The sequence below is a fragment of the Natator depressus genome, chromosome 2, assembly GCF_965152275.1.
Source record: "Natator depressus isolate rNatDep1 chromosome 2, rNatDep2.hap1, whole genome shotgun sequence".
NCBI classification, from domain to species: Eukaryota; Metazoa; Chordata; order Testudines; family Cheloniidae; genus Natator; species Natator depressus.
The window spans coordinates 179,165,991-179,454,348 of record NC_134235.1 but is presented as its reverse complement, the minus strand read 5'-3'; the positions used below and the strand labels follow the sequence as shown (position 1 = coordinate 179,454,348).

The following is a 288,358-nucleotide window of genomic DNA, read 5'->3' as shown; positions in this document are numbered from 1 at the left end:
TATAGTTTACAATTAATAACAAAAACCAAAATCTTAAGGTACACATTTTAAAAAAATTCACTGACTGAAATTTCAACATGCAGTATGTGGAAAATAGCCAAGAAAGGCTGAGAATTTACTGAGTATTTTACCTTTTTTATTCTTTGACTCAAGAGTACTTAAACACTTGACTTTAATGTTACAGGAAGATAGGCTTTAAAATGTTAATATTCCTGTTTGTTTGGCAGGGATGGGGGAGCTAAGAAGAAAACAAAACACCGTTTAAGGTTACTAGCTGTGCACTTGCACTAACCAGATTTACAGCCCTGGAAGCTAAAGAAGGAGCACGCAGGGTATGGGCAATGACAGATTTTCTCCCAACTCCACGGCTACGGTACCTTCACCCGGATGTACCACGCTTAGAACAGAGCGAGAAGATCAGTTTTCATGACCAAACCCAAGTTGCCAACTGTGATAGTGTCTGATGGGATGTGGACACCACCTGGGAAAAATCAAAATGAGACTGATCCACTCATTTAATAGAGCACGTTGAAAATGCCATCGGATAATACATTTTTCTTCTTGTGATGGATGGGTGGTTGGTACTTGACAGATGGGTATCACTGCTGCCCATACTGCACAGGTCCACACTGATGTTTTGCTTTTAGCAATGCAGTGCATCCAATTTCCAAAACAATGGGACCAGGGGCCCAGAGAAAAACGTGTGGGTAGCTACCAGGGTGGGTGATGGGAAAAAACAGAGGGACAACTGTATCAGGGCCCCCAAGGTCAGTGCCCACCCCGCAAAAAACTCTAATGTCTCTGTAAACAAAGTGAAATGGGAGAGGGTTCATGAACACTATGCATCAGGGCCCCAAATTTCTCTTGATGGGTCTGGTAACGACTAAAACAATTTGATATGTGAAAACAAAATAGCTACCTTTTCAAAACTAAGTATCTCAGCCACATAGTAACACATTCATTAAAAATACAAAAACATCCTAAAAATATATAATGGAGATGTGACCTGCCAGAAACTGCAGTGGTGGTGAGCACCACTACACATTCTGCATGTCGGCCCAAATCCTGCAGCTCTTTTGCATGTGAGCAGTCCTATATGGCCCTTGCACAGCAATTTAAAAAAATGAGACATCAGGCTATAACATCAATCTTGTTGGTTTTATAAAATGTACTACATGTAAAGATTTTTTTTTTGGCAAGTCAAGACTATAAAATAAGTAAAATGTATAAACAATCTTTAACTTTAAAGAATCATCATATGTTTTTTATATGTACAGAGCATAATCAAACCAAGAACAAATAGAAAAAAGACTTCTTGTCCATATCTAACTAGAGATGTATACAATGGTGACAGAATACACACACACACACAAATGTGTTTAGAACTCTGTGTACTTACCATTCCTGACTCTGGAATTAAGTAGAAGAGATATTGCAAGTTCCCCCAAGAAGATTTAAGTTCCTCCAAACATGGGAGCGCTCAGTGGCTGGCTAGTTCACAATGGCTGTTTGAAACCATGTCCTCCAGGGACAAGTGGTCTTTGACAGTCCAAAAAAAGATATTAAAATCCTCCACGGGATGCGGGTGGGGGAGGACAAAAAAAAATCAGAAATCATCTTCCTCCCCATGAGTGTTCCAGCTCAGCAGGATGGCAAAGATGCAAATTAAAAGCAGGAAAAGGAACAGGTGGGGAAATACCCCCGCGTAGAGGCAGAAAAGTGCTATTCTTTCCACTGGCTCATTTCTAATTCATAAGGCTATGTCTACACTAGCACTTTTGTCGGTTTAACTTATGTCGCTCAGGAATGTAAAAAAAACCCATCCCTCTGAGCAATGTAAGTTACACTGACAGAAACACCGGTACAGACAGCTGTATGTCGGTGGGAGACACTCTTCCGCCAACATAGCTGCTGCTGCTCATTGGCAGTGGTTTAATTATGCTGACAGGAGAGCTCTCGCCCATCGGCATAAAGCAGCTACATGAGCGATTTTACAGCTGCATCGGTGCCACTGTAAGCTTGCTAGTGTAGACATGACCTAAGTTACATGCTGGCGTTTGTCACTTTTGAGTTGCCCATTTGGTTCTGCCACAGTTTAATTTTTAAAACAATACATAAATATATAAAGTAACTACAAGCAGGTAGGTCACTGTTCCCCCACAAAGGATTAAAAACAATCAGAAGTAAAAATCTTTGCTGGTATTTTTCACATTTTCCCCCTTGCTGTCCCTATCCCGTTATATTTTATCTTTTAAAGCCTTTAACAATTTTATTCCAAAATTACAGTGGTTCAGGGTGGAAAGCCATCTGCATACTTTTAAAATTATTATTTTCTACGTTTTCCCTTTTTTCTTGAAGACTTCTTAGGGAATAGTTCTTCAAAGGCTGCCATTTCATCCTGTCCTTCATTTTCAAAGTCTTTATCATCTGTAAAACCTATTTTAAAAAAAAAACCAATAAATTGTTCAAAAGGATATAAGATTGAAACTTTATTTTCCTAAAGGCATGACAAAAAAAACACACTATGGCCATTTCCTATTCAGGCCCCAATTCAACAAAGCACTTAAGCACAAGTTCCATACCACCTTGTGCTTAAGACCAACTGACTTCAATAAGACATAAGCATGTGCTAAAGTGTGTTGCTAAATAAGGATGAACTGGTGAACCAATCTTATGTAATAAAAACATTTACAACCAAATAAATAAAATCAAGTCTAATGAAATACCACTATTAAAGCTAAATATGGGGGGAGAGGCAAAGTTTCTCTGAAAACTCTCCTAGCAGCAATAGTTTCTTAGCAGGTTCCTCTTGCATATTTACATTTTATGATAGCAAAATTAAGAACAAAAGCATCGTAACCTAAGCGTTAAAATAATCACCTTTCTTGAGTAGGCTCATTAGCTTCAACCAATGAACCAGTTACAAGTCTTTTTTTTGTATGAACATTACAGTCTCTGTTGCTTTGATATACCTCTTGCACTGAAGACTTTATTACTGATTATGACTTCTTTTTAATAAAGTATTTTTCCTCTTTTAAGTTTTTACGTGAACAGAAGATCATGTCTTAATGGCTAATCTGTGTGTCAAAGTACTTATTTCTCCCTTGGATTCCTCCTGCTAATGGTGGACATTCAGGACCCGATTCTGCTACCCCTGCAGTCAGTAAGCATTTCCCCATTGACTTCAAAAGAGAGCAGGAATAAGGCTTTAATGCTGTTTGTAGAACTAAGAGCTCACTCATACTATGTTTTAATTATCTCTTTCTTTGTATTGTCAGAGCATAACATGATATGCAATTGTGATCAAAATCAATGGTCTAAAACCACAGCTTTAGATTAGAAAAACATGAGATTCAAGAAGCTTTATTACTGGATATTGCCTTCTTCCTCGACATTATTATTATTGCCCTAATCCAACACTTAGGTACATGCTTAATTTTAAGCACCAAAGTACTCCCAAGGAAGTTAGTAGAACTACTTCCATTATTAACGTTAAGCTTATGCTTAAGTGTTGTGATGGACTAAGGTACATATGCAAATCATGATGTCTTATAGAAAGAATATTTTACATGTAGGGATCTTTTTGTTTTCCTTTGACTTGTCTTTCTTCTGTCCTGTACCCAGATGAAAACAGAACATGTAAAAAAAAAAAAAATGGTTAATCACTCCTATTAGAAACCACTGACCTAAGAACTTGGGGTTATACAGATACCAGTGCAAAAAACATACTGATGCTGTAAAGTTCTGAGAAACAAATCTCCTAGTCTTTGGTGAAGAAGGTTCCATTTCCCTTCCCTTTTCCACAGTTATTTGTTATATTCTGAACAGTGCACCTGACCCACCACTACCTGCAAAAACAGCCTACTCAGTCCTCTTTGGCTATGCAATAATGGTCGTGGCCTTGATAAAACCTAGAAGGTGAGTATCTTCAAATTAAAATATAACCACATATTTTCTGTGGATATGGAGACTTGCATAATTTGATGACATACCTTCCTCCTTTACCATATGTGACTCAGTGTTCTTCAGCCACTTACGAGCATCACCAAGATTAACGGATAAACTGCTAACAGGCTTGGCCATTATTTCTTCAGCTGAAATAAATTGTTAAAAGATCATGCTTATTATCTGAGGGCTGGACAGTGACTTGGAGAGGTGGATAGTGACTAAAGGAAAGGTGTTATAGGACTATGTTGCACTGAAAACTCTAGGAAGGATTTTGTCTGAATCAACAAGAATTCTTCCTGGGGACTTCCAGAAATACATGCTGTAGGGGAGAGATACCGCCATGGAAGAGGATAGAGCATGCACTCCTCTCCGCATCAATCAATTCTGCCAGACAGAGGGGGAGGGTCACAGCCACACCCTCTCCCCGTCCCTTTTAGAAAGGCCATGCACAGCCTGAACTCCCCATCAACATTATGGCTAGCTCTGCGCAGAGGGCAAACGAGAAGATTCCTTGAATTCCCTAAAACTCTACAGGTTCAGGCACAATACACTACAAATGTATTGTTGCACTTGTTTAATGAACTGTAATATTACAGACTTAACAAAAACACTTTCAAAGAAAAAACAAAACTTCAGACGCAAAATATAAACTTGTTTGTAAAGTTTCCTCCAGGATGGAAAAACAAAGATAACAGGTACTGAGATCTTGCAGCTAAATCTACCATTAACAATTAGGTATGTAAATAATTAGTATAATAATCAGGATTTTCACTGAACAGAAGTACTCTAGTTGGCAGATGACTTTAGACAAATAATCGATGACAGCTGTTTCTTTGGGAACAGTAGCAAACCTGTGTTGACTTCAGTGAAGCTATGCTTACTTATGCTAGCTGACAAGGTGGCCTACTACTTAATTATGTTAAAACAGAAGTCAAAACACGTCAGGGTCCATTAACTAACCAAGACTTGAAATAAAGGACTCCCAAATTAAAGTAAAATCTTCAGCTTTTCTCTGGTTCTGTATGATGCTTTCCCACAGGGGAAAAATGTTTTGACATCGGTCAGCCAAAATCTGCAGCAATGAGAGATGTTTGAATTTCCAGTGCACATAGCAATACATCTCTCTGCTACTGCGAAGATTGTGTATATTAATTTTATATTTGTTTATTTTATTATCTAGTAAGTGTAAAAAAGCTCAGTGAAATTTGAGTATAATTTGTTCTAAATAAAAATCAGCAACTTTCTCCAACGTAAGGTGACAGAGAGGCAAGTCCACAGCATGTGTAATAAACTGACTTTATGCACTTTACATCTTTGTACGTGTTGTCGGTAGCTACCGGTGAGTTGCTCTGCTCTGGTTCGACGATGATAACAGTTGGCTGCGTGCGTGTTCCCTCTGTGTGCTGCCCCAGCTCTGCACAGATAGCTGACACAGCAGACCCCGAGAAACCCCCCAAAGACCACAGACTCTAGTAAGGTACGAAGGCACCCGACCAGGTTTATTGTCAAACGAAGCACAGTAATAGTTCCCTATAGACTCTACAGGACATACTACGAATGTGTGCCCCCTGGCAATGGGCTCAGCTCAGTCAGTAGCGGGACACTCCACTGCCCCCTAGGCTGGACAAAGATATGCGCTCCGGGACCGGTTTTTACACAGTTGCAGGACAGATTACTCATCCCTACTGACATATTGAGGTACAGCCCCTTGACTCATTAGGGTGCTGTCTCCCCCTTTGATCATGTTGGTTCAAACACATCTGTCCATCATGCTGTCCTTTTGACTCTGTCTTTGGGATGCACCTGGCTGTTCCTTGTTATCTCTGTGAAGTGTCCTCGTATCGTGATGTCCAGGTGCCATCTTGCCACCCGTTCCTCTTATTGCTACTTATATCATTAGCGTGTGCTTTCTAGGAGCCTTTTTCTTGCCAAGTTCTGCAGTTAGGGCCTGCCTCTGGCTCACAGCCCAGCTTTGCTTAGCAATGCCTGGAAGTACTTTGGTTCAGGCTTTAGGCCTCAGACCAGGCCTCTGATACAGGGGTTTATGTTTCAGGGCCTCTTACTACAGTCTGTATATAGAAATTTTCCAAATTGTATAACATTCCCATGAGAGGAGTAACATAAGACTTATGTAACACACTGGTGAACACAGGCTTATGACAGCCTTGCAAAATTCTATTCATCACAGCAAGTAGGGTTTTTTTGATGGGTGAGTGAAATATCGTTTGTTTTTTCATTATAAGTCACCTTAGACAAGTGGATATTATGCCACGGTTGATGAACTGTCATGACACTTTTGAAGGCTGGTCTAGAGTTAATGGCATGGTTTTGGTTTAAGGTGCTAGTTTTTTCCTAGGAGCAATTAGTCCATTCTATTCTGTTCCTAGATCATCCACCCACTCATTACTAATTTTATTTTTCCTTGCCAGAGACAGTGCAAAACATCAAATATATGGTAAACAAATATGAAATAATATTTGTAACATATTTATTTCCTAAGATATAAAACTTAATGCAACTCCTGTTCAGTCACTGTTAGCATTACTTTTTTGCCTTGTCCACACTGAGGATCTTTAGTAATGCTCCCAACATTGGTCTAGCATCAGTGTAGCTAGCACTTTGGGGGTGCAAGTGTAGACTAACTGCAGGTGTTCTTACTCAAAGCACAGTCTAACCTGGACACTACCCTAACACCAGTGCTCCCATCTTGCTAGCACCAGTGGAGCTGCTATACCAAGAGCTGAAGAGTTCCTAAAACTTCTCAGTATAGACATAACCTTAGAGGTGTTTCTAGGAGTACACTTCAGACAAGTTAGAAACTGCCACAGAAGCATGACAGCAGCACCTGATCATGTATCTAAACTATAAAAAAAGACTTTAACAAAGAGCTGAACTTGAGAGCCTATTAGACTACTCATTTTATGTGCTGATTGTACTATTTACATACTCTCTGTTCATTAAATATAAAATTTAAATAAATAAAACATGCATGTCAACAGCATCCTTAATTTTAACTCGCTTCGTTTGGCAAAAACTGAGAGGCAGTGTAGATCTTTCTTTACAAGCAGACTAACAATATGGGCCTGATTCGCCATTCATTTGCACTAGAATAAATCAGGAGTACTTCCACTGAAAATCAGAATAAGTAAAAGGAGAAATCAGGGCCTATATTACTGCTGCACAAAAATATGTATAGATACTCCCATACTTAGCTCATATTGTTGAACACATTTTCCTCAGTTATGTGTCACATCATTCAAGTGTTGGAGGAACCTAAAATACAAGACCATTCAAGCTACAAGCAATGATGAGATGGCATCATAGGCAACACAACAAAAAGAAGTCTTACCATCAGCCCAAGCCTTTCTCTTATAGATGTCCTCTACTATATCAGAAATCTTCTTTATGTTCTCTTGAATTTTTCTTTGCACCACATTGGAATGTTCTTTAAATATCAAGTGACTTGTGATCCAGGTATTTTGTTCAATTGTGTCCACTACATCTAACCCTTCACGTAATTTTGGATCCACATTTCTTTTGAAAAATTCAAAATAATTCTGGTAGGCAGTGTATTTATTTCTGTGCTCATCCAGGTGTCTGTGCTTTACATAAGTCTCACTCGCCACAACAGTTTCACTCCTTTCTATGCTCTCCTTTTCTCCTGGATCAGTCTCTGTTGGTGTCACAGCTTCAGAAGTTTCTCTCTCTAAGTCTTCTTTCTGGATAAAGTAGTTTTCAGGACCCTGAATAAATTTGACTCCACAGAGGTCACATTGTGTTCGGTCGATATCTGCTTTTTTAAAGATTCCTGACACCAATTCTTTCATTTCCATCCCAATGGGATCTGTTTTTGAACACGAGTTCCTCCTCCATTTTATGCAATAATAGGCTAAAAGAAACAAACGCCACAATTTCCGCTTAGCATGAGCTTTCTGCTGTTGTTTCTGCTGTTTTATGGATGCTATGGCTGTTAGGGGATCCTCTCTCTCTTCCACATAGAGATCCCTTTCGAGTTCCGTTTCTGGCTCCTCAAAATATTCCAAAGGATCCAAATGTGATTCAAATCTGTCTAGGTTAACTTGCTCATAAAAGATGCCCCGTATACTTGCTCCTTTGGCATACATAGTGTCCCACTTCCAGTGGCAGTCAGCTAAGTACTCCTCATCTCGTTCAATCAGCAGCTCCTGCAGGCCTTCTGCTATTTTCCTCACATCTACAGCGTCATTCACGCGTTCCACAATCTTAACCAATCTTTCAGGCACTTTGGATGGACAATCTTTTTTCATATTTATTAACTTTGACTTGATTTCAGGAAAGTGTTCATGTAAAAGGGATTTACATCTAGGACTAAGCACTTGATCAGCATTCACTAACATCACTAAGCATAACACCATTGTACGCTCCGCTTCCCCTGATGTAATGCAATCAGGATCCCTGAAAGCATCAAGAAGAACATTGAAATTACTGTTTTTAGCGCCGCACAAAACTTTTGCAACATAAAGGAGATGAAATTTGAACTCCTTCACAGCCTCATTTGTGTCCTTTGGTTTGTACTCCTGTATAATGGAAAACATGTCTCTAATCTCTTTCTTCGGGTCTTTTTTTCTGAACAAAAACTCCCAGTAATGAAAGAGAGCGATGTAACTTTTCGGAAGACACAGAGTAATGTTCTTGCAGAGGCGCATCAGGACAGCACAACAGAGAATATACTGGAATTCCAGCAACATCACTGTATTTCCTATGCTAGGAATCAGAGGTTCAATGCATTTCTTCACCAGGACATTCATAAAACGGAAAAACATCCATTTACAGTCTTCTGGGTTTCTGTAAACATAGAGCCGCTCTAGCGAATTTTCAAGAAGTCGAATGAAACATAGGTGCGTGTTTTCTGCATTTCCAGAATATTTATCCGGTATCAACATGCCATATCTGCCATCTACCCCTTTGGGTCTTCCTCCTCTGCCTCTTTCCTCCTTTTCATATTTTTTAGCTTCTAATAACTTCAGTTCTTTATTATAATCATCTTCCTCCTTAGCAAGGAGCTTCTCAAATTCTTCAGGATAACTGGAAGACAAGATGAAAACTTGCATTGCCCTGAGCCACAAGTCTGTTGATTCTCTTCTGTTTATGGCATTTTCACTTTTAAACTGAAATATGATGTACTCCTTCAACACCATCCTACAGGGTTTAGAAAACTGATGGAGTCCCAAGATATCTTTGCATGCCTTTGGGTTTTCAGACACCACTCTCAGATGGAAATGTTTCGGGAAAACAAAATCTAATAGGGATTTGCATAATATATATTTATCCGCAGTCAAAATTTCATCAATGTCATTAAATTCATGCAACAGCTCTTTTGGGAATACTCTCTTGGCCTGTAACAACAGTCCATTTATTGCTGCCAGATGCATTTTACACTGAAGTATAGACTTTGCCTCATGACGCAACAAAGGTCTATGGAAATCTTTGCAGGTTTTATCCTCACACTTCAAGCCAGCAATGAACTTCATGCAAATATCAGGGTAACTCTGCTCAAGTATACTGCATGTAATTGAACACAGCCTGCTTAAGAAGTGCTTATTCAGTGCAGACTTTACCTCTTCCATGCCTACAATGAAGTGATCTTTAGTTTTCTTCTCTTTCAGAATAGGACTATCTGGCAAGAACTGAAGAATATGTCCAGCTTCATTTTGAGACACCTGGCAAACATTGCCATCTATGGGCAAAATCCCAAAATAATCAAAACATGACTTGACCATTTCTTTCTCAGCATTGGTGGTTGCTTTTTGGAGAGCTCTGAACAGATTTAGAAGGGCCTCTAAACCACAAGGTGCCAGAAAAAAGATGCCCTGGCTTTTTGGTTCACAGTGGGTTGATTCAAAGAGGGCTTCCACCACACCAGCACAATGATTCAAAGGCAAGAACTTGTAGAAGGCTTCTTCAAGCTTTCTAAAATCTTTCTTTAGAACTCCCTGCAGAAAGGTTGCCTCAGCAATGCTGGATTTTTGATTTGTTTGCTTACAAAGCTCTAAGGCTTCTTCCAGGATGGTGTCTCTGTTTTCCAATTCTGAACAGCCAGTTACGCTGAAACGGACTGCAGCAAGCAGACATGATGCTCGAAATTCCTTTTTGGTAGTGAGCTTGGCTGCTTCCAGCACAAACCCATGCTGTTTCATCAGCATGGCAGCCTCTTCCTGTCGACCCTCCCTCCTCAACAAGTCTGCTGCTTGGGCCAAGCATTTGCGTGATTTCAAGAATACAAGCTGGTCCTCGGTGTCAAGTCTGGAGAGGACTGCCATCATTTCCTTGGTTTTGTTTTCACGCAAGTATTTTGCAGACGCTTCCAAATAAAACTGGTTTGCAGAGTATGAGAGTTTGGAAACTGGTTGTCTTTTCGTCCTTAGTATTTCTTCATATCTGGAATAAAAGATACATCAATGTCACATTACTACCATATATAAATAAATCAGACAGACAAAATCTAGCATTTTTTAAAAAGATCACACAATGTCGAGCAAGGTAATAACTCTGTGCCAGTCAGGTCCTCTCCAGGGGCACTTCAAATATTGTGCATAATGATGAGAGGTCTCAAAGATATGAAAAATTATCACAGTACTTTAAAAAAAATCTACAAATCATTTCATTACAATTTAAAGCTGTCTGAATTAAGACCACTAAAATTTCAATCAGGAATCAGATTAGAAGCTCAGAATGTCAGTGGGTCTTGCTACATACTACTTTAAAATGATGATGAAAGTAAGATTAAAGTCATTCAAAACACAGCGGTATGAACTCCTACTAAGATACATATGATAATTATGAATCTGCTACATGAACAGTCAGAATTTTGAGACCAAGACATCATCATATTATCTCACATTATCAAATATTCTTTAGGGGTCAAATTTGGTAAATCCAAACAAAAGCTTACATCAATTACTGATCACTTTATGATTAACAGAATACATGTGCGCCATAGTACGGTACATAAATCTTTCTCCCATTTGTTGCTTCTGAGTGGCAGATCAAGGTACCTTTTTCAAAATTAGTTCTGACATTCAGCTAATGGTCAATTACTGTTATATGATGTCAATAAATTAATAAACTTGTTTCATAGCCAAACTTCGACCTTGCAATAGTCTTTTCAAGCCTACTCACCGAGGGCAAAGTAATGTTTTTTGACAGGTGAGTAAGTCATCATTAGCTTTTCATTATCATTTTTTTCATGGTAAGAGTGAAGGAGTAGATTTTGTGCCTGGGATGGTAAATTTGCATAAATGATTTTGCAAGGTTGATTTCAAATAAAGCATTAGATGTTAAAAATAATTTTAAGAATTCCAATTTTGAATCAAACTATTTCTATACATTTGGTAAATGCTATTCTTTAAAAAAACCAAAAAACTTCCCACGTACAGTGGTAATAAGAGTTATTTTCCAAATTACCACATTATATAACATAAGATTTCATGCTGTGTCATACAGAATATGAACATTTACTATGCTGTTTGATGAACATATATACTTTACTCTGAAATTTTAAATTGTTGAATTAAACTGTGGAAGCTCCTTCACTGGAAGATTTCAAAAGGAGGCTGAATAGCCATCTTGGATGGTTTAGACAACAAATCCTGCATCTTGGTAGGGGGCTACATTAGAAGACCCTGAGGTCCCTTCTAACCCTATGGTTCTAGGTGGAGCTCGCAGCACTGCCTATTAAGGTCCATCACTACACTTTTTAGATGGGATTTTTTTCTAAAAGATATGCTCTAATAACTATTTTGGGGGGAGTTCTATGGCCTGTGTTATATAGGAGGTCAGATTAAGTAATCTCAATAGTACCTTCTGGCCTTGCTATCTATGTATCCATGAAGGTTGCCCAATACTTCCCAGCGTAAGACCCTGTTTTCAGTTGCTCATAATTCTGCCAAACTTTAAGCATTTGGGCTGAAATTTTTCATGCTGGGTATCTGATTCAGGTTGAATTTTATTTGAAAATTTCAGCCAAAAAGGTTCAATCATTTCCAAGAGCAAAGCTGGGGAAAAATATGTTTTGTCCATGCTAAAACATCCCGGAAAACTTTTTTTTTTAAAAAAAGGTCTAGTGTCCCCACCATCAGTGTTCCCTCTAATTTTTTAGATCCATGTGCGGAATTAATTTTGTTATGTGCACCAATATGGAGATGATGTGTGGCGGGGGTGGGACTGAGGGGTTGAGTGTGGGAGGAAGCTCAGGGCTGGGGTGGATGAGGGCTCTGGCTGGAGGTGAAGGCTCTCGGGTAGGGCTGGGGATGAGAGGTTCAGGGTACAGGAAGGGGCTCAAACTGGGGCATAGGGTTGGGTGCAGGTGAAGGCTCTGGGGTGCAGGCTGCCCGAGAGGACAGTTATAAACCAAGTTATGAAAAATTGCAGTTCAGACATGCATAGAGGATTTCATCAAGTTTAGCTGCTAAATTCCCCAAAGATTCTGTCCACATTGGGCATGCTCCTGCCCAGGGCTGAGCAGGACTTTCCCTGCAATTGCAATTAGGGGCCTGGGCACCTAAACTGACAGCAGATAACCCATCTTCCCTGAGCTCTCAGTAACTCCTCCTGCTGGGCTCAGGCAACATGGAAGAGAAAACTGCCTTACTCAGATGCACAGGGAAGAAGAACTGGACCTGCCGAGGAGTGGGTGGTAGGGACAAGGTCCGTGGTAAAGGGGAGAGACTAGTCTACAGGTTGGGAGGTGAGAGGAATATTGGGACTGGGAGTCCCAATATATGAGGTGGGAGGAGGGGTTGTGACAGGTTGGGCAAAGAGACTGGGACTGGGAGCTGGGAAGAGAAATGGTAAAAAAGGACTCTGAGCTAGCAGGTGTGTGTGTGGGGTGGGGGGTGGGAGGAAAGACTGGTCAAATAAGGAGCCCAGGTGAATGAGGGAGAACACTGGGACTGGCTGAGGAAAGAGACTGGGAATGAGAACCAGTGGGGTGAGGAGAGGTGAAGGGGAGTCAGATCTGTTGAGGAGCCAGGGAAAGAGGTGGAATCTGAGATAACAAGGAGACCACGGAGAGAGTTTGGGAGTGGGAGACAGTGGGGATGGGTAAGTAGAGGCCAAGGTGGTGGAGAGAGACAGACTGGATGAGGAGCCAAGGGAAGGGAGAACTGGATGGGCAAGGAGACGGGGAGTTGTGGGAAGCTGGGACTGGTAATATGAAGGGGCGAGACTAGAAGTTGCTTGGCAAGGAGGTGGGGACCGGGATGAGAAACCTGAGTGGCGGCGATTGGGCATGGCTAGATGAGAAAAATGGACTGTGATGAAAGGCAGGGGTGGGGAAAAGACAGGACTGTGACAAGGGCAGGTTAGAGGGATGGGACAGGAAGGTCTGTGCCAAGTAGAGCATACTCCCCTCCAGAGCCTTCATACATCTCACCATTCTTCTGCTATCAGCAAATATCTGTGAAACCCACCAGCAAAGTGCTCCCTTTCTCTCTAGTCTTTATAGAGGATAACAATCTCCTATTGCTATCAGTTACACAGAAGTCTGTGTGGTGGATCTAAAGATTCTATGTGGTATCAATATGATGCCACATGATAGAATTTGTTTTTTCGGTTTGCTTTTAAAAAAAAACCTAGAAAATTGAACACAAAAAACCTATGTTAAAATTATGTCATCAATGTTGCAAAGTCAATCACTAAAAGTAAGCAAAAGCAAGAATTAAGCTTGCTTGTGCAAGCTTAATTTGGCACTCAATAACATGACTGTATACTGTGTTTTCCACAAGACCCCTATGTCATTCAGTGCATAGTCCTGCTCTGGGAATTAATCAGGGTTGTATAGTGAAGGAGGTTGTTGTCTTTAGGACCCCTGATTCATAACTTGCAAAGCTGGAATGTGTGTAGTGAATGACGCAAGAAATTGCAGGAAGAGAAAGGATGATCCCACAGTTGAATCTACCCTGGAGAATTGGATTTTTTCCCTGCCTCAGCTAAACCGTTTCTACATGATGCTAGCAAGTCACTTAAACCAAACTTCAGAGGTGGCAGCTGTGTACTCCTCATTTTCTGGGTGCCTGACTTGAGACCCTGGTGTCTGACTTGCAGAAGTGCTAAAAGCACTCACAGCAGCAACTGAAGTCTTTGGGAGTTGAGCTTTGAACATATGAAGTGCTACAGAATGATAAATACTCTGAAAAATAAAGGTCCAAATCATCTCAGATTTGGAACTCAAAACGAATGGATGCTTTTGACCATAATCTCCGTGCCTCAGTTTCCCATCTGTAAAAATGGGAAAAATACCACTTCCTGGTCTCACAGGAATGTTGTGACGATAAATTCCCTAATATTTCTGAAGCACTCAGACATTTATAGAGATGAGCAGCATAAAAAAATCCCATGAAGAAATTAAGGTCTTCAGAGCAGAGTTTGAATTGTGTGCCGTAAAAAAGGCCTGGACGTTGAGGAGAAAACAGAACATTGAATTTTCTCATTAAGGCTATGTCTACACAGGGATAAGAAACCTGCAACTGACCTGGTCAGCTGACTTGGACTCACAGGGCTCGCTCTCTCCGGGGCTGAAAAATTGCTGTGTAGAAATTCAGGCTCAGGCTGCAGCCCAAATTCTGGGACCCTGCAAGAGTGGAGGGTCTTTTATCCCTGTTTAGACATACCCGTTGTGAGCAATCATAATGCATGCTCACAAGGGGACCACATTAAGGTTAATGAATCTGTTGTTTTCTTGAATCTTTGTGATATCGGCCTTAGGGATCTAGTTGAGGAGACCAGTCCAGATGGAGAACTGAAGACTTGACATGGCTGACGTTAAGGGAGTGAACTAAGTCCTGGGAAAAAATCAAGTTCTCTCTCACAGTTCAAGCTGGTGGGAGTTCTCATAAACCAAATGAATTTAATCTTGATGCAAAAGTAATGTCACCAACTAAAACCCTTGTCAAAATCTGTGGAGAACCTACTTTAATATGCTCAAGCAGCACAAGGAAGAAAAGAGACTTTCCTCTGCAGCATCCTCTTTACGAACATACCTTTCCACCAAAATAGCTGCTTCCTCATACAGTTCCTCATGGCAACACATCTTAAGCGCAAGATCAAACTCCTGGATTTGTTCATAACATCTGGATGCATCTCGGTAGCATTGGCTTCTTTTATAGAAATACGCAGCATCTTTTATCTGCACCATAATAACTCTTATTAATATTGCAGTCTTCTAAATATATGAACAATTCCAACAGAAAAAACCATGGTATTTTTATCCATACAAGGGAGAGAGAAATGGATGCAGCCAGTTCCTATGACCTTCTATGAATAACCATTCCCATCCAGATAATAGTTGTTAAAGTAGATTTATGTTTGTAAATATAAATGTATTAATTTTAAACCATCATTAGAATGGTGAATTGTTTTAAAAAACTCAAACACATTTTAAAGTCAAGAAATTGGAAATTAAGGTAAAAAAAATATATACTAGGACTGGATTTTCAAAAGTGCTCTGCACTGGCCGAACTCAGTGGTGGGCAACCTGCAGCCCGTCAGGGTAATCTGATTGCGGGCTGAGACACATTTTGCTGATGTTGATCGTCCACAGGCACGGCCCCCCGCAGCTCCCAGTGGCTGTGGTTCGCCATTCCCAGCCAACGGGAGCTGTGGGAAGCAGCGGCCAGCACGTCCCTGCGGCCTAACGCTTCCCGCAGCTCCCACTGGCCGCAAACAGTGAACTGGAGCTACTGGGAGCTGTGGGGAGCCGGGCCTGCGGATGGTCAACGTCAGCGAAACATCTCACAGCGCGCAGATTACCCTGATAGGTCAGTGGTGGGCAACCTGCGGCCTAACTGCTCCTACAGAAGTCAATAGGAATTTTATCATTGACTGCAATGGGAGCAAAGTTAGGCTAATACTAAGTGTATTTGAAAACTCTTATTTTGAACCACAATATTATTATTATTTTTAAATTACTGAGATATCGGAGTTGCAATCTGGTTTATATTTGGGGTGCATTATTCCATCACACCATTTGAGTTGTTTCTGCATTTTTTTAGCAAATGGATGATTATAGAGTTCAGAGGCAATGGTTTAAACCGTAAAATTATAATCATTTGTATAACTGCGTTATTAATAGATTGTTATTCATGTTAGACCAGTTCAGGCAGAAATTGTCCACTTGGCACATACATTGCTGAAGCCAGCATCACCTGAATAGTTATATCGAGTAATAATTTCAGTCTTAGTCAACTATCAAACAAAAATAATTTTTCCTCCTTTCCCCACCCACTTGACTGTATGGAGATAAAGGTTTCCAAGTTAGAAACACCAACAAAGGCAAAGCAAGAATGACTATTGTTTGGCGTTGTGGGGAACGGTAAAGAAACCTAATCTATTAATGCAGAGTCCCTGCTATCGCCTCTTCGCTCTTATTTCTCTTCTGTGATGTATGTTGCTCTTGAACATACTGGTAGAGTCATATGTAAAATACTGTGTTTTTCAGGTGGATTGTATGTGGTGGAAGAACATTTATCTAATCTCACCAATACTAAAATGAGGTAAAGAATAAAAATTTTAAAGTGTCCTGTCTAGGACCATGATGTTTAAAATCCCTAAATAGATCTAAAAACCCCATAATAAGACAGACTCTGTTAAACACTGGGTTGGGGAGCGGGAAGAGGATTTTTGTACCTTGCCTAATTTTTCATACAGTTCTGCACAAAGCTGAAATTCTTTTGCGTAAATCAGACATTTCAGGGATAGTTTTGGCTCTCCACATTCCAAATAGGTCTTAGCCAGGTACATATAGTCCATCTGTTTTTCCCTATTTAAAACAAAAAAGGTCACATATGCACAACCAATTCAATTTTACATTATTTTTCACAAGTCTGGTATATCAGCAGTTCCATCAACAAGAACACTTTGTTCCCTATATTTTCCAAGAAACACTACTAATAAATTCAGTTGTATTTCAGCACTTACTTGGGGCTACTTTTCTTTGACTGCACATTAAGTACAGCATCGTGCGCTAAAGCCAGTTTTTCCTTCTCAATTGCTCCTCCTTTTTGGTAACATTTGGCTGCCACCTGAAATTAGATAAATTACATGCACATATACGTATGCATGCATGCGTCCCTTAAAGCTTATCACACATTCGTACAATTTTCTTGGTGAAACAACCTGTTTCCCTAAAAAAGTGTCACATTTCATTTTACAGTGACATCAAGGGAAACATTAAGAACAGCAAAGCACCTGGAGGAAGAGGAGGGACAGCATTTGAATACATTTTTAATATAAAGACAAGCTTCAAAATAAGTTCACGCACAATTTTAACCAGGAATGTTTTTACAATTAACCTGAAAGCAGGGAAAGAAGCATTTCTGGTGGATTAGCAACACAAACAATACATTCCTATTATATCAGACTCTAAAGGGTTAATTGATGTGTCACAGGGAACTAGCCCCATTAGTGGAAGTCAGTAAATCCTTCCTTGCATATTTCACTGCATCATCATGGGCTCTGGGCTAAACTCAGATGTTCAGTATTCACTACCATATAGTTAAAAAATATTCAACACATGAAGTAATGGATTTTTCAAAACATACATGGGCAATATGCACTGCCTGAGATTAGAAGCTGATTCTCCAACGTTTAAACTATGCACAAAGCAATTCACACAAAGTTAGGGAGGTATTGCCTAAAAAGCACTTATTCAGTTAGATCACGGTAGGATGAAAAAAGATCTGTTCAACCTAGAGCAAAAATCACAGAACAGGGACTATTTGTTTACATACACTGTTAATATACCAGTACTGTCCTATGACAACAACAGGGGACTTTGAGAGGGAGAGCCCCTGCTGAAGAAGAAGTGAGCACTAATTCTTGGCATGAGTGGGCAAGCTTGTCTGGTTTTTTTTCAGTTTGCTTAAAATTTACAGTGGTGGTCTATTGGTGACTATCTGTTGGGGATTGTGAGAGAGTGTGGGCCAGAGGCCTGCTAGTTGAATGACCACTAGCAAGGCACTAACCTTCTGCCCTTTGAACTTTGATCATCCTTGTGATCACCATTCCAGTTTGTTAACAAGGGGGAAAGGCTAACTTAGGAGAGAAGGGCTTAATTGCCAGATGCTAAGTGACCAAGGGGAGCTAGCCAACAGGGGCAGCAAACAGAAGAGTCTGAGAGGGAGCCTGTAGGAGGGAGAAAAATCAAATCAGCATGTCTTGGAAAGGCTGCATCACCAATGCTTCTGGTTCCTCCACCTGCACCTGTGTCCAGACAGAGAACCCAACCATGGATGTCTCTACCCAGGTCTTGGTATGGATTTGCAGAGACTGACCTGCATCTCCCCCTCACAGACAGCCAGGCTGGGAAAACCATCCCGTGTGAAAAGGTGTCTACTGGTAGAATCTCCCAGGAAGCATATGGGAGAGCCACAGGAGGAGGTGGCTAGGCTGAGGAGCATGTGTGCACAGGAGGAAGACCTCTACGATGAAGGAAGCAACTGGCTGGAGAGGACTGCAGTACTATCACCAGGAAAGGAGGAAATGGCTCCTTCACAGGGAGGAACCTGGCTGCTGGTTACTTCTGGCAGCAGGCAGTGCTCCAGCCCTGCTCCCAACCTTCTATTCACAGAGATTTAAACAAATGGTATGCTGCCCTGGCAACAAGAGATGAGGAATCTCCCCCAGACCATTGGGGGAGGAGGAGAAGCCATGAATTTCCAAGGCTGGGAGGATCTTGGCCACCACTCCCAAGAGGAAACGGAGGGTGATGATGGTTGGTGACTCGCTTCTAAGAAGGATGGAGGCATCAGACTACCTGTACCTGTCAATAATCGGGGGACAGAGTGAGGGCACTGGTTTCAGCAGATGTTACTGAGCATGCTCACTACAAGCCAAGCAGCAAACTGGGGGAGATGTGACCTTGCGTGCCCCTGCATGCATCGCCTCTAGGAGGCATCCACCTGTTGGCCTGACCTGGCATCCTGGGAGGTGTCAGAGTGCCTCAGCTGGAGATGCTTGTCAAAAGGGGGAAGAGGATTATAAAAAGTAAAAGATAATCAACCCAAGACACCTCGCCTCCTCACGCTCTCTCTGTCCATCAATTCACTGCACCAGAGGGAACAAAGGAAGCAGCCATTCAGTAGAAGAAGTTTGGCCAGTAAGACTGCTGAGACCATATGGTGAGAAAAAACTTACACTATGTTAATATTCAGTGAAAAGTTAAGCATAAGTTCTGTTTTATCTTCATTTTTCTTGTAACTATTTCTGACTTTTATGTCTCAATACCTGTATTCACTTAAAATCTCTCTTTGTAGTTAATAATCCTGTTTTGTTGTTTTATCTCATTCAGTTTGTTTGAACTGAAGTGTTTGGGAAACTCCATTTGGGGTAACAAGGTTTGGTGCATATCATTTCTATTAATAAAATTGACTTTATATAAGCTTGTATTGCCCAGGAGAGGGATGGGCAGTACAGGACACACCTTTCAGGAGGAAAAAAATCTGTGACTGGGATTGTGGTGGGGCTGCTAAGAGCCTAGGTGTGACTGGCAGGCTGCAGATGCACACAGACATAGCTGGGAGTGACTTGCATGCTGAAGGGTGTTTGTGAGCAGTACAAACTGGAAGCTACAGCAGCAAAGCAGCGTAAAGAGCACCCGAGATTAAAGGGCAAGCGTGACAGCTACTCACTAGTCTGGACTGTGCCCTGAGTATGTTACAGTGATATAGCTCAACTTTTGTAAGGCTTTTGATACAGTCTCACATGACCTTCTCAAACAACCTGGAAAAATGTGGCCTAGATGAACCTACTAAAAGGTGGGTGCACAACTACATTCTGAGTACACTTTTCCAACCAATTATCAGTGGTTCACAACTGAGTTGGAAGGGTGTATTTAGTGGGGTCCCGCAGGAATCTGTCCCGGGCCAGTTCTATTCAACATGTTCATAAATGATTTGGAGAACGGCATAGAGAGTTCACTAATAAAGTTTGAGGATGATACCAAGCTAGGAGGGATAGCAAGTGCTTTGGAGGACAAGATCATTTTGAATTTTAATCCTGGCAACCTGGAGAAACGGTCTGAAATAAACAGGAGGAAATTCAATAAAGATAAATGCAAAGTATTACACTTCGGAAGGAATAATTAGTCGCACAAATACCAAATGGGAATACTGCAGAATAGGGCCTGGAGGGTTACAGTGGACCACAAACCAAATGAGTCAACAATGTAATACTGATGCAAAAAAGTAAACGTCATTGGGGGATGTATTAGCAGGAGTGTTGTGAGCAAGACAGGAGAAGTAATTCTTCCACTCTACTCAGCACTGATAAGTAAGGCTGTGATTCTCTCATGGGTATTTTTAGTAAAAATCATGGACAGGTCATGGGCAATAAACAAAAATTCATGGAAGCCTGCAACCTGTCAGTGACTTTTACTAAAAATACCCAGGGAGACGGGACACAAAGAGCACTGCCAGGGCTTGCAGCTGCTCCAGCCCTGCTGCTGCTCCTGCAGGGGCTGACTAGTGCTACTCTAGGCCCAGGGGGGCTGACCCAACCCCAGCTGCTGCTCCCGCCCTGGGAATGGCTGACTGGTGGCCCCCCAGGCTGGCTTCCAGTCAGCTATTCTGCAGCCCCCGAGCTGGCCGCTGGTCAGCTGTTCTGACAGCCACGGCTTCAGTAGCCCCTGGGCTGAGAGCTGCTCCAGCCCTGTCCCAGAAGTACTCATGGAGGTCCCAGAAAGTCAGGGACTCCGTGACCTCTGTGACAGAATTGTAGCCTTACTGATAAGGCCTCAACTAGAGTTACTGTGTCCAGTTCTGGGTACCACTTCAAGAAGGATATGGAGAAAGTCCAGAGGAGAGCTACAAAAATTATTAAAGGTCTATGACCTATGAAGAAAGACTGAAAAAACCCTGTTTGTTTCATCTGGAGAAAACAAACTATGGGGGCACATGATAAAAGATTGTCATAAAGAGGAGGGCGATAAATTGTTCTCCTTAACCACTAAGGACAGAACAAGAAGTAATGGACTTAAACTGAAGCAAGAATGATAGGAAGTTTTTCCTAATATCTAACCTAACCGGAAGGGCAGTTGTGCACTGGAACAAATTACCTAGGGAGGCTGTGGAATCTCCGTCACTGGAGGTGTTTAAGAACAGGTTAGACAAACACCTGTCTGGGATGGTCTAGAGATAATACCTAGTCCTGCCTCAGTGCAGGCAACTGAACTAGATGACCTATTGAGTCACTTCCAGACCTACATTTCTATGATTCTATCATATTCTAGTGTCAGAGTGACAGAGAAAAAACAGGCTTTACCAGCATTTTAGTGAGATTTACTTTATAGTCACTCTGCAATAGTGTGTCTGTCTTACCCCACCAATGCCTTTGTTGTTTGTCATGTTCCATTCTGAGATGCAACGTCACTTATAGCACAAAGTAAACCACTCTTGGCATCTGAAAATCCTTTACATGATTTTTTAACAAAGATTAGCAGAGAACAGACTTATAAAGAAAGGAGCATAGCAGCTAAAAACACACTGGTACACATACATGCTTGTAGTGTTTTGTTATAGGTTACAAAACTACATATTACTGATCCAAATACCTTCTCAAACATGCACTATACTAAAACATGCATTTTTTTTGTTTCCAGTAGTTTACTGTAGATTAAAATAATAATTCATTGCCCAAAGATTAATGAAAGAGACACGTTAAGAGTAGAGCCAAAAATATGAAGGGAGTATGGTGTATTTAAAAACAAAATTTGTTTCATGTTCAAAAATTGAATTTGATTTCTGTTTTTCTTGTGAGAGGAAAAGGCAGAGTTGAAGACATTTTCTGTTAGTCAATCCTAGTTACTATTTGGATAAGTCCTACACATCCTTGTGGGAGCTCCAAGGATCTCTGTAACGTGGTTGGCACCCTGCAGTGAGCTGTCCACGGTCCTGCCACTCTTTCAGCTGGCCAGGCACCCAGTCTTTGGCAGCCTTCCCTGAGCTCAACCCTTCCTGCAGTGAGCTGTCCACGGTCCTGTTGCTCTTCTATACAGCCAGGCACCGGGTCTGCCTCTTCAAGCTCCAGACAGCAACTGACTGCTCTGTGTCTGCTGCTTTCTTTTATATGGCTCTTCCGGCCCAATTGGTCACTCCAGCAACTCATCTGATTGGCTGCTCCCCTTCAGCCACTCTAGGCTGCATAGAGGTCTTATCCTCTGCTCTTGTCTGGGGCAGGGTGAGGCAGGGCTGTGAGGCCTGCAGCAGGGGACCTCCGGACCTAGTCCACCCTATCACTGTCTCCCACATTTTCCTTTGCTTTAAGTCAATCCCCTTTGTTACAGCCCACCATAGTAGCCAGAGATATGGATGGACCTTCACACTAACTTCCTCACTGGTCTAAGGAATCACTGTTGGATACAGATAATCCCATTTCTTCCAGAACACTCAGCCTTTATCAGATTAGGAAGCCCTTTTTGGGGGGGGGCCTGTATGACAGGAAATTGAACACAGTCTGTGCTTCCATAGAATTTTTTTTACCTGAGAAATAGTCAGAACATTTCCACACTATCAACGGACCAGACAGACACAATTTGGATGATATTAGCTAGTAATCTAGCAAATAATAGACTTTAAAAGTCAAGAGTTCTAACAAGCCTTTTTAATAATACTGTGCACACTTTAAAATGATGGTTTCATTTTTTATTACTTAATATTTTATATAGACTTTTGTATTGCAGCAAAATCCTTTGGTTCTCAGATATTACTGCTAGAAAGAGATTAATTAGATACAGACATAAACCACACTGTGACCTTAAAAGGCTCTGGGCTCATCACCCAGATCATTATGCTTCCAAGAAATTGAGTGACTTGCCTATAAGAATGTTTACTGAAATTGAACCATTTAAAATTCTAAGTCACAACTTCCAACTGACTCATATTTTTGTTACTGTAAAACAGCCAAACGATTCTAAAGTGACTTTTATAGGTACAACGAAAACAGGGTCTCAGAACTGAGATAACATAACTTATCTCAGACAAACATATGCCTTTACCTTCCAACACTGATGCTTAGCATAGTATTCTCCTTGTGCAATCCATTCTTCTGGGGTTGAAGTTTTAACAAACATACTATCATCAAGATCTGGGTAGTGGAGAAGAGCGAAGACAGTTATTTTATGTTAGTGGTGTGGTATAAGAGAAGACACTTAATATATGTCAAAGCTAAGGATCATCATCATTTTACAGTATTCCAAAATCCCCACGATTTATGCTCAAATCAACTGATCATGCCCAGGGGGTAAAGTAGATTTTTCCTTTTTTTTTAAACTTACATTTAAAATGGACAATTCAAGTTTTATTTTAAAGGGCCTCCTTTAAAAATTTTAAATTACTACACAGGCAACAAAGATTAGAATCACCTTATTGTCCCTTAATAATAAATAGGTTCTTTCATTTGCTAAGAACAACAAGATTGATTTAACTGAGACAGTTTTTCATAATCAATATTCATAGTGTTTATGGGTTGGTTGCATACCTTCCTCACTTGTACAGGAAAGATGATAACAATGAGATGTCTCACAAACATTGTAGATCTTTTAGAGCTCAGTTAAAGCAAGCAAAACTCTCACTAAAATCAAATGGAATTTGCTTGAGCAAGGACTGAGTAAAAAATACAGTATTTTACTCTTCAATGTACAACAGTAGAGGCAAGCAAACACACACTCACACCCCATTCTTCATATTATTTGAATATTATGATAATTCAAAAGCTAGAAATATTTGCTAAAACAACATACATTTAGTGGATTATCTTGTTTTCAGAGTTTTTATAGGAAGTTTTGATGTAGCTTTTACCTTTGTTTTCATCTATTTTGACAACCTGAACAAATTCCCTTTTGATGAAATATTTAAAAGCCGGAGCCCGCTTGTCACTGTTTTCATCAAAGATCCAAAGATTGACCCTGGCTCTTGTAATGGCAGTGTACAGTTGCTTCAGCTCTCCATTGAGCATCTAGGATAGAGTGATTAAAAAGACAAATGACATGATATGTGCAGGAAATTATATGAGTGCATGGTAAAAGGAATGCTATGAGTACATACAGAATTAACTATTTAAAGTAAAGTTCTTAAAATAAGCCACTTTAAATATTAAGGGCCTGATTTTGAAGTATGCCTGCAAAAACGCTTGTGCAATTTTGAATCTAATTTGTGTGCAATTACTTGTATTGTAAATTAGATAGTTCCATATATAAAGAGTCAGTTTTATTTCTAAAAAACATTTACAAATGAAGTCATTTATTTTTTGCACACAATTATGGAAATTTCAAGTACAAACTAAACATGCAATTTCGAAAAAATCTGGTATTAAGAGTCTGGTTCACTACTGCATTCCTCATGTCACTTCTTTGCTTTTTTAATAGTTAAAACGGTATAAGACTGGAACAACAAAGAGGTCAATTAGTCCCTATTTTTTAACCATAACTACAACTAAGAGTTACCTATATAAAAAGATCTTTGCTGTCCCACCTGCTATATGTTCAAAAACATATGAACTTCTAAATCATCCCAAGAACAAAGCAAATCAAAATCACGTGTTCAGTAAAAGCCAGAAAAAAGAAAAAATATTGATAGATCGGGGATTAATTAATTACAATATGTAATATTGCTATATTGACTGGAAAAACTGTTATACATGAAAATGCTAAATAAAAGATTTACTGGGAGTCTTCCTTGAATTTTGAGATTTTTCTTATACAGTTTAATGTGAGCGTGCTGTTTCTAAAAACAATGTGTTATTAAAAAAACCAGAGAGTGTATCACCTTGTACATTTCTGGATTAAGCACAGGAGATCTGCTTTGAGTAGCAATATTTTTCTCTAAAGGTGTTTCGATCACCAGCTTGCTTTCTCCTAGTGAATCAGAGGAAGGGGTAAAAGAAGAAATGATCTTCCACTCTTTGTAAGCCTGTAATTTGAGAAACATACAAAGATTTCAGGTTAGTCGAATCTACTGCATACCAGTGCCTACATATACGTACACATGTAATATATATTTTAAAAACACATGCACCCACACAAGATTTTGCATGCGGCAATCTACCTATATCCTAAAAGTTGTGGATTGGGGCCTTAATTTGTAGCATCATTCTCAATTAAAATCTTTACTAACTACCTTTTCTGCGGCTTTTAAATTATTGCATCTTTTCTTTATTATTATTGCATCTTTTCTATTTTTCTGCTGCTTTATTAAATGAAACACTTTCAATAATGTCAAATTTGTGGCACAAAACTGAAAAAGTCAAGAAAACCAAAGTTAAGACTGGTGTACAGTCATGAACTTATGCTTGTTGCAATCACAACCTTGAGTAATCAAATTAAAAAAAGTCTTTATGAAAAAAAGATAGGTATTATTGCATCTCTTGCTAATTGTAATTTAAGTCAAAATCATTTTATGCTCTTTGAGTGCAAAAAAAATAATGATAGAACAATTAACTTAAGGTTTTTTTTATATTCATACCTCAAAACATGAGGCTTACATGGCAAAGTCAATTAACAAATAGTTTCTCACTCTGAAGACCTGTATCCAAATTCTGCCTCATTAAAGAGGACTCATCCTAACTTTTGACTAGACTTCTGTGAACAGTGCAAAACAATCATACAGATGGCTCTCTCTTTAAGAGAAACCAGAGATTTGACTTATGGATGCTAAAGATTCAGGGGCTGATTCTCCTCTCACTTATGCTGTTTTAACTGCTAGTCAATGGTATTACTCCCGATTCAAAACAGTGTAAAAATGACAGGAGGATCACTCTTCAGGACGGAGGTATATTAGCAGAGCTATGTTAAAAAGTTCAAGAAGTGCAGAGTATACCTAGCACTAGCCCAGTGGTTCGCAACCTTTTCAGACTACTGTATCCCTTTCAGGAGGCTGATTTGTCTTCTGTACCCCAAGTTACATCTCACTTAAAAACTACTTGCTTACAAAATCAGATATAAATACAAATACAATACAAAAATGTCACAGCATACTATTACTGAAAAATTGTTTATTTTCTCATTTTTACCATACAATTATGAAATTAATCAATTTTTTACTTGATACAAATATTTTACTTACATTTCAGTGTATAGTCTATAAAGCAGTATAAACAAGGCATTGTCTGTATGAAATTTTCATTTGTACTGATCTGGCTAGTGCTTTTTATGTAGCCTATTGTAAAACTAGGCAAATCTTTAGATTTGCCTAGGTCTGGAAGACCTTTTTGTACCCCCTGGGGTATGCGTACTCCTGGTTAAGAACCAGGAGTTCTAGCCTATACTGCTCTAGCCTATACTGCTGGTCCGTCACTTTCCTGAACCCAGCTCATATCACAGAAAACTTTTAAAATTAGAAAAATAAATACCAGAAATAAGCCAGGATAACAGAAGATGCAGCAACCCATGTAGGGATGGGCGAGAAGCAGCTCAATTTGCTTACCAGTGAGCCCTGAGTCCTATTCTGTAGTGGAACTGACTGTCTCTAGAGAGAACTGTATATTTCCTCAGCTAGGACAGTTAGACCAACTTTAGACCAACAGGGAAGAAGAAAAAGTGGAAAATAAAGTGCAATTAAATACCTCAGAATCTGTGAAAAAGTTGTAAAGGAGGACATCATCAAATTCCAAGCCCTTTGCTTCATAAATTGTTAGCACAAGTGCTAAACTAAGTTCCTCGGGAATCTTATCCTTCACCATTTCATTCGCTACTAATATCACCTGCCAAAACATAAATGCATTAGTGACACATGAATCAAAATGACAACATATTTCATTTAGAGGGTGGAGAATGAGCAATTAGTTATTGCAATGCAAAGTTATCTAAGAAGTAGACTACAGTAGGTATCAATGTAGTATTAAAACTGTGTTAACTCTGTGGATACTTCAGCACGTTCCAGAAAAGGGGTTGCTAAGCTGCTTTCTGGCTGCCAGAACAGTGACACACTACCTATTATGATGAGACAGATGGAGAATTGATGGAAGAGAAAAATCTGAAAAGTGGGGCGGGACTTTGCAGAAATTACAATGAAAGAAAGTCAAATATACTGTTTTTAAAAAGGTTCTGAGGCAGAAATGAGAAAGGTAAGTCTTGAATTTGTACATTATAATTTATCAGGGAGCAATATGGACACCAAAAGAATGTTGCAAGCAGTCAGAGGATTGGTCCTTAAGAAAAGTGGATTGTGCCATTACATTTGGCCACAAACCAAAAAACTCTGTATAAAACACCATATAAAAAAGTAAAGCAAACCTGATGTGCTCCAAATTCAATTGGCTGTGTTTTTCTTTTGTTGCCTCTCAGTAAAATTGCCAAGTCACTAACACTGCAAGACTCTAAGACAGTAGGTTTAGGTCCGTCAAAGAGGCCAGAATCCCTAGGAAGACGATCAAAAGATTCTGGAAAATAGTGCTGAAGTAAATCAACCACCCCCGAGGCCAGATGTAGAATTCCTGTGATGATCAAAAATACATATTACAAACGTAATATATACCTCACACAAACTATAATAAAAATGAACATTGTTCAGATTGCATAGAATCTGGAAAAGCCAGAATTAAGATTGTGATTAGGAGGAGACAGCAGCTGTAGGATACAGTTTGAACATCTCTGATTTGCAGGGCCACCACAAATCACAACACAGGCTACGAGACTAAGCAAAGACTTATGAAAGAAGCGAAAGTTAGAAACGTGAAAAAAAAACGTCAAGAGCAGAAGTAGATCACTTGTCCTCAAAATTGTGAATTTTGGGAGGTGTGGAAACAGCAATTTAAGACAAAAACATTTTTAAAAAATTCATCCTAAATGGGTCATATACGAACAAAACATTCAGGGAGGGAAAGACTTTCAAGAGTGACTGGTGATTTTAGGAGGCTCCATTTTTGGGTGCCCAACTGAGGATACCTTAAAGGGATCTGGTTTTCCGAAAGCGCTGAGCGCCTGACGTCAGAAAATCAGCTCCCTTTAAAAGTATCTCATGTCGAGCACCGAAATATTAAGATATCCACAATCACGACTGCCTTTTGAAGATCTTGTCCCCAAAACATAATATGGTAATTTCTCTACCTGAATGAGATCTGTAGTTCTGATACAGCTGATATATCCTTTTAGGTTTTCTAACACCACATTGCTTCTTGTCAACTGAGTTCTTGCTGGCATAGTGGAACAGTGACCTCAAATCACTAAAACGAAAAGCAACTCCCTTCATTATGCTTTGTGCAGTGTCACCAGTAAGGAACATTGCATTAGGGTCATTGATGCATTTCATTAACAGCGCTAGCTCAGCTTGAGTGAAGTCTTGAATCTCATCACCATAAAGCTCATGGATAGACCATGGTAGATCCTCAAGCTTAGAGAGTCTTTGAGATAAATTGTATAGGACATCTTCTTCATCAAAGTAACCTCTTTGTGACCTTATTTGCTGATAAATACAAAAGAGACGATAGATTTCACTCCGGTCTTCCTTGAAGTTTGGTGATCTCTTCCGCCCTAGTTTTTTGTACTCTTCTTCTGTAAGTTTACCCTGGGGACAACTTAGTGCTTCAAAAGACCCTTTCAAAAAAGATTTTATTTCTTTCCAAACCAATGCAGGGTTATAGGAGTTTTTGCCTTTCATCATTTTTGGCCACATTTCATGAGCAAACACATCATAAGTCACGAAAACTCGAGGATCATTTTCTCTTGAGTGAGCTTCGGCAGCCTTTTCATCCTCACCATATTCTACTTCAGCGTTACTTTCTTCCTCCTCCTCCTGCCAATTTGGTATGACCAAATCTTCTTGAGTGGACCAACCAACAATGGTTCTTTTAAGACTTCCATCTTCATTCCTAAGAAAAAATGGATCAGGCATGGATGCATCAAGTAAAAGTAACAACTGTTTTGAGGTGACATACAATGGGAAATTTTCATCTTTAACATCTTGTAGCTTGTAAACATTTGACTCAAGTGGCTGGAAATGACTTGTTGACTTAGAAGACTTACTGAGCTCAATAAAATTCCTCTGAACCTCTTGGCACAGAACATGATTTTTAGTAACAAAGATCTGATGCAAGTGTTCCAAGTTGTCCGATTCTTCTGTGCTATGCTCCTCCTCCTCTTCACAGTCACCTAATAAATTCAATTCAGCGTCATCTGCACTTGAACATTGTTCACCATCATCTTGTTCATCATCTATGCTTTCCAACTCAATTGACTCACTGGAGTCATTGTTGTGTTGCTTTTCATTATCTTCTTCCTCCCCTGCACTTTTTTCAGATTCAATTTCAAACTTTCTTCTCTGCCACATTTGTCTAACCAGCAAAGGGGCTCCTGCCTGCTGTGCTTTCTCCCAGTAAGAATGGAATTTCTTCCATAGTCTATATAAGCAACAAGTAGTCTTTCCTGTTCCACTCCGTCCAATTAAGATTATTGGCTCCATGGGTTTGGGACTGAGGTCAATCACTGCATACTCTAACTCACCAACTCTGAAGGGGTATTCAACAGCAGAATTCATATCATTTATGATGTTAAGTGCCATGTTAGTACTGAAGCTGTGAAATTTCATTATATTATATTCCGTTTCCACTGCACTGGCTGGAGGGAAGTATTCAGGTATGATGTGTTCTTTTGTTTTTTCTGCCTCTGTGTCTTCAACATAACAACGAGGAATGCGCTTTTGTGTTTTCAAGTTAGAAGATTGCTTGATTTTACTTATACCCTTGAGTTTTTTCCTCAAGATACACGACAAGCCACGGTTGTATGCAGTGCATATAGTGCCGATAGCACGGTCGAGTTTGCAATGATCAAGAACAATGTCCCATATTCTAATGATTTCAGTGTAAACTCTCCCAGATTTCTCTAGAGGATGTATAGACTGTCCTGTCTCTATAATCTTTTCTGCAGCCTCACTGCAACGGGGAGAAAAGTCTATTGCAAGCTCCCATAACATCCTTGCTCCTTTGTCTAGCTTAGCTTCGTACAGCTGAATATCAGCTTTCAAATGTTTTAGCCGCTTTTGGAGGCCCTGGGTCCATTCTCCATTTCCAAGCTGCTGAACTGCCAGTATAATTTTCTTTTTCATATAATGAGGTACAGCTTTGCTGCCTAGCTTCTTCAGCATTTCAGAAGTGCACTCTATTTCCCATGTCATGTTATCAAAGTCCTGAACCTGCCCATTAACTTCCACTGTTTCTTCACCTATGCCATTAGGCATAGGCATGTCAGATTCATCACACTCCTCAGTATCCTCCACTTTCTCAGAGTCAGCACCCTCTCCTTTACTGTGAGCCAAACTCTCATATCCACAGGTTTGCTGGGGCTCGCTCTTTTTACCTTCAACACTGGTTAGTGCTGAAGATGGGTTTGGTACCTGAGAATTATCCTCTATCGGGTTGTCACCCAACTGAAGATGCTGGATTAAATCTGTGATTGCTTTCACTAGGCTTTCCCGCAAAGTTAAGGGCTTATTTACTTCTCCAGTTTCTTGCTTTGTCAACTGAGCATCGTCTGCTTCTTCCCAGTTATCAGGAACTGGCTCTGTATTAGCAGGTGTCGAGTTGCCAGGTGATGCTCTCCAGACAGATGCAGATGATGAATGAGCTGTGCTTTTTGGCTGTGATGTGTTACAGACTGGAATGGATTTAGGCAGCTTAACTAGTTGCCCTACTGTATCTTGCCGGTACTTCCTCTTCTCTGACACAGCTGTATTCCAGGTGAGTAGCCGAGGGTCATTTTTTTTTATTCTGTGCCTCACATCTTTTCCTAATTTATTTTTCAAGTTAAAGTTAATGTCAAACTTTGCTAACAAATCCATTATTTTCTTAACCTGCTTTGTCTGTGCTTTCTGAAATATAATATGCATCACTGTATTTCCATTCTTATCTTGGCTGTTTGGATTAAGGTGTGGGAAAGTGGATGGGTTTGAACCATAGAGATCCAGTAGATAGTTCAGAAAGCGTAAACCAATGTCATCTGAAAGAAATATAACAACAAATCACGAACTTAAATATACTTTCTCCTGAGAACGAGAAAAATCTATATTACTAATCTCTTTGCTGCTATTAACTGAAAATAAGTGTCCTTTAAAATAATAAAGTGAATTTACTGCTTCTAAAACATCTCATTTTGATAGAAAACATCAGTTTTTAGGGCTATTTCAGAAAAAGAGGCACAACAGCAGCAAAGGCAACAAAAGATTTGCCACATTCCCCCCACCATTGTGCTGAATTTCTCTTTTAACCTTCTCGGGTGAAAGACTTGTTTAGTCTCCATGTCTGCTCAATTAACAGCTTCTCCCCATGCAACTGCCAACAAAAGTGCCAGCTCTTTTGATGTTTCTGATGTTGGACATTTGTCAGCTTGGTAAGGAACTATGTTCTAGTTTCAATAGGTCACCCAACAACATCTGATGTTGGTAGCATTTGGTCACTATAAACCGGGTCCAACTTCAAACCACTTTCACAAAGCTGAAGTTTCCTGAGCCATCTATATGCCCTCCAGAAGATTAGAGATATCAGATATTCTACAGCGTTTTTAGTCTTAGTCATGTGGCAATTTGAGTATACATGAAAAAAAAAAATTCTACATTGTAAACCCTGGATATAGCATGACAGCCAAATTATTGAAAATTTTCATCTTAAAAAAAAATGTACACAATTGTAAGAAAAACTTCAATAAAGACACTGCTTTAATCCTTTGGATTTACAAAACCATTTTTATACAAAACCTGAATTTTGAACCCAACTTGACAGTTTATCTGAACATAAGAAGGGCCATACTGGGTCAGACCAATGGTCCATCTAGCCCAGTATCCTGTCTTTTAACAATGGCCAATGCCAAATGCTTCAGAGGGAATGAACAGAACAGGGCAATTTATTGAGTGGTCGATCCCTGGTCATCCAGTCCCATCTTCTGGTAGTCAAAGATTTAGGGACGCCTAGAGCATGGTGTTGTGTCCCTGAGCATCTTGGCTAATAGCTACTGATAGACTTATCCTCCATGAACTTATCTAGTTCTTTTTTGAACCCTGTTATAGTTTTGGCCTTCACACACACAGTGGAACTCGTTGTCAGGGGATGGTGTGAAGTAATATTTCCTTTTGTTCGTTTTAAACCTGCTGCCTATTATTTCAGTGGGTGACCCCTGGTTCTTGCATTATGTGAAGGAGTAAACAACAACACTTCCTTATTCACTTTCTCCACACCAACCAAGATTTTATAGACCTCTATCATATCCCATCGTAGTTGTCTCTTTTCCAAGCTGAAAAGTCCCCATCTTTTTAATTTCTTCTCATTTGGAAGCTGTTCCATACCCCTAATCATTTTTGTTGCCCTTCTCTGTACCTTTTCCCAATCCTAATATATCTTTATAGAGATGGGGTGACCAGAACCGCATGCAGTATTCAAGGTGTGGGCGCATGGATTTATATAGTGGCATTATGATATTTTCTGTCTTATTATCTATCCTTTTCCTAATGATTCCTAACACTCTGCTAGGGTGTCTCTTGTTTTGGGGTTTTTTTTGTTTTTTTGGACAGCCGCTACACACTGATCAGATGTTTTCAGAGAACTATTCACAATGACTCCAAGATCTCCTCCTTGAATAGCAGCTAATTTAGACACCATCATTTTGTATGTATAATTGGGATATTTTCTAATGCACGTTACTTTGCATTCTCATCTGCCATTTTGTTGCCCCATCACCCAGTTTTGTGAGATCTCTGTAACTCTTCACAGTCTGATTTGGACTTAACTATCTTCAGTAACTTTGCATCATCTGCAAATTTTGCCACCTCACTGTTTACCCCTTTTTCCCAGATCATTTATGAATATGTTGAACAGCACTGGTCCCAGTACAGATCCTTGGGGAACAGCATTATTTACCTCTCTCCATTTGAGAATGACCAGTTATTCGTACCCTTTGTTTTCTGTCTTTTAACCAGTTACTGATCCACGAGAGGACCTTCCCTCTTATCCACTGACAGTTTACTTTGCTTAAAAGCCTTTGGTGAGGAACCTTGTCAAAGGCTTTCTGAAAATCAATATATAACACAATATAAAATAATATTAAATAATCTGTATTATTTAATTTATACTAATTTCTTTTGCACCAAGCTCTAAAGTGTTTTACTCAGTTTTTATTCTGTCCTTATTCAGGCAAAGCTCCCATTAAAGTCAATGAATGCTTAGCTTGGGTAAGGACTGAATAAAAATAGAGTAAAGAACTTAAGGAAATTATGGGACAAATTCTGGAGACTCAACAGTTGTAACTCAGTTTTCAACATTTCTCTTCCTTCTCTGACCCTTCACTTTTTTTTGGTTCCTATACAATATTACTCATTATGCAGGTGTAGAAGTAGAAATAATAAAGCTTCCTTCCTAAAAATAAATCAGAATAAAATAAACGTTTAGGTGGACCTGCGCACCAAAAGAAAGACTCACCACTTTTATCTAAGCAGATGGAGACTGCAGCATGCAAAGGTGTATCACCTTCAACAATAGAAACACTCCGAGTATCTGCACCATGGCTCAGCAGCAAATAAGCCAATTCAAAATCATTATTTTTCAAGCATATCTGCAGTGGTTTTTCAGGAATGGCTCCAGTCCCCTCAGGTGAAGCTAGTGAAATAGATTGGAATCCTTAAGATTAAATTTGATACATTAGATCTGTAAACTCAAAGAGAGCATCAAATGTAAGACTTCAGTTTCAGTTGTTGAGAAAGTAGATGTTAAAGAATATATGCATTGTTTAACCAGCTGATCACATTTATACATTTAACAGAATATTAACGAAATTCAAATATTAAGCCAACCTCATATGAGCGCTCCCAAAACTGAGTCAAGTTAAAAACAATTTTTTTCTTTAAATATGAAGGCCTCAACATACCCATTTCAATAAATCAGTGTAGAAGTCACATACTAAAAGAAAAGAATGTGAGTTCTTCTGGCTTCAGACCTACACAAAGCTATAGTGCTGCTTGTACACATTAGTGGCACACATTAAGACTACTTCCCCCCACCCCTTTTAAAATTATTAATTTATCTCCACTGCATCGGTCGAGGGGGGAAAAAACGTGCCAGAGTAGTCCTGATTGCCAGACCTAGCAGGAGCAAAGGACTAAAACAGAACAGACCCCAGAGTGTCACAACTAGTAACTGCTCCTCTTCTCCAAAAGCCGTCATATATGGTGAGCCACAATGGCTATTTCATTTTTTTTTCTCTCCCCCTCTCTCTTTTTAAAACTTCAGCTACTTGCACTGAACACCCTTTGGAGGATGGAGCTTGTCTTCATGCTTATTGTAAAGCACCTAGAATACTATATAGAAAGAGGTAGGTGTGTGTGTGTGTGTGTGATGCTTATTGTAAAGCACCTAGAATACTATATAGAAAGAGGTAGGTGTGTGTGTGTGTGTGTGTGTGTGTGTGTGTGTGTGTGTGTGTGTGTGTGTGTGTGTGTGTGTGTGTGTGTGTGTGTGTGTGTGAAAATACATTTTGCCATGAAAAACCTTAAGGAAAATAATATGGGGGTCCTAAGTGAGGCTAACAGTGCCTATTTACATTCAGAACAAAGAACACAGGCTCTTTACAGTTCTCCTCACCCAAAATGAGAAAACCTGTAATTTCCCATTCAGATTTAAAGTGGAAACTTCAAAATGGATAAGCACGGTAGTCTCTTTATGAAGAGTCTCCCAAGAAGTGAATAGCTAAAGCAACTGTGACACACCAAGGCAATGATGTCAATTCTGCTCTTTTAACCAGGAAGAAATTGAGGAAAGGGAATGAGGAAGTAAAATAAACAAAAAACAAACAAACTAACTACAATTAAAAAAAAAATCAAGCAAAGCATAAGGCAAAAATAATGCTTGACCATTTCCTCCCCAAATACAATCCTATATCCATTTCAGATCAGATTCTGCCACACTTACTCAAGCTGAGTAGTAGCTTACTCCACAATCAATATAGGGGACAGAATCAAGCCTTTAATAAAACACTATTGCATTTACACTGGGCCAGAAGAGTCAGGTTGTGATATTTCTAAAATAATCTGTTTCAGTCAGCAAACAGAAGTTCAAAACCTTCTAGGACATTTTAATATCTGAGTTTTCACCTCCTCTTTCTAGCAAGCATCTTACGAGATGCACCCGTCGCTTATCCCGTCTGTCAACCTGTTTGATAACACTGCCAATGTTGAGGTCTGAAAGACTGCAGTTTCTGATGAGTCCACCACATGATGGCATTTCCCCGTTGGCTTTCCGTGTTAACAATAGCAAAACTTCATGCCACATTTGCTTCTCCAACAAAAGCTTTATGAAGCTGCTAGCACAGGTATCATAAATGTCACAAACCATTTCTTTAGGAATTTCTGCAAGGAAGCAAAGCAAAAGATAATTAAATAGAAGCAGAATAGCAATAAAATAATGACCAATGCAAACTGATTCCAGAATCACTGACTGGAAAAAAGAATACAAATCCCCATTAAAATACAGTATATGTAATATGTATAATGTATAATATGTAAAAATACAGTATATGTAACTGGCAGTCTTGCATTAGTACTCTATATCCAGCATCATGGGGGGAAAAACAAACAAACAAAATCAATGCTACCTTAGGCAAGCAAGAAGGTTCTGTTCCGAGATCTGCTTAGGAGGCTTAGATTCATAGATTTTAAGGCCAGAAGGGACTATTATGAACATCTGGTCTGAGGTCCTGATAACAAAGGCCACCAACTACATAATAAAGCTGCAGTTTGACCATATTTTTTCAAGACAGAAGATTTAGGACCCCATAAAGGACTTCACAAACTAGTGGTAAATGAGTTGCTACTTTAGTACCTCAAGGAAACAAGAAATCACTGGATAACTCAAAAAGTATTCAATCAGACAATTCCCATTCTTGGAAAATGGCAAAGCAATAACTCGGATTGTTATACCCTGAATGGGAGGTGAGTTGTAAACCACAATGACGCTCCAGATACCTCAAACCTTCTCACAAAGAATGAGAGGACTGACTGGATGTGGTACAGACAGAGAATGCAAAATCAGACAGCAACTGCATCTAATTGCCCCAATAGTGCAAGTTCTTAACACCTGAAGAAAAAACCTTCAGTTTCAGAACAACTCCCAGTGTCAGGAAAGGAGTCCTTATCAGGCACCAAATACGCAACTGTGGAATCTTGACCGTTAAATATTAATTAGTTAATGCAGGAGCCTTTGGAGGAGAATCCAAAGGGTTAAGAGTAAAGCACCTTTGCTATTAAAGACAGGTTTCAGAATAGCAGCCGTGTTAGTCTGTATTTGCAAAAAGAAAAAGCACTTGTGGCACCTTAGAGACTAACAAATTTATTTGCGCATAAGCGTTCGTGAGCTACAGCTAGCTCACGAACGCTTATGCTCAAATAAATATGTTAGTCTCTAAGGTGCCACAAGTGCTCCTTTTCTTTTGGCTATTAAACTGTCTCAAGCTAAATACAACGGTACTGACTATAGAGGAGGCTTCCTATACGGAGATCAGATAGCAGGTAAAGCCAGACAGAATTGGACAAATTAGACTGGATTTAAATAACCCTCCAAAAAGGGAGGGAGACCTGAACACTGATCAAGAAAAACAAAAAACACAAACAAAAACTGAAAGCAGACACGGACTTTCTGTTTCCAGGTCAGAAGAGCGTTCTAATTATTGCTTTACAGAAAGAATTCTACTTTGCTTAACAACATGTATCACCAGAAGCTGCTTGGTTCCCTATGAGAAGTGAGTTGGCCTCGGTCCACTTCTTAATGGACAGGGGTGTGCACGTGACAAAATATATCACCACACTTGTCACTAACTCACAACCAGCAGAGGCCAAGGATTCATAAGGCGCGAAGAGTGAACTACACTTTTAGTCCTAAAGGTGATGGTCTCCTGGAAAGGGCTTAGGCACTTAGGTGAGGCTGTACTGAGAAATTTGCAATGCTGCTGCCTCTGCTGTATCTGTTAAAGGACCTCCACCTCTGGGGCTCTCAGTCTGGCACCTTTATCAAAAGGACTAAATTCATGGGAATAAAAAAAAAAAAAAAAAAGATCTTTATTCTCCTGCTCTTATCCCTCATTTTCTGAAACAAACCTCAACTGCTGCACTCTTCTGGACCCTTTTTATCCCCTCCTGTCCTTAGGACATCATTTCTCTTCCTGGCTTCTAAGCTTCTCCCAGCAGAAAGTGTGACTATGCTAATGAACTTCAACTTTTCTTAGGCAAGCTCATCACACCTATGGCTAGAGGGACTACCTTTGTCTCTAAAGCCTGGTCTACACTACGGGGTTAGGTCGAATTTAGCCGCATTAGGTCGATTTAAAAATGACTGCGTCCACACAACCAACCCTGTTCCGTCGACCCAAAGGGCTCTTAAAATAGACTTCTGTACTCCTCCCCGACGAGGGGAGTAGCGCTAAAATTGACCATGCTGGGTAAAATTTGGAGTAGTGTGGACCAAATCAATGGTATTGGCCTCCAGAAGCTATCCCAGAGTGCTCCATTGTGACCACTCTGGACAGCACTTTGAACTCCTATGCACTAGCCAGGTACAAAGGAAAAGCCCTGGGAACTTTTGAATTTCATTTCCTGTTTGGTCAGCGTGGCGAACTCAGCAGCACTCAGCAGCACAGGTGACCATGCAGTCCCCCCAGAATTGTAGAGCGTAGAATGTTTCTACGCTCCCCCTATCATCTCCGTCCCTGAAGTTATTGCAGATTAGAAGGCGAAAAAAAAAACGCACTCACGACGACGTTTGCTGAGTTCATGCAGTCCTCCTGCACTGATAGGGCACAACTTAATGCATGGAGGCATTCAGTGGCAGAGGCCAGGAAAGAATTAAATGAGTGCAAAGAGTGGAGACAGGACGCAATGCTGAGGCTAATGGGGAGCAAACAGACTTCATGAAGCGTCTGTTGGAGCTGCAGGAAAGCCAACAAGGGCACAGACTCCCCACTGCATCCACTGTATAATCACATGCCCTCCCTTCCCATGTCGCATAGCCTCCTCACCCAGATGCCCAAGAACGCGGAGGCGGTGGCTCCGGGCACCCAGCCACTCCACTCCAGAGGATGGCCCAAGCAACAGAAGGCTGCCATTTGAACAGTTTGATTTTTAGTGTGGCTACAATAAGCAATGTAGCCTTGTCCTTCCCTCCTCCCCCACCCCACCCGGGCTACCTTGTCAGTTATCTCATTTTTTTTTAATTAATAAAGAAAGAGTGCATGGTTACAAAACAATAGTTACTTTATTTCGAAGGGGGAAGGGTGGTTGACTTACAGGGAATTAAAAATCAACAAAAAAAGGGGCGGGTTTGCATCAAGGAGAAACACACACAACTGTCACACCGTAGCCTGGCCAGTCATGAAACTGGTTTTCAAAGACTCTCTGATGCACAGCGCGCCTTGCTGTGCTCTTCTAATCGCCCTGGTGTTTGGCTGCTCAAAATCAGCCGCCAGGCGATTTGCCTCAACCTCCCACCCCGCCATAAACGTCTCCCCCTTACTCTCACAGATATTATGGAGCACACAGCAAGCAGCAATATCAATGGGAATGTTGGTTGCGCTGAGGTCTGACCTAGTCAGCAAACAGCGCTGGCGAGCTTTTAAATGTCCAAAGGCACATTCTACCACCAGCCCTCTGTGGAGAAAGAAATGGTTTGGGACTATTTAGAAAAGCTGGACGAGCACAAGTCCATGGGGCTGGATGCGCTGCATCCGAGAGTGCTAAAGGAGTTGGCGGATGTGATTGCAGAGACATTGGCCATTATCTTTGAAAACTCATGGCGATCGGGGAGGCCGGATGACTGGAAAAAGGCTAATGTAGTGCCCATCTTTAAAAAAGGGAAGGATGATCCTGGGAACTACAGGCCAGGCAGCCTCACCTCAGTCCCTGGAAAAATCATGGAGCAGGTCCTCAAGGAATCAATTCTGAAGCACTTAGAGGAGAGGAAAGTGATCAGGAACAGTCAGCATGGATTCACCAAGGGCAAGTCATGCCTGACTAATCCAATTGCCTTCTAGGATGAAATAACTGGCTCTGTGGATGAGGGGAAAGCAGTGGACATGTTCCTTGACTTTAGCAAAGCTTTTGACACGGTTTCCCACAGTATTCTTGCCAGCAAGTTAACGAAGTATGGGCCGGATGAATGGACTATAAGGTGGATAGAAAGCTGGCTAGATTGTCGGGCTCACGGGTAGTGATCAATGGCTCCATGTCTAGTTGGCAGCCGGTATCAAGTGGAGTGCCCCAAGGGTCAGTGCTCGGGCTGGTTTTGTTCAATATCTTCATTAATGATCTGGAGGATGGTGTGGATTGCACCCTCAGCAAGTTTGCAGATGACATTAAACTGGGAGGAAAGGTAGATACGCTGGAGGGTAGGGATAGGATACAGAGGGCCCTAGACAAATTGGAGGATTGGGCCAAAAGAAATCTGATGAGGTTCAACAAGGACAAGTGCAGAGTCCTGCACTTAGGACGGAAGAATCCCATGCACTGCTACAGACTAGGGACCGACTGGCTAGGCAGCAGTTCTGCAGAAAAGGACCTAGGGGTTACAGTGGACTAGAAGCTGGATATGAGTCAACAGTGTGCCCTTGTTGCCAAGAGGGCCTATGGCATTTTGGGATGTATTAAGTAGAGGCACTGCCAGCAGATCGAGGGACATGATTGTTCCCCTCTATTCGGCATTGGTGAGGCCTCCTCTGGAGTACTGTGTCCAGTTTCAGGCCCCACACTACAAGAAAGATGTGGAAAAATTGGAAAACGTCCAGCAGAGAGCAACAAAAATTATTAGGGGACTGGAACGCATGACTTATGAGGAGAGGCTGAAGGAACTGAGATTGTTTAGTCTGCGGAAGAGAAGAATGACGGGGGGATTTGATTGCTGCTTTCAACTACCTGAAAGGGGGTTCCAAAGAGGATGATCTCGACTGTTCTCAGTGGTAGCAGACGACAGAACGAGGAGTAATGGTCTCAAGTTGCAGTGGGGAAGGTTTAGGTTGGATATTAGGAGAAACTTTTTCACTAAGAGGGTGGTGAAACACAGGAATGCGTTACCTTGGGAGGTGATGGAATCTCCTTCCTTAGAAGTTTTTAAGGTCAGGCTTGACAAAGCCCTGGCTGACATGATTTAGTTGGGGATTGGTCCTGCTTTAAGCAGGAGGTTGGACTAGATGATCTCCTGAGGTCCCTTCCAACCCTGATATTCTATGATTCTGCACTTGCTCAGCCTCCAGTTGAATTGCTCCTTACTACTGTCCAGGCTTCATGAGCCATGGGAGCAAGGGGTAGGCGCGACCACACGGTGCTGCCAGCTGGGAGAGCAGCCTGAGGCAGAAGCCTCCAACTCGCATGATATTCCAGGCAAGACTGAATCTTCATGAGACGAAACTTAAAGAAGAGAATGACCTGGAGTCTCTGGCTCCCATTCGGTACTCTAAGAGGAAAACAGCCATGTCTGTCCAGGTGCCCCTGATCGACCTCACTGACGTCTGCCAGGAGCACCCAGGAGACATACGATGGCTATCAGTCCTACTGCACCGTCTGCCGCGAAGGCAAGGAGCTGCTGCTGTGTAGCAATGCAGTACTGCATCTGCCAGCAGCACCCAGGAGCCGTACAGTGATGGTGAGCTGAGCGGGCTTCATGCTTGCTGTGCTAAGGCGTCTGCACGGATAACCCAGGAAAAAAGGCATGAAACTATTGTCTGCCGTTGCTTTCACGGAGGGAGGGGGGCCTGAAGACATGTACCCAAAACCACCCGCGACAATGTTTTTGCCCCATCAGGCACTGGGAGCTTAACCCAGAATTTCAATGGGCAGCAGAGACTGCGGGAACCGTGGGATAGCCACAGTAGTAAGGACGCACTCCGCCAACTTAATGCGCTTAGAGTGCACATACGCAATTGACTGTATAAAATCGGTTTCTAAAAATCAACTTCTATAAAATCGACCTAATTTCGTAGTGTAGACATACCCTAATAGAGAGATCAATTTACTAGAGTCCAGACAGACACAGACACTTAGGGCAAAACCCAGGCCCTTAGCAGTGGAACTGGTGTGGTTCTGCTGTACAGAGGATGTGACACACATGTGGTACGCACTCCACAGCAAGACAAAGCCCCAAACCACACAAACTCCCTGTGCAGAAATGAGCAAACAAAGGGCACAGGTGAGTCAGGAAGCAAGGCTGCTGCAGCAAACACATTCCTGTCCTCTCTATTCCCATGGGGGCCAGAAAGGCTGCTTCATCCCCCTCTTCCATACCTCTGTCAGCCCAGGACCCAGGCTCTTGGTTTGGATCTTAACACAGTTCTATTTGAAGAGTGACTCTAAACAAAATAGTAACATGGGATTCCGTGTTTGCCATTTACTAATTATTTCCAGATCAAATTTGCTGAGTTTATACAAGTACATATATGAGTTTTCTGACTGCCAGCTCAGAAAGATCTGAATAAAAGATTCTGCAGACTAAATTCTGCTCTCAGTTTCAACTGTGCAACTCAGTTGTCTTCAAGTTCTTTAATTGAATTGCTCTGGTGTAATTGAGGGCAAAATCTGTCCCTATGCTAGGAACTAATTTAAATAGTTCTGCTGTAAGCCAGAACAAAACACAGTTTCTTTTTGCTCTGTTGGCTTTACAATTCTAACATTTATTTTTTGTCACTAAAGGCAGCATACAGAACTCTGACACAGGGTGCAGCTCTGTTGAATAAGAAAATGCCATCATTTTTATGCTCTCTTTTCTGAGAAAAATTTCACTTGAACATGTTCACAAATCTTGAAAGCCTTGGACTCTTTGGAATTTAGGAAAAAAGGGGGAGGGGGTTTGAGAAAGAACCTACTCAGAAAGAGACTAGGCACAATGGAAAGAATCTATTTAATAGCTATAAAAATGAAAGGGTTAGTATCCTGAAAATCTGGGTGAAGGAAAGAGTAGAGTAGAGACTCAGTGGCATGGTCATGAAGCATAAAAGGTTAGAGGGATAGAGTAGACCAGGGATTACTCACCTTTCTCCGATTACAACGGATTACCTTTTTTAAATGCCCATTTAATCACAACTCCCTTACAGGCTTTCATATTTATAACAGTACATTTCAAAACATGCTGGGGGTTACACAGTTAGGGATTAGCAGAGCATTTCCCATCACCAAAATCCCTTTCTGGTCTGACCGACTGCTTGCCAAGCGGTGTTCCCTCTCTCTCACACATCCAGTATGCAACCACAGTATGTGCACAGCTTTCTAAGATCAAGATAGAAAACGGTTTGATCAAATGTTAAGTTTTAGTTTTTGTAAAGATGAAACATTTCCCATTTTTAAATTCCAATATCCTCATGTTGAAAAACTACCATGATCCACCACCTCTCACCCCTATGGTATCCCAGCATACCACCTCCCCGGCCCAGAGTTCCAAAGTTTGGGAAATGCTGCAGAAGGGAAGAAAAATTAAAAATGTTTTTTATCTTTTAGAAAGCAGCCGTTAACCAAGTGTTGAGTTTTAGGGGGACATGTGATAGCCCTTCCAGGAACAACAGATCTGTATTTTGCTTTGCCCCTCAAGGGGCATTCAGAGACAGGTGCCAAGATGCTATTGGCAGCATCAGAAATAAACTTGGTACCTACCATCTTAGAGCTGGGCTAAAAGGCACCTCGAAGCCTGCCATAAAGCTATTACTTTGGGGACCCGTAAAACAGGAATCTGTCAAGGATGCCTCAGGGAACCTGGAGTGGTTTGTGAACCCAACCTCTGCCAGGATAGACATAGCTGATGCAGAGGCATTGCAGTGAAGATAGCATGCGGAGACTAGCACTTGTTGCAAGCCCAGCACTATGTGGGCTGAGCTACCAGCTGTGGTCAGTCCAACTCTTGAGCCATGCCTCAGGGTTGGTCTGATCTGGTACCATGACCTTGCAGGGGGCTGAGGCCTGGCAGGCTGTGAACTCCCCACATCCAGGGGGTCAGCAGACAGCAAGGCCGTGAGAAACTCAAGTTCAACTAGAACATCTGTCTGCCTGTGAGCTGAAGTGCTGGCTCCCCATAGCAGCTGTGGTGGGAGGGGACTGAGGAGAAAAGTCCCTCAGAGCACACACCTCCACTCATCCCTTCTCGACCCAGCATGTGGTTTATAGCAACCTAGGCTGCCTGGAGAGGGCCAACAAGAGCTGCAAGAGCTCAAAGGAAGCACATCACCATTCAGACAACAACACTGTTTGATAAGCAGGTGACACAGCCAACACCCCGTTCTATTCAAAGCAGGAGCCCAGCCAGAACTCTCTAGCCTGAAGAAACCAGATTTCTAAAAGCAGAATCCAGGGTATTTCTCTTAAGTGTCACTGGGGAGGAAAGGTGAGGTAGGGCAGCACCTGAGAGCAAGTCAGCAGCTTCTGAGGACAGGGGGTTGTTGGTCCTGAGGAACGTCCGGCAGTTGCATGTGTGGTGGGGTAGAGCTCATATAACTGGGGCAGGTGGAAAAAGGAGACCATACGGAAGGGGTGCCTTGCTGCCCCCCCATCCACCCCCACATGAAAGACAAGATGGGGGAGGTGCACTGAGCCAGCAGGGGAGAAGAGCAAGTCTATGTTCCCTGCCATGAGGATAGTGACAGGTTTTGCTCGCTTTTAGGAGAGCAGCTAACAGTGGAAGCTCCATCTCCTGTCAGCCCTCACCAACTTTTGTGATCCTCCCTGGCATCTTTGGCCCTCTCTGCTATGGCTAAGCAGGTGGAGGTGAGCAGAAAGTGGCTTCCTAGCACCATGACACCTTCCCCCCGCTTAAGCCTTCAAACTGCATCCTAGGCTCACTCTCCTCCACAGGTTTCAGAGTAGCAGCAGTGTTAGTCTGTATTCGCAAAAAGAAAAGGAGTACTTGTGGCACCTTAGAGACTAACAAATTTATTTGAGCATAAGCTTTCGTGAGCTACAGCTCACTTCATCGGATGCATTCAGTGGAAAATACAGTGAGGAGATTTATATACATAGAGAACATGAAACAATGGGTGTTACCATACACACTGTAATGAGAGGGATCACTTAAGGTGAGCTTTTACCAGCAGGAGGGGAAAAAACCTTTTGTCGTGATAATCAAGGTGGACCATTTCCAGCAGTTGACAAGAACATCTGAGGAACAGTGAGGGTTGGGGGGGGGGGAAATAAACAAGGGGAAATAGTTTTACTTTGTGTAACGACCCATCCACTCCCAGTCTCTATTCAAGCCTAAGTTAATTGTATCCAGTTTGCAAATTAATTCCAGTTCAGCAGTCTCTCGTTGGAGTCTGTTTTTGAAGTTTTTTTTGTTGAAGAATTGCAACTTTTAGGTTTGTAATCGAATGACCAAAGAGATTGAAGTGTTCTCCAACTGGTTTTTGAATGTTATAATTCTTGACATCTGATTTGTGTCCATTTATTCTTTTACGTAGAGACTGTCCAGTTTGACCAATGTACATGGTAGAGGGGCATTGCTGGCACATGATGGCATATATCACATTGGTAGATGTGCAGGTGAACGAGCCTCTGATGGTGTGGCTGACGTGATTAGGCCCTACGATGGTGTTCCCTGAATAGATACGTGGACACAGTTGGCAACGGGCTTTGTTGCAAGGATATGTTCCTGGGTTAGTGGTTCTGTTGTGTGGTGTTTGGTTGCTGGTGAGTATTTGCTTCAGGTTGGGGGGCTGTCTGTAAGCAAGGATTGGCCTGTCTCCCAAGATCTGTCCTTGCCCGAAATATGTCTTCTCTATTCCACTGCTTTATTCTCAAGAGTCCCCGCTACCTCCCTTAAATCCTAGTAATTTAGGGCTTGATCCAAAGTCCACTGAAATCAATGGGAGTCTTTCCGTTGACTTCAATGTGCTTTGGGTCAGGTACTTAGAGAAAGGGAGTCAATGCAACTCCCCTTCTGTTCCAGACATAATCAACAAGTCTTGGCCACCGCTCCCATTGCATTGTTTATGTTTCAGTAGGAAAATACTCAAGCTAAGTTCGGTCTTCACAGTGGTAATGCTGAAAAGCATGCAAATTTTACCTGTAGATAGGTTTCAATATGTATGCAAAATACTTTCTGTGGGTAAATGATCTTTGGGTTTACAGCTCTGAGACTTCATCTGCACGCCAGATAAACAAAAGCAAGTTCATTTAAAACAGACTGATAATATGTACCTCACTCAAACATCCATGGGAAAAGCTTTTACCATTCTTCAGGGGAGGGTGTTAAGACAGGTTTCCCTCCACAAAGAGCTTCTCTTTCTTTACCCTAAACGAAGTTAACAGTTTTCTCAAGCAAGGAAGCACCCTGAAAATATGGTAACTTGTATTCAAAATTATGTAGGAATCCTAAGTTTTTTTCAGTTCTTCTCTCTGCTCAAGAAATCCCTTTTACAGCAATGGCTAGCCACATAAAATGACCATTGACTTGTATCTCAACTGGTAGAAAAGATTCTGTAATACTATCCAACCAACTTTCCAGGATCAGGCATTGCAACGGAGTTATTTCTCCTTAGAGGCTGCTACTTCTGACACTCATATCGACACTCTAAGGGTATACATCTACACTTTGAGCTGGGGGGTGTAAATCCCAGCTCAAGTTGATATACTCATGTCAGCTCCGATCGAGCTGGCGTACCTCAATACATATATGCACTAGGCACATACTTGGGCAGCTAGCCCCTCCTGCTGTGGCTACCACACTATTTTTAGCGCACTAGTTCAATCAGAGTAGTGTGGGTATGTCCCCTTGAGCTGGTAATCGCACATCCAGCTCAAAGTGTGGACATTTTCTCAGTGTCACAACAAAATGCCAAAGGGCACACACTTCTTCCTTATTGAGGTTGAGAAATTTATAAATGTTTAAAGAAAAAAGAAAAAAAAAAAAGATGCGCCTCTTAAACAGGGCTCATACCAGAATGTCGAACATTACGCAAGTTTAGTTAACCACAGAAAATGCTGGAGATGCTACCAACCATCAGCTAACTTGTCCTATGTAATTTTTTCTTGCCAGAAACTGCCATAAAAAGCAGAATATATGCATAAGTCTTTCTGCAGTTCTGAATACAAAGATCTGCCCCCTCTCCAAACTCGGTATATTGAAATTAGTAGAATAAAATTAAATCTCCCAGCAAACACCATGGAATAGGTACTAACAGGTCATTAATAGCACGATGTTTAATCGGCAGAAAATGGAACGCTAACATGCCTCCAGTTTATTCAGTATGATTGAAAAAATTGTTAAATGCAGCTTTGATCAAGGTAATTTACATTGGTGACAAAGTGGTGGAAAATATAGTAATATTCGTTGCACATAGATGCATTAATGCAGTTATGATGTAACATGGCACAGACATGACAATTATTAAAACACCACCTTTTAGATCAGAGGTTGGTAAACGACGGCCCACGGGCCCTGCGGGACTGTCCTGGCCAGCCCTTGAGCTCCTGGCCGCGGAGGCTACCCCTGGCCCTCCCCTGCTGCCTCAGCGTGCCGCCAGTGCTCTGCTGCTCCTGCTGGGCAGCGCGGGCGGCAGGGCTGCGAGCTCCTGCTGTTCTGAGCAGCATGGTAAAGGGGCGGGGGATTGGATAAGGGAAAGGGGGTCCCAGGTGGCAGTCAGGGGACCAGGGGACGGGGGGTGGGGGGACAGGGGGCTTGAGGCCAGGCTGTTTGGGGAGGCACAGCCTTCCCTACCAGGCCCTCCATACAGTTTCGCAACCCCGATGTGGCCCTCAGGCCAAAAAGTTTGCCCGCCCCTGTTTTAGATTATATTTGAAACTAGTATACACAGGGTCATGCACTGGTCCTTTCCCCATGTCAAAATTAAAAAACAAAAACAACCACCAACACAGAGTTAAAAGCATAAAAGAACAGAATTGGTATGTTTACAGTCTTTTGCTATGGCGTTAATAATTACTGTATAAATTTAACTATTTTTTCATTGTAGTGACTTTTTGTTTCTGTATTCTTCTTCAAAAAGTTTAAATCAAAAAAATGCAAAACCCACCAACAAGAATAGGAAGTAATATTTTTTCTGCAACTATTTCTGTTACAGATACTTGTGGAAAACATGCTACATGTTAACATCAAATCTATTGTACTATTAAGTTTGTGAAGGGGAGAGATGGGAATTCACGTTACCTTTTACAGTAGACAAAAGCTTCAGAAATCTCTGAACCGTCTCGTGCTTCAACAAATTTTTATGCTGTGCTTGGTTTTCAGGACTGCAAAACATCAAGAACTGCTCAAAAGCATCCAGAAAAGAGTTGGTTTCATCAACTGAGGCTTTGCTTTTGCTCTTTCCTGGGGAAAAGAAAAAAAAAAAGGGCGGGGGGGGGGGGGGTGTTGGTTAAAAATATAATTATATATACGCATTTTATCGGCAGCTTATATGGATAAAAAAACACATTTTTAAAATAAAAACATAGTAATGTAATATCTCCCAATTTGTCCCATACTCAGGATAATGTACAATGACCATGTGGTTTACATTAATTAACAAATGCCCTAAAAACAAAAAGTCTAGCCTCAGCATGAGTTTGCCAGCAGCTTTGCGGAATGTAACTTTATCCAAGTGACAGACCACATAAGAATGACAGCTGGAGACAGCCCGAGTAGTTTTGCAACTATTTATGCACCTGTGTAACTTTAAGCAGATGAGTAGTCTCACTGATACTTAAAGCTAAGCACATAAGCAAGCGTTTACAGGACTGGGGTCTGTTTCTTGCACAGAAAGCAATGAGGGGGGCTGACTAACGTTAGAGAGGGGAAGGAACGTGAAAGGACAACAACAATTGCAGCAATAATTCAGTTTGGACGTGAACAACTTGGTGGTAGATTTTTTTTTTTTTAATTAAAAATAATTATGTTAGGATTCATCACAGAAGCAGCAAGACTTCAGGAGGAATCTATACACAGCCAAAGTAGTAATTCAGCAGGTCAAGACTAAGAGGGCATTCTGTGCATCAAAGGCAGTTTGAAAAAACCAGGAGGTGGCTATGGGAGAAGCAGACAACAGGGCATCGAAAAGGCATCACTGGCAGAGCAGAGAGGCTTCAGGACAGTGCAGTACGAAGTTAGAAATGTCAGCAGGGTGTTATGTAGGCCTTTGGAGACAAGGGGAGGTAGGGTGGCAACAACAGCACACTTTCATACACTTCCACTAGAGAAGAACGCTATAAAAAAAAAAAAAAAAACCTACTACAGCCTATGAGAAGTGTAACATTTCTGTACACGAAGAATGTCATTTAAAACAGGAAAAGCAATCAGTACCTGGTGATTCCTTAGAGGAAGGAGCATGTCTTGCTAAGTGATTGTTGATTATATCTACTGCCTTGAAGTTTTTGGTTTTTTTCAAGATATCTGCGGCACACCTTGCTTGTGCGTCTGGAATAGCGGGGTCCACCCCAGTATTTAGGAGCATCTGCACATTTTCTGTCTGACCTGAAACATAAAATAAATACAGTAGAGAGTTAGCACAATCTTCTTCTCCAGAATGAAAGAAAAATCACTGCCATGGTTTCAAATGCTTTTTTAAACAAAAAAAGAACAGCTCAATTTTATAGAAGCCGTTACAGGAAACAAGGCTTTTTATCAATTTGTTTTGGAGATTGTGTGTGATTTGGGGGGGGGGGGAGGAGGAGAGGTTGATTTTTGTTTTTGTTTTAGTTAGTGCATTGGTTGGTGAAAGAGGAAAGCATTTCAAAAGTATCGAAGATTAGCGTGAAACCATAGCTGGTCACTAGGTTTTTTTCATATCAGGACTGGCATAAAAATATGATTACTTAATAAGTCTTGTTGCATATGTTATCTCCATTTTGATAAATGACACTACTACCATTCTCTTCAAAGGAAGCTAGTATCCGAATATAACTGCCTCTAAAACATTGCAGAACAAACATTATAGGCCAAACCCCAAAATATAAATTCTGATTCAAAGCTTGACACAATATCTTTAATATACCACAAGACTCTATACTCCTGTCACACTTTGTCACATTCCATCATGATGGGCACTGTGTACCCTGAGAGAAGGAGATGTACTCGCCACCTCAAACAGCTGAACATGTGCTATAAATCACAGCCAAAGAACAGCAAGGAGCAGCATCAGAGAATCAAAGGATCAGCCAGGCAAGTGAAAGGAGCATAAATGATTGCTAGGAAAACTGCATCAGATTATTTCCACTTTCCTCAGACACAACTGCAAGGTTAACAGCTTCAATCACTGTATGTGTCCCGCTTACTAGAATACCAGGCAAAACTTGGAGAAGAAAAGATTGGGAAGAAGTGAGACACCTTTGCACACTAACACAGTTCTCTTGCTTTTGTACATGTATGCCTTGCCATTCATGTTATTTTAACTAAGTTTTGTCAACAAGATGGCTCTGAAATTTCTTCCATTATCTGTTTTGCAAGAACTGTACTTGCTGTGCAACCAATGGGATAGCTGTGAGAGAAGAAATGCGACTCCTCTACAGCAAACTAAATTAAAGAGTATGAATGAGACTCACACAGATGATCAAAGGGAGGCACCAGAATGCCATTGTGTTTAATGAACAAAAAGCCTAGGGTAACTTCAGGACTGATGCTTACTTCCTGTTGCCACCCAGTGGATTTATTAAGAAATGCAAATAAAAAGCAAAATTAGGTTTCTATAGTTATAAGATAAAAGCATCCACAGAGATGGCAGGGCTATTTGACCCCCAAAAGACAGCTAAAGAAAAGCAGCTCTCAAATTTTACACGTTTAAGCCAAGACACACTGCAACCGACATCAAGAGAAGTTTTTATTTGGTTCTCCCCTACAAGTGGAAAAAAAAAACAAAAAAAACACAGACTAGTTTGAGGCCTAAATTTTCTTTTAAATTTCTGAGAGCATCAATACAGAAATGGACCAAGAAAGATGTAAATAAATTGCAGCAAGCTGTGGCTAAATCTTAATCAACCAACCAACCAAAATAAAAGACCTTACACAGAATAACTATGCAAAATGACAAAGAAATTGGCCACCAAAGCAGTGCCGTATAATTTAAGTTCTGCTATATTTGCTATAGTTATAAATGTACACTGAGCCTGCAAGCCTTTTGTCATTCTCCTTGGCATGAAATAAAGAATACCAAGGTCTGGAGTTTTTTTCTTTTGCCATAACAAACAAAAGCCCGTGCTAATGAAAAAGTCCATTTTTAATTACATACGTTTCATAGGATATCCACTGGAATGAGAGGCCACGACATGCAAGACTGTGCAACCATCTTGGTCTTGCTGGTTGATACTACCCTTCAAGTCTGGTATCTCATCCAGTAGCCATCTGAAAAGATGGTTCCCTTCTGAAATGATTATAAATTAAAACCACATGTTATTAAACAGCATACTTTGTCCTGTTAGGACAGGATATGGGGAAGTATTATTGCTCCCCTCCCCCTGAGGTGGGCAGACAAGCTATCAAAGACTTTCTCTTTAAAAGTTAAGGGTGACAGAGAGGGAATTATAGTGTAAAATACCAAGCAACAAATGATGTCAAGTTGCTTTGTTGGAGATAAAGAAAAAAAAACAATTTTTTCCCTAACATGTGCAATTCTGAATTTGGCCTGCAAATTTTAAACATGTACCCTGATCCCCAGACAAGTTTTTCAGAGTTGACACATTCAGGGTCTGAGATGGTCACATCAGTTACACTTCAGGTTTGAATCAAAGAAGAGAGGGTCACTATTAGGCTCACAGGACTCCCAGGTACACATGAACTGGACACGTAGTTCAAGTAATTTTTTTTTTTTTTTTTAAAAGAGTAATGACTAGAGCTATGGAAGATTATATATTTTGGATTTGAGCTTATTTTAGATTGCTAAATATGAACTTTATCTGCAAATTCTCTGTAGGTTGACTATGGTTGCTTTTGTTTTATACTGACATGGGATGTCACTCACTTGCTTTGATACAGAGGTTGATGATTGCATGAAGTGGGTATGCTCCAATGCTCTCAACATTTGCTCCAATGGTGATCAGCCACTCCACCAATTCTGGTACCCTTTCCATTCTCTCATAATGGCCAAACAGGACATATTTCTGATAAAGAAATAGGGAGATATATTACAGTTATATTATTTTACATATGTGAAAGAAATCATCTTTTTAGTCCTGTTACCTTTTCAGTCCAGGCAAAGTTTGACTACTTAGGAATTCAGTGTTACAAAGGCAAAGCAAATGAATAAATATGGGCCACTTGTCTTACCCAATATTAAATTTAATTACACATATGTATTATTTATATTACAATAGCAACTACAGCCCCAGACTAGGACCAGGTTCAGGGATCTGTTCTGTTCCATCCCTGCCCCCAAAGAGCTCTCAATCCAAAGGGTTTATTTTGTTTTATTTTTATAGATCTCTCTCTCTCTCTCTCACACACACACAGTCTCTCTCTGAGAATTCGGATTTGCAAAAGTTACTGTTTGTGCACAATCCAAAGTGAAAATACTATATACACCCACAAAAACAAAAGCAGCACTGAAAACTCCGCAGAAAGGCACTTTTTCTCTTATTTCCTCAAAAGGAGGAACAACATTTGGGAATTTTCCCTCTTGAATTTTTTACACTCTTCCACATATACAAAAATTCCATGGGAAAAATTTCAGGAGCAAAAATTGGTAGTATTAGAGTTAGATTAACTTAAACACCGTATACTATTCTGTCCTCTGGCGTACGTGCCTTGTCATGGTGGGACAGCTTGCGTGCTCTAACGATCCCCAGAGCCTGTGTTGGCAGGGGATTTTTGTTCCTGGTAGGTTCAGCCATGCTGGATTGGTCTGTGGGGGAGGGACCAGACAAAACAGACACCCTGGTCCTCCTGGTTGAGGATTAGGCACAGGGCTAACAACCCTGTCCCGTAAAAAACAAAATGTGTTATGGAAACAGTGACGGAAAAATCGACAATTACTGTGTGAGACGGTCTTCAGGAGTCAATGACCCATATGACTGCCAGTGGTGAAAGCTGAAAGAAAGCCACTGGCATGAAGACTGAAATGCTCAACACCAAGACGAAAATCAAATTTGGTTTTTGGAAGGTACGGACAATGTACAAAGCAGGGAAGCTAGCTCAGGTCACAGCAGAGATTAGACGCTACAGCTTACGCATCCTGGGTGTCAGCAAGAGCAGATGGATGGGATCAGGAAGATTAACAGCAGCCTTGGGAGAAACTTTGCTGTTTTCTACACAGGGTGATGGACAAAACCATGAGGGTGTTGCCATCCTTTTGAAGAAGGGAGGGGAGCATTCCCTGCTTGAATGGAAATCCATCAGCGGCAGATTTATGAGAGCCAGACTGAAAGGGAAACATAATAATATCACCCTGATTCAGTGTTATGCTCCAACAAACAACAGTGATCAAGAAGTAAAGGACAAATTCTACCTTGCACTACAGGTGTAGTGAGAGAGAGTACCACATCACGGCCTAACTATCATCATGGGAGACCTGAATGCCAAGGTCGGTAAGGACAACACAAACAACAACAGAGCAATGGGAAGACATGGGCGTGGCACTATGAATGAAAACGGAGAAAGGCTTGTTGATTTCTGTAATATGAATGACCCAGTCATCGGCGTAACCCTATCTGAACATCGTGAAATTCACAAGCTGACACGATGTTCTCCAAATAGCAGCGATAAGAACCAGATTGACCATATCAGGATCAATGGCAAATGGTGATGCTCACTGACAGATGTGAAAGTGAAAAGGGGTGCAGATGTAGGCAGTGACCACCACCTGGTGACAGCCTCCATCAAGTAAAACTGAGAAGTGTGGGTCCACCAAACGTTATGATAGTGACAAGCTAAAGTCCCTTGAAATACAGAAAGCCTTCATTCTGCAGTTAAATAACAGGTTTCAAGCACTTGCAGACCTTGATGAAGAAGAGAGGAATGCAGATGAGGAGATCAACAAGAAGTGGGACAAAGTAACAGCAATTTATAAACACAGCAGTGAAGCCTGTCTAGGCTACAGGCAGAAGAGAAGGAAGGAGTAGATTACACCCAGCACATGGAATGCCATAGAAACAGATGAGCCCTGAAGAAAAAAAGTTTTAGACATTAAATCCCAGAAGCTAAAGGACAAATACCACGAGCAGTATAGCAAGGCACAGCGGGAGGTCAAATGCCTTGTGAGAGCAGACTAATGGCATATTATTGATAATCTGGCAACACAAGCAGAGGATGCAGCTGCTCGTGGTGAACAAGGAACTGTCTACAAAATGACACAGCTTATCAGTGGTAAACAGCAGACACCAACAAACACTCATCAGGAACAAACGAGGATACCTACTAACAGCCGAAACAGAACAAGAAATGCATTAGACAGAGCATTTCAAAGAATTGCTGAACAGGGAGCCACCTAAAGAGGAAGAAAACATCCAGGAGGCAAAAGAAGATCTTGATGTCAACACAGACACCCCAAATAAGGAAGAGCTCATTCAAGCCATCAAATCCTTAAAAAATGGGAAAGCTCCTGGCAAGGATAATTTGAATGCAGAATTGTCCAAGGTAAATCCTAAATTAGCAGCATCTATCCTGGACCCTCTATTTACATCAGTCTGGGAAAAGGAAAAAGTGCCAGATGAGTGGACCAGTGGGGTTATAGTGAAGATACCAAAGAAAGGAATTCTTAGTGATTGTAATAACTGGCGTGGCACCACACTTTCATCTATGCCAAGCAAGGTATTGTGTAAGATTATGGTCCAGCGTGCATCAGAGGCAGTTGATAGCATTCCCAGAAAAGAGCAAACTGGTTTTCGGAAAGGACGTGGATGCACAGACCAGATAGTCACTCTACGAAACATAATAGAACAGTGCTTAGAATGGCAATGGCAACTCTACATAAATTTCATAGATTTTGAGAAGGCTTTGGATAGCATTCACAGGACCAGCCCTACGGCACACTCTGCGGGCATATGGAATTCCTTTCCATGTAATCAATGTCATCTAAAGCTTCTATTTCAACTTTACATGCAGTGTTAATCACAGTGAGCTCAGTTTTGAAGTCAAACCAGGAGTATGTCAGGGGTGTGTCATGTCTGCAATCCTCTTCAACATTGCCATCGACTAGGTAATGCGGCGTACAACAGAAGACATGCCAAGAGGCATTAAATGGACACTCTTCTCATCCCTTGAAGACCTGGACTTCGCAGATGATGTTGCTCTCCTATCACATACCCAACACCATATACCAGAAAAAACAACTTGACTCAACCCACTCAGCCAGCAAATTGGACTGAAAATCAACCGCAATAAGACAGATATCATGATCTTTAATATTGTCACACCATCATCAGTACAGATAGAGGATTATGTTCTCACCAGTGTGGAAACATTCACATACTTGGGCAGCACCATCAGCCAGGATGGTGGAACAAGCCAGGACATCCGGAACAAAATCAATAAAGCCAGGAACACCTTCAGGAGCTTAAATACAGTCTGGAAATCATCAAAACACAACACCAAAACCAAACGCAAGATTTATCAGAACTGTGTATTTTCAACACTACTTTATAGTGCAGAATGCTGGGGAATGAGAAAGTATGACATGTCCAAACTGTCTTCATTTCATACAACCTGCCTCAGAAAAATCCTCCGTATCTTTTGGCCCACAACAATCTCAAACCAAGATCTACTGACACAATGCAGCCCAGAGGATCTGAGCACCATCATTGCCAGGAGGCATTGGAGATGGATTCGCCATGTGCTTCGGATGGAAACTGATTCCATCACCAGACTAGCAATAGTAAGATGGACACCGGAGGGCAAGCGAAAACAAGGCTGCCTGAAAACAACATGGTGAAGAGCTGTCGAAGCTGAGCTGAAAAACCTGGGGCACAGTTGGGGAAATCATTGAAAGACTTGCCAGAAACAGACAGGAGCGGAGGAGCTTTGTCACTGCCCTAAACGCCAGAGGCTTAACAGGAACGATGATGATGATGATGTGTACTATTATTTCATAATGGCAATCATGCTAGTAAGGAACACAGTCTTATAAGGTTTACCATCATCTCTCTCTATCTCTAGGCTTCAGTTCGGCCATCTGAGAAGTATGGCTCCTAGATCATGGGCCTTTTATAAAAGCCCTCTACACCATGCACATTAATTAAATATAAACAAATTTTTCTGTGGCAATTAGAAGCTATGATCAGCTAATGTGGTTAAATCTCTTTACACTTCGTTTTGCCTTCCCTTCCTTTTCAGGGCTTCTCCTCTTCCCTGCACCATCCATGGAACAGTTTTCCACCAATATGAGTAAAAAACAGCCCCAGTTTCAAAGATGTACAGTAAAAATACTAATTGTGCTGTTGAATTACAGGATATGTGGCAACCCGCCACATCCCATCATATATGCCCTAGTACAGTGTTAAACTTTTAGCCAGTAAATGTAGCTGTACAGAGCTTACTTTATAGTCCCCTAATTTATATATTTTCTTATACTTTCCAATATCTGATTTCAAACCACTGAAGATGAGGCATTTAACAGCAGTACAAAGAGAACCTTAAGCATAAGCTCACTGTAAAGACTCACATCAACAGCAGGTTCAGTACAATTCCACAACAGAAGGTTTTTAATCCTGTTAACATATTGCACAATTTGCACACAACAGCAATATGAGACATAAAAGTGATCTGATTTAGGTTAAAAAAAAACAAACAAACAGAAAGCCTATGGATGGCTAGTTTCATAATTCAAAACAGATTCTGTAGCCCCTGCTTTGATGTTGGAATTGCAACTCATTGATTAGTACCTGTCATATGACAGGGGATGTTAAATTATGCTTTCCTGTGGGAATATTATGGGTTAAATTGTGAGTTAAATTATGCCCTCTTTGAATCTCAGATAACCTATGGACAGGGCTTGATCCTGCACTGCTGAAGACCATGGGAAAGTTGTCATTAAAGTCAACGAAAGCAGGATCGGGATTGCAGTGTTTATATAGGCAGAAATGCTCCCTGCTGAGATAAAGCTTTGAAAGGCCCCAAATGCAGCAGAATCTGTGGGATTTCACAAGAAAAGAAAGAGCAAGTCTATGGAGATGTCATATGAGGATGAAGGCTTCAAACCCACTGACTGGCACAGAGCAGTTATCTCAGATGAAGGGATTAGGGTTCATGGCCAGTGGATCTATGAATATACCGATCCAGCTTGCCAAATCCCCTTCACACAGGGACAACAGCCATGGCTGCATCTTATTAGCTATAGCAGTTGCTGTGGAATAGCCATGCTGGTGTTCAGCACTCTACCACTAGATGGGGGAAGAGAAGGGAGTATTCCATCCCCAAATCCTACATATATCCCTCGAGTAAGGCCCTTTACTTGGATTTTGTAGAGCGGGCCAGGAATTGCCCACCCACAGTGTATAAAAATGCACCTTGTCTAAGCATGGCAGAATTCGATTTCTATTTGTTTATAACTTTGCCAGATAATATCCATGTTTCTTTTTAGGCATATTTTTCATTTTTATTGATTTAAATTTTCACGGCCGTGGGAAAGGAGGTCAGACAACTATTTAATTACAGTGGATGTTGCGATTCAAAAAGTTAAAGCTTCAGAACCATTAAAAACACAAATTGTCAACATCACATTTCAAAATATGTAAAGAAAACATCCTTAAATCAAATTCCAATAAGCTCTCCAACAACATTTTTCTCACTTTGCGTATCTGTAAATTTTGATTATCGGCAGAAATATTTTTTCATTCGTTTGTGTGTGTATAGTGAAATGAACATTTACCAATAAAAATCTAATCCTTCTAAACCTATGTCCAATGCAGATTATAAGTAACCTCAGGCATGAAATGCTGTCAATTTAACACAGCTGCCACACTCTCACAATTGATTTATCAACCTGATTTCATAGTGCTGGTTACCAAAGCTGACACAAACAAGCTGCCTATTTTTTGTTACAGAATTAGTGTATTATATAGCTCATTGAAAAATGTCTAAAATTTTTGACAAAAAAGGGGACAATTTCAGACAAAATGTTTTGACCAGTACTAATGATATATGTTTTTCAAACTGATGTTTGTTTAATCTGTGCTCACTCTTATTCACAGAATATTAAGTTATTTAGTAAAACTGTGGAAAAAAGAGAAAAAAGACAGTCAGTCATCTTGTTAAATAAAATACATGCGACAGCACTGTACCTCAAAAAGATCCTTCAGTGATAAATGAGTGACTCTCAGATTTCTCGGCAACGTGTCTCTCTCAGTGGCCACCAACATCAAGGACTAGGAAAAACAAATAATTTATGAGCCTACAAGCATTCAGAAATTAATTTTAAAGTTTGTTTAAATGCATCAACAAACGTTAAAGGGAAAAATCTGACCGGTCCTCTCTACAGATATAAATGTTTATTACTGCCTATCGTTTGTAATAACCTATCAGATTCTCAAAACACTAAAGCTTCCTTTTCCTTCTAACTCATTAAAATCCTTTAATTTGGCAAACACATTTTCCCCACCTGAGCTTCTCATCAGGCATAAGTCACTACAGCGCTGCAGCACTTGCCATCGTGTTTATGCTCCAGCATCATCAGTGACAAAAGCATCTCTCTGGCAACATGTGTTTGCTTAAGATTCAACTGGTGCTCTGAAGCAGGAAACACTATAGACCAGTGCTACAGATCTCAGTGGTTCAGAAGCCAAATTAGCGATCAACATTACCCAAAAGAGACACTGTAGTGTGACTTCATTGTTTCATTTACTATAGTGCTATATATTCATATTTAAGCAGTATGACAGGGGAAATATTTAGTTTATATAGATCATTCTCACAGAAAAATGACTGATCAAGTATTACTCTTTTATCAACTACAAATGGTTAACAACATAGCAAGAGCATCCTGACTGGTTAATAATTAAATCACACAGTGTTTTAATATTATGCTGCCAAGAGCCACAGGACACACATTAAAGAGCCACTTGCAGCTCACGAGCTTCAGTCCAAGTATCACTGCATTACATGATCTGTCTAGATGGTTACTACATCATTCAGAATTTAAAGAAGTACCATCAACTTCAAATCTGGTCTGTAAAAAAAAAAAAGTGAGAATTAAATTAAATTGCAGACACTACACCCGCTAGTGAGTTTTCTAGCTAGTTTTTGTGGTTTAGCAATCATATATTCCTATTGTTGTTCTCCACTTCTCTGTTGCTGTGTTAAAGACCCATACTAATCAGAAGACTGACTGGTCATACCAAAGAAACAGTAAAACAGACCATAAATGCAAATTAAGACAAATATTTTTTCTCTAATCTCTTTCAGTTACAGTCATTTGAAGTGTCTTGTAACCACAACAAACAAAAAGAAACAAATAAGTTTTTGAAGTTGACTGTGTCCCTTTAAAAAGGGAAAGAGAATTTTAGAAACTATTTTCTACTCAAATTCTAAAAATCAAGACATTTGCACAGGGGAACAATAATTTTAGATTTAAAAAGCAATTAAAGAAAATTAAAGCTTATTATTGAAAAAAAATAAAATAATAAACAAAGCAGATTTACTAATATTCCTGGCACAGAGATAAACTTACCTGCCACATTCCTTTCTTGGCTAGTTTTTCTATTACCACCTGCCAAACTAATGGATCGAATCTTTCATTCAAAATGTTCTTAAAAATGGGAAGAAAATATGGTGCTATATATTTTTCATCTAAGAAAATAAGAAAAGAAGCTTAAGTGTTTAGCATATGCAACTTTTACAAGCTGTACTTAGAGAGCACATCAATTAATTTCATATGGTTAATTCTTCAGTAGTGGTTAACACACTGAAACATTTCAAATTAGAACATACAATTCACATAACTAATACTGGTGAGATGTCTGCTCAATAATTAGTAAGGGTGCATTATTTTCAGAGGCCACAGATTTAATTAACAATGTGAAATTAACCATTTGCTTTTGAAAAATCTCTGAAGGCCATGAAAAATCTAAAACCTTCCACCAGTTTTTCTATTTATTGTGTATGAACAGAGAAGTTGATATAAGTAACCAAACTCATTTAAAACAGGAGTGAGAGTGCATGAAGCAAGTGAGAGAGAGGCATTGCCGGAAGCCAGATGGCATGTCCTTGGGCTCTCTCTGGCAAAGCTTGTAAACCAGACCATTGAGCAACAATGGACGAGGGAACGTAGGAGCTTAGGAGAGAAGGTCTGACTCTGCCACAGAAATAAGTAGTTGGTGGGATGGGAAAAGCCAAGTATCCTTTTGTATGTGTTCTTTTCCCTCTTCCCACTGCTACCATCACAGGCCTTTCTATAATTTGCTCTGGGAGAATATTCCACAACTTAATACATCTCACTGTAAGTTTTTCGTGATGTTAAGCCTAAAATTTTCCTCTTTCTTCATTACTCTTAGCTATTCCCTGATCTGCCTCACTGACAAGGAAAGCTGCGTGGGCTGGAAGAAACCAGTACAGCATTGTGATTCAGCCAGTCCTTAGTTCTAGTCTTGGCTCTTCCCTGACTCTTTGTGGCCTTGGGCAAGTCACTTCACCTTTCTGTCTCACCTTCCCCATCTGTAAAATGCTGGGGGGGATAGGGATGTTGTGTAAATTAATCAGTTGATGTATGGTGCTTTGAAAATACCAGAAAAATGCTAAGGATTATTAACTGATTACTCGGCTTCTCTGGTGTTTACATCATTCATATATGTGGAGAACTTATATCCCCGCAAGTCTTGCTTGACCAAGATATACATGTTCAGTTCTTTTTATTGTTCTGTTATACCTCCAGGTCACCTCCGCTTCATAATCATTTGTAATGTTCATTTCTAAATTCTCTTCAGTTTGTCACAATTTGTTTGTGCTTGTCACACCGGTACTGTAGAGGACTATTCTCCGGTTCTGTGGTATGACTTGGAGTATGCAGCCCCAAATGGCACCGGTGCTTTGCTACCACATAACATTGCAAACTCAAGTCTAATTGGCCGCTCACTCCCACTGCAGGTCTCTTTCAGCATTAATGCTTCCCACTGAGTGAGCATTTCTGATTATCTTTCCCTGGACGTGTTGACTTACATGTACTATAGATTAATCTCATTTTGAGATTTTCTGCTCATATTTCCTTTATTTTCCAGGTCCACTTTCTCTGTCCTAACTGTAATTGCAACTCAGCCCATTTTTGTATCAACTGCACGTTTCACTGACTTGCTGTCATTCCTTCCCCCAGACACTAATAGAGATGTTAGCTAAGACTGTACCACACAACAATCCCCATTATAACTGTTGAGCATCCATAACTCCAGCTGATGTCAGTGGGAGCTGTGGGTATCACAACCTCAGAAGAATTAGGCCCTAAACCTCCAGACTGCACTCAGTTAAATTCATTGCATTATTGTTAAGCCCTAAGGTCCATTAAATTAATGGAAAGATTCCCTTTCAATGGGCTTTGGATCTAGGTCTTTTGGTCAGTTTTTAATACACACGGCAGTATTCCTTTCCAAGTCATTCTGAATTAAACTTACTGCATTCTTTACATCCACCAATTTTGTCCAAAAGAGCAAGCAAGTTTGTCTGGGAAGATTCATACTGCTCTTGGTTTGGTTTCCTTTTTAAACATTTTGTGATTGTTCATCTTGATATCTGTTCTATTGTTTTACTAGGGATGGTAGTTAAAGTTAAAAAGTGGCAATTGCCAAGATCAATCTTCTTTCTTTTATTGCAAAATCAGTACCACATTTGCTTTTTCTCCAGCCTTGTGCTGTCTCCCAGGTTATCCAAGTTTTCTGAGGCCCAGCCAAACCATATTATAATTAGCGCTAACTAAAACTCACTACTGCTTCTCCTCCTTTACCCTCCCACTAAAATAATGGGAATTTCAAACCATTTGTAAACATTTTCCTTCCAATAGTGTTCTAAATGGACTGATTTAAAAAAAAAATCTGCAGAATTATTTTCAGCAAACGATTTTTCCATTTTTTTAATCTAACTTTTTTTAAAAGGAAGTTTTTATATTTTGAATAAATCCCTCAGTGTGGCTAAGGTGACCAATCAAAATCCGCAACAAACTAAAAAAAACAAAACCAAACAAACAATTGACTAAACTTGGCAAAGGAACAAATTGAACTGTTTTTGTATACATTTTCAGTCAAAATTTTTCAATTAGCAGGAATTTTTAAAAAAATGTAAAATGGTTTCATGAAGTTTTTCCTCTTCCACACAACTTTATTTTTTAATGAAAAATTTCAACCAGTTCTAACTGTAACACAACTGGGGCACTTGTGTGTGACAACTTATTCATCTACGTGGCAGTGGTGGTGTTTTGGGAATGTGGCTATTCCTCATCTATAAACAGAATTATGACTATCCACCCCATTTACAGTGACCACTGTACAGCTATCAGATGTTAATAATCTTCAAATCTGATCCTAGTCAGGAGTGAGCAAATTAACTATTCCAGGAAGAATGGCTCCAAATCCCATACACAAGCCCCTCAGTAGTCCGGTCCCTACTAAATAAAATACAAGCCTCCATTCTAATTTACCGTTAACACTTGTGAAGATTCCAACTATAAAATCAGCAATTTGAGATTGATCCACAGAACTACACAGAAGAGTCAAGCCACGAGAAAACATAATAACTGCATCATGAGTTCTCGACAACCGCAGCAGCGAATAGCCAGATCTATAGTAGCCCTAGTGGGGGGGGGGGAAAAAAAAACAAACAACAACAAAAATTGTCATCAAATCTTGTTATTTCTAATTTTGGGCGATTAGGAGCCCATTTCTGAAAGCCCTACAGAAAACTATTAGTAACTTTACAATGGGTAAAGGCCATTTTTCCTGAATAAGACTCACAGGATGTCTAACTACATATAAAGTTATCAACATTTTAAATAGTTGAGAGAATTACTCATGTATCAACAGAACAAAGCTGTGAAATATTGTGGGCATCTGAATACGACAATGTTTTAGACTCCTGAAGACCCAATATCTTTGGGAAATTAATTTAAATATTTTTGTAAACAAAAATATTCAGAGATCCTCGTTATTAAGTTAAACATCATTTTCTAGTCCCAAATTACTAATCACGCCCCAAAATGTACCTCACGTGTGGTTTGTAATACTACTCTCTGTTTGTTAAACTCAAACTCAAAGAATTCTGTAAGAATAAATATGGATGTTGGCACTCACTGGTAGGGCCCTGAGAAAAATCAGATTTTTTTTTTTTTTAAATAAAATTCACAGCAGCGTCATAGGCAAAGTAGTTGAATTTCACAAAATATGCATGGGATGCAGTCAGCGAAAGGTCACTGTTGCATTCCTTCGCATAAAAATCGGCTGCCAAGTTCACATATTATCAATGTCATTAAAGTGTCTAGAAAGAAAGCAGAGAACCCTCAAATCAAGACTTTGAAAAATAACCAAAGAACAAACTATCAAATATATTTTAACTCTCACAGTGCAGAAAAACACTTGAACACGTGTTATGTCAAAAATCTAGTACTACTTTTCAGTATCTGTTGCAGTATTTATATGGCTTAGACAATAGGGCTTTAAGCATAAATTTAACTGCTTCACTGAATCGGGGTCATAGTGAAACCACTTTTCACAAGACAGCTTGCATAGTGCAATGAAACAACATGGGAATTTCATTCTACAACACTTAATTATGGTTTCATTATATCTGGATTCACGGTAAGCTAGTTCCGTGTCATTCAAAATACAATTGCAATTGTAATTTTTTTTATGTCAAAACATATATTCAGCTCTGATTAGGGACCCTGAAGTTACTATTCTCTTATTCTTCTTATAAGGCGTTGTATTTGTATACAAATCTTTTTAAAACTAATTTTGAATCTTGTTTAGAATAATAAAGCTGGCAAGCATTGCTGATCTGTTGGATTAAACGTGCAGTACCTTAACATACGACAAATCCCACTGGAGGCTCTCCTTGGCACAGTGATATGCTTCTTCCCACTTACCAAGGCTGTAAAAGGCATTTGATTTGTTGCACAATAACACAGCCACGTCCCTATGAGAAACCCTATGACATTAATAATATTAATGTTTAATCAATTTTAAAAAGATAAATGGTACTTTATAATGAACAAAAATTTGACAAAACTCAATTTATTCCACCAAACAGAATTATGGTACAAAAAGATATCCTCTAGAAAGAAAATAAAGATCCTGCAAATTCAGTTAACATAATTCCAATCACTTATAGCAATATTACATAGGAAAAAACCCTACTTTAATACAACATTCATGTTACAAGGTGAAGTCAAGAAATACAGTTATGATCATGCATGCCACCTAAATTCTACCCCATCCTTTTCAGGATATGTGTTAAATACAGTCTATTTTATGACTGCATATTATTTCTTTCATTTCATCTCTGAAGGAAAATATTGAAAGTACAATGGTTCAATTAAACAATTTGGATGGGTTCATGATCAGGTCCAAGGCCTGAGTGGAACACTGGGGGTGTGACCTGCAGGTGGTAAGGAGGAAGTGTGCTTCAGCAACCAAGAAACACTAACTAAAAATACATGGTTAAATCTTTGGCTGATGTGAGCTAGCATAACACCAGGGAAGCCAAATTTATACCAGTGAGGATCTGGAGGAACATTAATCTAATTCTTACTTGGTTCTTGAATATTGATCATTTGAATGCTGAGGATCTGTCGCAACCCCCCAAACCAGTGGATCCAAGCAGTGTCTTGAAAAATGTATACTAAAGATCCTGAACCTAGACACCAAGGCATTGGACTGGGACTGAGGAGGAGCCCATTGGACTGAGATACAATCCTGGCTTTGTCACAAAATCTCCATGCCTCCATTCTTTACCTCAGAGTGATAATGTGATGATAAATTCATTAGTTTGTGTGAAGGGCTGAGATACGACAGCATTTGGGGGCTGAGATGAGCATAAGTACATCAGATAGACTCATAGACTTTAAGAAAGAAGGGACCATCATGATCATCTAGTCTGACCTCCTGCACATGGCAAGCCACAGAACCTCCTCCACCCACTCCTATAGTAACTTCTGCTTTAAATCAAGATTTAAGGACGTTAGTAACTCAGCCAGGAGTTCCCAAAGTGGGTCACGACACCACTGTAACACCAGGATGGGTGTTGACTTGCTGGGGCACGGGGCTGAAGCTGAAGCCCAAGCCCAACTGCCTGGGGCTGAAGTTGAAACCCGAGGGCTTCAGCTCTAGGTGATGGGGCTCAAGTTACAGGCCCCTACCGGGGGGGGGGGGGGTAAAGCCCTTGGGCTTTGGCCATCCTGCCCGGGACAGCGGGGCTCGAGCGGGCTCAGGCTTCAGTTCCCCCTCCTAGAGTAGTGTAGTCATTCTTATCAGAAGGGGGTCACAGTGTGATGAAGTTCGAGAACCGCTGGTCTAGCCCAAAGCCAGCAGAGAGAATCAGAGTGAAAGAAAAAAAGTCACAGTGAACAGTTTAATTCAAGCTTGAATTAAGCTTATTTTAATTTACAATCATTCTCACTTATTTTGGGCTGTTCAAGTAATTTGATTAGTATCATGCCCATTTTACAGATGGGGAAAACAATGAATCAGGGATGTTAAATGGCGTCCCAAAAAACAAAGTCAAGTCCGTATCAGGGCTTGAAAATAGAACTCAAGGGTTCCTGATTCCTGCTATCCACAGATAGCTGGACCACTTATCTTTAAAATTCTCTTATCATTTACTCTGTCATACATTAGATGAATACTTACATCCCCCACTGGAATAACTGAAAGAGCACACGTATGGCTTCATCGTAGTTTCTGATTGCCATGAAATAATTTCCATTTTTAAAATTCTCATTTCCAGCTTTTTTCATAAACTCTGCATAATTCATGAGATCCATGCTACTTGAGAGGGAAAAAAAAACAAACAAACAAAAATGAAAATGCTATGCTATGGTGCTCCTCCTTCCCCAAAACCACAAGAATAAAACTTGTTTCCTTCATAAAGGACCTAATCCTGAGACATGATAACCAGCTTGTAAGGACTTCAGTGAAAATTATGGATGTTCTTTGGATCAGACTCAAATTCTCTTTTGCAACAACAATTCACTTTGGTTCTGAAGCCAATTTAATCTTCATCTCAAATTTGAAGTGGCAACTTCTCCTTCCACCAGATATTAGGAGCAGGACAGATAAAAACCATCTTTCCTATTCCAGCAGCTGAAGATGGTGAGCTGAACTTGGACCACAGCATTGACCTGAAATTTACCCTCTCATATTTTTTCATCTCAACCTTTGGCTGGTAGGTGCTTAGTACATTTCTCAAATCTTGTTGGAATCTTATTTTTAAAAATGGTATTTAATCTAATTATTTAAATGGACACACATCTATATACACTGGAAAAAAACCGTGAGACAACTACAGAATTGGTTAAAAAAATTAAAATTAAAATTTTAATTTTAGTTGGTTGAAAAAACAGGAAACATGGGGGGGAGGGGGAGCGCGCAGGACTTTTAGTTCTCCTGGGGTTTGACCAGCTTTTCTGGGTATACAGTTAGACAGACAATTACAAAGCAAAACTGCATTACGATTGGATTACAGCCTGAATCATACAACGTTGTCATCCAAACACAAGAGATATGCCCAGCCCAGTAGAGCTCAAAATCTAATTTAAGACAAGATACAAGAAAAGGGTGTAACAAACACTCCGAGGGAACATAAAGGGGACAATGACAGGAACCAGAATCATTTTTGCAATTTAAATAGCAAAACAAAAATTACTGACACAAAGAAATGAAAGTAGTCACAACATCCAACATGTTTGGGGAGAAGGGATTCAAATACATTAAAACCAAAAACATTTACTTTGAGAAATGTTACTTCAACAAAACAAAAAAAAATCTCAAAAGCAAGTTTTGAAGCTTCAAGTAAAATACTTTTCAAGAATGAACTACCAATAAACAAAAGTGTTGCTAAACATTCCCATCAATTTGGAAATCTTGCATCAGACTCAAAAATTTGAGTACTGACAGAACAAGACTCAGACCTGGTCTACACAGGAGTTAGGCTGATGTAGCTACGATGCTCAGGAGTGTGAAAAATCTACACCCCTTTGTGCTGTAGCTATGTCAACCTAGCCCCCAGCATAGACACAGCTAGGTTTACAGAAGAATGCTTCTGTTGACCTAGCTACCATCACTCAAGGAGGTGGTGTTCCTACCGCAATGGAAAAACCTCTTCCATTGGTGTAGATTGTCTATACTAAGGGGTTATGCTCAGTACTTGTCTTTACTATGGATGCTACAGTGGCACAGCTACGCAGCTGTAGCTCCCCTGCACAGGTGCTTCCTATGGTGATGGAAGGCATTTTGCCATCATTGTAGGTAATCCACCTCCCTGAGCAGCGATAGCAACAGAAGCTTTCTTCCATCAGCCTAGCCACATCTACACTGGGCATTAGGTTGGCACAGCTACAGCGTGCAGGGATGTTAATTGTAAGGCCTGGTCGACGCTTAAAACTTAGGTCGACCTAGCTACCACCTGTCAGAGAAATGGATTTACTGTAGGTCTTGTAGTATAGATCAGGCCTCGGACTGGGTAGCACCTTGCTACAGGAGAAATCCCACAGATTTAAATAGGAGTACTTGAGAAGCATGCTACTGCTCAGCCTGAGTAAAGATATTAACAAGTGTTTAAGTCTAGGTTGCTCCATACTGTCTGTGTACAGAGAAGCAACGATGCAGGACAATCCCACATTGGAGGGGGCTCATAGGAACAGTTATGTTTTATTCATTAAATAAACATTCTCCGATGCTGTTTACAACCCAAACTTTACATCATCCTGCTAGTGCCAGAGAACAATAGAAGAGAATTGATCAGAAATTGGCTATAATGAAAAACTGGCTAATATTAGGTTCTAGACACTAGAAAGCTTTAGGAGATGCAGTAAATAACTTACACCACGGTCACCCCAAAACAGTTAAAGCATAATTTTATTTTTCAGTCTGGATAGGACCTAACCAAGTTTTTAGAATTATGCTAAAGCCTTAGACACAAATCAGAGAGACAGCTACATTCATAGTGAAGATGGAACCTTCATTTCATTCCCCAAACTGAAAGGGGGGGGGGGGGGAGCAAACTGTATAAATAATAAAAACTAGTAATATTTTAAAAAACAAATTCTTACCTACGTTACAAAAAAGAAACCTTAGATTTTTTCAATTCTTTCTGTTTTAATCTATGATTTTTAATCCACTTGTATCCCTTTAACATCAGGAGCAAGTAAAAAATGGATTACAGGAAGAAAAAAATATCTTGAAACAGGTTCATCTAGCGAGATGTTTTCTTAATATGCATTGTGCATGTGTGTTTGATTCTGTGTAGATCAGAGTACATATAATCCTTGATATAACTCATCTTATCAAGGGTGAACTTTGACTGTTGTTTTTTCAAAAATTAAGGTGGAGAATGTAGTGAGGGTGCGGTCTCTGGCTTTTGCCCAGAATTACATTTGTTTATTGTAATATTAAGTATTAATTTTTGGTCCGTTTAAAATAAAAATCAACACTACAAAGATATGACAGACATGTTATAGAACAATATAGTGAGAGAGCTTTGGTTACAACATTTGTTTGCTTTTTGTTACTATTTTCTAATAAAATACAAATAGAAAGAAAGGGGGGAGAGAGGGGCGGGGGGGGGGGGGGAGAAAAACAAAAAACAACCAAACATGAGTATAATGGTTACAGCAGTTATCACAAGATCAAATTTAGAGACCCCCAGAAATTTTAATCTCTTCTTACAAGACAAGAAAATGAAAGAGGAAGTATGCTGGTCCATAGGACCCAATTCTGATCTCACTTGCACCATTTCACACTAATGTAAATTACTCCTAATTGACCCCAGCATAAGCAAAATAAGATAAATTCATGTCTTCCCCCAGAAAGAAAAACAATAAATGTAAGGAATGGGAGACTGACCAGTTAAAGTCAAGAGACTGAGAGGAACACAACTATCCTTCCTGTGCAAAAAGCAAAGCAAGACTTCTCCTGCTGGACTGGTGAGAGTGATCAAAGCTCGGCCTCTGGTTTCAATCTACTCACTAGAGTTGACTCAAAACGTATTCCCCAACATTAACCAAACCTTGTTTAGCATTTGCAAACATTTGACCAACTTCTTCTGGCCAGTTTTTAATTTTTGTCATCTCCTTCATTTCTTGATTCTGTCCAGAAGCAGTAGTGAGGAAATATAGCAAAAGAGTCTCTTTATGCAGTACTCTAGCACAACCAGAAGCAGAACTAAAAATCTTGTGGTAAAGCCTATTCTTTTGAGCTTGCCAGCCAAGGGCCTAGAACAGACACTAATGAAGTCCATGGGGTGATTGCTGTTGACTTCATTGGGAGCAAGGCTGGGCACAAGAGCCAAGGTTTGGATATCCAAATAACTTCCTCCAAAATCCAGGCAGCCAGGCTACAAGTTGTTGGGGTTTTTTTGTTTTTTTTTAAATGAAAGATGGGGGCGGGGGGGGGGGAGTTGCGTTATTAACATCTGGATGGTAATGTTATCAGCAATGGTGGGAAATGAGAAGCCTCTCTCCCGGCCTGAGGAAATTCATCCTCTGGAAGTTTTTGTGGTCACCCTTCCTGTCATGCAAAAAGAATGCAACTTCTTACCCCATCCTCAAAGACAGACATCACCAAGTCAGCAGAAAACACAATCAACCAAGCTGTAGAAGAGTGACTGCCAAACACACCCAGTAGCATTCAGAGAGAAAGCAAACAAACACATTCCAACAGGCAACAAGAACATTTGCCAAAGAAGCAGCCTCACTTACTTCCCTCTGAAAGCAAACACCGCAGCTGTCAGGCAGAAAGATGGAGTCCTCTCCCAGCCTCTAACCACCACAGACAGATGGAATGCACTCACGAGGCCCACTGAATGTTATTGTTGCACTGAAAGGTCCCAAAAGCCACACAAAGGAGGCTGCAACACTTTACACTTTATTCCCTTGATGCTGCACAAAAGTTTTCAGCCTGCATTGAAATAGTTGTTGTGTGCAAAGAGTAGGGAAACAAAATAGAACTTTTTAAAAAATGTGATTTGGCTCTCCATCAAATGGTAAAGATGGCACAAATCTTAAAATTGCAGAATATGCTGTTATTTTTGCACCTGTGATGTTCCAACATTCTGGCTCATAATGCTGGCACTTAGGCCTGGTCTACACTTAAAAATTAAGCCGCCCTACCTATGTCGCTCAGGGTTGTGGAAAATTCCATGCCCTGAGTGCCATGGTTAGGTTGCCCTTACCCCAAGCGTAGGCACAGCAAGATCAACAGAAGAATTCTTCGGTTGACTCAATGCATCTCTCTGAGGGACAGTAGCTAACTACATCAATATAGGAAGCATCTGCATTGCAGTGGCGTAGCTGCAATGCTGTAGCTATGCTCTTGTAGTGCCTGTAACGTTTAATGTAGACATAGTCTAAGTGTGACTATCTAGTTGTGACTCAAACAAACAAATGAAAATTTCAGGCACAGGAAAAATAGACTTGTCAAGTTTGGACAGGGCCTTCTAGCCTTTTTAGGCTAGGAAAAAATTTTAGGGAGCACATTTTAATTGCTATTTAAAGTTGTGTTAGCACCTAGCTTAGACACGTTTTAATACCTTTAAAAGTGTGTTAGCTGGTGTTTATCATCCCAAAACTCACCCATAATCGAGACAAGGTCTAAATTTTGCCAGATTCTGTGCAAAGTAACATGCAGGGCCCCTGGGTGGCTTCTGGAAGTCCTTGACTATTCTTTGACTGGCTTTGCCCACCCAGCCTCCCACTTCCACATCACACAATATAGTAGAACCTCAAAGTTATAAACACCAGAGGTCAACCACACACCTCATCTGGAACCAGAAGTATGCAATCAGGCAACAGCAGAGACAAAAATAAAATAAATAAATAAAGCAAATACAAGACAGTGCTGTGTCGAAGTGAGCTGTAGCTCACGAAAGCTCATGCTCAAATAAATTGGTTAGTCTCTAAGGTGCCACAAGTACTCCTTTTCTTTTTGTGTCAAATGTAAACTACTAAAAAAAGGGGAAGTTTTAATAGAAAGATTTGACAAGGTAAGGAAACTTTCTGTGCTTGTTTCATTTAAATTTAAGATAATTAAAAGCAGCATTTTCTTCTGCATAGTAAAGTTTCAAGGCTGTATTAAGTCAATGTTCAGTTGTAAACTTTTGAAAGAACCATAATATTTTGTTCAGAGTTACAAACAACCTCCATTCCCCTGACGCGATACGGTAATTCAAAAATCAACCCAGACATCGAAGCTAAAAAGTAAAGGAATATCAAGACCTGGGGGTAGGAGGAAAGCATGTGCCTGCAGGGAAACTGTGTTATCCCATGTGTGTTGACAGAGCTATCCACCTGAAAAAAGTGTTAGGCCACAGGCAGCCCAATCCCAAATACATAGTCCCTGATCCTGTGCATGACAGAGAGTGGGGCTTTGCCCATGCACGACAGTCCACACTCACACTATTAACTGCAGTATCAGACAATACATTAGTGCTCATTTTCAAGAGGATGTACAGACACCGCAACTTAAGTGCCAAGTATTATTTTTCCTCTGTCTAGGGATGACCGTGACTTTAGGATCCTACAACAATAACGAAGCTAACTTTTTTTTGCCCTGAAAAGGAAGCAACAATTCTAGCCCTTTCACAGCTAAATTAACTATCTACATCCAGTTCAGCATCGTGTTGCATTCTTTAAGGTGACTTGCAAAGATTCTATTAAAAATTAGGCTTGTGCTCTTTTGTTTTATCGTGTATGAAAGTGCATGACCCAAAAGACTCTGGTCTCTCCAACTCTACACATACCTCTTCTCCCAGCCAAAATAATAATAATCAAGTTAATTTCTGCTTGTTTATTATCTTAGAAATATCAAGATTATCCAGTCTGATCTTCCCCAGTATTGTGGGAAGAACTGCTGTATGTCTCAAAGCATGCATCTCACTAGTTCATATTTTAATCGAAAGAATAAGGGTACTGAATCTTTATTAAAGGCATACTCTATCCAAAGTCTTAGTCATTTACTAAGTTATTTAATTTGTTAAATAAGTGGGCTTTTTCAATAAGTGGTTGAGATTTTTTTAAATAAAAATAAAAACTAAAAATTAAGGCTGTCAATTAATTGCAGTTAACTCATGCAATTAACTCAAAATAATTAACTGATTAAAAAAATTAATCGTGATTAATCGCACTGTAAAACCAATTGAAATTTATTAAATATTTTTGGATTTTTTTCTACATTTTCAAATATATGGATTTCTAATGCAACACAGAATACAAAGTGTACAGGGATCGCTTTATATTATTTATGACCAATATTTGCACTGTAAAAAATGATAAAAAATAGTATTTTCAATTCACCTCATACAAGTACTGCACTGCAATCTCTTTATCATGAAAGTGAAACTTACAAATGTAGAATTTTTTTTGTTACATAACCGCACCAAAAACAATGTAAAACTTTAGAGCCAACAAGTCCACTCAGTGTCCTAAGGCACACAGCTAAGTTGCTAAGCACACTTACGCTTCAAGTCCACTCAGTCCTATGTCTTGTGTTTCAAGTGGACTTGAAAGTGAGAACAGGCATTCGGCATGGCACTGTTGTAGCCAGCATCACAAGATATTTATGCGCCAGATGCATTAAAGATTCATATGCCCCTTCATACTTTGACCACCATTCCAGAGGATATGCTTCCATGCTGATGATGCTCGTTAAAAAAATAATGTGTTAATTAAATTTGTGACTGAACTCCTTGGGGGAGAACTGTATGTCTCCTGTTCGTTTTACCCACATTCTGCCATATATTTCATGTTATAGCAGTCTCAGGTGATCAACCAGCACGTTGTTCATTTTAAGAACACTTTCAGAGCAGATTTGACAAAATGCAAAGGTACCAATGTGAGATATCCAAAAATAGCTACGGCACTCAACCCAAGCTTTAAGTATCTGAAGCGTCTTCCAAAATCTGAGAGGGATGAGGCACGGAGCATGCTTTCAGAAGTCTTAAAAGAGCAACACTCCGATGCAGAAACTACAGAACCCGAACCACCAAAAAAGAAAATCAACCTTCGGCTGGTGGCATCTGACTCAGATGATGAAAATGAACACGCGTCGGTCCGCTCTGCTTTGGATCGTTATTGAGCAGAACTTATCATCAGTATGGACGCATGTCCTCTGGAACGGTGGTTTACAGTGCAATTAATCACATGATTAATTTTTTTTAATCGCTAGACAGCCCTACTAAAAATCCTTTCCCCGCTCAACTATTCAGCATTTAGACTCCTGCAATATCATTTTACTAGTTCTCCAGTCACCACAGGCTCTTCCAAGTCAGACAAAACTTGAATTCCTAATGTAAAAAATAAAAAAAAAAATCAGAAATTGTTTAAAAAGCACAAAAAAAGCGAGCCTTCTTTCTACAACATAGAACAAGAAAAATAGCAGCATAACTATAGGTGCTGGAACTAGGGGTGCTACCGCACCTCCTGGCTTGAAGTGGATTCCAGCATATACAGGGTTTAGTTTGGTTCAGTGGCTCTCAGCACCCCCACTATACAAATGGTTCCGGTACCCTGAGCATAACCCTACTTTTTGCCCCGCCCATTTTCTTTGCAGTTCAGCTTTAAACAAAGATTGATCTGGAAAGAGATATATCATTTGGACATTTCTCATACCACAATACAACCTATTAGCTGTCCTTACTTAATGACTCTGAACCTGCAATAAACTCTGCATGCAGAGACCTTGGTACCCACATGGAGTCCATTGCAGGATCAGGGCCCAAGTCACTCTCTTTAAAGGTATGAGTACACTGCAGCGGGGAGCATGACTCCCAGATGAGGTAGACAGACTCAAGCTAGCATGCTAAGAATAGCAATGTGGACGTTGCAGTATGGACGGCAGCTCAGGCTAGCCACCTAAGAGCAGACCCAAGGGGTCAGGCATGCTTGAACTCTCCCAGCTGCAGTGTAGACATAAACTAAGTATTCATAGCAGCATCTGGGCCTAAGATACTTTAAGTGTCCTCATATAGACTAGGTTCTTTTGCTCATGTTATGAAATGCACACAAGGTTATACCCCAACTAAGGTTGCCAATTTTGGTTGGGTGCATTCCTGGAGGTTTCCTCACGACAATCCTAAAGGGTTGGCAACCTTAACTCCAACCCATGATAACCGTATCCCAAAACAAAAAGTTATCAGCAATTTTAAATAACCCTCACAATTATCACCCATTGGCATTTGCAAATATGTGGAAGGATTAAAAAAAAAGTTGCAAGGTTTAATACATTAAGATACATGATAAATGACATTTTAGAGATTGCTCTCTCTCTTCAAGCCCTGAAGAGACAAAGTATGAGGAGGAAGTACAATTGCCTTACATGCACAGCTCCTAAAGGTGGAGCTGGGAAAGGAAGGAGAAAGGAGATTTCTGATAATACCAGCAGTTGATGTTGGAAAATTTTTGCCACTCTCTGGTACAGACAGTAATCCTCGGTCAGTGGTGGGCAACCAGTGGCCCATCAGGGTAATGTGATTGCAGGCCATGAGACATTTTGCTGACGTTGACCGTCCGCAGGCGCGGCCCCCCGCAGCTCCCAGTGGCTGCGGTTCACTGTTCCCGGGCAACGGGGCGGCCCACCACTTCCTGCAGCTCCCATTGGCTGGGAACAGCGAACCACGGCCACTGGGAGCTGTGGGGGGCTATGTCTGTGGACTGTCAACATCAGCAAAATGTCTCGCGGCCCACAATCAGATTATCCTAATGGGCCGCATACGGCCCGCAGGCCTCAGGTTGCCCACAACTATCCTAGGAGATATCTGGAAAATTAACAATGGGAGGGATAGTTGGGTCACAGAAATCAGAGTGATGGGGGCATAAGGGATTTTGAGATGAAAAACGGCCTAGAGGTTAAGGCACTGGACTGGGACTCAAGAACATCTGGGCTCAATGTCCAGCTTTGACACAGCCATCCTGTGTGACTCTGGGCAAATCACCTAGTCTCTCTTTTCCATTTTTACAACCGGGATAATAATTCTTCCTGTCTCCCACCTTTTATCTGTTGTGTCTGTTTAGATTGCCAGCTCTTCAATGCAGGTCACGTCTCTTATTCTGTGTATTTACAGTGCTTACTGCAACCGGGCCTCAATCTCTGGCAGGGTTCCAGGCACAACTAAAATGCAAAAAATAAATAAGATAGATATTTAGTTGATTTTCAGGCAGGGAAGCCAATGGGCGAGGGGGAAGCAAAACAATAAGGAAAGATGAAAGCAAAAGCAGTTAGTGGCAGACAGATGTCCTCAGATCCCCTGTTAAACCACAAATCATCTTTGTTACTAGTTCTCAAGGAGGGGTAGGATGGTTTAGTGATTAGGGCTATAGCATAGAATTTGGGAGACCCAGAGTAAATTCCCTGCTTCGCCACTGACTTTCTGCGTGACCTTGGGCAAATCACTTCTCAGTGTCTTAGGTCCCCATCTGTAATATAGGGATAATAGCACTTCCCAGTCTCACAGGGGTTTTGGGAACTGCTGAGAGATCTACTGATGAAAAACTAGCTTGTGATATCTCTACATATGCTAAATAGCACCTATGACTGATTTGGAGCTGCTCTGCAGTAAATTAGGAATACTGTGTGTTGACCTGCTTATTGGGATGTTTACTGCATAAATACCGGTTTAATTCAATAGGGGTGCTGTAAGGAAAACAAGCAGGAAGGAATCAAAATGGCTGAAGATAAGCCACTTCTCAGCAAACACTTAAGAGTTGTTAAAAGAAGACAATGCCCCAACTATGAATTTTGACAATTCAACCTCCTAACTGCAGCCAATTTACAAAACCAGTTTTATTGAGTAGAGCCAAGGCCTGGAAACCTGAAGATCAAAAAGCACTATAAACAGCTGAAAAATGGACTCCCTCGAGAGAGACAGCTATTCAGAGTAACCCTCAGGACCTGCTGGGGTGTCTACTGAAGTTAGGTCTGTAAGATACCATGGGGGGTGGTAAGTCTTTAGGTAAGATAAACATTTATGTAGACTGTTTCAAAATTCTTCTCCTCTAAATGCTTTGTTCCTACCGTTAAACAACAGTTTGGTTTTAAGAGTGCTGTCTGGCGACTATACACACACACACACACTCCTGAAGGGAAGAACTGCAGGTGCTGGACCTGTCATACCTGCTGTGTAAGCACAGTCAATACACAGGGTACTGTAGCTCAGAGCCTGGTGCACGAATGGGAGAGACATGGAATTCCACCCCATGATAGAGAAGTAAAGGCTTGACACTTGCGGGGTTGCACTCAGAGAGACAGCAAAGGAACAGAGGTGCAGGTAACACTGAAACCGTGCCAGGACCTTACACCATGTAAGAACCTGTCAAAAATCACAGATTTATTTTTTAAATTCCAAGGCAGCAGCACAAGTAAAGTATCCATTTTCACAGAATATGCACAGCCACCAAGCCCCTCCTGAACGGCTATGATTTTTCCTACAGCAGGGAAGTGGAAGCGGGTATCCGTGCACATTGATCTTACGCTGGGTACAGCTTGTAGTGCACAGCAGCGTTAGTTGGAGCAGTAGTTTGGGGCGGGGGAGAGAAGAACTGGGAGCTGGGCACAGTAACCAGTGCCGCAGCTGCCGCTTGGAACGCAAGCTACAAGCTGCATGGAGTTTGAGACCAACGAGCACAGATGCCCACTTCCAACTCCCACAATTTTGCCAACAGCACGCCTTGGGCTAAGTTCACTATTTGCACCCAGTCCGTGAAATTGTGATTTTCACAGGGCTCTAACTGTGAAATCAAGGAAACTAGTCACAGAGTAAGATACTACTCAGTATGAGTGAAGGGATCACATCTGTCTCTTTGAGATCGATCACTGGATAAATGTGGCTTTAGATGTGGGAATCCCTGATCCACCACAGATCAGTTACGACTCTATGCTCCTACCCTGTCTTTTAATTATTTAAGTTATATTCATCCCATTTAGACTAAACTCCACAGGGCAAGTACCTGTCTAACAACTTGTCTTGTGAAGCCCCATGAAAATGTATAGCACTTTACAACTAAAAGATAATACTAGTAAAATGCACAGTATTGCAGCTCCACCACCTAAATACAAGAATTAAATGTGAATCTGATTAATTTAATGGTGTAGTTCTTTGTCACAGAACAAGCCAAGAGCCATTGTGGGTTTATTTAAAAAGATATTTCTATGCTTGACATTCTTCCTCCTCCCCTCCCGAGCCAAACTTACCACTAGCATGTGTGGCATGGACCTTCCTGAAGTTAATAATTACTCTGTTTACACCTGTGGTGAATTTGGTCCTATTATTCAAAGTAGTGTTATCCTATCATTGTAACAGAATAGGATTTTGTGTTTTAATTTCCAAGTTATTGCCTCTTGCTCCCTGTAAGAAGGGCAATAGCATGTCTTATCTCCAGGAGGATAGCTGTTTACATAAACCAGAGTTACACTCTCATAAGCAATTTTGTATGTATCTAGCATTTCCATTCTCCATTAGGGAAATACAGCACATTGTTAACTCTGGTTTACATCCAGAAGGGGAGAGGGAAGGGGGACAGCAACTTTGAGAATCCTAGTGCAGATCAGCCACCAGTTCCCACCACACTTTAAGCAACACAAGATGTGATCCAGCCCAGAAAAGATCTAGTCAACAGGGTACTTGAAACTCAGGTAGCTGTTTATACAAGGTTTCCCAGTACTGCTGATGGAGCTGAACCAGTATAAGCGACAGTGAGAAATCTCTGAAAGATTTCCCTGGTGTAGACAAGACCAGTGAGTCAATATCTGAGCTAGGAATACAACGCTACAAATCCTGGCTCCCTCGCCTATGCTTAGACTATATTCAGCTCTGAAGAGCCCAATATATCTATTTTCACAGATGCATGGGAAAACCACTGGACTCCTACTAACATATTTTCCAGGAGATTTGGAATCTTTTTACCACTAGCAATAAACCTCAATTATCTATTTTTGCAATATTTCAAAACTGCTGGTTTGTTTTGGAACAAACAGCCAAGAAAAGGATTAAAAGAAAAACAAACATAACAAGGATAAGCTATTACCAAACTGCAGAGACCATTCACCCTGCTTTTTAACCAGAAAACTTTTTTAGTTTGCAGAGAGATCAAAAAGCAGCTTTGTGGTACAACAGTACAAGACTTAATCCCAGTGGGGAAAGAGTCCAACTCCATTAGAAAATGTGCTCATTACCAACTGCACAAAACAAGTCCCCCCACTTTGAAACACAGATCCACACAACCAGTCCCTCTTTTTTAAGTACTCTGTACCTGAGCGCATCACAAACCACACAGTCCGCCCCGCAGGTGAAAGAGCAAAGATGGCCTCATAATTCACCCACATGCAGACAAGCCTCTAAAATATTTATGTAGTCGTTATTTTGCACATGTAGAATATAACATCCCTTCCCTTAAAAGCAATATGGACCCTCTCCTGCATTCCTTGAGCACCCCCACTAGCTTCCTGGGGGTTTTGGGTGCCCAAGGAAGGTGGGATTGGGGGCCCCTAACGAAACACATCCTTCAATACCACGCAGCCCTGCCGAATGCGGGAGCGGCGATGGGAAGGTGGTCTCTGGGCTCTCGCTCTACCTTTTAGTCTTCGGGAATAAGTGGGGGGGGGGGGAGGCGGTGGGTTCATGCATTAGCCCTGAGTGCCCCCTGCCTACAGCAGAGGTGCAGGCTGTTTTCCTCTGTGGGAAGTTCCCTGGCTTGCTGCACTTCTTAAGGCTACAATGGCGACACGCACCCACCTACCGGAATCCTGAAGGGGCGGCAGGACGCCAGCACCAGAGACATTTGTCGCTGCGGCTGCTCTGTGCTCCTCCATCGCGCGCAGCTCTAGCCAGCGGCCTGGCGCGGCCCAGCTGCTGGCCGTAAACAAAACCCATCCCAGCGGGCGCGCTACGCTCGCTCCACACCCAGGCCCGGGCGGGCCACGTTCTAACCCCTCCCTCCCGTCGACGTCATTTCAGGGAAACGGGCGGCTCGCGCCGGGGATGGAACCCTGAGCCGCTGAGACTTCGAAAATCGAAACCAGCCTGTTCTAAGTCGCCCCCGCCCGGAGCTTAAGGGGGGGCGAGGCGGGGGGAGAGCAGGACTTGTCGCCCACCCGCGCCGCTTGCACGTTGGGAGGCATCCCCTGTACCGCTCACTAGGGATTTCGCCCCCCGTGTTAACCTACCCGTACGGTGCTTATGATGTCTTTATTAGGTGCTAGGAAGGGCAACATGAGGAGTGACAGCCCAAGCCTTGGATGACCAATCTGAACTTCCCCCCTCAGTTTTGGAATCCAGATCCTAGGGGTTGTTTTTGACCATGAAGATGCTTACAGGGCCGCTGCAACGTTTAAAATTGTGATTTCAAACTTCTCCAAACTTTGGGTCCTGTGTTTTAGTCCTCGCTCTGAAAACCTTTGGCTGCAAAAGGGATTTTGGTTCCCTGGGACATTTACCTTTCATTTACCTTTCATATCATTTTAAAGTGAAAACGAAAAACGAAACACAAAAGCTTATGCCCAAATAAATCTGTTAGTCTTTAAGGTGCCACCAGACTCCTTGTTGTTTTTGTGGATACAGACTAACACACGGCTACCCCCGATACTTGATTTTAAAGTGCATGATTCAAAATTATGCTTCTGAACAATACATTATTAGTAGGGCTGTTGATTAATCGCAGTTAACTCATGCGATTAACTCAAAAAAATTGATTGTGATTAATCGCACTGTAAAACAATAGAATGCCAACTGAAATTTATTGAATATTTTGTATGTTTTTCTACATTTTCAAATATATTGATTTCAATTACAACACAGAATACAAAGTATACAGTGCTCACTTTATATTATTTTTATTACAAATATTTGCACTATAAAAATGATAAACAAAAGAAACAGTATTTTTCAATTCATGTCATATAATCTCTTTATCGTGAAAGTTTGTAGTGGAATCTATTTATCATGAAAGTTTAACATAAAAATGTCGAATTTTTTTTTGTAAATTAACTGCACTCAAAAACAAAACAATGTAAAACCTAAAAGTCCACTCAGTCCTATGTCCTGTTCAGCCAATTGCTAAGACCAACAAGTTTGTTTTATATTTACAGGAGATACTACTGACTGCTGCTTATTTACAATGTCACCTGAAAGTAAGAACAGGCGTTCACATGGCCCTTTTGTAACCAGCATTGCAAGGTATTTATGTGCCAGATATGCTAAACGTTCATATGCCCCTTCATGCTTCAGCCACCATTCCAGAGGATATATTTCCATGCTGATGATTCTCGTAAAAAAAATAATGCACTAATTCAATTTGTGACTGAACTTCTTGGGGAGAATTGTATGTCTCCTGTTCTGTTTTACCTGCATATATTTCATGTTATAGTAGTCTTGGATGATGACCCAGCACATGTTGTTCATTTTAAGAACACTTTCACGGCAGATCTGACAAAATGCAAAGAAGGTACCAATGTGAGATTTCTAAGGATAGATACAGCACTCGAGCCAAGGTTTAAGAATCTGAAGTGCCTTCCAAAATCTGAGAGTGACGATGTGTGGAGAATGCTTTCAGAAGTCTTAAAAGAGCAACACTCAGATACAGAAACTACAGAACCCAAACCACCAAAAAGGAAAATCAACCTTCTGCTGGTGGCATCTGATTCAGATGATGAAAATGAACATGTGTCGGTCCGCTCTGTTTTGGATCCTTATCGAGCAGAACCCATCATCAGCATGGACACGCGTTCTGGAATGGTGGTTGAAACATGAAGGGCTATATGAATCTTTACCGCATCTGGCATGTAAATATCTTGCGATGCCAGCTACAACAGTGCCATGCAAAAAACTCCTATTCTGACTTTCAGGTGACATTGTAAACAAGACATGGCAGCACTATCTCTTGCAAATTGTAACCAAAGATTTTTGTCTGAGTGATTGGTTGAAGTAGGATTGAGTAGACTTGTAGGTTCTAAAGTCTGACATTGTTTTATTTTTGAATGCAGTTATTTTTTGTACATAGTTCTACATTTGTAAGCTAAACTTTCATTATAAAGAGATTGCACTACAGTACTTGTATGAGGCGAATTGAAATATACTATTTTTTTTCTCCAGTGCAAATATTTGTAATAAAAATAAATATAAAGTGAGCACTGTACACTTTGTATTCTGTGTTGTAATTGAAATCAATATATTTGAAAATGTAGAAAACACCCAAAAATATTTAAATAAATGGTATTCTATTATTGTTTAACAGTTAAACACACGATTAATCGCAATTAATTTTTTAATCACGAGATTAATCGTGATTATTTTTTTTTAATTGCTTGACAGCTCTAATTATTACTAATTATTGGGAGACAGCATGGGGTCAGTGAATAGAGAAAAAGACTGGAACAGCAGAGATTCTGTCTTAGCAGGACCATTAACTTGCTGTGTGACCGTGTGCAAGTCTGTTAAGACCTAGTGTTCAGTGGTAGGTGTGAATGGTCAATGTGTATGCAAATCATGCTTTCTGTTTTCCCATCTATAAAATAGGGATGATATTATGTACCCCATCTTTAGAAAGTACTGTAGGATTCTTGGATAATGTGTTCTAGAAGTATTATTATTAGTACTTTGCAAAGTATTGCTAATTGGAGGATTTTAAAAAAAAGGTGTAATATTTTAAATGCCTCAATGACTTACTTAACATATAAGTATGTAGAGTATTCATATATATTAAGTTTCAGTAGCATCTTTCATCACAAAACACTTTACAATAATTAATTAACGATGCCTCACAACACCTCAGTGAGGTAGGTAATTATTTCTGCACTCATTTTAGTGTGAGACAACCCTTGTGTATAAGGAAACCTCACATTTTTAAGCCATTTGCAACTTTCACATGCCACTTTCTACCTTTTTTAATTAAAGAAAGCAAATTGATAGCCTACAGCAAAGATGAATAACTTGCCAATGTATCTTTCAGTAACTGTTTTTGTTCTAAACAAAACTTTTAAAATGAGGCATTTCAATAGAGTGAAAGCTGTTACAATCAACTGATCTCTTAATATACATAAGGTCTTAGAGGCTGACAAGTCTGTCTTCTACACAGAACATTTTCAGAATTTCTACTGCTGTCGCACCACATGTGGGGTACTAGCAACTGTGCTGTCACGAGAGATTTTTACAACCACATAATTTAACTTTGATCAGAGAAAGTCTAGACAACACATTGGCAAAAACACCTTGTGCATGGTCTACACTAGTGCTCCCGCAGTTGCTAGGATCCGTGCAGCTGTATCAGTGCTAGAACAAGAGGAGAACTTTAGAAACTACTCTGTGTAATTTTATTTATATATATTAAGTGAGCTGAAGAAGACAAAGTCCCTGGGTGAGATGCAGCAGTTCTTACTCAAGCAAAACTCGCACTAACTGGACAAAACGTATATAAGCCTGTTGCCGGGGCAGAGTAATGGAAGGCTGGCTCATAGAGGTGAAGGCCAGTTCACTTGAAGTTTGGTGCAAACTTGAAACTAGACATCCATTCTGGGTCATCACACTTAAATGCGGGCACACAGTTTCACTTTACCCATCCCACATTAATTCTGATAAAACTTCTTGCAAAATTCTGCTATAGAATTCAGCGGGAACTATGACCTGAAACACTCTCACAGCAAACATGCATTACGATATCTCCAAGAGAGCAGTCATACATTTGAAATGAGTCACAATATAGCAACTGAAACTTAGTTTGTTTCTTTTTCTTCTGCACCCAGCTTTACAAATGAAACTTGGCAGTAAGCAGAACAATAGCCCATGTGAAGTCTTTCCCTCCCATTGAAAGTGAAAGGAACAATGCCAAATGCTGCAGCCCTACTCCACACAAGTATGTGAGGCTTCTGGGAACTGCTAAGTTTCACCTTTAAAGTTGAGTGTGGAAGAAATAGAAACTGAATGGAGATGGACCCTTTTATGGAGCAGTACTGAGTGTCCAGAGGCACAAGCATGCTTGCTAGCAAGAATGGTGGTAGTAGTGGCAATATTTTGCCAATATAGCTTATGCCAGCTTCCCTGAGCAAAATGAACTATACCAGCAAAAGCATAATTTCGCCAATATAACTGTCTGCACTAGGGGTTTTTGCCAGTACAGCTATGTCAGTCACAGATAATACCTCATCACACCCCTAACCAACATAGCTATGTCAGCAAAAATTTGTCATGTAAACCTGGCTACAAGCACCTAAATACCCATATAAATGCATCCACAATAGAAGTTATACCAGCAAAAGTATTTCAATAAAAAAAAATCATAACCCCAACTGAAATAGTACAAAAACTATGTGTAAACCAGACCTACGTGCCTTTATAATTTGCACGCTTTGCTGAGGAGGGGGCTTTCACTTCTGATAGGGAAGCAAAGGGAAGCCCCGAGACCAGTCACACTTCCCTCCCCAGCAGTGCAGGCAGATCAGTTTGGGCAACTGGAGCAGCCGGTAGAGACATAAATCACTGCCGGGACAGGAGGGCTGGCAGTCATGCATGTGAGAGAGAGACATTCAGTCCCTCTCGCTCACTATTACGGCATGCTTGGAGAGGCAGGGTTTTTGGGTGTGTCTGAGGAGGTAGGCATGGGGCAGGCTCTGTTCCCTCAAGCAGAACAGAATGTAGCAGCCTCCCTGCCTAGTGAATTGTTCCCATTGTTCTTAGTGAATTCCCCCAGGAGTATAAAACAGGTGTAAACATTTTAAGGCTCCTTTGAATTGCCAGAGTGGTGTAAAAGAGCCTTATTGTAAAGGACAGTGTGCCTTATAAATGCTTACGGTGCTTTAGTGATTAGAACTGGTCTCAATTTTTAGACTGAAAAACTAAACTCCTGTAAAGAGTTACAGGTTTCAGAGTAACAGCCGTGTTAGTCTGTATTCGTAAAAAGAAAAAAGAAAAGGAGTACTTGTGGCACCTTAGAGACTAACCCGTTTATTTGAGCATGAGCTTTCGTGAGCTACAGCTGGATTTGTGCTGGAAATGGCCCTACTTGATGGTCACTTTAGATAAGCTGTTACCAGCAGGAGAGTGGGGTGGGAGGAAGTTTTGTTTCATGGTCTCTGTGTGTATATAATGTCTTCCACGATATGCTATGCATCCGATGAAGTGAGTTGTAAAGAGTTAATAAGTAATCTAGTTAGACATGCGTTAGATTCTGGTTTTGTTTAAATGGCTAATAAAATAAGTTGTGCGAATGGAATGTATATTCCTGTTTTTGTCTCTTTTTGTAACTTAAGGTTTTGCCTAGAGGGATTCTCTATGTTTTGAATCTGACTATCCTGTAGGGTATTTACCATCCTGATTTTACAGAGGTAATTCTTTTACTTTTTCTTTAATTAAAATTCTTCTTTTAAGAACCTGATTGCTTTTTCATTGTTCTTAAAATCCAAGGGTTTGGGTCTGTGTTCACCTATGCAAATTGGTGAGGATTTTTATCAAGCCTTCCCCAGGAAAGGGGGTGTAGGGCTTGGAGGGGATTTTGAGGGGAAAGATGTTTCCACGTGGGCTCTTTCCCTGTTATATTTGTTAGACGCTTGGCGGTGGCAGCAATAAGGTCCAGGGACAAAAGGTAAAATAGTTTGTACCTTGTGGAAGTTTTAACCTAAGCTGGTAAAAATAAGCTTAGGGGTTTTTTCACGCAGGTCCCCACATCTGTACCCTGGAGTTCAGAGTGGTGAAGGAACCTTGACAAGTGAGTAACCTTGACAAGCCCTAAGGATGCATTGTGCACCAGGGCCCAGGGAACCTGACTGTAGGGGCTTCAATCAACCCGGCCAGAGAGGTGGCTCAGCAGGGAAGAGCGACTAGGGGATGAAGCAGCCCTGGGCTCCCTGGGGGCAGGACCCAGGGCGCAGGGGTGGGAGGTGAAGAGGGTGCTAAGCCCTTGCCCCAGGGGCTGCTGTGGAGCCTGCAGGTTTGGGCTGGAATATCAATCAATAGGCTGGAAATCGCTCCCCCCCAGTCCCCACTCCAGAGCTTAGCTGAGGGGAAAAGAGCCTTCCCCGTGCCAGTGCTATGTGGGACTTTGGCACATGCAGGGCTCAGCTCCTCCTGGCCAGCATCCCGGGTCGGAGGGTCTTGGGCTTTCCCAGGGCACTAGCCCAGCCAGAGGCAGTGGGTGAAGGAAGGAGCCTGCCGGCCAGGCTGCTGATGAGCTGAGCACTCTGACCGGGGGGGTTCTCTGCACAGTGCTGGGAACGGGACATGCCCCACCAGTGGGAATATGGAGGAGCAGCTGGGCTAGAGGGGGAGTGAAGAGGCAAAGCAGGGAGAGGACAGCAAGATGGGGAGCACATAAAGGGCCGATGGGTGGGCAGCAGAGGCGACACACAACTGGCTGCCACCTGGCACCTGCCTGCACTCACCAGCCACCGCAGTTCGCAGCACACAACGAGTGCCAGCCTGAAGCAGGACGGGGTGGGGGTGGGCCGCAGTAGGGGCTGTGCTAATGGACCAGCAGGGGGAGCGGCCGGCCCTGCACACTGCATCTTCATCCCACCACAAGCCTTGCACACCCACCCCCACTGTCGGCCACTGGACTCTCCCCCCCACTCACCGCTGGTGGGAGTGTGGCTGGTGAGCAAGTATCTGGCCAGGACTGATGTGAGGGAGACAGAAAATATGGGACAATTTGCCCGCTTTTAAGAAAAAGTCAGGACACCTGCAGGAGGGCTTAAATACAGGACTGTTCCTTTAAAAATGGGACAACTGGTCACCCTAATCTGAGGGCTTGTGAGTGAGGAGATGAATTTAAAGTGCACTAGCTACTATGAACCAACTCCCCATATGAACACTCTTTCTGCACACTAATAGTGCCCTCAGGTGGTTTAGCTTAATACAGTTCCAAGGTGAGTGCACAGTAAGAGTGTCCACATGGGGAGTTTGGGCAGAGAACTAGTGCACACCAGCTACTGTGGGCTTCTTCCCCTGCAAAGACAAGCTCTGAGTTTCTATTTGGATAGAATCCTGTTCAAGATTAATGCAAGGCAGTTTTGGTGTGTGTAGAACCTTCATTTTCATGCACTGTCTGTGGAAGTGACTTGAACTGGGCAGAGTTGGTATAAACACGTGGCCTTCTATAACTGGTGTTACTATTTGTAACGTTACACTCCATATGCTTATGATAAACTTTTTGCAAGATGGCTCATGTAAGATATCATTGGAAAGGTTATGATTTATTGAATGTGATTATCCAATTTGTATGCCTGTATCACTTCTGGTTTCAGAGTAGCAGCCATGTTAGTCTGTATCCGCAAAAAGAAAAGGAGTACTTGTAGCACATTAGAGACTAACAAATTTATTTGAGCATAAGCTTTCTGTATCTGAAGTTAGGAATATTAATCATGTATCTGTATTTCAAATGTGCTACTTTGGGTGTCACCCACAACTCATCCTTCAGGTACAACAATGAAAAAGCCAGACAGGGCTGATGGCCCATTAGCAAAGACAATGGACTGTGAAAGCTTAGTCTTCCTGTGGATGCCCAAGACAGCCTACGAGTAATGGCTGCTAAAACCCTGCAGAGACATGGGTCTGAGTCACCTGGTTCTGTACCTCCCCCCTGTTGGGATGCCAGTGTTTTTCCACTGGAAGACAAAGGGTTCCCTTCATACACAAAAGCTATATAAGGCAGGGGAGTGATATCATCGTGGTTCTCCTCTGCTTCCCCACCCAAAGAGACACTGAAAAACACTTTGAAGCAAGAACTGAAGTGAAGGGAGAAGGGTTGAGCCCAGGCTGGAAGGGCGTCCAGTCTGAGTGGAAATACCTGAAGTTTCAAGCTGCAGGCCAGTGCTGTTGGCTTTCAAGACTCTCTGTAATCTGCCTGTGACAATATTTAGGGGAGAAATTACTATTTGTAGCCAATTTCTTTAGTGAATCAAGCTTAGTTTGCATGTTTTGTTTTATTTGCTTAGTAATCTGCTTTGTTCGGTTTGCTATCCCTTTAACCACTTAAAATCTGCCTTTCATAGTTAAACCCAGCTTATGCAATTTCTAATTGGGGCAGGGCAAGGAGCTGTGCATATCTCTCTTCAAACTGAGGAACAGGGCGAATTTTTATGAGCTTGTGTGTGCAGATTTTTCTATACAGTGCAAGACAGTATTATTTTGGGTTTATCTCCCAAAAGGGGCGGGCACATGACTGCTGGGTGAGTCATCTCATACAGAGCTGACTTCAGTCTGTGTCTGCAGTTGGGTGTGGCCCTACCTCTGTGTGTGTGTGCTGCAAGAAGCCGGAGAGCCTAATTCAGCAAAACAGGGAGAGGGAATCCAGGCTGGTGGAGCAGGAGAGGCTCAGTGAAACCCCAGTACATCAGGTGGCATCCTGGACGGGGGGGGTCCAACCTGTCACACTATTGATATGTAATGGGCTCTGAAGACTAACAAAAAGTTAATGATCCTGCATACCAAGTAAGACTGGAAGTGCTAAAAGCAGATATGCCAAACCCTATACCAAAGTAACTGACTGGAGATGAGTTATTGACAATCCTCAGCAGGCAATAGAAGTGGGGAGCAATAGTAAATGCCCCAAATGGAATGGAAGAAGAAAAACTAAGTGATGTGTAATTCTATAACTTTCAACCCTCTGGAGACTGGCCAAGCTTACCAGAGGGAGAGAACAAAGAAACCTGGTTGCTATAAGAAACACAGTGCATATCTACATAGGGAAATTTACCAGCCTGATTATACAGGTATAATTTTACCACTATAATTCTACCGGTATAACTCTTTGTTTGGAAACTCTTATTCCAGAATAAGAGTCTTTTTCCACTTTAGTTTATACCGTTTTGGTATCTCTCGGCTTTTGGACTCACACACTTCTGTGGGTCCAGGGCATAAGGACCATACGGATGGTCCAGCCGTACCATCCCTGGCACCGCCAGTTGCATCGCAACCACCACTCATTGTCCTGCTTTGCCAGTACGAATTAGATTTCTTTTGCAAGAGGATCTTGCAAAAGAACTTGAATCCCCTCTACTAAATATCAAGAGGGATCTTCTGCAGATACTGCCATACCTCTCAGGTGCTACCGCACCCACAGGTGAAGGCATGGCAGCCAGTACCAACACAACTTCTGGTACTAACACAGCCACCGGTGCAGACATCTTTAGCCCCCACAACTCCTCCTGCCTCTATAGGAACAGAAGAAGATACCTCTCCTCAGATGTCCATCCAAAATTTCACTACCTCCCTGCCTGAGATGTCTCCCAAGGAAGAGACCCCATGAACCAGACAATGACCAATTTAACCATCTCTCTGGCAGGAGTACTCTTGGGGTCCCTCCCCCTTCCCTTATGCCTTTCTGGAATCCTTGGATCCCACGGAGGCCAGTTCTATAGGATACCCTCATGCAAAAGGATCCACCAAGGGGCAACCCCTGGTACCACAGGACCCACTCCCCTCCTCAAGAAGACCCTCTAGAACAGTGGTTCTTAACCTGGGGTGCTCGCACCCCCTGGGGTGTGAGACGCCCTTTCTGGGGATGCAAGACATGCCAGATTTTTTTAGAAAGTAAATCATCGAAAACACAAATTAGGCACAGGCACATAAGTACAACTACTTTGTTTCATCAAGCCTATGTATTTATTAACATTATACATTTAACAATTACTGTAATATACAAACAAAATATATCTAGGTTTAAAGAACTGACCTACTTCAATGATTTTTGATAAGGGGTACGAGAACATATTTGGAGAGCCAAAGGGGTGCAGGCCGCAGTAAAGGTTAAGAACCACTGCTCTAGAAGAACAAGAACTGAGAGTTGAGGAAGAAGCAGTGCCATCTAACAAGTTGTCCTCCTCACCAAATGAGGCTGTTATGCCTCTTCTCCCTCCCTTCGCCGATAACTTCAAAGTCTTCCAAGAACTTTTGAAGAGGATAGCTGAGTCGTTGCAGGTCCTTGGAAGAGGTGCAGGAACCACAGCATGCCCTAGTAGATATCCTCTATACCTCTCCGCATGGCAAAATAGCCTAACCTAAATATGTCACCAGCTTGAACAGTATGGCAAACACCAGTCACTATCTCATCTATTTGCAAGAGGGTGGACAAAAAAAAAAATACTGCATACCTGCAACAAGCTTGGAATACCTCTTCTCCCAGCCCACCACAAATTCGCTGGGGCTCAATGCCATAAAGGAAAGAAACAGAAAACATCACTCCAGATCTGCTCCTCAGGACAAGGAGCTTAAGCATCTGGTCCTTCTTGGCCACATTACAATTCAGGATAGTTAACTACCACGGCCAAGTGGCAAAGTATGACTACACAAATTACAACAAGTTATCTCATTTTATTATGTGCCACAAGACCAGAAGGACCAGTTCCAGGCCTTCATCGCTGAAGGTCAGATGATTTCCAAAGCCTCTTTGCAGGGCTTACTGGATGTAGTGAACACAGCTTTTTGCTCCGTGGCAGCTGCCATAATTATGAACCGCACTTCCTGGCTGCAGTTCTCTGGACTCCTAAGGGAGGTCCAGAATACAATGGAGGATCTTTGAGGGCCCCAAGCTCTTCAGCAGGGCCACAGATGAATTCCTTCACTTATTAAAGGATTCTAGAGAGATCCTCCAATCCCTAGGCATCTACATCTCTGCAACCAAGAGAAAATTCAGACAGTCACAGACAGCACAATGGTGTCATCCTGTCCAGCACCAAACCTTCCAAAGAATCATGCAAGAAGAGGCCCAGATTCCTCAAGAAGGGCCCATCATGTACTGTCACCTCCCAGTCAGCAACTTCTTCTAACCAGCCATTTTGACCCTTCAGTCAAGGGTCATTCCGCAATCTGCCTCTTATGCTCCACCACCCTCTCACCTTCCCCTCCACCAGACAGGGATCATCTTTCTCATTTCAAACCTTCGAGAGTACATCACATCAGACAGCTAGATACTAGAAGTCATTACATCAGGCTATGCCATTCACTTCAGCTCCATCCCTTCCATGCCCCCTTTCCCTTCACTTTTCAGGGGTTCTTCTCATGAGGGTCTCTCAAGGCAGGTCGTACAATCCCTCCTGCTCCTGGCGGTGATTGAACCAGTTCTCCTCTCTTTCATTGGGAAACAGTTCTACTGCAGGTACTTCTCGATACCCAAGACGAAAGGAAGATAGAGACCAACCATGAACCTAAGGAATCAGAACACATTCAGGATGGGAACCCTAGTAGCAATAATATTGTCATTCGATTCAGGTGACTGGTTTGTGGTCCTCAACCTTCAGGATATATACCTTCATATAGCAATGCATCCAGCTCACAGATGCTTCCTGCAGTTTGTTATTGACAATGGCCATGGTTAGCACTGGGTTCTTCCCTTTTGCCTTTCCATTACAGAGGTCCTCTTTGTTGTTGCGGCCTACCTGTGGCTGTAGTAGAGAGAAAGAGCCTAGAGCACTGGGCCTGGTGCAAGACTTGAGGCCTGAACCACAGTCAGAAAAGCCAGGCTGTGCTATGAGCCAAAGTCAGGCCCTGTCATAAAGCAGACGCTTGCTTACAAGTTCACTGTCTGGTACATGAACTTGGCAAAGGTACAACAAGCCTTGCTAAAACACAGGCACTCCTAAGTACAGGACATTTATGTAAACACATTCCTGGGAGATGGTACAGGAACACAATGACCCCAAGTAAGAGAAGGATGGGAGGACAGAATAATGAATGAATAATGAACGTTTTGTTCAAACCAGGAGGTACAAGGTGTAGAGTTGGTAACTAACCATATCAGGAGCGTAATACGTAACTTGTTCATATCGATGTATCAAAGAGAAATAATGAGAGGGGTACCTTTGTCCAGCCTAGATGGCAGCAGATACTCCTGCTGTTGACTCAGCTGGTCCATTGTCCTGAGCATACATGTGTTAGTGTACTTTTAACCATGGCACTAGGATCGTGCTTCATCAATAATAAACCTGGCCAAGTGCCTTCACCACCGAACCGAGTCTGTGGTCTTTCTGAGTAGTGCTATCAAGGTCTGCTGAACCAGTTATCTGTGCGGGGCTGGGACTGTATATTGAGAGAACACACACACACACACACCCAACAGACAACACTGGTGACCCCAACTGTTGATTTGGTAAGTGGTGAGCTGTCTGCTGTAGGGGTTGCAACCTAACATGACAGAAAACTCCGAGCTAGGGAACCACCTAATTCCCTCCCTAGATATCTTCACAGAGTTTAATAAGGTTTGGACACACTGGGTAACAAAAAAAAAAAAAAAAAAAAAGCAGTCCATATGAGTTTAAAAAACAAAGTGGGGAAAAAACATGGAAAAGAACCTGTAAGGCTAGGGCAGAGACTGTAGCCCTGAAAAATAATAATAAGAGTAAGAAATGTATAATATTGCAAACTATGAACAGGACTGTTAAATGGTTAAGACAACACACCACAAAATTGATGGGGCAAGTAACAGAAACAAAGAAAAAGTGAGAAGAAACAACAGAAGCAAAAAAACACTGGAAAGCACAGGAACAGAATAGAAAATTAGAAACAGCTGTAGAGAATCTGCAAAAAAGAGAAGTGCCGTCCCCCATTATAAATCTTGTTGGGCAACAACAGACTTTGGGTACTTATATAGTGCCTGAAGAATAGGGACGGAAATGGAAAAAGATGGCCCTAGCAAAATTAAAAGATGGAACATGGGATGATTGGAATGGGTGTTGCAATGGGGACATGTGGAATGACCTAGACCAGCCACCTAACAACCCATTGGCAGGGACCACCACACTGCAACCACCACTGTAGGATAAGAGCCAGGTTCTGGTAAATCCTAAACTGAGATCTAGACTGGTTCCTGTTAGAACAAGAGAAGTAAGTGCACAGGAGCGAGAAGAAGCAAACAATACTGTCACTGGATTGGTAAATCATATGAAGGACAAAACGGAACAGTTCACAGAGCACATTAGGAGACAGGAGGTGCAACATGATTGCAGGGGAGTGGATAAAAAAGAATTTCAAAGTGAAAAATCAAGAGAGTGAGCAGTTTAACACCTAGAATTGATGCAGTATCACACACAGAGTTACCCAGAAACAGTTAACTGCAGCAGGCAAGGACACTCCTGCAATCCATTTGGCATACAGACAAAAACAACAGACACAAGGGGAACAAATTCAGGTTTTGGAAGAGTTGATAATCACCCCCCACTCTCCTCTCAGAGCCAGGATAAAAACCAGGGGTTATGGATTTCCAACTGCTTTAGCCCATGGAGCCCCACTCTCCCGCAGAGCTAATAATATAACCTTCTTACTCAAATATTTATACATACCAGTTAAGTTTTCCTTTATATCTTCTCTCAGTTTGCTAAACTTGCTGCTGCTGCCTGTCCTTTAAGATAACTTGATAAAGGTAAAAACAATCTCTCTTGGCTGAGGTCCCCCTCCCATCCTAGATTGCTCTTCCTTCCCTACCCCCCCATTTCTGCCCTCTCTTTGTTTTAAAAACTAAATGTTACAGTTATTACAGAAATCTCCACTGCTAAAAAAAAGTGAAGCAACTGAAAACAAAGCAACACAACAGAGAAAACAAGGTAAAAACTTTACTTTAATTAAATCAGGCAAAATTAATTATTTTAAGCCTTCAGGAATGCAACAGCTGAAAATACTCCTAACTTTCTTGAAGATATGGTTGCCAAGCAACAGAAATTCAGGTTTCTAATCCTAACCACTGACTAATATTTGAAACATGAGCTTTCCTTGTTTCCATATAGCAGTTTTTAAAATAAAGTAATATAAAGTAATGGAAAATTCCTTCAGTTACTAAATTAATATAGCAAAGTGGGCACTTAATTTTTATTAACTCTTATTAAAAAGAATTAAATGAAAAGGTAAATACTTGCTTATTTACATGTTTAACTTTTGTTTACCTGTCTGTTTTCTAAATAATAATAATTTTGAGCTCTTAATGCCTTATCTTGTATAGTTATGAATACAATTCTGACACCATTCATCTTTAATTGCAAGTTGTCACGTATGTTGTCCTGTGTCCTTGTATGGTGTGTGTGTCACATGAGTTGTTTGCTTTAATTTTGTTGCAACAAAAATCTATTTTATACTTTTTTTTAAATGTAAGTGGTACCACATTATTTTAATATTACAGTTGGGGTATAACCATCATAATATTATTAATAACCAACTAATTTTTGCAAACCTCAAAAAGGCCTCATTTATAAATACATACATTTTTGCCTCAACAATGAATGCAACTGCATACAAAAACAATTTCCCTTTTATTAATCATGGCTTTTTATTCAAAGAGAAAATTGTAAGGGGAAACTTCAACATTAATGCAAAGGTAACATTAACGCAAAGGTAACATTAACAAAATGTCAGTTTCTTGTTTGGGTTCTTATAAAAGTTGTTTATGCATTAAATAATAAGATATAGTTATTAGAATGTTATAACAAAAATGGTTTAAAATATATTACAATATATACTATGTCTGGTTATGTTGCAAAATGTTAAAGCTAACCAAACAATTTCAACAGGTTTCCAGCTTTGCCTCCCAAATACAACCAAGTGTCATAAAAGTTTAATACTCTCAATGTGTTTATATAGACCTGCATTTAAAATTAAGTTTGGTTTACTTTTTATACTCTTTTCTTTTATGTTATGTTAAAAGGACGTACTGGTTGTTAAAGTTTGTGCTTCTAAACAGTTAAAAGTGGAATTGGTATCACAAGCAAATTAACTCTGAAAAACTTGGATAAAAATTCTGTTACTAACTCTTTTGCTAAAACAGAGTGCTCAGCAGGAGAGAGCAGTACACTTCTCAGAAGATTGTGAGCACCTATTTTAGCAGTCAAGAAGTATATTTATTATGAAAAATTAGTAATGCACAAGTGAAAAGGAACATCTATGCAACAACAGCAAAAATATCTAAAACAGGTTTATTTGTGCTAAAGAATTGGGAAAATCAGAACAAAAGTATAGCTTGTGTTATAAAAGACTTGGTCCCTATTACACTGTAAACAAATTAATCTGTATATTAAATTTGGGTTACCAGAGAAATGTAAAACAAACAAGCAAAAATCTTTATTATGTGAACCAAGATAAGTTGTTTAAGGATGCATCCCACAGACCGAAGACAGCAGAAGTTATCAGTGCACAGTGAAGAAACGCCTGGGCATCAAGAAAAGAAAAATGAAGTTCTTTATAACTAACAGACTGGTCAACTACACCTCAGTCTACCATATATGGACAATTAAGTAGGCAATCAGCTAGAAACCACTGGACCAGGCCTAACTGTCATTTAAACTGTATATTATTGAGCAAGTGAATTCATGTGCCTGTGGTTCTAAATCTTTATCACTGAAGTATAGATGAATTTGGCTACTATGTAAAAGCAACTGTATTATTGCTGTATACTTCTTTGTTAATTAATATACTAGCATCTTATCAGGAATGTGCACAAGACTCGAGGGCTGGGCAAAAGACTATTTGCAGTCTTTCAGTGTAGCAGCCGTGTTAGTCTGTATTCGCAAAAAGAAAAGTAGTACTTGTGGCACCTTAGAGACTAACCAATTTATTTGAGCATGAGCTTTCGTGAGCTACAGCATCTGATGAAGTGAGCTGTAGCTCACGAAAGCTCATGCTCAAATAAATTGGTTAGTCTCTAAGGTGCCACAAGTACTACTTTTCTATTTGCAGTCTGGTATTTCTCAAAATAGGAGACTCCAAAATCTAAGCAGAATTATGGGTTACATTTCAAGATTATCTGAATCTGGAATATTCATTTGGAATGAGGGTAATATGAAATAGATATATAACTATTTCGACCACCAGGCAACGGAAACTGCCTCTGAACCTGAACTTCATGGTATGAAGAGCCTGGCTACCGAAGAAACAGTATCTCACTGATAATGTGCATGACATTGCTAAACTGTTTAACCAAATACAAGTACAATATCAAGAAACTAACTGCAGCAAACAATATGAAGGCAAGGAAAAAACAAATTAGTCAAGAAATTATTTGTAATGCTTACGCGTGAGCCTCTACCCAGGGACCCCCTGGCCTGCAACGTCAGATGGAACAATCCAGGCCCCGCGTGCAGTTGTTCGGGGCCCGGGGCAGCTCCCACAACTACATTCCCCACAACTCTATGCGCCACGCAGAACCACTTGCAGACCGGCCTGCCACCCCCTCAATGTCAGGCCGCGACACGGGGATCAGTCAATAGGAACCAGCTCCCTACCCCCCCACTATTCTCCGCCCCCAGGGTGCGGGCAGGCAACGATGGGAGTTGTAGTTCTGCGCCACACAGCTGCTGGACCAGCCCTGCCGATTGACACCCGCGCCTTCCAATCGGCAGCTGCCCGCAACGGTTTGGCGCGAGTCTGCTGGGTTCGCGACCCTACTTTGCCGCGCGCCCGCAAGAGCGAGGGGCTCGCGCTAGGATCCCCGCCCTTCCCCTCCTCGCTCCTCCCATCGGGTCTGGTGGTCTCCCTTTCCCGCTCAGAGATCCCGGCCCCTCAGCATCTCCCCCCCCCCCCCGGCGCGCCTCATGGCGCTGATGGCTGGCGTGATCCGGCGGCTGGACGAGGTCGTGGTGAACCGCATCGCGGCCGGCGAGGTCATCCAGAGGCCGGCCAACGCCATCAAGGAGATGCTGGAGAACTGGTAACGCGGCCGGGGGGCACCTGCCCGATACACCCCCGGGCCGCGCACGCGGGCTGGGCGGTTGGTGCGCGCGGCGGGGGCAGGCGGCAGTTAGGCTCAACGCAGCCCGACCGGCTTCGGTCCTGGCGCCCGCCGGCGGCGCTCCGGCGCCCCCGGGCGCATCGCTGGGGTGCCCCCATCTCGCCACGGAAGCTGGGGGTGGCTGGAAGTGGCCGCGAACGCGCCCTGCGGCTGCCCTGAGGGCGGAGGGCAAAGGCCGCTCCTGGGGGGCGGGAAACCCACCCTTGGGGCTCTCCTTCGCGGGCGCTGCCCTTTAGTTAAGCGAGGGTTGCCAATCTCATACTCACCGAGGCCCCGCCCCTTCCCCAAGGCCCCGCCCCTTGCTCACTCACTCCATCCCCCTGCCCCCCCCCGTTGCTCCCTCTCTCCACTCTCCCTCGCTCATTTTCACCGGCCTGGGCGCGGGGTTGGGGTGCAGGAGGGGGCTCTGGGATGGGGGGGGTTGAGGGATTCGGAGTGGGCTGCGGGTTGGGATATGGGCTCTGGGCTGGAGGTGTGGGCTCTGGGTGGGGCCGGGGAGGAGAGGTTCAGGATCCCCTGGTGGGGATACAGGCTGGGGAAGGTGATTGGGGGGGGGTTGCAGGCTCCGGGATGGGGGGGGTGGAGCTGAGGGGTTTGGAGTGTGGGAGGGGATATGGGCTCTGGGCTCGGGGTGTGAGGTTTCAGGTGTGAAGCCAGAAATGAGGGGTTCATGGTGTGGGAGGAGGCTCTGGGCTGGGGTAGGGAATGGGGGGGAGCTATGAGGGTTCCAGCTGGGGGGTGTGGGGTCTGGTGGCAGTCTGGGGATCAGGGATTTGAGGTGCACAAGGGTGCTCCAGGCTGGAACTGAGGGGTTTGGAGGGTGGGAGGGGGATCAGCGCTGGGGTAGGAGATGGGGGTGTGGGGTGGATGAGGCTCTGGCTGGGGGTGCAAGCTCTGGAGTGGGGCTGGGGATGAGGGGTTCACGGTGGGGGAGGGTGCTTTGGGCTTTTTTGTACGGCAGGGGTTGGGGCATGGGAGGGGGTTGGGTGCAGGCTCTGGGCAGAGCTTACCTCAAACAGCTCCCAGAAGCAGCAGCATGTCCCCCCTCTGGCTCCTACACAGCGGCACGGCCAGGCAGCTCTGTGCACTGCCCTGTCTGCTGGTGCTGCCCCTGCAGCTCCAATTGGCTGAGGTTCCCGGCCAGTGGGAGCTGCAGAGCCAGTGCTTGGGGTGGGGGCAATGTGCAGAGGCCCCTGGCTGCCCCTGTGTGTAGGAGCCAGAGGGAGGACATGCTGCTGCTTCTGGGAGCCATGTGGAGCCAGGGCAGGCAGGGAGTCTACCTTAACCCCGCTGTGCCGCCAACCAGACTCTTAACGGCTTGGTCAGTGGTGCTGACCGGAGTTGCCAGGGTCCCTTTTCGACGGGGCAAACTGGACCCCTGGCAACCCTAATTTAACCCCTTGGTGCCTGTGGGCATCACACCCCCAGTGTGCTGCTGGGATTGGAGAAAATGGGCTAACAATCCTTGACAGCATTAAACTGCATAACCCCCCCTTAGTGGCAGCTTTGGGCTACAAGGTTTATTGCATGGTATTATCAGTCAGAAAAGAAGGGACTGGCTCCCGGTGTCTTTGCCTTTTGGTGGCCTGGCTCCAGAATGGGGGGGAAAGAGAAAAATAAGGGAGACTGATGCCATGACCCCAAAAACCCTCACAGCAGCCATGTTGAAAGGTTAGACTCATTGCTGTTAGCTGTTTAGTAATTGTTATGAGAAGAGGGAGGGAGGGAGGGGGCATAATATAAATTGCAGTATAATTGCAGACTAGATTTCTTTGAAAGAAAATGTCACTCAACTGGACAATGAGAGATGCTTTGCTTTTTGCAGTTTGGATGCCAAATCTACCAGCATCCAGGTGATTGTTAAGGAAGGAGGTCTGAAACTCATTCAGATCCAAGATAATGGGTGTGGAATCAGGGTAGGTAAACCTACTGGACAGGTACAGGTTGGTGTAGTGCTTACTTGTGGACTTTATTTTCAGACATTCATCATAAATTTTTCCTTGCCTTAAGAAATTGTGGAAATAGAAATGAAATGTTAATGCGTGTCTGTCTTTCTTATATAGAAAGAAGATTTGAATATTGTGTGTGAGAGATTCACTACAAGCAAATTGCAAAAATTTGAAGATCTGGCTAGTATTTCTACATATGGGTTTAGGGGAGAGGTAAGTTTATGATTACCAGCTTTTTCATTGCTACTATGTTGTTGTAAAGGGATGTAGTTAGTTTCTGATTCCTGAAGTCATTTTTAAAAGATGGAGTTTCTTATGAGACTCCATCTTGGCGCTGAGTATGGTTGGTGTGCATGTAGGGGAGTGTTTAGGGTGGAGGTAGAGTGCAAGGAAAAGATGAGTGATGTGAAAGCCAGGAAGTGTGTGTTAACTGCGGGGGATGGGTAGACAAATCTATTTAACTGATCTGGTGAAAATTTAGTTTTTGGGGTCACTTTGGTCCTCTTCCCCCATTGATATTTGAGCACTAGGGAGCATGTTGGTTCTCCCCCAGAAGAGATGGAGCAGTTTGGGTTGGGGAGAGTGCTGGAATAAGACCCAAGCTGTAGAGCCTCTAGAACTGCTGACTGAGATCCCAGGGTTGGCGGTAGTGAAGCTGACTGGTTTGCAGAGGTATTTGGCCTCCTGGCAGAAGATTGCAGTGCTACCAGCAGGATAATTGTGTCTGGGGTGGAAGAATTTTACATGTGGATCTGTAGGGGGACCAAGTTGGAGATAGAAGGATTAAGTACTGTTAACTCGGAATCGCCTCCCCTCCCCTTTTGTGCCTATGAACCTGGTAAGTTCCCCTGCCACTTTTGTGAAGGATGTGCTGTGGCAATGTGCCTTTAGAAAGAACAAGAAGTAGTTACACTCTTAAAAATTGCCATCATAGGATCTATAGTGTGTATTTTATACTCCGTATAAGACTAAAACAAAACTGAGGAAATATGCAAAATAAAAGCAGGTTATACAGAAAATGCATTAATGAAAAGAGGTACTGTGGTTTTGTTAATGCAGCTAAAAGCTTCTATGCAAAGGAAGGAATAATAATTACAATTTATACCCTGTTATGTCTGAGATCTTAGAGCTCTGATTGCTGTGCAAACTGGGAGGGAGGGAGACAGCCACATGCCCTGCTTTTTCTATCCATTGACCCACACTGTGAAGTTGCAAGCAAGTTAGGCTTCTCCTGTTGGCTTAATTTAAAACAGGCTCCCTTTGAGATCCACTCCCCTGAGCAGTGTGTGTTTAAATGGATTCACAGGGAGTTCTTCCCCTTTGACGACTGACTGCAAAACTTAATAGTTATCTCTTTAACAAAAGTGATAGCCCTTCTTATCACCACTTAATTTTAATTAGCTCTTCCTAGTTCCTTGATCATCCCAGCTCTTTGGAAGATCTATGGTTTAGCCTTGTCTTTCAATCTCACACAAAATAATAAAATAAAATTAGAAGTTTTGAAAGCAATAAAAGAAAAAGCACATTGTGTCGTAATGCAAATATATAAATATGTTGTAAATATATTTGTTTCAAAACACATTCCTTGGTAATTTTCAACCTGAAAAGGGAGAGGGATGGGAATGAATTTATGCCCTTTTTGCTTTACGATGTATTAAGAAGACTAGAAATAACTTTTAAAATTTTAAATAATGTGAATTTTTAGGCCTGTCTTTTCTTTTTGGGTGGAGATCTCCCGTCAAGAATCCAGAGATGTAGGCTGGGAGCTCTTCAGCCCTTAATTTTTGTTTTTTTTGGTTCTTTTTTAAAAATATTTCAGTTTCTATTTAAAAAGAAAATCAAGAAGGTAAAAAGCTACTTCTGAGTAGAATCCTTTAAAGGAAAATAGTGTATTGATTAAGAACTGTCAAGCCTTTAATTATACCAGTGTCATTGGTTCTGTGTTAATACTTAGTCTATCCTGTGTTTGCTATTAAAATGTTGACATATACCACTTACAAGTAATTAACAAATAGGGAATATCGCAGTAACATGAATTACTTGCAAATGGTAAATGTCTACATTTGAATGGCTACCACTGTAGAAGTATTAATTCCAAAATTCATATTTTCTTGAGTGAGGTTTGTAAAAGTTCATTTTTTCCCCCATAGGCATTGGCTAGCATAAGTCATGTTGCCCATGTTACTGTCACAACTAAAACTGCTGATGCAAAGTGTGCATACAGGTATGCTGTGTATTCACTCTCTTAAAAAGTTTGTGTTGTGTGTAATAAACATTTATTCTCTTTTCAAAGTTGTTAATAATATGGATGGTATCTTGGATACAAATAAAGTCATGGAAGGGATGATTTTAAGAGGAGGGCATGGTCATTCAGGACAGAGGAAAAGGGAGGGAGTTTCAGGCATATGGGTGGCTACAAAAACGATGCAAATATCAAATGGAAGAAGAATAAAATGGAGCATTGTGGAGGAAGCCTGTAATAGGACTAGAGATGACAAGCACAGGGGTGGTAGAAGGAAGTGAGAGCAAAGATATAGGCAGAAGCACAGTTGTGGATTGAGTGCTCTTTATTCAGACCAGAGGCTCTCAAACTGGGAGGCGTGAGAAGTTTTAGAGGGTGGGGGGAAAATATACTGCGCACATTTTACCCACAGCAATTAATAACTAGCAAAGCTGATTCCTCCAGACATATCAGGTCCTCAGATGGCGCTGTGCATTTGTCTCTAGATGGCGCTATGCATTTTTACAGATTTCTGTTAAGCTTGCATCGCATTACACAAAGTCATTGCCATCTATACGTTAATCCGTTTGCTATGATGCAGTGTGCACATTTAATGATGAGCATTGACCACAATCACAGTTTTGCTTTTGCTCTTATTGCAATGGATTGTTGGTTCTGTTTGTATCATTACTGTTTCTAATATTTAGTGAGAGTTGCGTGTCGATTTTTTTTTTAATCGGTAAAAAATTGTGTGGTGAGGCAGGGGCGTAACCTACTACAGACAACAGAGAGTTGCAGTCAAATAAGTTTGAGAACCACTTGTTCAAACTATAGAGGTAGGTAACGTTGCTGGGTTTAGCTAATTTAACGTAATTTTAAACCTTCATATAAGATGAACAATTCCTTTTAAAGTAGGGCTGTGAAGCGATTTAAAAAATTAATCGCGCAATTGATCACGCTGATAAACAACAATAGAATACCATTTATTTTAAATATTTTTGTATGTTTTCTACATTTTCAAATATATTAATTTCAATTACAACACAGACTACAAAGTGTACAGTGCTCACTTTATATTTATTGTTGGACAAATATATGCACTGTAAAAAACAAAAAAATTGTATTTTTCAATTCACCTCATACAAGTACGTTAGTGCAATCTCTTTATCATAAAAGTTGAACTTACAAATGTAGAATTACGTACAAAGAAACCTGCATTCAAAAATAAAACAACGTACACCTTCAGAGCCTACAAGTCCACTCAGTCCTCTTCCTTGGTCAGTCAATCACTCAGACAAACAAGGTTGATCACAATTTGCAGGAGATACTGTTCCCTGCTTCTTGTTTACAATGTCACCTGAAAGTGAGAACAGGTGTTCGCATGGCACTGTTGTAGCTGGCATTGCAAAATATTTACGTGCCAGATGTGCCAAAGATTCGTATGTCCCTTCGTGCTTCAACCACCATTCCAGAGGACATGCGTCCATGCTGATGATGGGTTCTGCCTGATAACGATCCAAAGCAATGAGGACTGCCGCATGTTCATTTTCATCATCTGAGTCAGATGCCACCAGCAGATGGTTGATTTTCTTTTTTGGTGGTTTGGGTTCTATAGTTTCTGCATCAGAGTGTTGCTCTTTTAAGACTTCTGAAAGCATGCGCCACACCTCGTCCCCGTCAGATTTTGGACGGCACTTCAGATTCTTAAACCTGGGGTCAAGTGCTGTATTTTTACAAATCTCACATCGGTACCGTCTTCGCGTTTTGGCAAATCTGCAGTGAAAGTGTTGTTTTTAAAACGAACACGTGCTGGGTCATCATCAAAGACTGCTATGAAATATATGTAGTATGCAGGTAAAACAGAGCAGGAGACATACAATTGTCCCTCCACGGAGTTGAGTCACAAATTTAATTGAAGCATTATTTTTTTTAATGAGCATCATCAGCATGGAAGCATGTCCTTTGGAATGGTGTCCGAAGCATGAAGGGGCATACGAATGTTTAGCATATCTGGCACGTAAATACTTTGCAACGCCGGCTACAACAGTGCCATGTGGACACCTGTTCTCAATTTCAGGTGACATTGTAAGTAAGAAGCAGGCAGCAGTATCTCCCGTCAAAGTAAACAAACTTATATGTCTTAGCGATTGGCAGAATAAGAAGTAGGACTGTGTGAACTTGTAGGCTCTAAAGTTTTACACTGTTTTGTTTTTGAGTGCAGTTATGTAACAAAAAAAAAAATACATTTGTAAGTTACACTTTCATGATAAAGAGATTGCACTTCAGTACTTTTATGAGAGAAACTGAAAAATACTATTTATTTTGTTTATCGTTTTTACAGTACATATATTTATAATCAAAAATAATAATATAAAGTGAGCACAGTGCACTTTGTATTTTAAGTCAATATTGAAAAATGTATAAAAACATCCAAAATATTTAATTTTCAATGGGTATTCTGTTGTTATAAGTGCGATTAATCGCAATTAATTTTTTTGAGTTAATCAAGTGAGTTAACTGTGATTAATTGATAGCCCTACTTTAAAGGAATTCTATTTTAGAGACCAATCTAGTGCAAACTTTCTTGTCCATTTTTCACTTTCAGATAGAATTATATAGGTAGAACTGGTTACTTGATATTTCCCATTATAAGACCATGTTTTCAGTTGCTTTTGATTTTGCCAAACTCTTAACCACTTGGGCTGAAATTTTCTTTGCTGGGTATCTACCTCAGACTAAATTACTTGGGGAAATTTTACCCAGATTGGTTCAGCTGTTCCGAGAATGCCCTGCCACCAGTCCCCTTTTGTTTATGTTGAAAGAGCTTCTGCTCAAATCCCTTACCTGGTCTTAACTGTGGGGTTGGGGACGCGGGAAGAGGTGAATTCTCAGGTAACCTGGTCCCAAGCCATTTAGGATACCTTGAATTCCACCCTGAAGCTTATTGGAAGCCAGTGTACGTCATAGAGCACTGGTCTGATGTTGCACCCAAGTTGAATACCATTTAATAAGAATGCTGCAATATTTTGCATTGGGCTGAGCCTCCAAGGTGTAGATTACAGTAATGTAATCTCAAGTTAACAAAGGCATTTTTACATGCAAAATGTTTAGAATTAGGTAGTTTTTAAATTTAATAAAGTGATAATAGTTATCTAAATTCTGTACCTGGAAAGAGATGTATATTGGCTGTCCCCGGTATCTTAAAGTTTGTTAAAATTTATGTGAATTTTGAAGAAAAATATTTGGCCACTAGAGGGCAGTCATGGTTTTTTTTAAAATTTTTTGTTTTACAGTAATGAAAATGTAGCAGTTTTTCATCTTTTTTGCTTTTGCAGACAGTGTTGTGAATATTGTTCCAGGAATACAAAAATGGGACAGTTAAGGAAAACCTGTACCAGTTAGCTTAAGTGAGAATCTCTCCTTCCATTAGAGATAAAGTTTTTGTTATAACTTAGGACTACTGTATTTCCTCTTAACAGGAAATAACTTTGTCTTATACTAACTATACAATACATAGGTAGGGACTAGAAACATGTACTACATAAACTGATTAACCTGTATAACTCACTAAAGCAATTACATCCTTCAAAGATCCTAACTATAATACTCCAATAGTGAAAATAATAAAGTGCACATGTGGGTTTGTAAGATACTATATTTACAAGGCAGGTCTGCTAATCTAACTTGTCCCTTGCTGAAGCACTGTCCTATGGTCCTTAACAAGGAAATAGCTGAACCTCAAACAAAAAAGAAAGAGTTATAACCCCATCCTACAGCAGAGGATATTGTAAGATTCTGTTTTATTACCTGAGCAGGTGGGAGTGATTGCAAATAGATAAGAGAATAGAATACAATTGTGGCTCTTACTTGTCCACAAGACAAGGGGAAAAAAAATTGCAACCAGTAAAAATAAAAATAAATTAAACCACATATAAGCTTGATTAATCATGCAGATTAATAATTCCTTTCACATTGTCCATTTTATTTCCTCTTCAAGCTTTTAGAATACTTTAAGTTCTCATTCAAAGACTGGTATTAGAGCCTAATGTTTCTTGTATCAAAAAAATCTAAAATATTTGTTTTATATTCCTGTAAATATGTTAGTGACATAGAAGTTCAAAAAATGAAAAGTAAAACTTGGATAAACCTGGAAAAAAACAAAACCCCCAACACTGACTGGACTGGCTTATTTCCTGAAACCCCCTCGCCCCTACCCGATTTTTCACAACATTCATGTCTGATCCCCCTTTCCCCCCCAGCTACTTCTGTGTCTGACAACTATTTTTTTTTTTTTTTTTTTTTTTTCTGATTAGAGCTAGCTATTGTGATGGAAAACTGAAAGCACCTCCCAAACCTTGTGCTGGAAACCAGGGGACTCAGATCACGGTAGGTGGTGGTGGTGATTTGTTTCTTGTATTACCATAGTCCTAGCCCAGGTCATGGACCAGTACCCTACTGTGCTAGGTAAACACAGAACAAGATGATGATCCATGCCCCCAAAGGATTTAGGTTATTGTCTGTCTTTCTGACCTGCACTTCTATAGCCTCATCAACTAAAAGCGTATTTTATCATTGTCATGTAGTTTTTGTGACCTTGTAGAGTATTTTACAGATTTTACAACAACATAAGTGCTTTGTGAAATCTGTCCAAAGACTGTATGGCAAATTGCACAGGCTTCTCTTCCTCTCTAGATGGTGGCAGTGTATAGTGACATGGGAGAAATATTTAATTTTGTTACGTTTGGACTTGACATGTTAGCATTGGGAGAGTTAGGTGTACATCATATTTAAAACCATGCAATATTGAATTGCATCTTAAACTTAATGGGACTCTGGCTTCCAAATCCAGTGTTAGGTCTAGTGTGTTATTTGACCTAGTCACCTAAATAAAGAATCGGTACATAAAACACACATTAATATTGTGCAGTAGATATAGCAGTATGGGAAGAGAAGAGTTAGTGTTTTTTCCCATGCTGCTCACACTTGGGAGGAGCTCCCCATGAACATATGTAAAGCTACCTCATTATCTTCCTCCAAAACCCACTTCTTTTTCTGTGATGCCTACAAAATACTTTACAACAATTAAAGTGCTGGTGTGCTGAGACCACTGCCTATCATGCTGACTAATAATGTCTCATTTTTTCCTTGTACTCCGTCAACTGTCTACCCATCTTTTGTCTCTTGTTTTACACTTAGATTTTAAATTCTTTGAGGCAGGGAGTATGTTCTGTGTTTGTAAAGTGCCTTATGCAAAGGTGTCTGGTCCATGACGAGGGCTCGGAAGTGCTATGTTAATACAAATAATTAATAACAATAATAGTGGTAGCAACTCTTATAACAAAAACAGGAAACTGAACTTCCCCTAATATTTATGCCTCTAGGAGTCCAACAATATGTTTAATGTTAATTTGCTAATTTCATTATTTCAGTTGGTCCTAAATTCACAGAAGGGACTCTAGCGATGGATCTTGTTACTTAATTTGTATTGCACTAAAATACACTGAGGGGGGGTACTGTGTCTATAATTGTCAACTGCAATGTACAATGTACTGCAACGTAGGGATTTTTACCTCAGAACTCTTCTTTGAGTGTTGTTTGATCTGAGGACCAAACACTGGTGAAATTTGTGCCTTCTTGTGAAACATACAGTTATCAAAAGTTTTGTGATACTTCACTATCTTTCTCTAGAATGGCATTTTGTTAGGTGAAACTAAGCAGCTAGAGTACAGCTAGAACATAGAATTTGAGTGTTGTTCATAAATTAAAAGATGCCCAGACCATTTAGGTGATTTTTATATCAAGAAGATTGGTTCAAATCAAATACGTTTTTTAAGTCTTGTTTCAATATGTGAATTTTTTTTTTTTAAATAGTGACACTTTTTTTTAATGCAGGTTGAGGATCTTTTTTACAATGTAACTACAAGGAGGAAAGCCTTAAAAAATCCAAGTGAAGAGTATGCAAAAATATTAGAAGTCGTTGGCAGGTAAAGTACTGAAATAAATAGCTCCAACTTATTTTATCTGTTGGGTTGCTTTTTTGTGTTGGTTAATGTAAGACAATCCCAGTTTATATCCAGATATCTGTTTGATAAATTAGAAACCCAAAATAACAATAGAAACCGTGGACATTACTTTCATGGTGGTGTCAGGTGCTGTCATTATATTGACAAAAATGCCATTGGATCAAATTGTGAGATCCTTACAAGAGTGAACTCACATTAAAGCCAGGTCAGAGTGAAAACTAAGCAAGGACCTTATGATATGGCCAATTTTGAATGAATGCGTTGGGATTCTCACCTTCCCAGGGATAACTGAACAAGTTGGCCAATTTCCTTCTCCCTTTCCCACAAACTGAGAGTTTATTCCATTTTACTGAAAAAATCACTAAGGGTGAGATGGAAATTTTGCTGTTCCTCGTAATGCTGGTCTGTCTGACCTTGGAATGCTTTAGCTTTTGCCTAGAAGTGGTAAACTGATAGGTTCTTTTTAGAAATTATCATAATTTCCTATACTTGGAGTAAAGTAGGTTGATCTTTAAATTTCATGTGGTTTGGGTGGGTCAGCAAACTGTTATACTCTCATGTGGCAGCTCGTTTGAACTGAATTTTTGTTTTGTACTTGTTTTTCAGGTATGCCATCCACAACTCAGGTATCAGTTTTTCAGTTAAAAAGGTATGTAGAACCTTTGTAACTTCACGTACTTACATCAATTAAATAAAGGGCCTGGTCTTTTGCCATGGATTTTGTAATGGGAATAGTCTGTGAGGTGGTTTTCTTTGCATGTAAAATAATTTGTTTTTCTGTAATCTGGATAAACTACACATCAGTTTAAAATAATAAATCCAAATAAAAACTGAGCATCAACAGTTCAGATTTTTCCTTGAGCTCACAAAGCTAACACTTATCCATTTTGTTTTCTGAGGTGCTTCAGGGTGTAAACCAATCTCTAAGGAGTTAGGATGAAACATGGGGTGGGGATAGGTTGTCCCACATCTGCCTACTACGGGGTCTCTTGAATCTCCCTGTGAAGTGGTGTTGGCCTCTTTAGGAGACAGGATACTGGACTAAGTGGACTGTGGGTCTGATCCAGTCTTGCAGTTCTATGTCACCCCCTTGTTTGACTGCTTTCCCTATTCCTGGGATTTGCATCCTTTTTTTGCAGTTATTTCTTTAGGAATTTTCATACGTTGTTACAAATTCCTAAAACAAGAAGTCTTAAATCTTACTGCTTCTTAAATTTAAAATAAGAGAGTATCATATAACTGCTAGAAACTAGGTGTCTTTTTATCCAAATTGGAGTCAGGTTTGGTAGTGAACTTTTCCCAAACAAGCATTGTTTATACTATGAAATTTACTTTTTGCTGAAAGTTGTTATCAGTAACTGGTACAGCTGAACTGATGCTGACTGTGGTTTAGCTGGAAGTGTAGTCAAAGACAAACCATGTTGATATGACGGTGAAAGTAGCTGCCATTTATAGTAGAGCTTCCAACATTGCTACCACTGGTGGTGGTGTAAAGTTTTTGTTTAAAAAATAAAAATCCCTACTGTAGATAAGATCCTTTTCTTTCAAATAGTGATGCAAAGGAGAAAGGCAGCCTGTTATGTTACTTGGAAAATCAGTCTATAATGAACACTAACAGAAACTTTATAACATTGAGGTCCTGCCCAATACTTCTTTATTAACAAATTCTTAATTTTCAATTGACAAACACTTACTAGCTGCTTCTAACATATCTTTGTTCTTGATTGATTTTTAATGATCAGCCAGCGGATTTCTCAGGATTTACTTACAAATATAGCTTTCTTTTGGCTTATTTTTACTTCATTATATTTAAATAATGAAAAAGACCCTTGAATAAAGACTGTAGTTACCCTGACCATTAATGTTCCAACATAGCACCAACAGTGTTTAAAAAGCAAACATTCAGATAAGAGCAAAACTCATTTTGGTTAGCCTAACTAGGTTAGTTAGCCAGCCAATGACAAAAAAGCTCCTTTCTAGATCTGCGTTGTTTTGGAAACATGTTCTCGCTTTTCTCTAAAAATCCTGTCAAATAGATGACTTTTATAGCATGCTCAGAGGGTCATCAAATTCAGGCTATTTTGGACCAAGAACTTATGCTTCTCTCTCTATCATTTTAAAACAAAATAAAAGGTAACCAAAAGCACCTAAGTGACTTAAGAGCCCCAAACCCTTTTTTAAAAAGTCACATAGGCACTTAGGAGCCTAACTCCCATCACTTTCAATAAGGCTTGACTTTTGGTGGGATTTAAGCAAGTACCTAGGTCACTTTTCAAAGTAGAACTTTGGTTCTTAAGTCACTTAGGTGCTTTTGAAAATGTTCCCTATTTGAAAATGTTCCCTAAAGACTTCAGTGCTATTAAAATATTGTTTATTTGGCAAATGAATAAACCACATTTCTTGCATTCAACAGAAGTTTTCTCATGAATAGACCACTCATGTCACTCTTCAAACTTGCACCTGGAGCAGTTGCCCACTGTCCCCATATCTTGCCACCACGCATTCAGGCACTTAAATGTTGCCGTTACAGCTATACCTGCAATACTCTCCTAGTATAGATGCAGTTTATACTGACAAAGTGCTTTTGTACTGGTTAGGCAAGTGAAATAAGCTATGCCCACAAAGCACTTTCGTGCTGGTATATCTGTGTATACCCTAAGGGTTTTCCCAGCATATCCCTATCCAGTAGTACTAAGCCAGCAAAAGTTTCTACTGTACACCTGACTTAATCTCCTCTTTGCATAAATATCTACAGACTTTTAAAAAAAGCAAAAAATCACACACACACAACACCTTCAGGCAAAACAAAAAGTGAGTTTGTGTCCCATATGTTTTTGCAAACTCAATAGAAAATGTCTTGCAGTTATTGAACAGATTTCTAAAACGTCAATAATAATTGTATTTGTAAACATAGTAACACTAATTTCTTTTCTCTTTAGCAAGGTGATACGGTGGCAGATGTTAGAACCCTATCAAATGCCACAACAGTGGACAATATTAGGTCCATTTTTGGAAATGCTGTTAGCCGGTATGTTGACCATAAGGTTGTTTTTAAATGAAATCTTATTTTGTAGCTCTACTTAAAATAAATAATTTAAAAGACCCAAAATCTCTGTGATGATCAGAGTATTTCATAGTAGTAGTATGGTGCAAATGAATGTAGCTATTGAGTTAGCATACTACACTATTTAAGTTAAGATAAAATAACATAGGGTATTACTACCCAGCAGAGGAAAAAGCTGCAGCTGGCCTGTGACAGCTGACTCGGGCTCATGGGGCTCTGGCTGTGGGGCTGTTTCATTGCTGTGTAGGCCACTGGCCTCGGGCTGGGACCCTGAAAGGTGGGAGGATCCTAGAGTCTAGACTCCAGCCTGAGCCCGGAAATCTACACAGCAATGAAGCAGCCCTGCAGCCCAAGATCCGCTAGCCTGAGTTGCCTGCAGGGCCAGCTCCAGGCACCAGCTTTCCAAGCAGGTGCTTGGAGCGGCACTGAGAATGGAGAGGCAGTCCGTGTCCCGCAGCTGCAGTTCGGCGGCAGCTCCGCTGCTCTTCCTGCCGTGGCGGTTTTTGGGAGGCAGCTCCGCTGCTCTTCCGAATGCGGCGGCAATTCGGCGGTGTCAAGGTTCCTCCCCCACTCTGAACTCTAGGGTACAGATGTGGGGACCTGCATGAAAAACCTCCTAAGCTTATCTTTACCAGCTTAGGTCAAAACTTCCCCAAGGTACAAAATATTCCACCCTTTGTCCTTGGATTGGCCGCTACCACCACCAAACAAATACTGGTTACTGGGGAAGAGCTGTTTGGACACGTCTTTCCCCCCAAAATACTTCCCAAAACCTTGCACCCCACTTTCTGGACAAGGTTTGGTAAAAAGCCTCTCCAATTTGCCTAGGTGACTACAGACCCAGACCCTTGGATCCTAAGAACAATGAACAATCCTCCCAACACTTGCACCCCCCCCTTTCCTGGGAAATGTTGGATAAAAAGCCTCACCAATTTGCATAGGTGACCACAGACCCAAACCCTTGGATCTGAGAACAATGAAAAAGCATTCAGTTTTCTTACAAGAAGACTTCTAATAAAAATAGAAGTAATTAGAAATAAGAAATCCCCCCTGTAAAATCAGGATGGTAGATACCTTACAGGGTAATTAGATTCAAAACATAGAGAACCCTCTAGGCAAAACCTTAAGTTACAAAAAAGATACACAGACAGAAATAGTTATTCTATTCAGCACAATTCTTTTCTCAGCCATTTAAAGAAATCATAATCTAACACGTACCTAGCTAGATTACTTACTAAAAGTTCTAAGACTCCATTCCTGGTCTATCCCCGGCAAAGACAGAATATAGACAGACACACAGACCCTTTGTTTCTCTCCCTCCTCCGAGCTTTTGAAAGTATCTTGTCTCCTCATTGGTCATTTTGGTCAGGTGCCAGCGAGGTTACCTTTAGCTTCTTAACCCTTTACAGGTGAGAGGAGATTTCCTCTGGCCAGGAGGGATTTCAAAGGGGTTTACCCTTCCCTTTATTTTTATGACAGGCGGCGACTGCTTGGGGTGGCAAAATTGGTAGAGCTGCCCCTGGTTGCCTGGTATGGGCCAGCCATGGCTGTTTAATTGCTGTGTAGACATATCCTTAATAGCCACTGAGCTGTCCAGGAAGAGTTCCATGGTGAAGAGGCCTTAGATCATAGGTTGGCAAACTTTTTGGCCCGAAGGCCACATCTGGGTGGGGAAATTGCATGCAGGGCCATGAATGTAGGGCTGGGGCAGGAAGGGAGTGTAGGGTGTGGGAGGGGATGTGCTGTGCAGGAAGGGGCTCAGGGCAAGGGGTTGGGGTGGAGGAGGGGTGCAGGGTGTACAAGGGGGCTCAGGACAGGGGGTTTGGGTACAGGAGGAGTGCTGTAGGGGGCTCAGAGCAGGGAATTGGGGTGCAGGAGGGTGCGGGGTGCTGTAGGGGGCTCAGGGCAGGGAATTGGGGTGCGGCAGGGGGTTGGGGTGCAGGAGGGGTTCGGGGTGTGGGCTCCGGCCCGGCGCCACTTACCTTGAGTGGCTCCGGGGTGGCAGTGGCATGTAGCTGGGCTAAAGAGGGCTCCCTGTCTGCCCTGGCCCTGTGCCGCTCCTGGAAGCAGCCGGCACCACGTCCCTGTGGCCCCTAGAGGACTGGGGGCGGGGGCAGAGGGCTCTGTGCGCTGCCCTTGCCTGCGGATACTTCCCCCAAAGCTCCCATTGGCCACAGTTTCCTGTTCCTGGCCCATGGGAGCTGGTGGGGCGGTGCCTGCAGGGGGGGCTGCAGGGACGTGGTGCTGACCGCTTCCGGGAGCGGTGCGGTATACCATGGGGGTGGCAATCCCGTGGGCTGGATCCAAAGCCCTGATGGGCCAAATGCGACCTGCGGGCCATAGTTTGCCCACCCCTGCCTTAGACTGTATTAACTTTTCAGCAAATTCCCTTCAGGTTTAATGAAGATGGGGAAAGAATGATGCACATTGCACAGCTCTCTCTAACCTCACAGAAGGGTCTTTCATGTATCCAAGAACAGGGTCAGGGGGAACTAGGAATATTTCCACAAGTGTCTGATCTTCCCTGCAATGTGCAGAAACGGAACTGTCTGTACCTGGAGAGAATCTTCTAAACGCTGATCTAGAGGATATTTTGGCCCAATATCTTCTAGAAGTGCCTACACCTCCTTTATTGAAAAGCTCCTCTCAGTATTTCCTCCTATTACACCTTATTTGTTAGAACTAGTAATTCCTTCAAATGTGCTTTTCTGAAATCTTAAATCTGTATTTGTACAGTGACTATAAATTCGAATGAGATGTCTCACTGAAGAAATCACAAGAAAGGGGTTATAAAAATATCCCCTACGCCAGAAAGTCTCCGCAGTAGTTGTAGGAAGAATCCCCTTCCATAAAATGCTTATCTGCATACATTTCATAGAACAGTTTTGCAGAATGCTTTGCTGCCAACTCTGTTGGACTCCTGCCAACACTGATAGAAGGGTCAGTTTGATTCTGTTACTAACATTAGAAGGAATGGAAGGAAGCTGAGGAATGGAACTGACTGTGGGACTTTAAAAATCACGTTAACTCCTTTCTAGGGAGCTATAATGATAAATTACCTAGATTTGATAAGATTTCCTTGGCCAATGTAAATAGGATCTAACTGTGCTATCAGAGTTTTACAAACTGCGATGGAGACTAATATAGTTAAGACCTGTCAGTACTAACCAGGGGAAATGTTTAAGCACTCTCTACCAACATCCCACCCCTTAATGCAGATCAGATAAAAGTGGAGACTGAAAAGGTATGTAGATCGTAGTTTCAGGAAAAGTAATAATATTCAGTTATGGACCCAGTGACAATTTGAAACTCTCTCTTGGTCTCTCAATGCTAGTAACATGTGCCTTAAACCTTGCAAGTACTAAAATTCATGCTTGCCAGTGATAATGTAACAGTCATTCCTGGTCCTAGGTAGCCACAGGATATTGGACAATGTGGCATGTTAATTTATTGAAAAGCTATGAAAATCTAGATAATTTATAGAGGCTTTTGAAATTTTTCTTTCTAATTTTACTATCAATTTGAGGGTACATGGTAAATAAGACGACTTGGCTTCATTATTTGTATGAGTAACACTTTTATGTACCAACAAAGAATGTTAAGACTCCCTAAAAGGATTCTGATATTCGGTAACTATCACATAAACAAAACATCTGCACTGTTGTCGTAGCAGTGTTGTTGTAGCCATGTTGGTCCTAGGATATTAGACAAGGTGAGTGAGGTAATATCTGTTATTGGACCAACTTCTGTTGGTGTGAGACAAGCTTTTGAGCTTACACATAGCTCTTCTTCAGGTCTTTGAAAGGCACTCAGAGGGTCACAGCTAAATACAAGTTGGAACAGATTGATTAGTTTAAGGAGTTAACACGTATTTCAAAGGACCATTCAAGGTCAGGGCACTGGCTCCTGGGAGCTCTGCTTTCGCCACTGCGGTTCCTGGTAGAGCTCTGCAGATACTGATTTATATCCGCATCCATGGATGTAAATTTTGTATCCGCGAGGGGCTCTAGCTATTGGGGCATTTAGTGCATTGGATGAGATACCACGTGTTGCGATAGGAATGTGCAGGACCCATGGATCTTGAAAGGTATATCGTGGAAGGTGTTGATCATTACAGCATTGGATATATGTCTACAGGTTTTGCATCTATTGTTCTGGCAGGATCTGGTGCTGCTTTGAGTTTGTGTGTCATGGTCTGTGTGGAACTTGCTTCTGATGATGAGGTTGAGGAGTTCGAAGGCCGGAAGAGGGATTTCAGGAAAGATTTACGTGGTCCCCATAGAATATGGGTTGTGATTGTTTGATACCCTGTATGGGTTCCAGAGTGAGGTGACAACTAACGATGTGCAGTCAGAGTGGGGTTTATTTCTGTAATGAAGCAGGTTCTCTTGGGCTATTTGGCCCATTCTGTGATGCAATTTATTTCTCTGTTGGAGTGTCCTTGTTTGGTGAAGGCGGTTTTAAGTGTGTCAAGGTGTATATTTTGTGGTATCTGAGTGCCTGGCTGCAGATAACAGATTTTTGGTGTGTTTGGAGTGCTTACTGGATCTGTGAAGGTGGGTGTGGTGATCTGTGTGTTTCTTGTAGATAGTTTTCTGTAGTGTTCCATTGTTGAAGTGGATCATGGTTTCCACGAAATTGATGCCAGTGTGGGAGTTTAATGGATGGGTAGTAGTTGTGGTGGAAATCTATGAGGGAGTTTAGGTCATCTGTCCAGACGATGAAAATATCATCAGTGTATCTCAGATATATCATTGGATTCATGGTGCATTTGTCCAGAAATTTTTCTCAAGGTAGTCCATGAAGAGGTTAGCATATTAGGTAGCCATCCTAGTACCTTTGGCTGTTCCCATGGTTTGGACAAAGTGTGTGGTGTTGAATGTAATATTGTTATGGGTGGGGATAAAATGGAGCAAGAGTTTGGTGGTGTGTTGGGGTGGATATCTGACTACATTTCCTAAACAATCTGCACCACCTTATACTTAGCTTTGGCACTCAGAGAACACTTCCCAGACTTGAAGAGCTCTGTGTAAGCTCGAAAGGTCTCTCTCACCAAGAGAAGTTCATCCAATAAAAGATCTTACCTCACCACCTTGTCTCTCTATATAACCAAATTCATAATGGTGTATTTCTACTTGCTAGTAATGTAACTATCTTAAACTCATGTCAATAAAACCTTTGCACAGCATATTTTCATGTATTCTCTTTCAAAATAAAAACTGTCTACAGAGAACTGATAGAAGTGGGCTGTGAAGATGGAAAGCTGGCCTTTAAAATGAAAGGCTACATAACAAATGCTAATTATTCAGTGAAGAAATGCATGTTTTTACTCTTCATAAATCGTAAGTGTAAAGAAATTTGTACAGTTTGTAAATACTTTATTTCTTTTTGCATAATTTTTAGCAGAGTGTACATCATATCTTTCTAAAGAACAGCAGCATCAAGGCTTTGAACGTGCACCTTTTTGAAAATCACATTAAGGGCTAAATTCTGCCATTGGTGAGATCTTGTACTAAGCAGGGAAGTCGAAAGTCAAACCAAATGTTTACCTGTCTGCAGTGTTTTGTGGTCTGGAGAGTTATAGAGTGGCTGGAGCCAGGTCCAGACTACAGCAATCCATACGTGTCCATAACACAGAGTTCTCTGTGGCTCTCCCTACCCCCACTTGCCATAGCCTTCTCCACCCAAACAGGTAGAGGCATGGGGCCACCTCCTTATCCCAGGAGTGGGAGCAGGGGCCTTCCTTCCTTAGGGGTCTCTTCTGCCCCCCATCCCCTAGCCCCCCACAGCAGCAGGGAGGTTTCCCCAAATACTTACTCCTGAACTGGAGTTTATCTGCTGGAGTGGGCGGGCAGATTGGGTCTGCTGCACTTTTTTCCTCCTGTCATACATAGAATCCTCTTCTGGGATAATGTTGGCAGAGCCACCTAGGGTAATGGGATTGTGGAGTTAACACTCATTAAGATGCATGGGCAGTTCTGAGTTATTGTTTCTATCATTGCGTCAGTTGCTCAAATCATGTTTTCAGGCTTTACTTCTAGCCATAAATTTACTTTAAAAAAAAAAAAAGAGAGAGAGAGAGAGATTCTGACATAATCGTGTGACTCTAGGAATAGGTGCCTTAAACACAGGCCTTCAGTGCCTATATCTTAATCCAGCCCTTGCCAGAGCAGGGGGATAGGTTTTATTCCTGTCTCACACAAGGATTTAAACTCTTCCCTGTTCTGGTCACTAAGGGAAGACAGCTTTCTTATCTCCTTCCACCTGAATATGCACAGAATGTCATCCAGGCTAAGTGACAACTGCTTTATTTGAGTACCCTCGTTTGTGCTGCAGGCTAGAGACACGGCTTCAAAGATAGTTGCACAAAAGATTAGCTCTGGCAGTGTTCTCCAAAAACATCACATTGCAAAAAGGTCAGAACACTTGTAACTCTTGTGTTGATCCTCTCATAAAGTCATGTGTATGGTCACCAAGAAAATTGCTTTCCAAAGAAAGCTTTAGGGACCTCGTAGCATTCGATGGCCTGCTGCATGAAGGTCACTGAAGTGAAAATCATGTCAAGTGTTTGCCTTTAACTTGTGGGATCCCATTTAGGCTCTCCCAGCACACAGTTGAGTATGCTACTGCATGAGAATTGGAAAGTGAAACTTAGACCCTGACTACATTGAATGACGAAAAGGAAGTCTGATTATTAAAACTGAAATAATTTTGAAAATTTTACTGTTTGTAACGCAAGTTAAAAAAAAAATTATATGAAGGGGGAAAAAAAAGAAAAGAAAAAGGGAAACTGACCATATCCTAAGAGGACTAGGGAAGAGCAAGGATGGAATAGTAAATGGAAAGCGAGCAAAATACCTTATGGAGCAATTTTTAACTACCATAGATTTATATCAGTGCTTAGACACTAGGGAATAGATGCTACTGGAAAAAAAAACTTCAGACTGTTGTACAGCATGAAGTTTTGGGTATAAGGGAGTACTTACGCACTATGTAGTGTGTTTAAATGTGCTGTTTGGACAAGGTGTCACTGAATGTTTTCCCATGATTTTCCCCCTTTTATTATTCATTGCAGATCGACTGGTGGAGTCAACTGCTTTGCGGAAAGCCATAGAAACTGTATATGCTGCTTATTTGCCGAAAAGTACACATCCATTCCTGTACTTAAGGTAAAGTAATAAAAAGTCTTAGGGCTTGTCTTTATTCTCCTGCTACACTGGCAATGCGGGACGTCTAATGTAGCATGTCTGGTGAAGATGTGCTATGTCGACAGGACAGCGTTTCCCGCTGACATAGCACAATATAGACAGTGCTTTAAGTCTGTTTAACTTACATCACTCGGGGATGTGTGTTTTTCACACCCCTGAGTGACGTAAGTTACATTGACTTAAGCAGTAGTGTAGACAAGCTCTTAACCTCTAATGCCTGTCTTTGTAGAGCTAGCCAGAGTCCGTCATCAATAGCTAGATAAAGGTAAGGCGGGCTTTAAGCTACAGCATGGGGCAGTTTATTCCCAAGCACGTGGTAACTGAAAGTGTGTTTCTTTCATCCTTTATAGACTAGCAAGTCCAAAACACTAAAGAAAAGGCTTGATTTTCCAGAAGTGTTGAGCACACACAGCTCCAGCTGCAGTCTGTTGGATTTGTGGGTTTTCAGCACTAAAAATCAGGCTCCCTGATCTTTTTCACAGCAAGAGCAAAACTCCATCTATCTGCCTCTCTTCTTGCTAAGAGATAGCAGGGAGTAAGAAGGCTCTTGCAGGGCTCTTACTAAGCAGTGAGGAAAGCTCTCCAAGAAGGCAGGCCTGGGAGAGACTTTGGAGAACCAAAGACTGATTGAAGAGTTGCAGAGAGGGTGGAAATTTTTTGTTGTTGCTGAAAGATAGTTTTGAACTTTAGTTGGGACAAGTGTGACCCTGGAAGGGATGGACTAAGGACTGTGATCTGGGTAGCTGAGTTACCCAACAGAGAAACCACCAAAGTGCTGGAGTGACCTTCAGGAACGGCGCTAGCCCAGTGCGGGGCTTCTATATACTATGCTTTGTGACAAAGGGGTGGCTAGTGGTGAGTAGACTGTGTTACATGTGTTCACTGAAAAAGTGACAGCTTCAAAACAGCTTTTAGAAATATCATATAACAAAATTAGTTCATTAATGGGCTGATCCAAAGTAAATGGAAAGAAACGGGTTTTGAATCAAGCCTCTTAGTATTTAGTAGATATCTAAGTATCAAAACAAGTAAGACTCCACTGCAATATCATTAGTTTTGCAGGCCCATTTTAGCTGCCTGTGGTAGGCTTATGGCCTCAATTGACACATCTTGTGCTGAGCATATTCACACACACTCCTCCATCAGTGGGATATTTTTCGGTTAGTTTTCCTTTAAAATGTTTTGCAGCCTAGAAATAGCCCCTCAGAATGTAGATGTGAATGTGCATCCTACAAAGCACGAAGTCCATTTTCTTCATGAAGACAGTATCCTAGAGTGTGTGCAGCAACATATAGAGAGCAAATTACTGGGCTCTAACTCTTCAAGGATGTACTTCACCCAGGTGAGAATATAACTATTAAGAAATGACAAGTCTTCACTGTGTTAATAGCCTGTAGTAGCTAGTATTCTAAATTCAAGATTAGAATCTAGTCTGGGCCAGATACTCCTGTTATACTGTGGATCATCTCCTGAGAGCTGTGCTGTCCATTTATGAAGTGTGTTTGCCAACATTTATATTTTAAAGTGACACTGTCAACTTCAAATCTACAGAAACAAGACAGAGAAAAAACAGTGGCAAGGAGACTTAAAGTCAGTGTACCTGAAATTACTTTTAACTTCCTCCCCCAAACTGATTAGATTTGAAGTTGACAGTGTCACTTTAAATATAAATGTTCTTGCTTATATAGGACTTTAAGTCTCCTTGCCATTGTTTTTTCTCTGTCTTGTTTCTGCGTGAAAGACCTATATAAACAATGGAAATGATTAAACACAAAGTGCTGTCAAATGCACAATGAAAACAGACTGAAAAAAATTTAAGGAAAAACATTTTCCTTAATCTTTCAGTCAGTCATCTTGGGTTTTCAAATAACGAGAAGATATTTTCAGACAGAAGGGTGACTTTTAAATGGACTCTTTTATTAACATTTAATCTTTTACAGTGTATTAAATTAATGGATTTACTGTTATACATTTATTCAATTTAATATTTAGGTTTATACTTAAATACTAACTTACTTAAGTAAGTAGAATCATGTATTTATTTAACACTACCAATTTTTGTTTTTGCATAATTTTGTTAATTTCAAAATATTGTATTTTACATACATACAAAGTAACTATCTAACCTAATAAACACACACATATAGGTTAGGTTTTTTTACACTTCTAACAGCAAGCAGGACGAATACCAAATATAGTATAGCATTGCTAGGGATAAAACTCTTGTTTATTATAATAAACAAGCACATAAAAACGTGTTTAAAAAGTGATTGGATTATATTTCTAAGATTATAATTCTTTTGTAAGTAGACTATTGTAAAATAGTATCTAAAGAATAATAATTGTAATTAAATCTCTTTTAAAACAATTTTTAATATGCTTATTTGTTATAATACACACAGGGGATTGCATCTTCAGAACATTTAAAGATTAACAATTTCTTAACAATAAAGATGATTTCATTTGGGTGAAATTCACCCTGGGCAGAGGGCCCGCAAGCACTTAAATTGGTCTTAAATGAGATTTAAGGGGCCAATCATACAAGGGTAAATGTCACCTTTAGAGAGATACATAGGCATGTACAGTCTCCTGATGATGCTGAATTTCTCCCCTCCTCTCCCCTCCCTCCCCCATTTTTGCAATGAAGACTTTGATCCCAGGAGCTGAATGCTCTTCCACTGAGGTTGTTAAATCAGTAGCAAGCTCCTCTTTCACAGCTAAAGGAACAGGTGATAAAGTCTATGCCCACCAGATGGTCCGCACCGATTCCCGGGACCAGAAGCTGGATGCTTTCCTTCAGCCTACAAACAAACCCTTGAGTACAGGGCATACAGCGGTGACCCTAGATGATGGTACAGGACTTTCTGATGGCAGATCCAGACAGCAGGATACGGAAATGGAAGATCTCAATGACTTTGATACAATGGTTGCTGCACAGGGGGATTCAGTGATGACACCAGAGGGGCAGAAGGAAAGTGGAAGGCTGACTCCTGAAACAGTCCCTACTAGGTAAAAATCTATGCTGGATAGTTATATTGTTGTCTTTTTATCAGCGTGGATAAAAATTGATGTTTTTAAATTTAAAAAAATGTTTTAATTTAAATCGGATATTTTAAATTTATATTAAATATGTTTTAATTTTAAGAAGTAAACCCATTGAAAATTTATAATTTTAGGCCTTAACATACGTTGTCAATTTAAAATTTAATGTTTAAATTTTTAAATTAAATACAAAAAAATATTTAGCAGTACCTACTTGCTGCCAAGTTTTTAAAGAAAGTCAGACCACTTAACTGGTGGTAGTCACTTGCTAAGCACCTGTAATCAGAGTTGTTGAAGTGCTAAACCAGCTTTTGACAACAGTAAACTTTTCTGCAGGTGTAAACAATATTTTCTCAATCTTAGTTTATTCAACTAGTAGAGTTCAATGAGTAGTTCATTCGAAGCTAAGAAACTAGTTGCATTTGAAAAATCAGGAAAGCTCTTTTCCCTCTTCCAGTCTGTGAATAAAAACTAGATGTGAGAGGATGAGATCTGCTAGTTCTAAAATCTTGATGGATATGGTGATGAGAAGCAGTCGGTTCAGTTCACTGGCTATAGTTGATACTTCTTTTGTTTAGTAAATCTATTAATTTTAAATGCAAAATATGTTTTTATAAGAAACCAAAACTTTTTTATCCAGAACATTTAAGAAAAATTAAATGCTGTTTTTGTGCATTTTATAATTGAATTTCCATCCAAATAGAGTTTGATACAAATGGCAAGTAAAACAAATTAATATCTAGTAAATAAGAGTAGTATCACTCATCAAAAAAAAATAATAAAATTTAGAATCTGAATAAATGTAAGTTAAGTTTTATAGTTGCTTAAATAAATATAATAGGTATAGTGCATCCTTCTGGTTAGCAAAAAGAAGCACCAAATTTAGTGTAATTAGTTGCAAATCAACATGTTTTAATAGTTACCAACCAATGAGAATCAGCTTTTCTTTGTGAAAATAACTAAAATGCACAAATACAAAACAATTAATATTGATTATTCAAATCAAGGTTTTCTGGTTGTTGATTTGAATCATGGTTAAAATAGGTGATTTAAATCAGTTCACCCTGCTGTTTATGCAGGTGTGCAGTCAAGTTTGGGTGCCTTTTTAAGAAAAAGGGATTAGGAAAGCTATAAAACCAAATATGAACAAATATTGTCTTGAACTTTCACGAGGAATTAAACTCTTTATTAAACCATAACACACAAGCCTTGTGCTGCTGCTGGAGAATCAGAAAGTGAAAATGACCATTCTCCAAGGCGAGAGATGAATATAAATATAAGATGAATATAAAGGAAACAAACAGCATAAATGGTGAAAAGTAAATAGGGTATGTTTTATTTAAGGCGATCATGTATGAATCACAATCCCTTATGTTCACCTAGGGAGGATTAAGTACAGGAGGAAACTCAATGTGGTTACACAGTGTTCCTTCTCCAGTCTTGCAGATATTCTCTATAAAAGATAATCTGACCTGGGGCTATTTAACTATATGCAAAACTCTTAAAAGAGGATTCCCGGAGCAGCCAGTCAGGGGAGGCCCTGGTAGTGCTTGTCCACTGTCTGACAGTTTGTCCAGAGCTACCAGAGAGCGAGCTTATTTTTCATTATACTGAAGAAAATCAAATGTAGTTAAGGAACACACAGGAGCTTTTGTGGTATCTTCTTTAGGGACTGGTCTAACTCCTGTTGAATTTGATGGGTGCTGAGTTGGGCCTTTAAACAGCTGATTTGTCCAATGTGATTAGTAAGATGGATCCCTAAATAGCCTTGACAGTTGCCCTGTTTTGTCAAATAGTGCCTTGGAAATTAACCAAAACAATCTTTCCTTCTTTGAAAGCTAGACGGGTTTCCTGATTGCGGTTTAATGTAGGGTTACCACACTTCACTGCTGCGTATATACTTGTATATCATCCTAATGAGCTTTGTCTCTGTATTGCAGAAAGAGACAGTGGACAGGCTCGGATGTGGAAATGGAGGAAGATGATACTAGAAAGGGAATGACTGCTGCCTGCACTCCTAAGAGAAGGATTATTAACCTAACCAGTGTGTTGACTCTGCAAGAGGAAATTAGTAGCCAAGCACATGCAAGTATGCAAGTCAATTGTTCCTCAAGATAGTTATTTTTCTGACAGTTAAACACATGATTGCTTGGACTACTTAAGATAATTCTATAAAAGTGGTACAAGAAGCCTGTTTGTTACAAAAGAAGGCTTGCTCGGGCTTTTGTACATGTTTCTTTAGCTTGCAGATTGATCTGCTAAACCGGAGCCGTATTCAATTAATCCAGCTGTCAGAGCAAAATTTGTATTAAGTTCTTTAAACCATGATGACCTGCTTCTGCACAGACATTTTCCACGTAGAAAGGGAGAGGTGCACACTTCATGTCTAAGGGCTGGTTTACCCTTTAGTGAGCCTGCATATTAAACCACAGTACTAAACAAAATGCGCTAATTTAATGTAAGACTTTTTTCCATTCCAGATACAGGTATTAACTCACCCCATAGATGAACAGCCTGCAAAATTGCAGCCTAAATGCCAAGGTTCTGTGTTTATTTGCTCTGGATACAGGGACAAAGTGAGATTTCTTAAACAATGGAACTTTTGTAAAACAAAAAGATACATTTTTTTTTTTCTTTTTTGTTCTCTAATTTGTATGCAGAGGTGTTCAAGGGTAAGCCAGGTTCACAGGAATTTTTTATTGCCTAGTTGCAAGTCTCTGAAAATAATTTATAGTGGAAACAATGATGGGACAGATTAATTAAACTGCTGTAGTTTGTGCACACCATTTTTACTTGAATGAGGAAAAGGGAACCACTTTCACTGAGACTGGTAAAATACTATTCCCATCTTGCAGATGCTTAGGGCAGTTTCCTCTCAGGTGGTGTTTCACTTTGCATCTGCTGCACAGCACAATCCTTGTTTGTTAGTGAGATTTAAATGCAATAGGAGTGGCGTCCATTCAAACATTCCAGTCCTATTAAGCTGGTCTAGGTATTGGAAATCATATGGCATGACAGTTTTTGTCTTGTTAATTTTAATTGGTTGGTAACACAAGGTTCAGGGAAATTCCACAGCTAAGAAGGCCAGCATCTGTAGATAACTGCGTTAGCTGCTAAGGCTAAGAAATCTTGACTCCTAGCAATCAAAGGGTTTAATAATGATCTCCTGAAACTCCTCAATGCTGGCTGCTAGTACTGAGTGCAAAATGTCATATCCTGGTGTATCTAGTTCACCCATTCAGTGCTTAAATATTAAGGCATTGTAGTTGCAGCTATTCTGTAGCCACCAAAAAACTTCCCAGAATGATAGCAGTCAGAATTTGAGTAACTGTTCCATTTTGTGTTACCTCATTGTGTCTCTGAAATACATACCAGAAAGGCTTGTAAAAGTGAAATACATCGGCGTTACTTTCACCCCTGATGAGTTATAAAAGTGTCAGAAGACTTACCGGTACGGGGGCTGGCTCTAGCCCCTGAAGGGACAGGGCTGGGAGTGGGGGTCAGCGTCCCCCCAGCCAGCCCCTCTACACTGCCTGGCCTGTGCTGCCCAGGGCTCCAGTGGCGATTTAAAGGGCCTGGGGCTCCGGTAGCGGCAGCTGGAGCCCCCGGCCCTTTTAAATCCCCGGACTTGGGGCAGCAACTCCTTTTGCGCTCCCACCCCCCCCCCCCCCCGTTGGCGGCCGGGGGTGGGGCAAAAGAGGCAACGGCATTAAAGTGGAACGGAGAGTCTCACTTGAAGTTTGAAGAGTCTCACTTTTTATTATAAGCTCACTTTTTCTAAACAATGAGGACAGAAATTTCTTCTGGGAAAGCAAATAAAAAGCTAAGAATCCTGATCTGCGTATATACTTGGTATCAGTGGGGAGTATAGCCCAAGTAGGAACAACAGCAGGGTCAATTTTTAAATTGGATTTTATTGTGGAGGGGTTTTTTGCATTACCAGTTTTCTTTTAGGCATTTTTGGTATTTATTATTCTTTTCCAACCAGGAACTTCTCCAGTAAAACGTGATAAAATTCAAGTAAAATATTCAAGATTTTAATTTAATTTCGAATGTAATAGAACCTTTCTCATTCATACATTGTGTTTACCTATTTTAGGATTAAACTATTGGAGTATTTGGAATTTCCTTGGTAGTTTTTAGTTTATTGTTTATTATTTATTTTGAACTGAAGTGTATAGTAGTGATTCAAGTAGTAGTTTGAGATTTTCACAACTTGAATAATCAAGATACTTTGCAGACTATAGCAGATCTGGGCTGGGGGGAATTTATACAACCTCATGTTGTTAGATGTATTATTGCAGGTCTTCAGGAGATGCTACGTGATCACTCATTTGTTGGTTGTGTTAGCCCACAGTGGGCCCTAGCACAATACCAGACAAAGCTGTATCTTCTCAATACCACCCAACTCAGGTAAACATACTGATTCATGCTGTTAGATGTGTTAACAACTGAAATAACTGGTGAACACAACTGAGTAGTTAAAATAAGAAAGAGGTACAAAGGTACTGTGAATGCTGTCTTTGAAATCTAGCCAAATTGTGATTTGATGAACACTCAAGTGTGAAAGACCTCAAATTTTTAATCATCTTATTTTTTTGTATTGATCCTGCAAAATGTATGGGCTACTGCTACATCATTAAAATGCACTTTACTGTGTTGTGTCCCACTGACTAAAAACCCAGAGGATGAAAGGAATTTGATTGTACATCACACTTACTGATACCCGTTCATTTGAATAGCTATGTTATTGAAACATCAAGAAACCTAATTCTTTTAAAATCAGTTCTGTGCCTGATTACAGAATATAGGGACAATGGAAATTTGTATGTGTAAACCTACAAAAAAAAACCCTGCCAAACCTAGGCCCTGCTGCCTTGAGGTATCAAGTTATGTACTGTCTTTTATCAGCACAGAATCTGAGTCCTTTTCTCCCAGGCTAACACCACACAGTTTGGAGATTAAGGGTTTGTCTCCACAAACATTTAGTTCTCAGCAAGATAGGCTGTGAATCTATCCTGCAGTATGCAGATCTGATGATACGTGTTGGTTGTTACAGTGCTTTGGTCTACCCCTCTTTGAAATGGGATTAATCAGAGTGCATTAATGAACTGTTAACCAGCAAGATCCACACAGGTAGTTAGAGCACCACAGGCTTGAACTAAATGTTTTTATAGACAAGCCATGAGATCCTAACACATCAGTATATAGAGCTCTAACAGGCTGTAATAAGGTTCATTCTGTAGCTAAGGCCTTGTCTACACTGGCAAGTTTCTGCACAGTAAAGCAGCTTTCTGCGGTTAAACTCCCAAGGTGCACACACTGCCGGGCCACTTAGTGGTTTGCTAGGTGTACTGCTTTTTTCTACGATTCTGCCATTGCAAAGTAGAGAATATGCATATGACAAAAAATTAGACAGAAATGGTCGTTTCAATAACAAATTAACTCCTTTTCCTCCAATTCAGCCAAGAACTCTTCTACCAGATTCTTCTTTATGACTTTGCAAACTTTGGAGTTCTGAGGTTGTCAGTAAGTGTAACTTCCCTTCAAATCTTATATACAGGTTTTGGAGAGAATGATCTGATACAAAAGTTTTAACCTCACATATATGGGGCTGGTAGCTCACGTAATTAATGACCACCTGTAAAAAAAATGGTCTAAGTGAATTGTCCAGCATCACATAAGAACTCTTGGGCAGAGACAGAGCTGGAATTCTCTTGGTCAACATTCAGCTACCTTAATCATCCTTTCTCTTCCTGCAACCCTCTGCCTTATTCTGATAGTGGTTGCTTTATTATTCGTGTCAGATTCTGTTCCTTAAACAGCATCAGTGTTTGTTAATGTACTAGATTGTGTAAAAACATTCCTTCTGTTTTGCTCTAGCTTCATCAGAAATGTATTAGGAAGTGTTTAATATGCCACTGTATTTTGCAGTGGTCTTTAGAGAAGGGAGTGTTTGTAAAGATACTTCTGTATTCTCAGGGGGAAAAAATAATTGACTGCTTCATGAGGAACATCTGGATTTTGAAGGGTTGAAGTGTATGGGTGGTAGTGATGATTGTATCGTACCTCATGGTCACTTACAGGAGCCAGCTCCGCTGTATGATCTAGCTATGCTAGCCTTGGAGAACACTGAAAGTGGCTGGACAGAAGAAGATGGCCCAAAGGAAGGACTTGCTGAATACATTGTCGAGTTTCTAAAAAAGAAGACTGAAATGCTGAAAGACTATTTCTCTTTTGAAATTGATGAGGTGACTACTGCTGTTGCTTTTATGTCATAAGGTTATTTGTATAACTCTTAGGTGTTGGTAATGCACAATAGGAAACTATATTTAATATTTTTGATTTGCTTTAAGGCTTGTACCAACCTGATAAATACAATCACTTACTGTCCAGCAAACAGCAGTGTGTTGATATGGCTAGCAGGTAAATCATAGATATTTCAACATGTAAAGAAAATGTTATGCTTACAGGATGGAAACCTTACTGGATTACCCCTCCTGATAGACAACTATGTTCCACCATTGGAGGGACTACCTATGTTTATCCTTCGCTTAGCCACAGAGGTATGGTGCTGTTCAGCAGTTAGTTAATGGGGAAGCTAACGAGTCTGCAAATGTTACCTTTTTTCTTCGTCGTTTTTAGATGTTCTCTAAAATGAAATTACTAATAGGCAGGCATGCAATAATTCAACCACTAAGAAATTCACCAGAAATTGATGTGGGGAGAAGAGTTCATACAGACTGGCATAGGCCCAGTTCTGACAGAAGCAGTTGGTGCAAAAGTACAACTGCCAACATTCCTGCCTCAAATGACCATACACAGCATTTTTAAATATCGGCCAAGGTCGTAATTATCACATTATAATGGTAATACAGATGCTGACATAGGGGCTATGCTCTAAACTTTCTCTTCTAAAAGGAAAACTGCACTGATTGCTTAAGTCCATTCATTGCTAAATACTCACTATATAAGAATACATTAAAATGAATGTTCAGAAACTTTAAAAAAGATTTTACTTTCAAAGATAGGCAAACTTTTAGGCTATGCTTTGCTTTCTCTGTATCCTAACCTTACACCACCAAATGGCCAAGACAGTAGCCTATTTTGACTTTTAATTAACCAGGCATTAAGTTGACTCAGACTAGTAACTAGCAGTAATGTTCCTTCAAAATTATTTCAGATTCTGAAACAAAATGTCTGCTCTTATCAAATTTCTGCTTTGACAGGTAAACTGGGATGAAGAAAAAGAATGTTTTGAAAGCCTCAGTAAAGAATGTGCCATGTTTTACTCCATTAGAAAGCAGTATATAGTGGAGGAATCTGACTTGACTAACCAGCAGGTACAGTAACTGCATATGCTGCTGCAGTCACCTGGGTAAATCACTTGTGTTGAATTGTAAAAACCTTTAAAAATGGCTTTCATGAGTAGTCTCCCACTCTATGGAATCGGGTGAACTGAATAACAGTGCAACAGGGTTCTGAAAGAATACACAGGCTTATCCTTTGGAGAAGGCTGCTTTTACAGGGCAAAAAGAACGTGTATTTAGAAAAGTCATTAAATAAGAAATTCCCATGTGCTTAGAAAGAAAACACTGAGAATAAGCTCTAAAAACATTGCCCCACAGCTTCCATACAGGATAACTTCTCCCAAAGACTAACTGGTTCATGTACCTCCAAAAAGTGTGTTTGGGCTGAATCTCTTAAATGCCTAATTACTCTTTCAGAGTGCCCAAATCAGTATCAACTAAGCACTTTCCAAAAATTGATTAGTCATGTTGTGTGGAATTTGAGTTTCCTCTGAATAATGCAAAAGCAATACTACTACTACCTGGAATTTCACAGTTTCTCAAACCAGAAAACTAAGGCATCTCCCGCTGTTAGGACATTGAGCTGAGCTACAAGAGATCCTAAGCCAATTTGAGCCAAGAATTTGTGGAAAAACTGGTGCACATTCTTGCTCCTCTTCTCCCCCCCGCCCTATGTGTATTTTTTTATAGCATTACAATGTCATTCTAGGGTGTATTAACAAGTGTTCTATATAAAACAGGAAATAATTGTTCTGTTCTACTTGGCAGTGGGGAGGCATCAGCTGGAGTACTGTATCCAGTTTTGGTTCCACACTTAAGGATGTGGACTAACTGGAGGATCCAGAGGCGAGAAACCCAAAAAAGCTTAGAAAACATGCCCTATGAGGAAAGGTTAAATTGGGCTTGTTTAAACTAGAAGAGAAGGCTGAGTTGGGAGACGATAAATCTTCAAGTATGTGAAGGACTGTTATAAGGATGGGGATGAGTCCTCCATGTGCAGGGAGGGTAGGACAAGTAGTAATGGGCTTAGGTTTGATATTAGGAAAAACATTCTAAGGCAAAGTTAAGCAGTGAAACAGGTTACGTGAGGTGGCTGTCAAATCCCACTTTTTAGAACAGGGTAGGCAAACACCTCTCTACTTCTCAATCCTGTCTCAGCACAGGGGTGGACTAGATCAGTGCTTCTCAAGCTATCCAATGTGGGGGACTGGCAATTTTCTTTTTTTTCCAGTGTGCACGCAGACTGGCAGCTCGTGGACTGCCACTGGACTAGATGACCTCTTGAGGTCCCTTCTAGCCCATTTCTAAGATTGTTTCAGTAAAATCTCCACAAAAATTAGACCCTTTAAGTGATTAAAATGGCAGAAGATGACTCAATGGTAGCAGTTGTGCTTGATTGTAGGGGAAAATATTTTCTACCTACAATCCCCTGCAAACTCAGCTTGAGCTGAAAAGGCATATCTCATGAACAATCCACAGCCCAAATTATGCTGACATTTGTCAACCCAGTCCCTTGCAAGTGAGTTGCATGGGAGTAGATGACTGGACTTGCATAAACTATTGTTGTACCAGAAAACATAGTCCAGTTCATAGTTATTTTTTGTGTGTTAACTATGCAAAGCTAAGTACTTCTACTACTAGCCTAAGCAGAATATTTGCAGAAGGAGCTGCTGTTCTCCTTTCAAGAGGAGCACTTCATATAAAGTGCTAGACTAGTTTGATTTTTACACTCAAACTCTGCACTGGAAATGTCTGAAAGGTATTTTGACTCAAACCTTTTCTCTAGCTTAACTTAGAGCTAGCACAGTTTGCTAAATGGTAGTGAGGGGCTGTGGTTATCTGGAGGCTGACAAGTGGATTCTTTTATTTATCAAGATAGTGAACTAATCTGCAAACACTAAAGTAAATGATTTAGCACTTCCAGCTGTAGCTGTTCTGGTAGGAAAAAGTCAAGGTTTTGAAAAATGTATCAAATCTACATTTCTATAAAACTAAAGAGTAGTTGTGTTTTAAAACCAAACTTTTCTTTCAGAGTGAAGAGCTTGGATCTGGTTCAACATCTTGGAAATGGACTGTGGAACATGTTATTTACAAAGCTTTTAGGACCCACCTTTTGCCTCCTAAACACTTCACAGAAGATGGCAACATTTTGCAGCTTGCTAATCTGCCAGACCTGTATAAAGTTTTTGAGAGGTGTTGAATACTTCAGTTGGATGGACTCACTGGTGTATCCCATTGTTTCATACAAGGGGGATAAAACTGGATGACTAATGGAAGAAAGGAGTTTGTCATACTGCCTTTCAGGAAAGAGTATTTCAGAAGTAAAACAGTCTATATTCAACTACTGTAGCTCTTTGCTGCTGTATGTCACTATAAGTTACATTAGAGACTGATATACTGAAACGTTCCAGCCATGTTAAAAGCATCCCTCTCTCAGAATGCAGCTGAGGTGCCTCAAAAGGGAACAGATTTCCTGATAGACAGCTGTGAAGATCTGTATGCAAGACTTTACTTCAGAAATTTTTTTTTGATAAACATCCACTTTAGCTCATAGCTCTAAAAGTTAAACCCACCTTTTATCTGTACTTATAACTCAGTTTTGAAATAGCAAATGTAAGTACATTTAATGCCCTCCCAAATGTTTACTGGAGCACCTTACAGAATGTCATGGGTAAAGTGAGCAGTTTGGTTTAAATGTCTATCTAGATTATAGCTCTGTAAGATTGTATATAAAAAAGCCACTCATTTCTAGCCAGTACAGTGTCCATTTAATGAACTCCTCAGACATTTCCTCACCCCTCCTTCCACCCTAAAGTTTCATTCCACACTTAAGCAGCAGTTGCTATACAATTTTACAAAGTACAACAAAACATCTTCTGTGATTAAAGTCCCTGTTTTTATATTAAGAGTAGCTGAGCTAGTACTTCCTTGGCAAAATAAGCTAGAACTCAGATGTGCTATCACCCATGCAAAAAAGCAAGTTTTATAATAGTCCCTATTTTTTATTTATATAAATTTAAATATTACAAAAATGCACCTTTCCATCAAAATTTATAAACTTTAATGAACATAGACCCCAAAACTGTATCTTAAAATAAATGTTATCTGCTTTCAAAGGTTAGATCTAACATATTTGAAGTCTAAATTGCACCGTATAGAAGGCACTTGTGCTGTGTGATGTCTTGAGCAAGTACATTTGTTATTTTTTAAAAGACAGTGTCCTCTTGAACTCATGCAGTTGTCTTCAAGCACCAAGCATCATTAAAGCAGCTGAAAAAAAGTTTAAGTCAACCTGATTCCACAGTTGTGAAAACAAATGTTTTCTAGTAATAAGTCAATCAGACAGCATTGTGCTTCAGCTCTGACTCTACAATTAAACTGCTAAATAAAAATCACCATCATTCACATAGGAATTCAAATTTTTCATTCTCTCATAAGTTACAAAAGGTATGCCATTTAATTCTGCAACTAAAATATTACTGAACAGCTCAGTGTTCAAATAGTTTGTGCCAATTAAAGTCTGTATTAAAACAAGCTAAGGGCTAGTTATTTCAAGGAGCAGTGCACAACTTGTTCCATTTTCTAATACTTTCTTCTATTGTTGAGATAGAAGCGCAGTCCTGTTTGCCTTCATCTTCTCCAGCCTTTTCATCAAGTGGCTATTGGTCATCTCCATCTCTTCTATCCTGTCCAATGCTGTTCTTAACTAAAATGAAAACAAAAAGTTATTCAATTTCAGAATAATTGCAACTGGGTTTCTGTTTTTTTAATGTCCTGGTGTGAGTAGCACAAATTAAAACTCTACAATGAGCTTTATGGTTAGGATCACAACCCAATTTTCTCTGTGGAAAGTCTTGATTATGTTCTTTATAAGACTGTCGGGTCAAGAAAAATGGAACCTGACTGACTGCTACCCTTGCAGTTATTATCTGATATCCAAAGGAAGCAGAACTCACTCAATTGCTGACATTAGCATAATCTAGAAACAATTTAAAAATAACGGCGTATACTCATTTCTGAGCAGTTGGGTACCCAGAGCTTCATATTACAACTACTCCCTTGAGGCAAAGTCTTCGGTCATCCTCTATAACTGAGCCAGCTGACAGGCAGATGTCTGAGATGGCAGAGGTAGGAATCCTCATGCCTTGTACAGCAGCTCCCATTCCAGCCCATTGGCTAGCATAGTTTAAAGCAATCCCTTATTTGGCTCCCTAGGCAGTAGGCATTGGAGATTTGCATAGTGGTACATCTCCACACTCTTGAACACTACACTGGGAGAGTTTGCTCCCCTGAAATTTTGACAAAACGATCAGCTCAGTACGGTAGAACTCTGTACTCCCTCCTGACAAAGAAAGCTTTGCACTGAGTAGTAATTAGCAGGACTCCCACTGCCTACAATCATCTGTTTGGGAGGAGATTGGACTTAAGGTAGTTTATCTTGAACACTAAAGGTTCTACCATACCCATGTTGGCACAGACTGATTCTTTGATTCCTACCAGAGCATAGTTCTTGATCACCCAACTGGTCCAGGTTAAGGGAACACTTTCACTTTATGTAAAGGTGAGGTTACTTCTAAAAATTTCTGGAATATATGCAGTGCAGACAGCAAAATAAAAGCAATACCCAAAATTTGTCTTTGTCATCTTCCTCTTAAAACTCAGATAAAGCACAGGATAGTTCTCAGTCTCCCCATGGGTACACAGTAGGTAATTGTCAGGTCAGAGCATGTAGCCAGACACTTTGAAAGAGGCATGATTCCTAGAGACACCGTTCCTAACTCTGAAAACACACATTGAGAAATTTGACATCTAACAGGAGGGCTCAAACCCATGCATTTTAAACATAATGAAATACCTGAATACAGTCCTCCTATCACTTTTCTTTTGTAGCTGGGAGGGGGGTTTGGATTTCCTGTAACATTTCTTTCTGGTGGTATTAGATTCATGGGCATTCTGAGTTGCAGCCTGCTGAGGAACCGTGTGTCTGAGGGAACCCAGGGTGGTGTTAGGAGTAAAAAGAACCTTAAGTCTTCCTCGCATTGGAACATCCTTCAAGGATGAGATTGGCAGGCTGACTACAGGCTCAGGAGCTTCTAAAAAATTTGGAGGTTTTCATTGCTCATGGTAAGTAAGTCAAAGATGACAAAGCACTCTGACTATAAAATGTCCACACTTGAACACATTAGTTCTATAACACATTGGATTCTTAGAAGGTACTCATCAGTTCCTCCCTCTGTCATAGCGATAAGAAGCAGAAGGTGGGATTAAAGACAGAGCCAAAGACCTGAGGAAACTAACGATAGTTTTCGTTTCTTTGGCATTCATTAGATTTGCCTCTGCTTTCAGCGGATAGAAATTAAGGATCTATATCTTTGTATGAAGGCCTGATGATCAGAGCCATACATATCTATGAATATCAATGCCAGATTCAGCTGCTCTTGCTTATTCCACATGTGGAGATACAGCCAACATCAAAGGAAACCTATTCCTGAAGTCTGTTCAAATCCTCACAAAAGAGGTGTTTAAATTCCTCACTTTTCTCCTAGAGAAAAGAATACAGGTGCAAGGCTACAACCTCATGTCTTGCATGTATAAGATGGGTAGTTTTTGTAATGGGAGCTGCCGCCATACAAGATTGATAAATCCTTCTTCCCCCCCGCCCCACAGAATAAGATAGCCAAGCATCTTGCATCATCAGCTGGGGTGTCATGTTGTGAGGTAAATCAGCTTTAGTCTGGACTATACCAGCCTCTAGTGCAGAAAGAGGGAGCCACAGCCAACCCCAGGTAGGAACAGCCTTTTGGTTCTGAGTTTCTACAGCACCGAGCTCAACAGGGTCCCGGTTCATTATTAGGGCCCCTAAGTGTTATAAGAGTATACAAATGATAAATGACTATGCCAAGCCCAGCACTGCAGATAGTGCCAACTAAGTAATGTGCTCGTTGCACAGGAGGCAGTGTAACAGGCTGGAGCCCCATCAACTATCCATCTGAAACTATGACCCATCCCAGCATCTTGAAAGTGTTGCGAGGTTATTGCAGAAGCTCGGGTCACCCCTGAAGAAAATGAAATGGTTACTTACGGTAACAAATTCTTAAGATGTGGTGCAAATGTGTATTCCATTTAGGTGTGTGCGGGCCTACCACAACGGAGCCGGAGCATTTTGCCAGCAGGACCCTTACAGGGGTAGTGCTCACACCCCTAGCCCCTCCTCCCCTGGTTATATGAGGTGGCACGGCCACAACCCCCTTGATTCCTTCATGCTGAATACCCAGGAGATGAGACTCCAAAGCACGTCTGCATAACATCTCAAAGAACCAATTACAGTAAGTAACCATTTCTTCTTTGAATAGATGCAATCATGTATTTCACTTAGGTGACTCACAAGCAGTACCCCTTCCAGGAGGCAGGGCTCAGAGTCTACCTAAATAAGGAATAACCCTTCTGAAGGTTGCATCCACCTTAGAAGATGAAGTAATGGCATACTGGTTCACAAATGTATATATGGACAAGCATGTAGTAGCCCTGCAAAGTCCAATATGGAAATGTCACTGAAGAATGCTATTGACATTGCTTGTGCTCTCATGTTGATATGCAGAGAGGACTCCTGCTTCAACCACAGACCTTTGACTTTCAGTGACTGCAGACATGCTCCCCAGCCTATCAGGGAGGCGTCGGTGACAACAGTCCTAGTTGGTAAGGGCTGGATGAAAGGAATAACTTGACAAATACTCTCAAGGAGCATCCACCACAGTAAGGAGTCCAGGACCCATTTGTCCAAAGAGCAAGGAGTCGGACAGTAAACTGTTCTGAGTCATATGTGAAAGAGGTGAAGGTGCAACCGTGCAAACTGGATCACCTGCACGCAAAACATATGACACAAGAGCTTCAGGGACATCTGAACTGTCGTGGAAGGCTGAGACTGAGGCAGAGCTGCTGAATCTCCTGAAAACGGTCAGCGGAAACACAAACTCAGACTTTATTAGGACCCCAATGAATTCTATTTACTGAGTCGGAACCCAAGTTGACTTCCCAGTATTTAGGATTAGACCCATATGGTCGAGCAAATGCAGTGTAGTGTTGAAGTGAGAAAAGACTTCTTCTCTGGATCTGCCCCTAAGTAACCAGTCATCCAGATATGGGTAGATGTGGATCCCTTTCTGAGATATCCTGTGATAATGGCCATGTATTTGGTAAAAACCCAAGGGGCAGAAGAGATTCTGAAAAGAAGCACCGTATACTAGAAAAGGCCCTCTGCTACGACGAATCAAAGGAATTTTCTGTGGCTCTGCAAAATGGTCACATGAAAGTAGGCATCCTGAAGGTCCCATGGAGCAAACCAGTCTTTCTGAGACAACGCAGGGAGAGTAGTCAATAGAGTGACTATGCAGAATCTCATGTACCTGATGTATTTGTTGAGGCCATAAAGTTTGAGAATGGGCTTTTCACCTCCTTTGGATTTGGGCACCAGAAAATACTGGTAATAGAAACCCTGACTTCGGTGATCCTGTGGAACCTCCTCCATCGCCAGCAGAGCACAAATCTACTTAAGGAGCAATATATCATGAGTGGGGTCCTTGAAGAGGGACAGCGAGGCGGAATGGAAAAGAACTGGTAGCACAGCCCAATCCCATAGCTATCAGAAGCCTGCATCCCAAGAAAGGGGAAAAAATTCATAGGTAGGAGTTGTAGACCAAGCTGAATGAGCAAGCATCTCATAGAGGTGATTAAGAAAAGCAGAAAGCATACAGGGAGTGGAAGATGGGAGGGATCAGCAAGGAAAGCTACTTTATTTAGGTCAGAACATGTAGGAATAAAGTGAGAAAGGCTAAAAGTCAAGTAGAGTTGGACCTTGCAAAGGGAATTAAAACCAATAGTAAAAGGTTCTATAGCCATATAAATAAGAAGAAAACAAAGAAAGAAGAAGTGGGACCGCTAATCACTGAGGATGGAGTGGAGGTTAAGGATAATCTAGGCATGGCCCAATATCTAAACAAATACTTTGCCTCAGTCTTTAATGAGGCTAATGAGGATCTTAGGGATAATGGTAGCATGACAAATGGGAATGAGGATACGGAGGTAGATATTACCATATCTGAGGTAGAAGAGAAACTCAAACAGCTTAATGGAACTAAATCGGGGGGCCCAGATAATCTTCATCCAAGAATACTAAAGGAATTGGCACATGAAATTGCAAGCCCATTAGCAAGAATTTTTAATGAATCTGTAAACTCAGGGGTTGTACCGTATGACTGGAGAATTGCTAACATAGTTCCTATTTTTAAGAAAGGAAAAAAAAGTGATCCAGGTAACTACAGGCCTGTTAGTTTGACATCTGTAGTACGCAAGGTCTTGGAAAAAATTTTGAAGGAGAAAGTAGTTAAGGACATTGAGGTCAATGGTAAATGGGACAAAATACAACATGGTTTTACAAAAGGTAGATCGTGCCAAGCCAACCTGATCTCCTTCTTTGAGAAAGTAACAGATTTTTTAAACAAAGCAAATGCAGTGGATCTAATTTACCTAGATTTCAGTGAGGTGTTTGATACGGTGCCACGTGGGGAATTAGTTAAATTGGAAAAGTTGGGGATCAATATGAAAATTGAAAGGTGGATAAGGAATTGGTTAAAGGGGAGACTACAGCGGGTCATACTGAAAGGTGAACTGTCAGGCTGGAGGGAGGTTACCAGTGGAATTCCTCAGGGATCGGGTTTGGAACCGATCTTATTTAATCTTTTTATTACTGACCTCAGCACAAAAAGTGGGTGTGTGCTAATAAAGTCTGTGGATGATACAAAGCTGGGAGGTAATTTAGAGAATTTAGAGAAGGACCAGGATATCATACAGGAGGATCTGGATGACCTTGTAAACTGGAGTAATAGTAATAGGATGAAATTTAATAGTGAGAAGTGTAAGGTCATGCATTTAGGGATTAATAACAAGAATTTTAGTTATAAGCTGGGGACGCATCAATTAGAAGTAACGGAGGAGGAGGACCTTGGAGTATTGGTTGACCACACGATGACTATGAGCCGCCAATGTGATATGGCTGTGAAAAAAACTAATGCGGTCTTTGGATGCATCAGGCGAGGTATTTCCACTAGAGATAAGGAGGTGTTAGTACCGTTATACAAGGCACTGGTGAGACCTCATCTGGAATATAGTGTGTTCAGTTCTGGTCTCCCATGTTTAAGAAGGATGAATTCAAACTGGAACAGATACAGAGAAGGGCTACTAGGATGATCCGAGGAATGGAAAACCTGTCTTATGAAAGGAGACTCAAGGAGCTTGGCTTGGTTAGCCTAACCAAAAGAAGGCCGAGGGGAGATATGATTGCTCTCTATAAATATATCAGAGGGCTAAATACCAGAGAGGGAGAGGAATTATTTAAGCTCGGTACCAATGAGACACAAGAACAAATGGATATAAACTGGCCATCAGGAAGTTTAAACTTGAAATTAGATGAAGGTTTCTAACCATCAGAGGAGTGAAGTTCTGGAACAGCCTTCCAAGGGAAGCAGTGGGGGCAAAAGATCTATCTGGCTTCAAGATTAAACTCGGTAAGTTTATGGAGGAGATGGTATGATGGGATAAAGATCAATCAATTGTCAAAATCATGTTAACTATTCATGGTAAATAGGCCCAATGGCCTGTGATAGAATGTTAGATGGGGTGGGATCTGAGTTACTACAGAGAATTCTTTCCTAGCTATCTGGCTGGTGAATCTTGCCCACATGCTCAGGGTTCAGCTGATCGCCATATTTGGGGTTGGGAAAGAATTTTCCTCCAGGGCAGATTGGAAGAGGCCCTAGGGGGTTTTCGCCTTCCTCTGCAGCATGGGGCACGGGTCACTTGCTGGAGGATTCTCTGCACCTTGAAGTCTTTAAACCATGATTTGAGGACTTCAATAGCTCAGACATAGGTGAGAGGTTTATTGCAGGAGTGGGTGGTTGAGATTCAGTGGCCTGCATTGTGCAGGAGGTCACACTAGATGATCATAATGGTCCCTTCTGACCTTAATATCTATGAGTCTATGATGGTGCTTAGGACCCAGCTGTTGGTGGGGATCGAGCCCCAAGCATTGTGAAAGCAAATGGAGGGGAAGAAAATGACAACTGGAACATTGCCTTGGAGGAAGAAGTCAAAATGGGTGCTTTGGAGAAGAACATGTGGACTGTCTGAACCCCAAACACGACTGCTTCTTTGAGGGATCTATGCCCTTTCTGGGGTAGTCCCGCTGTCTTGGGAGAGGGAAAGGCTGGTCTGCAAATTTGGACATAGCCCTCCAGTTGACAAATTTGTACTTGGACAGCAATGCTTGCTGATTAGCAATTTGCATCTGCAAGAAAGAGGAGCAGCAAATCTTCCTGCCCATCAGATCCATGCTCTTAGAGTCCTTCTCCTTGCGAGTGGACTTAAACCTGCCCTGTTGGGCTCTATCGTTCACAACTGTTACCACCAAGGAGCTTGGGCTATAAAAACCTGCAAATCCCTGCACAGGAACAAAGCAGCACTTTTCCATGTGCTTAGCTACAGGTGGTACTAAAGCCAGTGTGCTCCAGAGGACCTTAGTAGGCTCATAGAGCTCAATGTTAATAGGGAGAAATGACTCTCCCAGGGGCAGACAGCTGCAGGATATCCACTAACTTGTGGGTGTTCACCTACAGGAATTCTGCCTGAATACCCAGGGAGGCAGCCACCGCAACAGGTCCCAATATGCCCTAAAATTCTCCATTACTGAAGGGAAGGAAGAGCATGGCACCACAGAATCGTCCAAGGATGAGGATAAAGCAGTTAAGTGTGCCCAAGACGGATCCTGCTCCAGGACTGACGGCCTGGGTGAAACAATTTGGGAGGCTCTGAGGGAAAGCCTCACCAGTGCCTGGATCTGTGGCGGATTGATGGTCACCACCACAGACTTGGCTGGTGATCTCAGCCTCAGGAAGGCTGAGAAGCAGGACTTCCGTGACTGAGAAGAGTCCCATGGATTCCATGGAGGCCACTGGTATAGATAGGGCACTGGTGGTCAGTAGGCGCTAGACCAGGGGCCTCCATCCTGACCACGAGATGAATGCTAGTCCTGGTACCAACAGCGCTCCATGAAGGGCCCCCATCAAGGGAACGGGAAGAGAAAGATCTCAACTTGGACACCAAGGGATCCCGGGCTTCGGGGGATAGCTGTGAGGCCAGTCCTGAGGGTGCAAGCGGTTGGACTGACTCGTCCGTAGCCCAGAATGACAAGAGGGCTGGTGCCAATACTGGAAATGGAACTTCCAGCAAAGTGTACATCTCTGTCACTTCCAGTGCTTGGAGTAGTGTACACCACTGGTGTACACCCTACAGCCCATTAGGGTAATCTGATTGCGGGCCATGAGACATTTTGCTGACGTTGACCGTCCGCAGCCATGGCCCCCCGCAGCTCCCAGTGGCCTTTTCCACAGCACACTCAACAGGGAACGACTCCTCCGTCTCTTCGGAGAGGCACCAGCTCCAGGACACAAAGCAGCAGCACTTCCCACACCTGAGGGCGATCTCCAATCTGAGGAGGGCCTTGGTGCCAAAGTAGGCCACATGACGTGTTCGAGCAGGTGCTGCTTCAGATGAAGATCTCTTGCCACTTGAGTCCGTTTCATGAGTAATCTGCAAAACGAACACTGCTCCTTGACGTGGGCTTTGCCTAGACGCAGCAAGCACTGTGTGGGGATCGCCCCCATACACGATGGACAAAGTTTAAATACTGGTGAGGACATCACTAGGGAAAACTTAAATAACTAACTAACGATCAGTACTAATTAACTATATACAATCAGAGAACAGCCACTAAATAGAAGAATGTGAAATAAAAACCACACAGAGCTCTAACTCCAGCCACAGGTATTAAGAAGGAACTGGGGGAGGTTGGGGTGGTGCCACCTCATATAGCCAAAGGAGGGACTACAGCCACGACCATCGCCCCTCTACAGGTACTGCTAAGCAAAATTCTCTGGTGCCGGTGCACTGGGCACCCACACATCTGAATGGAATATATGGCTGTATCTACTCAAAGAACAACTTCATGTTAAGAGGTAAATAGGTCACATCTACAAATAGATGGACTCTCCTATCTAAGCACTATACAAACACTAATGGATTTAATCTCACAATTATCTCCAATTTACAGATACGGAACAAATGCACTGAGTGTTTAAATGACTTTCAAGTTACATAGGAAGTTTGGGACAGAGCTGGAAATAGTTGAGACTCTGGAGGAGTCTAAGTGCCTTAAAGTAAACTGAAGAGTATCCTCCTCTCCTGCTGCTACATCTTAGAATCTATTGGCTCAGTTACCCACACAGACAACTCCGAGGTAAACTGAACTGGTTGATTTCTACTGGGTGCTTTGCAGGACATAATGCTCCCATGAGGAGGAGCTGTGGCAGAGCATATAAAGGCGTGAAGCAGTCAGGCAAAGGTTGAAGTTTAGCTTAGAGAGACACACTGGTCTTTGCTCTGAAATCAAGCCTTTAACACTTCAATCAGATCTCCCAGGAACAGGCTGATGTTCCAGAGAAACTTCCTGAAAGTCCTCTGATCACTAGATCCCAAAAAGTATGTCTACACTGTAGCTAGGAGCAAGACTCACAGTGCAGGTAGACAGACTCTTGCTAGCTTCACATAAGAGTAGTGTGGATGTGGCAGGGGTGGCAGCTTCAGCTAGCCATCCAAGTCCAAGCCTGCCCAACTCGTTGGGTCCAAGCTTGGGTGACATGAGGCACGCTCCCAGGTAGACATACTCTGAGACATCTCTCACCCTGGTCATTGCCAGACAATGCAGTAATAGTGCCTGCTGCTGAGTAACAGGGCTCAATTACAGTCCAGAAGCTTTTTGAAGTTATTAGGAGGCCTTCTTTCTAAGATACCTTAAAAAGTAGTAACAAAAGAACAAAAAATTACTTTGGCAATTTTAGTTTGGAACTGTGTCTCAAAAAGTCAAGGTCTGGAACTGGAAGAAGATAGTACTTAGTGAGTCAGAGAGAGCGCAATGATGTTCACAATGTAACATGCTCCAGACTGGGAACAAAGTGCAAACAAAGGTGGAGTAAGTCAAGGCCTCAATGAAGACAAGGACTTCAGAAGCTCAGGAGGTCAAATATCTTGTTGCTTCAACTGCAGGGGAAAAACAATCAAAAAACAGGCTTTCAATGCATGGATAAGAAATAAATTTACCAATGCTCTCAGGTTGGCTCCAATTTGACAGCAAAGATAAAAAGGTGGCAACAATGGAAGTCATTCAAGGAACCAATGCAATGAGGATGATAAAAAAAAAGTATAAGAAGCATGTCCAAGAACTTAGAGACAAGGGTTCAGAGGAGAGGCTGCTGCAGAACAGGAGAAAGTTGCTGTAAGCCAAGACAATTGCCAATGAAATGCTTGCAGATCCTGCAGAACTCCTCTGCCAGCTACAGTCAGAAAAGAAATGATTTTGAAATACATTGGGCCAGCCTCAGGTGCATGAGACATCATACTGAAGAAAAAGTCCTCTATATATGACCATTTGTAGTTCTTACCCCCTTGTTGGAAGCCAACAGACTGCTCACAGAATTACTCCCATAACAGCTACAAAGATTAAATGTTCATAGGCATTTGGTTTTATTAATGAAACTCCATCATGTTTACTCTGAAAGGAAAATGGAGTTGATTACCTCTCGCTGAAGTTTCCTCTTCTCTGCTTTGAGTTCGTCTTCCACTTTTTCTGCATTCTCTGCTGCAGATTTATATCTTATCACCTGTCCTTCAAGTCTTCCAATCTGCAAACAAAGTAAACCACCAAAAAAAATGACTGACTGCTTTATAATGGGATGGGCTACCCACCTGTCTGTCCTTCTCCCCTCTCCTATGTGGCACTCCACAGCACTGTTCCCTGCATTATCTGTGGCACCCTCAGCAGGAGAGAAGGTGGTGAGTGTCAATGTGCAGAAGCAGCTGAGATTGCAGAGAAAGGGAAACATCAGGGTTTAAAGAACAGGGAAACAGCAAGAAGGAAGGGAGACTCATAGAGAGTAGAAACACCAGAGAAGAACCCACTGTCGGTCACTCTTCATGGTGAGACAGCAGGGAGTGGATCGAGGGGAACGGAAGAGCACTGGAGGCAGGGAGAGTGGGAAAACTGGGAGGGGAAAGTGAGAACCAAGGGAAAGTGAACTGGGAAACAGATGCAGTGGAAACAAGAAAGGTGAGACATGGCAATGGGTCAGGGTATGATGTGAGAGGTCATGAGTCCAAGCCCAGCTCTGTAACAAAAGCGGATGGAGCGCCAAGCAAAAAATGAATAGGAACCACTAGCTTTAAAGCTCACTCACCACTCTCTAGTTAGAATGCAAGAATTATGACCTGTTAATGTTCTACTACAGTTCACAGAGTAATGAAATCAAATATGTGGCGTAGTGATAAAAAGCACTGTGTAACTCTGAATGATTTGCCAAGTGCTAAAGTAATCCCCATTTACTGAAACATACTCTAATTCGCTCTCAGAGTATTCTATTATTTTGCTATTTATAAACTATGGAAACCCAGAAGAGTTTCTCAAGTACATTACTGTCTTGTTTACTACATAAGATTATCTAATTTTCTGTATCTCCCTAAGTCAAGGGTACCTTTTTCACAGATAGTAATTTAAGAAAGCAATCCAGTTTACACAGTAAAAAACTTACTTCCATTCCTTTTTATTTTGTACAGTATGATGGAGGTCTTGGTCAATTAACCCCAGAATGAGATACTCTACATTTTCTTTTATGGTGAGGTTATGAAAAAGTATTGATTTGTAAGAAAATGGTAACACAAGTATGAATTTAGTGCTGCTGGTGAAGCCATTATGGTGAATCACAGAACAGATAAGAATCAATTTTGGAATCTACATCTGAGAAAAATGATCTTATAACTCTAGTATACTATGCATAAAAATCTCTGTGACTTACTTAAATTTACTAAAAATTCACTAAAAAAATTCTAAAGAAAGATACTTACATTTTGTTCCATGGTAGTTATATCCTGTTCAGCTTTTGAAAGCTTAAATTTGTATTCACTTATTTGTCTGTTGGCATCTCCTAAATAAAATCAGACATTAATGGATTTCTTGAAGTGTCACTAATAAGCAATTCCTATTTTAATTCAAATGAATTTTAAATATGACTCCATTGAGAAATAGAGGTTATTTACCTGTAACTGGAGATTCATTGAGATGTGTGGTCCCATATTCCACATGTGGGTACATATATGCACACCATGCACTTGAGTCTGGAATTTTTTTTAGTAAGCAGTGCCCCACACATACTGTAGCTCTCCTCGTGCTCCAAATCCAGATAATCCATGACAGAGGGCAGATAATGGAAAACAGATAAGGATCACACAGCTCAAAGACCCTCCAGTTACAGGTAAGTAACCTCTGTTTCTTCTTCGAGTGATGGTCCCTACCTATATTCCACATGTGGGAGATTAACAAGCAGTGTTCAAACAAGAAATGGTTGCAAGGACGCAGATGTGATAGCTAATACTGCTGTCCCCATAGCTGTATCTGTAACTGCAGACTGGACCAAAGTGTAACGTTTTGTGAAGGTGTACAAGGAGCTCCAGGTAGCTGCCCTACGTATCTTTACCCATGGCATAGGGTACCACCTGTCCCTTGGCAAATCATGCCTGGCCAGAAGATGTAACCCTGATGTTCTAGGGCTTCTGTGCAGGGCCATCTTTGCTTGGTTCCACAGAGACTCCTGAGGAGTTTCCGAATCATTGTAAGAAAACACCAGATCACCAGCAGTACATACAGTACCAATGATTTTGTATAGGTGGGAGAGAAGGAATAACCTCCTCTTCTGAAGTAACGTCTCTGAATAGAGATGGTGCATGAGTGAGAGAGAGAATGAGTGAATATGAGGATAGGGAGACTTAGGTCTCAGACCACCTGGGGGTGGATGGTGAGTACATTGGTGGTGCCATCGGATCTGGAGCTTCCCTGGTCACAGAAGAAGTCAGATCCTTCTGGGGCTGCGTCAGTAAGGCACTGCATCGGCTCTGGAGAATGTTTGTCCTGTGCTTTGGACACCGGAATCAGTACCGGAACAGGCGGATCCATACCCTTATGTGCCACTTTCTCTTGCCAAGAAGATTTACTCAGGCCTAAGTCTTTAGCGTCTGTGCGCACAGACTCTCCTGACTTTGGTGGGGTCGGGGAGTGATGCTCTCTCTTCGGAGCAATTTTGGATGAAGACAATTTATCCCTATACTTATGACCGTGCATCTTACTCTCATCGGAAGCCTTCTCTTCAGGCTTAGAATTCTTAGCTTCAACTCCCAAGCTTGTGCTCAGAGGGATGCTTCCTGTCTGATGAGGCTGCTGTACAGGGGGATCTTCCCAGCCTGGATCTGATTGGGGTCTCATCACCTTCTCTTTTCCTTACCCTCATGAGTTCTGGGGGGAAGGAGCAGCAACTACTGTACGTGGCTGAGATATGATACTCGCCCAGACAGGAGAGGCAACACTGATGTTGACTGGTCACAGAAAAAGAGCCAGGGCAGGAAACACAAGTTTTGAACCCTGGGACTCGGGACAATCTCAGCCTTCCTGGGCAGAGCAGAGGGGAAAATTCTGCGGAATGGGAAAAAGGGAACAACTATCTAACTCTATTATACTGGAGTCTAAAAAGGAGAAGAATACTAAAAACAAACTAATTACAGTATATTTACAGAAATGACATAGTAGCAGAAGGAGCTGAGAGGACAGAAGACTCCCTCAGACTTCATGGCAACAAGAAGGAATGGGAGGTGTGTCTGTCTGCACCGTTCCTTATAATTTTGGTTCAGAGCACAACAAATGTTATGGATGGACACTGCTTACTAAAAAATTCCAGACTCAGGCACATAGTGCACATGCATAGCCCAGGTGTGAAACACACAGAGGGACCACTGCTCAAAGAAGACTACTATATTCAGGACTCTTGTGGTATAAATATTCTTTATCGATTCTCTTCTCTTGGAGACTAAAGAAGCTAGAATAATGATCCTATCTTTTACATGTGACACCTAACAGACCCATTATAAGAGACTGAAGACACCAAGCCTGCATTAATCACTTGGTAACCCCAAGATATAGACACTTTAAAATGTGCACTTCGGACAGACCATGGACAACCAAAATAAATGGTAACATCAACAAGCCATCTCATCACCAACAGATTATCTCCTTGAAAAGCAGAATCACTATTGGTTTGAGGACAAGAATCCCAACATAAATATAAATTCTGGAGGTTGAGCAGAGATCTGAAAAAGCATTTGACCAAAAAGCAGAATAAAGCTTGAATTTGCTTGACAATACAAATCTAAGAAAAAAGAAAAGAAAAGAAAAGAATTTCTTGCAGGTTTGCAAATCATTTTTGGTGGTACTGCTCAGAAAATTACCAATTGACACAGCCACAGCTCTGCTTGAGATAGCTTTGGCACATCTCTCAAATGACTGTCCTGTCAGTGACTAGCAGCTCCATATGGGTGCTGACAGCTAGGGAGTTCGCTTGCTCAGACTCAAGCTAGCCTGGTCAGTTTGTCTGAAATGAAACTGAACGTTGGGCAGGATTTTAATAAGTTTTGTTTGCTCCAGACAGTGACAGGGAGTCTTTCAGACTGCATTAGTGGATCAAGCTTCAACATGATAAGAAACCAGGGGAAAATACTAGCAAAATAATTCAGGTGAAATTCTATCATCTAATAATGAAATCTGGCAAATATTTATATCAAAGTGAGGCAACGTTGTCAACTAAGAAAAATTAACTTGCCAGAAATTTTATTAAGCTCCAAAAGCAAACAGAGACCTTTTATTAACTATTGTATACTGAGGAATGCACTGAGAGGAAGTTTGCCAACAAAAAATAATTTTAAAATCCTGTACTCTGTTGATACTACTACAATTGATAATAATTAAACCTACACAAGAAAGAAAATAGCTATGAGGAAAGCCCCTATGAAAACCACAGATAAAGTTTTCAGCAAGATTAGATAAGTAGGTCTCACAACCAAAGAAGGGCACTCATCCTTCCTTCATACATCGGGGGAAGAGGAGAACTAGGTTTCTTTTCACTATGAATATCTATATATATTTAAGGTATGCTTACTCTGCATTTCAATTAACTGCAAATCAGAACCATTCTCTAATCCTGTTATATCTGGATTTGTGCCATCATTTTTAGAGTATTTCTGTCGTTCCTCTTCCAGTTGCAGCTTCAGTTTCCTAATCTGAAATTAAAATGTCATATTGTGAAGAGTAATCTGCTAGAAGTTATATTGTGACCACAAAACATTTTTCCCTTCATCGTGATTCTCAGCATGAGGTGCCAATTGAGCTCTGTGTATGGAATTTTTCATGTATATTTTACATTTTTAAAGTTTACAAAATCTATGGCTCAGATCCCAGGATGTGCAAAGGCATACCAGGGCAAAGCCAGCATTATGATGTACCTCTTCCCTCATTCCCAGAAGTGATGGCTGCCAAGCTGGTCACCTGTGCAGAGTTAGAGTAGTCTCAAAAGTAGCTTAACTTTGTGTTACATGTCAGCAGTTCCTACAGGTTTTTCCAGCAGTCAGGGCTCATCAGTATGTAAGAAATCCCCAGCCATGACCCCTATATTGGGGGCTGATGAAGAAGGTAGGAGCTCTTATCTTTGCTCTACACTATTGGAAAATTCCTCCCACAGTTGAGTGGAATGGTGTAGGGAGTTTGAATCTCACAAACAGGAGTTTACATAAGCCACCTCAAAATAGAATGATTTTTACAACTACCATGCTCTACAAGTGATTGTATTTTTATGGTCTAGCTAGTATTTGGCTTCTATTTTGGCTTGAACCCAAAACACCTAGTTATGTGACATTCATCTGAATATTAAAAATAAGGTATCTGGTACACTCTCTATGAAAACAAAGGCTGATAAGAATGGCTAGATCTGTGTCCTGTGCAGCTATACTCCATGCCTTCCCCTAGACCACAAGTTCACAAATTGTGGTCTGTGGAACACCTGCTGGTGGTCCACTGGTCACTTGCAGGTCACCAACCACCTCCTCTTTTCTAGTTGCTAAACTGTATTAAAAGTTAATATTCATAATATTTTTCCTTTTAACTAACTGTAGTTATCACAGGAATATTGTGATGATGAATTGGAAGAATCACAACATGGGAGGACAGATTATCCAGGAGACACTCTATGGTATGGAAAAGTTTGAGTACTCTTGTCCTGGACAGATCTCTCAGAACACATAACGACCCTGGCTTCTGCTTTCTCTCGAGTCAGCCACACTGGTACTGTTCAAAAATGACTCCCAAACCTTGTTAGATTTTAGTAACTTCCGACTTCTTGTTTTTATAAAAAGAAATAAGAGAAAGAATGAATAAATAGGTACTTCATTTCATATAACCATCACTGATCAATGATGATCTGTAATTGTAAGATGCAAATGAGTCAATCATACAGCACAATGTTAGTATAAAAAAGGAGAGAGGCAGGAAGCACCCTCATATATACTTCCAATTAGGACCACTCAGAACAACCATAAGGGAAACAGCTTGAAGACCAACTTAGCTATTGCGTAAGACCAAGTTCATGCTGTTCAGGGCACCACAGACCACAGAGAGGAGTTTAGTAGTTTTTGGCCGACCAAAGTTGGAAGTTTCATTAAAGCTAATATTTTGGTTTAGTTTGTTTTACCTACAGGTTTAGTAGCTTTTTATTTTTTATTAATGTACTAACTTTTTTTTTGGGGGGGGGGGGGACACTTTTTTAAATCTAACCTATTTATCCCTTTACACAATATTTATGGGAAAAAACCCCACTTCTCTACCTGTGACAATAATTCCTCTTTCTCCCCAGCCAGTTTTCGTAGCCGAACATCTAAAAGAACCAAAGAAGAAGATCTCAATTAAAAACCAGATGGATTTAAAACCAAAAATTTAATGTTTTATTTTCATTAAGCTTAAAAATAAAAATATTTTTCAAATTTAGCAAAAGCTGTGAATTTAATGATGTGCTGAAAATGACCATTTGAGTTCCTATGGTTTATTGTACTTGCCTAAATGGTTACAAACATCAATACTTCAAACACATCACTATATTCACAGCAACTTGCAGTTCAAATATATCTTTGTAACATATAAAAAGCTAAGTATTTTCTTTACTTTTTAATATATAAAAAGTTTAGCAGCAATAAAGACATCTGAGTAAGGCAATTCCTAGTAGTTAATGAATGGTTGAGGGACTACTGGGGATAATTTATACATTTAACAAAACAAAACCATCTCCCACTTCCTAAAAATACTCACTTTAGTAAAAATACTCAAGACATGGCCAGTTACTGCTATAACCATTTTACCTGTATGTAAACATCCTTTTCCCAACCCTTTATTTCTGTCTTATCTTTCAGATTGCAAGCTCTTCAGGGAAGGGACTGTGCCTCCCTATGTTTGTAGAGTACCTATCATGTTGTGTTACTAGAATACAAACAGTAGCTGGGCTAATAGCCTAAACTGAAGCTAAAATAAATTAACTTATCCAGAAGATCATTAACCCCTTGAACATACCCTCCCACTCAGTCAGTAGTAAAATCAGAATAGGTCTGACAAGTTCTCAGTTTCTTAGAGAATTATTTTTAAAAATAATGTAAACAATGCAATAGTGCATCAGAACCACCAAATATGAGTATTAACAATTCTTTCTGTCCATTTCAACATGACTGGGCAATATCAGGACTATTTATTAAATAAATGGTTTAAAACAAAAAACATGCAGTCTTCCATTTAAATTCGTATACTATGTGTACCAACATACAAGGATGTTTCCTTGTGTACTAAGTAATGAAAAAAAAACAATAATTTGTGCAGTTCAGCTAGGAAAACAAAATTAACCAGGAGCCTGGGAACAGAACCCTAATTTTGTCCACACAGTAGTTTGACTGTGCTAACTGGAACTAGAGCAAACCTTTCTATTCTAAGCAATTAAGAGATACCATCAATTTGCATGAATACAAAAAGTATTTCAAAGGAAATGACAAGACACAATATACGCTCCTATTTCTTGTACATAGGACTTTTCACAAATGGGCTCTTTAAATAGTTCATGTTTTTAAAGAAACATTTATTTCTTAACAAAGAAAATAAGTTGTTAATCAAAACACTTTACTAATTCTGCATTTTTATCCAACTATTTCCTAGTTTTCTTAGCTCGCTCTAAAGTTACCTCAAAAACAATAAAATGGAGACTGGACCATGAGAATTAACCAACTGCAGATGCCCTCATCGCACCAACAAACAAAAATGTTGTTAGGTTAGACAAAGGCATTCAGCTTGGCAATGGCACATTTCATAAGTAACGGAAATATCTTTGTGTAGCTCTAAAGTCACAATTTTGGATGCAAACACTGGGGGAAAACAAAAAATCGAGTAAAATCTTTGAAAGACAACAACATGTATTTAGTATATTTTTACCTAGTGGTCCTTCTCCTGCAGATTCCAAGACTTGAGCAGCTTCCTGCGATACAACTGCTATTGTACCAACCACTGGTTCATGGTTTACATCACCATTTGGAGTACCATCTGGGATTATAACTAACCCGTGTTTCTGAAAAAATAAAAGGAATTTCACTCATACAAAAGAAACCTTTCCTATCCAATTACATTTTACATTTTCAGAAGCGTTTTCAACTTGACTGAAACAGTTACACCAAATGGAAATGTTCCATTTAACTTATGTGAGGATTGGGGGTTTTGGTCCATATTTGGACCAAGCAGCATTACTTATGTCATTACCAGAATCAAACCTTTCTTGGGATGTACTGGAGTAGTAACATACTGCTTTCTGTTTTGTGTTGGCTATGGTTGATCCCCCATTTCTGTATTTGTATTACTGTATACTACTGCTACTGACATACCTGTCCTGTCTTCATTGCTTCCTTCAGGTCAGCCAACTCATCCCTGAGCTCATCTCGCTCATGCTTAATGGAGTCAAAGTACTCTTTCTGTCTTTCTAGGGCCTGGGTACAGGCAGATAGCAAGAAAAAGAATGGCACAGAGAGAGAGCAATATGATAGGCAGCAGAGAGATTTTACACAAATAAGGCAAGCAGCTGAATAAAAGTAAAGAAAGGAGAAGGGGAATATAAAATGTTATGTGCAACTTCAATAGCTAACTTTTGCAGTCATATGTTTGCCTCGGTGCCGCATGCTGGTCTTGAAACAATCTTTACCTATAGTAGGCTTGGCAGACTCTATACAATCCAACCATTTGATTCATTACATTGTTTACCAAAATGAATACAGTCCTTCCAAATGTGTCCATTTTAAGGCAATCTCTGCATGGACTTTTCTGCATAGTATTTGTGTCTAGATGAACTATCCTAGAAAACCCTCATAGTGGGAACAGCTTTGTGATGAGGTATTTTGACAAACGCTTTGGTTAAGTTTAATAAATACCTGCCTCTGGCTTTAAGAGAAACATCTATTTCAGTCCAGATATATATTTACTAACAATTGCATCCTGCCACTCAACAAGCCACCACACTACTACTGAACAGTCAAGACTCCACATCCTTCTCACAGGCCAAAATGCTCGGGGATTTAATTAGTAGAGACTGTAGAATACCACATCCATTACACTAACTACTCTGACTTCTCCAGGAGCACAGAGTAGAAATCTTACAATCAAGGTCTGTATATTTTAGTTCCTTTTATTCATTTCTACTCATCTGCTTCTCTGTTACGTGCATAAATATTTTAGCCATTTGGTTACCAACAAACGTTTTTAGAAACACAAAACTAAGAAAAACTGGCACTAACGACACTACATTAACACAAAAGGGGTCACAACAGAAAACACAACAATCTCATACAGCTATGTGGCAACTATGTTACCCAGAGTTAAGACAGACATTTTAGGCCAATTAGGCAGCACTCCAACATTCCATTTAAATTAATTCCTACATGCACTATGAATAATCTTGACTATGCGACAACTGCATTATAAATAATCCCAAATAAGAGACAACTGCACAAATGTAAACACACATTTGCCAAGAAAACTCATCTAACAAATGTTATGTCATGCATGAATCTTTAGGAATAGACTGATATAAAGGAAGAAATGAAGGTAAATAGCTTCACATTGTATCTTCTTCACTTCTCAAATTTACTACAATAGAACCTCAAAGTTACAAGCACCTCAGGAATGGAGGTTGTTCACAACTCTGAAATGTTCATAACTCTGACGAAAACATTATGGTGGTTCTTTCAAAAGTTTACAACTCAACATTGACTTAATACGGCTTTGAAACTTTACTATCTAGAAGAAAAATGCTGCCTTCCCTTTATTTTTTTAGTAGTTTACGTTTAACACAGTACTGTATTACTGTAGGAGATCTTCGCTGCTGCCTGATCTGTGTACTTCCGGTTCCAAATGAGGTGTGGTTGACTGGTCAGTTTAACTCTGGTGTTCGTAACTCTGATATTCTATTGGATGTTTTATTTTAAATTATTATTGATAGTTTCTAGGGAAAGCAATATTTTTCAATGCACTATGCTGTTCATTTATTTATTTCAACAGGAATAAATGAAACATGCAGTTGAACTGGATTTCATAGATGGAAAAATAAATTTTAAGCACTGCATACTAAAAATATAGGAGTAGTCTAGCAGCCACCCTCTGATGGATATAGAATATTTTAAGAAAAATCATTTTATTACTTATCTACTGTTTCCTCAGACACACTAGATTTCTACAACTAAAATTATAAACTTAAAGTCAAGCCCCTTATTTTTTAAACTCCATAAATGCTTTAATTAGGGCTTGAAAAGTTTACCTGATGCCTACTAGCTAGAGTGCCAAGTGCCACCGCATGCACTCAAAGCTACAATCCTTGCATTTTAAAGGAATAAACAACGTTTATTGTGTATGCTATTAAACTGTAAAATTATCAAATTGCTATTTAATATATATTTTAAACATACCTTGTTACATATCTCAATTTAGTTATTCACGTGTAAAAGAGTCCCTCAACACGGAGTTAGGGTTGTAGGCACTCTGCACTTTCTAGGACTCCTTGTAGCTTACAGAACATGAGAGTTTAATTCCCAAAACCCAAATAACTGACAAAAACAGGAAATGCAGAGTTAAGGTTTCCTTGCTCACATGGTATAAGAAGGTTATCATTGCAAGAAAAAAAAGCCAAAAACACAAATGTTGAAAGAGTTCTGTTACACTTCTCACACAACACAGGCACACAACCATAACTCTGCTTCCCTGCTACCCCGTGGGGTTGGCAATAAAAACAGGGAATATTCACTACCAAAACCTTTAGTAACAGAGGTTGGGTTGGTTGTATTTCACTTCACCCCCCGACCATATAACACCAAATTTGCAAAACTACTACTTCCAGTCCCTCTTACTGTCAAAATGTTTTTCAGGACAACTGAGCTCTGCAAGTGCATTGTAGAGCAATTTATTAAGTAAAAGTAGGTCACTTGGGAGGAGGAAACTTTGACTCAGAATTCCTTTGACCAAATATCCCAAAATTTGCCCCACAAAGTCTATCCCAGACCCTGATTTGGCATAGCTATTTTCAAGGCAATCTGTCTATGCAGGTACACTTTGAAGCGCTCTGAAAAGTAAAAGCAATTTATTGGGGGGAGCAGGAAGGGCGGGGAGGAGACTTATCTCAGGAGACCCTGAATAAATGACTAGATAAATAGTACCTCAGCCCTCAAACTGACATATTGAGTTTCAATCCTATCTGAATGTGTCTGAGAATTTGAGAGAACTTTGAAAAATAGACTTGAAACTGACATGCTGTTTCTATCCTGCTTGTGAACCAGATTTCTGGTTTGCATCATCTTTGCAAACAACTTCTTAGAACCAGAATAAAATTCTAATAACTTACAAAATATAGTGTATTGTATAGCTGCTCAAAGGAGTCTTAAGATGGGATACAGTGAAAATTGACCAGTCTTGACAAATCCACTGGAGCTTATCATCAGGGAAGATGACAAAAAATAAAAGCTGAGACAAAGATGAAGTCATGGAAAATAAAGGGCTATAGGATCATAGGGGACGCAAACAGAGAGGAAGAATGTTCATTCTCCTTTACAAGTGGTAGGGTGGGGTTGGACTTCAATTTTATGAGACACAAAGGCTAAAAACTCTGTTTTTAAAAAAGTTACGGTTTAGATTCTGTACAAGTTGAGGTCACTGGTCTCTACCTCCATGTAGGCAAGTTTCATATTTGCCATGAATTGGTAGATTTTTCAAGCCCTGGTTACAGGTAAAAAAATATTCTTAAAAGTTAAGGGACTGTATGCATGACAAACTGAAGTCTTCTATTTAATAAGTTTAATTAATACAGTTCTATTTTATATAATGCCAATCACCATATTATTTAGGCCCTTCAAGCTACTCAATCTTCTTTCCTCTTTTGTTTGTAATAAGCTTGACAGCATTTAAGCTATAGTATATTTTGTTTAATCTTTTATTCTTCACAGTGCTTTCAAAGTGAAAACACTGGACTGCTTAAGTGAATGACAGACACATGGTATGTAATAATATTAAACACCTGCATGCTTCTGATGTATTGTGAGGCACATGGCCACAAAACCAACCCTGAGATGTGGGTATGACATATAGCTAGACTTCTTGAAAAAAATATGATTTTATAAGAGTCATTTTATTTAAAAATCAAACAAAACACTACTTTTTGGAATAGATGGCTAACAAGTCTTGAAGTATTATGAGCGCTTAGATTTCTCCTTTCTTAATATAAAATGTATAACAAGTTGCTTAATGCATATAATGCAGTAAATTCAACATCCAAAATGAGTGTAGTAAGCCATATTTTCAGAACTGAATAGGTGGTTATGTATTTTTCATTTTCTGCTTGAAGTATTAGGCACTGGCTCCTGCTAGATGTATGACAACTGACTAGATGGATCCTACGGTTTTATCTTAGTATGGCCAAGCCTACGCTCTTAACCAATTTCTTGGAAGGATAAAATTGTAATTTATCCCTTTCACCCACTGTATATGTAAGTGAAATTCAGTAATATGAAGTGAAGCTCATTTCTTTGTTCCAGCGAGGAAGCCTATGTTACAAATATCAGATTGCAACTGTGTTTAAATGGCTAAAATGTACATGGCCTTCATTTCTTTGGATTGTCCAGAATCCTCTAACAATACCAGTCTATTTCTAAATCAATGATCCCTTTTCCCCCCATATTAGTTTCATACCCCAATTTTTTTATCTTTCCAATTAATTGTCTCCTGGAGGTCAAACACCTCTCTGGTTATGGAGTCTATTTTCTGCTGCATGCGTTGATTCTCCTGTAGTAAATGGGAGGAGGGAAAGAATAAAAAAGAGGAAAAAGACAGACTAGAAAAACAGATAAAGGAAACTAAATAGTATAAAATCAACCAAAGAGTCTGTAAGGATGAGAGTTTAAAAACATAGATGGCATCTTAGGCTAATAAGACACCTTCCTTTTTCAATCACACAAGGATATTGTAACTAACTTTTTTTATACACTAATGTTATATGGAGTAGGCAATATATAAAATAACTTTTTGATAATGTATCAGCTGTATCTGTGCATTTCCATGATAGCAGTTTCCACATAATTTGGAAGTAATATCCTTTCTAGAGAAAAAAATACCTTCATGATAGCTCTTCAGCAGAGTGTATCAAGTATCACATGGACGTGACCTTTTTTAAAAGTTTCTTTCACTATGGACTGAAAAGTTATTCAGCTATTAAAGATAAGACTGGAACCACAGGCCTAGGCATAAATTAATGTAACCCCTTTTTATGTTAATTCTTATAAATTATGACAAATGCAATATGCTAAAGTTCAATGCCACAAAATTAAATTTAATTAAAATATACCATTGATGCAAGATATTAGAAAAAAGTTAAAACACTGACTTTTACATTTCCTAGCCACTGACTTACCCTTGCAACCTCATTTACCGTAACAGAAAAAAGTATAAACATAACAATTGTCCGATATCAAAATATTTGCAATGTATTGGATGCTAGCTATAGAAAGTTGAGAACAACATCTGTACCAGTGCAAAACAAGTGTATTTTGGTTGTAATATGTTTGGGAAAATGTAATTCATCCCAAGTCGGTGGTTGGGTATGCAGCAAACAGAATACAAACACGATGATCAGGAAGAAAGAGCACGTTCCTTTGAAAAGGTGCATTATTTATGTATTCTGCTTTCAAAACATGGAAACTCTAGGACATAGTATCTCAGACTATGGATAAGTGTTCTGAATCTTTTTTAGCACAGTCACTCTGCAATATTTAGGGGTTATTTTTGGCCCAGTAAACTTAGAAAGTTAACCGAAACACTAAAGTGTTGAAGGCAATACGTGAACTGGTGTAAACATTTCAATTTCAGCTCGAGGTATTTGTATTACAACAGTGGTTTTCAACCTTTTTTCATTTGTGGACCCCTAAAATATTTCAAATGGAGATGTGGACCACTTTGGAAATCTTACAGTCTGCAGACCCCCAGGGTTCTGTGGACCACAGGTTGAAAACCATTATATTACAAAATATGTAGTAACACAGTAAACATATTAGACATTAATGCCCAAGAAAACAAAACCACAATTTCTAAAGTGATCTGTAAGAAATGTTGCAAAAAGTACTTCTGTAACTCAAAGAACCTTTTCTAACTTTTACACTTGTGTGTGTTGACAGAGTATTAGGTTTATCACCTCCTGTTATAAAATGGAAAACAAAGGAAGAAAGAAAGAAAGGAAGAAAGGAAGAAAGATTGTGTATTTAGACAAGATAAAGCATCCAGCAATGAAATGCCTGTCAACTAATTCTACGTAATGCACTACTGGGGTCAGAGGTGGCCTTAGCATTTTTGGTGGCCTACTAAAATTTTTCTTAGGCCCTCAAAATATAACTGATCCCAATCTGTTATAATCATGCCCCTCTATATGGGGCTAGCCTGAGGATTTTGGGGATGATTAGAGAGAATTCTTTGGTATCCCAACAAATCAACGCATTACAAAAATCTGTGAGTGGAGGAGGTGTCTCTGCCAAAACCAACTTCCTTCTGATCAAGAGAACCCCACTGGTGGTGTTGGGTTATGTGCATAATGCCAACATTTAGAAAAGTATTGCAATGAATAACTTTAAATAAGCTGCAAGTGCGGGTGCCCTTTGGCCCCCATTTTGTGAAGTGCCCATGTGGATCTGGTGAATATAAGCATTTATATGCTGTTGCACTTTATAAAAGTAATAATCCATACCCTGTGAGGCAGTTAAGTATTCCAGATAAAAAAGCTCAACCAGAAAGGTTCAGTGACCCAGCTAACGCCACAGAGGGAGTAAGTGTCAGAATCAGGATTAGAATATGCAGGAGATCCTTGCTCTCGGTGCTTAGTCTACTACATGTTGAGAAAAGACAGTTACAGTGTTCTTCGAGAGGTGTTGCTCATGTCCATTCCATTGTAGGTGTGTGTGCTCGCCACATGCACCAGTGCCGGAAGTTTTTCCCTCAGTGGTATGCATAGGGGACCGGCTCTGGTGCCCTTTGGAGTGGCGCACATATGCTGTGGTATAAGGGGCACTGCCAGCAGAGTAGGCCTTTGGGGTGGGCGACCAGGGTGGCTGCCGTGGAATATTGATATGTGAAAGTAGGCGTCCTTCAAATCGAGGACGACATAGCAATCTCCTGGATCCAGAGAAGGAATGATGGAGGCCTGGGAGACCATGTGAAACTTCAACTTCTTAAGATACTTGTTGAGGCCTTGCAGGTCCAAAATAGGGCAGAGACCACCCTGGGCCTTTGGAATGAGAAAATACCACGACTAAAACCCTTTCCCTTTCCGAAGTGTGGGGACTTCCTCTATGGTCCCGACTTGCAGGAGAGCTTGTACCTCTTGGGCGAGAAGTCACTCCTGAGAAGGGTCCATGAAGAGGGATGGGGAAGAGGGGGTGGGAGGGAGGGAGTTTTCAATAAACTGTAGGAGGTACCCCACTGCCACAGTCCTGAGGACCCAGCGGTCCATTGTTATTGCAGCTCAAGCGGGGAGGGAGGAAGGAAGGAAGGTGGTTGAAAAACAAAAGGAGGTTAGGATCTGTCTGTAGACTGGGATATCACCCTTGAGCACACCCTCAAAACGCCCGCTTGTTACCCTGGGGGTAGCGGGAAGAGCCCGACTGGGAGGTAGAGGTGAATTGTTGGCCTTGCCCTTCTTGTGATCAGGCTCTGGTCTGGCTTGACTGCTTGGTCTATGATGTTGTTGGGGTTTGAACCTCTCTCTAGCGGGGGCCAATGTGTAGAGGCCTAGGGAGTATAGGGTAGCCCTAGAGTCCTTAAGCCCATGTAATTTTGTGTCTGTCTGTTCCACGAATAGGGCCAGGCTGTCAAAAGGGAGGTCTTGGAGCGAAAGCTGGGCCTCTGTCACCAACCCAGAGGACATCAGTCACGATGCCCACCTCATTGCTGCGGCCGAATCCGCCACATCAGAGGCAGCCTGGAGGGAAGCCCTTGCCACCATTTTCCCCTCACCAAGGATGGCAAGGAACTCTAGTTTGGACTCCTCAGGCAATGAGTCTGCAAATTTGAAGATTGACTGCCAAACATTAAAATCATACCTCCTGAGTAGAGCCTGATGGTTTGCCACTCAGAGTTGGAGGCTGGCAGACAAGTAAACCTTTCTCCCAAATAGGTAAAGCCTCTTGCCGTCCTTATTTTTGGGAGCTGGGCCTGGTTGCCCTTATCTATCTTTTTCATTGGCCGCCGAGACCACTAGGGAGTTCGGGGCTGGGTTGGAGTACAATATTCGAACCGCTTCCTGGGGACATATTACTTCCTGTCCACCCGCTTGGAGATGGGTGGGAGGGAAGATAGGATTTGCCACCAAGCTTTTACAAGCTTTACCACTCCATCATACAAAGGGAGTGCCGCTCTGGACAGGGCCACCACAGCCAAGATGTCAAACAGGCCATCAGTGGGTTCTGCCAACTCCTCTGCCTCTAACCCCAGGAGCTGCTAAAGAAGGTAGCAGCGAGCCTGGTGTGCCCTGGCATTGTCCTGTGGCACTATCTGTGATAGTCCCGCCACTGCCTCATCTGGCGAGGATGGGAGGAGAGGTAACCTCCACTGTGGCTGTGGGAGGCCCGTGGGCACCTTGCTCAGACCCTGCATCCGAATCCAGGAGCAGGCAGGAAACAGTAGCTGACCTTCTCTCTGACACCCCGATAGAGAGCGTTGCATGAGTGTCCCTGGGAAAACCCCCATGGATTCCAGAATTGCCATGGGGTGGGGCGCATTGGCCCTGGGCCATGCATCAGCTGGCGGCCCTGGGGGAACCTCCCCAGGCTTGGCTGAGGACATCTGGCCCGAGGGAGCCAGTACCTCCAAGGAGGAGGAGAAGAAATGGTCTTGTCTCGGGGACCACCGCAGTGCCGACGTGGCCTCAAAGTCCTCTTCCTGCCTGCTTCCGTGACGCTTGTGGCAGGGGGATTGGTACTGAAGCTCTGGGTCCGAGCTGTCTGCTCGGGGCCTGGTGGCAGAGCTCAGTGGATCAGCAACAGGCATCCAGCAATTGACACCTAGAGCTCTGTGTCAGTACTCAGTCAGATAATCAAGAGCAGGATGATGAGGAGTGCTGAGTCAACCCAGGTGATTGGTGCCACGTGGTTTGGCAATCTATGCCTCAGCACCAGGGATTGGCCACACCGTAACTCCAATGGGGTCCTTTGCCCCAGGGAGTGATATTTCCTGTCCAGAGACCAGTGTCATTCTGAGAACCAGTGGTGAACTGTGGCCCTGTATCTACCATTGGTGCCATCCCATGGGGAACTGTTGCTTAGAGTCCCGCGAATAGGGCCAGGAACTTCAGTTGGTCTGGGCAGGTCAGAAGCGCCTCACTGGGAATCGTCACTTCAACGTCGACCGTCGCGGTGCTAGGGACCAATGCCGCACAGACAGGAACCGTGGTTCAGGTCCCAGTGCTGGCTTCCCCCTGGAGATGGCCACGTCTTGGCAAGGCATCAGGGGCACCAGTAAAGACAAATGTCTTTTGCAGCCTGGAAGGCCTCCAGTGTGGACAGGACTTCCAGGTGCAGGGGATCTCTGCCATTACCTGGGGTGGGCAGTTGGTCCCTAGGAGGGCTCGTTGGCCTAGCTGGCAATGTCAGTGCCTGGCTGGGCTCTAGAGACTTACTGCCTTGCAAGGGTCTATACTCCTCCCCAGACTTTCCCTTTGCCATACAGAAGGTCAGGGAACGCCTCTCCCCAGGCGCTTCTTTTGCTTCTAAGCTGGTACAGGGGACTGGGACCGGCACCAGGAGGCCGGTGTTGGGGGTGCACTATGCACCAGTGCTGCCATACTTGGTGCAGAGTCTGAGTTTGGCGGCTCAGAGCCCGGCACAAGGGCCGACTCCATGAGGAGTGCCTTTAATCTTATGTCCCACTCCTTTTTTGTCCTGGGATTGAAGCTCTTACAAATGCGACACTTATCATTGATATGGGCTTCTCCACGAACACTTCAAGCAACTTTGATGAGGGTCACTAATTGGCATAGGATTCCGACTGCGATCACCAGACTGAAAGCCCAGGGAGCGGGGCATGCCCCATCCCTGGGCTAAATCCCAGAGGGAACTGTCTAAGCTATCTATGACATTAACACTAACAGTTAAGACAACAAAGAATTACTTATCTATATTCAACACGAAGAGAAAACCACTGGGTAAGTAAGCGCCTGCTGAAGCAAGGAGACATTCCAGCACCATCACTGGTGGTAAGAAGGAACTGAGGGTGGAGGGGAGCCAGCAGTGCCCCTTATACCACGGCATATGTGCACCACTCCAGAGGGCGCCAGAGCCAGTCCCCTTCACATAGCACTGAGGGAAAAACTTCCAGCACTGGTGCATGTGGCGAGCACACACACCTACAATGGAATGGACATGAGGAAGCACTTGAAGAAGAACTGCCCCTTCTCCTGGCCAGAGTTCATATTGGCTGCATACATCAGTCTTAGCACCATAAGCTGCACCCCCATCAGTACCATAGCCTCCCACTACTGATCAGGGGTCTTCTCAAAAGTCTTTTGAGTTTCACAGGACCCAAAAGAATGACCCAGACAACTGGCAGGGCAGTGGAGGAACGTGACGGGGAAAAAATGAAGAACTTTCAAATGTTACATCCTTGATTGGTGTATGTAATTAAGAGGGGTAGAAACTTAGAGTTTTTTCCTTAAATTAAGGCTGAGGTTAGCTCTGACATTCCTTGGACCTACAATTTATTATGGAGTTTGCAGATAAGAAGCTGTCACTGGATTTTGAGAGCCAGTACCATGTCAATTGAAAACAATACATTCGTGTACAACTGCACAAACATAAGCCACAATGCAAACCTAATCAGTGGACATTCACAAACACTGAAATTCCCCCCATCCCCTTTTAAAATAAACTGTAAAACAAACATTTTTGGGAAGGCAAAGAAAGTTAAATTAATTTGAGGCTGGTGTCTGGGATTGGGATGACTGCCCAATATTTGGGTGTGATAGTAGAGCTGGAGTTCAAGCTACGGAAAATTGCCAGTCTATGAACCCATGTTTTGCATATAGAGGCATTAGATTTGTGTTCACACAGAAAGAAAAAAAAAAAAGAAAGCATTGGTCTGAGGCCCAGTAATTAGATTTTTTTTTTTTGAAGTATTTTACAATATACAAGATAATTTTTTGAAAATTTCATGGGAACATTTCTAACTTTTAAATAAATTCATAAAAATTACGATAGAATGGTAACTCAAATACAGAATAGATAAGTTTAGATTCCTGTCACTACAACTGAACTTTTTGTTGCTCAAGAAATATAAGCTGGTATGTGTGTCTATTTTGTATAGGGGAAATACGTAGATAACCAAACTTGATATAGTCTATCTACATAAAAACAAAAGAACATAAGAACGGCCACACTGGGTCAGACCAAAGGCCCAACTAGCCCAGTATCCCATCTTCCAGGTGCCCCAGAGGGAATGGACGGAATAGGTAATCATCAAGTGATCCATTCTCTGTCTCCCATTCCCAGCCTCTGGCAAACAGAGGCTCAGGACACCATCCCTGCCCATCCTTGCTAATAGCCATTGATGGACCTAGCCTCCATGAATTTTTCTAGTTCTTTTTTGAACCCTGTTATAGTCTTGGCCTTCAGAGCATCCTCTGACAAAGAGTTCCACAGGTTGACCATGCGTGGTGTGAAGAAATACTTCCTTTTGTTTGTTTTAAATATGCTGCCTATTAATTTCATTTGGTGACCCCTAGTTCTTGTGTTATGAGAAGGCGTAAACAACACTTCCTTATTTACTTTCTCCCTCACATATTTCCGTAAGTACAGCCATATGACTGACGTTGAATGTGTACAAACCTCTATTAGTTCATCTCTCTGACGAAGGCCCTCTTTAAGTTCATCCATCTTATGCTGTAGAATACTGCACGTGTGTTTCTGCCTTTCCAATTCCTATATTAAACAAATATCAGTTAAGCAGCGCATGCTTGGTTGAGGGTTGGACACATACATTTTCAATATAAATTAAAATAAACATGAACATCAGTAAATAGTAGTCTTAGCAATGATTTCCTGCCGCAGTTCAGACTCCTTAACAGTTAGAATAGGTTCAGGGTTTGAATAGTTTTCCAGACACTAAGTAGCTAAACCACTAAACCTACTAGCTGGGAATGTGGGCAACCCACCAACAAGGTGTAAGTGCAATGAGCTGGTGAGAAGCCCACCAGATTATTGAATCTGCACAATGCTCTTTTTGTATTATATTTTCTAGCTGGTGTTGAAAAATTTGGGGCCTGGACCTTTGTGGAAAGGAGAAATCTAAGTGACTGACAAAATAATGATTCCCTCCCAACACACACACACACACACACTTACACTTACTTCAACAGAACATTCCGGGTCTTAATAATTTTCAGTCATGATATGGCTTCTCTGTCATATCTGATTAAAATATAACCTCACTATTCAAGGTAGCTACTGACCATAAGGCTCTATTTTCATTAAAAAATTCAGTCTTGTATAATACAGTTTAATACACAAAATATCAGTACCTTTGACTTCTCTTCATTTTCCCTATAGAACTCTGCCATCTGCTCTTCCCTCTCCTCAATGACATCCTTTAGTGTATCCACTTGATAAATCAAATTGTTTTTCTCATTATCTAGCTGAGCATTGGAAACCATAGCTTTCTTATACTTCTCTTCAACTTCAGATAGAGAATCCTGCACAGATGTTAGAAACATTAGCATTACTTTAACTGTTTGATGCTTCAGTATAAATGCTACATGTGAACATAATACTCAAGAGCTTACATTTGTTTTGAACTAAAATCATACCAACATTTTAATTTACTAAGTACTGTTTGAGGTCTTTCTTTAGAAATATAAATTAAATTATAGTAAGTTTCTATTATTTAGTTTATAGTGTTAATTGCACTGCAAAATTGTTGCAAATGTATGCAACAAATTACAGAATAACTGTTCACCTGCATTTTTTCCTGCACCACCCCTGGAACTTAGAATCTTACTATTATGTCTAACTTTGGAAGATGTAGGAGCTATTTCCCCCTTAACTATGCATTTTCTTTTTTCTGTCAGTTTGTGTCACAGCCACAATATTTGTTCAGTGTTTGCATGTGTAAATGTTTTAGGAATTCAGTAAAATTACAAAGTTGATGAGAGCTAAAATGATTAACCAAATAAATCACCTAAAAGTATGATAGAAAATCTCCCAGTGATTAAGAGTGATTTTAACTGATAAGTTTATTTTGGCAGGTTAAAAACCAGATACTTTAACACATCAGCACCACCACAATCACTAAAATGTGCTTATTGTTTTATAGCTCAGAACTTAAGTTTTAATATGGCCACAGACATTTTAGTAATCATTCCATGTGGTTTTGGAGAAATCAGTGTTTAAAAAGAAGTTTTTGTGCCTCTAGCTGCTTAGCTCTTTTACCAGTTGTGGCATATGCATCTCATTTACTTTTTGGAGAACTCCACAGTTTTGATTCATATACTTGATACTAATCTGTCTAAATAAGGTCTTTGGCTGAAGAGAAGGTGCATGTGCACAGTCTGCTATATACTTAGTCAACCACTCTTACCCAATTCTTCTCTGTCCTGAGGGTAAAATCGATCATGTAAACTCAATTTTCAAGCACAGTAGCAAAATGTCAACTATTCACATAATAGAGAAACTATTAGCCTACTTGTATCCTTGAAATATGCAGTGATCTCAATACAAGATAATTTTAAAGTGCAAAATCTCAGTATCATAGAATCATAAACACTAGAGGTGGAAAAGACCTGTTAGATCATCAAATCCATCTTCTTGCCAGTGTAGGACTGTTCCCATACTATACATTCTCTAGCGTTCTGTTGTCTATTTTTCAAAGTCGGAACTGATGGCATTTCTACCAATTCCACTTTCTGAAGGAGACTATTCCATAATCTAACACATTTTCATTATTGGGAAGCTGTTTCTTACAGCCCAAATCTTCCTTTTCACAATTTCATCTAATTATGTCTACTCATACCTCCTCTTCCAACTTCCAGGATCCAGAAACCCTGTGCTGGAGAAACACCATATCTCAAGCACCCTTCTCAGAACAAAAACTTCCAAATGCCATACTGAATTAGAATGACAGTATTTGGAAGAAATTGGTATCTAGGGTCCCAGAATAATCGTGCATGGATAAATTCATAGATTAAATTTGCAGAACATGATGGTTTATGAACATGATGAAAAAGCATCCATTTGTTCTATGTTTCACCAGAAAATAAAGGATATCTTCAAAGTGGAAGTCATACATATCAGAAAATGGAAAACCATAACAAATAAAAATTACAGGTAAGGAAATGTTTCATGCGTCTCCATACTCTGGAAAGTAGCAAACAGTAACCAGAGATTAAAGTCAGGGTGGGACAAAGAAAAACCAATTAAAATATAGATAAAAGCTTTATACAACTATATACAAAAGGAATTTCTAATTTTAGATTAAGAGTAGCATAAACACAACTTCTGCTGAGGTCACTATGACAATTCTGCAATGAATGGTGAAAGCATTAATTGTTGAAAACTAAGTGTCTGCCTTGCAGATCTCATCAACAGTAGCTCTTATTTCTTCTGCTTATGAAGTGGTTGTTTTTCTAGTCGAGCGTGCATTGAGTCCCTGACAGATACATTTATAAGCCTTAAAGTGTTTTTGTGCCCATGAAAAGAACATTAGTTTTATGTCATTCCTTAGTAAGATCAAATAAAGTTTTATGGCCCTTAGTATTTCCAAAGGATATATAGATGGGGGGTGGGGAGGAGGAAGAGAAGCTTAAATGGAAATTAAAAGGAACAGACAAGAGTGACATACCTGCAAGCTGCAAGGAAACTTCTGAAAAACACAATAATAGAGGCTCACACAATATGTTTGCCCGCCCACCCCCCCCCCCCCCCCCGGCAAAAGAAAAACACAGTAAGAGGACCAACAACCAAAAAAAAAAAAGTACAAGAGGTGGCTAGAGATAAAGACATTTTAAAAAACTGGAAGTCAAATCCTACTGAGGAAAATACAAAAGGATCAAACTCTGGCAAGTCAAGTGTAAAAATATAATTAGGCAGGTAAGAATATGAAGCCCATCTAGCAAAAGACAAAAACTAAGAGCAAAAGTGGTTAAGTGCATCAGAAGCAAGAAGCCCACCAAACTACCAGTGGAATCACAGGATAATTGAGATGCTAAAGGAGCACTCAAGGAAAACAAGGCTGAGGAGAAGCAAAATGAATTCTTTGCATCAGTCTTCACTGCAGAGGATGTGAGGAAGGTTCCCACACCTGAGACCTTTTTTTAGGTGACAAATCTGAGGAACTGTCCAAGATTGAGGTATCAATAAAGATGATTTTGGAATAAAATTGATAAATTAAACAGTAATAAGTCACCAGGACCAGATGGTATTTACAAAAGAGTTCTGAGTAACTCAAATATGAAATCACAGAACTACTAACTGTGGTATGTTACCTATTGCTTAAATCAGATGACTGATTATTAGTCAACATAATGCCGATTTTTAACAAAGGCTTCGAAGGTGATCCTGGCAACTACAGGCCAGGAAGCCTAAACTTCATTACCCAGGCAAATTGTTTGAAATTATAGTAAAGAATGATCAGAAACATAGATTAACACAGTATATTGGGGAAGAGTCAACACAAAGGGAAATCATGCCTTGCCAAATCTATTAGAATTCTCTTAGGGTGTCAGATGTGGGGACCAGGGTGATATAATAAATACAGTATACTTGGTCTTTCAGAAAGCCTTTGACAAGGTCCCTCACCAAAGGCTCTTAGCAAAGTAGGCAGTCATGGGATAAGAGGGAAGGCCGTCTAATGGATCAACAACAGGTTAAAAGATAGGAAACAAAGGGTAGGAACAAATGGTCAGTTTTCACCGTGGAGAGAACTAAATAGCAGGGTCCCCAAAGGATTCGTACTGGGACAAGTGCTGTTTAACATTCATAAATCACCTGGAAAAAGGGGTAAACAGTGAGGTAGCAACATTTGCAGATGACACTAAATTACTCAAGGTAGTTAAAATCCAAATCTGATTACAAAGAGTTACAAAGCGATCTCACAAAATTGGGTGACGGGGCAACAAAATGGCAGATGAAGTTAATTGGTGATAAATGCAAAAGTAATGCACCTTGGAAAACATAATCCCAACTATAAATACAAAATGAAGGGATCTAAATTAGCTGTTACCACTCAAGATAGATAAGAGTGATTGACAACAGTTCTCTGAAAACATCTGCTCAATGTGCAGCAGCAGTCAAAAAAACTAACAGAATATGAAGAATAAGAAAGAAAATATCAATGTCACTAAATAAATAAATGCTACGCCCATACCTTGAATAATGCATGCTCTTTGGTCACTCCATCTCAAAAGATGAACATTAAAATTGGAAAATAGTACTGAGAAGGGCAACAAAAATGATTAGGGGTACGGAACAGCTTCCATATGAGAAAAGATTCAAAAGACTGGGACTGTTCAGTTTTGAAAAGAAACGCCTAAGAGGGTATATCATAGAGGTCTATAAAATCATGAATGGTGTGGAGAAAGTGAATAGGGAAGCAGAATTTAACCCTTCACATAATACAAGAACCAGGAGTCACACCCATAGAAATTAACAGGCATAAAAGAAACATAAGTACTTCTCCACAAAACATACAGCCAACCTGTGGAACTCGCAGCCAGGGGACGTTGCAAAGGCCAAAAGTATAACTGGCTTCAAAAAAGAATTGGATAAATTCATGGAGGAAAGGTCTATCAGTGGCTATTAGCCAAGATGATTAGGGACGCAATCCCATGCTTTGGGTGTCCCTAAACGTCTGACTGCCAGAAGATGGGACTGGATGACCAGGGATGGATCACTTGATAATTGCTCTGTTCTGTTCATTACCTCTGAAGCATCTGGCAGGACCACTGTCAGAAAACAGGATACCAGACTAGCTGGACCATTGGTCTGAACCAGTATGTTCTCATGTTAAAGTAGAAAGATATTCTATTGGGGACAAAAAACCACAAATATCTCTGGCAAAACCTGCAAGTACAGGTCTTTAATAAAAGGGGTCCCTTTGTTCACGTATTTTTCTAGTTGAAGTGACTGCTGAAAAAAAGGGAAATTTTCTCATCATGAGGAAAAGGCAGGTGTCCAACAGAAAAAGACTTGGTGAGAGCTTGGAGGACCAAATTCAAATTCCACTGTGCAACAGGTTGATTTTTAGTTTCTGATGCCTTAGCCCTGGTCTACACTAGGAGCTGAGGTTGAATTTAGCAGCGTTAAATCAATTTAACCCTGCACCTGTCCACACGACGAAGCCCTTTTTTCAACTTAAAGGGCTCTTAAAATCGATTTCCTTACTTCACCCCTGACAAGGGGATATGCGCTGAAATTGGCCTTGAGGGGTTGAATTTGGGGTACTGTGGACACAATTAGATGGTATTGGCCTCCGGAAGCTAATCCAGAGTGCTCCATTGTGACCGCTCTGGACAGCACTCTCAACTCAGATGCACTGGCCAGGTAGACAGGAAAAGGCCCGCGAACTTTTGAATTTCAATTTCCTCTTTTGCCAGCATGGGAAGCTGCAGGTGAGTGCAGAGCTCATCAGCAGAGGTGACCATGATGGAGTCCCAGCATTGCAAAAGAGCTCCAGCATGGACCGAACGGGAGGTACGGGATCTGATCGCTGTATGGGGACAGGAATCCGTCTGATCAGAACTCCGTTCCAGTTTTCGAAATGCCAAAACATTTCTCAAAATCTCCCAGGACATAAAGGACAGAGGCCATAACAGGGACCCGAAGCAGTGCCGCGTGAAACTTAAGGAGCTGCGGCAAGCCTACCAGAAAACCATAGAGGCGAACGGCCGCTCTGGGTCAGAGCCCCAAACATGCCACTTCTATGATGAGCTGCATGCCATTTTAGGGGGTTCAGTCACCACTACCCTAGTTGTGTTGTTTGACTCCTTCAATGGAGATGGAGGCAACGCGGAACCAGATTTTGGGGATGAGGAAGATGAGGAGGAGGAGGTTGTAGATAGCTCACAGCAAGCAAGCGGAGAAACCAGTTTTCCCAACAGCCAGGAACTGTTTCTCACCCTGGACCTGGAGCCAGTACCCTCCGAACCCACCCAAGGCTGCCTCCCGGACCCGCCAGGTGGAGAAGGGACCTCTGGTGAGTGTACCTTTTAAAATACTATACATGGTTTAAAAGCAAGCATGTTTAATAATTAATTTGCCCTGGCATTTGCACCTCTCCTGGATGTGCTCTCAAAGCCTTTGCAAAAGGTTTCTGGGAAGGGCAGCCTTATTCCATCCACCATGGTAGGACACTTTACCACTCCAGGCCAGTAGCACATACTCGGGAATCATTGTAGAACAAAGCATTGCAGTGTATGTTTGCTGGCATTCAAACAACATCCGTTCTTTATCTCTCTGTGTCATCCTCAGGAGAGTGATATCATTCATGGTCACCTGGTTGAAACAGGGTGCTTTTCTTAAGGGGACATTCAGAGGTGCCCGTTCCTGCTGGGCTGTATGCCTGTGGCTGAACAGAAATGTTCCCCGCTGTTAGCCACGGGGATGGAGGGAGGCAAAATGCGACCTTGGTACGAAAGCACATGTGCTATGTGTGTAATGTTAACACCACAGTTTACCGTGAAAGAATGTACCCATTGTTCTATAAAATGTGTATTTTTAAATACCACTGTCCCTTTTGTTTTCTCCACCAGCTGCATGTGTTTCAAGGATCTTCTCCTTCCCAGAGGCTAGCGAAGATTAGAAGGCGAAAAAAAAAACGCACTCGCGATGAAATGTTCTCTGAGCTCATGCTGTCCTGACAATGTCAGAGTGCAGGAAAGCACAAAATGACCAGGAGGAGAGTAAGTGGCGGGCTGAGGAGAGGGCTGAAGCTGAAAGGTGGCGGCAGCATGATGAAAGGAGGAAGGATTCAATGCTGAGGCTGCTGGAGGATCAAACTAATGTGCTCCAGCATATGGCTGAGCTGCAGGAAAGGCAGCTAGAGCACAGACCGCCACTACAGCCCCTGTGTAACCAACCACCCTCCTCCCCAGGTTCCATGGCCTCCTCACCCAGATGCCCAAGAACATGGGGGGGGGGGAGGGGGGCCCCTCCGGCCACCCAGCCACTCCACCCCAGAGGATTGCCCAAGCAACAGAAGGCTGGCATTCAATAAGTTTTAAAGTTTTAAACTTTTAAAGTGCTGTGTGGCCTTGTCCTTCCCTCCTCCACCACCCCTCCTGGTGCTTCTCTCCTCCACCACCCCTCCTGGTGCTACACTGGTAGTTATCCCCCTATTTGTGTGATGAATTAATAAAGAATGCATGAATGTGAAGCAACAATGACTTTATTGCCTCTGCAAGTGGTGATCGAAGGGAGGAGAGGAGAATGGTTAGCTTACAGGGAAGTAGAGTGAACCAAGGGGTGGGGGGTTTCATCAAGTAGAAACAAAAACTTTCACACAGTAGCCTGGCCAATCATGAAACTGGTTTTCAAAGCTTCTCTGATGCGCACCCCGCTCTCCTGTGCTCTTCTAACTGCCCTGGTGTCTGGCTGTGCGTAACCAGCGGCCAGGCAATTTGCCTCAACCGCCCACCCCGCCATAAACGTCTCCCCCTTACTCTCACAGATATTGTGGAGCGCACAGCAAGCAGTAATAACAGTGGGAATAATCGCTGAGGTCTAACTGAGTCAGTAAATTGCGCCAGCACACTTTTAAACGTCCAAATGCACATTCTACCACCATTCTGCACTTGCTCAGCCTGTAGTTGAACAGCTCCTGACTACTGTCCAGGCTGCCTGTGTACAGCTTCATGAGACATGGCATTAAGGGGTAGGCTGGGTCCCCAAGGATAACTATAGGCATTTCAACATCCCCAACGGTTATTTTCTGGTCTGGGAATAAAGTTCCTTCCTGCAGCTTTTGAAACAGACCAGAGTTCCTGAAGATGTGAGCGTCATGCACCTTTCCCGGCCATCCCACGTTGATGTTGGTGAAATATCCCTTGTGATCCACCAGTGCTTGCAGCACCATTGAAAAGTACCCCTTGCGGTTTATGTACTCACCGGCTTGGTGCTCCGGTGCCAAGATAGGGATATGGATTCTGTCTGTGGCCCCACCACAGTTAGGAAATCCCACTGCAGCAAAGCCATCCACTATGACCTGCACATTTCCCAGGGTCACTACCCTTGATATCAGCAGATCTTTGATTGCGTGGGCTACTTGCATCACAGCAGCCCCCACAGTAGATTTGCCCACTCCAAACTGATTCCCGACTGACCGGTAGATGTCTGGCGTTGCAAGCTTCCTCAGGGCTATTGCCACTCGCTTCTCAACTGTGAGGGCTGCTCTCATCTTGGTATTCTTGTGCTTCAGGGTAGGGGAAAGCAAGTCACAAAGTTCCATGAAAGTGCCCTTATGCATGCGAAAGTTTCGCAGCCACTGGGAATCGTCCCAGACCTGCAACACTATGCGTCCCACCAGTCTGTGCTTGTTTCCCGGTCCCAGAATCAGCATTCCATGGCATGAACCTGCCCCATTAGCACCATGATGCCCACATTGCCAGGGTCCGTGCTTTGAGAGAAGTCTGTGTCCATGTCCTCATCACTCTTGTCACCTCGCTGATGTCGCCTACTCGCCCGGTTTTGCTTTGCCAGTTTCTTGTGCTGCATATACTGCTGGATAATATGCGTGGTGTTTAATGTGCTCCTAACTGCCAAAGTGATCTGAGCGAGCTCCATGCTTGCCGTGGTATGGCGTCTGCACAGAAAAAAGGCGCAGAACGATTGTCTGCCGTTGCCCTGACGGAGGGAGGGGTGACTGACAACATGGCTTACAGGGTTGGCTTACAGGGAATTAAAATCAACAAAGGGGGTGGCTTTACATCAAGGAGAAACAAAAACAACTGTCACACAGAATGGCCCCCTCAAGGATTGAACTCAAAACCCTGGGTTTAGCAGGCCAATGCTCAACCCACTAAGCTATCCCTCCCTCTGGTATTTCAGGCAGGACTGAATCTCCATTAAAGTTTTCAAGGTGCCCTTGACAGACCTCACCAAAACGATTGTCGGCTGTTGATTTCACGGAGGGAGCGAGGGAGCAAATGAATACAAAGCACATTTTGTCTATTTCTTGTTTTGATCCACTCCATCTATCTTTTACATCTTTGGCTGGCAGCAGACAGTGCAGTAGGACTGCAAGCCATCCACATCTCCTGGCTGCCCCGCAGAAGATGGTGCAATACGACTGCTAGCCATCCTCATCTCCTGCCTGCTCACCATAAGATGGTACAATAGGACTGCCTGCAGGATTAAAGAGAATGACCTGGTCGAGTCACTCCTAATTTAGTCCCTGCGCCCATATCTGCCCAGGCGCTCCTGACCGACCTTACCGAGGCAGCCAGGAGCACCTCGGACACGATGAGGATGGTTTTCAGGCCTATTGCACCGTCTGCTGCCACAGGGCAATGGGTTGCTGCTGCTGTGTGGCAATGCAGTACCGCGTCTGCCAGCACCCAGGAGACATACGGTGACAGTGAGCTGAGCGGGCTCCATGCTTGCCATGGTATGGCATCTGCAAAGGTAACTCAGGAAAAAAGGTGCGAAACGATTGTCTGCTGTTGCTTTCAGAGAGGAGGGAGGGCCTGATGACATGTACCCAGAACCACCCGTGACAATGTTTTTTGCCCCATCAGGCATTGGGATCTCAACCCAGAATTCCAATGGGCAGCGGACGCTGCGGGAACTGTGGGATAGCTAGCCACAGTGCAACACTCCGGAAGTCGATGCTAGCCTCGGTACTGGAAGCACTCTGCGGAGTTAATGCATTTAATGCACTTAGAGCATTTTGTGTGAGGGGACACACAATCGACTACATAAAAACGATTTCTAAAAAACCGACTTCTATAAATTTGACCTAATTTCGTAGTGTAGACATACCCTTAGAGACTGAGAAAATCTGCAGATAAGAGCTTGAAGAAGTGACTTTTCAGACGAGAGAAAATGGATTGTTTTTGAACAGACACCTGGCTTAAAATTACTTTGATCATACCAGGAAAACCATATATTTCACATTCTTTTATATATTCTGAATATGCATAGCTTTCTTGATATAATGAGGAAATCTACTAGTTCTCTGGAGTAATCAGGTGAGACAAGGCTTTAGTTTTGAGGTTCCAGCTTGCAAGAGCAGTCTCCATGAGGACTTTGATGAATTAAGTCCTTCATAAGTGGCAGCTCCCAATGGTCTGATTTCAAGACTTACCAAGGCACAGTCCTCCCAAATATTTTAAATTGTACTTTCTCTGTTGGCAACGGTAAAGTTGCAGACGCATCCAATGGAAAGGAAAAAAAACACCCATCTTTGAAGGTGGTTGATGCCAATGTCTGGAGTAAGATAAAAGGACCTCTTCGTTGAGTTGATTTGAAAACAATCAAAAAAAGTGTCCGTTTAATTAACCATTTCTGGATGAGAAGCTGAAAAAATGTTAATTCAGTTTCAATTCTCACAGGAACTGAAGGACTTCTTAAGGCTTATTATTATATATATTTTTTGCAAGTAGTGCCTCCCTGCCTGCTGCAATAAGTGAGGGTGGAACCATTGTTTTTTCTATATGTAGAGATATTTTGGAGATGGCACGATTTTTGGAAGGAGACATTACAATATCCCTCTGCACTCTCAGTTTCAAAAGGTGAAATGGAATGAGTTTATATTAGAGATCACTGGACTAAGTGATTTCCCATCTCAGCACAGTAGCCAGCTTGCCTATACCGTTATGCACAAGGAAGGAAACTTGCCACTTGAGTGAGCTATGAAAAGGATAGGATAGCCCAATCAACTTGTTCATACTCTTGTATTGCTAGTTTCATTTGCCAGGAGGAAGTGCAAAAAGAACTCAATGTTATATTATGGCTCAATGGACTATGTCTGCACAGAAGATCATCAGAAGTTGCAGGAACTAGAGCGCTGATACCGAATGGGCTTGGAACACTGGAAAAATCAGACTTGATCTTCTGAAATAGATTCTGGGGTGGCAAGACCTCTATATCAAGCTGATCACAGACTCATGTTGTTGAGTTAGTCTGGTGGTCTGAAGAGAGTCCCAGGCTATTTCCCTTGTTGGGGAAATATATCAGTACATCATCCAAATTATATGAGATCTGAAATACTTTGGGAGCTGATGATAATCTGAAAGACATGACTACAAATGGGAAGTAGACCTTGAGATTAACTAAAAACACACAGCCCCCTCCCGAGTCAGTGCTGTGGGTTCCATCCAGAAGTTGACCTTCAAGTCCTTGACTGGACAAAACCCACCCTCTTTGGAGGCCACAAAACATCTTAAGAAGAAACTGTTCCCCTTTCTCCAGAGAAGAAACACAGATGATGGCTTCTACAGGCAGCAGGTTCTGTAGAGATATCAGTATCATAGAACTGTTGGTCAGGTTCAGAGATAATACCGACTTGGAAGACTTTTGGAAGGAGACATTGAGAAGTCTAGGGAGAAATGGGCTGGAAAATGGAAATAAAAATCTACAGGCAACTCAAAAGAGCTACTGGGGAATAAAGTCACCTCAAATTTTAGCTGGGAATCTAAAGTGAAGAAGCTATGTAAATTAGTCAGGCTGACCTGAGGTCGATGGAGGCAGACTGCACACTTGTAGAGCTAAGTCCAAGAGTCAGAAAGCCTGAAAAAGATGGAAGGATTCCTTCAGACTGAGTTGAGGGCAGATGGCACTGGTGGCAGAAGCCACACACAACTGAGTTAGACTGGGTGGAACCACAATCTGGACATTTTCTATCCCTTGCACAATTTTTAAAATCTGTATATTTCTCAGCTATCCTAGAAATCTTGAAGGATGACCACCACCAGCCTTCGGAACAGGAAAGTGGTGGGCTGGCAGATCATTGCTTCTCCACTACTGGAAAAGCACTTGTGGGAATTGCAAAGCTGGTATGGTTCCCAGGCAGCCCTGAAAGGTGCCCAACAGAAAACCGCTAGGCAGAGATCAAGAAGAAAAAAAAAAAAAGATATTTTCCCTGTTAGGAGGAGGAAGACAGCTACAGAGAACTATTACCTTACAACTGGAGGCAGAGTAAACAGAGAATATGGTGCAGTAGAGAATTTCTCAAGACATTTCCTGAGTCTTGAAAGGGAAAAAAAATGTAGTGCCACTGAGCCAATGCTGGAAGAAGGGCCAAGTAGTAATAGCATATGTCAGGGGATGGGCATTCATAAGAAATAGGCTCAAACTTAAAAAGTTCTTGACTATAGATGCAAAGATTTCCAAATACTTATGAAAATATATTGACTTCATGTTTTGGTGATCTGAAACTCAGGTCAGCTCTGAGTATGATCATGTCACTGAAAAAAATCCATTATAAAACTATAATCTTGGACTGGTGCTTAACTATCTTAAAATTAGATTCCTTAAGGATTCTTTTAAAATTACAATAGTAATAACAGCAATCCACTTTTTAAATCTAATGTCAGCCAAGCAAAGCATCTAGAAGGTTAATTTCTACTGATAGCTTCTGCTTTATGGTAACTGAAAAGCAATCATCACATTATCTGCAAATAAAACATTCCTAATAATTCATATCACCACTTATGAGATGGACACAAGTATGCACAAAGAACTGTATGTTTATTCGCGTTAAACCCATTTTGAAAATATTCTTTTGGGTGCAATGCACAGTTAACAAAAAAGGTATCCCTTTCAAATTGTTAAATGATTAAGGCCTGTGGATGCAAAGTATTTTGCCAAGATCAAGAAAAATAGGGGACTTGTAAAATAATAGATATTTTGACAGTTAAATAAGAACTCCATATTTATATTTGAACCTGTAGTTATACAGTCATTACAGAAGTTTTGACATCTACATCTACAGTAACACAAGTTCTTAAAGACACATATCCTCCAGCTCTGCCACCATTAAGGAACTTCATAAGACTGCGTCAAGGATTCAATAGGCTACAGGGGAAAAAAAAAGTATTTTGACCATTTTACTGTGAGGCCCATTAATACACTAACATCAAGGAGATACAAATTATGTACTTCATAACCTCAAACCAGCTGTTCTGATCGCTTATGCACTCATTCTCTGAAAGGGAGATGAGCTAGTGTAGAATAATGAAATGCTGACTTTAAGATGTGTGACTTCCCTTTTATCAGAATATATTACATATTCTCTCTAAATCTCTCCTCAAGAAGGCTACTAAACAAAACAAAATCTCTGTAAAATGCGATTTAGGTAAGGTTAGAATTCCACTTGATCATTAAGAGCATCTTCAATGGGTGTACATGTGTGTGTGTACAACAGAAATCATTACAATTAAGAGCTCTTCATATTTCAATATTACTAGTCACAAGAAATTTGAATACAGGCATCTGGATAAGAATATGCTGAAAAAGACTATCAAATTCTCCTCTGCATCAGTTTCTTCTGGGCACAGTAAATGGGAAAGTAATTGTACTTTAAATATTAAGCAACATATTGTTAACTATGACAACGGACTATGACAATGAAAACCTTGTGTATATGAAAGAAAAAGATGGCCAGAGTGCAAACAATGTATACTAAAAAAAAATCCACCTCTCTCACTTGATACTAGTCTATCAATGGGCCATAAAAGCCTCATCTACTCCTGAATCCAATACACACAACACAGTGTATTTTTTAAAAATAGTTTTGGATTTTTAACTAACATTAACTAACATTTTCTGAAATTTATAAGTTTAATGCTTGACAATTTTCTTGGTTAAATTATTTTGTTTGTCAGAACTACTACCCATTTCTGTCTTTTTTCACACACTGTATGAATTTTTAATATGTATTTATTTTCTATTAAAATATTAAACCATATATAAGGTTTCAATTAGTTTTCATCTTATTGGCACTTGATATGAAAACTGTAAACGTTTAACGCTATTTTAATGTGAGTAATAAATAACTTTGAATCTACAGGGAAATAGTATATTTTAGTAATTTACACATACAAAAAACTGATCCATCCTATGCATTGCAGGTTAAGCACATGCTTCAGAGAAATATTTTTTAAAAATCTAGTTAGTAAAGCTATGTGCAGTTAGTGGAACTGATAAAATCTCCATTATCAACATATGTCCACACAGAATGCATGCTTGGGATGGTGAGCCCTTATACCTTTAGTTCTTTAAGTCCCTGTATGTATCTCCCCTCTACATCTTGTATCTGGTCCTTAAGATCATAGATATCCTGCAGGACATAGGAATGAACCATTGCATAAAAGAGGGAAAATAGTTTACAGTTGAAAATTTTGTGAAGAAAACAGCACTTTATCTTTGCATATTTTTCAGTCAAATGCCAAAGAGTGCAAAATAAAGTATACAAAACATATTAAACACACAGAAATTGAAAACAACCCTCAAATCGGTGAAAAATTCTGACTATTTTGTTATGCAACCATTGTTTGAAAACGACTAGTATTAAAAATTACTCAGTCCCATTTCTTAAATCTATCCAATGATTTCTAATGTTTTTAAAATAAAATTTGTTTCAGTACTCAGCTTTCAGTGCCACAAACATTTACATATGTAAGTAGTAACACTGCTATAACATGCACCTATTTTTCCTCACCATCATTAAAATACGTCACATTTTATTTTTCTATGTCAAATAAGCAGAAATCCCATCTCCCTCTCTACCGCCCCATCATATTAAATATAAACCCTCCTGCTTTTTCAAATCAGTAACAGAGTTTACCCGTAATTCACTTAATGAAACATCAGGATCCACCAAACTGCTTGTATCCCCACTTCCTCTTCTGGATGAATTCCCACTCAGAGGAGTTGTACTTGCTGAACTGCGAGATGCCGGCTTAAAAAAAAAAGAATAAACTGTATCAGGATTCATACTGTGATATCTTCTGAGGTGATATATCCACTTTGTCCACAAAGCCTCCAACTCTGTGATATATCTCACATTTCTCATAATAAATTACTTGACAATTAAAACAACACTGAAAACATACATTTTAAAAATCCTGTTTTATACCTGACTTAAAAATTCAGGTTCTATAATATCATACTTCTGACCAAGGTTAATTTCTAGAAACTAGTTTATATCTTGGTCTGCTGGCTCCATATGCTTGCTATGATATATGAGCTGTCTTGTTGATGAGATGTTTACAAAACACTTTGGTTGAGGTGATGTGACAGTGAAGAAAAAAACTAGAATAAGTAGCTTATCAATCATCATATTTTTACTTATATCCTACAGAAATTTGAAGTTCTATACTTAAGTACATCTGGAACCATCTCAAAGTTTCCACACTTTTGTAGTCATTTTAATTCCTCTCACACAAGGACTTGGAGCAATGTCTGCAACAGCAGTTAAAAAAATCTGAGTTTTTCCAGTCCTGTCCTCTTCAAATTCAATCTCTCTGCTCAACATTTCCTGACATGTGGGGGTGAACTGTATAAAAAAAAACAAACCTCCTTTAAGAGACATTCCCTTCCTATAGGAAATAAAGGGACAGGAACAGGAATGTTATCTAGGCTTTACACAGAGCTTTACAAGTGTCATTTTGCAATTAACACTGTCAAAGTATTAGGATACAAACACTACTAAAACATATGGCATATACACTTTGGAGATATTTCAAAAATTGACTATAGTTAAAGCAAGAAAATTGACTTTCAATCTTTTAACAAACAAACATACCCTTGTGTAAATTTCAGGATACGGTTTGTCACACTTCTCTTCCAGCTGGAGAGAGAAAAAAGTGATTATAATTATTCATTTTGTGACTGAACAGCTGTAACACCTTTGTGTTCACCAAGCATAATGAGATGTATGTAATCCACAGGATTACGAAGAATGGTTAACAACCCTCCAAAATTTAAGTGTTTGGCCTAAAATAAAAGATATTTTAACTGTACCAGTTAAAAATAAAACTTCAGACATTTTAGATAACCTTTCAGGTAAAAGCCTTTGTTAATATTACAGAACTGAGAACAGAAATTATTTTCAGTATTATAAATCTCAGCACAGCAGTGACTGCTACGATGGTAAACAGAATAGCACACACTAACCTTTTTGGAAGTCTGGTTTAAATCACAAGTGAAATCAGTTTGCGTGTCTTAATCTAGTCACCAGAAAACACATGTTCATGTCACAATACACCGCACTATTTGGTAGAACTGGTAGTCACAGCAAGACAAAATAACTTAGGTTGAAGAAGACATGATTGAAGAGGGATAACTATTTCCAACAGCTTACTATTTATTTCAGACAATATTTTAATTAATCGAGCTTGACCAGAAACACACACATCTGTTATAGAAAGTCTAGATGTACTAAACTTGTGTGTGAACCTGTTAATTTTATTACTCAGAGACTTATTTCAACATTTTCTTCAGTCAAAAATCCAAATGAAATGTAAGCCTAAAACATTACAAATCTATACATTTTTAATAAGTATAAGTAGCTTCTCCAGAGTAACTTATCCAATAATGGTCTTCAACACAAATATCTAATTCTTTTTGCCCTAAACTAATGGAGAAGCAGTTAAGAGGATTTGGCATCACCTCACAAGCAAAGTTCATACAATTTTGAAGACATCAGTTCTCAATGTCCCACCTTCTTTCCTGGTTTCATCTTTAGAGCTGCCACTGCAGCATATGTTACTACCTGAAGCAGATAGCTATGATTAAGACAGTCTACTTATCAATTATCTGATAAGGACTGTCTCAAAGAGTTGTAACTTACAACTTCCTTTTCCCAAGATCACCTGTGGACCTGCACTACATTGTTTGAACCCAATCTTCCCTATAGAGTATCAATTAGAAAATTTTAATTGTGTAATTTTTATTGCTACCATAAAAACAAGAATTAAGAATCCATTCACACAACAGCAATTCTAGTAAACGAGAAAATAATGCTATTAACCACTCTCAACACACTGTCACGTCCTTGTACCAGAGAATGCTAGTATCAGCAAAAGTAACTTTATTAGAAAAATTACTAGCTTAAATTTCAATTTGAAACAGAACGCACACTGCAACTGACATCTATCCATGCTCTGAACATACAGCTGCATACAGTGATGGTGAATAACATACATGGTGGTGACAACAGTAATACTGCACTACTGTTTTTCATCTTAACAGAAAAAAAATATTTTGCTAGCTTGAAGTGTGGTTTTACTCTTACAAGTTATTGTAAAATTAGTATTGGGGGCACTATATGTTTATTGTGTCTGAATGATTGGGACAGTCTACTAGAAAAAGGAGGAAATTTTGGCACCAAATTCTTCGCTCAGTTAAATAGGAGTAACTGATGGTAGAATGTGGCCCTGCAACTGGAATTAAGATAATACTGTCAATACATGAAAAGGAATAGATTCCAGTTTACACTCCCATAACTGTGTGGCCATGGGATGGCTACCAGCACCTCAAACTTTTTTGTTTCTTTTTTGGGGTCACTAAAGCAAGCAGATATTCTTTGAAAACACTCAGCAAGTAAGATTTGTGGAACAAGAGGGTGCCAGTTTTGCATAGTAACCTGTTATTTCAGACTAAAACCACAGCTTGCTCTCAAAGGTGTTTAGGCTTATTATATAAAGGACACTCAGACATTGTACATTCCTTATGTATTTTATTGCATGCAGTGTTGCTGCAGCCATGTTGGTCCCAGGATATTAGTGACACAAGATGGATGAGATGTCTTTTACTGGACCAACTTCTATTGATGGAGAGGAGTTTTCAAGCTTACACAAAGCTCTTTTTCATGTATGCATAGCACTCATACAAATGGATGCATAAAGTGTTAATGATTCCAGTACATGATTATACATTATACACAATACAATTAGATTGTTATAAATTCACGTATATCTCAGGCAAAGGGCAAAATAATTCTCTGAACCGTGTTTAAAAAAATAGCATTCCAAGACATAAAAGATTTGTTTTTTATTCAGTGCGCATTCTGTTATTTTCTAATAAGAAAACTGGCAGTTAGTTTAAAAAACAAGTACAAAACTCATTCACTACTGAGTAAATTCTACTGTTCTGAGGGTTTTTTGTTTGTTTGTTTTTTTTAGTTTTTCAGGCAGTTATTCTTTTTTTCAGTAAAGAAAGAAAACTCATAATTAGTAGCCCGTTGTATTCATTACAATATCATAATATGCATTACACTCACACTATTTAAATCTGGGATACTGACATCGTCCACATCAGAAACAATGCTCCCCCTGCGATTGGAACGACTAAAATAATCAGCTGCAGTTTCACTTTGATCAGAAAAATCAGTTGACTTCAAAGCCAAATTAAAAAAGAAAAAGAAAAAGATGAATAAAGGGTAGAATGGAAGACATTTTCACTGAATGAAGATAACAAAAGTCCTTTCCACTATAAGGTACAATTATATTTCAATATAAATCAAATTAAAAATATCAACTACTGCAATTTGCTCTTGGCATTTCTAAAGTTTAATAATGATACAACAATGACTGAATTCCTCTTCTTGCTGTTTTTGGTAATTTAAATGTTCCTATTTAAAGATTTACACATGTATATTAGTTTTAAGTGCACAATACCAATATATTTGTTTTTGTCAAGAAAGAATAAGTCTCATATCTACTACTTCTTTCCCTGTGACTACTCAACAGTTTGATTGTATTCTTAAATTATGATTTACAGCATTTCTAAGGCTACTGATGACTTCCACTGAAACAATTAACGTTTATGAATTTTACCTTCCCGTTCCAATTAATTTAAAATGGGTTTTGGCACCAACAGCGTGCAGATACAATGGATAAAGAATGACAATTGCAGTTTAACACTATTTGAGATCCTTTTCCCAATCACAATAAAAAAAAGAGCTTTATAACAGTAAAAAGTAAGCCCTCTCATCACAAGAACAGCTCAGAAAACTGATCATTAAGAACAAAATTCACACCAAAGTATCTGCAAAAATAACACAAACAGAGCCTGGTAACAGAACAATCTGTGTATTAGAACAAGTTATAATTATCCATGTAATCTGGTGGACAGAGCCCTGCACGGATACAAAATCTATATCCGCAGATGCGGATATCTGTGGATATAAATCCATATCTGCAAAGCTGCAGGGCTCTACCAGGAACTGCAGTGGAAAAAGCAGCAGCATGTTGGGCCACCACTGCCAAAAGCCAGCGCCTTGTGCCAGTAGCGGCTTCAGCATGGCTATACCACCCCCAGCCCCACCCACTGGTGGGCACCAGGCTCACCAGCAGCTGTCCCTGGCAGTACAGCCATGCAGGAGTGCTACCGGAACGGGGCGCTGGCTCCAGGTAGTGGCGGCCCAACGTGCTGCTGCTTTTGCTGCTGTGGTTCCCGGTAGAGCCCTGCAGCTCCACAGATACCGATTTATATCTGCTCAGGGCTCTACTGGTGGATACTGTCCTAACCCAAGTGAAATATTCCTTTAAACTGATAGTATTCATATTAAATGTAGTATGTTCAATGGAAAGTATCCCTTTATTAGGGTGACTAGATAGCAAGTATGAAAAATCGTGACAGTCTGGGGGGTAAATAGGCACCTATATAAGATCCCCAAATATCGGGACTGTCCCTATAAAATCGGGACATCTGGCCACTGGACCCTTTATCAAGCGTTCCCTGATGTTTCATCTCAGAGCTGCATATGTGATTAGAGCTATGAATGTTACACGTGTATAAAAAGTGCTGATATGACTGAAGGTATCTAAATTAAAAAGAGGTATAAAATACTATTTGATCCAACATGCTTGTTCTCTCTTGGTTTGTCTTCATCCCATTTTCACAATTTCTAAAAATAACCCTTAATAAACAAGTGACCGATATAATCTGACTTCCTTTGTAGTCTGTCTCATTTGCTTTTCTCATTTTATGTTTATGACCCTTCACATAAAATATTTCTGTCTGAACCCCTATGTAGTCAGTTATTTGTGCTTTGGATATCAGAAGCTGCATTTTAGTCATTGCGACATGGAGGCCTTGATTTTCATGGATTTTAAAAATCCATGTTACTTTTAAAGTTACTTTTAGAATCCATGGCTTCATATCCATGACTTAAACTGCTGGAATTCAATTTGTGAGTAAGTGGGTAGATGATATAACAGTGAATTAATTCCACTGAAATCTGTAAAGTTGAAATCTGGACTGTACAAGAGCTTGAGAAAATAGGAGCTCAGCATTAATATGATCAGAAGGACCAGATAAGTTAACTTTCTGTGAAAAATTTAATGATGATTAAATGTGGTGCTAATTGATGGTCCCAATCAATGCCTGACTGCACACACCCAGTGGAAGACCATGCACCGGCTCCAAAACGTTAGCAATCTAAATATCACAAGAATAGACAAATGGCATGTAATTTCCTAGGTTTTTAAAAAAGCAAACCTTGAAAAAACAAACTGACATCATACTGACACCCACATTGGTCATCAGCAGGGTTGGAACATTTAGATACACCGCACAGACCTCTGACACTTCAACTAACAGAGTAAGGGATAGTACTAATAAGTTGTTATCCTCTAGGTGGACCAGCACTAGAGGGGGATGAAGAACACACTTTACCAGTGAGTTTCAAAGACCATCCAATACCTTCACCCATCCAGTCCCAGTCTCTCAACCTGGGGCTCTTTATCCAATCTCAGTCTCACCCTCAGATTCCCAATCTCCTTGTCCAGCCAGCCCCAGTCTCCCCATTGGGGCTCATCCAAAAGTCCCAGTCTTCCCCATATCTCAGCTCCTTGCCCAATCTATCTCCACAGCACTCAGCTCTGTCTTGTCCCACTCTGAGGCTCGTTACCACAATCTACTTTATCTCCTCTGGTGTGGCTCTCATTCACGTCCCTTCGCCATATTCAAGTTGGCTCACTTCTTCCTTCATGCTGCCCGGGTTTAGCAGCATGAGCATTGAGAGTACAGGAGAGACAGTCTCCCTGCTTTCTCTTCCTGTGTCCAGCATCACACCAAAACAGCAAGAGCAACAGTGGCACAGAAAGTCCTGCTCATTCCCTGCAGCCCTGTGCTGTAGCATGCTCAGTACAGATGGACTCTTCTAAGAATTTAGCTGCCTCATTGTAACAAGTCTCCACTGAGCACGTGCAAACTGAGATTTTTTCCAAAGGATTATGACTTGGCCAAATTTTGGTGGCTTTTCATAGGAACAGAAAGACACTTTTCTGTTACAAAAGCCATCCCCTGCCAAATTTCAAATCCCTACTCCAAACCATGGAGGTTCTAGAGCAGGGGTGGGCAATAATTTTTGCAGGGGGGCCACTCCACGAATTTTGGTAAGTCGTCACAAGCCACATATTTCTACTATATTAATGGAGGGGGTGTGGGCTCTGGGCAGGAGTTTGGTGCAGGAGGGGGCTCTGGGCTGGTGCAGGTTAGGGTGCAGAAGAGGATGCGGGGTCTGGGAGGAAGTCTGGGTGCAGCAGGAGGTTTTAACCTGGGGCAGGGAATTGGGGTGAGAGGAGGTGCGAGATGCAGGCTCTGGCAGGGAGGCGCTTACCATAGGCGGCTCCTGTCTGGTGGCGCAGCAGGGTTCAGGCAAGCTGCTTGCATGCTGTGGCCCGACACCACTCCCGGAAGTGGCTGCTGCTGGCACGTCTCTGCATGCCCCTTGAGAGGAGGGGAGCAGCGGGTCTCTGTGCGCTGCCTGTGCCCACAAGCACCACTCCCGTAGCTCCCATTGGTCGGTTTCCTGCCTATGAGGACAGTGCTAGGGGGTGGGGGCAGCACGCAGAGGTGTGCCAGCAACAACCGGTCGCCTCCAGTAGCAGTGTGGGGTCACAACAGGCAGGCAGACTTCCTGAGTGCCCTGCTGCGCTGCAGGACTTTTAGTGGTCCGGACTCAGAGATTGTGAGAGAGCAGAGGAGACCAGACAGAAATGTTAGTTATGGTGGGCCGGACAGAAATGTTAGACGGGCCGGATCCGGCCCACAGACTGTATTTTGCCAGCCCCTGTTCTAGAGCTTCTCAACAAAATGTTTTTTGTTTTTTTTTTAATCTGGTAAAACCATGTGTTTTTCCTTAATCATTCTCTGAAACAACTGAGCCAGTTTTGCTGAAATTTTCAAAAAAATATTCAGCCAGATGCAGATATCTGGCATGGAAAATTTCAGCCAGAAAAGTTAAAATTTGGCAAAGTTATAAGCGACTGAAAACAGGGTCTTATAATGGGAAGTAATGTTTGGCAACCTCAAGTATAAGTGGCTCTACCAGTTCTGCCTATGACTATATTTCCTTAAAAACTGAATTAGCTCAAAAAGTAATTCAAAAACATTCACCCAGTACAAATAAGGTCAACTGTCTTATTTGAGCTGCATTATAAGACATATATAGAGATATCATACAACTCTGCCTAAGTAATATAATGGATTTCAAGAAAACGCAACTCAGGCCAATGGGTGCACACAAGTTGTAAGTGAATAGGGGTGTCTACCTTCCCTCTCTCACAAGCAGCCCTTCATATCTGTGGAACAGTATGTGCTAATGTTAAATAAAGCAATTAGGGATCTTAAAAAAAGTTAAGATACCACCAATAGCATCAGACAATTGCATGCAACCCGGCTCACCATGCTATCACTCCGCCCTCGGATGGCACGATTAGAGGATGTGGTACTCCCTGTTTCATTGTCTGTAAACTACAAAGATTAAAATGCATGTATTTACAGCTGATTGACTGCAGTCCAAACAATTTCCATCTTGAAATAAGTAATTCATAGAATGTTAGTGAATGAGGCACACTCTACATAAAAACACAAATTTAAAGAAAAAACAGTTACTCGCATTCTCGTAACTGTTATTCTTCAAGATGTGTTGTTCATGTCCATTCTAATCAGGTGTGTGTGTGTGCACAGCAGCCGAAAGATTTTTTTCCCCTAGCAGTATCCATTGGGTTGGTCCAGGCGCCCCCTGGAGTGGTGCCATCATGGCACTCAACATAGGACCCTACTGACATGCCACCCCTCAGTTCCTTCTTGCTGGGTATGTCGACAGAGGGGTAGGCGGGAGGGTATTGGAATGGACATGAACAACACATCTCGAAGAACAGTTATGAGAAGGTAAGTAACCGTTTTTTCTTCTTCAAGCACTTGTTCATGACAATTCCAATCAGGTGACTCCCAAGGTTAAGTTCAGGAGGCGGGGTTGGAGTTGTCCACTGACTGGAGCACAACCGTAGCAAAGGCCACATCATCTCTGGCCAACTGGGTAAACTGCATAATGCGCAGTGAAATATGTATGGAGGACGTCACCACAATGCATATTCCATGAGTCGGAACTTGCGCCAGGAACACTGCTGAAGAAGCCTACACCTTAGTGGAGTGCATTGTGAGCAGAGGGGCAGGCACCTCTCCCAGGTTATACCATTCACGGATGTAGGACATGATCCACAAAGAAACTTGTTGGGAGGAGACTGGAAGACCCTTCGTCCTGTCTGCCACGGCCACGAACAGTTGAATGGACTTCCTAAACGGCTTCTTTCTTTCAATGTAAAAGGCTAGTGCTCTGTGGACATTCAATGAGTGAAGCCTCTCCTCCCCGCTGCTCAAGTGCAGCTTAGGATAGTGTCATAACCTCAGGGGTTCCCCGGGGAAGGCAGATCAGCACTGCATGTTGCTAATGCTGTTGCAAGCATCGCAAGGCCTTTTGGGGAGGGTCAAAGGCATGAGTGGAGTGTGGGAGATTCTTTTGCAGGCTGCAAGAGGCCAAAGGGGGAAGGAGAAAGAGCAGAGAACAGTTTAACTCAACAACGCAGCTAGCAAGCTCAGTCCGACAATAAGACACTGGCCCCAGTCCAAGGTCATGGCACGAGATGAGAAGTTTGTCTCTCACCAGCCACAGCCAGCCATGAGAAAACCAGGACTGCAGAGATGGAAAACACAGATGAGACGACGAGGGCGGTGGGGGGGGGAGCAGAGCTTCATGTCCCTGGAGCCGTTGTGTTTTGGGAAAGCAAAGACGACCACAGAAAGCCGGTTTGGACTGGCACAAAGAGCACCAGGAACAGAGGTCACGGAATGGAACACTCCCAAAAGGAACCCAGGGCTTAAAACCCTCCTGAGAGCTGGAATAATTCAGAGATCACAGTGGACCTTGGACAACCCGTGCACGGGACAAGAACTCCCATCCACCCCACACCCCCTCTTCTTCTTACGTTACACCCAGGCTTGGCCAGCCTCGGGTAGTGCGGGTGTGAATATGAAAGTGGGTTAGGGCTTGGGGCACTAAGGCTTTCTTCCTTCCTCTGAGTGACGTGGGGAACCCCTCCCACTCCAGCACACTCTGCTGTTATTTCATTATTTTATCAATAAAGCTTTAAAAAACTTAGATACTTGGTGTGTTTTGTCATCTCCCGCCCAAACGATCCTGTGGCCTCAGCCTGATCACCTGACTCCTCAGGCAGATTGGTAACAGAAATCTGTCACAATAGAACACTGGGAGGAAGATGTCCTGGATGATATGAAATTGGGAGACAACCTTCAGGAGGAAAGCTGAATGTGGCCTGAGCTTGTCCTTATAGAACTTGGTGTAAGGGGGCTCTGATATTATGGCGTTGAGCTCAGACACCCTCCTGGCTGAGGGTTATCGCTACCAGAAACACTACCATGTATGACAGAGCAGAGAACAAGTTGCCAGTCCAAATTGATGGGTCTGTCCTTCGAACCAAAGGACTAGAGTGAGGTCTCAGGTTGGGGCCGGATATATTGAACATGTGGATATAACCTGCTGAGACCTTTCAGAAAATGGCTGACCACAGGGCTGGCAAAGACTGACCGGCCCTCTGCGCCTGGACGGAAGGCAGAGATGGCTGCCAAGGGAACCCTTATTGATGACATGGACAGTTCCTGCTGCTTGAGATGGAGAAGGTAGTCCAGTATGAGTGTTATAAAGGTGAGCGTCGGGGATGAATGATGCTGTGCCAACCAGATTGAGAATCTCTTCTACTTGGCAAAGTAGGTAGCCCTGATGGAGGGTTTCCTACTGCCATGGAGGACTTGTCTAATGAGGTCCAAACAGAAGACCTCCAGGGGGTTCAGCCATGGAGCTTCCATGCCATGAGGTGTAACGACTCGAGGTTCGGGTGCTGGAGACAGCAGTGATCCCGAGATATTAAGTCTGGGAGGAGTGGCAAGGTGACTGGGGCTTCCACAGACATTTCCACAAGAGATGTGTACCACTGTTGGCGGGGCCAGGCTGGAGCTGTCAATATACTGAAGCCTCTTCCCTTCGTATCTTGAGAAGCACCTTGTGAATGAGAGGGATGGGTGAGAACGCGTAGAGGAGATGGCCTCTCCATAGGAGGATGAACACATCAACGATGGAGGCTGGGCTGTGATTCAGGAAGGAGCAAAACCGCTGGAACTTCCTGTTGCATCATGTGGCGAACAGGTACATCTAGGGAAAAGCCCACCGTTGAAAGATGGAGTTGGCGACATCCAGGCATAGGGACCACTTGTGGCCATGAAATAACCTGCTGAGACCGTCTGCCAACTTGTTCTGTACTCCCAGGAGGTATGATGCTTTCAGGTGTATCAAATGAGCTACACAGAAGTCCCACAGCATGAGGGCTTCCTGGCACAGGGGAGAAGAGCATACACCCTCCTGTTTGTTGATACAGAACATCACCGTGGTGTTGTCTGGCATAACTGATACACATCTCCCTGTCACGTGGTCTCAGAAAGTCTGGCATGCCAGGTGCACCGCTCTCAGCTCTCTGACATTGATGTGGAGAGCGAGTTCCACCTAAAACCAGAGGCCTTATGTCCTGAGGTCTCCCAGATATGCTCCCCAACCCAAGGCTGATGCGTCCATCATTAGCAAGTGGGATGTCTGAGGACCGGTGAAGAGGACCCCTGTACACACTACCTGCTGGTCCAGCTACCACTGGAGGGAGTCGAGGACCGGGTGAGGCAGAGTCACGACCCTGTCCAAACTGTCCCGAGTCGGCAAATAAACTGAGGCTCGCCACGATTGGAGAGGACGGAGTCTGAGCCTGGTGTGCTGCACCACATAAGTACAAGAGGCCATCCTGTCCTAGAAGTTTCAGGCAATTCCTTGCTGTGATGGTAAGAAACTGCCTGAGACTTTGAATGATGTCACCCAGGGCCAGAAACCTCGCTTCTGGGAGGTGTGCCCTGGCCTGTGTAGAGTCTAGTACCTCCCCTATGAACTCTATCCGCTGTACAGGAGAAAGAGTCGATTTCCCCATGTTCAGGAGAAGGCCCAGTTAGTTGAACGTCGTTCTTATGAAGTTGACTTGTGCCTCTACTTGAGCCCTGGACCAGCCCTTGATCAGCCAGTTGTCAAGGTATGGAAACACTTGTACCTGGCGCCTGCATAGGAATGCAGCCACGACTGCCATACACTTGGTAAACACACGAGGCACCGCTGACAGGCCAAACGGGAGGACTGAACCGGTAGTGTTTGTTGCTCACCTTCTGGACTCGTATGGCAGACCTGAGACCTGGAGACAGGAGCCCCTTCTCATGGCAACACTGGTAGCCATCACCCGAGTGACTGCATCAGCCCCATACAGAGTGGCCTAGAGTGAAACTCGAGAAATGAGCTTGTCCTCCTCAACCAGGGCCAAGAATTCGGCACGGGAGTCCTGCGGCAGCAGCTCTACGAACTTTGCCATTGCCCCGCATGTATTGTAGCAGTAGATACTGACAATGGCCTGCTGATTAGAAATGCGGGGCTGCAAGCCACCAGTGGAGTAGACTTTTCTCCCAAAACGGCTGAGTCGTTTCACCTCCCAATTCTTTGGGGAGGGAACTTGGTAGCCCTGGAGTTCACGTTGGTTAGCAGCGTCCATGACCAGGGAATCTGGTGAAGGATGGGTATACAAGTGCTCGTAGCCCCTGGATGGCACAAAATAGCGTCTTTCATTGAGCTTAGCCATAGGGGGCAACGAAGCTGGGGTCTGCCATAAGGTTTTTATGGTGTCAGCAATCGTCTTTATGAAGGATAGGGCAATATGTGTCGGTCTGGAGGAGGTGAGGATATCCACCATTGGATCTGCGTCCTCCACTACCTCCTCTGCCTGAATGCCTGGGCTCTGGGCATCCCTCTTCAGCAATTGCTGTAGGACCCCGTTGTCCTGCAGGGCTGGGGCTCCTGAAGTGCCTGCCAGCACTTCATCTGAAGATGGAAAGGAAGAGACCCCCACAAGGAGTGGCTGCTCTCTTTCCTCCGCGCCCAAGAGGTCCTATGGCACTTGGGGATCCTGGGCTGGAGCCAACATAGATGGTACAGAGCCCCTCAGTGCTGGAGCTGTATACGTCAGTGCTGAGGCTGTCGGTGCCGAAGTTGTCAAAGCCAGAACCGATGGTGTCAGGGCTGTCAGTGCCAAGGTCGTCAGCGCTGATACCACTGGATGATGGCGTCAAGGAGTGATGGAGCTACCCCCGATCCTATCGATCCTGGCTGTGCCGGAGGGAGTACGAAAGTGGCCGAGGCACTGCCATGCCCTGGAATGTGACCCTTGGCGCCACCCTTGGCCTTGGTGAAAGGCCCAGGGACGCCAAAAGGGCCATTGTGCCAAGGGCTACCATTGCACGGGCCATGATGCTGGGTAAGGGTGCCGGTCTCGTGATGACCTGTGAGATCGATAGGAGTCCAACTCTGACTCCGAGGTCTCTGAAAAGGAGGACCATGGAGGAGTGGTATTTTGAGGCACAGAGGGTCCACACCAAGGGCTCGGGACCAACAAGGCTGCTGACCCTGTTCTGGCACCAGGGAGCGGTGCACCAGGACTGGAGACCACCGGGACATCATTGCAGGTTTTCCCCTTGGCAGTGCCAGGGGAGCAACCGGTGCTGGTGACCTATCTCGTCTTGGCGGGAAGAATGGTGCCATGAGCTGGAGCAGGTCCCAGGCTGCCTCAAACACCTCCGGGGTCAACGGGAGATGTCATTGTCAGCTCAGCCTTGGCAAGCAAGAAGGGCTCCACCTAATGAAGAGAGGGAAGAGCATCCTCACAAGCAGGCTGGCTAACCTAGTGAGGAGGGCTTTAAACTAGGTTCACCGGGGGAAAGAGACCAAAGCCCTGAGGTAAGCAGGTAAGTGGGATACTGGGAGGAAGCACAAGCAGGAGAGCGCGAGAGGGGAAGGCTCCTGCCTCATACCAAGAAAGAGGGACGATCAGCAAGTTATCTCAAGTGCCTATACACAAATGCAAGAAGCCTGGGAAACAAGCAGGGAGAACTGGAAGTCCTGGCACAGTCAAGGAATTATGATGTGATTGGAATAACAGAGACTTGGTGGGATAAGTCACATGACTGGAGTACTGTCATGGATGGATATAAACTGTTCAGGAAGGACAGGCAGGGCAGAAAAGGTTGGGGAGTTGCATTGTATGTTAAAGAGCAGTATGACTGCTCAGAGCTCCAATATGAAACTGTAGAAAAACAGAGAGTCTCTAAATTAAGTTTAGAAGTTTGAGCAACAAGGGTGATGTCATGGTGGGAGTCTGCTATAGACCACTGGACCGGGGGAAGAGGTGGACGAGGCTTTCTTCCGGCAACTAACGGAAGTTACTAGATCGCAGGCCCTGGTTCTCATGGGAGACTTCAATCACCCTGGTATCTGCTGGGAGAGCAATACAGCGGTGCACAGACAATCCAGGAAGTTTTTGGAAACTGTAAGGGGACAATTTCCTGGTGCAAATGCTGGAGGAACCAACTAGGGACAGAGCTCTTCTTGACCTGCTGATCACAAACCGGGAAGAATTAGTAGGGGAAGCAAAAGTGGATGGGAACCCGGGAGGCAATGACCATGAAATGGTCAAGTTCAGGAACCTGACAAAAGGAAGAAAGGAGAGCAGCAGAATACGGACCCTGGACTTCAGAAAAACAGACTGACTCCCTCAGAGAACTGATGGGGAGGATCCCCTGGGAGAATAACATGAGGAGGAAAGGAGTCCAGAAGAGCTGGCTGTATTTTAAAGAATCCTTATTGAGGTTACAGACACAAACCATCCCGATGTGTAGAAAGAATAGTAAATATGGCAGGTGAAATCCTTAACAGTGAAATCCTTGCTGATTTTAAACACAAAAAAGAAGCTTACAAGTGGAAGATTGGATAAATGACCAGGGATGAGTATAAAAATATTGCTCAGGCATGCAGGAGTGAAATCAGGAAGACCAAATCACACTTGGAGTTGCAGCTACCAAGATATGTTAAGAGTAACAAGAAGGGTTTCTTCAGGTATGTTAGCAACAAGAAGAAAGGCAAGGAAAGTGTGGGCCCCTTACTGAATGAGGGAAGCAATCTAGTGACAGAGGATGTGGAAAAAGCTAATGTACTCAGTGCTTTTTTTGCCTCTGTCTTCACGAACAAGGTCAGCTCCCAGACTACTGCACTGGGCAGCAAAGCATGGGGAGGAGGTGACCAGCCCTCTGTGGAGAAAGAAGTGGTTTGAGACAATTTAGAAAAGCTGGACGAGCACAAGTCCATGGGGCCGGATGTGCTGCATCCAAGAGTGCTAAAGAAGTTGGCGGATGCGATTGCAGAGCCATTGGCCATTATCTTTGAAAACTCATGGCGATCGGGGGAGGTCCCAGATGACTGGAAAAAGGCTAATTTAGTGCCCATCTTTAAAAAAGGGAAGAAGGAAGATTTGGGGAACTACAGGCCAGTCAGCCTCACCTCAGTCCCTGGAAAAATCATGGAGCAGGTCCTCAAGGAATCAATTCTGAAGCACTTAGAGGAGAGGAAAGTGATCAGGAACAGTCAGCATGGATTCACCAAGGGCAAGTCATGCCTGACTAATTTAACTGCCTTCTATGACGAGATAACTGGCTCTGTGGATGACGGGGAAAAGCACTGGACGTGTTATTCCTTGACTTTAGCAAAGCTTTTGACAGTCTCCCACAATATTCTTGCAAGCAAGTTAAAGTAGTATGGGCTGGATGAATGGACTATAAGGTGGATAGAAAGCTGGCTAGATCGTCTGGCTCAACGGGTAGTGATCAATGGCTCCATATCTAGTTGGCAGCCGGTATCAAGTGGAGTGCCCCAAGGATCGGTCCTCAGGCCGGTTTTGTTCAATATCTTCATTAATGATCTGGAGGATGGTGTGGATTGCACCCTCAGCAAGTTTGCAGATGACACTAAACTGGGAGGAGAGGTAGATACGCTGGAGGGTAGGGATAAGATACAGAGGGACCTAGACAAGTTGGAGGATTGGGCCAAAAGAAATCCTATGAGGTTCAACAAGGACAAGTGCAGAGTTCTGCACTTAGGACGGAAGAATCCCATGTACCGTTACAGACTAGGGACCGAATGGCTATGCAGCAGTTCTGCAGAAAAGGACCTGGGGTTACGGTGGACAAGAAGCTGGATATAAGTCAACAGTGTGCCCTTGTTGCCAAGAGGGCCAATGGTATTTTGGGATGTATTAAGTAGGGGCATTGCCAGGAGATCGAGGGACGTGATCGTTCCCCTCTATTCGACATTGGTGAGGCCTCATCTGGAGTACTGTGTCCAGTTTTGGGCCCCACACTACAAGAAAGATGTGAAAAAATTAGAAAGCATCCAGCGGAGGGCAACAAAAATGATTAGGGAACTGGAACACATGAGTTATGAGGAGAGGCTGAGGGAACTGGGAACTGTTTAGTATGCAAAAGAGTAGAATGAGGGGGGATTTGATAGCTGCTTTCAACTACCTGAAAGGGGGTTCCAAAGAGGATGGATCTAGACCGCTTTCAGTGGTAGCAGATGACAGAACGAGGAGTATTGGTCTCAAGTTGTAGTGGGGGAGGTTTAGGTTGGATATTAGGAAAAACTTTTTCACTAGGAGGGTGGTGAAACACTGAAATGCATTCCCTAGGGAGGTGGTGGAATCTCCTTCCTTTGAGGTTTTTAAGGTCAGGCTTGACAAAGCCCTGGCTGGGATGATTTAGTTGGGGATTGGTCCTGCTTTGAGCAGGAGGTTGGATTAGATGACCTCCTGAGGTCCCTTCCAACCCTGATATTCTATGATTCTATGGTCCGGACTTGCCCGCCCTTCCACGAGGGCAGGAGTTGACGTGACCATCTCTGGCAGTGGGGCCGAAGTAGTGTGACCCGACTTGAGTCTCACAATGGCCGGCACCTTGGGTCTAGCTGTGGGGATGGGGAAAACAACCCCTCTCTGGCCTCCTCTTCTTCTGCGGCACCGGCGATTGAGACCTGTGCCTGCCTGTGGTATGTGAGCCGCAAGTGGAGCCATGACAGTGCCGAGACTCCTTGCCTTTACTTGGCACCGATCTCTGTACCGATAGTGCGGCAGCACTGCGTATTGAGGAGAAGGTACTCGGCACCAGGTCACTCGGACTGGGGCTGGAGTGCCGCTTCCATTAGTAGGATCTTCAGGCGCTGATCTCTATCTTTCAGTGTCCTGGGGAGAACTGCCCCCTCCGTCCAGATCCTACAGCTATCCTTTTGATGGCTCTCCCCCAGACACTTCACACATGAAGTGTGAGGATCATTTCTGGGCATACACTTGCTGCAGACTTCACAGGCTTTGAAGCCAGGAGACCACAGCATGCCCTAGTGCCAGGATAGCACTGGAGGGGAAACCCCTCCAAAGAAAACTTAAGAACTAAGTAAAGTACCTACTAACTACTTAAACACTAAGTACAAAAACTAATGAATAACTATATACAGACTGGCACCTTAGAGAATTGGTTAGTCTCTAAGGTGCCACAAGTACTCCTTTTCTTTTTGCGAATACAGACTAACACGGCTGTTACTCTGAAACCTATATACAGACTGCCAAATGCGCTTGTCATGACAAGAGCAAGGGGAAGTTCCAGCTAACTGTCACTGGTGGTAAGAAGGAACTGAGGAGGTGGTGTGTCAGCAGGGCGCTATATTGAGCGCCTTGATGGTGCCACTTCAGGGGGCGCTGGGACCGACCCGATGGATACTGTTAGGGGAAAAATCTTCCGGCTGCCGTGCAGGCATGCACACGTGCACACACCTGACTGCAACTGACATGAACAAGCCTTCGAAGAGGAAATTAGATTTGTAACCATTAAATTCTAAAGGACAGCAAAATCTGAAAATAAGAAAATGGAAAAGTTTCATACTGGCTTGAAAAGTGAAAGACTTGTAGGTAGGCAAATAAAACTGCTAAACATAAAACTGTTTTTGAAAAGGAGTACAATTAAGTCAAAAGGCTGGACTATTAGATATGTACTCTACATTCACCTACCAGATAATTCTCAAAAAGAACAAAATCAATGGATGCAAAAAAATCACTTTTATGGATTTAATAAACACATTATTCTCCCAACAACCTCAAACAAAATGGGTACAGTACATGAAGCGGACAATGAGAGCTAAAGTGGGTGTTCCAATCTTTATGGTGACCTGCAAGAAAAAAAAATTCAGCTTACTGCCTTTTTTTGCTTCTCTGTGATGTATAAACAGGGTCCAAATTTTTTTTGTTTTCCCTATTTTAAAATTAGAAATGTAGGTGTTGTCTACCCTGGAAGTGTCAATGATGACTGGTAAGAGCATCACACAAACATGCTGAAAACAGCAGCAGGTCCTCCAACAAAATCAGAGAATATGTCAGACTTGAAATTAAATATTTCTAACTTTAAAAGTAATCAGAAAAAACACTTTTAAAAAAGCCAAAACAACCTACTCGACTTCTGGCTTTATATATTGTAGAACAACACAAGGATATAAATCCTTTTGTGTCTCCCAAATCCTTTGCATGTCACTTTTGACTTTCACCATAAGAGTTGTTTTGCCAGGAATTGGAAGTCTTGCTAGCCAGAGACATACTTGTGGGGTTTTTTGGTTGTTGCGATTGTTATAAGTGGACAATTTTGGGGGGTGCATGGGCAAATAAAATAGAACAGACTAACACTTAGAAAAACACTCCAAGAAAATCAAATTGATAGGCCCCAAGCCTGCATGCCATAAACATTAACCAAATTCTGCTTTTGGTTTTGCTCTTGAAAGTCCACTGAGCAGAATTTTGCACAATTATTCTAAGAATTCAACATGCCTTAGGTAACTTATTTTTATAAAAGTTTATCACAATGTAAAAAGAAAAGGAGTACTTGTGGCACCTTAGAGACTAACCAATTTATTTGAGCATAAGCTTTCGTGAGCTACAGCTCACTTCACTGGAGCTTATGCTCAAATAAATTGGTTAGTCTCTAAGGTGCCACAAGTACTCCTTTTCTTTTTGCAAATACAGACTAACACGGCTGTTACTCTGAAACCTATCACAATGTAGTAAACTTGAAATTAAAATATAGATTTACTTGATCTATAATTTTCCAGCCTTCTAGATACTATTGAAGATGGTTTTTATTTTAAACAAAATCTGTCTCCTCCTAATCCCATCTTTTCTCTAGCTAGAAACTACAGTGAAACGTCAATCCTCCATAGAGAAGGCTGACACTAAAACAAGTGTCATGTCATCAGTTTCAGAACTACATCTTCACTGCTGGACCAAAAAGATACATAGTACAAAGCTGCAAAGTCTCGCTTAATGATAAAAAGGCAACAACAACATTTCTTACATATTTTAATCCAACAACCATTTGTCTGGTTATTTATATGGCCCTCACCCCCCACAATATCTGAGTACCTACCAAAGAAACAAAACACGATTCTCTCCACCCTTCCCCTTGGTTCTACTTCCTTTAATAGCACTTTTTCAGTGGCTCTGTTTTAAACCTGATTTAATTGGAAGCTCTTCTCCAACCCCCAATTATGGAAGAAATCCTTAGTGTTAAATATTAGATGTAATTTTTGTAAAGGCCAAGGGATTTGTTTACATTAGCAACTGTGATCTACAAAAGGCAACAGATAATACACACTGTACCTTCCTGCACCAAGCCCAATTTCATTCCAATCTGTACTAAACTATGACAGATTATGTTCTGGCACATCAAGCTGTAACATATCAAATACATCACTGAAAGTCGTAATGGTTCATAGAGAAATATTTATGTTCTCACTGGAAATAAACTCTTCCATTTTTCCTCTGAGAAGACAGCTACCAGTTTACCTGCAACTGTCAGGTGTCACCAGCCTATTTCCTTTCTGATGCATAGGAACTCTCTCTCAATCTCTAATATGGGTAAACTGGAGAATTGAGATACTTACTTCATACAATATGCAGGCACTAAGCCACGCCACACTTCTCTTCCTTATGAAACGTCCCTTTCAATACAAATGTAATGGCGCCGTCACTCCCCTGCTCCAGCTAGTATACTAATGTTTATATTTGGCAACACTGTCTTCATGCTTCTAGCTGAACTTTTTGAAGTAACACCTGGTAACTGTGATGGAGTTCTCTATATGTACTCTTTTTCAAGATTTAAAAAAAAAAAGTGTCATCCATTTTCAACTTTAAAACTTTTTTTAAAAAGGAAAACCTTGTACAGCAACTTCTACAGTTGAATTGTTTGATCAAATATTCTCATTTTTGTTAATTTTCTTTTTAATTTAATTTTAAATTTAATTTTTGATTTATTTTTTAAATAAATAAAAGCTGATTTAATTTTTCTGAAGCAGAACAAAAATCTGTAGTTCATGTATTTATCACTAGAGTGACTTACAGTGCAAATGCTCACGATGATTATTGTGAATTAGTCAAGAAAAAAATACCACAAAATCATGCAAGAGGGCTCACCACAGGACTACTTCGAGCTGAGCTTGCTCTCGAAGAATAACTGTATTCAGATGGCTATAGACAAAAGTTATGAGGAAGAAAGGTTTTATAATTTTTAATCTTTACATTAGTAAACGTTTTCAGAAAATAAGCTAATTAGACTTACAGTGTGAGAATTATAGGAGCTATATAATCCATTACCACACAATGATGCCTGGGAAACAAAGGGAATGGATCATTGTTTATATCTAGTGTCAAAATAATTAAAATGTGACAACCTCGAGTCATGCAATATAATAATTCTACTACTGTGCAATCAAACTTCACCCTTATGATATTCAGTTTCCATGCATTTTCCACCAAAGGCTGTACTTTTTGAAAGGGGGTAGGGCCAAACTTGTATTTCCTTTTTGTCACCACTTCCTCCCGTCATACAGGGAATTCTCTAAGAGGAAATCTGACTATTCTGTTAAAAGGGTCAGATTTTTTTTTTAAAAAAAACTATTTTTAAATAGTATTTTAAACCTTAACTATGTTTAACCAAAAGATTAATACTGAAAATGTAAAGTGTAATTTAAATGTTATTTATGCTGTTTATCTTTTTGAATTTCACTCAGCTTGAACAAAAACTAGATGAGCGTTTCAGTGAAGATACTACCTATGCCTACAAGAAGGCTTCTCCCATTGGCATAGATAATCCACCTCCACAAGAGGTGACAGCTATGTTGACAAAAGCAGCCCTCCCGCAGTAATGACAACTTCAAGAGATCAAAAATCATGAGCCAGATGCCCAAAAATCACGAGATTTTTAAAGATTATACCGTGTTTCTTAGGTCAGTCTCTTGATTTTTGAACTCCTCCTGCCCATCCCCAGAATGTGTGCATGTTACAATTAGTGTTGCCCACTACATATACTAGAGAAGCTGATTTTGGCCCTTGCTGCAGGAGCTCTCACCCCCACATCTGCCCATCTCCTGCCCAGCAATTAATCCTGTCCTCTAGTCACTCATCAGTTCTGTCTCCACCCAACCCCCCTCAATTCAGCTCCCCATCAGTTCAGTTCCCTCACCCCCAGCACCACCATCCCATCAGTTCAGGCACTGACCCCATCAATCCCCACTGCCGTCAGCTGAGCACTCACCCCATCTGCTCAGAACCCACAATCAATAAACCCCCCCCCCGCCTTCCCCTCCCCCTTCCTCATGTCAGCATGCAGGCCATAGCTCCAGCCACTACAGCAATTTCTAACTAAAAGTAATCCTGACTCATGATCTGTGGATAGAATTTGCAAATGTCAGGATCTTTTTTTCTTAGAAATCATGACTCTCGTGATTAATTCACGAGAATTTTGTGTCTGCTCCCGTTAACAGCGCTGTCTGGATGGGGGTCGATATCACTATGGTGTTTAGGGTACTACATCACTCAGACGTAGTTATATTGACCTATCCCCCTGTGCAGACCATGCTACGTTAATGGGAGGGCTTCTCCTGTCAACATAGCCACCTCTCATGGAGGTGAGGTACCTGTGGATTTTTCACACCCTTGAACGGTGTAGTTATATTGATGTAAATTTATAGGGTAGACCCAGCCTAAGTGCCCATGTAGGCAAAACTAGGCTGATGAAAGAATTCTTCCATTGATTTAGCTACTGCCTCTCACGGAGGTGGTTTATCTACAGCGCCAGGAGAACCCCTCCTCTCGCTGCAGTGAATGTCTACACTGAAGCACTCCTGCAGCAATTTAAGTACAGACAAAGCCGGGGGGGGGGGGGGGGGGGAGGCTCAGTATGTTGTCAACCAATTAACAATAATGCAGAGCTAAGATTCTTTAATATCATATTGATATTCAGGGTTTAATACTTACCCCTAAAAGAACTCAGCATGTGAGTTATTACAAAAATATAGAAAATTATTTAAAGGGAAGCTATCAAAGTTGAGATTCTTCAAATATTAATTGAATCCACCCAAAAATGTGTCAGGCTTACCTTACAAAAAAAGCAAATAAAACTTAACATAAATCAATACATACACACATACCACCTAACCAAACATGCCAAACCCATGCAGGGGAGGAGGGGGAAAGCAATTGGGCTTGATTTTGGCTTAACTGGCTTGTGAGAGTTGCTTGTTGGCTAGTTTTTGGCTCGTAGCTTGCTGCTTGTTTGGCTTACAGCTTGTTGTAACTTGTTGCTTCTTTTTTTTGATTGGCTCCCAGCAAGCAGGGGCAAGGAAGGCAGAGAGTGAAGGGTGCACAGTGGGCCCACCACAATCCCACCAGACTGCACGCTAGTCAGTCACACAGAGTGTTGGGGTTCTTAGGGATTGGCTTGTTTTAGCCTTGTTTTGAAATGGGATTAGCTTGATTTTTGGCTTATTGTGAAAGTTGGCGTGCTTATTTACCACATGAAAGTTGGCAACTGCGCGCCTAACTCTCTGAACAACTTTTACAGGATTCTGATCCTCAGATGATCTGCGAGGTTATATCACAAAAGGAAAATTTCAGAGTTCTGGTCATATACTGCTTACATTATGCTGAAGAGGAGCTTTTCTCTTAAGATGTGTGCTGACATTTAAAAGAGCTTGATAGTACAGGAGACAAAGTTTTAAAGCAAACTAATTTTTAGGTTGTGTGGTAGTAACAAGGGAAATAGTGAAGGAAGAGGTGACTTTCATATTTGGGACTTGTCATCTTTTATTGTGTGCCATTAAGTCATTAAAATGACTGAAGAAAAAATAGTTTGATGCACGCAATGTTGTTTTCCTTTATCTTAAAATTATGTCTTTGGAATTTCATAGTGTTTTGCAAGCTAATAGTTAGTCTATATTATCAATTATTAATATTTTGGCCAGAGGAGGAACGGGGAGAAAGATTAAGGTGACGTTTAAAAGTGACTCATTTTGTTCTGAACTGAATGGTATAATAATCTGATTAAATGTACACCAGCTTCATTAACACACAGTCAAATCATCATGTTAGTATTTTTGCAAGGTGATGGTTGGAAGAGGTAAATGTGCATCCAAAATCAGGACAAGATCTCATGTATCATAAGCAGAGCAAGTGGCTTAGGGAACAAATTAAAGACTTTTAGTTATTCTTTTTATTGTCCCAAATTCTCCAAGAAGCTTATGGCCCGCTTGTCCTAGGTGTTGTATAAATAACTGAAAAGCCAAATAAAAAAGTTACCACAAGGTAGAGCAGTTTGAAGTTGTCTCACCAATGTAACATTACTTAGACGCTTTTTTGGTGTGTGTTATTTAAAGGTGGCCAGCAAAGGAAACAAAATTAGAGGCCTGAGGGGGTTTTCTTAAAGTAAAAAAAACAAAAAAACAAAACAAAAAAAACCCCCACAGGGGTTGTGTGTCACTTTTAAAACTGGAATTTCATTCTTTGTATAGACAAGAAGATGAAAAAAATCACTAGAGAACTAATGAAATGTGACATCAAAAGAGCAAAAACTGAAAGTTAACCCACTGGAAAAAAAAAATCAGGGTTTAAATTTCCTTTTTGCCAATATCTTAACTGCAATGACTAATTAACATTTTGGATAAAGAAAGCTTTTGTTAAAAAAGCAACAGCATTGCTCCTTAAATTAAGAGGGTAGAGTTGGCAATTAACATCCCTAACACTCCCTAACAAAACCAGAACAGATGACATCTGATATCCCTGATATTTCTAAAGTAAAAAACAAGTAGAAAAAAGCGTCCTGCATTCCACCCTCTCTTTATAAAGAAATGAGCCACAATTTTAAAAAATCCCGTGGAAGTCACCTTTCAGAACATCTTCTATATTCCTGTACATTTCACATTATCTGAGTCATGCAAGCTTTAGCTTTATTTTAAAATACAGCAGGAATGCATACACAGTACTCTCAAATCACAGACATTTGAATGCAGGTTTAAGGCAACCGTGCAAATGGACTCATACGAACCAAACTAGCACTTCTTATCAAACCCATGTTTACGGTAGGAGACACCTATAAAGAAAAGAGTAATTATTTTTATTTAAAAAAACCAAAAAACTATTAACATATCAAAAGTTAGCCAAAAAGCTTTTTCACACCGTACTAACCCTATAGGTCTTAGTAGTTGCCAAAGGATCACTGTAGAGAGAAGAGGACTGTGATGGGGGAAAAAAAAAATTTTGGCTGCAGTACAAAGGAAGGTTTAAATCCATTGTTTTATATTTGCAATGAAGCTCTCGGAATTTAATGAAACACATAAAACTTAGATCTAGTACGATAACATATTTAAAGGAACCATACATCTTGAAGAACAGAAGTCTATAATATGCTAATTAAAAAGAGTTAGTATTTTTATGGTAAAAACGTGGCATGAAAAAAGCATGAAACATAGGATTCGATGGCTCAGTCATGCAATTTCTCTCCTTGGTTACGAATATAAATCTAACCAAAGTCTACAATAGACAGAAATTGTTACCCTCTGATGGTAGACCAGAAGTTTATTATTTGCATTATGATAGCACTTACAGTCCCCCATCGTTGACCTGCGCCCTATCATACTATGCCCTGTACAGTGCATAAAAGTTAAAGTGTCAAAAGTTCCTGGTTTCAGAGTTCTGCTACTAAAGAAAAGACAGCTACCGTATAGTAGCTGTTTGAGATGTGGGTACAGACACTTATTCCACTCAGGTGTGTGCACACCCAGTGCACAAAAGCTAAACAACTCATCCTAGCAGTACCCGTAGGGATGGTACTCATGGTCTCTGGTCCCTAAACCCCTCTCCTGGTTATTTTAAAGGGCAGTGTCACCCCAATCCCACTCAGTTCCTTCGCATCAAACATCAAGAGATGCGACTCTTATGCAGAAGGCACCATGGGTGAGTCGTGGAATACACATCTGCACCCATCTCTCGAACAGTTATCGTCCAGGTAGGTAACCATCTTTTCATCTTTGATTGGTTCAGTCGTGTATTCCACTCAGGTGATTCACAAGCTGTATCAGTAGGAAGTGGGCTCAAAATCTACTTGAACAACTGCAGAACTGCCTTCCCAAAGTTTGCATCTGATATAGATGCAACCATAATAGCATAGCATAGCATTTGGTAAAATTATATACACAGGAGACTAGGTGCAAATGTCCAATATCAAAACATCATTGATAAATGTGATTGATGTCACTTGAGCTCTCGTTGAATGAGCCCATAGTCTTTGTGAAGGTGTTGCCTGAACTACTCCATATGCTGTCATAATACAAGAAGTTATCTGGAAATAGTCTGTGTGGTGACCACGTGATCCTTCATCCTGTCTGCATAGGAAACAGAAAGAAGTTGAACTACTAAATGGTTTAGTCCTCGCCAAATAAAAAGACACACATCGTTTCACATCCAACAAACGAAGGTGCTGCTCTTCTGTGCTTGAATGTGGCTTAGGAAAGAATACAATAAGCATATTATTTGGTTAATGTGAAACCACTTTATACAAAATTTTAGAATGCAGCCCTCGAGCTAGTCTTTGAAAAACTGAGTAAATGGTGGCTCTGCCATTAAAGCCTGCAGCTCACTTACTCTTCCTGCAGATGTGAAAACATGACAGGTGCAGGAGAGAGGGAGAACAAGTTGCCAGGGCCTCAAAACGGAGAACCCCCGAGGGCAGCCAGCACAATATTAAGGTCCCACAAAGGAACTGCTTCTTTCACCGGTGGGGGGAAAAAAAACAAATGATTCCTTAGATACCTTACTACTGTGGGGTATGAGAAAATTGACTTCCTTTGGATCATAGTATGGAACGTCGAGATCACTGCTAAGTGGATCCTCAATGAGCTGAGAGACAGACTGGAGGCCTGAAGGTGTAACAGATATTCTGGAATGCCCTGAACGTGGGCTAGCATCAGTTGATTCCCCTGGACCAATGACCAAACCAAAAACCGCTTCCACTTGGCCAAATAGGTAGCGCTAAAGGAGGGACTTCTACAATTGAGTAGCACTTGTTTAACAGCTTCCAAACAGCATTGTTCCTCTTCATCTAGCCATGCCACGAGCTGCAGATTACTTAATGTTGGAAATCAAACTTGACCCTGGTGCAGAGTTAGTAGGTTGGGATAAAGAGGAAGAGATATGGGATGTCGAACAGATAGACTGAGGTGGTTGGATAAACAACTTTGTCTTGGCCAACTTCAGGCAATAAGAATTAGTTTAGAATGATCCAGCTTCAGTTTGAGAATAAGCCGAGATCGGGAGAAAGGAATACATCAGTGCCAATCCCCAATTCAGGTGGCAGGCACCAGTTAAGGAACCTGGACTGAGATGCACTTGAAAGAAAAACTGATAGCACTTGTTATCTCATTACAAACAGGTCAATAGCCAAGATGCCCTATTCTGCGAAGATGGACCTCAGTGAACTGATCTTCAGAGACCAGTCACGATTCTTGGAGAAATTCCTGCTGACGTGATTGGCCAAATGATTCTGGACCCTTGGTAAAGGAGATTCCATGTCTTCGCCTCCATATTTAAGCATCTCAGGATGAATGCCGTCCAAATAAGGTGCCTTGTTGTTTTGCCATCTTCTGCAATGCTTTTTTTACTCCTTCGATTTTTACCCCAGATACATCTATATCTAGGACTAATGGTTTATCATGGTTAAATTCCAGTCTTGTAATTGGTTCTGGTTGGTTTAGCACTTCTCTGAAGTGTTCCACCCATCTAATTTCTTGTTCCTCCTGTGTTTTCAAAATTTCTCCTTCTTTCCCCTTTCACTGGGACACTTCTGAATTTTGATCTATACCCTGTTAACTGTTTCAGGATCATGTAGACTGTTCTTGTATTGTTTCTTTCCCCTGATCCTTCAGCTTCACTAGCCTTACTTTCTACCTAATTCGCTTATCTTTTTTGCACTGCTCCTTTACTGCTTTGTCAAGGTTCCTGTAGGTTTGTTTTGTTTTGTCAGTTGCATGTTTTAGTACGAGAGCCTTTAGTTTTTTTATTTATAATTTTTCATGCTTCTTCTGAGATCCACTGTTCTTTATTGCTTCCTCTCTTTCTACCAATTATCTTTCCAGCTGCTTCTAGCATAGCTGTTTTGAAAAGATCCCAGTATATTTCCACTTTGTTTTCTTCAAGATCGTTAAGGGCCTCAAACCTATTCTTGACCTCTGTCTGGTACACTTTTTGGATCCTGAAATCTTGTAGTTTCTGTGTATTGAATAATCTGAGTCTCTTCTTTCTTTTTAAGTGTTTAAACTTCAATTTGATGTTTGCTTTCAGCAAATAGTGATTGCTCCCTATATCTGCTCCTCTGAATACTCGTGTCTAATGATGTTTTCCACCTCTGACTAACACAGATATAGTCAATCTCATTTTGTATACCGCCATCTGATGAAATCCGTGTCTTTTTGTGCATGTTTTATGTTGGAAGAAAGAATTGCAGATGCTAAGATTGTTTTCAGCACAAAATTCAAGAAGTTTTATGCCATTGTCTGATGTTGTTCCAGTTATATGTGGGCTGATGACTGTTTCCCAACCTCCTCTTTTGTTTCTGATCTGGGCGTTAAGTAAAAAAAGCATTGCAGAAGCTGAAAAACAACAAGGCACCTGGTCTGGATGGCATTCACCCTGAGATGCTTAAATATGGAGATGAAGACGTGGAATCAGTCATCTGTTCGCTGTGCAACAAAATATGGATGGAGGCGAAAGTACCGGAAGAATGAATCCTTAGTATCATAAGCAAGTTACCAACGAAAGGTGATCTAAAGTTACAATTGTTCAAATTGGAGGGGAGTAACACTTCTATCTGTCACAGGAAAAGTATTAGCAGCAGTCTTCTTGAACAGAATGAAAGGAAAGATGGATACCATCCTACGCAAACAACAATCTGGATTTAGACAAGGGAAATCGTGCACAGACATTTTCACCCTAAGACAGTTTATTGAGAACACAATTGAATTCCAAGGCAGTCTTGCCATCAATTTTGTGGACTTTCAAAAGGCATTCAATAGTGTAAACAGAGAAACAATGTGGGAAATTGTGGAACAATATGGAATTCCAACACAATTAATTATTATGAAGGTATTCTATGCCAACTCAAAATGCTGCATTAAAATGGAAAGTGGATTGAGTAAGCCATTCAACATCAAGACAGGTGTAAGGCAGGGGTGCGTCCTGTCTCCTTACTGCCTTAGTCCATCCCATGCTTTGCTGCACATTGGGCTACCCGCATTTGCCATCTTTGCCTGTCAACTGCCCTTCCCTCCAAATCTTCCCATTTCATGTTGAGGTGCTTGATGTCGTTCAGAACTGTTTCTATGTTATTCATGGTCTTCCTCTCTTTCTTCTTGCATTTTCTGGCTTCCATTCAAGAGCAGTATTTGGTAAGCAATCTTTTTTCATTCTCAGCACATGTCCCAGCCGCTGATTTCTTCTTTTGTAGATTACTTGAGAGAGGGTGCCTTGTTCAGTAATTTTTGACTTCTTCATTTGTCTTCCTATCTCTAGATGTTATTCCCAATATTCTTCTCAGACATTTGTGATGAAATGCATCCAGCTTTCGCTTATCTTTCTTGGTAAATTGCCATGTCTCACTGTTATATGTTGTGATGGCGATAACAATTGTTTTGTACGTGTTCAGTTTTGTCTTAAGGGAGATGTTTTTGAGTTGCTAGATGTTTTTGAGTCTTCCAAATGCAGCATTTGCCTTCCCGATTCTTTTTCTTATTTCCTCTAAACTAGTACCATCTTGGCTGATGGTACTTCCAAGATATGTGAAATTGTCCACCTTCTCCAGTTTCTCATCTTCGATTTTGATTTCCGTCCCTATCGTCCCCATTAACATGACTTTACATTTCTTTGCATTGTGTCTCAAACTTATCTTTTCCATTACTTCTTTTACTTGTTTTGTCCATTTTTGTAGTCTGTTGGCATCTTCACTGATAAGAGCCATGTCGTCAGCAAAGTCTAGATCAAATAGCCCTGAATTCTTCCACTTTAGGCCATATATATCACTGTTGCATTGTTTTAATCCATAGTCTATGACTAGCATAAACAAAAAAGGAGACAGGATGCACCCCTGCCTTACACCTGTCAAGATTGCGCCTTTGACCTCAAGAGGTCATCTTGTCCAGTCCCCTGCACTCATGGCAGTGCTGCATGAAGGAGAGCAACATTCCCGCAGACACTCATTTACTGCCAAAATGTTATTGCTTCCTAACAAAGCTGGTTGGACCGTGCTCCTCCCTGCTTGTCCACATAATACACTGTGGCGTTATTGGTAACTATATGAAACAGTGTCCTTGATCTGTGACCAAAAAGTTCTGCATCCATTGTAAATGGCTCAAAACTCCAGGATGTTAATACAAAGGGAAGCTTCCTGTTCTGTGGACATTGAAGATTCAAGGTTTGTGGACAGGTGCACTCCCCTACCTAGCATGGAGGCATCAATAACTATGGTCCTGACAAGAGGAGGATGGGCAAAGGAATCACCCTCACCCATACTGATCTGATCTGTCCACCACTGTAGCGACTTGAGGATGGCAGTGGCACCTGCAGTAGGCCATCTAGATAATACTTAGTCCTACCATGAGTGCAGGGGAGTGGACAAGATGACCTCTCGAGGTCAAAGGCGCAATCTTGCGAGCTGGACCACATAAGTTCATGCCATGTTATAGCCTAGCAATCTCAGATGTACATGTATCATAGTTGAAAGATGAGAGCAGAGACACATGCGTAAGTGACAAACTTCTTAAAATTGTTCGTTAGGCAGAAACGCCCTCAGAGTCTAGTAGGGCCCAATGAATTTGATTTTTTTGTGTTGGTATTAACGTTGACGTCTCTTTGCTCAAAATCAGATCCAGATTATCAAAGAGATGCAACGTGAACTGGACATGACAGAGGACTTGATCTCTGGACTTGCCCCCCACTAAACAATCATCCAGGTATACAAAAACATGAATTCCTCTTTTGCTGAGATATACTGCTACAACAGTCACACATTTGGTAAATCCTTGTGGAGCCAAGGAAAAAGGGAAACAGTGTACTAATAATGCAGACCGGTTACTACAAATCTGAGAAACCTCCTGTGGCTTGGGAAAATAGCCACATGGAAGTAAGCATCCTGAAGATCGAGGGTGGCAAAACAGTTATTGTGATTCAAAGCAGGAGGAGTAGTAGCTACGATAACCATGAAAGCAGCAAAGAGTCCTGTGGCACCTTATAGACTAACAGACGTATTGGAGCATAAGCTTTCGTGGGTGAATACCCACTTCATGCATCCGACGAAGCGGGTATTCACCCACGAAAGCTTATGCTCCAATAAATCTGTTGGTCTATAAGGTGCCACAGGACTCTTTGCTGCTTTTACAGATCCAGACTAACACAGCTACCCCTCTGATACTTGTTAACCATGAAGTATCTCATGTAGTTGATGTACTTGTTGAGATCAAGGATAGGTTGCACCCCTACCTTGGACTTGGACCAGGAAGGATCATGAATAAAATCCCTTTCCCCGATTCTGAAGGGGAACCTCCTCTTTAGCCCCTGAAGCCAGGAGAGAGTCTGCACCTGCTGAAGGAGCAGAGACTCATGAGGGGGTCCCCAAAAGGGACAAGGTAGGAGCATGGGAAGAAGGAATGGACAGGAATTGAATGGCATAACCCAGTCCCAGAGTGCTTAAGACTCATTTGTCCACAGTTATTGACTCACAAGCCCTGTAGACATGTGATAGCCTGCCTCAAGATGGAAAAGAAACTTGGTAACTGGATTGTAAACCTTGAAGAGTCAAATTGACGGTTTTCCTGAAACTGATTAAAGACAGGCTGAATGGTTGAAATTGAGGCAATAAGACCTTCACCTTCCTGTATAGTGGGGATAATTCAACCTAAAGAACCACTGAAGTCAATATTGCTGCTGTTGCCCTGGGAAGCAAAACCTCTTTATTGACAGAATAAAAATCCCCAAAGAACGCAATGCATCTCAAAAGTACTCAATCATCTATTGAACCTCAAAAGCTATACCATAGTTCTGCAATCATGATGCCCTTCTCATTGTTACAGCAGAGGCCATAACTCTAGAGGAAGCATCTGTCATGTCCAAAGCTGACTGTAGTGATGTCTTCGCCACTAGATGGCCTTCCACCATGAAAACCTTAAAACTCCTTTCTGGAGGAGTCTGGCAACTTATCTGTAAATTTTGCTATCACTTCCCAATTATAAAGTCACATGTCAATAAAAGTGCTTGCTGATTGGCAACACACATTTCTAAGGATGAAGTAGAATAAATTTTCCTCTCTAAATAGTCCAGTCTTCTACAGCCCTTGTCCTTTGGTGTCGACTTGCATCTCTCCATCTTAACCTCTCATTAGCAGCCCTTACCACAAGAAAGTTAAGTGCTGGATTCAAACAGAAACAATCATTCACAGGCATTCAGTACATTTTGCTGTGAGTGGCAACATCACTGGAGTGTTCCATAGAGTCTTGGCAGGTTCCAGTTCATTTATTGGGAGAGCATGCATCCGATGAAGTGAGCTGTAGCTCACGAAAGCTTATGCTCAGATAAATTTGTTAGTCTCTAAGGTGCCACTAGTACTCCTTTTCTTTTTGCGAATACAGACTAACACAGCTACTACTCTGAAACAGTGCCAATCTCAGTACTGATAGTGATGCTCAATGACCATCAAGAGCAATATCAAGAAGGTGAGGGCGAGGAGGAAGAGATCTCTGAGCCCAACCCTGAATAACTTTCTAAGTAGTCCACAGGTATTGGAGAAGTCACTCCCAGAGGGGCCTGTAAACGTCCAGACTCATCCAAAGTTTGGAATGTAGGATGCATATTACCAACAAAGATAAAGCAGTTGGTGCTTTAAGGAATGATGGGGCCTCGCACTCACACTTGGTACAGGAGCAGATGTCAGCACTGAAGTTCAAGCTAGCACCAGTCCCACTGGTGCAGTGTGTGCTGGAATAGTCATTGGCACCAAAGACAGTACCCTGTGCTAACAAGCTCCTGGGTACCAAAAGGGCGGGCAACCTCAACTCTACACCTTGAATTGGAGGAGGCACAGAAGACGGTGCCGACAATAATGACAAGTCTGCAACCACCAATCCAGATGGGGCCAACGACACCAAAGGAGCCATCACAGCTGAACATTCCTGAATTAGTGGAGAGTCAGGAACAGGCAGGCTAATCAAGTCCAATGCTGCCAGATACACCACAGGAGTTGAAAGACTCAGTGCAGATACTGACCCCATCCGTACCAGACTCAATGGATGCCCCACGGATGATATCAGAGTCAATGGTATGGAGTCCACTTGCTTTTGTCTCAGTATCTGAGAGCAGCCCTGCTCTCTCACATACTGGATAAATCATGATGCCAGTCTGCAATCCTCTTAGAAGGGGAGGAACCTCTCCTAGCTCTGGAACAGCCCCGGTCCGTTTTATGAGACTGTTCTTTAGAAATACCAGAGGGAGAACAACAGTCTCTCTTCCTCCTGGGAGAGGAATCCAAATGTGGCCAAAAACCCATGTCAGTTCAGATGCCCTTGGGCGTGGGAGCCGACATTGTGGAGGTCCCCAATGCTGAAAGCCTCAGGGCCTGCTCCAGAAGGTACTACTTCAAGCAAAAGTCTCTGGCCACATGCTTTCTCTCAAACTAACAGATGGAACAACTTTCGTTAACGTGCCCTTCCTCAAGGCACAAATGATAGAGTATGGGGGTTGCTACTGGGGACAGTTACCCCACATTACAGGCAGTGGTTAAGCCCTGGAGAGGGCATCACAATGGGCAAAATCCTATTAATTAATAAACTAAACCTAAGGGTACTACTAAACCAAATACAAGTAATAACTACATACGGGGGGGGGGGGGGGAAATCACATACAGCACTGTGAAACAAAGCATGAGGTAAAAACCGCATTGAGCACTCTGATTCAAGCCAGAAGCAGGGCCAGATTAACTCTCCTTTGGGCACGGGGCTGTTAGATTTTGTGGGGCCACTGCATACAAATCTTTTTCCTAATTTAAAACAAAATTATCACAATTATGGCATCGAGGCTATTAACACTATACTAAACTTGTCTTTTAATTAACATAAGGCCATTCTATAGTTATATTTCAGTCTTAAAACATGTACAATATAGCTAGGTTAATTCAAAATAGCCTACTTCTTACCTTAGAACAGCTGTTATATTAGTTTCTTTCTAGGAGAGAGTTTGCGTGCAGGAGAGGCCTCCAGCCTGGGGCAGAGTGTTTGGGTACAGGAGGGGGTGCAAGGTGCAGGCTCCGTCCGTGAGGCGCTTACCACAGGCGGCTCCCAGCAGGCAGCGCAGCAGCCCGCCACTGCTCCCGGAAGCAGCTGGCTGCTGGCATGTCTCTGTGTGCACCTGGGGGACGGGGGACAGCGTGTCTCCATGCACTGCCCATGCCCACAAGTACCACCTCTGCAGCTCCCATTGGCTGAGCTGCAGGGATGGTGCTGGCAGCAGGGGCAGTGCAAGGAGCTGCTTCCCCCAAACAAGGGGCCACAGAGACGTGCCAGCAGCCAGCTGCTTCCAGGAGCGGCGTGGGGTCACAGCATACAGGGCGCCTGCCTGACCCCTGCTGCGCCGCTGGCCTTTTAGCAGCCAGGAGATCGCGATCGACTGGCAGAGGCACCGCAATCGACGGGTTGGTGACCACTGAATTGTATATAACTATGGATCTATTTTTGTGGGACCTCGTTTAGCCAGAGGTCCTGGGCTGCAGCCCCTAAAGTTCCTGCATTAATCTGGCCCTGGCCGGAAGCAGTAAGAACGAACTGAGAGGGGTCAGTGTGGTGCTGCCCTCAAATAGCTAAGGGGCCAGAGGGCAAAAGTTCCACCCCTACGGGTATTGCTAGGCAAAGTTCTCTGGCTTTGGCATGCACATACTTGAGTGGAATTCACGTCTGCAACCACTCAAAGCAGCACAAGAAATGTCACATCTTGGGAAAGTCTGTTGGGCTAGTTACGAACTTGAGGGCTAATGATTTTCCAAGATAAGGAAAGATGAGCAGAAAAGTTTTATTTTTAGTACCAATTTATATTTATAAAGCTGTAAAGAGGTTGGATCAAGTAAAATAGACTAATCATAATGGCTTAAGATAATAGAAAAGTTATTTAATTTAGGCACATTTCACAAATCAAAATAAATAATTATTTTACAGAAAACTGTAAAAATTGAACTTTTGGCCTTGCTTATTATTCTGAATGATTTCCCTAGTTTGCCAGGGCAATTCAGTTAAAGCTGGCCTTGAAAAGCATATAAGCAAACTTAAAACTCAATTTAAAATCAAACATATAGTAATAATTCATAACCTAAACCACTTAAAATGTATCTCAAAACATGCAGGAAACAAAACTGCTTCTATGTTATTTATCAAGCTCTACAGTGACAGAGAACAGTCCCTCTAATTCATCTGAGCAGCAATGTTAAAAATTAAGCAAGCATTTGGAGTTATGCTTATATTAGTTTTAATACTCCAGAATCTTAAGAGGAAAAAAACGTGCATAATAATTAAGCAGAAACCAAAGTACAGACAGACCCGAGTATGGTAGGTAGAGATTGGTTTGCTATGTCTAAGGCTGCTATAATTTCTTTGGTCATGGTAAAATCCACTCTGTAAAAAAAAAAAAAATTGTTCATAAAGTTATTGTGAACAAGAATTCAACCACAATAATGCCCAGACATCCCCAAACTTGTAAACAGACATTAAAAGTTATCCCTCATTTTTTTAGGGCCAGGGCTCAAAATTGGTGCAATCTTCTGAAGGAAAAATGGCAGTTTCTTTTAAAAAAAAAGTACTCTCTAAAAAATTAGGGAAAATGCTGACATTTTTAAAAATGCCTCATCCAGCCAGGAGAAGAAAATATGGGTTTGTTTTTTGCCCCACGCAAAACTAAGGAATGTCCCTGAAAAACCTGACAAGTAAATAATTATTACTTCAAAAACTTGACAACATCAAATAATAATAAATCAGAACACACTTATCCTTATTTGTTTAATCTGTTTCCATTAGATAATTTGTTGAATCAGAATTTGAAAGTAGAGAGAATTCATAAGTATGTAACAGTCTGTATCTTCACTACATCTTCAAAACACCAGTGAAAATATTTAATAAACCAGGCACCAACCCGGCAAACACATAAGCATATGCTTAGCTTTACATATGCTTAACTTTACAACTGTGAATAGTCCCACTGATGCTTACTAGTGGAGTTAAACATGTGCTAAGTGTGTGCAGGATCGGGGCCTGACTATCTCTCTTACACCACTGTTCTCAGAGAAAAACACATTCAAAGCTTATTGATTACATTTCTGATAATCTACATTGTGGAATTTAGCCCCCTACTTTCTTAACTATAAAAGTGTGTGTGTTTAAAGGGATCAAAAAGCACTGATCCATATTTCCATTGGAATCAGTGCAACTCAATGGGGAGTAAAGAACAATATATGCACATCCATTTTCCAAAATTGGCTATATTTGTGTTCATGCACGCACAAAAGAGACAGCATGCAAGAACAAGTGTATTGGGATGTAGCAAATTGTGGTTCTTTGGCAAGAGTGGCATTTTTAAAAATGTGGCAAACTATACAGTGCTGTGAAAATAAGAAAATATTTCAGTAGTGAGAGAAAAGTATAGATTCAAGGTGGGATTTTTCCAAAGGTGGCCTAACTCTGTGCCCATTTAATCAATGACTCATTTATCAGGGCTGGGACCTTTTGAAAATACCATCCTAAATATATGTATTTTTTTAATTAAAGATTTCCTGTCAATATCTTATTTGTTTAAATTGAATAGTTGGACATTCTACAACCACTTTCTGGAGATCACGATAATCCCAACATCTTTTTCAACAAATTCACTGAAATGGTGTCAAATGTTTTTGGCAAACCTAACCTGCACAACAGAATTTAAGATACTCATAACTGATAGAGTCAGGGGGGTAGATATGAAGTAGGTTTCTCTGTCCCCACAGAGGAAATTAAATGAAATCAAATGAAAAAGCTGAAAATAAATTTTCATCCACAGAAGTATTACTATTGCAAATATTTCCAAAAGCTTAGCAAAGACCTCTTTGTATAGGATTTAAATTCTGCTCCGAGTAGTACACACATAATTCTGCTGATACAATTGGAGTTGCAATCAATTCAGATTTGTTAAGGGCCAAATTCAAAGCAGAATTTGGCTCATACCATCACACAGGTCACCTAGATTTCTTTTACTATAAACCAAGACATGAATAGCCCCAGTATAGTAAACATATATAGAATTTACTTGTAAAGGACCCTCTGTACTTATTTGGTATATTCATAACAAATATTGCATAAGAACACTAACCAACAGATCTTTATGGGAACTAGAAGACTTCGTTATACTGTGAGAGTCACTGTAAGCATGATTCTAAAAATAAAAATTTAGAAAGTCAACACTAACCAATAACAGCATCTTCAACATCAGAGCATAATAAAAGAAGCAACATGCAATTCTTAACAAAACGCTTACCATTCTAGATGAGCACAGCCATAGAAAACACTGACCTACCTCGTAAGAGGAATGGGGATTGGGCCAAAATACCAGATGCAGGTTGCTCATATCACTAAACCCAAAAGAAGGGTCAGATGAGTGGGACTGCAACTTTACCTGTCTTGAGTTATCCAGTAAAGACAACCAGTGTTCAATATTCACAGTAGTTCTCAAAAAAGTAAAATGTGCAAAATTGAAAAAATAAGCTTAAAAGATAAAAGTTTATGAAGTTTTTTATTCCTTTCACCTACTTAATCTATTTCATGGTTTATTCAAAAAGTTTATGGGTGTTAATCATCACTGTTTAAGAAAATTTAGTTTCTGGTTTGTTTACAGGTTCATGTTAGTAACAAAAATGTTTGATTCCTGTCTCTGCTTAAAGGGATCTGCACAAACCCAGCTTAATTTACTTCCAAGCAGGAATGGTAAATGGGAATAATTTTTTAAATTAAGGGATCAGATACCCTGATCCCTGTGTTTGAGAATTTAAGCTTTTTTGTGGTTGTTGTATCTAGCCCTTATGATTTTGTGACCCAAATGTAACAGGCACAATCTTTTCTTTCTGCATTTACAGAGTCTGAATCAAGAGGCGTAAATTACTTACAGACCAAGTCTCAGACACAGTGCAAAATCTCAGCTGGCTCTGCAATGAGAAGCAGAAGAAATTCTTCCTGGACAGGTCTCTGAACTGGCTCCAGCCTAAAAGCTGATCTGGCCTCTGTAATGCTTGTGCTAATGCGGCTGCGGGGTAGGTGGTGAACCAATTAGATTGCATATAGCAGATCAACTAGTCTTGGCCACAAATCCTTGCTGCACAATGGCAACCCCTGACAGGCAGGGCTCTGTCATGTGTGAACCTCCTCTGTATTATTTGCCTCAGTAGTATTTGCCCCAACTGATGTATGAAGTGCCTTCCAGTCATCAGAACACCTCTCCTTCTGTGTATATTCTATGTATTTTTAAAGAAAAAAAAAAAAAAAAAAAAAACAGATTTCCCACCATTCCAAATACTACTTCTGTCTCACAGATATAAGCAACTTTGCGAGTCCTAGTGTAGATGAGCTGGCAGCTCACCCCACTATTTTAGGGGCATGGCAGCAGCCAGTACGGGCGCAGGGTTGTGCCTAGGTGGAACAAGTTGCAAAATCAGGGCATTAGCAGTTATCATAAATTAGTATATTTTGATGCACAATAATAATATATTAGTTTTTGAAAAGGTATGTTTCCTCAGTCTAATTTGTATGCCAAGTTAAATGAACGTAATATTTTTAAATGGCACAGATAAGTAGAAAAGACTTTAAAGGAACCCCATGCCAATACCATGCTCTTCAGAACAGTAATTATAATGCTACTATAATATTACCTTAAAATAGAAATTTAACAATGAGTGACACATACAGATGGCTATTTCGATTTAAAATTCTATATTCTATAACTTCATTTTTTGTCAGAAAAATAGTTAAATATGCACCCTTCCAAAATAGTTACATTTGTAATCATTTCCTAACTGAGAACACAGTAGGTAAGATGTGAATTTAGTGATAATGTTTAAGAGCTCACAATCATTCAAAATTAATGTGATCAGGTCTTTTGAAAGTAGCCATTATTCATATAAAGACATGCAAATTATCCACATACTGAGAGAGAATGTCTTGTAGATCTATCCTTCCCATCATCACGCTAAAGGTATGGTAAACCAATGGAGAAGAAAGAAGAATTTCAGAATGCCAAGACAACAGGAAATCAGGATAGAAAAAATAAAAATTTAAAAATGTTAATATCAATAAAGTAGTAGTCAAAAATTAAGAGGATTAAAAGAATCCCAGATTTACTGAGTACAAGTCAAAATTCACACTATGGAATATTATGCATCACAAACTGGCATTTTTGAGGGAAAACAGATTTTTTAAAATTAGAATGGCTATTTCATAGCACACTGCTAAAATTGTGCAAATTTCTGAAAAGCAGGGCTGTCGATTAATCGAAGTTAACTCACGCGATTAACTCAAAAAAATTAACTGCAATTAAAAAATAATCGATTAATTGCACTGTTAAACAATAGAATATCAATTGCAATTTATTAAATATTTTAGGATTTTTTTCTACATTTTCAAATATATTTCTATTACAACACAGAATACAAAGTGTGCAGTGCTCACTTTATATTATTTATTACAAATATTTGCCCTGTAAAAATGATAAACAAAAGAAATAGGATTTTTCAATTCACGTCATACAAGTACTGTAGTGCAATCTCTTTATCGTGAAAGTGTAACTTACAAATGTAGATTTTTTGTGTGTTACGTAACTGCACTCAAAAAGAAAACAATGCAAAAAACTTTAGCGCCTACAAGTCTACTCAGTCCTACTTCTTGTTCAGCCAACTGGTAAGACAAACAAGTTTGTTTACATTAATGGAAGATACTGCTGACCGCTTCTTATTTACATGGTCATCTATAAGTGAGAACAGGCATTCGCATGGCCCTTTTGTAGTCAGCATTGCAAGGTATTTACATGCCAATATGCTAAAGATTCATATGCCCCTTCATGCTTCAGCCACCATTCCAGAGGACATGCTTCTATGCTGATGATGCTCGTTAAAAAAAGTATGCATTAATTAAATGTTACTGAACTCCTTGGGGGAGAATTGTATGTTTCTGTTCTGTTTCACACATATTCTGCTGTATATTTCATATTATAGCAGTCTCGGATGATGACCCAGCACACGTTCATGTTAAGAACACTTTCACTGCAGATTTGACAAAATGCAAAGAAGGTACAATGTGAGATTTCTAAAAGACAGATACAGCACTCGACCCAAGAATTAAGAATCTGAAGTGCCTTCCAAAATCTGAGAGGGACGAGGTGTGGACCATGCTTTAAGAAGTCTTAGAAGAGCAACATCTGATGCGGAAACTACAGAACCCGAACCACCAAAAAAGAAAAGTAACCTTCTGCTGGTAGTATCTGACTCAGATGATGAAAACGAATATGTGTCAGTCCCCTTTGCTTTGGATCATTATCAAGCACCACCCGTTATCAGCATGGACACATGTCTTCTAGAATGGTGGCTGAAGCATGAAGGGACATAGGAATCTTTAGTGCATCTGGCACATAAGTGTCTTGTGATGTTGGCTACAAAACAGTGCCATGCAAACGCCTGTTCCCACTTTCAGGTGACATTGTAAAGAAGATGTGGGCAGCATTATCTCCTGCAAATTGTAACCAAACTTGTTTATCTGAGCGATTGGCTGAGGTAGGACTGAGTGGACTTGTAGATTCTAAAGTTTTACATTGTTTTATTTTTGAATGCAGTTATTTTTCGTACATAATTCTACATTTGTAAGTTCAACTTTCATTATAAAGAGATTGCACTACAGTACTTGTATTAGGTGAACTGAAATATACTATTTCTTTTGTTTTTTACAGTGAAAATATTGGTAATAAAAAACAAATAAAGTGAGCACTGTACACTTTGTATTCTGTGCTGTAACTGAAATCAATATATTTGAAAATGTAGAAAACATCCAAAAATATTACATGGTGTTCTATTATTTAACAGTGCAATTAATCGCTTGACAGCCCTACTGAAAAGTGAGATGATTTGTGACAACAGTAAGCTAGCCCTACTTGACCAGTTTTCATACTGCTTGAATATCAGAACTTTAAATATTTACACAAATTCTGTTACAATAGCTGTATGAGAATGTGGAAAAACTCTGGAAAATGACTCTCTAAAAATAGTATTGTAGTTGTAGGGTTCCGTGCTTACTGTCTCGCAATACCAGACATCAGATTTGCTCAATTTACAGATACGATGATTTTTTTTTAAGTGTTAGTCCTGGGATGTGAAAGTAAATCTGTTCTTTCTGGGTTATGCATTTTTCAAGATTCCACAACTGTAACTTAGACTTGGTCTACACTACGAGTTTGTCAGATTTAGCAGCTTTAAATCTGAATTAACCCTGCACCCGTCCACACAACGAAGCCATTTTTTCGACATAAAGGGCTCTTAAAACCAATTTCTGTACTCCTCCCCAACAAGGGGATTAGCGCTGAAATCAACATCGCCATTTCGAATTAGGGTTAGTGTGGACACAATTCGAAGGTATTGGCCTCCGGGAGCTATCCCACAGTGCACCTTTGTGACCACTCTGGACAGCACTCTGAACTCGGATGCACTGGTCACGTGTACAGGAAAAGCCCTGGGAACTTTTGAATCTCATTTCCTGTTTGGCTAGGCGAGCTCAGCAGCACAGGTGACCATGCAGTCCCAGAATCGAAAAAGAGCTCCAGCATGGACCGAACGGGACATGCTGGATCTGATCGCTGTACGGGGAGAGGAATCCGTGCTATCAGAACTGCGTTCCAAAAGACGAAATGCCAAAACATTTCAAAAAAATCTCCGAGGTCATGAGGGACAGAGTCTACATCAGGGACACAACACAGTGCCGCGTGAAACTTAAGGAGCTCAGACAAGCGCACCAGAAAACCAAAGAATCAAACGGACGCTCTGGGACAGAGCCCCACACATGCCACCTCTATACTGAGCTGCATGCAATTTTAGGGGGGGCCGCCACCACTACCCCACTGCTGTCCTTGGACTCCGAGGATGGGATTCCTCGGCCATGGCCGAGGATTTTGCAGATGGGGAAGATGAGGAAGACGACGACAACGAGCTTGGGGAGAGCACACAGCACACCGTTCTCCCCAACAACCAGGATCTTTTTATCACCCTGACTGAAATACCCTCCCAAACCAACGATGCCAGAGAAGGGACCTCTGGTGAGTGTACGTTTAATATAATACATGTTACAAAGCAAGCATTTTTTAATGATTAAGTAGCCCTGAGGACAAGGGGATGCATTCATGGCCAGTACTGCTACTGGAAAAGTCTGTTAACGTGTCTGGGGATGGAGCAGAAATCCTCCAAGGACATCTCCATGAAGCTCTCCTGGAGGTACTCTAAAAGCCTTTGCAGAAGGTTCCTGGGGAGAGCAGCCTTATTCTGTCCTCCATGGTAGGACACTTTATCACGCCATGCTAATAGCAAGTAATCTGGTATCGTTGCATGACAAAGCCTGGCAGCGTATGGTCCTGGTGTTTGCTGGCATTCAAGCAACATCCGTTCTTTATCTCTCTGTGTTATCCTCAGGAGAGTGATATCGTTCGTGGTAATCCGGTTGAAATAGGGGAATTTAATTAAGGGGACATTCAGAGGTGCCCGTTCTTACTGGGCTGTTTGCCTGTGGCTGAAAAGAAATCCTCCCTGCAGTTAGACACGCGGTGGGAGGGGGGGCCACTGGTGTGGAGCTGTTCGTGTTTGGCTAGCAGGGATCTTCCCTGATACCAGCCAGGCGTGGAGGGAGGGGAAAAGAGATCATCCCAGATAACTGGATGCAGGGAGGGGGTTAGTTTGGTTTCTGCTGCTGCACGTTAACAGGAAAACTGCAGCAGTAAATGGCCAACTCAACGGGCTTTACCTGGTATGGGAAAGGAGGGGGCTGCTGTTATGAAGGCTGCAGAAGCCAAAAGACCTTACTTACAAAAGGCTTACCATGGCCGCCTGCAGAGCTGAATTCTGTTGCCTGGCCCTGTGTGTGTGATCTCTAATACCAAAGCCGCAGGCACTCAATACAAGATGCAAAATGCGACCTTGTACCAAAATCACATATGCAATGTAATGTGAATAATGGTGTTCACCGTGAAAGAGTATAGCCATTGTTCTGTAAAATGTATCTTTTTAAATACTTCACTCCCTTTTTTTCTTCCAGCAGCTGCAAATGTTTCAAGCCTCCCTCCTCCATCCCAGAGGCTCTCTCAGATAAGGCGGCAAAAAAAACACACGAGCGATGAAATGATCTCTGAGCTCATGCAGTTGTCCAGCACTGACAGAGCTGTGTGGAGGGACACAACAGCAGAGTACCGGACGGTGGCCGATGAACGTGAGGAGAGGTGGCGGCAGGAAGATCAGAGGCGGCATGAGGAAACGCTGGGAATACTGCGGGATCAAACGGGCACGCTCTGACGTCTGGTGGAGGTTCATGAACAGCAGCAGGATCACAGACTGCCGCTGCAGCCCCTGCTTAACCGCCCTCCCTCCTCACCCAGACGCCCAAGAACGCAGGGTGGGAGGCTCCAGGCACCCAACCACTCCACCCCAGTGGACAGCCCAAGCAACAGAAGGCTGGCATTCAACAAGTTTTAAAGTGGCCTTTTCCTTCCCCCCTACCCTCCTCCCACACCCCAGCCAGGCTAACTTGTGAGTTATCTCCCTATTTTTATGATCAATTTATAAAGAATACCTGTTTTTTAAATGATAGTGACTTTATTTCCTTTGCAAGCAAGCTGTGATCAAAGGCAGGAGGGCGGGTGGCTTACAGGAAATTAGAGTCAACCAAGCGGGAGGGTTTTCATCAAGGAGAAACAAACAGAAGTGTCACACAGTACCCTGGCCAGTCATGAAACTGGTTTTCAAAGCTTCTCTGATGCGCACTGCGCCCTCCTGTGCTCTTCTAACTGCCCTGGTGTCTGGCTGCGCGTATTCAGCGACCAGGCGATTTACATCAACCTCCCAACCCCGCCATAATGTCTCCCCCTTACTCTCACAGAGATTGTGGAGCACACAACAAGCAGCAATAACAATGGGAATATTTGTTTCGTGAGGTCTGAGCGAGTTAGTAAACTGTGCCAGCGACCCTTTAAACATCCAAATGCACACACTACCACCATTCTGCACTTGTTCAGCTTATAGTTGAACAGCTCCTGACTACTGTCCAGATTGCCTGTGTACAGCTTCATGAGCCAAGGCATTAAGGGGTAGGCTGGGTCCCCAAGGATAACTTTAGGCATTTCAACATCCCCAACAGTTATTTTCTGGTCTGGGAAGTAAATCCCTTCCTGCAGCCGTTTAAACAGACCAGAGTTCCTGAAGATGCGAGCGTCATGAATCTGTCCCGGCCATCCCACGTTAATGTTGGTGAAACGTCCCTTGTGATCCACCAGTGCTTGCAGCACCATTGAAAAGTACCCCTTGCGGTTTATGTACTGGCTGCCCTGGTGGTCCGGTCTCAAGATAGGGATATGCGTTCCGTCTATAGCCCCACCACAGTTAGGGAATCCCATTGCAGCAAAGCCATCCACTATGACCTGCACATTTCCCAGAGTCACTACCTTTGATAGCAGCAGCTGAGTGATTGTGCTGGCTACCTGCATCACAGCAACCCTCACAGGAGATTTGCCCACTCCAAATTGATTCCCGACTGGCCGATAGCTGTCTGGCATTGCAAGCTTCCACAGGGCTATTGCCACTCGCTTGTGAACTGTGAGGGCTGCTCTCGTCTTGGTATTCTTGCACTTCAGGGCAGGGGAAAGCAAGTCACAAAGTTCCATGAAAGTGCCCTTACGCATGCGAAAGTTTCACAGCCACTGGGAATCGTCCAAGACCTACAACACTATGCGGTCCCACCACTCTGTGCTTGTTTCCCGGGCCCAGAATTGGTGTTCCATGGCATGAGCCTGCCCCATTAACACCATGATCTCCAAATTACAGGGGAACGCGGTTTTAGAGAAAAGTGTGTTCATGTCCTCATCACCGCGCTGCCATCGCCTCCTTGCCTGGTTTTTCAGGTGCTGGTTCTGCATACACTGCATGATAATGCATGAGGTGTTTACAATGGTCATAACTACTGTGGTGAGCTGAACGGGCTCCATGCTTGCTGTGCTATGGCGTCTGCTCCTGCTCGGGAAATCCAGTGAAAAGGGTGCGAAATGATTGTTTGCCGTTGCTCTGGCAGAGGGAGGGGCGACTGCCAACACGGCTTACAGGGTTGGCTTGCAGGGAATTAAAATCAACAAAGGGGTGGCTTTGCGAGAAACAGAATGGCTCCCTCAAGGATAGAACTCAAAACCTCAAGGATAGAACTCAAAACTGGGTTTAGCAGGCCATTAATTTCACGGAGGGAGGGAGGAGAAAATGAATACAAAACAAATCTGGTCTATTTTTGTTTTGATCCACTTCATCTATCTTTATACATCTTGCTGGCAGCAGACTGTGCAGTACGACCGCTAGCCATCGTCATCTCCTGGGTGCTCGGCAGAAGACGGTGCAGTATGACTGCTGACCATCGTCTTCTGCTGGCTGCAGATTAAAAGACAGTACACTGCCAGTAGGACTGAACCGCCATGAGACAAAACTTAAAAGGAAAATGACCTGCCTGAGTCACTCCCATGTTTGCCCAGGCGCCCCGACCTCATCAAGGTCAGTTAAAAGAGCACCCTGGACTACGTCGACGATGGCTACCAGTCATACTGCACTGTCTGCTGCCTAAAGGCAATAAACTGTTGCTGTGTAGCAATGCAGTACTGCATCTGCCAACACGCAGGAGACATACGGTGATGGTTAGCTGAGCGGGCTCCATGCTTGCCGTGGTATGGCATCTGCACAGGTAACTCAAGAAAAAAGGCGGAAAACGATTGTCTGCTCTTGCTTTCACGGAGGGGGGGATGGAAGGAGGGCCTGACAATATGTACCCAGAGCCACCAGCGACAATGTTTTAGCTCCATTAGGCACCGGGATTTCTACCCAGAATTCAAATGGGCGGCAGAGACTGCAGGAACTGTGGGATAGCTACCCACAGTGCAACGCTCCGGAAGTCGACGGTTGCCTCGGTACTGTGGACACACTCCGGCGACTACATTCACTTAGAGCGTGTGTGTGAGGGGGGGACACAATCGACTGTATAAAAATGCTTTCTACAAAGCCGACTTCTATAAATTCGACCTAATTTCGTAGTGTAGACAAGGCCTTAGTTAACCAATCTGTTGGTGATGCATAAGCCACAACAGCATCCAGGTCCCCTCTTCTATTGATATTGGCTTTGCAATGCTGTCAGAATAAAATTTTATTCTTTCTAGTGAAGCAAGCAGATACAGATTTTTAGTACTCATAGGAAGCAGAACTGTTGAGAATGCTGGTGTTATTTCAGTGTCACTTTTCTGACTGTAACAGGAATGAAAAGAAAATGGAAACTGGTTTCAGAATCTTTCTATACCCTATTAATGCTACAACTGAAGCCAAAACTGGGTTTTTTTTTATTAAGACATTTATGCTGCTAAAAGGAGACTTATAAGGATAACCAATTTGTTGTTAATTTGATTCTCTGAATATTTGTTTTCCCACTCAGATCTGGTTTACTTTTTAAGCTGCACCATTTTAACTAAAAAAGGGTTATTTTAAATGCAACACATGGAGATAGGTCAGACTGAAGAGTGCTGTTGCCATCAAAACCCCATATATAGGATCATAATTAAGGCTAGGATTTAATCACGGGTATTTTTAGTAAAAGTCATGGACAGGTCGGGGCAAGAAACAAACAAAAAAATCACTGCCGGTGACCATTTTTATGGGGACAGTCCCATTTTTTGGGACTTTATCTTATATAAGTGCCTCTTACCCTCCACCCCGTCCCGTTTTTTCACAATTGCTATCTGGTCAACCTACTGTGACCGGTCCATGACTTATAAATATCCATGATTGAATCTTGGAGTGGGTGCGGGCAGAGGAGGTGGGGGGCGGGAGCATGTGGCACCAGCTGCTGGGAAGGGTAGAGTCCCAGGGGCCTGCTGCTGCTCCAGCTGCCGCCATGGGGGAAGCCCCCGGGGGCAAGCCGCTGCTCCGGCCGCCCCAGGACCACTGCTGGGAGCTGCCTAGCTGCATCGGGTCCCATCGGCCCCAGGACTGCTGTGCAGGCAGTCCCCGGGGCCAGCCGCATCAGCCCTTGCTTGGGCAGTCCTCAGAGCCAGCTACCCGGGGCTGCCAGAGCAGCGGCCCATGCAGCTGGCCCCAAGGCCAATGCCACTCCAGCAGCGGCTGGTGCGGCTGGCTGCGGGGCCGCCCGAGCGGCTGACTGCAGAGCCACTGCAGCAGCAGCCGGTGTGGCTGTCCCCAGGGCTGCCTGAGCAGCTGTCCCCAGGGCTAGCTGCTTGGACGGACCAGGGCTCAGCCACACTAGCTGCTGCAGAAGTCATAGAAAGTCACGGAATCCATCACTACCGCGATCTCTGACACACACAGAACCCTAATAATAATTCATTAACAATTCAACAACTTCAGAAAACATTAAAATCTGCATATAAATAATACAGATCAAATTGTCTAAGCTAGAATAATAGTTATCCTTCATTTTCTTATTTCAGGCCAGATCATGGGACTAAAAGTACAGAGTCTACCCCAAAAAAAGATATGGCTGGAGCAATCTACAAATTGAAGCTTGAAGCTGTCTCCTGCCAAAAGCTGAGCAGAGAATCTACATTTAATTTAATGCAGAGGTTTTCAAGATTTGTCATCTCAACACATTTCTCTTATTTGAGGAACTGGAAGACCACCTCTTCTCACAACACTGTTCCCACCTTGGTTTGCTCAGCCAAAACAAAATTTAAGCCACAGATTTCTTAGAGCCTTTAAATACATTTTTGCTGGAAGAAAGCTGTATTATACAAGTAATAACATACTTCAGTAGCTACGTTGTTTTTCATTAAAATAATGTGTTCAGTATTTTATTACTATTTCTGATCAGTAGGCAAACAAAATGTTATATTACATGAACACAGCCAAATATGCTCATTTCCAGGTTACACACCACAAGATCTCTCCTTCTGGAGGTGCTTGTTCTGCTGCTATGAGACCCACTGACATCCAAAGATGAACTCGTAGGAATGAAATTGTAGAAGATTATGAATTTCAAATATATAAACAGTAAACAAATTCAAAATAAAAAACTGCTTTCAGCATAGAGATATACATAAATCTGTACTCAATGCATGGCGAGCAGTGTAATAAAGCTAATTTTATGCACTAGGAATGACAGTATAACTTAAGAGCGAGTTGTGTGGTCACCACTGACAAGTACTATGGATGACCATCTCATGTGCTATTTCTAGCCATACTAGTTTGTGCTTTCTTTAATTGAGTTTTATTTCTTAAAGAATGAGAAACAACATGACTGCTTTCAGCAAATTGTTTTCTCTTTGGAAAAGATGAAGAAAGGCTAATGTTTATCTACCAAATTAGTTCCTCTAGTTTCTGCTGTGGGTAGGCGCATTTATTAATGCTTTTTACCATGGAATACATTCCTATGCACTTTTCAAAAATACAGCATAATAATAAGACCTGCATACATATTATACGTGCACATGTTTTATTTTATATTAATTTAAGATCTAGCACTTCTGTTTTCTCATTAAGTATCTCAATTTCTTTGCTTCACTTATAATCTATAAATTCAGTTTTATGGCAATTTCATTCAAAAAAGTCCGTGACATTTTATACCATAAGGTAAGTTATTCCACACCAGATATTAACTTTAAAACATGACCAGACATATAAAGGTAACTAACATTCTCTATGGTTTTGAATGTACAATATGCCATTATTCATCTAATTTAGGGCACAATTTAGCAAAGCACTTAAATAGCATGGTAGCCCTAGACCCATGAGCCCAAGTATGTAGAGCCCGGTTCTGAGACTCGCTGCCATTGGCTGTGTAGACTACATGGGCACTATCATAATATAAATAATGAATGCAACTAAGACTTGTTCTTATTTTCTGACATTTGGTAGCTAGTCATCTTCTAGCTTCTAATGACAACAAGATTTAAGTTTGTATTCCAAAAAGAAGGGTCAGAGATGGTCTGCTTTAGAGAAAAGCATATTGAATATTAACCTCAAAACTGAAGTGTTGTTTCCATTAACTGAGGAATGAAGCTTGACTATTCTTAAGCCTGGAAGGGATTAGATTTTTATCGGGACATGTCACTAAACACTTATTTCAATGCATACACACAAATAGATAAAAATATTTCTATCAATATTAATAAAAATGTAATGATAGGCAAAGTAAGAAAAATGCTGCTTGGGAACTTATTAGATTTTGATTTAGGGATATTTATTTTGTATATTTTGACACGTGATATTGGGTATTTGAATTTTAATAGTTAGAAACCTTTAGTTTTTAAGTCTCAACATCTACTGTCATTAAATAATTATTGTCTGACCTCCCCCAATACTCTGACCCACTCCCATAATTTCCTGCAACTGTGAAAATTAAAATAAAATACAAAATATGGTTAAAACGCATAAGTATGCAAGTGTGAACACTGAAATGGATAAAACTAGAAAAACAGTTTTAAAATAGTTATCTATTGAAATTATGAAAAGTAAAAATCAAATTCTGCCAAGCGTCTTTTGTACAGAATTTCTGTAATTACATTTACACACACACACGTAGAGATAGATCTATTATGAGTAATAGATGGAAAACAGGCATATCAATATATATTGCAGCAATACTTCATCAAATGTTTGACTAAAATCCATTTACCACAGAGCACACAGTTATCACTCTCTCATTAGTAAACTTTTAGACATTTTTGGAAAACGTCAATTTTCTTGGACAAGATCTGTTCTTTGTAAACTCACACTGATAATTTCTTATGTTCCAGTTCTGTCCACACAGTAAGTTGCTTTAAAAAAAAAGTTTCCTGAGATTGAAGTTAACCATTAGTCTGTAATTAGCCATTTCACTCCCTTAATATTGACATTACAATGTTCCTCTTTCAGTTTTCTAGAACTCTTCTCTCTTATGGAGTGATGAAAACAGAAAAGCAAATAGATAAATAATTTATTTAATGTTACTACTGAGGTGAATCATACTTAAGGATCTTCACAGTATTACTAGAAATAAGAAAAGCTTAACACTTGGTTTTCTTTAAGATACAAAATGCTCTGGTGGAGAACTGATTTTCAGCTCTAAACATTGCCCCTGTCCTGCTTTTGTCTGAGCCTGGGGGGGAGAAGTCTATCATAAGACTGGGAGGGTGCAGTGGGAGGATGGTCAAGGAAAGGGAAACAGATTGAAGGAAAGGAGGTGTAGATGTTGGTGAACTGCCACACTCACACCATCATTACAAAATTGTACTTTATGGGGATGAAGCCAGTGAACAGAGAGCTTGCAAGTCTCTTTTGGGTGGGCTGCTGCTAAAAGGGAATAACGAAGTAACTTAAGAATGCATATTCTCCACTTCTGCAAGAGTGGAAAAAACAGAACATAGGAATCACACAGATCTCTCTCTTAAGTATGAAAGAAAAGCCACCATAGGAAAGGAGGAGAGAGAAATGCAAGAGTAAAGAAGTAGATTTGAGCGGTAAGAAGTGAGTAGAGATAGAAGAGAGGGAAGCAACTCTTAGGGTAGAGGAAGAGAAGGTGAAAGGGAAATGGAAGGGAAACAATGAACAAGAAAGGAAGAGGGGGGGAACTGGGAGAAAAAGAAGGTAGAAAAGCAGCAAAGAGAAGAGAAAATTTGGGAAGGAAGAGGCGAGGGAACAAGGAGAAACATTTTTTAGATCCACTTTTCTTTCAAAAGCACTACCAACCTAAACAAAGCATTCTAAGCAATTATCAAGAGCAGCTTCCAATCTGACCTCAGTGCACAGCTGATGAGTCCTAGCAGCTACAGACAGCTTGAAATATCTTAATGTGCAGGTAACATGCATGTACATGACTATGCAATCTTATCATTCTCAGCACTTGTTTGGTAGAAGAACAAGTGACGCAAGTACAATGACTTGACCTAAGTTTTAAATACAGTCTATTTAAAGTTGTACTGTACATGTACTAACACTAAAGTATGTGATTTTTTTTTTAATTTGCTTCTAATGGAAGTAAAATTATTCCACGTAATCAAAATCTGAACTGCTTATGTTTTAAGGCTTATTTCCAAACTCACATGAAGTTAATTATTTTAAGCAACTAAATTATAGTACAAACAAATAAGTGTTTAGGGGGAAAAAAAATCAAGGTATCTCATAGTACAAACACCACGAGATTTTAAAGATTTATTAAGAGATTCAGATAAATTGATATAAAATACAATTAAAATGTTGACGTGAACACACTGCCCCATTTATATTGATTAAAACAGATAAGTTGCACGTAGTATCAAAGTTCACACAAACTATGTACTAACCCTATGACTGCCAATATTTCGAGCACACACCAAGTCATCCGCTCCCTGATAACAAAAATGAAAGCAAAATGAAGTTAAATGTTTGTTTGTTAAAGTAAGGCCTAGCAGGGAGAAGGGAGAGTTTATAGATTAGCACAAACCAGATAGGAACGATGACTAGAACGGAGAGAATACCTGGCCCTCTCTGAATCTTCCTGAGAAAGAAGAAATGTAGAAAGTTATTTAATGAAAAAAAAAAAAAAAAGATGAACAAAATGAAAGCAAGCAAACGGAAGAGCATGCAGTACTTATTTTGCATACAGGTAAGTGTTTGGGAAATCAACTGAAGCAAGTGAATGCATTCACATCAGATGAACATTGCTTTCATTTCATTTTGACTCGAAGGCAGGTGTCTACCACACTATGTTGTTAAGAAAGTGCAGCTGAGGTGACGTATTATTTAATTAAAAGTAAAAAATGGACAATCTTTTGCTGGTTGGGCAGAAAAAAAATGATATATCTAGAACAAATGTAGAAGAATCTCATTAAAGACTAAAAACAAAAGAAACCCAAGAATTATACTCCAGAGAAGTTTGTCAAAACAAGAATCTGAAAGTTGATTCCAAAGTTACTTTAGCCCAGATAAAGACACCTCTGTCCCACTGTCACCAAGATTAACTTTCTGCTAGGGGTAGCAACCAAAATTAAAGTGTGATTATACCCTGTAAGCTATACATTTTTCATTTGGGAGCTCCTGATCCTTTAATTCCCCTAGCCTTGCCTGACTTTTGGAGAAGTCTGCAGCTGAGATACCCCAAGATACTTTCTTCAATTGAAGGATTGGGGAGGGTTTACTATAACCTAGAAACAAGGGAAGCTTTGTGGGAAAACTGGGAACAAAAATAGAGGGGAAAAAACTATTGTTTTAATTGCCAGAAGCATCTTAAACATAAAAAATGTTTAGTTACAGGGAATAAATACACTACGAAATTCTGTCTCAATTTAAACCATTCAATATAAAACTTCACATTTGAACTGGACCCACTTGTAAAAAATAGAAGTCCTTCGAAAAAAATTGTTGTCCTCCCCAGTCTTCCACCTCTCAAAAGGTCACAAAGTGCTAACAGTCAGACCTCACCTATCAACAGGGTAAAGAAAGGGTCCACTCCAGCAACACCTTTTAGACTGTACATAGAGGTGATATTAGTTTGGGACTTAGGGTCCCTCAGTCATACTACACTTTTAGCCAAGTTTTCAACCACTTTCAACCACGTGGTTGACTCCAAAAATGATTTGTGCCCATATTCAAAATGGATAATACATGATAAGTAACCTTTGTGGCTAAAAGTGGCCTGCCCTTGGAAGCAGCCAAGATTGGCAAATGGTTCCATTCCTTAAGGATTCACAACACTTATTTTGGTGTATACAAAAAACTCCCCCAACTATGCCTGTGCAACTGTTGGCTAACATTCCTTTTCCTGGAGCACTGCAGTGATATATTCCAGAGTGCATTAACCCACATGTTCTTGGGCACTGTGTGGCAATTTTTACCTCTATATAACCCATCACAAAAGGCTATCCTGCCTGCATAACCAAGAAATGTCAAGCAACTGTAAAGCAGTCAGCACTCTCAATCACAGGACTTAGTGAACACTGCAGTGTCTACTGCAGGCAGATTGTTGAAGCTGGTGATCATTTCTGCTAGTTACCATAAATGATTATCCATTTTAAAAGGGTAGGTGTTTAGGATGTATGCTTCGTCTAACAGCCTGGCTTATGATCGAAAGCAAGGAAAGCATTTAGGCAGATCTGAATTCTACTTAAAGGCAACAGAAAGTTAAGCAGATGGCTAAGACTCGAAGGGAGAATGAAATCCACTCAAACGTCTGTCAATGCAGAGACCAAAATAAAAAAGATCAAGACACTGAAGGTCCTGTATCACTGGGCAAGAGACACCAACCAGGTGTCCAGCAACCAACTAACAACCTGATCCTCCTTTGGGGGACTAGACCAGGGGTTCTCAAACTGGGGGTACCGACCCCCAGTTTGTCGCAAGTTTATTACATGGGGGGTCATGAGCTGTCAGCCTCCACCCCAGACCCCGCTTTGCCTCCAGCATTTATAACGGTGTTAAATATATTTAAAAGTGTTTTTAATTTATGGGGGGGGGGGTTGCACTCAGAGGCTTGCTATGTGAAAGGGGTGACCAGTACAAAAGCTTGAGAACCACTGGACTAGACCAAATTCTCAGAATAAGGCAGGCCATCACAACAGTGGAACAAAAATGGAAATCTACACACACTCACCCTAGCGTGAGACCGGAGATGACAAAGAGTTGGTATGGCATCACAAGTACACTGCTGGTGTTTAAGGCTATGTCATCACTGCAGTTAACTTTGATTATCTACACTTGAGCTAGGTTAACTAGAGAGGCATTAACTCAAGTGAGTGGCCACACTGCAAAACAATACTTGAGCTGCACAGAGTGATTGTATTAGCAGTTGGTGAAGTGTGCTAACTCTAAATGAAGTCTTATACCCCTGGATAGGCTAGGCAACTCTCATTAATAGCAGCATCACACTCAATTTAAGGATTTGTGTGTGTACAGATGGGGTTGCACTGGAGTTATACCTCAAGTTAACTCTCCAGTGAAGACAAACCCTAACAAATAAATTGAACAATAATGAATAATAAGCACTTGGACCCTGAGATAACTGCTTTTTAAATAAACAGTTTGTGGAGGAATTGACAAGATAAAAAGTAAAAGTAAAATTAGGTAGGCTGATTCAGTTGCAATTTCAGCAGGCTATGAAGTCAGTGTGATGTTTAGTTTGTAAATCAACTTTGGAATTACAATGCATAGAAGCCAAATGATATGGTTACAATATGCCAACAATCAAATAGAGCAAATCCCTAGCTACAAAATTGTTTGACCTTTGGAAGCTAATCAAAGTTTTAAAAAAATATTTTTTCTGACTTGATAAAGGTAACTTCCTTTTCCTCCCCAAAACCCATCCCATGCATTATTTCAGTATTAAGCATGTAACAAACTGGGGGGGGGGGGGGTATCAACATGGCATTTGGAGAAGTATGTTTTGAACATTAATAGGATAGTAATTTTTATTAATAGGTTACAATCAATCCAAAAATAAAAAACAATGTTCATGCTCTTAGACCTTTACGTTCTGCAGGGTTTTGTTTTTTTTCTTATTCTAGAGAAATATATTAAAAAGTTGAACGCCTGAACACGTTTCAGTTTTCCTTGTTAAATGGATTAAATGCAATTTGGAGTGTTTAAAAAAAATTCATTCCTTCTAACTATAGGCTCAATTTGTAAGGGTTAGCATAAAAATGTGAAGATTTAACCCTCTGAAAACTAGAAGCCATTTCTATAGAATTGACTTCTCTATAGAATCATATCTGAATTTTGCTTTTAGAAAAGCAAAGATAGGCCTACAAATTTGTGAAAACAGCCCTCTAATTATACAGCTGAATAAACGTAAACAGACTGAGGGGCACTGTGCTCTAATTTCAACTCTTATCTCCATGCCATCCCATGTAGAGGAACCAGTCTTGCATTTGTTTTCACCCCAAAGTTCCGCTGGAATCAACTGGAAGTTTGGAATCCAGAATGCAAGAGTAAGCTGCCACTGCCTGCCCCCTCCTCTTATTTTTAAAGACGAAAAGAAAAGTTGGAGGTTATAGTATATCAATTTTAAACTGACTTTTTGTTTTGTTTAAAGAAAGTATTAGCCACTGAAAGATAGCCTGGATCATCTGTGGAAGACAACACCTGCCAGTCTAATCAAAGAAGAATATAGAATAAGGCAGGTTGTGGAAGTAAGTTAACATAGAAACATTTACAATTTTAAAAATAAGCCTTTGCCAACATAAAGCTACTTTAATTCCATTCTGAATGCAAACTCACTGTGAAAGAGAAAATGGCACACTTCCAATGTTTTTTGCCTCTGTACCATGTCCTATATGTGACCTTATGTAATGATTTTTTCCCCCCATCAGTCATAAAATGTGTTCACACTTTGCAAACCATTAGTAATTTATTCCCTCCAAGTCTATGTTAATTCTGCAAGCGTAAACATGCACAACAACAGGCAGTCCTGGCCTACCATCCACTTTTGGATACGTCCCCATTTTCTATCATATGAGCGATGAGAAAGCTACAAAATGTTTAAAAAAAAATTAATACAGAACAGGCATCACAGAGATTACATCATCTTGTACAATTTACAATTCACAGTCGCATGTTATTGTCCACAGAATATGAGATCTGTAAATTTATTTTAGGTAACACAATTAGAATAATTAAAGCCAAATATTTAAAAAGTTCATTAAGACGTTCTGCCTTGATTTCTAATTCACTCCATACCGTCACACCAAATTGTCAAATTCTCACAACAGTACGGAAGAATTTAAGAGAGACTGCCATTTTTAAATTCATATTTCAAGTGAATGTCATTTTTATTATTATAAATGCAAGAATATCAGAATAGTCTACAGAACTGCTCGTGTGTTTATTGTTCAACAGAGAGGGAGGGATGAAATCCTGGTTTCGTTGCAGTCAAAGGGAAAACTCCAATTCACTTCACTAGGGCCAAGAGGCATACTATCCCACAAGTATGCTAAGTGAAAAGACTATTTCACCACAGTCTATGTATCAGTTTTAATTAATGTTCCCATGATACCCATTAAGGTTTTTCATCCTAAACATGGAGTCCTGTTAAAAAAAAAAAAACTTTTCAATTAACAGTTTATCTTATGTCCAAATGCTCTTGTACAGATTACTCAGACGAGTACCATGGTTGTAGATTTGTTCTTTTCATGTTTAACAGAACACCGTCAACTTGGAAAAAAATTCAGACAGAAGTGTGACTTATTTTTACAGATAACCACCAGGATTATTATAAATAAGATTAGAGGAAAAAAATATTTTCTCTGCTATTTCAGTTTGTTTACTTTGAGCAATTGACAGCATTTTCGGTGCAATCTCTCAGATACCCCTGCTTACCTAGTGGGTTTTCCACAGCAACAGTAGAGACAGAAAACATCTTAAAAACGTAAAACAACATGAACTGTCAGCTGACACAGGGGTAGGTTTGGTATTTTAAATTATTTTTAATTCATTTTATAAAACTGTCTGGATTTCAAATTAAAGATGTTCCTTTAATTAAAGCATTAAAATAGCCTTCTTGTCTACTCAGAATTAGTTATATGGGCACTGGCTTTTGCGCTATGTACTGTTTACTGAAAATAAATTATCAAGTTAAAAGGACAACAGTCCATTTTCAAAGCAAAACATTTAGGTGAGTCTATGTCTTTGAGCAGTTTTGTTTTTAAGCAATTAATTTATTGCATTTGTTAAAGTTATATTATATAAAACTGCTGTTTATTACAAAAACATTCCAACGACTGGAGCCCCAGGCCAAATTAGAAAAGACATAAGTTTCAAAAGGTATTTTTGTAGTCGTATGGTAAGCAGAAGTGTTACAGTCATATTTAAATAGCTGATGCCCTTTTTGCTTTAGTGTCCTTTGTTATTAATGAAGTTTAAAATTAACATTTTAATATGAATATGTACATGCAGTGCTATCCACGCATGTGCAGAGATAGGAATGGAGCAAATTACTCATTTGAATTCCAACACTACACTGGAAAAAGCTATAGTAATGGCTACCCTATGCAGGAAATGCTGATATATGGCTATACTATACTGAGAAATATAAATAACTTTTCTTAAGAAACATAATACAAAGCAGTTCATTAAGAAGTTTAGTACCAAATAATAAAGCATAGCAAAATCAACATTACCTCTTTCTGTTGTCGTTCCAATTCTCTCATACGTATATCTCTTGCTTCTGCTCGAGCAGCCCGTTTGGCTGCAAGCCTTGCTTCTGCCTATAAATTAATTGAAAGTAATAAAAGTCAGGCAGCTTTTTAACCACTTAGCTTTGTGAAATGTATTTGAATACCTGATTCAATACTTTCTCCACAAAAACGGATCCTGATTCTAATGAACAGCTTGTACATATTTTAAAAAAAAAATCAATTTGACAGCAAGCAGCAGTTGTAAGGGCAAGAACAAAACCACAAAAATGAGTACATATTGGAATTTTTAAAGATGCCATTACCAGGCAAAAGAGTTACAACTGAAAGCAAGTGTTGATAAAGGCCTAAGCCTACAAACACTAACAGATTTTAGTTTTATACACATGAATAGTTCTATTGCCTTCAGTAAGACTTTTCACATGCATAGCATTAAACACAAATGTGTTTGCTGAACCAAAGGCCCAAGTTAGCAATGTTTTGAGTTAAAACATAAGCAGTAACAAACACAATTTAAAGACCTTACAACAGATGCATACCATAGGCCAAAGCCCAAATCTCATTTGGAAGGATTTATAAAAACAAAGCTTAATATTTAGGGGGAAATTACCAAAGTCAACTATTATTGAAAAATGCAAAATTCTTGGAGGAAAAGGCACAAGATGAGTGTCCCTGCTGGAGCCCTAAATTAAATCCTCATTTTTCTCTATTTTATTCCTTACCATTATGGACAATACACTGTAGCATGATTCCAGAGGAGGAATGGGGTCTTTTTCAGACACTTAATGCCACTTCTGATTTAGCCAGAAGGGTCAATGAATGAAGTATTGATCTTCAGGAAGCTAGAGGCTTAGGAGCAGAAATCAAAGTTCAAATTTCTCACATTGTTGGACAGTAACATGAAAAAAATTATTCTTAATTTTTTAAATAATTAAGCCACTTATCGTATGCCAGGTTTATCACCACTAGAAATCCCAGCCACATCATTAATTGTTTAATGTACAGTTAATTACTTATTAGGAAATGAAAATAGGTAATTAATTGTATCAGACAACTAATGATATGGCTGGGATTTCTAGTAATAAAAATTAAGTTCCTTCATATATCAAAATGTAGCATTTAAGAAATAACTAACAATTTAAAGCTGAATAATAAAAGCTATCATTCATTCCATGAAGGGAATGAGGTAAATATGAAATGCCTCAAACCAAATTAATCTGTGGTTAACATTTTATTCCCACTCTAATTTTACTGTCTCTCCAGCCCCCCACCTCTTCCACACCACTAAACTTAAACTTACTCTTTAAAATTAAAAAAAACTCCAAAGTTTCCAAGGGATTTTATAGAAAAACAGTTAGCTCTTTCCCCTGTAAATGGCATAAAAATACCAGTAGTTACCATGCAGTAGTCACTATTTTGCTGACAAGACACCCTATTTGTAACATCAATCAGATGCAGGACAATCTCATTTCACACTAATCTGTGTGGTTTTAACATTAATATAAATTAATATGAGTTTTGGGTTCATTAAACATTTTGTCTTAAATGTCAGACCTTCAAGTTCTTCTAAATGTAGGCAAGTGTAAAAACAAGATGTAAATTATTATTGGATAAACCTTTACAGAGTCACAGCAAGCTTGAAAATTATATATACTTGTAAATAAAGAGGTGACTTGTACATGTTTTAATAAAGATTAAAGACAATGTATGCAAGTTAAGGGCTCAAAATGTAACTTTTCAGAATGCTGAAGGGGAAAAAAATGGTGCACCTCTCTTTTTGGGTGGGTTATAAACACCAGAAAAGTGATTTATAAAGGAAACACCAATAGAGAATGTTGCTGAGTGCAGCTATATGATCTGAGCAGGACAGGGTTATTTTTGGGAAATGGCGTTTAGGTGACCTTTACTCCATATGGGTTCAGCTGTGCAAAGTTATTTGTTCACAGGGGTATACATGAAAGTATCCATCAAATTTCCCCTTGCCCTCAACTCCAAGCTTCCTTCTACATCTGAAGCTGACATCTTCCAGAAATCAAGTGACAGCACTACCACCCAATACATCTCAAATCTTATGGACTATTATTGAATCAACTAGTCTGAAAGTTGTAGACAGATATTTTATGTTCATGCAACTTATTCTCAGAGCCTCTTAATGCTGTAAATCCATTTGGCAAATTCAGAAGATGGATTCTCCAAGACACAGATCTCTCTGGGTGAAATTGGTAACTGGTTCTTCAAGACGACTGCCTATATGGAAACCCATTTTTAGAAGACATAGTTCCCTAGAGCACTAATTTATAAATTTTAGCTGAGAAAGTCACATGCGCAAACATTCTCATATGACTTGCCAAAATCTGAAGACTGAAAAAGGGGCAAGGCCACAAACATCACTCAGTTCCTTCCACTAATTCAAGAATCAATATCAAGATTCTGAAGAAATTGAGAAGGTGGGTGAGGAGTATGAACTATAATCTGAAGAATTACAATTACCTGAAGAATAATGCTGTATCAGATCGTGTATAGGTAAATCCTGAAGTAACAGACTACAAAATGACAGTGATGGAAATATTACTAAGGCATGCAATCAATCAACTTAGTTTCCCAACTAAGGCATGCAACCCAGGCACCTCTGGACTTGGTGGCGTGTGTTCTGATATTTTCAGATGGCTGAACACCCACCAAGGCATAACAAATTAGTATGTTTACTTAAATCCATTCAGACAAACTTCTGAAGGACAGACTAACCCCTGGATTTACCCCACATGCCAGAAATTCTTAAGGAGACTTACAAATTGATAATATTTAAATAATTAAAGGGCCTTTTCTTCAATTCTAGAGCGCGTCACCTGACATCTTCAGGATGTGAATGAGGTCAGAGAAAAATACAAATTTATAGCCTGAGATGGAATTTAGATCACTTTAATAAGGAGTTTAGGATGGGGACATAGGACCACTTTATCCTTATGAAACTGTGAAAGGGAACACTGTGGTGAGGGTAAGGGTCAGCCATCAAGGCTTGGATTTCACTAACCCTCCATGCAGATGTTACAGTTGGGAAGAACACCATTTTCACAAAGTGACAGTTCAAAGAAAAGTCAGACAGGAGTTCAGATGAAGGCTCCATAAGCTTCATTAGTGGAAGATCAAATCCCATCACAGAAGTGGACGTGGCTCATGTGTCAGAGGAACTATATGGACAATGCCTTTCAGAAACCCAATGACTCTAGGATCAACAAAGATAAGTCCTATACTGGAGAAAGAAATACCAAGATGGCAGCCAGATGGAATGAGACAGCTCAATGAAAGTTCAAACTGTTTAAGGGACAGTAAAGAGACCAAAACTGAACAGATGGAAGACTTTTCATGGTTCCTTTTCAGGAAGGTCAAATAGAGAATCTCTTCCATTTCATCATGCAGATTTTCCTGGTGATATTTCCTGCATCTAAGAGGATTTTTAGACATAAATGCTCCATTTGTTAAACATTCACGGCCACTTTTGTTGAGTGGGTAAGAGCTCGTTAGTACTAAACCCCCAAACCAGTATTAGTGAAATGGGTATTAAGAACCAACTCTATCATAAAAGAGTTTAAAACTGACCTCCCAATCCTTTCAGGTTTTAGCAGTTAAGGCAAAATGAACAAACATGTGTCAGAATTGTTATTTTAATTCAATCACTGACATCACTGAATATTGTCAGTGATCAACATGGTGATATTGCAAGGAAATCAAGTTTAAAAGCCTATACTCTCAAAGGTCTTGATCATGTCTCTACTAGAATCCACAAACTCAAAAGCCATTGTGAAAAAGAAAGCATGGAACAGTCTAATGGGGCTGACAGCAAGTGAACGGATAAACACAACAGAGCTATGTTCACAATGGTTCAGGCAATGAAAAAACAAGGTTTTTTTTGTTTTGCAAACTATTTATTACAAAATTACTAAACACTAAAGTTGAGTGTATGCTCAATGAGCTTTTACTTTAGTCTATTGGCTGCACCTTGTGATCCAAAATCTTAGGATTTATCCACATGAACATTTAGTTTACGGCAAGCCAGGATGTGAATCTACGCTGCACTAGACGGCTGCAGACTAACTGTTCCTGTGGACCCTGCTGATGTGCATTAACAAACTGTTAATGCACGCCAGCAGGGTTCACACGGTCAGTCCACAGCAGGCTACATTCACACCTCAGCTTACTGCAAACTCAAGATTTCATGTAGACAAGGCGTAAGCTTTTTTATAAAAAAAAGTCTCTAGCCCTTATGGTTATAAAATTGAAGTCTGCCTTGGTCTGCTAGCAGCCTCAAAACAACAGCTCTAACTTAAGTATGAACTACCCCTATGCTAAGGGTGTGACCATTCTGAAGCCAAATTTTAATGCCAACATTGTTAACTATTTAAATTGCTGATAAAAGCCTGCAAGAAAGGACTGGAGCAATCCTATTATTAAGACCAGAACAATCTAATGTCTCATCTTATTTTGTCAGAATGAAAAACACAGTTTGAAAGAATACCATCAATCTCATCACTGTTTGTAGATGACTTTTACCAGGCGGTAAATAAACTGAGATTAAAACCAACGAAGACACAGTGGAGTCTTGTTCTAGTATAATATACATACACACAAAAAAACAAAGGCCAAGATGTTATGCAACACAGAAACAGAGAGTCTACTGTATAGAATGGTTTCCCAAACAAAACCAATGAAAGATTACTCTATGGCAACTTCTTTTCAATGGTCTAATTCCTCTGTACCAATTTTCTAAACGTTGAAAACAACATGTTTACTTTTGGTATTCCAGTCAAGCTATCTGTAGCCACTTCAACAATTTTCTTAACATAAGGATTATTTTGTTCTGCATTTTTATTATTTGTTCCTTTAATTCATCAGTAAGGTAAAGATTTTGTCACCGTTATTTTTAGAAACGGACAGGTTGCGGGCAACAAACAAAAATTAATGGATGCCCATGACCTGGGTTTTTACTAAAAATAAATGGGGGGGCCTAACACCCAGGGGAGGAACTAAACAGCTTAGGGGTCCCTGACAGCTTCAGCCTTGCCGCCCCAAGGGTGAAGCTGAAGCAGAAAATGTTACGGAGGGTCTCTGAAAGTCACGGAATCTGTGACTTCCGTGACAAAATCTTATCCTTACTTATCAGCATCAGGAATCCACTGAGGAAACTGGATTAAATCACAAATCATCCAAATAATTAGATTAATTAAGAAATTCTTATTCTTGCCTTAAAATGTGATCCACAAACATGCTTTAATACCTTATAACCACATAGGCCCAAACAAGATTATGGTAATCCAGAAACATTATTAAGACAGACAGTTAAACGATTAATGTTCTATCAAAGTGAGTCTGTGGTGCAGAAGGGTAAGCAAATGTGTAAGGCTTTCTTTTTAACATCTGAAAGCTAATATAAGAAATCATCTGCAAAGGAAAATGGGTATATGTCCTTTTTTAAAAAAGTATTTTTCATATCATGCTATCAAATGCATAAAGTAAACAATGGAGAAAAACAGGGAATACAATTTTGTCTACTCAATTATAAGAGTCACTGTTACAGGTATCAGTAAATAAAAAAAAATTAGGTTGAAGTCTGATTTTTAAATTGACCTTTAAATGTCCCTTTTAAGTACAAGTAACCCTTTGGTCCTTTGCATTTTTGCACATTTTAATGGCCCACAAGAGTTAACACCTAATCTAAGTTTTGCTCAAATAAATGTTGTAGTTTAATTTCCAAAACTTGTTCTAAAATTTATGAGACTCTGTTCGAATTTTCTAATACACACCGTGCTTTGGAAGAGGCTAATCGGTAACAGAACATAAGAGAAGCTGCAGCTATGCCAGGCAGCTGCTGGTGACAAACTCCCAGCTTGGTGTAGTAAAGAGAATCCACCCTCTCCCCTCCTTCAGGAGCTTCAAGTATCCAGCAAAAAGTGCCTCCAGCCCTTTCTCCAGCAGTTAAAGAGCCAATCATAACTAGTCTCAGCAGGAGTGGACAGGAAACAGCAGCAGATGCCAACAAGCTGCTAGCTCCTATGATGGAAGCTTGACAGAGTAAAGAAAAACCCTCTAGTCTACTCCAATAAACCAGCTAGCTGATACTAAACTGGATCTCATCCAGTCTGAGTAAACCACACCAGGGACCCTTCAATCTACCAAAAGCACAGCTCTTTTGCACCTGCTGAGCCAATAGTTGTATCTTTCTTTGCTACTATCAAGGTGGCCAATGTATGGTTTCATGAGCCAGGGGAGCAAGGAGTAGGCTGGGTCCCCAGAGCCACTACTGGCATTTCAACATTGCTAAAGGTAATGCACCAGGTGAGGAAGAATATTCCTGCATGCAGCTCTTTGAAAAGCCGTGCGTTCTTAAAAAGGCAAGCATCACGCCCCTTCCCTAACTAGCCCACATTAATATCAGTGAAGCATCCTTAGTGAACTATTATTGCTTGCATAAAAAAATCCCTTTGTTGATGTATTGAATAGCAAGGTGGGCTGGTGCCAGAATAGGGATGTGTGCGCCATCTATTGCTCCATCATGGTTTGGGAGCCTCAATGCTGCAGATCTATCCACTATTCTCTGTACACTACCAAGAGTCATAGCCCTGTGTAGCAGGAGACACTTAATGGCCCTACACGCTTGGATGACACAGGCCCCGACTGTGGATCTACCAACTCCAAACTGATTCCCCCACTGACCGATAGCAATTTGGTATTACAAACTTCCAGAGCGTCATTGCCACTCATTTCTCCAATATCAGTGCAGCTCAGTTTGGTGTGCCTGAGCTTAAGGTCGGAGATAAGCTTGGTGCACAGATCCAGAAAATGGGCTTTTGCATCTGAAAGTTTTGCAGCTGTATTCTCAAATATACATTATGATGCAATCCCACCAATCAGTGCTCATTTCTCGGGCCCAGAAGCAGCAATCCACCAACTGGAGCTGCTCCATGAATGCCCAAAGGAACTGCATCTTCCTCATCACACTCCCTGTTGTAGTAGTACTCCTTCAAGTTCTCCAAACACAGAAGAAGCGTATGTCCTGTATTAGGAATGCTCATGATAATTGCACTGAGCTCTACTGGGCCCATGTTTCTGCCAAAGAAACAGAGACCGAAAAAAGGTGCATGGGACTGTCGGAGTGTTAAAAAAAAAAAAAAAAAAAAAAATGGTGAAAGCATTACATTATGGGATAGAGAAAGTGGTATCATGGGAACTTGATCCCTAGCTTTCAGAAATTCCTGGACAAATAGCTAGAGCCCTGCAAATCCATGGATATCCGCTTTATATCCACGGATGCAGTTGTATTGTTCACCTTGTTTGCAGATCGTGGATTGGATGCGAATATAATGAAATTCCTGCATGTACTTTTCAAGAGACACAAAATCCGCCTCCCCCAAAAAGAGAGAAGTGTGATATAGACCAACACACACAGCCAAGTCTGCCTCCTTATAGAGATTAAATATTTGCTCTGACCCCACCCCCATATATAGAGAAAGGGGAGGTGATAGATCAAGACAACCTGCAAAAATCCCCATGCTCCTATCACTGTAGTTTAAGCAGCCAAGCAATTTAGGAAACTTCACCTGACTTCAGTATTGCCATATCAGGTCAGTTGGAAAGGGAAGCAGCTGCTTCTGCAAAGTCAGTCAGTATGGCTTTCTCAATCAGCACACATTATAATACCATATTGAGCACATTACCAAACCGGGAAACCAGAAAGAGGAAGCAGTAAACCAACTGATACACACAAGCCAAAACCTCATTACTTACTTCAGGAGATCTGGACTTCAAAGCAGACTACAAAAGTCTCTGAAAGGAGATGTAGAGACATGATGGAACAGCAAGCTACTCATACTTAAGACAATCGAGGAGCAGTGGGACAGAATATAGGGCGTTTTTACAGAAAAGTGGAATACTAAGCTCATTGATAGCATTGACCACAAGACTTTGAACATCTTAATAGAGTTCCTGCAGCTCTTCAAGGAAGCGTCAGATGTGCTAGAGCAGTCATCACAGCCCACTCTCCACTTGGTGCCCATTTGGTACCAAAGACTGAAAAAGTATCTCTGCCGTCTACCACCGATGCAGATAGTCTAAATCTATACAAATCCAAAACCTTGCAACGTCTCACTGAGAAGTTTGAAATCAAGCCTATGCAGAGACTAGCAGTTTTTCTGCACCAACAAATGAAGGGGATTAAAGTTCTCACTGAAGAGGAAAGACAGGAAGTTTATCACAATCTTATGCTTCTTTCGTCAGCTACACAGACACCATTACCAATGAGGACAAAAGGGTTACATACAGAGTTTGATGATTTGGATAGCAAGCATGGAAGTGACAAAGTGTCAAAGAATGAAGATGTGCAACTGCTGGAGTGGTGGAGACAATACAAGCACAACCTTCCCCTTCTCAGTCAAGTTGCACAGTTTGTGCATTCCATCCTTGCATCCAGCGAACTTTCCGAGGGAGCCTTCTCAGTCTCTGGTCACACAATGAGAAACGTACCTCACTTAAGCCAGAAAGAGTGAATGATTTAATATTTTTTACACAGTAATATTTCTAAGAAAATCAGCTGTCCCGAGGAAGACATCTAAGACTAAGTACTGCAATTCAGGACTGGTAGATAGCCCTGCAGTGCTTATTTGTATTCAAAGAAGTGCTGGGGCTCAGCCCTGACAAAAATTGGGCACCTTCACCCCCTCCTGCACCCCTAACCTGTGCACTGTGCTCCCTTTGCCCCTAATCTCTGCACCCAATGTGGGGAAACTGACCTGGAGCCATGCTGAGAGGTGCTGTAGCCTTGCAATATTATTCCCCTTGCATGCTTCCACAGGGAAAACAGACTTCCTGTACCTTTCACTATCGGGACAATTTAGACCAGTGGTTCTCAACCTTTCCAGACTTCTGTACCCCTTTCAAGAGTCTGATTTGTCTTGCGTACCCCCAGGTTTCACTTCAACTAAAAACTACTTGCTTACAAAATCAGACATAAAAATACAAAGTGTCACAGCACACTATTACTGAAAAATTGCTTACATTCTCATTTTTACCATAAAATTATAAAATAAATCAATTGGAATATGAATATTGTGCTTACATTTCAGTGTATAGTATACAAAGCAGTATAAACAAGTCATTGTCTGTATGAAATTTTAGTAATGACTTCACTAGTGCTTTTTATGTAGCATATTGTAAAACTAGGCTAATATCTAGATGAGTTGATGTACCTCCTGGAAGACCTGTGTGTGCCCCCAGGGGTACATGTACCCCTCAGTAAGAATCACTGATTTAGAGAATCATCAGCTATAGTTACCTCTTTATCAGCAACTCACATTGGATGACGTATAGAATACCCTAGTCTAGGGGGCTCTCTGATCAATTAAAAAACCCAAGTAGCTCACTAGTACTCATGGCATTTTTTTCCCCTCAACATCATTGGTAACATATTGCACCACATGCAGCAAACAGCTTTACTGATTGAGACCTCAGTGAGGCATCAATGGAATATTGCAGACCACAGCAAGAAGTGTTGAGCAGGAAGCCTGGAGACTGACTGTTACATGACAAGGAGGCTAAGACTCTCTTCTCAGCCCCTGACATCCCTGCTGTTGGGAAAATTCTGCTAACCCTGAGTGATAAGGCCAGGAATCTGGATGGAAACACACTTCTGATTTCCTCAACACATGAAATGCTACAGGAGGAAAACCACCCTAAGCTAAAGAGCTGGTGGCTGGTGCAAAGAAACTGCTGAGCTCTTAAGTGGGATGACTTTATAACTCACAAGCTAAATAGGCAGATACCTTTGGTTGAAGAGTTCAAATATGTAGGGGTCTTGTTCATGAGTGATGGCAAGAGAGCGAGCGAGATCAACCGGCGGATTGGTGCAGTGGCGGCAGTGATGTGGGCGCTGTACCAATCCGTGCTGGTGAAGCAGGAGCCGAGTTCTCTGATGAAGATCTCTGTTTACAAGTTGCTCTGTGTCCCCATCCTCACCTATGTTCATGAACTTGGGTAATGACCGAAAGGATGAGATCGTGAGTACAAAAGGCAGAAATGAAGTTTCTCTGCAGGGTGGCTGGGCTTTCTTTGAGACCAGGTGAAGAGCTCGGCTATTTGGGTGGACCTTGGAGTAGAGCTGCTACCCCTCTGGATCGAGAGGAGCCAGTTGCGGTGGTTTGGGCACCTGATAAGGATGCTCCCGGGGAGGCTTCTATTGGCACTCTACTGGGCACATCCGACTTGGTGGAGGCCCCAAGGCCAACCCAGCACATGCTGGAGGGATTGTCTCCCCCAGCTGGCCTGGGAAGACTGGGGAATCCCTCAGGGGGAGCTGGAACACGTTGTAGAGAAAAAGGATGTCTGGTCCTCCCTACTCTCCATATTGCCGCCACAACCCTCACCAGGAAAAGCAGCATAAAGGAAAAAGAAGAAGAAAAAAAAAAGACTATTTTATAGTTCAGTTTGTGATTGAGTATTACTGACTTGAGACATTTATTACATTATTTTTAATATAAAAGGCTATTTGTTCTGATGTCTGTTGAATAATAAGATAGATGTTTATGTAACAATAGTGTACACATTTACTAAGCCATGTAGCTTTCTTACACAGTATATACGCATGCACACTGATGCTTGTCCTGAAAGGCACTGTGAGATAGCACGCTGCTGTGGGAGCGGTGTGTAGACTGGATGCAGATCCAAATTTTTGCATTCGCGCATGGCTCTACGAACATCGTTCCCAGCCAATGGAAGCTGCAGAAAGCAGCAGCAGCCAGCACGTCCCTGTGGCCCACGCCACTTCCCGTACCTCCTATTGGCCGGGAACAGTGAAACGCAGCCACTGGGAGCTGCAGGCAGCCGTGCCTGCAGACAGTCAATGTAAACACTGTCTTGCGACGCACCAGTGGATTACCCTGATGGGCTGCATGAGGCCCGTGGGCTGCAGGTTGCCCACCACTGTTTTAGATCATCTTGTGCCTTTGTAGACTAGATTAAAAGTGCCCTAAAATCAGTTATCTTGTCCCTGTAGGTACTTCTAGACTGATCAAATCACCTCTTTAATAAGCTAAATAGACTGAGCTCCCTAAGTTTCTATATGACACTTTTTCCAGCCCTCAAATCATTCTTGTGATTCTTCTCTTTAGAGATGGTTATGAACAAGAGATTACATGTGCAGTCACTCAACAATGCACTGTGATTTCCAAGCCCTCCTAATTTGGTCAAAATTAAATTACAACCAATTTTTAATGGGACACATCAAAATCTGCCCTGCCTCAGGATTATCTTTTTGACAAATTTCACTGCAAGATATGGAGACACAAAAATCACCTGTCTGCGCTAGCACTTCCATGGTTGCTACCACTGAAAGACTACAGCAGTGGTAATGTAACAGTGGCGATTTCCCTCCCGAAAAAGGCTAAAGTAACAACAACCCTGGAGGGCCGTATTCAGGAAAGCCATATGTCCATATGAACCATATGTCCTTTCATAATAGTATGTCAGAGGAAGGATGATCCTTAAGGCTAAAGCAATGGAGTTAAAGTTTGGAAATCTAGATTTAATTCCCACCAACTTTCTGAGACTTTGTGGCTCTGTGTCCTGGATATAGGTATAGAAAGCATACTGATCAAGTTTACAGGTGACACAAATCTGGGGGATGGGAGGGACAACAATACTTTGAAGGATAGAGCTAAAATTCAGAGGGATCCTGATAAATTGGAGAACTGGCCTATAGATAACAAAATGAAATTCAACAAAGGCAAATGTAAGGTTCTATACTTAGGGAAGAAAAACCAAATGCCCAAACACAGAATGGGGAAAACTGGCTTGGCAGCATAACTGCTGAGAAGGATCTTGGAGTTATGGTGGATCACAACCATAAACATGAGTCAGCAATGCGACACTGCTTCAAAAAAAAAAAAAAAAAAAAAAGTAAATGCAATTTTAGGTTGTATTAACAAAGGCATAGCATGCAAGTCACAGGAGGTGATAGTACTGCTCTATTTGGTGCTGCTTAGGCCTCAGCTGGAATACTGTGTCCAATTTTGGTCACCAATGCATAGGAAGGATGTAGAGAAACTGAAAAGGATCCAGAGGCGAGTGATAAAGATGATCAAAGGGATGGAATGCAAGCTCCCAGTGGCCACAGTTCGCCATTCTCGGCCAATGGGAGCTGCGGGAAGCGGCAGGTGAACCATGGCCACTGGAGGCTGCAGGGGGCCATGTCTCAGCAAAATTTCTCACGGCCCACAATCAGATTACACTGATGGGCAGCATGTGGCCCACTGGCCGCAGGTTGCCCACCACTGGTTTAGACACAACAAATCCTGCATCTTGGCAGGGGGTTAAACTACATGACCCTTCTAACCCTATGGTTCTATGATATTAGCTAGAGTGAATTTGCAGTAAATTTTCACCATATATAAAAAGGTTGTATGTCCCACTATTTCACATATGACCATGGCAATCTGTTTTTATTAATCATGTTTATTATGGCTGTCCATAAATATTGCTTATCCACCATCTTTTTGCATTTTCCTATTGTTTTCTTATAAAAAAAAACCAAAAGAGATGTAGCACATCTCTTGTTGTGGTTGTAGCACATGTAGCACATCTCTGGTTGTGGCGCACTAATATGGTACGTTTAGCTAAGGAGATAGGCAGCTGTGTTGTGCATTAGTTGCAGCTTCTTTAAGTTTCTTATCTAGACCAGAGGAGAAAAAGTTGCAATAGTCCAGCCAACAGGGAATGAATTCTAACTACTGTGGCTGTTTTTATTTTGTCTCACAGGCACGTACTGAGCCTTCTTGTTTGCTGGAGGTAAAGAGAGGCACTTCCAGTGACGGCTGCTTTCTCTTAACAAGTCCAGCATAATTCCCAACAGACATTTGCTCTTGACTGAGGAGAGTGGTAGCATTTTCCATCTCACTGAGGAATTTGCCTCCTCTTACCTCACTTAGGTCTTTCTGGGTTTCATTTTAAAGCAGCTGCTCTTTATTCAGGGTCCAATCACTGTGTCTTCAATGTATTATTGATAGTACAGCCCATGCCATTGTATTATTCCCCTAAGGGTTGGTACATAGATGTTAAAGGATTGAACCCTGGCTGAAAGGCTGTCACAAATTTATTCAGTGTTGTCATGTTGGATGAAAATTTCTCACAACAGGAAGTCACAGGGTTAGACGTTGAAAGGAGACAAGCTGAGACCAAAAGCTGAGTACTTGGTCTACTAGCTGAATTTCTTTTCAAAATTTGGTGAGTGCTATAGTTGTGAAAGAATATCTACTGGCTTCGGTCATGACAACACCCTCATTTTATAAAAATTCCTTTTGCTGTAATCTGTGAGATTTACATGACAACTGCAGATGATTCACTATTTCCAGATTAGTTTATCAAAATCAAAGAAAAGAATAGGTGCATAATTATGTTTTTAGAGTTTGGTTACACTACATCTAAAGACAAAAATAGTCATCAAATGGTGAAGGAATAAAGAGGCAAACAAATTATAACTATTTATATTGCCTACCATATAAAAATGCCTGCCCTAATTTAATTAACTCTCACCAAGACTACATTTCACATATTTTACATACTCAGTTGAAATGGTTTCAGATCAGTGCCAGCTCTGCACTAACAAGACACTTTTCAAAGCAGAAAAAAAGGGTACAGGAAATCTTATAATCCAACCAGTTACTTTTTGACTTAAAGCCCTGCTGTGTAAATTGTCTGTAAACACAGCATGCAAACACAGACAGACTTGCACAAATTAGAGAAATCAAATGGATTCAAACAATTAATCGGTCTATCAATAGATCTTTAAATATGCACAGGCCCCCTTTAGAAGTCTGGCAAGAGACTGTACTATTAAAGATAGAAAATTAGGAAATTTACTCTCTGATATCCAGAACTCCCAGTTTTCCTTAAAAAACAGTCAAAACCTGAGCAAAAAGTGATTTTTCCACAAAAATTATATCCAAAATTCAAGAGAAGTAGAAACACAAAGTTCTAATTTTCAGTAAGATTTTAAGCATCCTAAGTAATTTGATACTACCTAGACATTTAATCTGTGCAACTAACCTCCCTTACAAAATTGAAGACCGAGAAGTTGACTACTTGGCTCAAACAATCAGCATTGTAGTCTTGGTTCATTGTGTAACCTTGCACGAGTTAATCTTGTTGTACCAGTTTTACCTTCTGCAAAATGGGGATAGCATTATCCACTTTTGTAAAGAACTTTGACATCACATTAAAGTTCTTATAGTGCCATATACCATGGGAGATATATTTTAATACATTTCTCACAAAACCTAATAACTTCAGGGAATATTTTTAAAAGTTATTTCAATTAAAACAACTGGCTTGACTGTAAACATTACACTGCATCTGCAGACACTGTAGCACTATTCTAACATATGAGAAGCAGAATGTGAAGTTGACTATAAATTAACAAATGAAAGTGACTAGTCTATCTTAAAAAGAAAAGGAGGACTTGTGGCACCTTAGAGACTAACCAATTTATTTGAGTATGAGCTTTCGTGAGCTACAGCTCACTTCATCGGATGCATACTGTGGAAATTGCAGAAGACATTATATACACAGACACCATGAAACAATACCTCCTCCCACCCCACTCTCCTGCTGGTAATAGCTTATCTAAAGTGATCATCAAGTTGGGCCATTTCCAGCACAAATCCAGGTTTTCTCACCCTCCGCCCCCCCCACAGACAAACTCACTCTCTTGCTGGTAATAGCCCATCCAAAGTGACCACTGTCTTCACAATGTGTATGATAATTGATTATCATACACATTGTGAAGACAGTGGTCACTTTGGATGGGCTATTACCAGCAAGAGAGTGAGTTTGTCTATGGGGGGGGGCGGAGGGTGAGAAAACCTGGATTTGTGCTGGAAATGGCCCAACTTGATGATCACTTTAGATAAGCTATTACCAGCAGGAGAGTGGGGTGGGAGGAGGTATTGTTTCATGGTGTCTGTGTATATAATGTCTTCTGCAATTTCCACAGTATGCATCCGATGAAGTGAGCTGTAGCTCACGAAAGCTCATGCGCAAATAAATTGGTTAGTCTCTAAGGTGCCACAAGTCCTCCTTTTCTTTTTGCGAATACAGACTAACACGGCTGTTACTCTGAAACTAGTCTATCTTAATGATCCAAGATTAGCAAGTAACTAACTTTGACCTTTGTGGTACCTATATATCAAGCTTTGTACTCTGTATTTAAGCACTGTGACCTTCGTTGCCACCACTGAACTATGCTGGCCATCGCACCAATCAACTTTTAACCCACATATTAGTGAAGCTCTATTGGGGGGGGGGGTCATCTCTATTCTTAGCAACCTAGAAAGATAGGAAAAAACTGTATGTAGTCCCGCTTATCAGGTAGCAAGAAATAATGAGAAGGGAAGATGTCCTCTAGATAGAGGAAAGCTGAACATCACTCCAACAATTTATAATTTCATCTTCTCATCACCAGATGTCTACTGTTGGTCCTTCTCAGAATGCAAGCTCTTCAGCACAGGGAGCAGGACACTTCCACACCCTATCTGGTGACAAGCACACTGTAGAATTGTAGATGCACATTGTGGAAACATCTGTACACCCAAGTTTTTTACTTAACATATGGATTGCACAGAAATTAGTGAAGAGTCATTCTAATAATGTCAACACAAAGTATAGGATAAGATGAGCTAAAAGGAAGATGTACTTTAACTATAAATAGAAAGAAGTCTCACCAGAAACAAATATGTACTTAGACAATTGAGTCACCTTTTGAAAACTGTGTAGTGGGCCCATATCCAACTAGTCCTCTAAAGAGGCCAGACAATGGTGAGGGACAGTATCAAAACTACCATGCTGTGTTTAGTGCGACAGTTTGACTCTTAAAGCACCAAGAGAGAACATACAGAGATTCCAGAAATAAGTACATGGTTATTTTTAAAGAAGTTTCAATCCATTTAAATAATCTAATTTTATTGAAGCGGCATTGGTTCCATCTATTATACTGTAGGAAAATACTTTTTTAGCCCTTTCAAGGAGAACATTAGCTCAGTCCTCTTACATTCAATTAAGTTGGCTAACAGATGGACTATGATAGTCTGTATACTGGGCATGAAGATGGCTATGGTATTTTCTCTGAAGCAGTATATAAGAGCCTGATAGCTCTGCATGAACAAAGGGGGCTAAACCACCTGACAGCAGAAGGCACCATCATACAAGGTTTTAATAATACAAACTACTTTTACATCATTTTTAATAAGTTAGTTTCACTGTTCTCTCTGCAGAAGTCAGTTTCCCATGTTGGTGCAGATCTTTCATCCAGCAAAATAGAAAAAAAAGAGTTTTTATAGAACAGGAAAAGATGACTGAAAAACCACAATCGTCAGCAAAGCCATTGGCAGCTATAGCTAAAACTACTTTTCTTTTCTTTTCTTTAAGGTTGACTAGGTTTTAAGTTGACAGTCTCTAACTTAATACCGAAATGTGTTCTAAAATTAAGTTTCACCAATTTTGGAAAAAATTCTGAAAATGATAGTTACATATTCATTCTCATACTTCCTGTTCACATGCACTAATATGATCTAGTCGCATCAAAAGTCATGGTAAGAAAGCATTTAGGTGGCAAAGTCAAGCACTCAAAAGTTAAGATATACCAGAATTTAGGTTGCCCATGCAACCTTAATCCTTCCCCCTTGCGTGTACACAATATGATAGCCTTTAACTGCATCATCATATTTTACTCTTCCCACCAGACCTCTCACCCTTTCAGCACACAGGATAGATGGTGGTTCAGAAAATGAAGCAGCTGCTCAATATTTTTAACCTCACCTTCAGTTGGTATCCCGTCTTATTTACGGCACACCATCCAAAACCTACAGTAAACACAGGATTTTTCATTTCCTCATGTTCTTTTCTACACTCACCACCATAGTATCTGAGCGTCTCACACACAATTTCCACATCTTTACAGTGATGTAAGAGCATTATTTCCCCCATTTAAAGGTGGGGAAAGGACAAGCTTGTCCGAGACTGTACAGTCAACCACTGGCAGAGCCAGGATTAGAATTTCCCCAACCCTGTGATCATTACACTAGATTCTGCTGACTTACTGGTAGAGGTGCTGAGCTTCCAGAATCCCAGACTTCAGCTGCAGTTGAATGCTCAGTATTCCTCCATGTTATTCTGCGTTTCAAATTGTATACCCTGGAAATGAGGTACACACAACTAGGGCACCTGTCAACATTTTGGTTAATGTCACTTGCTCAGCCCTTCAGAAAAAGATGGCAGAGATGGGGATAGAACTGAGTTCTCTATGGCATTCACCTGCACAAGAGCATCATTTCTCTTCCTGCTGTCCTATGCCTTGTTCTCCACACAGCTTCCAAGTTATAGAACAAATGAGGCAAGGATCCTGCAAATAGCCTCATTCAATACACAACCCTGATTCATTCCCTAAGCATGTCTTATTAGTCATCTAGAAAAAATAGAATGTGATTATGTAATTAATTATGTAAATAAAAAATATCAAAATTAATGCACACAAGAAGTCAGAATTAAGATACATGGGCAACTTAAAAACTGACATTTCCTAATTTGAGTGTTTGACTTTGCAAACAAAACAATTTTCTTTATAATTAAATGTTCAACTTAAAGTACATTCTACACAGTATATTTTGTATGTAATTGGCTAGATTTTTTTTTTAAAGGAACAAGGTAAAAATATATTCCATCATATGCAACTTTGACAACCCTCTCGTCATCCATAGTATCTGAACCCTTAACCTTTAGCACTGCAGCACAGCTTGAGCTCCAGGACTAACTACATTAGCTCTTAGCAGAAGACTGTTATATTAAAGAGGTTATGGAGTGGGCCACTGGACCCATGTGCTGGGTCTGGTGAATTTTTTGGTTCAAACAGAATTTTGCTAAAGGTAGTCACAGAAATTTTGGGTGTGTTTAGAAAGACATCTTGTCTTGACAGAAGACCATGCAAGGAAGGTTGGACATCAATGTTTGGATCTCTCCAACCCTTCTCACTGAGACTTTTGTACAATGGAGTCTCACAAGAAGGGTTCCTGAAAAGGAACAGAGATAGTGGGTTGGGCGTAGGCTCATTGTGAAACAGAATAATATCCTGTTATCTTATCCATTACACATTGGTCCAGCAATTGAGGACCATAAGTGCCTGAAAAGCGTTAGACAGCTCCCAAAAGAAAGGGTTGGCGGCTCTAAATCCATAGAAGTAAATTTGTATCTCCTGACAATTCAAGGAAAATGAAAGATTTGCTGACAATACAGGCTGCACAGAGTGACCTGCAAATTTAATCTCTCCCCTTTTGTGGAAACTTTGCCTCTTCTTGAAGACACAGTCATTCTCTGATGAAGACAGGTGAAGGATGTGGCCTTTGTGGGGCACATGACTGCTGACTGATGTGTTTCCTTTTATGGGCTAGTCTGTAGACCCCAGGAGATCTAAGTGTTGCACTCAGATCCTTCAAAGGGTGAAGGGCTCCATCTGTTTTAGAGCCGAGTAACTCCAGTCCCTCAAAAAGGCGTACACTGTAGACTGCACCTCCTGAGAAAAGTCCAATGATCCTTGCAGCCATAAGACCTGTTATATAACTACTGATTAGTTACTGAATGAGATATAGCATCAGTCACTCCAGTGAAGCCGGGAAGCTGGTTTCGGTGACTAGTTAACCCTTGTTATCCAGAGTGGCACACTCCTCCTTTGTATGAGGCAGCCCTTATTGACAAAGATGTGAACTTTTCATAATTAAGGAAATCATACCTGGCCATCATGACCTTGTAATTAACACCATATAACTGCAAGCTAGCAGAGGAGTATGACTTACGGTCAATAAATCAAATCTGTTAGGTTCCCTGTGTTTTGGAGTGTTTTTGTCCTGACAACTTTTGATTAGCATCTGCCACTGTTGATGATGATGATACTGGCTGCATATAAGAGAACTCAGCCCCTGAAGATGGAACTTGATACTTTTCCTCCACTTTGCAGGATGTGGGAAGCACTATAGGCAAGATCACTCGTGTAAGGTCCATAATGGCTTTGTTCATGATAAGGACCATCTTCCCTGAAGAAACAGACTATAAGCTATTGATTAGTTTATGGATAGATTCCTAGACCTCCTCCACTGGGATTTGTAAGGAGCTAGAGACGGTCTTCTGGAGGTCCTGAAATCACCTAAAATTGTTCAAGATGTATTTAGGTGAACCACAGCATCACTAGTGGTTTAGGAAATTATAGTGGGCCCAAACAGATTAACCAGAGGAACTGTGACATCACCTAAATGGGAGGACCTGCCGGAGAAAGTCTGAGCAGGTAGAGGCTCAGGTGCAACCTGACATCACCATGGGTGTAGAAGGAGAAGCCTTAGAGTAACAAGTCCTGTCTGGGTAGTTCTATCTTCCCTGAGTAGTCCAAGGCACCTCAGTATGGGCATTAAAGGGTCAGAGCCTGGTGGCCATGGTGTCAGAAACCACGGCCCCATGTCCTGTCTAGTGAGCATTCCAGTATCTGTCTTGAGAGAAATTCCTAGATTTTCTAAGCGAGGCTGAGGAAGGTGGAGATGACCTTCTGGGAGAATACGTATGGGAATGTTCCATTCCCTAGCCATCATGTGAAGCCATCCAAGAGGACAATGAAAAAGGTGCATGCCAACTCCATAGGTGGTGCCATATATGTGGGCATTGTTGGTAACATCAAAGCGATACTCTTCACTATAGACAGAGTGTGTCCTGGTGCCACCAGCAATACAGATGTGGACAGCAAGGGAGATTCTGGTTCGTACAGCACTATGAGGACTGTCAGTGCTGTATGGCACAAGGGAACAACAACAGAGACTGTGCCATGACATCACGGTGAAGATCTAGAGATTACTACGGCTGTCTGCGGTGTTGGAAAAGCCTTTGTTGATGCCAATGTTAAAGAGCTGGAGGTTAACGGAGTTAAGTTGTTCAATTACAGTTTTCAGCGGTGCCACTTTGGATAACTCATTTGACTGCTATCTCTGACCTAAAGCCATGGCAGCACAGCAAGATTCAGCATTGGCAGGAACCACATGGGACTGCAAAGTCTTGAAAGTAGAGCGGTACAGAGAAGAAATTCTTTTTGAGAAGATTTTCGAAAAGAGGATCGACCGCTAGAAGTCCTCTTGGCCTGTACTTTCTCTATTATCTTTTATTGTGTTTGGCCACTCTAGAAGCCAGAGCTGAAGATAAAGCCCTGTGAGTCCACGAGCTAGCACTTGATCACTTCAGCAATGGGAGGTCATGGACAGTGGTGTCCTGAGATCTAGGCACTGATGCCAGCTTCATGGACTTGCCTGTGAGATACATCTGTAGTCGAGCCTTCATCTGAGTCCTGCAGATAGCAAATTTTCCAGGATTTACAACTCCCATAAGCAGGGTAGGCACTTAGTTGCCCATCATTTTAAAAGCATGGCACCCTCAAAAAAGAAACAGTATTTGAATCTGGGGAACCTGGAAGAATTAGGAGGTAGTGAAAGGAACTGAGTGGTGGTTGGTGCGCTTTGCCCTTTTATGCCCTTGACATGAAGCAGGAAGGGCTACATGCATCCTGGAGATGAATGCACAGCTGGTGTGAAAGCAGGGTTCTGCTTCCTCAACTACGGGCTGCTGTTCCTGAAAGAAGAAGAGGTTTGCTGGAAATAAGATGGGATCCACCTGACCAAGAAGGGGAAGAGCATCTTCGCACACCAAAGGGGGAAGGTGAAAAAAGTCCACAGATAAGCATAAAAAAGTGGTCTTAACAGAGGGATAGATGTTTGGGGTGACACTGAAAATTACAATACAGTCAAAGGAGCAATAAAAAGGAAATCAGTGGGGGAACTGCTTAACATCTTAGATGTCTATACACAAATGCAAGGAGCATGGGGAATAAACAAGAACTGGAACATTCGTCTGTAAAATAAATCGTAATTTAATTGGCACCACAGAGACTTGGTGGGATAAGTTCTATGACTCAAATACTGGCATAGAAGGGTATGGCTTGTTCAGGAAGGAGAGGCAGGATAAAAAGTGACGTGGTGTTGCATTTTAGATCAAGAATATACACACTTGTTCGGAGGTCCAGAAGGAAGTGAGAGACAGACCAGTTGAAAGTCTCTGGGTAAAAATAAAAGGGGTAAAAATATGATTATATATATATATATATAAAATATATAAATAATGGCATGGTTGGGATCTACTCCAGAGCACAGAACAAGGAAGGTGGAGGAGGCGGCAGCATTTCTAAGACAAACAGAAATATTCAAAACACAACACCTGGTAACAACAACAAAACACAAATTTTCCAAAAAGTTCTTGGACTGTATTGGGGACAACTTTTTGTTTCAGAAAGTGGAGGAAGTAACCAAGGGGACTGCCATTTCAGACTCGATTGTGACCAACAAGGAGGAATTGGTAGCAAATCTGAAGGTAGAAGGCAATTTGCGTGAAAGTGACCATGAAATGATAGATGTCCATGATTCTAAGAAAAGGAAGGAGTAAGAGCAGCAGAATGAGGATAATGGACTTCAAACTGGCAGACTGACAGACACAAAGAACTGGTAGATAGGGTCCCATGGAAAGAAAAATCTAAGGGAAAAAGGAGTTCAGGTGAGCTGGCAGTTTCTCATGGCAAGAATATTAGAGACACAACTGCAAACTATTCCGATGCAAAGGAAAGACAGGAAGAATAGGAAGAGGTTAATATGGCTCCAACAGGAGCTCTTAATGACCTGAAAATCAAAAAGGAATTCTAAAAAAGTATAAACACGAACAAAGCGCTAATGAAGAGTATAAAAGAATAGCACAAGAATGTATGGACAAAATCAGAAACGCTAAGGAACGAAATGTGTTACCCTTAGCAAGAGGAAGAAAAGGCAATAAGAGGAGGTTTTTTAAATACATTAGGAGCAAGAAAAAGACAAAGGAAAGCATAGGCCCTCTACTTAGCAGGGAAAGAGTTAATAATTTGGGCAGTCAAGTGATTAAAAAAAATTAATCCTGATTAAAGTTTTAATCACAGTGTTAAACAATAATAAAATACCATTTATTTAAGTATTTAGGATGTTTTCTATATTTTAAAATATAGGCTGGGGCTTCTCTCCAGCTGAGCTGCTAGCTGGGGCTTCGCGCCTCTTCCCCCTGCTGCGGCTTCGTGTACCCCCACCCCTTTCAATAGAGCTAGTCTCCCCACCACTGATGCCTCCCTCCCCGCACCCCAACCCTCAGCTCCCCCCAACCCGAAGCCTCCTCCTGCACCCAAAACTCCTCTTCCCTGGCTCCACCCCAGAACCTGCACCCCTGGATGGAGCCTTCACCCCAACCCCAACAGGCGTTAACTGTGATTGACAGCCCTACTTATAACAACTGATGACTAAGGCTATGATTTTGTCATGGAGATCACTCAAGTAATGGAATCCACCAGGGGGCCCCCCCCCGCCCCCGGATCTCCCAGCTGCTGCGAGCAACGGGAGCCCCTGGAGCTGCGAGCCACAGGGGGACCCCACAGCTCCGAGCTGCTGGTGGCGTGGGACCCTGGAGCTCCGAGCCCCCAGCAGCTCTGAGCTGGGGCCCCTGCAGCTGCCAGGGGCTGTGTGGAGACCCTGAAGTGCCTCATTTTGTCATGGATACTTTTAGTAATAGTCAGGGACAGGCACAGGCTTCCGTGAATTTTCTTTATTGCCCATGACCTGTCTGTGACTTTTACTAAAAAAAAAAAAAAAATCTGTGATAAAATCTTAGCCTTACTGATGACATCAAGAAGGTTGAGGTGTTTAATGCCTATTTTGCTTCAGTTTTCAATCAAAAGCTTAATAGTGACCAGATACTCAATTAACATTAACAAGAGGGAAGGAACACAAGCCAAAAGAGGAAAAATATGTTAAAGAATATTTAGATTATTTGGACATATTCAAGACAACAGGGCTTGATGAAATGCATGCTAGGACACTTAAGGAATTAGCTGAAGCAATCTCAACTGTCAGCAATTATTTTTGAGAAAGCATAGAGGACAGGTGAGGTCCCAGAGGACTGGAGAAGGGCAAACATATCTTTAAAAAGAGGAACAAAGAAGGACCCAAGGAATTACAGACCAGTCCACCTAACTTCGATACTTGGAAAGATGTTGGCATAAATTATTAAACATCTTGTAAACAAATACAGAGTTATAGGGAACATTCAGCGTGGATTTGTCAAAAACATATCATGCCAAATCAACCTAATTTCTTTCTTTGACTGTTACTTGCCGAGCGAATAGGGTAAGCAGTCAACTTATATCCCTGCAACCCTAATGTCTTTCAACTGAATTGAAAAGGTGTGCACTTAGTCTTCTTTCTAAATGCCCCTGCTTATAGACACTGATATTGGCAGGTACATGTAAACCATTTTCATGACCACAGACCGTAATGTCACAAAAACAGAATGATGTCTTCAGTACAGCATCCACAAGACAGAAATTGGACTGTAAGAGTGGAAGCTCCAGCACAATCCAAAAATATCTGAATTAATATTCTGTCAAATTCAGGGCCCCATAGAACTTGGCAGTTAATCTGCCATACACCAAGCATGCTCACAACTTCAAGTTGACAGTGGGGAGAGAGTGCAGAACCTCATCTCCAAAACAGAACAGCTTAAGAGAAAGGAAGATCTTCTTTAGTTGTTTCCAAAGCGGGACCAGTTTTTCACATTTGTGGCCAGATCTCTAAAAGAAGTCAGCTCTTATTTAAGCACCTAAAGAAGATTAAGTATATCTTGATTTTAGTGCAGTTCCACATGACATTCTCCTAAGCAAACTAGGGAAATGCAATCTAGATAAAATTCATATGGTGAGTGCTCAGCTGTATGAAAGACCATACTCAAAACAGTAATCGTCAATGATATACTGTCAAACTGGGAAGGTGTAAGCAATGGGGTCCCACACGGGTTAGTTTTGGGTTTGGTACTAGTCAATATTTTCATAAATGACTTGGACAATGCAGTGGAGTGTGTGCTTATAATATCTGCAGAGGACACCAAGCTGGGAGGAGTTGCAAAAGAACAAAAAACAAAACCTGGGCACATTTAGTCTTGAGAAAAGACGACTGAGGGGGGACCTGACAACAGTCTTTAAACATGTTAAGGGCTGTTATAAAGAGGATGGGAATCCCTTGCTCCTCATATCCACTGAAGGTAGAACAAGAAGTAATGAGCTTAATCTGCAGCATGGGATATTTAGGTTATATATTAGGAAAAGCTTCTTAAGGGTAGTTAAGCTCTGGAACAGGCTTCCAAGAGAGGTGGCAGAGTCCACATCGTTGGACGTTTTTAAGAACAGGTTGGACAAACACCTGTCAACCATGGTCTAGGTTTACCTGGTTCCGTTTCAGCAAAGGGAACTGGACGTAATCCTTTCAAGTCCTACATTTCTATGACTCTATGAATCTCAGGTAGCACACGCACCACATGGAAACTGTTGGCCAAAAGACTGCAAACTCAAGCACTTGCACACCATTAGTGGAATGTTTATATGAATAATCATTCAAAAGAGAAGCCCCTGATCTCAAAGATGTGTTTGGGGGTGCGTGTGTGTGTGTGTGGAATCCTTCCCGACATGATGCCCCCAGAGAAGAGGTAACGGCTAGCCAGGGCTCTGCACTAGGTCCAAGGAGCCAGCCAGGCTCAGCTTTTTTTACCTCTCCTCCCAGAAAGGTTGCCTTCTCCTGCTATTCCTAGTCAGTTTCTTGCTGCTGCTTTGATGAATGCTCATGTTCAGTTATTTTAACATGATGACAACATTTTGCTGACAACAAGTGACAAAGGGGAAACGGCAATTTTAAAAAGTCTCTCTCAAACCTGAGTGGAATTTCACGAGGCCAAGAAAAGGCATTTTTCTGATCCCAAAGCTTTATCTCTGCCAAATTTCAAAGGCCTGCTCTAAACAATGAAGGCATCAGAACTTTTCTTAACAAGGTCCCCAGAAACTTTTGTAGTGGAAAGTGTTGGACAACCTAAATATAGGCATCACTGTGAGCTCCCCCTATTATGCTCAGTCACTACCCTACAAGTCTAGAAGCATTATTTTACTTCAGCTCTTTCATGGCTCAATATTTGATAGTGAGGAACTGCTGCTATATTGCCAAAGATGTGATTATGTAACTATTTTATCTTATGAAATGTGATTAAATATAGATGTTCTCTGTTTACTATGGTTTCACAGTATAAAGATGATCAAATTCTGCTCTCAGATTGCCTTTGAAAACCCACTAAAGTCAACAGGATTGCATGGGTGCAACTAAGTGCAGAACTTGGCTCAATCTTTCTCTATTCCCTTCTGTACTATGGGTCCTTGCCTTCCAGTAAATCCCAGTTCTTTTCATACTAGAACCATTCCCAGTCAGTAAATCCTAGTCTCCTGTTTATATATCTCCAATACCTGACGCTTAGTAGGACCAATTTCCTCCCTGCATCAACTTCTTCTTAAGACTCCTACCAACTTCCAGTTGCTCGCCTCTGGCAAATATTCACCTGCCAGTCACCTACAAATTAAGGTACTTTTGAGCTAACAATTGTGCTCCAGAAAATTTTAAACCCAACCTATATTCCTGAATAATTTTTTGAAAATTATGAACTTCCCCTGAAAGTTATAACACAGAATTTCATGTGTAATATCCACTAGAATTCAACATAAACAACCCAAAGCATGGTATAAATCACAGCAGAGATAAATATAGATTTTCAAAAAAAAATTTGGACTAAGCCATTTCTTTAGAAAACAAGTAACCAATTACTTTAGAATAAATGAGTAACAGCAACAATACACTTTAAAATGTTACAATAATATATTTTAGCTTAGTTTGATTTAAGCTACTACGTATTTAAATACTTCAATTTTTATAACAATTGTCAAATACTGCAACTAGTTATTGTTGCCACCTTAAGAAGTATGCATTAAACAGTTTTAATTTTTATGGCTGCATTCTGGGTTAAACAATTTTCATTTGTTCTTTATATGTTAGATAATTTAATATTTACAGACCTCTCTGGCAATGTGACTCAAGGCTTCATCTTCTGCAGAGAATCTATCTTTTACTGGAGTTCTTTTCCTCCCCGATCCAGGAGTCCCCATTTTTATTCTCTAGTTTCTGGATTTCTTTTGCAAGAATGAACTGGTCAAAACTCAACTTTCAGATCTGAAATAAAATGCATAAATATAATCAGGTTTTTTTTTTCTTTATATGTAACACACTAAGCACTTAAGAAGTCTACTTACATAGTAAGATTTCTCTGGCATTTTTTCTGAGGGAGGAGAGAAACAGGGGAATTTCAGAATCTCAGCTTTCATTTTAGAAAAATGTCTTGCCCTTATGGCCATAGACCAGGGGTAGGCAACCTATAGCACGTGTGCCAAAGGTGGCACGTGAGCTGATTTTCAGTGGCACTCACGCTGCCTGGGTCCTGGCCACCGGTCCGGGGGGCTCTGCATTTTAATTTTAAATGAAGCTTCTTAAACATTTTAAAAACCTTATTTACTTTACATACATACAATAGTTTAGTTATATATTAAAGACTTATAGAAAGAGACCTTCTAAAAATGTTAGTGTATTATTGGCACGCGAAACCTTAAATTAGAGTGAATAAATGAAGACTCAGCACACCACTTCTGAAAGGTTGCCGACCCCTGCCATAGACACTACATTCTATTTGCATTCAATAGAATTCTTAAGTCTGCAGGAAGCTCCAATACCTTTGCTGATGCACAGAGTTTTGCCAAGCAGCAACTTGTCATTGTCAGTATCTTGTCACTTTTCACTACTACTATTCAGAACCCCATAGGCAGTATTTAAGCTCTCACAAACATTCATTTCATTCTACTGCTGCTAGTAAGAGTCACAAGTAACAGTAGATCCAAATACTGAAGCTATTCGCTGAGGTGGGACTCCTCCCAAAATGGAGGTGAAAAAGGGTTAGGGGCTAAAGTAGAAAAAACTGCCCCCTTCACAACAGGCTAGAAGTAGGCTAGTAGACATACATATACCCTTGCAGCCAGAAGGCCAGATGAGAAAATACATCACCACAGTAGCCATGATGTCTAAGAGAAAGAGAACACTGCTTTGTTTCAAGCAGCCAGAGGGACGGGGTTGGGGGGGATTAAAGGGAGGAAAGCTCAGAGACCTACTACTTATGATATACTTAAACTTAAGATTTTTTGGTCAAAAAGTTTGCTCTGGAGCAGGATAAAATTGTATATGCCAAGTAACGGCTCACAAAATGTTTAACTGTAAGTTCCCTTTAGTAAATGGTTCTTATTGGAACTGCTAAGATGACCTTAAGTTAAATGTTAAAGCTATCATAAAATCATTGTAATAGGGAAATATAACACAACATGAACTTTGTTCAAGAGGGTGGAGCGTTACATTTCTTAGCTGCTTTTCTTCTGTGAGTTGCAGGATTAGATAAGGAACTTACTTTTTATTGTATGGTACTGTACACAGTATAAATAGTATCCTATAGTATACACCGGGGTAGGCAACCTATGGCACATGTGCCAAAGGCGGCATGCGAGCTGATTTTCAGTGGCACTCACTGCCCGGGTCTTGGCCACCGGTCAGGGGGCTCTGCATTTTAATTTAATTTTAAATGAAGCTTCTTAAACATTTTAAAAACCTTATTTACTTTACATACAATAGTTTAGTTATATATTAAAGACTTACAGAAAGAGACCTTCTAAAACGATTAAAATGTATTACTGGCACGCAAAAACCTTAAATTAGAGTGAATAAATGAAGACCCGGCACACCACTTCTGAAAGTGACCCGCTAAAGAACTTGGCACAGAATATTAATCTTGTTGTTTTAAAACAATTCCTGTTATTCAGATTTACTGAAATTATATTAAAGATGTAATGAAGTTTCCCTTTAGCATTTAGATCTGATGCATCTAGAATTCAGAACACCTGAATGTCTATTTTATATATACAGCATTTATTATAAGCATTATTATGCAGACTGGCAAAGCTGCATTCCACCTTCAAACCTCATATATTCAGATTTTAAATAGGGTGACCTGGGTGGGGTCAATCTGTCAAAATAAAGATTGAAAGTGCCAGAAAAGCAAATACAGCAAGCTGCTCCTCTCAACCAACAGAACCCCTATCTGTAATGACCTAACATGCTTTACTTTTCTGCCTCATTTATTCCGTGCCCTGAAATGCTTCTGCAGTTTTAACAAAAACAGAAAGAAAAATCTCTATCTATTAAATGTTAATACTCTCCCATACAGACATTTTAATTCTGCAATGCTTTCATAAAACCTTGCGGGGCGTAGCACAACAGAACTTTTGGTGCTACAATAGCAACATTCACACTCAAGGTTTCTCAAAACAGCCGTACAAAATAGATACTAGAAGCACAGTGATTATATAGATAGAGGCGGTAGCACCATTCAATAACTAACACACAAAGCCTTTAACATTAGAACATAATTTACTAAGAGAGTTTGCCAAGACACCATGGCATTTTCCTATTCTTGTAACAGAAAGTCTATCATCAAGTGCCCCCTCAAAGATAACTAGCTTGGCATGTAAAAGGGGAACACAAATATCAATTTTGCCCCACAACTAATTCAGGTTATCACTTTGTTCATTTCTTTTTCTATTCCTTTACATTCTCTCCTGATACATCTACATGTATACACAACCTAAAAACACCTTCCCCCCCCCGGCCCCACTTCCCTCGGGAAGAACCTTACTCTCAGTCCCACATACTATGATCTTCAGATTCAAGACTATACTGCAAAAGTTCTCTTCATAGTGTTCCCTCAGGTTACAAACATTATATTTTAGGCTACACAACTAATCACCTCCCATGGTGCCATCCGTTCTGATGCCTGGATCTATGCCTACACAGTTGGTACCACATACATGCAAGGCATTTAGACAGTGAGAGCATTCTATAAACAGACAAACCATCACTTGCCTTACCTCTTTTCAAAGAGTGTCACGGGGTCTTTAAATGCCATCTGAACAGAGTGATTTTTATTTAATGTCTCATCCAAACGTGAGTGCTAAAAGATCAACAGAAAACCCACTATATAGCACTGGATTGTCAAGATACCATATGACATGAGTGGGCAAACTTTTTGGTCTGAGGGCCACATCTCAGTATGGAGGGCCAGCTGTGGCAGGGGATTGGGGCACACGGAGGGTGGTGGTGGGGATGAGGGCTCCGGCTGGGAGTGCAGACTGTGGGGTGGGGCTGGGACGGAGAAGTTCAGAGTGCAGGAGGGGGCTCTCGGCTGGGACAGAGGATTGTGGCGCACAGGGGATGAGGGTTTGGGGTGCAGGAGGGTGCTCCAGGCTAGGATCAAAGGGTTTGGAGGGCGATCAGGGCTGGGGCAGGGGATTGGGATGCAGAGAGGGCTCAGGGGTCCAAGATCCAGGTGGCGCTTACCAGAAGTGGCTCCTGGAAACAGTGGCCCATCCCTCCTCCGGCTCCCACACGGAGGCGGGGCCATGCTGCTCTGCGCACTGCTCTGTCTGCAGGCAGCGCCCCCACAGTTCCCATTGGCCATGGTTCCCAGCCAATGGGAGCTACAGAGCCGATGCTTGGGGTGGGGGCAGCATGCAGAGCCCCCGGCTGCACCAGCTTCCGGGAGCCAAGCAGAGCTGCTGCACACGCGGAGTGGAGCAAGGCAAGACCCCGCTCCTGCTCCCCAGCTGGAGCTTGAGGGCCAGATTAAAAGATCCGACGGGCCGGATGCAGCCCGCAGGCCGTAGTTTTCCCACCCCTGCCATGAGTACAGCTTTTGCTTTGGGATAACAACCACCACTAACAATATGGATCTCAAGTCCCAAGCAGCAGATACTAAAAAGTAATTTGTATCTTAAAGAAGTCGATCTATTCATTCTTGGAGAGCAGAGCTGTGCTATGGTATGAGGCTTCCAGCGCACACCTAGCAGTTGAAGTGTTTGAACTGCTAACCTCTCCACGCAACAGTAAGCAGAACATTTGAACGACAGGGTGTGCATGATCTGTACAGCCTGCTGATGCTTTCACCTGTCTACGTTTAGCTGTGGTATTGATTTTTTTTTTTTTTTTTTTGAGAAAGACATGTTCATATGTAACCTACATTGACATGTTAGTTTTAAAGGTATTGAGAGAGAGTCTGTATAACCAAGCACCTCTGTGGATAAACAAGAAATAAAATTATATACATAGATTCATACATTTTAGGACCAGAGGGAACCACTATGATCATCTCCTGTATAACAGCAATGACAGAATTTCACCAGGTTATTCCTGCTTTAGGCCTATAACTTTTGGCTGCACTAAAGCATGCCTTTTTGACATTCAGTCTTGATTTAAAAACTCCAAAGAGAACCCACCACATCCCTAATTGGTTTCAATAGTTAATTACCCTCACTATTAGAAATGTAGGCCTTATTCCTCATCTGAATTTATCTAGCTTCATCTTCCTGCCACAGAATCTTGTTATGCCTTTGTCTACTAAACTGAAGAGTCCTCTGTCATCAGAAATCTTCCCTCCATGTACTTAGACTATGATCAAGTCCCCTTTCTCTTGGTTCAACTGAACAGACTGACATTCTTTAGTCTATTACTGCAGCACAGGTTTTCCAGAACTCAAATTGTTCTTGTAGGTCTTTTCTGAACTCTTTCCAATTGTCAACATCATTTTTAAAGTGTCAACACCAGAAATGTGCACAGTATTGCAGCAGTGGTCTCACCAATGCCATATTTAGTGGTAAGAGCATCTCCCTACTTCTGTGATACTCCCCTCACTTAGGTTTCAGAGTAACAGCCGTGTTAGTCTGTATTCGCAAAAAGAAAAGGAGTACTTGTGGCACCTTAGAGACTAACCAATTTATTTGAGCATAAGCTTTCGTGAGCTACAGCTCACTTCATCGGATGCATACTGTGGAAAGTGTAGAAGATCTTTTTATATACACACAAAGCATGAAAAAATACCTCCTCCCACCCCACTCTCCTGCTGGTAATAGCTTATCTAAAGTGATCACTCTCCTTACAATGTGTATGATAATCAAGGTGGGCCATTTCCAGCACAAATCCAGGGTTTAACAAGAACGTCTTGGGGGGTGGGGGGGTGGGGGGTAGGAAAAAACAAGGGAAATAGGTTACCTTGCATAATGACTTAGCCACTCCCAGTCTCTATTCAAGCCGAAGTTAATTGTATCCAATTTGCAAATGAATTCCAATTCAACAGTTTCTCGCTGGAGTCTGGATTTGAAGTTTTTTTGTTGAAGAATTGCAACTTTCATGTCTGTAATCGCGTGACCAGAGAGATTGAAGTGTTCTCCGACTGGTTTATGAATGTTATAATTCTTGACATCTGATTTGTGTCCATTTATTCTTTTACATAGAGACTGTCCAGTTTGACCAGTGTACATGGCAGAGGGGCATTGCTGGCACATGATGGCATATATCACATTGGTGGATGTGCAGGTGAACGAGCCTCTGATAGTGTGGCTGATGTTATTAGGCCCTGTGATGGTGTCCCCTGAATAGATATGTGGGCACAGTTGGCAACGGGCTTTGTTGCAAGGATAGGTTCCTGAGTTAGTGGTTCTGTTGTGTGGTATGTGGTTGCTGGTGAGTATTTGCTTCAGGTTGGGGGGCTGTCTGTAGGCAAGGACTGGCCTGTCTCCCAAGATTTGTGAGAGTTTTGGGTCATCCTTCAGGATAGGTTGTAGATCCTTAATAATGCGTTGGAGGGGTTTTAGTTGGGGGCTGAAGGTGACGGCTACTGGCGTTCTGTTATTTTCTTTGTTAGGCCTGTCCTGTAGTAGGAGACTTCTGGGAACTCTTCTGGCTCTATCAATCTGTTTCTTCACTTCCGCAGGTGGGTATTGTAGTTTTAAGAATGCTTGATAGAGCTCTTGTAGGCGTTTGTCTCTGTCTGCGGGGTTGGAGCAAATGCGGTTGTATCACAGAGCTTGGAATAAATCATAAATCACTTATAAATCCAAGGATCACATTTGCTCTCTTAGCCACCCACCACAAACGGAGCTCATGTTCAGTTGATTATCCACCATGACCCATAAAATTTCTTTCGGAGTCACTACTTTCAAATACATAGTCCCCAGATCCTATAAGTGTGACCTACATTCTTTGCTCCTCTGTGTACGACCTCACCTTTAGCTGTGTATGACCTCACCTTTAGCTTCACGGTGGATAAAAATCAATGATTAAAAAAAAAAATCTGATTTATTTAAGTTGGATTTTTTCGATAGGTGTTTTCCTCAAACATTTTATCTAAAGATGTTCTTAATTAAAACTATTATAGCTCAAAGATATCATCATGGAATAGGGAGTATAAATTCTAATTCTATAATATAAGACAATATATTCATGTAAAGTTTAAGAAAAGTTTTTTAAATGAGTTCCAATAGTTCATGAATTAGGGACCCAATCTTATGGGATTCCAGGGGCTTCTATATAGATTATTTAGGTTAATCTTTCTATCTACCCAATGGGACTCTGTGCTCAGTCTAGAAGATACCATCAGAGATACTTAGTTTTGCAGTTCTCAAACTGTGGATTTGTGTCCCCAGAGAGAACATGCTTGTTAACAACAAAAAAAGGTTTTAAAAAAAAAAAAATAAATAGAGAGGTGAGAAACAACAGACCTCAACCCGATTGTCCCTCTGTAAATTTGTGTACACAGAGTCAATCCCTTACCTCTCTTAAAAGTGCAAAGTTGCAAAAAGTTCAATGAATAGAAGATTGTTGGGGGTGGAATAGATCTGGACAAGGAGAAGAAGTCTGGAGATAAATGTGAGAAGGGAGGTACAGGCAATAGAAACAAAAGTGAAACTGTTTGAGCAGCATATTCCAGAAGTCTTGAGGTCTTTCTGAGTGTAGCCTTCATTGATTTGAGATCTACCATACCATTCTCTCATTAGAAGGGAAAACCTATAATGGCAGCAGGTCGTAAAAGAGACCCAGTTTGGGAATGTTTTAATGAAGTTCCTCTACCTGTGGGTAAGACAGGCATGCGTGCAAAATGCAAACAGAGCAACAAAACCCTGGTCTACACTAAAGGGTTCGGTCAAATTTAGCTGTGTTAGGTTGATTTAACAAAGGACTGCGTCCACACAACCAACCCTGTTCCGTCGACCTAAAGTGCTCTTAAAATCGACTTCTGTACTCTTCCCCGACGAAGGGAGTAGTGCTAAAATCGACCTTCCTGGGTTGAATTTGGGGTAGTGCGGACGAAATCGATAGTATTGGCCTCCAGGAGCTATTCATTGTGACCGCCCTGGACAGCACTTTGAACTCCGATGCACTAGCCAGGTACACAGGAAAAGCCCCAGGAACTTTTGAATTTCATTTCCTGTTTGGTCAGCTTGGCAAACTCAGCAGTACAGGTGACCATGCAGTCCCCCCAGAATCACAAACGAGCTCCAGCATGGACTGAAAGGGAGACACTGGATCTGATTGCTGTATGGGGAGAAGCATCTGTGCAGGCTGAACTCCAATCAAAAAGAAGAAATGCAAATAAATATGCCAAAATCTCACAGGGCATGTTGGAGAGAGGCTGCAACAGGGACACACAGCAGTGCCGCGTGAAAGTTAAGGAGCTCAGGCAAGCCTACCAAAAGACAAAGGAGGCAAAAGGTCACTCCGGGTCAGAGCCCCATACATGCTGCTTCTATGATCAGCTGCATGGCATTCTAGGGGGGGACCCTACCACTATCCCACCACTGTGGACACCTGCAAGGGGGGATTCTCACGCAACAGGGAGGAGGATTTTGTGGATGAAGAAGAGGAAGAGGAGGAGAACGTGCAGCAAGCAAGCGCTGAAACCATTCTCCCTGGCAGCCAGGACCTTTTCATCACCCTGGAGCCAATACCCTCCCCAAGGCGGGATCCCCGACCCTGAAGCCAGAGAAGGCACCTCTGGTGAGTGCACATTTGTAACTACAGTACAGGGTTTAAAAGCAATAGTGTTTACTGTTCGATTTGCCCTGAAGAATTGGGATGCATTCACGGCAGTACAGCTACTGGAAAAGTCTGTTCACATGTCTGGGGATGGAGCGGGAATCCACCAGGGAAATCTCCATGAAGCTCTCCTGGAGGTACTCAAAGCCTTTGCAGAGGGCTGCCTTATTTCGTCCTCCACGGTATGACACTTTACCACGCCAAGCCAGTAGCAAGTATTCTGGAATCATTACAGCACAAAGCATAGAAGCAAATGGTCCTGAGTTTTGGTCACATTCAAGCAAAATTCGGTCTATATCTTTCTGTGTTAGCCTCAGTATAGTGATATCATTCATCGTCACCTGGTTGAAACAGGAGAATTTTCGTAAGGGAACAGTAAGAGGACCCCAATCATGCTGGGCTGTTAGCACTTGGCTAAACGGGATCATCCCAGAGAATAGCCATGCGGCCGTGGGGAGGGGTGAAGGGATCATCCCGGAGAACAGCCAGGCAGCCGGGGGAGGAGAGAAGAGATCATCCCAGAGAACAGCCATGTAGCAGGGTGCGGGGAGGTGGTCTGTGCTGTACATCCACCCGAAAACCACAGCCCCTCCTTTTAAATGTGAAACCCAATCCATTGCTTGCTCTGGAAAAGGAGGGTGCTGCAGTTTGAAAACATTCCCACATGTTATGAAGGCGTAAGAAGCCAACCCTGTGTACCAAAAGGCTTACCATGGCTGCCTGGAAACTAAATTTTGTTGTCCACCCATGTGTGTGTGATGTGTCACCATACTGGCAGGCACTCAATATAAAAAGGCAAAATGCGACCTTGTACCTAAAGCACATGTGCTGTCTGCTGTGAATTGCTTGAGTCACTGCGAAAAAGTCTCCCTTTTGTTCTCAGAAATGTATCATCTTAAATTTTACTCTCCCTTTTTATCTCCCCCAGGTGCAAATGTTTCTACGCTCCCCCTACATCTCCGTCCCTGAGGTTATCGCAGATTAGAAAGCGAAAAAAATGCACTCACAATGACTGTTTGCCGAACTCATGCAGTCGTCCTGCACTGACAGGGCACAGCTTAATGCATGGAGGCATTCAGTGTCAGAGACCAGGAAAGAATTAAGTGAGTGCAAAGAGTGGAGGTAGGACGCAATCCTGAGGCTAACAGGGGAGCAAATGGACATGATGAAGCGTCCATTGGGGGAGCAAACGTCTGTTGGAACTGCAGGAAAGCCAACAAGAGCACAGCCCCCTGCTGCATCCACTGTATAACCGCATGCCCTCCTCCCCAAGTTCCATATCCGCCTCACCCAGATGCCCAAGAACGTGGGGGTTGGGGGGGGGGGGAAGGCTCCAGGCACCCAGCCACTCCACTCCAGAGGATGGCCCAAGCAACAGAAGGCTGTCATTCAAAAACAGTTTGATTTTTAGTGTGGCAACAATAAGCAATGTGACCTTGACCTTCCCTCCTCCCCCACCCCACCCGGGCTACCTTGTCCGTTATCTCTCTCTTTTTTTTTTTTTTTTTTTTAAATTAATACAGAAAGAATGCATGGTTTCAAAACAATAGTTACTATATTTCGAAGGGGGGAGGGTGGTTGGCTTACAGGGAATTAAAATCAACAAAAGGGGCAGGTCTGCATCAAGGAGACACACACACAACTGTCACACCGTAGCCTGGCCAGTCATGAAACTGGTTTTCAAAGCTTCTCTGATGCGCAGCACGCCTAGCTGTGCTCTTCTAATCGCCCTGGTCTTTGGCTGTTCAAAATCGGACGCCAGGAAATTTGCCTCAACTTTCCACCCCGCCATAAACGTCTCCCCCTTACTCTCAGATATTATGAAGCACACAGCAAGCAGCAATAACAATGGGAATGTTGGTTGTGCTGAGGTCTGACCTAGTCAGCAAACAGCGCCGGCGAGCTTTTAAACATCCAAAGGCACATTCTACCACCATTCTGCACTTGCTCAGACTATAGTTGAACTGCTCCTTACTATTGTCCAGGCTGCCTGTGTACGGCTTCATGAGCCATGAGAGCAAGGGGTAGGCTGCGTCCCCAAGGATAACTATTGGCATTTCAACATCCTCAAGGTTAATTTTCTGGTCTGGGAAGTAAGTCCCTTCTTGCAGCTGCTCGAACAGTCCGGAGTTCCTAAATATGCGAGCGTCATGCACCTTTCCCGGCCATCCCACGTTGATATCAGTGAAACGTCCCTCGTGATCCACCAGTGCTTGCAGCATCATTGTGAAGTACCCCTTGCAATTTATGTACGGGTTGGCAAGGTGGTCCGGTGCCAAGATGGGAATATGAGTTCTGTCTATTGCCCCACCACAGTTAGGGAACCCCACTGCAGCAAAGCCATCCACTATGACCTGCACATTTCCCAGAGTCACTACCCTTGATAACAGAACGTCAATGATTGCATTGGCTACTTGGATCATAGCAACCCCCACAGTAGACCTGCCCACTCCAAATTGATTCCCGACTAACCGGTAGCAGTCAGGCATTGCAAGCTTCCACAGCACTATTGCCACTCACTTCTCAACTGTCAGGGCTGCTCTCATCTTGGTATTCCTGCATTTCAGGGCGGGGGAAAGCAACTCACAGAGTTCCAGGAAAGTGGCCTTACGCATGCCAAAGTTTTGCAGCCACTGTGAATCATCCCATACCTGAAACAGTATGCAGTCCCACCAGTCTGTGTTTGTTTGCCTGGCCCAGAATCGGCGTTCCACTGTATCAACCAGCCCCACTGCCCCAATTGCCACAGCCCGTGCTTTCAGGAACATCTGTGTCCATGTCCTCATCAAAATCCTCCTCGTGCTGGCGTCTCTTAGCCCGGCTCTGCATATAATCCAGGATAATGAGCGAGGTGTTTACATTGCGCACAACAGCAGCGGTGACGGTGAGCTGAGCACGCTCCATGATTGCCATGGTATGGCCTCTGCATGGGTAAACCAGGAAAAAAGGTGCGAAACGATTGTCTGCCATTGCTTTCACAGAGGGAAGGGTGATTGACGACATGTACCTGAAACCACCCACAACAATGTTTTTGCCCCATCAGGCATTGGGCGCTTAACCCAGAATACCAATGGGCAGCGGAGACTGCGGGAACTGTGGGATAGCTACCCACAGTGCACTGCTCTGTAAGTTGATGCTAGCCATGGTAGTGATGACGCACTCCGCCGACTTAATGTGCTAAATGGGGACATACGCAATTGACTGTATAAAATCAATTTCTAAAAATCGACTTCTATAAAATCGACCTAATTTTGTAGCGCAGACATACCCAAAGAAATGCAAGGCCTGGTTACCCGAATGAAACAACATCATGAGAAATGTTCCTTCTCAGGAGGAAGTTGCGTTGAATATGATCTGGTGATGTTCTCCTCCTAATACAGCATGCCAAGAAAAACCTCCAAATATTAATGATTAACCTGTTGAACTGGACTTCATAAATATCTGCTTCAATTATCTTTGGTAAATGAAATAACCAAACAATCATTCATTTTCTGATATAGCTGTAAAACTAATCTGAAAAGTTTTCAAAATAAATCACTTAAAAAATGTATAGTGTGTACCTTCTAAAAAATGAAACCTACATCTATCTCTGAGTTGTGAATTATATGTATTAAGGTTATAACAACCCAAAAGAATGCACTTTTATGTAAAAATCCATGATTAAATCGAGTCTTCCTGACTAGTGATTTAAATCAATTTGATTTAAATCAAATCCACCCTGGTTGTATTACACATAAAAGTAAAAGCACATTACCTCATAAGAGGATATCTATACTATGATGGGAGGAAGGTGAGTAAGACTCCTGTGATATCTTTAAAGAAGCAGAATTACAAGGCAAGTAATTTTTCTCTCTCTGCAGATACCATTTGCACCAGCTTTCCACTCTTGCAGAACAAATAGTGTGTGGGATGTTCTAAACTAGTGTGACAACAAACAGAGCAACAAGCAAATTAAGCAAGACAGGGTGGATAGATTTAAATCAAGCAATTTAAATCACCAAGTGGAAAGCCTTGATTTAAATAAATTTTTATTAACTTTTCCATTTGTACTTCAGTTATTTTCCAAAGAAAGGAGCATTCTTATTGGTTGATACAATTATTAAAACATGAATAGAGCCTTTACACTAGAGTTGTTAAATCTTTTTGCTACCTAGGAGGTACACTATAATGATATGTTTATTTAAGCAATTGTATAGCTTAATATTTTCAGATTCTTATTAGCTGTACACTTTTAGTATGTTAGAAAATGATGAATGATACATTGTCCCATTACTAGAAAACTGACTTTTTGCTCATTTGTGTCAAGCTGCATTAGGATTTAACTGGAATTAAACAAAATGTTAAATGTTTTGGATACAAATTTCTCTGATCAAAATGTGTTTCCTATTTATAACAATGATACAGTTAACCCATCTGTTTACTAAAAGTGAATTAAACTGATTATTTCAGGTCAGCCTAGGAACACTGTCAAATATGCTTAAGTGAAAGTGACTGGAGCTTAAGTTCCTACTCTTTGAAAATGAGAACCTCTTAAATTACTTATGCTGACCTATTGTGCCATATTGATAAGGCTTAACCTCAAAAGTTAAAGAAAGAATCAGGGAAAATTTATATAGAAAAGTAACCTTTAACTCAAAGTTTTTGAAAGAGGCTCATGGTTTCAGCATATTTATTTTTATTTAAATGTTTTGAGAGTATAAAAAAGTTTGTCCATAACATTTTGTATTAAATTCAGATGTCATTTTAAACAGTTTTTAAAAAGTAAAAGTAAGTAAAAGAAAATAAATTTTTTTAATTTTTTTTTCTTTTATCGAAAAAACAAAAACAATTTTTATCAACCCTGTTGAATACAGTTTAAGCACAGGTGTGGGAGCCAGGACTGGTGGAGTTCTGTTCCCAACTCTGACACTGACTCTCTGGCCTTATCTACACCATGGAAATCTTGCAAAGATTTCTCACCACTGCTTATACTAATCCAGCTCCACCAGTGACAACAATGCTGGGAAACCTTGTGTAGGCAGCTACCTGCATTTCAAGACTAGATGTTCTCTGGGCTGGGTTAAATCTTTTGGTGCTTAAAATGTGATGTCAATTGGTGGCTGATCTACACTAGGATTCTCAAAGTTGCTACCCTCAGGGGAGGTAACCCCAGAGTTAACAATTTGCAGTATTTCCCTAATGGAGATGGGAAATGCTATATAGATACAAAGTTGCTTATTAGAGCGCAACTCTGGTTTACGTACACAGCCATCCTCCTTGAGATAAGACATGCTATTGCCATTGTTGCAGGGAAAAGGGGATAACTTGGAAATTAAAAGGAAAAATCCTATTCTGTTATATGACAGGTAATAGAGCCAAATTCACCACTGGTGTAAACTGTGTAATTATTGACTTTAGTTAGGTCCAAGCCACATATGCTAACAGTGAGTTTGGCTTGAGAGGGGGAGGAAGAATGTCAAGCATAGAGATATCTTTTTAAATAAACCAACAATGGCTCTTGTTCTGTGACAAAGAACTACACCATTAAATTAATCAGATTCACATTTAATTCTTGTATTTAAGGGGTGGATTTTACTAGTATTATATTTTACTTGTAGAGTGCTATACTTTTTCATGGCGGCCTCTGAAGGCCTGTCAGAAAAGTAACTGTTCTGTGGAGTTTACAATCTAAATTAATACAATTTAAATAATTAAAAGACAGGGTAGGAGCAGAGAGTCATAACTGATCTGTGGTGGACCAGGGTTTTCCATGTCTAAAGTGCCATTCATCCAGCAATCTCAAAAGGAACAGACGTGATATCTTCACTCAAAGTAGTACCTTACTCTGACTAGTTTCCTTGATTTTAATGGAACATGGTTGGAATTTGGAATTGTGATTTGTCACATGGTTAGAGCCCTGGGGGGTGGGGTGAAATCACAATTCCAAATAATATATGGAAATAATGAAAACAGCACAGTATCTGCTGTTAGAGAAATTGTGAGAGGTAGAAGCTGGCGTCCATGCACTCTGGTCTTGTGCTCAGTGCTAGCAGTTCATGTTCCAAACGGCAATGGTGGCTATTATGCCTTGCAAAAGACAAAAAGAAGAGATGGATTCAGGCAACTTTAGAATGGGGTACAGAAAGAGGTCCCTGAGGGCTGTTTGCACCACACTGCAACTTTTCCTGCTACTTGAAGCCACATGTCCTTCTGCTAGATAGCTTTCATGCAGCCAGGACTCAAGCCACCTGGATATGCCATACCTAATCATTTCAACTCTGTCAATAATCAAACTGCTACTGAGAGGGCTCCTGCACTGGGATGGAATGAGGTACACTTTGGGGATGATCCAAAGCCAGATTCTCAGCATGATGATATAAACATGAGTAGCTATAAACACAAAAACACACAAAACAGATTTATATTTTTATGGGCTAGCATTGGGCTATGAGGATCATTTGACATGCCTGAGCTTTGCCAGGACTTAGCTACCAGAGGTATCTGTAAAAAGCCCACCGGAGCTTCTTTCCACAAAGGATGAAGACAACATCTCCTGTTAATACTTTCTTTTCTTGTTACAAAGTGCGGAAGACCGCTCAGCCTCTTGTTCAAGTCAACGGCTAAGAAATTCACTTTCAATGTGTCCCACTGGAAAAAGGTCTAATACATCACTCGCACTGGTCTTGAGACCACTTGTCCTAAATCATGTTCTCTACCACAAGACTCTGTGCTCAGTTCTACGGACCAGTGCTTCCTTGTGCTATACACGTCTCTGAGAGACAAGGCTGGCCTTTGGACAGATGATCATGAACCCACGGATACTTGGTACGTGCTGGATAACACAGTAAATTATAAGATGCAACATGCCCAAGGCGATAGATTTGTTGCCTTAGTAAAACCTGATGTACACCAATTAAAGCTTGCCCAGTGCCTTGTGTCTAAATAAGGGTATGAGAGTTACAATGCCTTAACAATATTGGTCAGTAGGTGTTGAGACTACAAAGGTGTTTAAGACAGGGAGCTTTTGGCTGAATAAGGTTGAATCTACCATTAAACAAAAACAAACAAAAAATCAACCTGGAAAACTGGCTTAAAAATATTCATGGCCCACACATGAAACTCCAGCTCCTATTGGTGCTGTTACTGACTAGCTAGTACTCTGACACCCTCAGCTGACAGCACCAGCAAACCTGATGTGCCAGTTATCTTACAGCTCCACAAGGGAATGAATATGCCTTGTATATGTAATTGATGTCTTAAAAGTACTGGTACCTGGGCGGCCACTATCATGCCAGGCAAGGTGCAGAGGCTCACTTCACACAGTGAAATCCTTTACAGAAGATGATGTGATTACAAAGCACAAATACTTTGAGAGAGGCTTGCTGAGTTACACTTTATGGGCACTGATACTCCTTAAGGTGCTAACACAGCAGCAGATCAGAGTTTATATTTTACTTCAGGCTCTTAGATTTATTCCTGGAGCTCTTAAGCTGTTCGTGCCACTCAAGACAAAACATACCATGGCACTATCTGAGGTATCTGTAGTTTGAGGGGAGATGCAGGGGAAGAAAATAGCTAGGCTTTCAAAAATCAGTGCTACCCAAAGTAGGTAAACATGCTGGAGATACAGAAGAACAGAATTGCCAAGTACTAAAAATGCTCTGGAACTCTAAACGCAACACTAGACTTAGTCCAAGGCAAAAGGTTTCTGTATTAAATTATGGACAGGCTCTACAGATTGGGATAGGCACCAGGAAAACTGAAAGAAATGCATAAAACCAAACCAAAAATAAAATTATTCTATAGAATTACATTATTATAGCAAAGTGAGATTTAATACGAGATCAGATTTTTATTTCACAACTAAGTGAACAACATTATAACATCACCACCATCTTTTCAGACCCACATTTTAAAAATAATTATCTTCTCACCAAATTTCATAAGGGAAAGATTCATTCACTGAAGATACATATTGCTATTACAGACCAATGTTCTATTTTCTAATTAATTAAAAAAGCAAAAACCAAAACCCCACAAACAAAAACCATGGTAAACGGGTCATATTCTGAAACATAGTATGTACTAGAAACAAACACTAAGAGCCTCAACATTTGGTAACTGAAGTACTTAACAAGCGCATAAAGTAGTTAATTCTGTAAAATGACACTTAAGAACTTAACAAATATTTTTAAAATAGTATAACTTTAATTTGTCAGCATTCTTTTAACACAGATCTTGGGTTTGGCATGTATAGCACACCCTCACACTTCCCTACTATTTCATTAATTATACAATATATGCCTAATACACAAGAGCGAAAACTAAAGTTATTTCAAATATGCCTATCACTCTATTACTTAAGCACCACTACTATGAAATATTTTAATCATATTGAATGCACATGATTATCTATATTTTTAAAGAACTTATAAAGAGACTAACTATCCATTACATACATTTACACAAATCTGTTCTCTAGTTTCAAGAGATTTTCTATGTTGCAGTAAATACTGTACAACGGAGGGATGAATTCCTTTCTTTAGGAGTCATTAAATGTAATTTTGTAACCACTAAAAACAAAACTCTTCAAATTAATCAACTAGATTACTTTCCCCCAAAATTTCCTGCTCTTGGCAACAGAAACCAGAGCTTGAATTGTGACACACTATTACGAACGAATTGCACCACATCACAAACATTTACTACAAGTATCAACCACTATATCAAATCTCCTTTTTGTTTCTCTCCTCCTCCATAAGCTCTACTTATAATAAATACCTGTTCAGCAATGTGTCCTATCAAATTACAAGTTTCTCAAGAGGCTGTATCTAGTAATGTTCAGACAACAAGTTGTACATTAATTGTGAGTTATGCTTTTGCTGCTTATTTTTAAGACCTTTGTCATACCCAAAACTCAGTGACTTCGCTTCCTATCTGAATCACATTTTCCAAAATTCACATGTTAAAACACTGTCATCTTCTATATATTGGCTAAAGAGAGAATCATGATGAAAATGAATTCTTTCCTTTGAAGCAATTCCACAGATTACTCTAGAATGGACACCACCACTATTTTGCCTGATGCCCCTTTCACAGAACTTTCCTCAGTCCTCATACTTAACTACTCCCAGATCCAGCTCAAGAACATTGTCAGACCTTGCACTGTCAGTGAGCTTCTCTCAGTTCCTGTTAATTCTGCACTCTCTTTCTGAAATAAAGAATTATATGAGCCCCAAGTGATACCTTGCATTTCTATAGCACCTTTAATCAGTTCTGACATCATGCAACTAGCCAGTGACGCATTGGGGAGACAATACTGTTACCGATGCATCCGATGAAGTGAGCTGTAGCTCACGAAAGCTTATGCTCAAATAAATTTGTTAGTCTCTAAGGTGCCACAAATACTCCTTTTCTTTTTGAGGATACAGACTAACACAGCTGCTACTCTGAATACTGTTAACGCCGCTCTTCAACTGTTAGCTCAAAAGGCATTTTAATTTTTTATGTATTTACAGGCACAGTAGACAGTAAAAAATAAAAATAGCAGCTAGGAAGTGATTTAACTTACCTCCTCACAGGAGAGTTAGAGATTTAAGACAGTCTCCCAAAATGCTGGAAACTAAGCCCTGCTCCCTTAGGAAAATGAAGTCAATCATATTCACCTCTTCAACCCAACCATGTGTTGTTAAAGGTTTACCCAAAATAATTGCTCAATCAGATTAGATTGAAGATGTCAAAAGATCTATACTTCTCCTCTCAAACTTTGAGAATCAGTGAAATACTTGAAATGTCAATAATGCTAACTACCATCATTTAAATGAATGGGGTACCCATACATCAGACCTTTCATTCCAGGCTCTCTGCAAATACAGGCAGACACTACTGCATCGATTACACTGTGGTCACATTTTTAAGGTTTTCCATAACAGCTAAACAGCACTTCTTTTCAAATGAAAGCTGAGACCCCAAAGAACAACAGAGAAGTCTGTCTGAACCCCTGCAATAGCCCTTTGTGCCCACCCTAGGAGGGCAAAGTCAGCACTTTGGAAAACCATGAACCCTGCAGGGTGTGCTGGTAAAGTGCACTGAAATACTCATCTCAGAGGTGCTGCATAGAAGGATTCCGTACTCAGTTTATTAGAGAGAGAAATAAATTTCAACAGTGGTAGTAATTTAATCCTAGCACGTCAACACTGAGGACACATTTCTTGGACAGGGCATTGCCTCCTTCCCACCGCACCTGTGAAACCATCAGTGGGCATGGGGCAACTGAATAGCACTTGGGGAATCCCACACAATAAATATACATGAGATATATGCAGTATACATCTATACTAACACCCCATATATAAATCCACATACCACATACATCTACAACACATAAATATTCAAATTTATTGCAGGCTGCAGTGGGGGTATTTGAATATTTGCCTTCTTTTTCCTCTCAGGTCTTCAATTACCACCCCGCTTCCGCCGCAGGATCGGGGTCCCTCCCAACCCTTCGCCTCCCCCACAGGAGCGGGGTCCCTCTCCCCCCCCCCCATTTCTCCTCGTGACCTGCAGGGTCACGAGCTGCGGGTCCCTTACCGAGGACAATCCACTGCAGGTCTCCAGCGCCGGGAGAAGAACTGGCCCGCGGCCGCCTGACACCCACCCCGTGAGCCGAGCACCTCGCTGGTCCCGGCTCCAGTCCAGGCTATTGCCCACAGGAGCCCAGGGGAAGCGGGAGGTCCGGAACCCACAGCGAGGAGCCGCCCTGGGTGAGCGCGGTGCTGCCGGGCGGGGCACCCCGGGCCCCTGGCAAGGAGCTGCTCTTCCCGAGCAGGAGACAAGAGAGAGAGCGGCGATGCCCAGGCCCCCGCGCCGGAGGCTACAGCCACATCGCCAGGCCACAGGAACAGCGGTTATTTTCAAATCGGTCTTAGGGTTCCATGGGCGGGGGGAGCGCGCGGTGGCGGTTACGGAGCTGCGCCGGCGGTAGAACACCAGCGCCGCGGCTGTAGCAGCTGAAGAGGCGCTGTACGTCCCACCACGCGCGCGCACAAGTGCGCCGAGCTCCACTCACGACTGTCCACAGGGGCTGGGCGGTGCCACTCCCGGTTACAGGGCGCGGACGCATGCGCACAAGTAGCCGGGCGAGGGGGCAGGCTTTCACAGGCGGAGCTGCTCGGCTTCTCGGCAGGGAGCCTGGGCCGAGCCTGCTTGCCACTGCGGAGCGGGGTGCAGCTTCTGACTCGGACTCTGCTCCTGTTGGCTGCTGAGTGCACTAGGAGCCGGCTGAGGTGTGACTGCTCAGCCGTGGAGGAGACGGCTGGCAGCGTGAATCGCTGTGGCCTCTTTGACAAAAGTCAGTCACTTGTCGTTAAATGCAGTGGTGTGGGGTAAGGGGTTTTCTCTCCCTTTCCACGTGACCGGCCTGCGCTGGAAGAACTGGGTGCTGGGCGGAGACCGGCGTTTTTAGGAGGAGGCACACCCAGCTTGGGGCCAACTTTGTGTGTTTTCCCTCCACGCCTGTCCCAAGGTACCGAAGGAGAGTGACGCTCTTGGCAGCCGCCTGTCAAAATGTCCTCGTCACCGCCACTCGGCCAGCTGCTCCCTGAAATGGGCAGCAGGATCCGCCAGCCCGGGAGGGCTCTGTTACATTCCCGCTGACCCGGGAGATGCGGGGACAGGCGGCGCCAACCCCCCCAATTAGTCATTAGTCTCCGCACTCGACGAGGTGAGTCAAAACTGTGGCAGGCAGAGGGAGGTTCGTAAGTTTTTTCTGCCCTGCGAGGTTGAATAAAGTGATCTGGATTGTCATAATCTTTCCCCCCAGGGAACAACGTACCCCGAGCCTCAATCAAGGCTTTATCCCCTCACCTCGCCCTGCAAAATTGATTCAGCCTTGGTGTTCTCACTTCCAACTTCCCTTTTTTTCACTGCCCAAACCTTGAATTCTTTTTCTTCTAAATAGCACCCCTTCACCAGAGCACTGACAGTTTTGGGGATGTTTGTGACATTTCTTGGGGCACCCAGGGCTGAGAGTCACCTTGTTACTACTTGTCTCCAGCATGAGGGAATCTTGATTGTCTTAGCTGAGTGTTAGCTCCCTACCACAACCAGACTGTCAATCACTCTCCTATGGACCAGGCCCTGCTTTTGCCTTGCGGGTGGACAAAAGGTACACCCCAGCCCTGAGTCCCTTCAACGTAGCTCCCTGTAGTATATAGCTCCTGATCACTTGATACCCACAAAAATCCCAAATCCTCTATTCTCTAAGGAACAGTGTATCACAGTTTACTGCTCCTGTATTAGGCACAGCACTTGAGTTTAACTATAAAACAAAAATAATTTTTTTTAAAAGCATGAGAGGTGGGAACAAATTGTTACATATAAATCATCATCATAACAGGTCTTCTAAAACCTAAGCTTAACTAACAAGTTGTTCTCCTGTCTATAGAAGCTTGTCTCACCCAAAGTTCATGCCAGCATTTTCAGCCAAGCCTGGTTGAGATCCCTTTCTTATAAAGCAAACCCACTGTCAGTTTACTTCCTAGGTGAAGGATGCAAGTGCCTCTTTTTGCACCCCCAAATATATCAGAACAGATCTTTGATGTTCACCTCAAGATAGGGTCTCCCTCCCTGCCCCGCCCGCTGTTTATGTCATTCTATTAGTTTCTTTAGCTCTTCATTAGCATTTGACTTAGCATGCTAATAGCCTCTTGTTGTATGTTATACATTACATATTGGTCCCACAGCCTCTATATGGAGGAGTTTCGCTCAAGCTACTCTACTGTTTTGACCTACACAGCTAGAGAACATAATTTGCAGTATATAAACATAAGTCCTCACATGTTCTCCATAATACTTCTCACAATGGTTATGTGACACAGGCTTGCAGCAGAGACCGTACATGACATTATTTTGGTGAACCCAGGGGATTCCTGTACAGTTAGACACCCTCATTGCCCTCTGCCAGCTGGCATTCAGAGGTTCTTGGGTCACAGTGCTGATGTATGGGTAAAGGTCCCTCATTTGTATTTACATCATATAACAGTTTGCAGAGGCCCCAGACAAGAGTGGAGTGGAGCTCCATTGTGCTAGGTACTATACAAACATATATACAAAGATATGTGCCAAAGAGTTTACTTATCTAATATGACATCTAGGTGGTGGGAGGAAAAGGAACAGAATCAAATATATACCATTTTTATATATGCATAGGGCCTGATCCATCACCCACTGAAGTTAATGGAATCTTTCTGTCCATTTTAATGAGCTTTGGAGGAGGTCCATACACACTTACAAGCTGTTTTCGTTCCTGTAAATAGGTAAAGTATCTACTGTCCTCATCTGCCCTTCAGCTTATCAATAACTGGCCAGTTTCTCATAGGCATCAGACAGATGTGAGGAGAGATCTGGAGAAAGGATAGTGGAATCTAATGGATCAGTTCAGTGAGGGCATGCCATGTGTAAGGGCCAGTGTGGAAAAAAGGCATGGGTGAAAAAGTGAGGAATGGGTAAGTAAATTAAGTGGCAGTCCTAATGATAAGGCCTCAGTTACAAATACCTCCAAAGCCCTCAGTAGAAACATAATCCTGTACCACTGGGGGAAAAAACAAACAAAACCAAGAGTAGAATGAGGAAGGGGACAGAGTGAAAGAACTTTGGCAGTGACAAAGTCAATATTTGCCAACCCTTAAATCTGCCCTCAGCTGTTACGATCCTAATTCAGAAAGTGAGACTTTGTTATAGAGGAGACAACTTTCACACATACTTAAAGGGTAACCTCCTTAGAAGTTTTGCTAGTGTTTCATACTTTTTCTTTGATAATTAAAGATATTCAGGTTTAAGGAAAAAATGGCCTGATCCTGTCCCACCCTCATTCCTCACTTGATCATGTAGTGCAATCATCATGCTTTACTTGTAATATGTTAATTTTTGTGGTAATAGATGGTGATCTCACTGCAGGGTGAAGCAGAAATGTTGATGCACGGGTCAAAAAGGCACTCTCAAACACGAAGTAAAAGCAAGAGAGAAAGTGACTGGTCTTGAAAATGATAAGTAATCTCTTGTTTTGAGTTGATTCCTATAAAAAAATTCACCTACTGATTTTGTGGAATTTATGATTGTTTAGTGGGAGTCTTCATAAAAAAAATATTAGGAGCATTTTGGTTTGGTTTAGCTGGTGAGAGCAACCGTCTAACTTCTATAATATCCTTTTTAATACGAGTTCTTCCTAGCTCTGTTTGGGCTGGCTATGTGGAATCTTCTGAAATGTTCTAGCTTTGTGTGGGATGGCTTCTCTGGCGACATACTGCTAGATGTAGGAAAAAAGTTTTCATTTGTGTTTGTACATTTTTTTATGATGAAGTATTGGGATTTGCGTAATGTTGTTCTCTTCATATCATAGGCAGCACATTTTTCTTTAATGATGCAGTCAAGAGACTCCCCACTTGAGAGCAGACATGAATTTTTGTGGTTTAAAAGGGGCATTTGTTTACTTTTCTGAGAAGCAATACACTGTATCGTATGCAAACATTCTGCAGCGGTATGACATGCAACAATACCAATTCATAATACAATCTCACTGATAGGTGGCTCAATAGCCACCTTTCTAACAAACATTTAATTAGAAACATGTAAATGAAAAGATCATGTTTGACTCTCTGTTTTGAAAGGACTGAAATAACTGTACAGAGAATGGTCAGTCTGTAAAGCCTTTCAAATTGCCACTGAAGTAGCTTCCAATATTACTGAATTATCAATTTTTCCCCACTAAAAACTGCTGGATGCTCATGCTTAATTGTATGTGGTGTTTAATGTTGCCTGTCATTCTTGTGGTAATTTGAAAGGTGGCTCTCTAGAGAAATAGGGACAAGAAGCTGTTTGACCCCCTGGGAGAAATGGGATTCAGCAAAATTCTGAACACTTTCTAAAATATGTTGACTTTTTCACAGAAAGAATTCCAGACACTGGAAGGATTTTTTGAGAGAGTGTGTCATATTCTAAGTTTCTTTTGTCATCTCATTTAGTAAAAAACTCAAGACAGACAATAAACTCGCAGGTCAAACAGCATATCAATTTCTCTCTCTCCCCCTCCCCCCCTTTTTTTTTAATTAGAGATTTTCAAAGTGAACACATGTCCAAGTAAGGCCTTGTCTACACTAAACATTTTTTCTTGAAATTTCCTACTGTATATACCATTGTTTCATCTCCACTGGCGAGAATTTGAATGTAGGCCAACTGCCAGCCGCTGCTGGTGTTTTGAACTATCACATCATCTAGACCTGTGCTGAACAGCACTAGATAACACAGTGGTGGCTCATCTACACTAGCACTCTCATTTTTGCTACTGCCAGTCGAAACATTTTAAGTTAAAAAAAACTAATGTACAAACAGCTAAAAAATACATTTGGAACAAAAACATCCGTATGCAATTCTACCACTACCTGTATGTGAAGGGCCTAGCTGTGACCCTAAGAACTGCCTATGGGAGGAAGCTATACTGAACTGCTTTGTTCTGTTTAAGCATTTAAAGGGTGAAATCTGCATTCTGCTTAAACAGAAGATCACACTGGGAAACATATCCTGTAGGAATCTTGTAATTTGATTAGTGGGAACAGTTTCAATTATGACTTGGTGTCTTCTTCCTGCAATAAAGTTCTGATCTGATGTATACAATTTTTAAAAAAAGACTTTCACAGTGAAGCAATTTTGAATAGAGAGTGCATACAAAGAAATATATTTGCCTGGGGTTTGTCTGCTATTAATCAAAATACTTGATTTTGGATGAGGGTTCTCTGTCCCCCTCACTTTGGCATTTCTCTTCTTGCAGTGAAGCTTTAGCTCGGAGTTCTGATGCTATAATTTATTGATGAGAAAGTTATTGTGACATCACACATTCACTATTGTTGGCTAAATTCATCCCTCATGTAATTCCATTCCTTTCCCCCTTTTGTGTCCTCCCACTCTTGTCTCTGCCTTCTTCTTCCCCTATGCATGAAACAAACTTACAATCCAGTCTGTCAGGCCTCCTTTTCTCTTCATTTTAACTCTTCTAAACACTTCTTCAATCAGACCCACCCACAAACAGTAAACCACATCAAATGCCTTCTGAAACAACATTACACGACTAAAACAAGGGAAACAGTAAGGAAGGGGGAATAGGAGAATACAGAGATTGCTTTCTCCCCTGGGTCTCCCAGCACATTTTATCTATATCACCTTTTACATTGGAAATTCCTCAGGGCTGAGATTATCTTAATAAAAATATGATCTGGTATAGCATAGCAGTCACACTTACTATCATGGAGGAGTGTGTTGAAAATCTCTTATTATCATAGTGCCTAGGAGGCCTAGTTATAGACCAAGACCCTATTGTGCTTGTGCTGTACAAACACAGAGAAAAAGACAGTCCTTCCCCCAAGGAGCTTATATCTAAGACAAGAAACAACAGATGGCTGCAGACAGGAGAGTACATTCTTACTGAAGACTTCTGGATAGATCATTGGTAGGGGCCCTACCAAATTCATGGCCAAGAAAAACACAACACAGACTGTGAAATCTGGTCTTTTGTGTACTTTTATCCTATATTATACAGATTTCACAGGGGAGACCAGCATTTCTCCAGTTGGGGATTCGGACCAAAATGGGAATTGCAGGGTGGTCGCAAGTTATTTTAGGTGTGTGGGTGGGTCCCAGTATTGCTACCCTTACTTCTGCGCTGCCTTCACAGCTGGGCAGCTGGAGAGTGGCGGCTGCTTACTGAGAGCCCAGCTCTGCAGGCAGCAGCACAGAAGTAAGGGAGGCAATACCACACCATGCCATCCTTATCTCTGTGCTGCTGCTGGCTGCAGCTCTGACTTCAGAGCTGGGATCCCAGCCAGCAGCTGCCACTCTCCAGCTGCCGAGGTCTGAAGGCAGTGCCAATGCCAGCAGCAGCACAGAAGTAAGGTTAGCAATACCGCAACTCTCCCTACAATAACCTTGCGACCCCCACCACCACTCCTTTTTGAGTCAGGACCCCTACAATTACAACACCGTGACATTTCAGATTTAAATAGCTAAAATCACGAAATTTTCTATTTTTAAAACCCTATGACCATGAAAATGGACTGTGAATGTGGTAGGGCCCTAATCACTGAAGAGTATGAAGTGACTGTTGGAGGCGATTACACACAAGGTGAAAAGCTGTGATCAAGATATTATAGCTGTAAAATAAAATGATAGACCAAATACTGGAAGAGGCATGCAGCCTGGTATCTGAAAGTCAAAAGCTGTTCTTTCTAGCTTGTGTGTCAACAGTAAGAGATTTTGTAATTGCTACTTAGTTAACAATTTTATTGATGACACATGAGTCAAAATAGAATCCAATTTACTGTTCCATAACAAATCTCTTTAAGGAATAAGTCTCAAATGAGTCTGCAGGACTAGCAGGAGTGAAAAGCAGTAACAGCTTATTTTTTTCTCAGAATGAAGCAGACTTGTCTAAACACACAGATCTTTTGAGTATGTACATGATTTTTATTTCATACTTACTTTTCAGACCATAATCACACTTATGTAGGAATTTTATTACAACACAGTTTAACCTGGCTTCTCAGTACAAGTGGGTTTTAGAATTTATTGCAAGTCTAGTGGATCTTGTTATTAGCGATAGCCTAGCCCCATAAATGAATGTAAGCCCAGTGTAATATAATGACTATATTTTAGTCTTATAAGATTATATAAGCCCAAATAATATAAATTACTTCCACCCAGTGATGGTGTACCCACAGAGCACTCGTAAGTAAACTAATAATCAGCACACATGTAAGATATAGTTACTGTTTCTTTGAATCCCTCCTTTTTGTATCTTACAATTCGACTACTGCTGTACAATTCTCTTCAAGAAATAAGTCAGAAATGCACACACTGTTTGCTTAACAAAACACTCTCAACCAACTTAATTTACTGCCTTTTGATTTCAGTGGAGCCTCCCTCACATACTCCAGCAGTGAATCTGGTTGTCTCATGTATTTCATTTTATAAACAAAATAAATCAAATAGTTTTTAAAGGTGTAAAATTCACCTTAGATAAGAGGATATGTTGGTTTCCCATTAAATATATTGTCCAGATTACTCAACCTGACTGCTGCATGTTGTTTCTTGCCACTCATCTGTGCTTTGTCTCCTTCTCACATTGCATACATCTGACATTAATTTACAGCACATTCCCTGGAGGTAAGGTAGATACTTCATTTATACATTTGGTGTTAAATTATAGGAGCAAAGCTACAGTAAAATATTTTAATTTTAAATGTATCAGGGATTGAAATGCATTTCCCTTGTGAGAAATATTAAACCTGAAACTCCCAGAGTCCAAATTGGTTGCATCTTCCTAACACGCTTGGCCATTCTTCATGCCATAACCATTAGCACAGGTTCAGATGCTTATGGGACTGATTTTCACATTGTCAGTAAAGCCAACTTAAACTGTGAAAACTCAGCACACCTGAAAAATCAGGTCATTACAATTTAATGCCCCACTCCTACTAAGAGGTATGTAGGAGTTTGAGCATATGAGTAATTCTGTAGATTTCAACTAAACTACGCACATGTTAGAAGTTAAGCATGTGTCAAAGTCCTTGCAGGTCAGGGGCTTTAGAAGGTAACATTTACGAATAGGGTACATAGGCCAAGGTCTAAGACAACAGCAGTATTCTCAACCCATTATTTTAATACATGTCTTGCAACATTTGGTATTTTCTGACAGCCCCAGCTGTTGAAATTATGTGAAGATAAGAATTGTAACTTTTTTTTTACTTAGGATGTTTCTATCCTTCATGCTTTCAGAGAATTGCTGGAAAACATGACCCGAAAGACTTAAACACCAGAAGTCAAATAAAAAGGCCCCAAAATAGTTATAAATAGATCTCACTATTTTTTATCCAGTCTCTTGATTTTGGGAGCCTGAACCATGATTTTTGAATGCTAGGGATTGTCACTATTTTAATAGTAAACAAATGTCAACATTTAGAGGTCAAGAGGAAAAAAAAGTGATACGCATGATTTTTCCTAACACTTTTCCCCGTTCCATTTATATTTAAAGGGACTTTCAGCTTAAGATAAATTTCTCTGTAAAATTTTACCGACTGAAGTTAATATGATATGTTAACCTATAATGGTAAACAAAAAGAAAAAACTTTTTTTTTTTTTCAGTTTGTTTACAGTGTTGTGAAATATGCATAGTCATTTTCACTGTTTATTGAGGGGCTTACCCCAACTACAGGGAAGAGAAGAATTTTTAGAAAACTAAGAATGTATAAAAATACAAGAAGTTTTGGTAGATGGACTCGAAACCGTGTCTAGTACGTGAAAATACTTTAAGCAATTTTTATTGACTAGCTTTCAAGTTGACAGTTTCCCTTTAACTCAACTGAGTATTGAATTATAGTGCCGCAATAACAGCTTACTTGGACTTTTGTATCCAATGAATTTGTGTATATATTTCAAGTTGTATCTGTTTGTGAAATTCTCCACCCCTAAACTGGAAAGTATAAAAAATGTGAGGGCAAGTTTTTACATTCCTCTGCTTAAAGTGTAGCTGTACTCTAAAGAATGACTTACTTAAATTACATGTGGGGTTGCATGTCTATCTTCTCAATTATTCATGTATCAAATGTTTTGTCTGTAAGATGTTTTTTCTACGTGCCAGCCATGTAAACAGAGTCTGGCTTTTCAGCGGTAAAGTGCATTTATTTCTATCTCATGCATCAGCATTAATAAGAGGCCAAATTATGTCCTAAATTACATGCATGCATTACCGTTGTTTTAAAATCTATGGTCTCACTGACACCTATGCCATTCCATTGAAGTTGTATACGTGTAACTGGTTGAAACTTTTAGAAAAAAAGTCTGATGGTGCAAGAAAAAGGAGCTTAGGGTTTTTTGTAGTTGTGTGACAATATTTTTGCGGATTTTTATTCTTAAAGCCAACACAAGTCAGCAGATCTGACTCAGCATATACAGTGAGGTTTTACTATGTTTAGTATGATTCTGCTCTGAAAAGTGGCTATGCAAAAATGACACTCTTATTCAAACTTGCTTTCTTTTTCAAAGATCTTCTAACTTTAGTGATACATTTTTAATGCTTTTTACTCTGGTTAGCACTGCAGAACCAGCACAACTAAGCCTTGGTCTACACTAGGAGTTGAGGTCGAATTTAGCAGCGTTAAATCGATTTAACCCTGCACCCATCCACACGACGAAGCCCTTTTTTCCGACTTAAAGGGCTCTTAAAATTGATTTCCTTACTCCACCTCTAACAAAGGGTTAGCGCTGAAATCAGCCTTGCCGGGTTGAATTTGGGGTACTGAGGACACAATTAGACGGTATTGGCCTCCGGAAGCTATCCCAGAGTGCTCCATTGTGACCGCTCTGGACAGCACTCTCAACTCAGATGCACTGGTCAGGTAGACAGGAAAAGGCCCGCGAACTTTTGAATTTCAATTTCCTGTTTGGCCAGCATGGCAAGCTGCAGGTGAGTGCAGAGCTCATCAGCAGAGGTGACCATGCAGAGGTCATCAGCAGAGGTGACCATGATAGAGTCCCAGAATTGCAAAAGAGCTCCAGCATAGACCGAACGGGAGGTACGGGATTTGATCGCTGTATGGGGAGAGGAATCTGTCCGATCAGAACTCCGTTCCAGTTTTCAAAATGCCAAAACATTTCTCAAAATCTCCCAGGACATAAAGGACAGAGGCCATAACAGGGACCCGAAGCAGTGCCGTGTGAAACTTAAGGAGCTGCGGCAAGCCTACCAGAAAACCAGAGAGGCAAACGGCCGCTCCAGGTCAGAGCCCCAAACATGCCATTTCTATGATGAGCTGCATGCCATTTTAGGGGGTTCAGCCACCACTACCCTAGTTGTGTTGTTTGACTCCTTCAATGGAGATGGAGGCAACGCGGAACCAGATTTTGGGGATGAGGAAAATGAGGAGGAGGAGGTTGTAGATAGCTCACAGCAAGCAAGCGGAGAAACCAGTTTTCCCAACAGCCAGGAACTGTTTCTCACCCTGGACCTGGAGCCAGTACCCCCCGAACCCACCCAAGGCTGCCTCCCGGACCCGCCTGGCGGAGAAGGGACCTCTGGTGAGTGTACCTTTTAAAATACTATAAATGGTTTAAAAGCAAGCATGTTTAATAATTAATTTGCCCTGGCATTTGCACCTCTCCTGGATGTGCTCCCAAAGCCTTTGCAAAAGGTTTCTGGGGAGGGCAGCCTTTTCCGTCCACCGTGATAGGACACTTTACCACTCCAGGCCAGTAGCACGTACTCGGGAATCATTGTAGAAAAAAGCATTGCAGTGTATGTTTGCTGGCGTTCAAACAACATTCGTTCTTTATCTCTCTGTGTCATCCTCAGGAGAGTGATATCATTCATGGTCACCTGGTTAAAATAGGGTGCTTTTCTTAAGGGGACATTCAGAGGTGCCCGTTCCTGCTGGGCTGTTTGCCTGTGGCTGAACAGAAATGTTCCCCGCTGTTAGCCACGGGGAGGGGGGAGGTATGAGGGGATAGCCACACAGTGGGGAGGGAGGCAAAATGCAACCTTGGAACGAAAGCACACGTGCTATGTATGTAATGTTAACAGCAAGGTTTACCATGAAAGAGTGTACCCATTGTTCTATAAAATGTGTCCTTTTTAAATACCACTGTCCCTTTTTTTTTCTTCACCAGCTGCATGTGTTTCAAGGATCACAGGATCTTCTCCTTCCTAGAGGCTAGCGAAGATTAGAAGGCAAAAAAAATGCACTCGTGAAGAAATGTTCTCTGAGCTCATGCTGTCCTCTCACACTGACAGAGCACAGACGAATGCGTGGAGGCAGACAATATCAGAGTGCAGGAAAGCACAAAATGACCGGGAGGAGAGGTGGCGGGCTGAAGAGAGTAAATGGCGGGCTGAAGCTGAAAGGTGGCGGCAGCGTGTTGAGAGGAGGCAGGATTCAATGCTGAGGCTGCTGGAGGATCAAACTAATATGCTCCAGCATATGGCTGAGCTTCAAAAAAGGCAGCTAGAGCACAGACCGCCGCTACAACCCCTGTGTAACTAACCGCCCTCCTCTCCAAGTTCCGTAGCCTCCTCACCCAGACGCCCAAGAATGTGGTGTGGGGGCCTCCGGCCACCCAGCCACTCCACCCCAGAGGATTGCCCAAGCAACAGAAGGCTGGCATTCAATAAGTTTTAAAGTTTTAAACTTTTAAAGTGCTGTGTGTCCTTGTCCTTCCCTCCTCCACCTCCCCTCCTGGGCTACGTTGGTAGTTATCCCCCTATTTGTGTGATGAATTAATAAAGAATGCATGAATGTGAAGCAACAATGACTTTATTGCCTCTGCAAGCGGTGATCGAAGGGAGGAGGTGAGGGTGGTTAGCTTACAGGGAAGTAGAGTGAACCAAGGGGTGGGGGGTATCATCAAGGAGAAACAAACAGAACTTTCACACCGTAGCCTGGCCAGTCATGAAACTGGTTTTCAAAGCTTCTCTGATGCGCACCGCACCCTCCTGTGCTCTTCTAACCGCTCTGGTGTCTGGCTGTGCGTAACCAGCGGCCAGGCGATTTGCCTCAACCTCCCACCCTGCCATAAATGTCTCCCCCTTACTCTCACAGATATTGTGGAGCACACAACAAGCAGCAATAACAATGGGAATATTGGTTTCGCTGAGATCTAACCGAGTCGGTAAACTGTGCCAGCGTGCTTTTAAACGTCCAAATGCACATTCTACCACCATTCTGCACTTGCTCAGCCTGTAGTTCAACAGCTCCTGACTACTGTCCAGGCTGTCTGTGTATGGCTTCATGAGCCATGGCATTAAAGGGTAGGCTGGGTCCCCAAGGATAACTATAGGCATTTCAACATCCCCAACGGTTATTTTCTGGTCTGGGAATAAAGTCCCTTCCTGCAGCTTTTGAAACAGACCAGAGTTCCTGAAGATGCGAGCGTCATGTACCTTTCCCGGCCATCCCACGTTGATGTTGGTGAAATGTTCCTTGTGATCCACCAGTGCTTGCAGCACTGTTGAAAAGTACCCCTTGCGGTTTATGTACTCACCGGCTTGGTGCTTCGGTACCAAGATAGAGATATGGGTTCCGTCTATGGCCCCACCACAGTTAGGGAATCCCATTGCAGCAAAGCCATCCACTATGACCTGCACATTTCCCAGGGTCACTACCCTTGATATCAGCAGATCTTTGATTGCGTTGGCTACTTGCATCACAGCAGCCCCCACAGTAGATTTGCCCACTCCAAATTGATTCCCGACTGACCGGTAGATGTCTGGCTTTGCAAGCTTCCACAGGGCTATTGCCACTCGTTTCTCAACTGTGAGGGCTGCTCTCATCTTGGTATTCTTGCTCCTCAGGGCAGGGGAAAGCAAGTCACAAAGTTCCATGAAAGTGCCCTTACGCATGCAAAAGTTTTGCAGCCACTGGGAATCGTCCCAGACCTGCAACACTATGCGGTCCCACCAGTCTGTGCTTGTTTCCTGGTCCCAGAATCGGTGTTCCACGCCATGAACTTTCCCCATTAGCACCATGATGCCCACATTGCCAGGGTCCGTGCTTTGAGAGAAGTCTGTGTCCATGTCCTCATCACTCTTGTCACAGCGCTGATGTCGCCTACTCGCCTGGTTTTGCTTTGCCAGGTTCTGGTGCTGCATATACTGCTGGATAATGCGCGTGGTGTTTAATGTGCTCCTAATTGCCAAAGTGATCTGAGTGGGCTCCATGCTTGCCGTGGTATGGCGTCTGCACAGAAAAAAGGCACGGAACAATTGTCTGCCATTGCTCTGACAGAAGGAGGGGCGACTGATGACATGGCTTACAGGGTTGGCATACAGGGAATTAAAATCAACAAAGGGGGTGGCTTTGTGAGAAACAGAATGGCTCCCTCAAGGATAGAACTCAAAACTGGATTTAGCAGGCTGTTGATTTCACGGAGGGAGGGAGGAGAAAATGAATACAAAACAAATCTGGTCTATTTCATGTTTTGATCCATGATCCAGATCTTTATACATCTTGCTGGCAGCAGACTGTGCAGTATGACCGCTAGCCATCATCATCTCCTGGGTGCTCAGCAGAAGGTGGTGCAGTACGACTGCTGGCCATCGTCTTCTGCTGGCTGCAAATTAAAAGACAGTACACTGCCAGTAGGACTGAATCGCCATGAAACGAAACTTAAAAGGGAAATGACCTGCCTGAGTCACTCCGATGTTTGCCTAGGCACGCCT

At 41.3% G+C, this 288,358-nt stretch overlaps 3 protein-coding genes and 1 long non-coding RNA gene across 14 annotated transcripts; 2 read left to right on the top strand and 2 right to left on the bottom strand.

Annotated features, from left to right (window-relative positions):
• Positions 1-1,157: 1,157 nt before the first annotated feature.
• TRANK1 (tetratricopeptide repeat and ankyrin repeat containing 1) lies at positions 1,158-77,915 on the bottom strand. Of its 4 annotated transcripts, none has more exons than XM_074945407.1 (25): positions 77,718-77,915; positions 73,982-74,102; positions 64,632-64,766; positions 62,805-62,931; positions 61,430-61,580; positions 58,481-58,599; positions 57,096-57,179; positions 50,846-50,984; positions 50,117-50,248; positions 48,196-48,366; positions 47,065-47,226; positions 35,040-35,294; positions 33,373-33,549; positions 28,022-30,904; positions 27,209-27,408; positions 26,539-26,676; positions 24,744-24,887; positions 23,778-23,934; positions 22,976-23,064; positions 16,903-17,006; positions 16,612-16,744; positions 14,967-15,112; positions 7,298-10,365; positions 3,993-4,094; positions 1,158-2,436 (listed from the first exon to the last, which is right to left on the bottom strand). In XM_074945407.1, exons 3-25 carry the CDS (start codon positions 64,763-64,765, stop codon positions 2,327-2,329), a joined length of 8,925 nt encoding a protein of 2,974 aa, XP_074801508.1. In that variant the 5' UTR covers position 64,766; positions 73,982-74,102; positions 77,718-77,915; the 3' UTR covers positions 1,158-2,326. The 4 variants fall into 4 exon arrangements, with proteins under 4 accessions (XP_074801508.1, XP_074801506.1, XP_074801507.1 ...); XM_074945405.1 differs by having other exon boundaries at positions 77,726-77,915; XM_074945406.1 differs by lacking the exon at positions 77,718-77,915 and adding an exon at positions 75,105-75,300.
• Positions 77,916-94,469: 16,554 nt separating this feature from the next.
• MLH1 (mutL homolog 1) lies at positions 94,470-130,125 on the top strand. Of its 2 annotated transcripts, XM_074945397.1 has the most exons (19): positions 94,470-94,594; positions 96,501-96,591; positions 96,739-96,837; positions 98,775-98,848; positions 103,159-103,231; positions 104,738-104,829; positions 105,475-105,517; positions 107,808-107,896; positions 113,162-113,274; positions 115,008-115,101; positions 116,329-116,482; positions 117,788-118,149; positions 120,123-120,271; positions 122,487-122,595; positions 123,648-123,711; positions 124,269-124,433; positions 124,656-124,748; positions 125,412-125,525; positions 127,525-130,124. In XM_074945397.1, the coding sequence occupies exons 1-19, from the start codon at positions 94,479-94,481 to the stop codon at positions 127,690-127,692; spliced, it is 2,262 nt and encodes a 753-aa protein (XP_074801498.1). In that variant the 5' UTR covers positions 94,470-94,478; the 3' UTR covers positions 127,693-130,124. The 2 variants fall into 2 exon arrangements, with proteins under 2 accessions (XP_074801498.1, XP_074801499.1); XM_074945398.1 differs by lacking the exons at positions 94,470-94,594; positions 98,775-98,848 and having other exon boundaries at positions 127,525-130,125.
• On the bottom strand, positions 128,271-275,127 carry LRRFIP2 (LRR binding FLII interacting protein 2). 5 transcript variants are annotated; one of them, XM_074945399.1, is made up of 28 exons: positions 274,693-275,127; positions 256,182-256,335; positions 230,105-230,191; positions 228,406-228,456; positions 224,440-224,493; positions 224,300-224,344; positions 211,913-211,954; positions 210,089-210,151; positions 208,291-208,365; positions 197,858-197,905; positions 197,718-197,762; positions 193,956-194,003; positions 193,811-193,864; positions 181,734-181,802; positions 177,322-177,435; positions 174,844-174,888; positions 173,884-173,997; positions 173,305-173,376; positions 159,629-159,799; positions 158,937-159,029; positions 151,768-151,860; positions 147,429-147,530; positions 146,986-147,118; positions 145,347-145,396; positions 143,630-143,750; positions 140,496-140,575; positions 139,175-139,279; positions 128,271-129,198 (listed from the first exon to the last, which is right to left on the bottom strand). In XM_074945399.1, exons 2-28 carry the CDS (start codon positions 256,269-256,271, stop codon positions 129,088-129,090), a joined length of 2,175 nt encoding a protein of 724 aa, XP_074801500.1. In that variant the 5' UTR covers positions 256,272-256,335; positions 274,693-275,127; the 3' UTR covers positions 128,271-129,087. The 5 variants fall into 5 exon arrangements, with proteins under 5 accessions (XP_074801500.1, XP_074801502.1, XP_074801501.1 ...); XM_074945400.1 differs by lacking the exons at positions 177,322-177,435; positions 181,734-181,802; positions 193,811-193,864; ... (7 more) ...; positions 224,440-224,493; positions 228,406-228,456 and having other exon boundaries at positions 128,275-129,198; positions 274,693-275,113; XM_074945401.1 differs by lacking the exons at positions 173,305-173,376; positions 177,322-177,435; positions 181,734-181,802; ... (8 more) ...; positions 224,440-224,493; positions 228,406-228,456 and having other exon boundaries at positions 128,274-129,198; positions 274,693-275,115.
• Positions 275,128-275,244: 117 nt separating this feature from the next.
• LOC141981629 (uncharacterized) lies at positions 275,245-286,429 on the top strand. 3 transcript variants are annotated; one of them, XR_012637866.1, is made up of 4 exons: positions 275,245-275,824; positions 277,312-277,418; positions 284,817-285,222; positions 285,811-286,429. It is a non-coding gene; the product is annotated as an uncharacterized LOC141981629 (long non-coding RNA). The 3 variants fall into 3 exon arrangements; XR_012637864.1 differs by having other exon boundaries at positions 284,239-285,222; XR_012637865.1 differs by lacking the exon at positions 277,312-277,418.
• The last annotated feature ends 1,929 nt before the right edge of the window (positions 286,430-288,358 follow it).

Coding starts and splice junctions, on each gene's coding strand:
- TRANK1 (XM_074945407.1), bottom strand. CDS start 64,765: ATGGATCTCATGAATTATGCAGAGTTTATGAAAAAAGCTGGAAATGAG. Junction 50,249..50,845: donor CAACCTCTGTATCAAAGCAA/GTGAGTGACATC, acceptor TAATCATTTCAG/AAGGGAACCATCTTTTCAGA. Junction 48,367..50,116: donor CAGTGGATATCCTATGAAAC/GTATGTAATTAA, acceptor TTTATGTTTCAG/GTCAGACAGAAAATGTGCAG.
- MLH1 (XM_074945397.1), top strand. CDS start 94,479: ATGGCGCTGATGGCTGGCGTGATCCGGCGGCTGGACGAGGTCGTGGTG. Junction 104,830..105,474: donor ATATTAGAAGTCGTTGGCAG/GTAAAGTACTGA, acceptor CTTGTTTTTCAG/GTATGCCATCCACAACTCAG. Junction 105,518..107,807: donor TCAGTTTTTCAGTTAAAAAG/GTATGTAGAACC, acceptor TTTTCTCTTTAG/CAAGGTGATACGGTGGCAGA.
- LRRFIP2 (XM_074945399.1), bottom strand. CDS start 256,271: ATGGGGACTCCTGGATCGGGGAGGAAAAGAACTCCAGTAAAAGATAGA. Junction 197,906..208,290: donor TCTCTACCTACCATACTCGG/GTCTGTCTGTAC, acceptor CCCCCATCACAG/TCCTCTTCTCTCTACAGTGA. Junction 197,763..197,857: donor CAACTACTAAGACCTATAGG/GTTAGTACGGTG, acceptor TTTTCTTTATAG/GTGTCTCCTACCGTAAACAT.